This window comes from Diabrotica virgifera, chromosome 3, assembly GCF_917563875.1.
Source record: "Diabrotica virgifera virgifera chromosome 3, PGI_DIABVI_V3a".
Taxonomy (NCBI): domain Eukaryota; kingdom Metazoa; phylum Arthropoda; class Insecta; order Coleoptera; family Chrysomelidae; genus Diabrotica; species Diabrotica virgifera.
The window spans coordinates 230253527-230541884 of NC_065445.1; the positions used below are offsets into that span (position 1 = coordinate 230253527).

The 288358-nt window shown below is 33.2% G+C and overlaps 4 protein-coding genes across 5 annotated transcripts; 1 reads left to right on the plus strand and 3 right to left on the minus strand.

Annotated features, from left to right (window-relative positions):
* Positions 1–101352: 101352 nt before the first annotated feature.
* Positions 101353–159377, minus strand: LOC114332582 (heat shock factor protein 1). Of its 2 annotated transcripts, none has more exons than XM_050645928.1 (3): positions 157926–159377; positions 121656–122419; positions 101353–101775 (listed from the first exon to the last, which is right to left on the minus strand). In XM_050645928.1, exons 1-3 carry the CDS (start codon positions 158837–158839, stop codon positions 101495–101497), a joined length of 1959 nt encoding a protein of 652 aa, XP_050501885.1. In that variant the 5' UTR covers positions 158840–159377; the 3' UTR covers positions 101353–101494. The 2 variants fall into 2 exon arrangements, with proteins under 2 accessions (XP_050501885.1, XP_050501884.1); XM_050645927.1 differs by having other exon boundaries at positions 101353–101922.
* On the plus strand, positions 159308–233385 carry LOC114332579 (protein PAT1 homolog 1). Its single transcript, XM_050645926.1, has 13 exons — positions 159308–159438; positions 163174–163354; positions 166415–166566; positions 166623–166892; positions 170868–171074; positions 181290–181444; positions 191066–191231; positions 192196–192363; positions 203930–204150; positions 210169–210343; positions 220817–220974; positions 221031–221169; positions 222946–233385. The coding sequence occupies exons 1-13, from the start codon at positions 159403–159405 to the stop codon at positions 223210–223212; spliced, it is 2295 nt and encodes a 764-aa protein (XP_050501883.1). The 5' UTR covers positions 159308–159402; the 3' UTR covers positions 223213–233385.
* A 1215-nt stretch (positions 233386–234600) lies between these two features.
* LOC126878449 (zinc finger protein 235-like) lies at positions 234601–235704 on the minus strand. The gene has a single exon (XM_050647680.1). It carries the CDS (start codon positions 235702–235704, stop codon positions 234601–234603), a length of 1104 nt encoding a protein of 367 aa, XP_050503637.1.
* A 34769-nt stretch (positions 235705–270473) lies between these two features.
* On the minus strand, positions 270474–286552 carry LOC114332583 (zinc finger protein OZF). Its single transcript, XM_028282409.2, has 2 exons — positions 286316–286552; positions 270474–271653 (listed from the first exon to the last, which is right to left on the minus strand). Exons 1-2 carry the CDS (start codon positions 286440–286442, stop codon positions 270707–270709), a joined length of 1074 nt encoding a protein of 357 aa, XP_028138210.2. The 5' UTR covers positions 286443–286552; the 3' UTR covers positions 270474–270706.
* Between the last annotated feature and the right edge of the window lie 1806 nt (positions 286553–288358).

A 288358-nucleotide genomic window follows, 5' to 3' on the forward strand; every position in this document is an offset into this window, starting at 1 on the left:
ATTGTAACTATTTCCTGCGTAGGATCTGGCGGCCATTTATATTTATAAACAATTAAGTGTCAAAAAATGTCATTTTTCCCTTTTTTTTCGAATCAATGGAAAACAGTGAAACTTATGGTTTTTTTAGTACAAATATCTTTGAGATTATAGAAAAAGCTTTAAAATAACGTATTACAAAGTTTGATATACTCATTTATTGTTAATATAATTGCGAAAAAAGGTCAGAATTGCAAAAAAAATTAATTTCGCAATATCTATTGTAAAAATTAGTATACAGCTTTGAAATTTTTGTCATATAAGGGTTCTTTGGTGTTTAAATATGATAAAAATTTCAAAGCGATTCATTTAATTGTTTAAATTTTATTCAAATTTTTTATCCCAGAGAGCAGTTTTTTTGCAATAACATAAGTCAGAAAAACATGACGTTAGAACCATTCCACAGGTGTCAAATGAAAGAGCATGAGTTATATTTTCAAATTGGTTTAAAAAAATAATTATGCAAAAGTATCGTAAATCTTTCCTTATAAACTTTTTATTTTGTTATATAAGAAATTATAAATATAAATTCGTAAGGGGATTTTTCCACATTCTCTATTTCATCTGTTTGATTTTAAGAAATTATATATATATTTATTACAATTTTTTATCAAGTATGATATAAATAACATTACTTGGTAGTTGTGCACTTAAAACAGGGTAAAAAAAGTTAATTTTTTTGGAAAAAGTTATCCATAAAGTTTATAAGGAAAGATTGATGATACTTTTGCACAATTATTTATTACTAATAAATGCATTTTTGATTCACTTTTTTAAACCAAGTTGAAAATATAGCTCATGCTCTTTCATTTGACACCTGTGGAATGGTTCCAACGTAATGTTTTTCTGACTTATGTTATTGCAACAAAAAAAATGCTCTCTGGGATAAACAATTTGAATAAAATTTAAACAATTGTATGAATTGCTTTGAAATTTTTATCACATATTAAGCACCAAAGAACCCTTATTTGACAAAAATTTCAAACCTGTACACTAATTTTTACAACAGTTATTGCGAAAATATTTTTTTTTGCAATTCCGACCTTTTTTTCACAATTATATTAACAATAAATAAGTATATCAAACTTTGTAATAAGTCATTTTAAAGCTTTTTCCATAATCTGAAAGATATTTGTACTAAAAAAATCATAAGTTTCACTGTTTTCAATTGATTTGGAAAAAAAAGGGAAAAATGCCATTTTTTGACAGTTAATTGTTTATAAATAAAAATGGCCGCCAGATCCTACGCAGGAAATAGTTATAATTTGTTCCTATAGATATTACTTGTCGAAAAAACGCTTCAGTACCCTGGCTGCTGAAGTGTCACGAACAGGGTATATTTTTGTCTTATTACCCTGGCCTAAGAGAATTATAAAACAAAATAATAAAGAATTGACGTTTATATTTCCAGATTGTATGAAATCCTTTTAAGATAATCCAGAACTGCGGAACCATGTAAGGGAGCTTTTTGTCGGGACTATTTTGTCGGGGCTATTTTGTGGGCGAGCTATTGTTCCGCGGCTATTTTGTCTGCAGGCTAATTTGTCGGAGCTATTTTGTGTGCGGGATATTATGTCGGGGCTATTGCGTTGGTGCTTTTTCGACGGGGCTATTTTGACGGGGTACCGCCAAAAAATCATAATTTAAAAATAAAAATCGACATGTCTCAGGATTATTTTCCAACGTGGCCTAGTCTCGAAAAATGAATTTATTCCATAATTTTTAAACTCTCTGTATATATCATCATCGTCAGCAGCCGTTTTGAGTCCACTGCTGGACATCTCTCTCTTCAATCCTGACCCCCCGGAGGGAGTGTAGTGGTCGACGTGATGTCGTGTATTGTCCGTCTCCAAAGATATCTGTCTCTGGTCATTAACTCATGCATAAGTCTTTTGCATATTCCTGTTATCTGATCGATCCATCTTGTTGGGGATCTTCCTCGTGATCTTCGGCCTTCCACCTTTCCTTGTATAATGAGTTTTTCCATGTTTTCTGTGTTGGCTCTCATAACATCTCCAAAGTATTTTAATTGTTGGAGATGGACTTTACTGGAGAGCCGTTGGCTAACTTTTAGCTTTCTTAAAATCGAATTATTTGTTCTATGGTCGGTCCAAGGAATTCGTAGCATTCGTCTCAAACAGAATATTTCAGTGGCGTCTATCTTCCTTCTTTCCGAATTTCTCAGGGTCCAAGATTCACATCCGTAAGTCAGTATTGGGAATATCAAGCAGATGATCAACCTCATCTTTAACGCTCTTGAAATTTGACAGTCCTTCCATATTGTGGTCATTTATGCTGTGGCGACTTTTGCTAGATCACATCTACGTTTTATTTCTTCCCGTAGTGACCCTGTGTTTGTGATTAATGATCCCAGATATAAGTATGAGCTCACAACCTCAAACCGATCAATTGTGGTTATATGTGGATGATTGTTATGTAGTCTATCCACTATCATGATCTTTGTCTTTGATATGTTTAACTGCAGACCAAATATTTGACTTTCGTTTTCAACCAGTCGTATAAGATCAATCAGCTCTGCTTGACTATTTGCAAGAAGGGCTGTGTCATCTGCGAAACGTAGGTTGTTTATTTTATGACCATTTATTGAGATGCCTTTTTCCCATCCCTCAAGTCCTCTTCTCATAATACGCACTCCATATATATTGAATAATTGTGGATATAGTATACATCCCTGTCTGACACCCCGTTTTGGATGAAATTCGTTTGAAAGTGTGTCAAGCACTTTAACTGATCCAGTAGTGTGTTCGTATAGTTCAGTTATAAGCGAAATAAGGTGTTGGGGTACGCCCACTTCTTTTAGTATTTGCCATAAGTGTCTCCACTTGACCCTGTCGAACGCCTTACGATAATCTATAAAGCATATGTACAGTGGAATATTGAATTCCCTAGATTTTTCGATTATCTGTCTTATATTTAACAGGTGTTCTCTAGTAGCTCTACCTTTGATAAATCCAGTTTGCTCTTGTGGAATTTCTCTTTGAAGGAATGTTTTTAGTCTCTTGTTGATTATATGTAGCATTATTTTACTGGCATGTGATATAAGAGAAATAGTTCTATAATTGTCGCATTTATGGAAGCTGCCTTTTTTATGAATTGTGGTTATTGTAGATTTTGTCCAATCTTCAGGCCATTGTTTTGAATGCCATATTTGGTTACAGAGTAGATGAAGTAATTTTACGCCAGTTCCTTCTGTGACTTTGAGCATTTCTGCTGTTATCATATCTGGACCTGGTGCTTTATTATATTTCAGCTTATTGATCGCGAGTCTTACTTCATTTTCAAGTATATCAGGTTCTTCTTCCATCTCGTCAGAGATTTGGTTAACAGGTTCTTGGCGTTGATCATCTTTATATAGGTCCCTGCAATACGATCTCCATGTCTCTGCTATATCTTCTCTGTTTGTTCTTAGAGTTCCAGTGTTGTCTTCAATGGCCCAAGGTCTAGCTTTAAAGTCTCTTGTTAAGTAGCGTATTTTTCGAAATAGATCTCTCGGCTGTTTATTCTGATCATGTCTCTCAATTTCTTTGCATATACCCCGGTAGTACTGGTTTTTGTCTGTCTTGCATCTTCGTTTTATTTCCCTATTGAGGTTTCTTAAACTAGCTTTTTCCCTTTCACTGTGCACGCCACTTTGACAAAGATTTCTTCTATTCTCAATGATTTGAAAGGTTTTATCTGTTATCCAGTGTTTCCGTTTCACTGGACATAGGCCTCCCGTAAATAATTCCATTCACTTTCATTAAATTTATTAAGCTTCGTAGCAGAATGGAAAATTTATGACAAGTCTACTAGTTTTCATATTTTATTATTTGTAATAGTTTTTTAATTATGCCTAATATTAATATGACTAACTAGAAATAAAATAATAAAACTACGGTTTTAGATAACACGAAACAAAAAAATATATGATACTCTTTTATCTTGTTTTTGTCATGTTTATTTATAACAAAAAAGTATTATATTTGTAGAAAATAATACAAGTATAAGATATACAAGAATAAAAAACCGCTAAACGCCGTAAAAATGAGTGGCGCATAAAATATTCCAGCTACAAAAGATCTGATATGAAAATTACGTGGCGCGAAAATGTATTTTCATTTTGATGCAAAACAAAATTCTAGTTTTATTTTAAAAGATTTTTCCATAATATTTGCTAAATTTGAAGTAAACGTGCCACAAAAGAGTAACTTTGATACAGTTTGAATTTTGAAACTCTTTTGTGGCGCGTTTACTTCAAATTTAGCAAATATTATGGAAAAATCTTTTAAAATAAAACTAGAATTTTGTTTTGCATCAAAATGAAAATACATTTTCGCGCCACGTAATTTTCATATCAGATCTTTTGTAGCTGGAATATTTTATGCGCCACTCATTTTTACGGCGTTTAGCGGTTTTTTATTCTTGTATCAGGAGTTTTTCAAAGTTATTTATAAATTTAATGTATGAAGTTGAATGCAATGTTCCCCTATTACACGTCAAGCTTTATAAATGGTCACCTTTGTTGCATTATATCCCAAATGATCTAGTTTCCATCGAATGTACACTACACTTTTTTCTATTCGAAATAGATTGAAACAAAAATATTGAGATGGCCGGTAAATGAAGTCGGATTGCTTGTTGCCAGATCAAATTTAGCGTCGTAACCACTACAACTACATAAACCATTTCGGGAATAATCGTTAATTGGATTATACTTTTGTAGCTTAATAACTTCTAAACGGCTTAACCGATTTTGATCAGTAAACATGAGTTTGAAACGTATTGACCAGTAGTATCTGATGGATCTAAGGTCAAGTATGATAACTGAAGCTATTACAGGAATGATTGAGCTTGAGAAACCGTTTTTCCTACAGGAAATAGATTTTATCATACTTATGAAGCCTATAACCTAAAAATTCGAACTTTACCGGATATAAGGTATACACCGTTAGATTTTTCTTGAGTCCTTCTACAAACGCTAAGTTATTGGCGCCATTCCTAGGTTAAAATGTTGAGTAATTATCGAAAAACCAAAATTTTCAAAGTTTAGTTTTTCAGTTTTTCGGCTATACTGAGCCGAATGTATGTCTGATCCTGACTGCTTAGACACCACTTGAAAGCTTAAGTCAACTCTATTGATTTGATGTATTTGCGGTTCTCCTGCCTCTTCTTGATCCGAATATATATATACCCCCAAAAAATATGCCGTTTTGTACTTACCAAGTCCTATAGCTGGCTTATGGGTAGTCAAAAGTCACAAACTACACCGGTTCTAAATCGGCCCTGACCCCCTCTTCAAACACAGAGAAAAAATATCAAATCGGTTTAACTTTCAAACACACATACATACATATCCACAAACATTTTCCCCTTTTTAAATAAAAATTGAGTCACATTTCTAAGCTCTATAACTTTTGAACGGTATAACCGATTTTCAAAATTAGACATGCGTTGGAAAGGTAATGATCAGTACTGTTAGAAGCCGCAAAGGTCGGACTTAAATTTTCGAAGTTTTTGGGAGTTTTGGGGACCAGAACGAAAAACAGACCCTAAATAGGAAGGGCCGTAAAATCGACACCTTTGGACCAAAGTGGATGGTTGGCATATGAATGGGTGAGTCTTTTTCTGAACTTGAAGATGGGAGTTGGCACAATTTTCAATTCAGTCAGATTTAGAAAATTGAAAATTTCGTGTATATAATAGTGTCGCGTGTAGGGGGTGTATTTCTGCGCCACTGGCGAGAGCTGCCGTTCTCTGGTAATTTTTTCGATATAAAACTAACAGCTTCGATAACCACTAAATCGAAAACTATTACTTTTATCAAAAAAATGTATAGTGAACATTTTTTGCTTATAATTAATGTTTTTACCAGCATTTGCGGTCAAAATATAATAAAAAATTTCCACCCTCGAGATAAGGTGGCAACCACCCCATGGTAAAAGCGTCTTTCTGCATCATATAGATTTTGATCTTTGGACTATCCACTACTTATTGTCAAATTTTTAAGCAAATCTGTAAAAATTGCGAAGTGAAAAATTTCAGTTCCTGGACTAATTATATATTTGGAGCTCTATAAGCTCTGAACGGCTTACCTGATGTTAATCACTAGACATGAATTTGAAACGTATTGACAAGTAGTATCTGATGCATCCAATATCGATAACGGAACGTATTACAGGAATTATTGAGCTTGAAAAACCGTTTTTCCCATAAGAAATAGATTTGATCATACTTATGAAGCCTATAACTTAAAAATTCGAATTTTCCCAGATATGAGGTATACACCGTTAGACGCGTCCTGAGTCCTTCTACAAAGGCTTAGTTATTGGCGCAATTCGTAGGTTGAAATTTTGAGTAATTGTCGAAAAACCAAAATTTTCAAAGTTTAATTTTTCAGTTTTTTGGCTATGGTGAGCAGTGTGTATGTCTCAGCTTGATCGCTTAGGCGCTATTTGAAAGCTTAACTCAACCCTATTGATTTGGTGTATTTGCGGTTTTCCTGTCTTTCCTTGAACCTAAGATATATACGCCCAAAAAATATGCTATTTTGTATCTACCTAGCCCTCTAGCTGGCTTAAGGGTAGTCAGAAGTCAAAAATGAGACCGGTTCTGAATCGGCCCTCACACCCTCTTGAAACACAGAAAAAAAATTCAGATCGGGGTAACTTTTCCACACACATACATACATACATACATACATATCCACAAACATTTTCCATTTTTTAAATAAAAATTGAGTCATATTTCTGAGCTCGATAACTTTTGAATGGTATAACCGATTTTCAAAATTAAACATGCGTTGGAAAGGTAATTATCTGTGCTATCAGAAACCGCAAAGGTTGGGCATAAATTTTTAAAATTTTTGGGAGTTTTGGGGACGAGAACGAAAAAGAGGCTTTAAATGGGAAGGGCCGTAAAATCCACACCCTTGGACCAAAATTGATGTTTGACATATGAATGGACGAGTCTTTTCCTAAACTTTAAGATGGGATTTGGCCTAATTTTCGATTCAGTCAGGTTTAGAAAATCGAAAATTTCGTGTATATATAGTGTCGCATGTAGGGGTGTTGTGCGCCACTGGTGAGAACTGCCGTTCTCTGTGGATACAACAATAAAAAACCGCCAAACGCCGTAAAAATGAGTGGCGCATACAATATTCCAGCTACAAAAGATCTAATATGAATATTACGTGGCGCGAAAATGTATCTTCATTTTGATACAAAATAAAATTTTAGTTTTATTTTAAACGATTTTTCCATAATATTTGCTAAATTTGAAGTAAAACGCGCCACAAAAGAGTAACTTTGATACAATTTGAATTTTGAAACTCTTTTGTGGCGCGTTTACTTCAAATTTAGCAAACATTATGGAAAAATCGTTTAAAATAAAACTAAAATTTTATTTTGGATCAACATGAAAATACATTTTCGCGCCACGTAATCTTCATATCAGATCTTTTGTAGCTGGAGAAGTTTTTTATAAATTAAATGTATGAAGTTGAATGCAATTTTTCTCGATTACCCGTTAAGCTTTATAAGTGGTCGCCTTTGTCGCATTATCTCCCAAATGATCTAGTGTCCATCGAATGTACACTAGATTTCTTTTCTATTCGAGATAGATTGAAAAAAAATATTGGGATGGCCGGTTAATGAACTCGGATTGCCCGTTGCCAGATCAAATTTAGCGTCGTAACCACTACAACTACATAAACTATTTCGGGAATAATCGTTCATTTTATTATACTTTTGTAGCTTAATAACTTCTAAACGGCTTAAACGATTTTTATCACTAAACATGAGTTTGAAACGTATTGACAAGTAGTATATGATGCATCTAAGGTCAAGTATGATAACTGAAGCTATTACAGGAATTATTGAGCTTGAAAAATCGTTTTTCCCATAGGAAATAGATTTGATCATACTTATGAAGCCTATAACTTAAAAATTCGAATTTTCCCGGATATGAGCTATACACCGTCAGATTCGTCTAGAGTCCTTCTACAAACACTCAGTTATTGGCGCAATTCGTAGGTTGAAATTTTGAGTAACTGTCGAAAAACCAAAATTTTCAAAGTTTAGTTTTTCAGTTTTTCGGGGATACTGAGCCGTGTGTATGTCTGATCCTGACGGCTTAGACACCATTTGAAATCCTAACTCAACACTATTGATTTGGTGTATTTGCTGTTCTCCTGTCTCTTCTTGAACCGAAGATATATACCCCCAAAAAATATGCCTTCTTGTACTTACCAAGTCCTATAGCTGACTTATGAGTGGTCAAAAGTCACAAACTCTACCGATTCTGAATCGGCCCTGGCTTCCTCTTCAAACACAGAAAAAAATTCAGATCGGTTTAACTTTTCCAGTCACATACATACATATCCACAAACATTTTCCCTTTTTTAAATAGAAATTGAGTCATATTTCTGAGCTCGGTAACTTTTGAATGGTATAACCGATTTTCAAAATTAGACATGCGTTGGAAAGGTAATGATCAGTACTATTAGAAGGCGCAAAGGCGGGACTTAAATTTTTGAAGTTTTTGGGAGTTTTGGGGACGAGAACGAAAAATTTCCCCTAAATAGGAAGGGCCGTAAAATCCACACCCTTGGACCAAAATGGATGGTTGACATATGAATAGGTGAGTCTTTTCCTGAACTTTAAGATGGGAGTTGGCACAATTTTCAATTCCGCCAGATTTAGAAAATCTGTGTGGTTGTGCGCCACTGCCGAGAACTGCCGTTCTCTGGTAATTTATTTTTTCTTTGCTTAATAAATGCGATGAAAACACAATGCAAAAAGTTGCAAGTCGATACCTAGGTGATGTATTTAAAATATCGATTTATGTTTTCCTAAATATCCTGGTCTAATAATAGATGATACAGATGTATCACAATATACATCCTAATAATGCAAATAGGGTCTTTCTAGTGGTCTTTTTGTATTGGGTTTATGTGTTTTTGCCTACTTTGCGATTCTTTCCGCCCGTTTTATATTGTAGTGAAAAGTCTCTATAAAAAGCACCTTAGCATGACTATTTCACTCATCTTAAAATTTTCACATAATCTGACCAATCACAAACCAAAGACAGCTTATGTTGTCAATAGTAATACCACTAGTGATTCAATTTTCGCGATAAGTCTGTCGATTTACTTCTAAACGAAACTGAGTTGCTTGAAAACACCACGAGTCCGTAGGACGAGTGGTGTTTTCTTTAGTTTATAACTTTAAGTTTATAACTTCAAACGAAGTTATAAACCAAAACATTGAAGAAAATATACCGAGTAACACAAGAAAATCTAAATCTTATATATGGAGACAATTTATGATGTTCTGTGTGGATCGCAACTACAAATTAGATGCAGAAAATAACAACGAAAGACTAGCATTCATTCTAAAAGACTGGGCCTTCAACATGCGAAAAATTGATGGTAGTGATTACAAGAAGAGTGTTATTAAAACCATATGGAACACTACTGCAAAATTGGTACAAGAAAAATATTTCTGTGAGTATCAGAGACATATTGATCCCTTCAAAGATATAACCTTCAAGGAAGCGAGGGCGGCTCGTGATAGTAAGAGAAAATTGTTGCAAACTGTACCCGATAAAAGGAAAATGAGTTCTGTCGCTATGACTTAGGATGAATATAAAAATATGTGCTTACAATAGGACGAAGACACGCCAGAGGGACTCCAAAAGAAGTTTTTTCATATAGCTGCCGTAGAATTAGCTTGGAGAGGTAACGAAGCAAGTTTTTCCATGTTACATTTTTTCAAGGAAGAGACTAACAACAAAGGCTGTTTAACAAACAGAATTGCATATAACCCGATATTCTCCAAAACCCGCCAAGTTGGTGATAAAAACTGTGCAGATAATAAATGGCTTACTCAAAATTTGAAGAATCCTGAAATGTGTCCTGTGAGATTATACCGGAAACTTATATCGAAAAGGGAAACTATTACCAATGATAGACTTTTTCTGACTGTGAATGGCAAGTGGAATAAATGTAATAATAGTAATTGGTACAAGAATTGTCCTATTGGTATTAATACAATATCCAAATGGACAAAAATGTCTGCAGAAAAGATAGGATTAGACACTAAAAAAGTGAAAATAACGAATCACTCTAATCGTGCCACTGCAGTTAGTCAGTTACTACAATCTGGCGTTAGTGAACAACAAGCTATGAAAATTACTGGATATGGAAGTTCGAACTCGATGAAACCGTATTTACATCTTAGTGCCGAACATCATCAGAAGATAGTGAATACTTTTAGGAATACTCCAAGTACATCAAGTAATAATAGCAACAATACATTGTATCCACCTAATAACGGTCATACTATTCAAAATTTTTACAATTGCACCGTTTATAATAATTATAGTCGAGAATAATGTATTTTTTTCGTGTACAAATTATTTATTGTTATAGGTAAAAAATAATTATAACAAATTATTTGATTCTATTCAGAAAATTTTTCCCAGCCCGAAATAGTGGATGTGTGAGTTATTCGTAAGGGCATTTTTCCACATTCTCTATTTCATTTGTTTGATTTTGTTACGATTGGTCGGTGAACCAACTTTGTATCTTTTGATCACTGAGTGTGTTCAAAGATTGACTTCTTTTTTTTTTTTGTTTTTTAAACATATATTTTACTTTAAGTAATTAGGGAATTAAAACTTGAGACTGTCATTGTCAGATGGTGCGTAGATATACGCTCCTGTTATGTCTATGTCTCGGATGTTGTTTTTTGATGGAATGTGTCTAAAGATATTCAACCTCTCATCTTTACCGATGAGCCCAGGGAGGTTGAAGAGGGCGAAACACATTTCTGAGAACTGGTGTTTGGATCTTTGATTCTATTCAGAAAATTTTTCCCAGCCCGAAATAGTGGATGTGTGAGTTATTCGTAAGGGGATTTTTCCACATTCTCTATTTCATTTGTTTGATTTTGTTACGATTGGTCGGTGAACCAACTTTGTATCTTTTGATCACTGAGTGTGTTCAAAGATTGACTTCTTTTTTTTTTTGTTTTTTAAACATATATTTTACTTTAAGTAATTAGGGAATTAAAACTTGAGACTGTCATTGTCAGATGATGCGTAGATATACGCTCCTGTTATGTCTATGTCTCGGATGTTGTTTTTTGATGGAATGTGTCTAAAGATATTCAACCTCTCATCTTTACCGATGAGCCGAGGGAGGTTGAAGAGGGCGAAACACATTTCTGAGAACTGGTGTTTGGATCTTTGATTCTATTCAGAAAATTTTTCCCAGCCCGAAATAGTGGATGTGTGAGTTATTCGTAAGGGGATTTTTCCACATTCTCTATTTCATTTGTTTGAAATTATTTATAGTTATAATAAATATTTCATGATTACGACTAATTGTGAATTATTCAAAAAATGGGTAGATTTGGGTTACCTAGATCAAATGTATTATTATTAAATTTCTTCCTCTCATTCTACTGAATTTTTGACCTATCACTTTGTTCGTGAAATAGTCTAATAAAATACCACTCGTGATTTAATTTATCTTATAAGTCTGTCTTTTATTTCTAAACTCAACTGAGTTGCTTAAAGAAAACACCACTCGTCCTACGGACTCGTGGTGTTTTCAAGCAACTCAGTTTCGTTTAGAAGTAAATCGACAGACTTATCGCGAAAATTGAATCACTAGTGGTATTACTATTGAAAAGTGGCCTTGCCTAATTCTATATTAATTTGTAATACCAACTTAAGTTGGTTGGGGCCCTGGATGAAGAGCATACGTAGTGTTCAATTTAATGTTTCCATTTCCTTTTTTGGATATTTCTTTGTTTTTTATTTTTTTTTAATATTGCTTTGTATATAATATACTTATATTTTTATTACTGTAGCAAACAGTATTATCAATCGCGGCTGAATAGATCAAGTAATCCAAAGAAGTCAAAAAAATCAGTTCCAATTATTATATTTGGTTTATTGAAACCTTTTAAATTTCAGACTTTGGATGAATGCGTGCCATGAAGTTAGACATATTATCCCATAGCTATTAACAACTATTTATTTCTGATTTTAATTTATAATCCTCATAAAGTTACTTCAACTATCTCATCCTACAAATCTAATTACAACGTCCAAAATAAATTGGATGATTAAAATATAATTACGTGTTAATACGCTGGCTTGCTAAATAGCCGGCCTAATTATCATATTAATATTCACTTTATAAATGCAGATAGACGTTCTAGATTTTATTTCGTTTTGGACGTGAAAGTTGATGACAGTAATTGGCCCCTTAACGACCGATGCACCGATCGCGTCAGTCATTAGGATGTATTATCTAATTACATTATGCAAAATAGAAAACCTTCCTTCTAATGGAGTAATTGCAGCGCCTTATCAGAGATGGGAAATCATTTTATAAAAAATTATACCTTTACGGGTACAGAGGTGTCAATTGTTAACGCTAAGTTAGATAACTTTTGGAATAGCAAGTTTTAAATCTTTAATTTGTTTTCTTTAAATCATTGACAGGATAAAACCACTGCCTCATACCTACAATTAAACAACGGTGAAGAGAAACAAACAATCATGGAAACAAATACAAACTAAAAAATATAAGAAATGAAAAAAAATTCGTTAATCGTGGCATGACAAAACAAGAGAGAAAAGTAAAAACCAAATCCAACAACTTGCTAAAAACGAAAAAAAAAAGTGAAAGGAAGTAAAAATAGTATTGTTCTGAAGCTATTGTTATGGCACCTTAATGCAATGTACTATTTTAATTGGGAATAAGTCATCATTTTATTTTGAAACTAAGTTTATTCGACGTTTCGATTTCCACTTCGGAAATATCGATTTCCACTTCGGAAATCGATATTTCCGCAGTGGAAATGGAAACGTCAAATAAACTTAGTTTCAAAATAAAATTTTGGCTTATAACCAGCTAAATTAGTAGATTGAAGTAAAAATAGGATACAATAAAGTTACAATAAATTAGTTAGGGGAGAGTAGTACAAAGTGAAACAAAAAAAGTTTTTGAGTTCAAAAAATTTATTTTTGAATTAAAAGGAAAATTTTCAAAGCAGTATGTTACACTAACTCTTGCTTAACATTCTAAGAACGAAATTGGCTAAAAATTCACATAATGAAAAAAGATAAAACTTAAAGAAAAAATACCGAAATTTGTTTCACTGTGTACCAGAATCGGTACACAGTGAAACATATTATATTGTTCGACCACTCTAACTTTTCCCATGCGTCACGATTCATTTTTAAACAAATTAAGTCAAAACATAAAGTGAAACGAACGTCGATGTGTATATACATTTTGTATACTGTATGCTATATACTATACAGTGATGAGCGCGCTAATAACCGGCAAAATAGCGCAAAAGATGGAAAACGTGATACATTGCGAAACAAAAAGAGAAAAAGCTAGTGGAGATGGAAATGATCGTTATAAACCTATAAATTAACATTACATTACATAATTTCCCACCTTTGTACGTATCAGAGGAGTATGACAACTGTCACTGTGACAGTAATATTTTATAAAATACTCCTGTCACAGGCGTCTAAAGGTGGGAAACTATTTAATGTAATGTTAATTTATACGTATACAGTAGAACTCCGATTATCCGTGTGCGGATTATCCAGGCTGCGGATTATCCGTGCTATGATTTTCTATTACTTAAATTGCATTTTTGAGGTTTTATCAAAATAGCGTCACTGTAAATCACTCGACGGAAACTCTATACGCGGAGAGGGAGACTCATAATGAAAGATTTATTTTTTCTGTTGTCTTTTTATGGTAGGGCTATATGTATGGATATACGTACATATGTATTACAATAAGAAATATATGTTCGGATTATCCGTGCTTTTCAATTATCCGTGCCAACGTCCGGTCCCGAGGAGCACGGATAATCGGGGTTCTACTGTATAACGATTATTTCCACTTCCATTAGTTTCATCTCTTTTTGTTTTGCAATGTATTATGTTTTCTATCTTTTACACTATTTTGCCGGTTATTAGCGTCATCACTGTATACATTGGCGTAAGTTTCACTTTATGTTTTGATTTAATTTATTTGAAAATGAATCGTGCCACATGGGAAAAGATAAAATGGAACATATCTAATGTTTTAAGAATACGTTTGACCACGTAAAGCTCTTATCTAACATCTAACGATCCAAAGTCAATATTATTAAATTTATAATAACCAGATTATTGCAGTTTTTAAGCACATATCGTCTTAAAGTTACATAACTAATATTATATCTCTCGGCTGCTTCACTTAGAGAATAATTTTCCTCTAATACCAACTTTGTGATAGGGATGACAAAATGTGCATTTGCGGATGATGCGGTATACAGCAGGAAACGAGAATGGCCTAAGAGAAAGCTTAATAGTATGGAATGAGGTAATAACAAAATACGATATGAAACTAAACAAGAATAAGACAAAGACAATGGTAATAGATAGAAGTAGAAAAAGGATAAATATGCAAATAGATGGAGTAGAAATAGAGCAAGTCAGTAAATATTAATACCTAGGTGTAATATTTGAAGAAAACGGAAATCAAGAAATAGGTAGAAACTATAGGATACAAAAAACAAAGAGACTATATTATGCAATAAACAGTGGATTTGTAAATGGACGAGAAATATCAAGAATCACGACCTGTACTCACATATGGATGTGAATCGTGAATATTGTCAAAAAGGAATAAAAGTAAACTGCAGGCAATATAAATGAAATATCTAAGAAGAGTAATGGGAGTGACAAGAAGGGATAGAGTTAGGAATATAAAAATAAGAGAAACATTAGAAATAGAACCATTAGAAACTTATATAGTAGAAAGACAGCTGGGTTGGTGGGGACACCTTCAAAGAATGTGTGATAATATACCTGTTAAAAGAATCTGGAAAAGTAGAAATATAGAAAGGAAAAAACGTGGTAGTCCAAGAAAACAGTGGAATGCAGTAATAATGGATATTTTGGAAAAGAGGGGAACAACATGGAACGATGCCAAAAAATTAACAGAGAACAGAAAGATATGGAAGAAAGCGAATAACAATAAATAATGAAAGAATCAGAAACAGATCCCTACACCTCAGGGTAGAAGGGATAAAGATTATATATACCAACTTTGTGGAATCAGCCATTACATAAAATATGCAGGCGTTTGTTTTCTAACCATCTAAAATATCAAAATATCAAATTGTTGGTAATAATTTTTAATATTACGCGTATCACTGTGTACCAACGGTACACAATGAAACGCGTATCACTGTGTACCACATAACACTGTTTTAGTGTGTACCAATAACCTAATCACACAATAAAATTTAAAACTTTGCTATGCGAGTCGTTATCTGACAAATTATTGTGTTTTAGGTTATATTATTACATAGGTAAAATGCCATTTTAATAGTAAGAATGGTTGAAATCGGCTGTTAATTAATAAAAAAATACATGTCAACTACTATTATTAAGTTACTACATAACTTTACAAAACATAAAATCCAATTATTATTCGCAAAACGTATACCAAGCACACGAAAGCTAACAAAAATATTCTACTCCACTGAGCAACTGTAGATTCCACAAATGCGCTTTATGGTAGGGGAGCAAAGTATGCTAAATTTGCAGTCACTCTAGCGTTATGGGGACCTATTGGGTTGTGATTATTAGGTTCTAAAACCAAAAAAAGTTAAGTAAAATTTTCCATTTTAGTGGGAACTTTCCACTTTTTAATTAAATTTTCCATTTCCAACAATCGTTTTTCTGATTATAGCGCCAGCTATCCATAATTCGAAAAAATGTCTCGAATAAAAGATGCTTATTTTTACGTAAAGAATCCAAATCTGTAATAAAAATTTGGGGGTCCTATTTAAGATTTTAAAGTAACCCCCACCCCACCTCCGTGGGTTATCGTGTTTGGTACCATTCGATAGATTTCTGAAAAACATTTTGAAAGTGTATTTTGCAGTTTTTCGATCTGATGTTTATTTTGCGAAATATCGCGGAGTTTGTACTTAAAATTTTAAATTTACTCCCCACCCTTCTCCGTAGGGGTCATGTTTAATATCATTCGATAGATTTTTGAAAAATATTGAAGACGTATTTTTTAGTTTTTCGATCTGACATTCATTTCGCGAAATATTAGCTTTTTTTGTGAAACTTTTTGACTCACCCATTTCCTTACGCGCCGCTCAAATCGTCAGATTTTTGAAATATTCACTCTTTTGCATGTACTTAACTTACCTTATCTTAATCTGACAATTTCAAGTATTTTTAAGGATAGATTTTTTTTTTCGGGCTCCCCTTAAAGAACTTCCTTGTGTTAAGAGCCAATATGTGGTAGATATACATCTGCAGAGTACCAGGTTTCTCCCCATATGATAATCTGACGCGCTCGAGTAACTGCAAAAATCCCCGCTTGGGCTTACCTACCATTACGAGGACGCGAAATTAAAAAATAAATTTCCGTGTTTCACTGTGAACCATTTATCACTGTGTACCACTTTCCCCTAAATGAAAAAATAGAGAAATCTGTTTTAAAAAGAGTAATGAAACAACGAGCGGAGTACAGGACAGTGACAAGATACAGTCAATGGACATGAATATGGATAAGAAAAAAACCTATAGAAAGAAACGATAAACAAAAATAAAACGGAAAAAAACCAATAAAAAATTCAACTAAAATGACAGTTAAAAAATGAAAAAAGGCAGGACTCAAAATGTGAAGGAAAATAACAATTTGAAATTGATACATGGAACTTAACATGATACAAAGGAAAATAATGCGAATTAGTGAAAGAAATGGAAGAACATAAAATATAAATATGTATTAGCGAAACAAACAAATGTGGAAAAGGCAAAGCAAAAATAACAGAAAATGACACGATGTAGGTACTCCTCCGGAGTTAAAAAAAGAACATAGAGCGAAATAAGGAGTAGAAATAATAGTAATAGAGGCACTAGACAAAATAATATCGGAGTTTAAACCTATAACGTCAAGAATAATGTACATTAAAATAGAAATGGAATGAGAAAGATACACATGACCAGAACAAATATTAATATATGCATCAACAGAAAAACGGAAGAAGAAAAAATGAAATAATTCTACAACAAACTACAGAACACCCTAGACAAGATAAGAGAAAAATGAAAAAAAAAATAGTAGAAAAAAAATATGGAAAGATTGAAGAAGGAATAATAAACAGAAACGGAATTATTATGATCACATTCTTTCAGACAAACGACCTGGTAATAGGAGACCCCTTCTCCCAGCAATCAGTGCAAGAACAATATACATTCATAGCAGAAGGCAGAGAAGTAAAAAAGATAATAGACTATAATGTAGATATTATCTATAGATACAAGAAATAAAATAAAATATAAAACAAGTTTGGGCAGATGGAAGAAATCGGAACGCATCATAGACTGGTAATGGCAGAGATGATCTGGTGAAAACCTGTACAATAAGGTCGGATAGAATATAACTGAATAACAATAAAAAAGTTAAAAGATGAACAAAAGAAAAGGAGATATCAAAAAGGAACTGATAAAGAGTTCAAAATGACAAAGATAAATAAAACTGAAATGAGGATGGAAGAAAAATGCGAAAAATTTAAAGAGGTAATAATAAAGAAGGCCTAGACAATAGGTAGGGCATTAAAAATCAAAAAATCAAAAAAAAAAACAAGGAACGGTGGAATACACATATACAGGAAGAAGTGAGGTAAAAGAAAATTGCATGTAAAATACAATAGGACTAGATAGGATCAAAACAAAAAGAATACCAAAAGTATAAAAACAGTAAAAGAACTAGTAAGAAAGAAAAAAATAGAAAGAAAAAGGGAATCAACCAGGAAACTAAATTCCATGATGTGTATAACCCACGGTAATCACATTACCAATTCCATATAGAAGCGAGACTTAGATTATAAATAATAGACATGAAAGTAGGTACCATTGACGCAGCAGAAATGAAACAATTCAGAAAGATGGCTCGAAAAACGAACCTGTACAGTGAAAGAAACGAAAACATCAGAAACGAGCTAAATTAAACAGGAACCAATAGAAAAGTAATAGAAAAAAACTGAACTAGTATGGACACATAACACATAATTGAAATTGATGAGAATAGACGAGTAAAGAAAATTACGGAGGTCAAAATACAGGGAATAAGAAGAAAGGATAGACATCGGAAGGGGTGGAAATGGGTAAAAGAAGGATATACAGGGTGAGTCATGAGGAACTGTATATACTCCTACCTCGTATGGAGGCCCCTATGGGGAATAACAAATGACCATTAAAAAGTGTCTGCTCCCATTTTTTAATAATATACAGGGCGAGTTGTTAATTTTTACAGAAATTTTTATTTGTCATAATTTTTGAATGGTCTCTTATTTTGCTCAATCGTTACACTATTACCACCCAATGAACTGATTTATTCAAACTAGAAAAAAATCAGGTCCGGCTTTAAAAAATTAGTTCGTTTTGGTCTTAGAAAAAATTTCACCCTGTATACGGTTTTTGAAAACTCTAATAAGAATTTTACAAATTAGACAAATAGGCAATTAAAATGGCATATTTATTTTTTCCCCACACGATTACTTATCTTTTATAAAAAAATCAAATTTTACTATCAATTAAAAATTTGGTAAAGTGAACCATAGATTTAAAAAAATTAACTTTTAACACAAAAATTAATTTTATTTGAACAAGTATTTAATTTATAAGTTACCACTCAACTGATTTTTCAAACTAGAAAAAAATCAGGTCCGGATTTAAAAAATTAGTTCGTTTTAGTCTTAGAAAAAATTTCACCCTGTATATAGTTTTTGAAACCTCTAATAATAATTTTACAAATTAGACAAATAGGTAATTAAAATGGCTTATTAATTTTTTCCCCACACGATTACTTAATTTTTTATAAAAAAATCAAATTTGACTATGAATTAAAAGCTTGGTGAAGTGAACCATAGATTTAAAAAAAAAAGTAGCTTTTCTTGCAGTAGTATATTGTACAACAAGAGAGAAAAAAGACATATTTCTCACGAGCGCAGAAGTTTGTTGGCACGAGCCGAGGCACGAGGCGAGTGACGCAAATCAAGTGAGAGAGAAATATGTCATTTTCTCTCGTGTTGTACACTGTACTTTTTCTATGGATGCGTTTTTGTCAAGAGTTAAAACTTCAAAATTAAATAATTTAGGTGCTTTTATGTAAATTATATGCCTAAATTGAAATAAAATACATATATACACATGGGTATTTAATATTCTTAATATTTATATACTTTATTTATTTCAAATTATAATTCACAGTTGAAAAGTCTTAAAAGGTAATTTTTGATAAGTTTTGACAAGTTGTTTGACATTTTGTTTGACAAAAATAATTCTGTTTGTATTGTGCATGTTACCATAGAAATGGCGATCATATGTATGTAAACCGGCGGTGAACCCGTGAGAAAAAATATTTCTCACTGCAATGGCCGACTTTTCTCACTGCCTGAGAAATTGTTCGTTTTAAATGTATGTATGTAGTGAGAGAAGTTGCACATTTTATAGCATCCATAGAAAAAATCTATTTTTTTGAACATATATTTAATTTATACATATGTATTAATACTTCCACAGCTTGTGCTATACGTTGTAAATAATAAAACCCTTTTAGGGTTAAAATCAGGTGATCTAGGTGGTCATGCATGAGGCCCTCCGCGCCCTATCCATCTACTATTTCTATAAGTCACATCGTGATGCCCCATCGTGCATAAAGTACATACCTCGGGCGGCTACATTGGCAAGTAGATTCGGCAAAATATTTTGTAAGATATGATAATGCAAAAAAGTACAAATAGTGTAAGAAACACAAATAAATAATATCAATGGCGAACGAAAACTCAAATTATGTACTCAAACAACGAAAATGTCAATATCATTTTTATACACATAGTACATTACATGGTATTAATACATGATGAGAAGGTAGTGATGCAAAAATATTTCTTTTTGTTTTTGTTTAATTTAGGTTTATTTATTTATCTCCTTTTTGTCAAACAAATATTATACAGGATGATGTTTTAGTATTATTCAAAACAACCTGTTCCTTTTGAAATTCTGGAAATTGGCTAAAAAGGTTGTATTATTTAAAGCGTATAGCACGAGCAGTGGTAGTATTATTAATTATAAATTAAATATTTCTTCAAAAAAAATTAATTTTTGTAATAAAAGTTAATTTTTTTTAAATCTATGGTTCACTTTCCCAAACTTTTATTTCATAGTCAAATTTGATTTTTTTATAAAAAAAATAAGTCATTGGGTGGGAAAAAATAAATATACCATTTTAATTGCCTGTTTGTGTAATTTGTAAAATTCTTATTAGAGTTGAAATATATTATAGGGTGAAATTTGTTCTAAGACCAAAACGAACTATTTTTTTTTTAAGCCGGGCCTGATTTTTTTTTCTAGTTTTAATAAATCAGTTGATTGGGTGGTAACTTATAAACTAAATATTTGTTAAAAAAAATTAATTTTTGTAATAAAAGTTAATTTTTTAAATCTATGGTTCACTTCACCAAACTTTTAATTCAGAGTCAATTTGATTTTTTTATAAAAAATTAAGTAATCGTGTGGGGGAAAAATAAATATACCGTTTTAATTGCCTATTTGTCTAATTTTTAAAATTCTTATTAGAGTTTTCAAAGATCGTATACAGGGTGAAATTTTTTTAAGACCAAATCGAACTAATTTTTTAAAGCCGGACCTGATTTTTTCTAGTTTGAATAAATCAGTTGATTGGGTGGTAATAGTGTAACGATTGACCGAAATAAGAGACACATCGATCTTACCGTTCAAAAATTATAACGAATACAAATTTCTGTAAAAATTAACAACTCGTCCTGTATATTATTAAACAATGGGAGCAGACAATTCTTAATGATCATTTGTTATTCGCCATAGAGGCCTCCATACGAGGTAGTAGAAGTATGTACAGTTCCTCATGACTCACCCTGTATTGCTTCATATAGAGGTCACTACTAGCGTATGTATGGTACTATAAGGCCATATAAATAAACAACATTGCATTCACATGGATCTCAAATTGAGAAGAAATGCAATCGTCTACTTTTATATAGGTAAACCATTGTTTTGACGATATTTCGGCAAGATCACACATGCTATTTTTAAGTCACATTAGCTTCTTCCTGATGTTCGAGGAGAACTGTTTGGGTTTTTGAGCATCATCTCTTGTATTTAAATGTTTTGGATGTTTTTTTCAATTTCTATTGCTTCCCTGATTACATGATTGCAGTATTTTTAATGTTGTCTAGCATCGTTGGTTCATTTAAGCTTATTTTATGTCCCGTGTTTATGACATGTTGCGCTAGGGATGACGTCTTCTCTTTTCTTTCTATATGTCATCTCGATCTTCTCGAGTCCTCACAAGAGATCTTGTATATTCCTTGATTTTCCAATGCAATTGTGTGGTAAATATTTTCATGCCGGTGTTAAATCTAGCCTCTATTTTCTTTTTCCTTAGAACTCCTTCCTTAGAACTGCTGATTTTATCTGTCATGCTCTAACAGGCGATGGTTTCTTAAAGCTGTTTTGACTTTATGCATCTCCCAATTCTTATTACGAAAAAATATAACAATAAATTAAAGTATCAATACCCTTAAAATAACGTGACAAATAACCGCCCAACTCTGAACTGCTCGCGACCTTGTAAGGTCATCCGACGACGGGACGTCTCAAGAATTTTAGAAAGTGACAATCAATTTGGTTTATTCTTTCAATGAACATCGTTTACTCGGTATGACCGATGAAAAACTAGTTTAAGAAGAAATAATGTATGAGATTATTGGCAATTATTACTTCTTCGGTTCCAGATGAAAATTACGCCGTTTTGAAAAATGGGCAATCAGAGACGGCGTATTATCCGTTTTTAGTTCAAGAGTAACTTGGCCCTTGGGTCACATCTCAGTCCGTTTTAATTCTTTGTAGGTACATCAAAAGAATATGTTAGTATGCAATTAAATATTAATTATTAATAAAATTGGAGATGTTTTACAAGGTTCCGTCTGCTCTCAGCATATTAAGAAAATATTGGTAATAAATAAAAAAAATACTGATGGTGGCAGCTGATACTGAATGAGAATTAATTTTGAAAATTAATCATTGCAAACTAGTTTTTTATGTTTTCTTGTAACAGTTAATAGTTATATCAAAAATGAATAACTATTTTCAATAATTTAATAGTTATAGTTCACATAAAACAAGAGAAAATAAAAATATTTAAATAATGGAGGAATCAAGAAAATAGATTTAACTTAGGACTTCCAAAACCTTCGTACGAGCTCTATATACCCAACTTATTCGTAGAATTCTCCGATACACCCAAATGTCAAAGGCTTCCAGTTTTCTGAGAGTTGTATCCTTAAAGTCCAACTATCTACTTTTATCTAATTTTCAGTCTCAAATTGATTTTTTATTTAGCGTATGGACTTTCACAGTACGATAAATACACAAATATAATATATTATTCAAACACTAAAATATAATGAATCAATCTAAATATTAATGTCCAATTTAGATAGCCATTCAATTACTTCTGGGGAGCATTCCACAAAGTCCTGAAGGTTTCCACGGTAGGCACGATTTAGGCAATCTGAAACACAATGACTTATGGTCTGTCTAGGTGATCCACAATCGCACTGTGGACTTTCCGCACGACCCCATTTGAACAGAGAATCAGCACATTTACCATGTCCGGTACGTATGCCATTAAGCCTCACCAAGGAGGACCGGGGCAGACCCAATCCGATGAAACCCTGGGTTGGGGTGGATATCTGAATATAGTCTGCTGCTATTGTTGGCATCCATCTTGTGGACCATTGCCTTTGTATATCATAGGAATCACCAATTGTTCGGGCAGATCTGATTGGAGGATTTCTAGACCTCAGTCACTGGTGCTCTTTTGAGATGTCTGGTATGTCTTCATGGATTGGTAATTGTATGTTGGCTACAATTTTCTGGTACTCTCTCACTAATGCTGCTGTACGGCGTAGATCTGGTGGAGCAATATTGCTCAAAGTAGGCAGTCATCTCACTGGGATTGATTTTATTGTTCCAGTGATTATTCTCATGGTTCGATTAAGTTGGACATCGATTTTGTTTGTATGTGTACTATTTAGCCATACTGGTGCACAATATTCTGCCACTGAAAAAACCAAAGCTAGAGCAGAGGTCCGAAGAGTATCTGCAGAAGCACCCCAAGTTGTTCCAGCAAGTTTTGTTATTATATTGTTTCTTGTTCTCAGTTTACTGGCTGCGTTTGTAAGATGGCTTTTGAAGGTGAGTGTTCTATCAAGTGTGACGCCTAGATATTTGGGGTTGTTGTTATGTTTGATAGCTACATTATTTAGAGTTACATTGAGAGTATCGCCCGCAAGTTGATTCGACAGGTGAAAGAGACAGGTTTCAGTTTTGTTTGTGTTAGGACGTAAGCGCCAGTTCTTAAAGTAGTTACTTAGTGTAGTTAGGTCCTCGTTTAGAGCTCGTTCTCCAGCTTTCTTTCTATTAGCTTGTAAGCCAATGGCCAGGTCGTCTGCATAAGCGCATTTTCTCGATTTTGTTTCAGGTATATCTGCCGTATAAAGGTTAAATAATAAAGGAGCTAGCACCGAGCCTTGAGGTAAGCCGTTGTTAAGTTTTCTAACGTTACTTCGTGCATCATTTATATATACCTGAAACAGTCTGTTAGTTAGTAGATTGTTTATCAGCTGACAAGTTTTGAGACAGGGTATGCTTTCATCAACTTATAAATAAGGCCCTCTCTCCACACAGTGTCATAGGCAGCCGTAAAGTCTATAAATGTTATGGCAGATTTTTCACGTCTTTCAAAGCCAGCTTCGATGAATGTCAGCACTTGGTCACAGCAGCTTCGTCCTTTTCTAAATCCAGCTTGCTCAATTGGTACAGCGTCCTCAATGGTGTTACATATTCTATTATATAAGAGTCGTTCTAGTAATTTATAACAGAAACTGAGTAAGGCGATAGGCCAGTAACTTTCAGGCAGCTTGTTGTCTTTGTCAGGCTTCTGAATTGCGATAATTTTTGTTGTTTTGAATTCTGGGGGTAGCATAGCTGTAGTCACAATGTCGCTAAAGAATTCTTCTATTCTTCTCAAATTGATAATGTTTCCACATAAAATTTTCTTCTCTCCGGTTGTTATCCATACGTTGTTACCACTTCCGGTTGTATTATCATTTTACTGACAACCATCACCTTTGTCTTTGTGTATCTCAAATGATTAATATTGACGCCATTAATTTTGATTCTACATTGAACACTATCCAATGTTCAATAAATATTGAAAATGTTTATTAAAACGTCGAATAGATGTTAAATAGTCTTCTTCTTCTTCTTCTTCTTCTTCTTCCTCTTTATAAGCAATTCTGCTTGTTCATTGGTGGATTGACACCTCTATGGAAGGTTGTCCCTCTATCTTTTGGTCTGCCGATACTTACTTCTTCTACCGATTGATGGTTTATCTCTTGCTATTTTGACCAAACGGGTCTCCCCTATTCTGCTTGTGTGGTTATTCCATTCTTTTTTCTATTTAGTGTCCATTCATTTATACACTGTACGTTCAGTGGCGTAGCTGAAGATTGACGGGCCCCCCGCGAAAATTTTTGTGGGCCCCCTGTATTATAAACATAACGACAACCAATAACAGTATAATACTAAAATGTGTAAATGACAATATTTGGCCTTTATCAGTTAGTGTTAATACATAGATTTTTTGGGAATAGACATGAAAACATATTATACATGTATCTTAATCCGACAAACACGCTCGGAGAAGTCGATTTTTAAAATAATCATAGTATATTATAGCATCAAAGTTTCGAACTTTACGCGATCCCTCTCCAGGCAACAGTCATACTTTTGATTTTTTTAATGGGAAAGTACATCATGTGACACCTCATTTAAAAGCTTTTGAAATACTGATTACAAAAATGTATAACACTTGGCCAAAATTTCGGTCAAATGCTTTTTAAAGGCATTCATTTTTTTCGAATACTGAGAAATACTAATGAGTATTTTTTAAAAATTTAAACGCGGAATGAAATATTACATTATTACCTAGTGTCGACAGTCCCTCAGAACAGCGGTTCTCAAACTTTTTGAGTCATGTACCACCTACAGTTCTTTTTATTATTTTTGGTACCACATATACAGGGTGTAACAAAAATACAGGTCATAAATTAAATCACATATTCTGGAACCAAAAATAGTTCGATTGAACCTAACTTACCCTAGTACAAATATGCACACAAAAAAAAATTACAGCCCTTTTAAGTTACAAAATGAAAATCGAGTTTTTCCGATATATCGAACTATTGGAGATTTTTTAATGAAAATGGACATGTGGCATGACTATGGCAGGAACATCTTAAAAAGAAATTATAGTGAAATTTGTACACCCCATAAAAATTTTATGGGGGTTTTGTTCCCTTAAACCCCCCCCGCCCAATCTTTTATGTACGTTCCAATTAAATTATTATTGTGGTACCGTTAGTTAAACACAATGGTTTTTGAAACTTTTTTGCCTCTTAGTATTTTTTAGATAAACCAGTTTTAATCGAGATGCGGCTTCTTTTTTAATATGTTAACATAACAATTTTATGGAGATTTTGTGCTTTTACACCCGCAAATGTTTGTGTACGTTTCAATTAAACTATTATTGCGGTACCATTAGTTGAACACAGTGTCTTTAAAACTTTTTTGCCTCTTAGTATTTTTCTGATAAGGCACCTTTTATCGAGATGTGGCTTCTTTTTTAATATGGTTCAAAAACTTATAAAATCTGTAATTTATAAATAAATTTTCATATTATTATAGGGTCTCTATAATCGTATTTAACAGTATACAAATATGTGGTGGATTTGACAAATATCCAAATATCTCGATAAAAACTAGTTAGAAAAATTACTAAGAGGCAAAAAAGTTTTAAAAACATTGTGTTTAACTAATGGTGCCACAATGATAATATAATTGGAACTACACAAAAGTTTGGGGGGTTAAAAGGAACAAAACCCTCATAAAATTTCTATGAGGTGCAGAAATTTTTGAAGTTATACTTCTTTACGCGCGATATGAGGGTGAACTTTTATTTGTTAAAACCTACGATCCGGGCGCATGCGCATTATAACTTTGTTCTGATTGGATGTTCAAATGACATGTCAAAAATTATTCAATATGTCGGCTGTGGCAAAGCTGTGGTTTGATTATTTATGGTTGTTGCGTTTTGAAATTTGTGTGAAAAGAAACAACAAACAAAAGTTAGTTAATAGCTATACTGCCTTTTTAAATTTTCATATATATTTTTGGACTTTTGGACTATTTTGGACAAGGAAAACTCATTCTAATTTGGTAAGTAGTTTTTATTATAATCATTGTAATTATACATTTGGATTAGGTTGGAATAAATTTATTTTCTCAAGAATGAAATTATGATTTTTTGGCGTAGATTTATTTATCTAGTAGGTATGTAATGCTTTGATTTACATGCTTAATTTGATTACCAACAAAAGTTCTACCAATCTTCATCTAATATATTGTTTTCTTACTGTTTTGTTATATTTTAATATTTTCTTCGACAAAAATCAAACTACATAATTTGATTTAAATTCAGAATAACTGTCAAACAGTAAAACGTTCAGTTGCCCTATTTTTCCACATGACAAATAATGAGTAATTGGATGAGTGAGTCTAGGCTTCGATTACGAATCAAAGCGTCCCCAAATTCGCGGGTTCGAATCCCGATGCAAGTTTTTATTTTTTTATTTTTTTATGCATTTTATGATTGTAAGTATATTTATTATATAATTTTTTTTTCAGGAAATGCGTATTTAAAATTTTTGCCAACAATTATTATCGTTCAGAAATCATTTTTCTTTGTGGCATTTTTCAATGTTTGTGTGCGTTTTATTCTTTTATTTTTTTAAATTTTTGGTATTGTCTTAATAAAAATTTTTGGAAAGTAGTAAGTATTAAAATTAGTTTAATATTTAAATAAAATATAAATAAACTGTTTAAAGTACATTATATCAATTACGTTAAAATCACATAATATGTAATAGAAGTATAACTTCTTACGTGCGTACAAAGTACACACACATTCTTTTTTTTTTAAGATTTTCCTGTCTTAATAATGCCATAATATGTCCGTTTTCAATAAGAAAACTCAAATAGTTTTCGCTATATTGGAAAAAATCGATTTCTATTTTGTAATTTCAAAGGGCTGTAACTTTTTTTTGTGTGCATATTTCTACTAGGGTAAGTTAGGTTCAATCGAACTATTTTTGGTTCCAAAATATGTGATTTAATTTATGACCTGTATTATCAAGACTTACTAAGTACTACTATTTTAATTTTTTTGTGTTTTTTGTACCACCGCAAGTAATGAATTGTACCACCAGTGGTACATGTACCACAGATTGAGAATCGCTGCCTTAGAATAAACAAAAAGTTTCTTTTGGGTGATTTGAAATTAAAAATCACCCAGTTTGTGGCTCAGTTGTAAGAGCACCTACCTTTGGATCGAAAGGTCCGAATGGTTGTGAGTCCGAATCTCACTAGGGTCAGAAATTTTTCGTTTATTATAAATTAATAAATGAAAATAGTTTCTGTCCTTGTGGGTTCGGTACTCACCGGAGGGGCCGCAGACGTTCGGATACAATTAGCGTCTCTTTGCAAAGACAATGACGTCGACTTTGCAAAGTAACAAGACACTTACTCAACACACACTACACATTATTACTCCCCTGAGTTAGTGATAAATTATAGTCTAAAATATCATTATGAAATTAACTGGCCAGTTGGTTGTGAAAACCAGTGCCAATAAAACACAAACACACACATAGAAATTAAAAATCATACTAAATTTTCTTTCGTTTTCACCCCTGTAACTTATTAAAATAAACATTATAGAAGTTTTTAGGGACTTACGGCCCTCGATAATAATGTAATATTTTATTCTGCGTTTAAATTTTTCAAAAATTCCTATTAGTTTTCTCAGGACTAAAAAAAATGCATTTAAAAAGCACTGGACCGAAATTTTGCGCAAGTATTATACATTTTTGCAATCAGTATTTCGAAAGATTTTAAAAGAGGTGTCACATGATGTACCTACTTTCCCATTTAAAAAAATCAAAGTTATGACTGTCACCTGAAGAGGGATCGCGTAAAGTTCGAAACATTGATGCTATAATATACTATGATTATTTTAAAAATCGACCTGTCCGACCGTTTTGATTATGTGCTAAAAATAAATATTAAGTTAAGATGGGGGGATACATTGAAAACATTGACTTCAAAATTTTTTTTGGTATAAGTTATTTTTTCGTATCAGCTGAGCTCATCGTAAAATGTTTTATTTGTTTTATCCGTTTATTTTTAAATTTTGGTGTAATACCCCATTATTCTGCTATTCCTGCTGCTTTTGCTAAAGTTTCGGAAAACGGATTTCTCATTTCTCGAGGATTATCACGAGGTTTTTGAAAAAGTTGAAGGGCGACCGTTAACTCTGCCATTTCAGATTGCAAAAGTCTTGATGTTAGATTAATAAAGTTAAGTATTTTAGATTGAATAGTAATATTAACGACAAATTCAAAATTATTCATATGCTCTAATAATGCATTAGCTTCTAATTTTTCATCGTTTTTTAGACAGAGATGAAATTTTCGTTAAAAATTACTTGTCGGAAAGCTCAACGCAAAGCCATAACAGCATCATGTCTGGATAACCACCGGGTTACACCTTTTAAGTGTTGGCACACGCGATGAATCCAAAGTCATAATAGTACATAGTACATACCATATTTTAATACTTGCACTAAAAAAACATAATCGTTCAATAATATCCTAAACTTCGCTATTTATAATCCTTCGCTATTTATAATCCTTCGCTATTTATAACTTATTATATAATAAGCGAGACAAAGCTCGAGAAAGATTATTAGATGTTGTGAACATGTATTTTTGATGAACATTCTTGAAGAAAATATATTTACTTCATTAGTCTCTTATAATATGAGTAACCAAATATGTTTCTAACATTATAAACATTATATAAAGTATATGAATAAGATTTAAAGCGTTAGAAATACTTCTTCAAGTGTATAATTAAAAGAAGGAACCTAAAATCAAATCATTATTTATTAGATAATGCGTTTGATGTGCCATGGAATTCAGGTCACACACTCCTGCAATGAAATCGAAATTTTCTTATTGATCAATTGCGAACCACCTAAAATTATTTCCAAGTACACGAAAACGAACGTATTATGAATTGGATAATAAATTATCACATTAGATTAAGTCACGGCAGATGAGACGACCAGCTATCACCTTGTTCTCAAAACCTTTTTATTCGGTTTTTTTTTTCTGGTGTAATGAGTATTAACGTGCTCTTAATTTAATGTCTTGTTATGTCTTATAATAAAAATGAATCCTTTCTATTTCGGTTACCCAATAAAATCCATTTTATAATATTAATTAACCTGATGGTTGATGGTAATTGACGTATATAGACGGAGGTGAGATGTTTTAAACATTAAAAATTTATAACCGTTGAGAATTGATCAAGATTAATGAGATTTCTACAATATATAATAAATTAATAACCGTGGAGAAATATTACATCTATAATAAAATAAATACCAAAACTCCCCAAACAACTAAAACACCCAATTAAATAGTATATTATGCAACGAGCATTTAATAATGGTCATCATGAAGTGAGTATAAGGGATACGAAACGAGCCGCCTAACGGTGAGTTTCGTATTGAGTACGAGCTTCATAATGATAATAAATTGCAAGTTTTATACACGATTTTTCTATGTAGAATTCTTAAGTAGTTTGTCAGTTTGTTTACATATTGAGAACTGTCAAAGCGTATGTATTTGGCTCGCTATTGGTCACTGCACGTGTGCCACCTTCATCGCGAATGCCATATCGCAATTATATTGGTTAAAAATCTGTATCGTAATGAAAATCTGTATCATAATGAAGTTCATCATGATACAGGTAGTGAAATCATAATTGATATATCGATGCCTCAGAAGCCAATCGGTGTAAGTCAATAAATGTTTAAAATGAGATAATACTAAGATGTGTCTGACAATAGTTGCAGAAATATAAGTAGTTATTAAAAACAAATAAACTGTCTTTATTTATCATAATATGGGTAACATATTCATAAATGCAAACAAGGAAATAATAATTATAACTTTATGATTTGTGCTCCGGTCTTCAAGATTCGTGCACCAGTTTGTAGATACATGTATTGATATCGTTTAGTATTATTTCGGTAACAAAAAAATTTTGCTTGCATGGCATTATACAGGGGTAAATGAAAGCGTTGTATTTTCTCCTAACATTAAAAAATTCTGTGGAAAATAGAATATCTGATTTTGTTTCATAGTCCTGTCATATTATCCCGGAGGTATTACTAAAATTTTGTTTTTGAATTATCCGAATATCTCTTTTATTGTAAGAGCTGTACCATTTTTTGTAAATAAAAACACTGATTGACTCATAAAATAGAGGTTGGATTGATAAGATTAGAATGGCCCGCATGCAGCCCAGATCTCAATCCTATTGAGCATTTATGGAATGAACTAAAATTCGCCGTCATCCTAGGCCTCCAGAAAGGTTAGTACAATTATGGTCCTGGTAGAGGAATGTCGGGCTATTCCCCAGGCAAGAATAACACATCTTTATTTGATGCAAAACAGTTGCGAGCAGGCGTTGCTGCAAGAGGTGGACATACCCGCTATTTAATTGTTTTGTTTTGTTAATTTTAGTGCGTTTCATATTTTTAATTAAACAAACCTTCAAAGCAGTGTTTTTATTTACAGCTTTTACAAGAAAAGAGATGACATGTCAAAAATTATCCAATATGGCGGCTGTGGTTAAATAATGTATCGTCATTTTTATTATTATGGTTATGGTTGTTGAGATGTGTTTTAAAAGTTGTGAGAACCGAGACAAAAGTGAGTTTATACTTTTACTGACTTTTTAAATAGTTTCTATATATTTTTTAGACTTATTAATATAGGAAAAAAGAATGTGTGTGTGTGTACTTTGTACGCACGTTAGAAGGTATACTTCTATTAAAATTGTGTAGAAAATCTGACGTTTTTTAGATCTTCTACGATTCCTCAAGGGAAAAGCAATTGCTGGGACGCTCCAGTTTGCCAAAAAATGACGAATTAACATTATTTATCGAGAATTTACCATTTTTAATGATTTTAAAATTTGACGAAAATACAGCAGAAACTCGAAAGGCTATGAAAAAATTATAGTAAATTTTTGTCCAAAAACGACATTTTTTAGAGTTTATACGATTCCTCAACAAGGGCGGATTCAGGACCGATTTTCGGGAGGGGCCATGAACTTTTTTTTCGAGAGGGGTACCGAAGGGTCTGGGGATAATTTTTAAAAATTTGGGTTACAATGGTAAGTTTTAAGGCACTTTTCACACACTTTTTAATGCCAAAAAGACATTCAAAACTTATCGTTATTAAAGCATTATTAAAGTCAGTAAAGATTCCTACACATTTTTTCGGATCCAAGTGCAGTTCTTTCAAAAAGTTTAATACTATTTTTCCCAATGCTTCTCCTGTCAGGCCTTGTTCTTCACCTCTTTCTGATTTTCACTAATAATTATTTTTATGCTCTCATAAGCGTCAATGAACTTGACAAAGTCTTCACGAATGCTGTTATTGTGTATGTATCTCAAATTTAGAGAAAGCTGTTCCACGTGAGGTAGGTACGTGGTACATCAGTCATTTCGTCAAATATGACAGAGTAAAAATTTGCACTTTGAACCTGTTTCATTATTTGTTCAATTATTTCTTCATCACAACATGTTAATTGATTTTGACTGGTGCTACTAATGTATGTTGCTCGAGAAGGTGCTGTGGATAGGTGTTGTTTATCTCCTGATGCGATTTTAAACCTTAACAATCCCCCTCATTATTAGGTCCAGCACCTTCGTCCAGAAGCAGAAGATCACGATGGCCTCTTGAAGGGCAATTTTTTGTCGACTTAAGAACACTATAGACCAGAGGTGGGCAAACTTTTTTAAATAAGGGCCACAAAAGGTTTTTGGTCTATTACCAAGGGCCGCAATTTTTTCGAATTTTTAACTTTGGGGGTGGATGTTAAGCAATTTTTTTTAATTTGTTTGAAAATATGGTAGAATTATTTTATTTTTAAATTAAATAAACATATTCAGTACAATTCAAAGAATATCCGAAAAAAATGTTTCAAGACCAACTATTGAAAAATAAGCCACCGGTGGCAAATTTTTACCGACACCTAAACAAAATGAATTTTTCAGTAGGCATCAGAACTCGTTATTGGATCATATGAAACAAAAAATTCAAAAATATTTTATTAGCTTATGAGTTTCTCGAGATAACACCGTCGAGTTTTTTTTAGTTTTGACGATTTTTGCGTTTTTGATATCACTCAGAAGTGAAAATACCGAAATAGTGAAAATCAACAAATTTGTTATTGTTGCCTCACGACATATCTAAAGAAAATATGTGAAAAATTTCAGGTGGATCTGTCAAGTAGCCTTTGAGTTACAATACCGCCTATAAAAAGCAGTTGAGCAGTTTTGAGAAAAACGCGTTTAGTTTTGACAACTTTTATTTTCAATTTCTTCTGTCTGTTAAATTGTAAAGTGATGCACACCGGAATATGTTTTTTAAATCGCAGAGTAATTTACAAAAGAAAATGGAACAGCTGTTGAACATTTCTCACTACGCTCAACAACCTGCTGCAAAGCGAGTCGAAGGTAGGGATATTAAACATGCTGTATTTCTGGTAGTCTTCCTACGGTCAAACTGAAATTTTCAGAGAATATTTTTGAAATTATGTATTTTCATACAAAATAATAAAAAAATCGAAAAGTTCAAAATTTTCAAACCATATCCCTACCCTCCTATACCACATTCGCACTTATTTAAGCACTGTATTTGCCGCAAATATAAGTACAGGGTGTTTCATTGAGAAACGGAAATACTTAAATTGTGAATAGAAGTCACTAAGGCGGTTCTAAATATAGTACATTTATTGCCTCAATGATTTTGATAACTGAGTTACTGGGTGTTTTATCGATTTTGCCCATGTCTTTCTGGAAGCATAACTTTAGAACCACCTTGTATATTTTTTTATATTTGACATAGATATCTCTCATTTAAAATCCAAACCACCCAACTTCTAATCACAAGAATAATCCAGATCCGGACTAATCAAAATTATTGGGAAATAATTGGACTAATTCGGTCTTTTTTTATATGATCAATGAATAGTTTGAATTTCATTACAAAAGTTTCATTTTGCGATCAACACTTATATATTTAGCAAAGTAGCAGTGTTTAATTTCTAAATAATTTCCTCCCCTAATTCACAGCATCTTTTAAGAACCTTTTCTAAACTTAATTATCGAATATGATTGTTGATTGTGGTATAAGACATCAGTATGTTCTGTCTCTAACTCTTCCAAAAATGCTTTGAATTCACGATGATTTAATCCTATTGAACTAATACAGTTAACAATATTAGTTATAATTGAAATGACGTTGTCCACTTGCAAAACATTTTTGCACAATATTTGATGATGGATTATGCAGTGAAGAATAATAAATCATGTTCTGGAAACTGTTGAACATAATCTTTAAGTTTTCTCAACGTTACAATATTTGCTCCTCTTAAATTTGGTGCTCCGTCAGTTGTTACTCTTACTAGGTGGTTACGGGTTAATTCAAAATTTTCCACAAAGTTCCTGACTACTTCGAAAATATCATTTTCATTTGTTGAAATTTCGTGGATTTCATTGAGAGAGCCAATAAATCTCTGGCCAAAAACCCAAATCATTGCCCACGTTATGTTGAAAATTTGCGGAAAAATCACCCGCTGCGAAAGTGATAATATTAATAGCTGCATTATATATCTATATTTAATTATCAATATTAGCAATAATTAGAAAAAATCTTGAAATGAAAATAATTCACTTTTTCTCCTCGGGCCGCAAAAAAATGTCTAAAGGGCCGCATGCGGCCCGCGGGCCGCACTTTGCCCACCCCTGCTATAGACTCTACTATTAGTCGTAGTCTTTCTCTATTTTCTTGTACCTATTTAGACCTCTGAGAGTCTATCTGGTTAATGATTGACTTTTGCGGGTTGCGATAACTTTGTAGAAAATCCAGCCCAACCTGAACGCACTCCTTGTGGTATGATGTTTTTTCATGGGTTTGTATGGCTCCGTCTTTGACCATGAGTTTAGTGAAAGATGTTAAAGGTTTCATGACAAGACCTTGGGCTATCATCCCTTTATTGTGACCATATTTTTCTTTAGAAAAATAAAACGCAATACTTGATAAACAATCCCTTTTGACTGTGCGAAAGTACCAACCAACTCCCTTGTTCTAAGTGCTAGTGACCCAAGGTAGTCCTAAAAATTGGCACTTTGTAAAATTATCAACATGTTAATTTGCAAAATATCCTATGTCATTCTTGATGCTTCCGTTACTGCTTTTGTTCAATTCTAGTCCAGACAATAGTATATTTATCTCCTGTTTTGTACATATAGGTACATGTGTTTGAAACTAAAAACATTTGAACTGCAAATATTTAAATTTATATTTTTTTAAATTCTCGGAGGGGGCCATGGCCCCCATGGCCCCCTCCCTGGATCCGCCCTTGTTCCTCAAGAGAAAAGCAATTGCGGAGACGCTCCAGTTCATAAAAAATGGCTTATTAACGTTATTTTTAATGTTTGGTACTCTTTATTACTGTAAGTATTAAAATTAGTTTAATATTTAAATAAAAATACAATTAAAATGTTTAAAATATATTTGTTTCGTTGAAGTCATAAAAATAGAATTATTAATAGAACTTCTTACGTGCGTACAAAGTACACACAGTCTTCTTTTTATTTGGTACAACAAATCTATCAAAGGATACTTTGCATACGGGTAACTTCGTTATTTAAATTTACATTGGTTATGATCTCTAAGTAAGAAAAGGCATGAGCTAAATATTTTCCTCTATCGTTCCGAACTCCACAATTTTTGGTCCTACCAGTACTTCGTGAATGTTATCTACATGAAACGTAAGCAGATGTGAACATTTCTACATTTCTAATCAAATATTTTACTTGTTACATTAAACTAAAATAAACCTATAAAGCAAAATGTATGATATCATGTAGAACCCTCATTTGTGACATACGCAAGGCTCAATGATGATGAATGTTGCATGAACACATCAAAATTTTACATGACGTCACACAATATTTACACCCTATTTATTTCCAATAAATTCGTCATAATAATCTATTTATAAATCCTTACATTCAAGTGCGATTATTCTTGATTTTGTGGGAATATTTCATAAGATTAAAATGTTTAAGCACCTATATGACTTATTACAATGTAAAACTTGTTTTGGTATGAGAAATGTTTTTTTTTTGTATAGGCATTATACTTTTATTATTGGATATTTTAGTGGAGAGGTCGTCTAAAAAAGAGGAAAAGATAAATGAAATTGTCCTTGTTTTGGAATCCATTTTCAATAAGAGCAGTTGCTGATTAATAGTATTTACCCTGTTACGAAGAACAATATATTTTGTGTTTTATCTCATTAATCTCTACTCCTGTATTTCTTGTCGACGTTTTTGTTATTATGAGTACGCCATTGGCCCTTTTTTAATCTAGTAAGCAAAACGACACTGTTAACAAATTTCAGACAATTTTTAGCGTTCGGTAAATCTACCAAACAGATGATGATGTTATTACCTTTTTCAAAAAAAAACAGCAAATTAGTTTTTTAATGTCAAATATCTTTGCAATGTTAATAAAGGAAATAAAAAACTTTAATAAGACAAAAAAAAAGAAATTATAAAGTTGAAACCAACAAACAAAATCTAAATGTCTTGACCAGCAAAAACTAAAGAAATAATGTGTTTTTAAAGGGTATCAAATTGGCTTCGGATAGTTAATAGAAATTGGTAGAACATAATGAAAAAGATTACAAAACAATAGTTAAACAGAGACGTGGAAATAAAAACCTCATGAAAAATAAGTCATAAAGAATAAAAGTAAATTGCAGAATATCCAGAAAATTGAAATGTTTTAACGCTGATATGACTAAAACCGATGGAATAGAAGAGGATAAGATAAAAAGAAAAGCCCAAATATAGCACGCGCAGAAAACTCAATTTTAACCATATATAAACCTAACACAGATGACAAAGCAGGAAAAAACCTTTTTACGAAGAATTATCTCTAGCCCATTCTTTCACGGTTTTTGCTCTAAATTTTAAAGAACCGCTTGGTTTTACATGAAATTTGGCATACGTATAGCTTACATGTCAAAGAAAAAAAGTGATACACCCCCTTTTGGGGGTGAAAAAATATATGTCCAAAATAAGTCCGGAAAAGGGTAAACTGACTAATTTTAAGTAACTTTTGTTCTATAGAGCTTTTTCGCCAAGTCAACACTTTTCGAGTTATTTGCGAGTGAATATGTTCATTTTTCAACAAAATAACCACATTTTTGGACGGTTTTTCGCAAATAACTCAAAAAGTAAGTATTTTGTCGAAAAAAACGTTCTTAGCAAAAATATAGCACATAAAAAGTAAAAAAAAATTGTGTACGCGTTTAGTCTCTGGATCTCATAGAACCAGAGTTATAGCCAATGAAAAATAGATTCATATTCACCAAATTTCAAATAGAATATTTCGACTTGAAATATCCAAACAATTAAGCACTTTTTGGGGAAAACCTATTTTAACTTTTTTAAAGTGTTTAAAAAAAGCTTTATTTCTGTTTTTACAAAAAGTTTCTAGCATTAAATTTAAGCAAGTTACGCTCAAAATAAAGTTAGTCCCTTTTGTTTTTGCAAAAAAAAAATCGGGAAGACCACCCCCTAATTAGCAACTTAAATGAAATTAATCGTTACCGCTCCACAAATTATTTTACTTATGTTGTGTTTATATGATCTGTAAGTTTGATCGAGTCAAAGTGCTTATTTTTGAAACAATTTGGTTTCAAAATAAAAATTTTAAAAATTTAAATTTTGAAAAATATGCTTTTTTTCAAAATAACTTAAAAATTGGTAGAGATACCAAAAATCTCGAAAAACAAAAAAAGTCAGATTTGCTTTTCTGAATATCATGTATTTTTTTGTTTTTCTGTTAGACAAAAATTGATGAAGATTTGGTGTTTCTAAATTTGCATACATTCGTGATCAGTGACTCGTTCAACCCATTTTAACCTTTCAATAATAAGGACTTTGAACCGATGAAACTTACAGATCATATAAACAATATATACACGAGTCAAGAAACTTGTGAAGTCGTAACGATTAAGTTCATTTAAGATACTAATTAAAAGGTGATTTTCTCGATTTTTTTACCAAACCCAAAAGGGCCTAACTTTATTTTGAGCGTAACTTGTTTAATTTTGATGTTAAAAATTTTTTTTATAAAACACAAATGAAGATTTTTTTAAACACTTTAAATAAGTTGTAATGAATTTTCCCAGAAATGTGCTTAATTTTTGGTTATTTCACGTTAAAAATTTCCATTTGGAATTTGACCGATATGAACCTATTTTCATTAGCTATAACTCTGCTTCTACTAGGTGTAAAGACGTGATATATACAGCATTTTTTTAAATTTTTTACAGGCTATATTTTTGCTAAAAATATTTTTTCGACAAAATACTTACTATTTGAGTTATTTACGAAAAACCGTCTAAAAGCGTGGTTATTTTGTTGAAAAAATGAACATATTCACTGTCAAATAACTAGTATTGACTTAGTGAAAAAACTCTATAAGAGAAAAGTTACTTAAAATTAGCCAGTTTATCCATTTCCTGACTTTCTTTGGACGAATATTTTTTCGCCCCCAACAGGGGGTGAAAACCACCCCCAGGGCAAAAGCACATATCGGCACAGTATCACTTTTTTCTTTGACTTGTTAGCTATGTGTATGCCAAATTTCATGTCAATCCAAGCGCTTCTTTAAAATTTAGAGGTTTTGCAATATTTTACCGTTAAAGAACGGACTACTCTGTCAATGGAAACAGTCAAAGGAAACATATTAGTTCTGATCGTAGCACTCTAACCCAGGGTGGGTCTTGGCTCACTAAACAATCAGCTTTCATCTCTAACGTTCGTCCCTGATAGTTGGGTCAGTGGGTAGCCCCATTGTTCTTAAATCTGACCATATAAATATTGTCTTTCCAGCGCATTCGTGGGTGTCCAAGGACCTTCTTCCTGTGAGGGCTTCATCCCAGATTAACTTGGCAAGGCGGTTATTGGGAAGTCTATAGACATGACCAGCCCATCTTAAACGTTGGGATTTAATTTCTTGGACCACGCCGCGCGTCGCTCGCCCCATACATCTGCTTTACCTCAGAATGTATGTGGTATAATTTCTGCTAATTCAATGCATCAATTGCTTAGATGGATGAGTAGAGTGATAAAAAAGATAAAATTAAGAATTAGTATATTAGGGGAAATCTAGGATTGGCACCAATTGATGCAAAAATGAGAGAGGAAAGATTAAGATGGTTCAGGCATGTTCAAGGTCGAAGATAGAAAAACGCATCTAAAAGGGATGATTGAGTTTTGTTACTGCTATGCACAAACACAATCATTAAACAAAAATAAACTTTATTACCATTATTAAAAATAAAGTATACTTTTTTTTAACTCGAAAAGACTAGAGAAGAGATTTTCTAGTCAAAGTTAATATACAGGGTAGAACAAGAAATTGTCGCGGTTCAAAAGGTTCCAAAATCATCTCAGGTGGCGTCATCTAGGAGGTACATCGAAATTAATAAAACATTTGAATTTTACGTCCCTTGCGACTACTGTCGTATAAAAAAATTAATGAAATTATGTTGAAGTAGTCGAAATATATTACAGAAAATGTGATTTATTTTTTTGAATGTTCATAACTTGTTATCAACTTTTGAGCTACGGTAAATTAAATCAAATCGGTCAATTTTAACCCAAATAATCTATTTATTAATTATTAATCCAAAGTTAATATAATGTATTATTCTTTAATTAACACTGTGTACCTGTATTATAGTTAATCAAAATCGTTACTTGACTAATAAAAAGGTGCTTAAACAATTAAAGAAAACCAACAAAAACACAGAGAAAACTATAAACAACGTCTAAACGAGGAAAATACGTATATTATACACTATTCATTAATTCAATTATTTATACAGTGGAAATAAAGGATGTGAATGTCATGTGACTTACCGAATATACTTTACTCACTTCTTTGAGTAGCTCTCGCAACTTCTCTATCCGGTCTCCGTTAGCTCTGGTGGGGAGGTACCGGGCTTCAGCTTGCGATCTTAGAGTTACTGTGACCAAAATGAGGAAAAGGGAGAAGAAAATTATTGACTTTGACATTTTTCTGTAACAAAAGATAAAAACAAATACATTTAAAGAAAGGTTAATTTATGTTAGTTCATGTAATTGAATTGCAATAAGATGTACCTATATATCAACTTCTGTTGGAGAGGAATGTTACAAATTCCATAGACCGACCACAGGACAAATAATTCAATTTTAAATGATTTAAAGGTCAAATATCTCTCCAGAAAATTCCATCTCCAACAATTAAAATACTATGGATATCTTATGAGAGCAGACACAGAAAACATGAAAAAATTATTATCCAAGGGAAGGTAGAAGGTAGAAACAGATCTTTCTTTGCAATTCAACATCTAATGAAGTCAAAACTTCTTTCACGAGGTGCAAAAATCCAGATATATTAGACCATAATACGGCCAGCAGTCGCGTATGGAAGCGAAACATGGACGCTAACAAAAAGAGAAGTAAATAAATTGTCCTTCGAATGATATATATGGTCCTTGCAGAGACAGCGTGACAAACGAATGGAGGCGCAGATACAATAACGAGCTAGAGTCTCTATTCGGAAAAGAAAATCTAGTCAGATGTATAAAAGATGGGCAGGCTAATAAACTCAGATGGGCAGGGCATGTGATACGCAGTAACGACAATAGCCTTATATATGTTCTGGGGAAGGCCAGATGGAAGAAGGTCTGTAGGGCGGCTTAGAAAAAGGTGGAAAGCTGCAGTCAAAGAAGATCTAGAGAAAATGGGAGTGGTTTGAATTATAAGTAATTAGACATTATTTTTATTTATGAAACTATTGTTACAATTTTTTGAAAAGGTAGAAGCAAAACAAACATTATTCACATCATTCGAATAAGGCCGAATTTATATTAATAACGAACGACTTTTATTGTACTATGCAGTTCACAAATTATGTATTCCATTCCAATATTAACTTACTATACATACATTTATTATCTGCTAGCTTTACTTAGGTCCATTTTTCAGATGTAAAAATATCTAATAAACGCAATATTGATTAAATTAAAAATAAAAAAGGTAAAGTTGCTATGGGATTCGAACCACGATTATCCACGTCGTGAACCAAAGACCATTTCTCGTCACCACCCGCTCGAACTGTCAATACATAATAGTCGATAAAGTGGGATAGTCACGTCGTCGATATTCCCCTTAAATTAAAAAGAGACTATCGACCAAATAAGCTCATTTATCTCTGTCGCAACCGTCACCCATTTTAAGATGACAGGGCGCAATCTAGAGTATTATATATCTATGGTGTACCTACGTCAACTTAACAAGAAAAGTTAGGTTATGTAGAGATGTTGGTGGTGGATATACCTATACATAGGGTTACCATAATTTATTAAGGCCAAATCCGGACAGAGGTAGTCCAAGGGGTTGTAGAAAATGTAAAATGTGAATTTGACTGTGTTGCTATACCTCTACATTGTACCTACATATATGCGAAATGCTTAGTTTGTACTGGGCCCAGGGATAGGATGTTCTTCATCTGTTCTTCTTTCGTACTTTTCAGAAGACATAATTTTTCTCAAAAGTGGCTTGTCATTTTTTATTTTGTCATGGAATTTGGAACATGACATACAGAATTTGCTTTAATATCGAGAAGCTCTTTTACAACAGGCAGAGATAATCTTCCTCTTTCAGCCGTCCATATAAAATTCATCATCGAAAAGATACGTTAAGTAGGAGCCGAAGTACCAAGCGGACAAAAGATGAATTCTACTACATATTTTAAAAATATTCGTAAAGGAAACGTTGCTTTTAGAAAATGCTTCAAATATTTCTTGCCATTTGTCATGAGTGTTTGGGGTTTCTTCTTTAGGTAGTAAAGTCCATTTAGGTTTCAGCTTTTTTGGAACTTGGAGAAGTGACGAGCGCTCATCAAATAATTCATCCACGTCGACAGAATTCGGTACAACGCTGACTATAGTTAAAAGCGCTCTCTTCCATCTCTTTCCAGGTAGGATCACCTTGTAGCCTTAACCATTTGATTTAGCGCAAAATGAAATTTCCCACCGTTGGGCCAAGTGTTTTCCATTTTTTTAGTAAAGAAAAAAATCCGGACATTTCTCATATCCGGACGCCAATCCGGACATGTCTTTCAAATCCGGACTGTCCGGACGAAATCCGGACGTATGGTAACCCTACCTATACAGCATCTTGTTTGATTTTATTTATTATTGTTACTTATAATTTTGTTAATTCTTTTTATTTTTGATTAAAGTTCTGTGTTAAAGGTTTTGATTGATTTTTTATGTCTTATAATGTTAATCAAAATTAATTTATAAACCAATGATATAAATTCAGATTAAAACAAAACTTACGTAATTTTTTGCACGGCTAGCTTTGATCCCAATAATAATTGTGGATCGCTCGTTATAAAAAGAATTACACCAACATCAAGTTTTCTGCTAAATTGTATGAAGTAAGAAAGGCTAAAAACAGCTTATATACAGGGTGTAACAAAAATACAGGTCATAAATTAAATCACATATTCTGGGACCAAAAATAGTTCGATTGAACCTAACTTACCTTAGTATAAATATGCACACAATAAAAGTTACAGCTATTTGAAGTTACAAAATGAAAATCGATTTTTTCCGATATATCGAAAACTATTAGAGATTTTTTAATGAAAATGGACATGTGGCATTCTTATGGCATAAACATCCTAAAAGAAATTATATTGAAATTTGTGCAGCCCATAAAAATTTTATGGGGGTTTTGTTCCTTTAAACCCCCCCAAACTTTTATGTGCGTCCCAATTAAATTATTTTTGTAGTACCATTAGTTAAACACAATGTTTTTAAAACTTTTTTGCCTCCTAGTATTTTTTCGATAAACCAGTTTTAATCGAGATGCGGCTTCTTTTTTAATATGTTTACATAAAAATTTTATGGGGGTTTTGTGCCTTTAAACCCTCCAAATGTTTGTGTACGTTCCAATTAAACTATTATTGCTGTACCATTAGTTAAACACTGTGTTTTTAAAACTTTTTTGCCTCTTAGTATTTTTCAGATAAGGAACCTTTTATCGAGATGTGGCTTCTTTTGTAATATGGTTCAAAGTATATCTCAAACTGTAATTTATAAATAAATTTTCATATTATTACCAAGTCTCTAAAATCGTACTTAACAGTACACAAATATGTGGTGGATTTGACGAAATATTCAAAATATCTAAAAAAAACTAACTTTTCGAAAAAGTACTAAGAGGCAAAAAAGTTTTAAAAACATTGTGTTTAACTAATTGTGCCACAATGATAATTTACTTGGAACGTACACAAAAGTATGGGGGGTTTAAGGGAACAAAATCCCCATAAAATTTTTATGGGGTACACAAATTTCACTATAATTTTTTTTTCAGATGTTCCTATCATAAGAATGTCACATGTCCGTTTTCAATAAGAAACCTCAAACAGTGTTCGATCTATTGAAAAAAATCGATTTTTATTTTGTAACTTCAAACGGCTGTAACTTTTTTTAGGTGCACATTTGTACTAAGGTAAGTTAGGTTCAATCGAACTATTTTTGGTCCCAGAATATGTGATTTAATTTATGACCTGTATTTTTGTTACACCCTGTATAACAAACGTAGTAAAAATACATGAACAGAAATGTTTCAAACTGATAATATCAAATTGATAATATCAATTTACAAGAGCAAGATCCTGTAACAATGCGTATGCAGTATTTGTAATTAGCAAATTGCAGAAAAATTATAGAATACAACAAACAAGCCTACCTATGATTCGTAAACTTAGAAAAGGTCTTCAATATAGTACGCCTATCGGAAAATTACTAGTGCTATAAAACAGAAAAGTATGTATTATTGGATATCAATAAACGAATAGGATGAAAATCATGTAAAAAACAAATCTGAAGTAAACGTACAGAAAGAGATAACTGAATTAATTCATTGAAATATCAACTAAAATAGGGAGACTTTACCAAATGGGAAACAAGTAAATAAAAATTATATATTACTCACATAGAGTAGCAGTTGTGATAGGAAAGAATAAATAAATATAAAGAGTTAAACTGAAAATATGCAAACGTCTGCAAATAATGCTATATCATATTAACACCATGACAAAGGAATTCTATGGGAGAATATTGCCACACGAATCAAAAATTCTAGTAGAATCGAGATAATCAATAAGAAAAGAACCAGTAGGAACCAATGTTTCAAATTGTAAGATAAGTGAAAACAATGTTGTGAAAGAAATGAGTGAGAAACAAGCGGGAGGACAAAATTAAGCCGAAAAACGGAATAGCTTAATAATGAAGAAACTAATACATAAAAATGAGAAACAAAAATGCATACCTACAAAATTATCTGGTCTGTCATGGTAGAGCGCAGAAACAAAATGTAAAATTGGCACATCAGGAATATACTTTAGAAAAACAAATTAAATAAAAATACTAAGAAGCATATCAAAAAAATCATTGATGCACCAAACAAGGAGGAATGATATCAGAAACATAAATAAGTGCAGAAACAGCTGCACAACACAACAGGACTAGAGAGCTGTACCAAATTACCAGACGATTAACAAAAAATGGGCCCAACTGTTCGAACATTGTAAGATCCAAGACAGGTGAATTACTTACTACAACGGATGATCAAGTAGAGAGATGGAAAGAGCACTTTCAGGAGATGCTAGGCACGCCCAGGGATAACGCGGATGAAATTGTCGAAAACCCGCAGAATGTAGACTCGCATATATCTTGCGAGTCCCCTTCCAAAATGGAGATAATAACAGCTATCAAATCTCTGAGAAATAACAGGTCCCCGGGAATCGATAACATTGCTGCCGAACTACTTAAAACTGACCCGCATCTAACCGCTGAACTTTTGCTCCCCATAATCCGAGAGGTGTGGGAAACAAACCGCATTCCAGCGGGCTGGAAAAAAGGTAATATTATTAAGCTTCCAAAAAAGGGCAACCTCACACTGTGCAAAAATTGGAGAGGAATAACCTTGCTTACCGTCATAAATAAAATTTTTACGATCATCATACATAAAAGATTAACAAACAAGGTTGAATTTCGAGCTAATCAAGCAGGTTTTAGACCAGAATCTTCCTGCATAGATCACATTAATACAGTGAGGGTAATAATGGAATAATCGGTTGAATGGAACACACCTCTATACATGGTCTTTGTCGATTTCGAACGTGCCTTTGACAGCCTGTCTCATGCTGCTCTATGGAAAATTTTAGAGCTAAGAAACATTCCTCATAAAATAATTTCCATTATAAAGTCACTGTACACTGAGGCGACGTGCAGCGTGACACACAATGGGGTCAACAGTGACGAATTTGACGTACTTACTGGAGTCAGACAGGGATGTGTGCTTTCTCCGTTTCTGTTTAACATAGCTCTGGACTATGTTCTCTCCAAACTAGACTTCGACACAAAAGGGATACAATGGACGTTAACCACACGCCTAAGTGATCTGGAATACGCCGACGATATCTGCCTGTTAGGACAAAGGTTCCAGGATGTGGCCGACCAATTGGAAACACTATCCACTGAGGCCAATAAAATAGGTTTAAAAATCAATATTGGTAAAACCAAGTCGATGAGAATAAATGCAAGGAACAACACGCTATTTAATATCGACAACAAGCAGATTGAAAATGTGGAGAACTTCACGTACCTTGGAAGTGTCATAACAGAAAGCGGAGGTACAGAAGACGATATTCGTATGAGGATACGAAAAGCTCAACAAGCTTTCAGCATTCTTAACCCTGTTTGGAGGTCTGGAGAATATACTACAAGGACAAAGATCCGAATATTCCAGTCAAATGTTATGTCTGTTCTACTCTATGGATGTGAAACCTGGAAAGTGATTAAATACCTTACAGACAAATTGCAGGTCTTTGTTAACAAATGTCTACGAATAACTGTTCGTATTTTCTGGCCAAACACCATCAGAAACGAAGATCTGCTACACCTGACCCAACAAAAGAGGGTAGAAAATGAAATCAAATACAGAAAGTGGGGGTGGATAGGTCACACACTCCGAAAAGATAGTTCCAGTATTGCAAAAAATGCCCTAGAGTGGAATCCCCAAGGAAAGAGAAAAAGAGGTCGCCCAGCACAAACTTGGAGAAGATCCATCATGGACGAGATAAGAAGTCAAGGAAAGTCTTGGAATGAGGTGAAGGCCCTAGCGCAAAATAGAACCCGATGGCGCGTTTTCACTGAAGCTCTATGCTCCACTTAGGAGTTCAAGAACATTATGTATGTATCGGAAAATTACTAGTGCTATAAAACAGAAAAGTATGTATTATTGGATATCAATAAACGAATAGGATGAAAATCATGTAAAAAACAAATCTGAAGTAAACGTACAGAAAGAGATAACTGAATTAATTCATTGAAATATCAACTAAAATAGGGAGACTTTACCAAATGGGAAACAAGTAAATAAAAATTATATATTACTCACATAGAGTAGCAGTTGTGATAGGAAAGAATAAATAAATATAAAGAGTTAAACTGAAAATATGCAAACGTCTGCAAATAATGCTATATCATATTAACACCATGACAAAGGAATTGTATGGGAGAATATTGCCACACGAATCAAAAATTCTAGTAGAATCGAGATAATCAATAAGAAAAGAACCAGTAGGAACCAATGTTTCAAATTGTAAGATAAGTGAAAACAATTTTGTGAAAGAAATGAGTGAGAAACAAGCGGGAGGACAAAATTAAGCCGAAAAACGGAATAGCTTAATAATGAAGAAACAAATACATAAAAATGAGAAACAAAAATGCACACCTACAAAATTATCTGGTCTGTCATGGTAGAGCGCAGAAACAAAATGTAAAATTGGCACATCAGGAATATACTTTAGAAAAACAAATTAAATAAAAATACTAAGAAGCATATCAAAAAAATCATTGATGCACCAAACAAGGAGGAATGATATCAGAAACATAAATAAGTGCATGCAAGATAGAACAGAGGGCTGGAACGGATACATTAATAATATGGCAGAAACCTCAAAACAAGTCATCAATACGAATAAACCACAAGCTACAACTTGTGTTTGTCTGTCTCTTTTTTCGCAAGTTGGGGAAGTATAAATATGTACTTATAGATATCTTTTTTATTGTCAATACTCTGAGTAATATTTTACTCATTCGTCCATTTTATTAAAACGTTTTTATATACTTGGCTTGGTTGTTGTCACGGTCTCCGCAAATTTTGTAATCCACTTTAAAAATAGTTCTAGGCTACCTAGGTACCTGAAATTTTCAGAATAGCTTAGAACTAGCTAACAATGCAATATTTAACTGCTATTATACAGAGTGATTGATTAGTGGGGTAAAGCTCCGTAGATCCGTTATAGTAATGGATAGCGATAAAAGTTAATAACAAAAATTGTAGCCAACTTTAAACTTAATATTACAAAATTAGTTAAAATGTTACAGGGTGTTCGATAAGATAGTGACAGATCAAAGTTATGTTTTTTTAAATGGAACTGGAAATGGTATTTTATTTTATATTCTAAATCTTCTTAACTTCTCCATTACAAAAATATGAAGGTTTAGTATGTTATACTAGTCTAGGCGCCAGAGGGGTCACCGTGTCATATTCAATTCTGATGGACAAACTCAACAGTTGCTTATGGATTTTTGGCTGATGATTACGAATTTCGAGGGGGGATTTCGATCCGAGTGGTCAAAGTTGTTATAAACAATTTAATTGTTTCTAAATTATTTATAAGGCTCTGGCTCATAAACTAAAAGAGATAAAAAAAATTTTCAAATAAAGTTTGTTCCTTAATAAAAAACGACGGAAAAACCGTTTACTAAAGTTAAATCTAACAATTAGAACTCAAGATATTGTAAAATTGGTGCACAATGCAAATTGCAAATTGCAAAATAAGTATTTTTCGAAGCTTTATCGATCGCAACTCGGCTTGTACGCATGCACATAAGTCTTAGAAAGTGTCATTTTAAAGCTTAATTAACAGGCTTTCAAACAAAGTTTGTTAAATTACTTGATCTTCATTTGTTTTAAAGTTATACCCGTTTGAAGTTATAATTTTCTTAAAAATATTGTACATTCATTTGTTTATAAGGGTTTCAAGCAAATTTGAGCTATAAATATTTATACTTTAATGAACAATAATGATAGAAAAACTCAAAAGAAACAATTTGAGGTTACAAAAATGTTCATATGTTTATTTTTGGCCAAGATGTCGATATTTTAATGGCGCGCGCTATGAGGCGCAAGATCGGCTCACCGCGTAAAGGTTCACGCGTTAACTTCTCGATGCAAATTATAATTTCAATGTATACATACGTTATCTTCATTTTTCATTTTTGAAGATCCTAATAAAATTTTATCATATAATTCTTATAATTAAATCATCATACTGTACCTCGTATCACCTTTCATTCTATTTACATTGTCTTCTATTTTTTGCACTAAATGAGAAAAAAACATTAAAAACTAATATTTCAGAAGTATAACTAAAAAGTAAGTTGATATTATTTATTAATACTATTTTTACAAACATTTTTTTTTGCATTTGCAAATCTGCATAGAGATATACAGGGAATATCAGCTTTTTTACATCTGCATAAGTTTTTAGCGAAATTTTAACAGTTACATGGTGGTACAAGTCTGTTCTTGTAGGCAGTAAAACTAAAACTTTTTGAGGCTTCAGAGTCTAATTATCTACATGATATCCATATAAAGTGGATCTAGTTCTTTTGCAGCATCATCAAGGCCCGTCAATTGTGTGTATGCCGCCACATCATAAATGCTCGTTTTATATGCAATGATGATGCTGCAAAAGAACTCGATCCATTTTTATATGGATATCACATATTGGCTCATTTTCATGCGTAAAAGCCGAGTTACGATCGATAAAGCGTCGAAGAATACATACTTACAAGACTGTGAGCCAATCTTGCGCCTCATAGCGCGCCATTAAAATATCGACATCTTAGCCAAAAATAAACTTACGAACATTTTCGTAAGCTCAAATTGTTCCTTTTGAGTTCTTTTATCATTATTGTTAATTAAAGTATAAATGTTTATAGCTCAAGTTGGCTTGAAACCTTTATAAACAAATTAATGTACAATTTTTTTTAGAAAATTATAACTTCAAACGGGTATAACTTTAAAACAAATGAAGATCAAATAATTTAACAAAACTTGTTTGGAAGCCTCTTAATTAAGCTTTAAAAGAACACCTTATAAGGCTCATTTGCATGCGTAGAAGCCGAGTTACGATCGGTAAAGCTTCGAAAAATACTTATTTTGCAATTTGCAATTTGCATTGTGCACTAATTTTACAATATCTTGAGTTGTAATTGTCGGATTTAAGTTTAGTAAACGGTTGTTTCCTCGGTTTTTATTAGGGAACAAATTGTATTTGAAACATTTTTTTATCTCTTTTAGTTTATGAGCCAAAGACTTATAAACAATTTATAAACAATTAAATCGTTTATAACAATTTTTTCACCACTCGGATCGAAATCCCCCCTCGAAATTCGTAATCAGCAGCCCAAACTCCATAAGAAACCGTTGAGTTTGTCCATCAGAATTGAAAATGACACGGTGACCTCTATTTGGCGCCTAGACTATACAGGGTATTTACAAAGTTATAACCAATTTTATATGAAAATCGTAACAAGTTTTACTCCCTGTATAAATAAAAATAAGCACAACGGCAATGGTTTATTGATGCCATATTTTTTATTTGTTGTCAAAATTTTCATAAATGACCGATATTTCTAATTTCTTTATATTTATATAAAACGCAAGTACATTATTTTCTCAGTAATTTTAAATGAAACACCCTGTATTTTATATCACTATCGAAAAGTACTATTACCGTACTTTAATTTTTATATAACATTCCTGTCTAAATTTATTAGTTTTCGAGATATTTTCATTTTTCAGAGCAAATTATTAATTACGGGTCTAAATCTATCCAAATTTTAGGCAAGCCATGACTGAATTGTCTAAAACTGACAATTTACGATTAGATTATCAATCTGTAATTAAAGTTGGCTACAATTTTTGTTATTAAGTTTTATTGCTATCTATTACTATAACGGATCTGCGGAACTTTACCCCACTAATCAATCACCCTGTATGGATAAATCGATTTTTTTTTATTTCAAACTATTTTAAAAATGTGACTAATGCAATGATATTTTAAAGTACGTTAATAAATCGATATCTACAAATTGATGGTGGGTCAGTGGCATTAGACTGCAGATCGAGAGTTCCCTAGTTCAAACACGGCTGTTGCGTATCTTTTTTTAATTTTTTTAATAAATAATTAAAAGTTGATATACTTAAAATGCATATTTTATAAGTTAATTATTATTATATATAAGATTTTAAACAACCGTGGTATTATAAAAAGTACTTTTTTATACTAGTGTAATTTTTGGAATTATAATTTTAACAGTTAATACACCTACTAAAAATTCATATTTTATTCTTTCGGAACATGTTGTGTCCTGTATATAACAAAACCGTATTATTACAAAAAGTACTTTTTTATTATAGTGTAAGTTTGGAAATTTTAAGCATTTTATATCGTCAATTTTTTTTTATTCTCTCCTATAAATAATAAAAACGTTTTATTATAAAAAAGTTCTTTTTTATAAGAGTGTAATTATGTATTGGTCGTCTTTAACATTTTACTGGTAGTTTTCCTGAACTTCCTCAACTTTTTCCATGCCTTTCTTGCTTTTGAGCTTCCCATTAAACTATTTATATCTTTACATTTTTTTATGATATGTTGGTATAATTTATGACCAACATTTTTATCACATTCCGCATACAATGTAAGAAAAGCCCATGTAACCCTGCAATATTTAAACGAATATTTAAAAGCAAAATATTTCATCGATCTCAGCCAAAGTATCTTGATGTTTTTTTAAATATATTTGGAATTTGAGTTTTATTGCATTGAAGTCAAGCTGCGACAAGCTATTTTGTTGAGACGAGCTTTAGATATGTGCGACATGATCTCATAGAAGCTGCTATAGCAGCATAAAAGTAATAAAAGTGTCAGTAAATCAGGCGGAGACGAGGACATACGATATGTAATATATAACGATATAACGTTCGTAAAAAGTGGGATTTGTAAAAGAACGAAGTGTATTTTATGAAACAAATTCAAATATTGGAAAGCTCATACCATACATCACTTGCACACCATAAGAACGGCAATAGAGAAGTGACTTCATTCCTTCATTGAATTAAGGCGTGTTAGATTTCCTTAACACTAGAAAATATTCAAAATAAAAAAATCTCATTAACATCATACAGGGTGGGGCATTAGTGTGACAAAGTCCAATTACTCGTTTGTCGTAAGAGATACGAAAACAAGTTATTTAGGTAAAAGTTAAGGCACACATAGTACCATAATTTAAAAATATTTTAAAAAATACAGGGGCGTGCGTATTGACAGGGTGACACAAACTTATGTTTTTTTTTAATGGAATACCCTGTATACTTTTACATTTTTGGATTCTCCTCAATGTTTCCTTTCTTAAAATATATGATTTTGTAATATTATACGAGGTAGTCTAAAAGTTAATTACGTTTTTTTGTTAATTTCGTCGCAAAATCTACACCCTGTAGAATTGTAGTGTTGTAACATCAAATATTCTATTTATATTCAAACGATTTTTAATATAGTCTACTACTGTTAATCATTAACAGTATAGCGAAATGTTTAATTTTAGTATACAGGGTGGGTCGAAACTCGGAATGAGTATTTTCTGAGTTTTCTTAAATGGAACACCCTGTATTTTAGTATTGTAACGAAATGATATTTTATGGTACTTTTTTATTTCTTAAGCATTCCCTATACCTAAGTGCTTTAATTTGTAAGTTATTCGCGATTCTTTAAGCCAAACATTAATTGCAACAAAAATTACGTGAAATTTTAGGTGGCAGTGAAAATATTCAATCAAAAATAATTTTTCGAAAAAAAATACATAATAATCTAGCCTGATCCTTAGTTAAGGTTGTTGGTGCTTAAAATATTAATCAAACATACAAAATTCTCGCTAGTTGGCTATGACACAAAATTTGCTTAAACATTTTACATTTATATAGTTCCAGTTGATTTGTTATCATTACTAATATTAATTTTTCTAATGAGGAACTGATTAAAATGGCTTTGTGCTAGGAGAGTATAACAAAAATGAGCTACTTGCAACAAAAATTTATCATCAGCCATTCCCTGATAGACGACAACCAAAAAGAGAAACTTTTGAAAGTATACCAAAACGGTTTTAATAGACTAGATACTTAGATTGTAAGAACGGTTGTACTAATATGCAGATCCTCAGTGACACTAAGGATTACGTTTAATTCCTGTTTTCTTCACTTACAATAATTTTTGTTCGATCACATTTATCATAATCTAAGTGTCCAGTCCGTTGAAACCGTTATAGTATATTTTTAAACGTTTCTCTTCTTAGTTGTCGTCCATCAGGGAATTTCTGATGAAAAATTCTTATTGCTAGTAGCACATTTTTGTTCTATTCCATTAGCACAAAAATCTTATTAATTGTCATTAATGTCACTGAATATATTTTTTCATAGCAACAAAGGGCATCGGGTCTAGGACGCTTCATTGCCGCCAGTTCATCGCCGCCGTTTCGATGCCGCCAGTTCATCGCCGGCCGATTCATCGCCAGTCAGTTAATCGCTATCTGATATATTTCCGAATTTTCGACAGTTAATACATTTATTATTTATTTTTAGTATTAATTAGGAATTCTAGGAAATGACCATTCCCGTTGTCATACTTAATCTTCTAATAGACTTTTAAAATTTTATAATATAAAATATATTATAACAATAATCTTTTAAATTTCACGGGCAACATTTCCAACCAAGAGAAACTGTTTCTTAAATTCGAAAAGAACCCAAAATTTCTGTACAAAAATTTAGGGGAAGTAGAACAGTAAATATAATAATATTTTTTATCTTTTTAATTGTCAAAAGTTTATAATACATACAAAGTCATAATACAAAATCAACTGACTAACTGGCGATGAAACGAACGGCGATGAAACGGACGGCGATGAAATGAACTGGCGATGAACCGGCAGCATCGAAACGGCGGCGATGAAACGTCCCATTCCGAAGGGCATCTGACGTAATATACTTGACGACGGGAAATTATGAAAAATTATCGGGTATAATATCACAAGAAAGTGAGAATAAATTGAAAATAATGCGACAGTTTTTCGAAAATTTGTTGACTGGTAATAGACACGACAGCCCGCAGGGCTCGAGTGGCTATTGCCAAATGACAACAAATTTGAGTAAAATGAAGCATTATTTTCTTATTTATTCTTACTGTCGTGTGATATTCGTAAGATTATTTTACGTATATTATGGATATTTTCTTAAATGTGACAGTTGTCAAAACCAAGAAACTGGTTGCCATTAAACAGAAACAATCTACTTAAAAAAATTATATCGGTAATTTTCTACAGTAGATAATTCTCAGTATAATTTTAATCTGATTGGACAGAATTAAACACGTGATCAAATATCTTACTATACGATTGGGAGTTAAAATCATTAAAAAATAATCAGTTTAATTTTTATTTCTGTAGCTTTCTATTGGTCAGAATCTCATATGAATGAAATAATCAGTAGTAATTGCACAAGAGCTCTAAAATTATCGAATTTTTCCCAAGTGACACTTTGACAGTTTTAATTTCACGACCCGAAGGGGAGTGAAATTATGTCAAAGTGTCACGGGGCAAAAATTCGATAATAATTTTAGAGATTGAGTGCAATTTGTTGCGATTATTTCATGAATAAAACTGTTCAAAACCAAAATTTTATTATAATTTATTTATGTAAGTACAAATTAGTACAATTAAATACACAGTTGTTATAAATTTTGATGGTTGAAAGTCATCACTTTTATAATTTTTAAAACATTAATTGTCATTAATGTCACTGAATGTATTTTTTCGTAGCAACGAAGGACATCTGACGTAATATACTTGACGACGGGATATTATCAAAAATTATCAAGTATAATATCACAAGAGAGTGAGAATAATAAATTGAAAATAATGCGACAGTTTTTCGAAAATTTGTTGTCTGGCAATAGACGAGAGCCCGCAGAGCTCGAGTAGCTATTACCCAATGACAAAAAATTTGAGTAAAAATGAAGCATTATTTTCTTATTTATTCTTACTGTCGTGTGATATTCGTAAGATTATTTTATAATACGTATATTATGGATATTTTCTTAAATGTGACAGTTGTCAAAACTAGGAAACTGGTTGCCACTAAACAGAAACAATATAAAAAATGAATAACCATTTTCAATTTCGTTGCAAAACGAAAATACAGCCGAACCATATTCCAGTCCAATCAGAGAGTGCTGCAAGCACCTCTACCGGTTTCGAAACTTATTAGTCTCTCATCAGGAGGCACATATGCTGCTCTCCCTGATCCAACCAAAACAAACCCCAGCGTGCAGTCCCGAATTGCAACGAACGAAATGGCATAGATGCCCTAGCGGCAACTGCTAGCAAAAGACTAAGTTTTCACTCTAATGGCATATAGCATATCCCACCAGAATGAAAACAATGGGAACCTTCTCTGGTTACACCTCCGAGGCTTCTACAATTTGCAAGCCATACGGATGCTGAGACTAAGGAAGATGAGGGAATTCTACAATTTACAATTCACGTCCCATCTGCTCAGCGCGGTAAAGTTCCAACGAGACTGGTTCCCTTCATACTCCACACAGAGTAAATGTAAATCAAAAATGAATAACCATTTTCAATTTCGTTGCAAAACGAAAATACAGCCGAACCATATTCCAGTCCAATCAGAGAGTGCTGCAAGCACCTCTACCGGTTTCGAAACTTATTAGTCTCTCATCCGGAGGCACATATGCTGCTCTCCCTGATCCAACCAAAACAAACCCCAGCGTGCAGTCCCGAATTGCAACGAACGAAATGGCATAGATGCCCTAGCGGCAACTGCTAGCAAAAGACTAAGTTTTCACTCTAATGGCATATAGCATATCCCACCAGAATGAAAACAATGGGAACCTTCTCTGGTTACACCTCCGAGGCTTCTACAATTTTCAAGCCATACGGATGCTGAGACTAAGGAAGATGAGGGAATTCTACAATTTACAATTCACGTCCCATTTTTTAATTTACATTTACTCTGTGTGGAGTATGAAGGGAACCAGTCTCGTTGGAACTTTACCGCGCTGAGCAGATGGGACGTGAATTGTAAATTGTAGAATTCCCTCATCTTCCTTAGTCTCAGCATCCGTATGGCTTGCAAATTGTAGAAGCCACGGAGGTGTAACCAGAGAAGGTTCCCATTGTTTTCATTCTGGTGGGATATGCTATATGCCATTAGAGTGAAAACTTAGTCTTTTTTTAGAAACAATATAATTTTCTACAGTAGATAATTCTCAGTATAATTTTAATCTGATTGGACAGAATTAAACACGTGATCAAATATCTTACTATACGATTGGAAGTTAAAATCATCAAAAAATAATCAGTTTCATTTTTATTTCTGTAGCTTTCTATTGGTCAGAATCTCCTATAAATGAAATAATCGCGCTAATTTCATTAAAACATGAACACAATAAGATAAATTTGAAATAAATTAGTAAATACTATCTAAATATAAGTTTATTGCATGTATTATAATATATTATAATGCCATAATACAAGGTATTTTACTTTCCCGCACGTAGTTCGGGTAAATCTACTTTCACGCACACCGTGCTGGAAAGTGAAACTTTCGGAAACGAAATGCGGGCGTGAAAGTGGCTCTTTTAGCACGGCCGTAGAAAAATTGCTTTTTTTTTTATAAATAAGATAAAATTTTAGAACAACTTTTAATAGTCTAAGATCCGATATAAAAACGACCTTCGCCGATCTAATTAATGGATAAAAATTGGTTGATTGGTTGATTTGTGTGTTAAAAATTATAAAAAACAAGGAGTGTCTGATATCATTTTGGTCAAAACGGCAAACAAGTGTATGTTCTCAAAAAAATTGATAGTGTGTAAAAAATGTTTTATTATCTTAAAAAGACAACAAAAAAAGAAATTAGATGTGAATTTATTAATTTTAAGGGGTTGTTATACCCGATATCTGTGGCTTTTGCCCAGAATCTATGTTTTTTATTGTGTCGTTTAGCAATTGATCTTCTATGAAGGTTTTATAAGAGGACGAAGCTCTGATGATGGCACGTTATGTGTTAAAAGTACTTAGCTGATAATAAAACATTTTTACACACTATCAATTTTTTTGAGAACATACACTTGTTTGCCGTTTTGACCTACTTAGAAGTGTGTACAAGTCTTACAGTCTTTTTCAATTTGTATAATTTTGTCCAAATTATTATTAATTAACCAAACAAATTTTTTGGCCCTGGCAACTATTATTTTAAAGTTTTGGATCATTCGAAACAAAAAAGTTCTTTTGGAATTTTTCTCTTAAGTTGATCGTTTTTGAGTTATAAACAAGTTAAAACTAAAAAAAACGAAAAATTACGATTTTTAAAGCTAAAAAACAAGTAAAAAATATCATTTTTGAAATTACGAAATACTTAAATTTAAAAATAAAAATGTATACCATTTTTATTCATTCAGTTGCGGTGCGAAACCAAAACCGTCTTAATTTTTACTCAGATCAGAGAGTGCAGCCAGCACCCTTATCGACGATTTCACCTCTTGTTAGAGGTTCATCAGAGACTGCATAGGCTGCTTTTCTCTGGCCCAGGCAAAAATCTTCGACATATCCATCTCCCACCGCAACTGACGAGATGGTAGTAGGTGCCTAGCGGCATCTGCTAAATAAAAGACTAAGTTTTTCAACCTAATAAAAATATTTGTAAATTAAATATTTTTAAAAGATTTTTAATTGAAAAACTTTATTGGCCCATTTCCTGGTGACAACCTCCAAGGCTTCTACAATATGCAAGCCAAATGGATGCTGCAGTGAAGACTAAAGGGAAGGAATTCTACACTATGCAATTCACAACCCCCGTCTGCAGCGTGGTAAAGTTCCAACGGAAAATGGACCTAGTTACTCTATAGGAGTAATACTAATATAAAAATAAAAATGTATACCATTTTTATTCATTCAGTTGCGGTGCGAAACCAAAACCAAAAGAGAGTGCATAGTGTAGAATTGCATAGTGTAGAATTCCTTCCCTTTAGTCTTCACTGTAGCATCCATTTGGCTTGCATATTGTAGAAGCCTTGGAGGTTGTCACCAGGAAATGGGCCAATAAAGTTTTTCAATTAAAAATCTTTTAAAAATATTTAATTTACAAATATTTTTATTAGGTTGAAAAACTTAGTCTTTTATTTAGCAGATGCCGCTAGGCACCTACTACCATCTCGTCAGTTGCGGTGGGAGATGGATATGTCGAAGATTTTTGCCTGGGCCAGAGAAAAGCAGCCTATGCAGTCTCTGATGAACCTCTAACAAGAGGTGAAATCGTCGATAAGGGTGCTGGCTGCACTCTCTGATCTGAGTAAAAATTAAGACGGTTTTGGTTTCGCACCGCAACTGAATGAATAAAAATGGTATACATTTTTATTTTTATATTAGTATTACTCCTATAGAGTAACTAGGTCCATTTTCCGTTGGAACTTTACCACGCTGCAGACGGGGGTTGTGAATTGCATAGTGTAGAATTCCTTCCCTTTAGTCTTCACTGCAGCATCCATTTGGCTTGCATATTGTAGAAGCCTTGGAGGTTGTCACCAGGAAAGGGGCCAATAAAGTTTTTCAATTAAAAATCTTTTAAAAATATTTAATTTACAAATATTTTTATTAGGTTGAAAAACTTAGTCTTTCACTTAAATTTAAGTTCAAACCTTATTCGATCAGTTCTTAATAAGTATTTTAGGCTTATCTCACTTTAACACATTGTTTTTTAGTTCTTAATTCAGACAGATCGCCCGTCTTCCCATAAGAAACCTTCCTCATTAACAATTACAAACATATTATATTTTATAATAAAACATAGCAAAAATTTTTATCGGGACCTAACAGAAGAAGGTTTGAACTTGAATATAGGTACTTGAAGCTCTCTCATATGCAAACGAAGGGATAATAGTCAATGGAGAAGTTATCAATAACATTCGATATGCTGACGATACTGTGATAATGGCAAGAACAGCGGAAGATCTACAACATCTAGTTGAAAGTATGAATGAGATATGTAATAACTACGACATAAGGATGAACGTCAAAAAAACCAAATATATGACCTTCAGTAAGAATCCAATAAATGACATAGTATCACAATAAACGGTACCAAACTTGAAAAAGTAAACGAATACAAATACTTGGGAACCCTTATCAATGAAACAGGTGACCAAAATCACGAGATAAAAAGACGTATTGAAATTGCCAGGTCTACTTTTATAAAAATGAAAAAATTATTTTGTAATCGTGATATTAGTATTCATCTACGAACTAGAATGTTAAAATGCTATGTATTCAGTACTTTGCTCTACGGTGTTGAGTCATGGACTCTTAAACAGAGGAATATTAAAAATCTTGAAAGCTTTGAGATGTGGTGCTACCGCCGTATACTAAGAATAAGTTGGGTGGATAAAATTACAAATGAAGAAGTAATACGCAGAATAAATAACAAGCCAGAAGTTCTACTGAATATAAAAAAGAGAAAACTTGAATACTTAGGCCACCTGATGAGGGGACAAAAGTACACATTCCTACAAAACATAATGCAAGGAAAAATCCAAGGACGAAGAAATCCAGGCCGTAGAAGAATGTCCTGGATGAGAAATTTGAGAGAGTGGTTTGGCTGTACCACTAACGAATTGTTCAAAACAGCAGTAAATAAAATTAGAATCGCCCTAATGATATCCAATCTCCGATAGGAGAGGCACTCAAAGAAGAAGATAGGTACTTGATGATTACAAAAATCATATTTTTTACTTGTGTTTTTGAGCGTTGAATATCGTAATTTTTCGTTCTTTTTTCAGTTTTAAATTGTTTATAGCTCGAAAACGATCAACTTAAGAGAAAAATTACAAAAGAACTTTTTTGTTTCGAATGATCCAAAAAATCTAAAATAGTATCTGCCTGGGCCCAAATTTTTTTTTATTTATAAAAGAAGTCATTTTTTAATTATTAATTAATTATAGTCAGAACAAAATTATATCGGGCACCCCTTGTTTTTTATAATTTTTAATATACTAAATTACATATCAAATAATTTTTATCCATTAAACCGGTCGAAGAAGGTAGTTCTTATATCAGATCCTATATTATAAATTAAATTAATTAAAAGATAGAAAGATACATAGAAGTACTTACTTACAGTGAAGTAATTGCTAACTACAAAAACTATACAATTCAGGATCTACAAAAATCAAGAAATTGCACAAAAGACTTTTAACTGAAAACTAAAAGATTTCTTACGAAAAGTTTCTCTTTATAGTGGGCTAGATCTTGCGTGGGATTCTGGGAGCTGCGCAGGTTCTTGGCTAGCAGGGTTTGTTTGGGAATTTCCCCTATAAAAACAGTAAAGTTCGGGAAACCATTGAAATCCGTTTGCACCAGTGGTCAAATCTAATTTCCTTAGAAAAATTTAGTATTTTATTTGAGAAATAAGATACAATTTAAGTTTAAAATTAATTTGACGTTTCGACTTCCACTTCTAAAATCAAAATACAAAACATTAATAAATTAAACAAATTTTGTTTTTGTTCTTCTTCTTCTTTTTTGTTTTTGGTTTCGCTGCAAGGCGATTACCAGCACGATTTATAAGCGATCTTGACGTAGTCTGGCTCTAAGCCATACCAAAATCGCTGACTATGTTCTTGTAAGGAAGCTTTTGATGAGGTGTGATAATTATAATTAAATGAGATTATTTGGGTCAGGTTCAGTATGATTAAAAATTAAAACATAAATTAAATGACAAATAGCAACATAATATAACACGGATACATATAAACAGTTGAGCCTTGCAATTTGTAAGCTTATTTTGTTAATTGCTAGAAAACGCATTGCAGTTTATAAGCTTATTTGGTTAATTGCAAGAAAACGCATAATTACATTGACTGATTCTTCCGTTAAGGAACTTAGAATATTGTATATAGAGAGCGGTGTTTTGAAGTTCATGGAAATAAATTTTGTGTATATATCAAAATTAGGAATCACATTAATCGGGCATTCAAAAAAGATGTGGTTTAGATCCTCGAGACGACCACATTCACAAAAAAGATTATCTTTTATATTCATTTTATACAGATGTTGTTTTGTTAAACAATGGCCTGTGCGCATTCTAATGATGGTGGTAGTGTGTCTTCTATTTCTATATGGAAAATTTGAATACCAAGGTTTTGTAGGAAAGAAGTCTTGAATTGTTTTGTATTGCGAAGTCTTCTTCTGGACTAAAGATTTCCATTTTTCTTGGTACTCTTTTGTAATTTTTCCTCTGATGACTGATAGGGCATCCTGGGAATTCAGTTGTACTTCCATGGGTACATTCAGGTCTCTTCCTATTTTTGCCAGTATGTCAGCCTGGGTGTTACCAAATATATTAGAGTGTCCAGGTATCCAGGAAAGGAGAATTTTGGTACCATTCTCATTGGCTGAAGATATAAGTTTCTTTGTTTTTAGGGCCCTTATATCTGCTGAAGCAGATATGTTACATGTTTTAATATTGGTTATTGCATTGAGCGAATCAGAAAATATTATAGCTTTCTTTAGATGTTTTGTAGTTGCGACTTCCACCGCTTGATGTATTGCTATACTCTCTGCTTTGCTTATGCTTAGAGCTCCAGGAAGTCTTGAGGAGAAATTATATTCAATACTCGGGATGCATATCCCAAAACCTACCCTTTCTTTGTTTTTTGAGGCATCAGTATATATAAAGGTATGGTCTTTCCCATATTGTTCAGTGTGTGTGTTCACAAAGAGGGGATGGCATTAGATAAACTTTTTGCCACAGATATTTGAAAGTTGAAGATTGAAGATGTCATATTAAATTTTTATTTTAGAATCTTTAAGAAATTGTATGATAATATCATTAATAGTTTTGGTATTGAAGCTTAGTAGATGTGAAATATTCAGCGGTAAACTTACATTCCGCTCCTGAAGTCTAGCAATTAGTGCTTTCGTATGGTTTTTATTAAGTTCACAATTAAAGATTATATGATTTAAATCTGCAGTAGAGTAGTTATCACATGAACAGAGAGAGTTGATACGCATTCCTATTTTAGCTAAATGTGCAGGAAAATTGCCATGGTTTAATCTTAAGCTTAATCTTAAGTTTAATCTTAAGTTTAATCATATTGTTCAGTAGTCATAAGGAATTTTTCTTTAATCATCGGGTCATATTTTTTGATATTACAATTTAGAATTGGAAGTGGATTCATTAGTGTATCATAGTCTAATTCATAGCATGGAAAATTTGGGCTTTTGTATATTTTTTTAAAATATGGAAAAAAATATTCTAATGCCGAAACCAAGTATGGTACATCATGCCTTGTATAAAAATTAGGTTTGTTTATAAGTCTTTTACGTATTTCAATTAGGAGTAATATTATGGGATGATTCTCAATAATGATGATTTTACTTAAAAATTTAGAGGCTAACAATAATCTTCTATGTTCTAGGTCCATTTGGGCAGACTCTGCCAAGATTGCCAAATTTGGTGTAGACTTCATGCACCCCAAACATATCTTAAGTCCCTCAAAAAATACTGCATTGAGTTTGTTGTTGCATTTTTGTGATATTGGGTTGAATAGGAAGGAACCATAATCGAGGTGAGATCTGATCAAGGCATTAAAAACCATTAGGAGTGTTCGTGGGTCAGCTCCCCACCAGACTCTACATATTGCACGTAGGATGTTAATATTTTTCTTTGCCTTGAGTATAATATTGTCAACATGTAAGTCCCATGATAGATGCTTATGAAAAATTATGCCTAGAAATTTCACTTCATTTTTTAGAGGAATGGCTGTGTTGTTGACTTTGATTTCTGTTAGATTATCTCTTCGCCTACCCTTTGTGAACCATACAGCTTCACATTTATCTTTGGATAAGGACAAGTCATGTTCTGCAAGCCAGTGTAATGTGTTTTCCAATTCTTTGTTTATTTTACTTACCATGCTTTGGATATCATATCCCTTAATATACAAAACCAAGTCGTCTGCATATCCACATATTTTAACTTCATTATTGCTAATACAAAACAATTCTGCTATATAAATATTAAACAAAATGGTACTTAAGGGAGAACCTTGAGGTAGCCCCTTAGTTGCCATGAAAGGTCCCAAAAAGTCACCATCATTAGATCTTGAATATAAAAGTCTGTTCTGTAAAATTTTGAACACAATATTATTTATTGCAGATGGAATATTTCGAAGTTTTAGTTTGCTATAAAGTTTGTATATATTGATATTATCATATGCTGCTTTGATATCAAGAAAGATGGCCAAAACCGATTGGGAGGATTCAAAGGCTTCCACAATTGTGGAATGAAGGAGGGTCAAGTTGTCAGCAGTGCCTCTTCCTTTTCTAAAACCTGTCTGATGGTTGGTGAATGAACAGTTATGTTCTAAGGACCAATCTAGGCGATTCTTGATTAATATTTCTAATGTTTTAAGCACACATGAGGATAAAACTATTGGTCTGAAACTACTGGCCAAGAGTGGATTTTTGTGTGGCTTTAAGATATTTATAACATTATGGTTTTTCCAATCTTCAGGCAGGTTGTCACCATTTAGACAATTATTGTAGATATTCAACAGAATATGTTTAGCTTGTAGTGGTAGATGTTTTATCATAAGGTAAGGAATGTCGTCCATACCTGGTGCCGAATTTTTTTTATTATTTACAGCATTGTTAAGTTCCCAGATTGTAAAAGGGGAAACTTACTCGTTTATATCGTCAAGCTCAAAATTTGGATCAATAAAAACTGCAGACATGTTCTGTAGAATTTCTGTTTTAATGTTATCTGCGGGGTTATGAAATGCCTGGCCGTAATTTTTGTTATTTGAGAATTTTTTAACTTTGTTCCAGACATAGGTAGTGTTAGATTCCTTATTTAATGATTCACAGAAGTTTATGAATTTATTTCTTTTTTTAATTCTGAGGTTTCGTTTAGTTTGAGCGATTATACGTTTAGCGTTTATATAGTTCTCTAAGGAAACAGATTGTTTAAGTTTTGAATTGCCTGTTTGCGGCTTTTAATCCTAAGTGAACATTCTTCATCCCACCTTGATCACATTTGTTTTTGTTGCTTGGTCAAAAAAATATTCTTCTAATAATTTAATTTTATCTGACTCATTCATATTAAAAATATAGACATATATTATACATTTTAAAGTAGACTACTTTAAAATTATTATATTGCCAATATTTTCATAATCTTATTTTCTTATCACTTATTTTCATAAGTGGCGTTCCTGGGACGACTGTAATGAAAGATAGTTCATTCGATCACATGAAATTAACTTTAACTTAAGAATATCCGTCAGAAAAATCATAGCATGTGATTTGTCCTTACAACCACATGAAATGCTGAGAGTAAAATTTAGTGCGGCAGATTCCTGCAAATATTATAAGAATTGTGCATTTAATGATAGAAGCATATAATTTGGACCACATATACTACATATAATATAAAGGTTCAAAATTAGATAGAAGGCCATGTCATATTTTGCCTTTTACAAAAATGGCGGGGATTCAAAATGGCGACTATACATATGTGACTAATAGCACGATAACTTTTGAACGAGACTTCAGATTTCAACCAAATTTGGTATATAGTTTCCTTTTTTGATGTATAAGATCAAGGTCTTGAACCGGAAGAATCTGTTTACCAGAAGTTGTGTTTTTTCTGGTTTTTATGTAAAAATATGTTGTTTTTTTTTCAATTATTTCACTCTGTATGTATTAATATTTCAAATAGTTAATACGGCCATTAAAAAGAGCGTAAAAATATTTTTTAGGAAATATCTTTAACTTTTTAGTTATGTTAATTGCCATTTATTAAGTGCAAAACGTATCTTCACATGTACCTGTATGCGGCAGATTCGTGCAAATATTATAAGAATTATTGTGCATTTAATGGTCGAAGCATATAATTTGGATCACATATACTACACATATAGAGGTTCAAATTTATATACGAGGCCATCTCAGTTTTTGTTCCTTTTACAAAAATGACGGGCATTCAAAATGGCGACTATACAAATGTGACTAATAGCACGATAACTTTTGAACGAGACGTCAGATTTCAACCAAATTTGGTATATAGGTTCTTTTTTTGATGAATACTATCGAGGTCTTAAACCGGAAGAATCGGTTTACCAGAATTTGTGTTTTTACTGTTTTTTTTTATGTAAAAATATGTTGTTTCTTTTTCAATTCTTTCACCCTGTATATATTAATTTTTCAAGAAGGTGATACCGGCGTTGAAAAAAGCGTAAATATATTATTTAGGAAATATTTTGAACTCTTTAGTTATATTAATTACCATTTAATACATGCATAACCTATCTTCACATGTAGGTACCTATGTGCGGCAGATCCGTGCAAATAATAATATAAGAATTATTGTGAATTTAATGGTAGCAGCATATAATTTGGACCACACATACTACACATACAAACATTCAAATTTAGATATGAGGCCATCTCAGATTTAGTCTTTTACAAAAATGGCGGACATTCAAAATGAATCTGCCGCCCATAGGTACATGTGAACATACGTTATGCATTTATTAAATGGTAATTAACCCAACTGAAAAGTTCAAAATATTTCCTAAAAAATATATTTACTCTTTTCAATGGCGTTATTACCTTTTTGAAAAATTTATATATACAGGGTGAAAGAATTGAAAAAGAAACAACATATTATTACATAAAAAAACAGTAAAAACACAAATTTTGGTAAACCGATTCTTCCGGTTAAAGACCTCGATATTATTCATCAAAAAAAGAACCTATATACCAAATTTGGTTGAAATCTGACGTTTTGTTCAAAAGTTATAGTGCTATTAGTCACATATGTATAGTCGCCATTTTGAATGCCCGCCATTTTTGTGAAAGGAACAAAAATTGAGATGGCCTCGTATCTAAATTTGAACCTTTATATGTGTAGTATATGTGGTCCAAATTATATGCTTCTACCATTAAGTGCACAATAATTCTTATAATATTTGCACGAATCTGCCGCATATAGGTACATGTGAAGATACGTTTTGCATTTATTAAATGGTAATTAACATAACTAAAAAGTTAAAAATATTTCCTAAAAAATATTTTTATGCTCTTTTCAATGGTGGTGTTAACTTTTTGAAAAACTAATACATACAGGGTGAAAGAATTGAAAAAAAACAGCATATTTTTACATAAAAACCAGGAAAAACACAACTTCTGGTAAACCGATTCTTCCGATTCAAGACCTCGATCTTATTCATCAAAAAAAGAACCTATATACCAAATTTGGTTGACATCTGAAGTCTCGTTCAAAAGTTAGCTGCTATTAGTCACAGTGTATAGTCGCCATTTTGTATATGAATTTTTGTAAAAGGCAAAATCTGAGATTGCCTCATATCTAAATTAAAACCTTTATATGTGCAGTATATGTGGTCCAAATTATATACTTCTATCATTAACTACACAATTGTTTCACATGTCGGCTGCACTAATAGGGCTTTTCATTCACAGTCATTTGTTTCGAGCTTCTGTCATGTGTCACATAATATTAATATACAATATTAATATACAATATTGTATCTACGTCATACGTTATTGGTATGTAAATACCAATGATACAAACCAAAGACGTATGACGTAGATATATTAATATTATGTGACACATGACAGAAGCTCGAAACAAATGACAATCGATGAAAAGCCCTATTCTCGTGTTATTGATTCCATAGTAAATCACGAGGAGAAAACTAGGAAAAAAATCTTCATGATACTATTCCGACATGATAAGTATTTTATCTTACATTCTGTTTACTCTCAATATTAATACCAAACTTTGATTTTATATGTATGCTATTTTAAAATATAAATGATATCGATGTATTCTTCTTCTTCTGATTCCTATCCGTTTCGGATGTTGGAAATCATATTGGCAATCATAACCTTGCTCACTGCGACTCGAAACAGCTCCGTTGAGGTTTTCTTAAACCATGTTCTTACATTCGGCAGCCATGATATTCTCCTTCTGCCGGGTCCCCGCTTACCTTTGACTTTACCTTGCAATAAGGACAGCAGCAGGGAGTAACGGTGCTGATTTCTCATAACGTCTCCCAGATACTGCAATTTTATGCGTTTTATGGTAAACACAATCTCCGGTTCCTTCTTCATTCTTCTTAGAACTTCCTTGTTTGTGATCCTTGCTGTCTATGATATTCTCAGCATTCTTCTATAAAGCCACATCTCGAATGCTTCAAGTTTTTTTTCAACTCGAATTCTTCAAGTTTTTCTCTTTCAAAATAGGATCAGGAGAAGAACAATATCTTGGCATCAAAATCTTGAAGAAGCAGTTCAATGATTAAAAAATAATGGAATAATTAGATAAGTAGAATGAAGGTAATCACCACACGGTACAAGTATTCGCCGACCGCGCAAAGTGATAGATAACCTTCCTTCTTCTTCCTCTTCTTCTTCGTCTTCTTATTCTTCTTCTTCTTCTTTTTGTATAGACATGACTCTGTCTGTTTTTTCAATGTGCCTCTAGAAGTTGTCGTTCCATCGTTTTCGTGGTCTTCCCACTGATCGTCTTCCTATTGGGGAACCGTCTCTAGCTGTCCTGACTACCCTATTTATTGTCATTCGGCTTATGTGGTCATTCCATTCTATTCTTCTGTTTCTTACCCAGTTATTAATGTTATCCACCTTGCATCTCCGTCGTATATCTGTACTTCTAGCTCTGTCCCATAGAGTCTTACCATCGATTTTTCGAAGGGTTTTCATCTTTTTGTCCTCTGTGTCGGGTCGTGTTTCTGCCGCGTATGTCAATATTTTCTGATGACTGTTTTGTAAATTCTGCCTTTCATTTCTTTTCCGATATTTTATTTCTCCATATTGTGTCATTCAGGAAACCTGCGGCTCTGTTTGCTCTATTCATTTGATCTTCCACTTCTGTTTCGAGCCTTCCGTAGCTAGATAGTGTGATGTCTAGGTAGTTAAACTCCATCACTTGTTCTATCATCTGACCGTTCAGCTCCAATTTACATCTTATTGGATATGCTGTTATCACCATGCATTTTGTCTTGTTTGAGGAAATAAACATGTTAAAGTTTCTGGCGGTTATGTTAAGTTGGTGCAGCATACGTTGTAAATCATCTTCACTTTGAGAGATTAGTGTTATATCGTCTGCATAGCAGATTATTTTAAGTTGTTTTTCTCCCATTTGGTATCCTTTTTTACAGTTAGTCCGCGAATCTTTACCCGTGCGGCATCTTTAAAGCATACGAAATAAGTCGATGATAAGTCGGAAATTGAAATTTACTAAACGCAACAGCAAGTGACAGTAAGTGACTTGCTGTTGCGTTAAGTAAATTTCAATTTCCGACTTATCATCGACTTATTTCGTATGCTTTAAATGATGACGCACGGATAAAGATTCGCGGACTCAACTGTAGTTCTTACTACTATTTTTATTATTTCGTTAATGATCAGGTTAAACAATAAAGGACTCAAGGAATCCCTCTGATTTATCCCGTTGCCGGCTTCAATTGGGTCAGTTAGTTCATCTTCCACTTTTACTGTGTTGTTCTGGTAGATGTTTTCGAGCGTTTTAATTATACCTCTCTCGAGTATAACAATTTTTTTTATTAACTCCATTGAGTACAGCAATCTGCCCATTGGGCGTTAAGCCTTTGTTACGGTAAAAAAATACAGACATGTAGAGAGTTACTCCAGTGAGTAACCTCTTTACAATTCTAAAACTAAAATTTTATCAGTCTGAATACACTTGAATACATTCAGTTGGTCAAGTCGGACGGCAGTTACCGTTTTAGTCTACGCACTTCCAAGACGTCCCGCACATTTAATTGTCTGACAAACGCATTAGGATGCACTAGCACTCGTTCACAGTATTTAACACTAAAACGTTGTATCGCTTCTTTCACGGATTCTAGGGGGATGTCGTGTTGAATCACCTCGTTGGATACATAATATGGCGCATTGACTATGGCACGCAGCACCTTGTTTTGAAATCTCTGTAAGATGTTTGTATAGTATAACAAATGAATAACGTCCTTTAATGTGACCCTGTCAAATGCTTTCTTAAGGTCCACGAAACATAAATATGCTGGTTTGTTGTATTCCAACGATTTCTTTTGAACTTGCCTCATTACAAATATAGCGTCAGTGCAAGACCTTCCCGACCTAAAACCTTGTTGTTCTTCTGCTAATGATATAATTTCATTCAATTTGTTTGTTATCACTTTGGTTGTTAATTTTAATGTTGTGTTTAATAAGTTAATTCCTCTGTCCGATTCTCCGGGTCCGATTTGTCTCCTTTTTTGAAGAGAGGTATTAGGATGCTTGATCTCCATTCTTGTGGTATTCTGTTTTGTTCTATTATTTTTTGTATTAGTTTTAATAGTTGTTTAGTTAGATCTTGTCCTTCGTACTTTACGCGCTCGTTCGATATTCTGTCCTCTCCTGGAGATTTTCTATTTTTTAATTTTCTTAATGCTTCCTTTACCTCTCCCTCCTCAATGTTTATTTCTTCGTTTGTCGTAACTTCAGGTGTTGGTTGTTCATTATCGTCACCTTTAGCAAATAGAGATCGGAAGTAGTCTGCCCATGTTTCCTTCTGAATGTGTTTCGCTTTTATTAATTCGTTCATCTCCTTTCTTTGCCCTCTGATCATTATCCATACTTCGTTTTGTATTCCGTAGAAGTCGTGCTCCATCTGTTTTGAGAAACTCTGCCAGTGCTCTCTTTTTATTTGTCTCACTAAAGTATCCGTTTCGTTTCTGATTCGTTTGTAGTGGTTGTATGCCTGTTGTGTTTGTTTTGTTCTGTATTGTAAAAAGGCTTTCTTCTTTTCTTCACATTTTATCTTCACTTCCTCTCTAAACCACGGGGTTTTCTTCTTTAATATGTGTGTATTCGTTACTTTTCTCTCTCCAAGTGATTCTGTTGCAGCGTTGATTATGTTATCTTTGAGTTTTGCCAGCTTTCATCGATGTTATCGTTTTCTAATATTCCATTCTCAGCAATCTTCTCTGATATTCTTTTTCTGTACAAGTATTCCGTGGATTCCGTATTTACTCCTTCGACTTTGATTTTTGTTTGTGTTGAGATACCTTCCTTCATAGAGGTATTAATCCACCAACTGACAAGCAGAATTGTTTATAGTAAGGTAGAACAAGAAAAATAGTAATTGGTTTAGAGAGGGAAAATCAGTATTCTATACGTTGAGAGAGATTTTAAAAAGTTGTTAAACTAAATTCGCTCTGCCGAGATTTATTTTGAAAGATTCAGAGTAGGAAACATACAACACAAAAATTCCTACCTCACACTATTAACTGCTCAAATCAACTTAATCTTTCATTAAATAAAGAAGAATTATTGAAAATAGTGGGAGTGTATTCTAAACTCATAAAATTTTGTGGAATTTATTTCTTCAAAATATTTTTATTTTGTACAATAAATAATTTTCTCATTTGTTATCAAAACATTATAATGCTGTAAATAAATAATTATTGATTGGCGTAAGGTTTATGTTATTTATGTCTGTTTACTATTAATAATATTGGCTATAAGAAGGTATTTTTGCTTCTTTAGTAATTTCCAATCACGCCTAGCAACCTAACTTCCCAAAAAAAATTACAAGCATCACTAGACAGTTGTGTCTCAGATTAGCGAATCGACTATAAATTGTTTTACTATGATTTATTTATTTAATTAAATCTATAATGCCCATAGTCCAGAAAGCCACTGCGCATCCGCTAGGAAAAATATTCTAATTCGGATTTTTTGCGCAATCTTACTCAAAAAGGACTCCTTTTAACAAATTTGCATGTTGCCAGGACCAAAAGGTGGTCAAAAATTTTTTAAACGTTTTTTTTTTGTTTTTTTCCTAAAATTATTTTTTTTTTTCATGGAAAAAAGTTTTTTAGGTTTTTTGGATCATTCTAAACAGAAAAGGTCTTTAGTGACTTTTCTCTAAAAATGATAGTTTTTGACATATAAGCGATTAAAAATTGAAAAATTGCGACATCGGCCATTTTTAACCCTCAAAAACTATGTGAAAAACTGAAAATTTTAATGTTGGCAAGGTAGGTAGATATTCTTTAAACATCGATTGATGAAATTCCGAAGAGTTTTTTGCAATACAGTATTCAAAACTCCTTTGTTTATTAATTGCTAATCAAGCGTGCGCGACACTATTTTCCATCGACAATATGGTGCAAATGAAAGGAATAAATTCGTTATTTCGTAAACCGGCGACTTTAAGGAAAAATCCCGAAACAGGTCGATTTTTATTTTTAAGTTATGATATTGTGGCATATATGGTATACTAATGACGTCATCCGTCTGGGCGTGATGACGTAATCAATGATTTTTTTAAATGAGAATAGGGGTCGCGTGGTAGCTCATTTGAAAGGTTCTTCAATTCTCTATTCAGTAATGTAAACATTTACATAATTATTTATACAGGGTGTCCTTCTACTTCTTTTTTTGTCAAATAATTTAATTTAATAAAAATTTTTTGGACACCCTGTATAAATAATTATGTAAATGTTTTTATTACTAAATAGAGAATTGAAGAACCTTTCAAATGAGCTACAACACGACCCCTATTCTCATTTAAAAAAATCATCTATTACGTCATCACGCCCAGACGGATGACGTCACTAGTATACCATATATGCCACAATATCATAACTTAAAAATAAAAATCGACCTGTTTCGGAATTTTTTCTTAAAGTCGCCGGTTTACGAAATAACGAATTTATTCCTTTCATTTGCACCATATTGTCGGTGGAAAATAGTGTCACGCACGCTTGATTAGAAATTAATAAACAAATGAGTTTTGAATATTGTATTGCAAAAAACTCTTCGGAATTTCATCAATCGATGTTTAAAGAATATCTACCTACCTTGGCAACATTAAAATTTTCAGTTTTTCACATAGTTTTTGAGGGTTAAAAATGGCCGATGTCGCAATTTTTCAATTTTTAATCGCTTATATGTCAAAAACTATCATTTTTAGAGAAAAGTCACTAAAAACCTTTTCTGTTTGGAATGATCCAAAAAACCTAAAAAAACTTTTTTCCATGCAAAAAAAATAATTTTAGGAAAAAAACAAAAAAAAACGTTTAAAAAATTTTTGACCACCTTTTGGTCCTGGCAACATGCAAATTTGTTAAAAGGAGTTCTTTTTGAGTAAGATTGTGCAAAAATTCCGAATTAGAATATTTTTTCTAGCGGATGCGCAGTGGCTTTCTGGACTACCAGGATAATTGTTTGCCATTATTTTATTAACCAGTGGCGGCTTGTCCTATGAGGCAGGTGAGGCGGTGCCTCATCAGTATATCAATCGATTTTACGTTATTTCGTTGTTTTATAATCAGTTTTTTAAATATAATTTAGCTTTTTGAAATTTCCTAAATACCTTTATTTTTATGAAAAAAATTAAAATCTTTACTCTTTACTGACTCTTTATCTTTTTATTCGTCTTCCACGTGCCAGTATTATATGCATCTATGCATCATGCATCTCATTCCAACTTTCTCAAATCATTACAGTTGAAGCTAGGCCTCACACCATCTGCAACAGTATGGGACAACGCCAACAGTAAAGCCGGCAAAATTTGAAAAATGTGCCACCGATTCTAGGAACAAAATTCATCCATCCTTGAGGCTGGCCTCAGGCTCCGCGGAGCAGAATAGGAATAGCCGAACGGCCTCAGGCTCCGCGGAACGGAATAGGAATAGCCGAAATGAACCGACTACAAGCACCAAGTCGATTGGAGATCATAGCTTTCTATGCATACGCGGTATATAGGGTGAGGCAGATAACTGGCCTATTAGAAATATCTCTAGAACTAAAGGCAACAGAATCATGAAAATTGGAATAAAGGGGTTTTGAGGGATGATCTATTAAATGAAAATATTTTCATCTCTTTGCAACTTCCGGTTATACCGGAAGTTGCTTATAACTTGGTTTTTTTAAATGGGACACCCTGTATATTTTTACATTTTTGGATTCTCCTCAATATCTTCTTTCTTAAAACATGAGTTTTTATAATATTATACAGGGTATTTTAAAAGATATTTACGTTTTTTTATTAATTTCGTAGCAACATTCACACCCTGTAGAATTGTAATAGTTTGACATTAAAAACTCTGTTTACGTTCAAGTGATTTTTATTATAGTCGATCATTGTTAAGAATCATTAGTATAGCTAATTTTAAAATTTTATTATACAGGGTTGGTCGAAACTCGGAATAAATATTTTATGAGTTTTCTTAAATAGAACACCCTGTATTCTAGTATTGTAATGAAATGATATTTCATAGTACTTTTTTATTTTATAAGTATTCCCTATACCTAACTGCTTTAATTTGTGAGTTATTGGTGATTCAAGCTAAACATTAATTGCAACAAAAAATACGTAAAATTTTATTAGGTTGGCCGTGAAAATATTCAATCACAAATAATTTTTTAGAAATAAATACATATTAATCCAGATTGATCCTTAAAATTACCAATAATGGTTTAGCTATCAAAATACCTACGTAGTTAAGATTGTTGGTGCGACTAACAATTAAGCACAAATTAAAGCGGTTAGGTATAGACAATGCTTAAGAAATAAAAAAGTACCATAAAATATCATTTCATTACAATACTAAAATACAGGGTGTTCCATTTAAGAAAACTCAGAAAATACTCATTCCGAGTTTCGACCAACCCTGTATACTAAAATTAAAAATCTAGCTATACTAATGATTCTTAACAATAGTAGACTATATTAAAAATCATTTGAACGTAAGTAGAGTTTTAGTTGTCAAACTACTACAATTCTACAGGGTGTGAATATTGCTACGAAATTAATAAACAAAAATTAATTATCTTTTAAAATACCCTGTATAATATTACAAATCCTTATATTTTAAGAAAGAAGACATCGAATAGAATCCAAAAATGAAAAAATATACAGGGTGTCCCATTTAAAAAAACGAAAATATAAGCAACTTTCGGTATAACCGGAAGTTGCAAAGAGATGAAAATATTTTCATTTAATAGATCATCCTTCAAAACCCCTGTATTCCAATTTTCATGATTCTGTTGCCTTTAGTTCTCGAGATATTTCTAATAGGCCAGTTATCTGCCTCACCCTGTATACGAATGGTATATTTTAGAAGTTTATGGATATGTATTTAAAATATTGTTCATTTTAAATCATTGTTCATTATCGCCTAATATATTGTTCTAAAGCTATTTCTTTGTGGCATTTATGTAATTTATTATTCTAAATGGGAAATAAGCCACAATTTAACTTAAAAAATGATTTTATTAACGTTTCCATTTCCACATCGGACGTTTACATAAAAAAGTAGTTTTTAAGTGTTTAAAAAATGTTGTATTTTGTGTTTGTGTTTTTTTTTGTAAAATATATAACTAATATTTTTTTTTATTTATTTGTTACATTTACATACAAAAGTAGTTTTTAAGTGTTTCAAGAATGTTGTATGTTGTGGTTGTGTTTTTTTTGTAAATTTTTTTTGAACATAGTTATTCAAATCAGAGTGAGCAAAAGATTTAAGCGAATAATATTGCAACATGATTCCCACAGCCTTAGCTCATTCCCCATATCTTCCACGATTTTTGGAAAAACTCACACTCTTTTGTTATGTAAAATTTGAATGTTGTTCTGAAGCTATTTTCTTGTGGCATTTTTACAATTTTAACTATTTATAATGGGAAATAAGCCACAATATTATCAAAAAATGATTTTTATTAACGTTTCGACGCCCAAATCGGGTGCCGTTGTCAAAATACAAAATACTACTAACATAAACAAAAATGTTGTTGCTTAGTAAAAAAATTCTTCTAATAATTTATTTAATTTGACTCATTTATATCGGCAATTCAGATACATAATATGATACATTTTAAAGTAGAAGACTTTAAAATGGTATTGAAAATATTTATGAGTTGCGTTCCTGGCACGACTTTATTGAAAGACATTCGATTACATGAAATCAACCCCAACTCAAGAATATCCGTCACAAAAAAATCATAGCATGTGATCTGTCTTTAAAAAGACAACCACATGCAACGGTGACATTAAAATTCTCGCGTTAGAGATCTCATAGTAAATCACGAGGGAAAACCAGGAAAAACCTCGTGATACTATTCCGACATCGTAAGTATTTGGTCTTACATTTAATTTACTCTCAAAATTAATACCAAATTCTGACTTTACTATAATTTTGTTTAAATTATAAATAATATCGAAATGTCGAAACGTTAATAAAAATAATTTTTTAATAATATTGTGGCTTATTTCACATTATAAATAGTTAAAATTGTAAAATTTGAAGTTTTCGATATGGAATTGGAATTCAAAATAACTCTATGCACTGAGGCTGAAAGCATTTGAGTCGATCGCATTCACTGGAAAAGTTTTAGAGAACTAATCGACAGCAAATATTTCTTGAGGATTTTTTGTCCGGAATTCTTTGTGGGGATATTTTGAATAAAAAATTTTTGTAGATTATTTGGCCGGGATTTTTTGTGGGGATTTTTTGTCCGGGGATTATGTGTCCGTGGATTTTTGTGGGGACTTTTTGTCCGGGGATTATTTGTCTGGGGATTTCTTATCCAGGGATAATTTGTGAGGATTTTTTGTCCGGGATTATTGGTCCTAGATTAGTCCTAGCGTTATGACGTCACAAAATCGACTTTCCGGCCATTAGAGAGAAGCTAACAATAATAATAAAATTTCTCAGGTGTAGTGTGCCTCACCACCGTCTACTATCACGAGCCGCCCCTGTTATTAACATATTTGCATGTAAATGGCAAAAGCTATAAAAATGACCCACTTTTAATAAAAGTCGTATCCTAGAAGTTAAAACTAAGTATAATTTAATAAAAAAACATGACACGTGGGCGTTTATACACTTTAAAGGACAAATTACCCATAACTGTGAATTCCGCAGACATTTCATCCTTCAAAACAAAACGAAAATCACAATGAAAAGTCCTGAACCAAAAACTTTTATATCCCAGTTTCGAGTTTGTTTCTATTTCGTCGCCCTCCTGACTAGACATCGTGACGCTGGGGCCATCTAGTGAAATCGTGGGGGAAGAGGGAAGGGGGATAGATACTAAAGGACCAGACGCAACACCAATCCGTTATCTTTTCAATGTTATTTTCGATCACTGGATCAGCCTTGCCCCAGTTGATGGAGCACAAGTCGTTTGTTTATGGGGGAGCGAACAAATCATTTGGAATTTGGGGAAATTGGAAGAGTAAGTAAAATAGGAATCGCGGAAAAGCATTCATATTAATTAGAAAATTTTCTTATTTAGAATATTATAATAAACGAATTGTATTTATTAGATCCATAAAAAAATTAGAGGAAAGAGTTGCAAAAAAAATTATTTAGGCAAAAGTTGGAGCATAGATAGGACCACGCTTGGAATATATTTTTAAGTATACGGGGTCACCCACATTGACGGGGTGGAATAAACATAATATAAACTTTCGTGCATAGAAATCCGCCCACTTAAAAATTTGGTAATTTTTAATGTCTCGTATTTCCTAAACCTGTTGGTCGATTTAAGTGATTTTTTTAATATGTTATAGCCTGCTTCTTAAGGAATGCGGCTGCAATAATATTGTTGCTAAAGAGGTAAATTGTCATTGTATACAGGGTGTACGAATCAAACTGTGTTTTTTTTTCTCAAAGTTCGCATCACCCTGTAGAATATTCTAGCACTTATAAAATACTGAAATTAAAAGCAGAATATATCCTCAGACTTTCTTAACATTCTGTTTTTTGATTCATTCGCTTATGTTGGATAATAAAAAAGTTAGGTACTTTAACAACTAGAAATGTTCTTCATGAATACAGGGTGTTTCTAAATAAATGCGACAAACTTTAAGGGGTAATTCTGTATAAAAAAAATAGTGACAGTTTGCTTTATAAACGTATGTCCACAAATGTTTCGTTACCAAGATACGGGATGTTGCATTTTTGTCACAAACTGACGATTTATTTATTGCTCTAAAACCAGTTGAGATATGCAAATGAAATTTGGTAGGTTTTAAGAGATAGGCTTTAACGATAGTTATTGTGGATTTTTTGACATACAATTAAGAATTTTATATTCACCATTAGCGTGTATACGGGTAATATGATCGGTCATATTACCCGTATACGCGCCAATGGTGAATATTAAATTCTTAATTGTATGTCAAAAAATGTGTAATAACTACGTCTTAAATCCCACCAAACTTCATTTGCATATCTCAACCGGTTTTAAAGCAATTCTATCCGGTTTTAAAGCAATTCACTAAATCGTCAGTTCGTAAGAACAAATTCAACATCCCGTATCTCGGAAACGAAGCATTTGCGGACATACTATTATAAAGCAAACTGTCATTATTTTTTCATGCAGAATAATTATCCCCTAAATTTTGTCGCACCTATTAAGAAACACCATGTATTGATGAAGAGCATGTCTAGTTGTTAAAGTACCTAACTTTTTTATTACCCAACATAATCGAATGAGTCAAAAAACAGAATGTTAAGAAAACCTGAGGCTATAGCTGAGTTTTAATTTCAGTATTTTATAAATACTAGAATATTCCACAGGGTGATACGAACTTTGAAAAGAAAACACAATTTGATTCGTACACCCGGTATACAATGAAAATTTTCCTGTTTAGCAACAATATTATTACAGTGGTACTAAAGAATCAGGGTATAATATATTAAAAAAATCACTTAAATCGGCCAACAGTTTTAGGAAATACGAAACAACAAAAATGACCAACTTTTTAAGTGGGCGGATTTCTATGCACGCAACTTTATTATTGTTAATGAAACGCCATGTATAGTTTCACAATCTTGGGCTATTCTCTATGTTGTCGATTTTGAAATATAAGATTATCTATGTATCTATGTTCAAGTAATTTTTAATATAGGCTACTGTTGTCCAAAATTATGATAAAATACCTAAGAATTTACTTTTCTTTCATTGACATTTCATTTTAATGAAATGTTCTTTTATGGTATTTTATTATTTTTTAAGAATCTTCTTCTTCTTTAAGTCCGTCTCCTACCGGAGGTTGGAAATCATCACAGCTATTCTTATTTTACTGGCGGCTGCCCTCGATACGTCGATGGAACTGCAGCCGAACCATTCCCTCAGATTTCTTAACCAAGATATTCTGCGCCTACCCATACTTCTCTTACCCCTGATTTTACCCTGAATGATCAGTCTCAGCAGCGAGTATTTGTCACCTCTCATAACATGGCCAAAGTATTCAAGCTTTCTTCTTTTCACAGTAAGTACAACTTCACATCCTTTTCCGATCCGACGTAAAATTTCGGCATTCGTCACGTGGTCCACCCAAGATACACGTAGCATTCTACGGTAACACCACATCTCAAAAGCTTCAATGTTTTTAATGCTGCCCATCTTGATGGTCCATGACTCAACTCCGTATAATAAAGTGGAGAAGATATAACACCGCAGCATACGCACTCTCAGATCAAGATTTATGTCACGACTACAGAGAAATATTTTCATCTTGTTAAATGCTGATCTAGCTATTTCTATTCTTGCTCTTATTTCTTTTGTTTGATCGCCTGTATGATCCAGGCAAGCTCCAAGGTATTTATAGGAGGATACCCTTTCTACAACCGTGTTATTGACAACAAAATCATTCCTGGCGTGTGGATCTTTTGTTATTACCATCCATTTAGTTTTTCTGAGGTTTAATGTAAGTCCGTAGCTGTTGCAGTAGTGGTTAGTGCGTTCCATCAGTCGTTGCAGATCTGTAAGATTGTCTGCTAATATCACTGTGTCGTCAGCGTATCTCAAATTGTTGATTGTATTTCCGTTGATCACTACACCACAACTAACGTCCGACAGAGCTTCTTTAAATATGACTTCGCTATAAAAATTAAACAAAAGAGGAGACAGAATACACCCCTGTCTTACTCCTCTACATATTTTGATCTCCTCGGTCATTTCATCATCTACCTTGACTTTTGCTGTTTGATTCCAATACAAATTAGTTATTATTCTAATATCTTTTCCATCAATGTTCTTTTCGATTAGAAGTTGTCTCAGTCGGTCGTGTCGGACTCTATCGAAGGCCTTCTCAAAGTCTATAAAGCAGGCGTATACATCCTGATTGATATCCAAACACCGTTGAAATAGTACGCCCACACCAAAGAGCGCTTTCCTCGTACCAAGGCCGTTCCTGAAGCCCATTTGTGTTTCACTTATATCTTCTTCAAGTTTGCGGAAAATTCTATTATGAATGATTTTTAGAAAAACTTTAAGCATATGACTCATCAAGGCAATCGTTCTGTAATCCGAGCACTCTTTTACATTTGATTTTTTAGGTATTAAAATGAATGTGGACCTTAACCAGTCTTGTGGTATTATTCCAGTATCATATATGTTGTTAAATAACTCTAGTATCATGTTCATCACTTCTCCATCAATAAGTTTTAATACTTCAACCGGTATTTCATCAGGCCCTGGTGTCTTACCATCCTTGGTGTTTTTTAAAGCATATTCCAGTTCTTGTTTAAGTATCATTAAACCCTTCATTTCTTCTCGTTTCACTGTTATTAATTCTCTTTCGTCGTCAAAAAGTTCTTTTACATATTCTTTCCATCTTGTGAGTTTTTGTTTGAAATCTATTATAATCTTGCCTTCTGAATCATTCACCATTCCACTATGAGTCTTCTTCTTTGTACCAGTCATTTCTCTGATCTTCTTATGCATGCCGAAACTATCGTACTTTCTCTCACATTCCTCAATATCCTTGCATTGTTCTGACAGCCACTTTTCTTTTTCCTCTTTGATCATTCTCTTTATGGTTCGATTTATTGCATCATATTGTTGTTTGTTTTTGTTCTTATAGGCACGTCTCTCATCCATTAAATTAAGAATTTCTTCTGTCATCCATGCCTTTCTTTTAGTTCTCTCAGTTCGTTTAGGAGTCAACGTCTCTTTTACAGCTGTTGTTAGTGCTGCCTTTATCTGTTTCCAATTATTTTCAACTTCTTCGGAGTTCACACTATTAATTTCTTTCAAGTTTTTATTAATTTTTTCTTTTATGTCTTCTCTTGTTCTTGTATCTTTTAGTCTATTGAAATCTATCCGAGTCGTTTTTTTCTTTTTTAGTTTCTTCAATTTTATGTTTAACACAGATACAACCGGATTGTGGTCAGAGTAAATGTCCGCAGCTGGGTAGGTCTTTGTTGATAGTATAGAATTTCTAAATCTGTGGTTAACCAGAATGTAATCTATTTGATTTCTAATCATCCTCCCGTTACCATCAGCAGGGGAATTCCATGTGTAAAGTCTACGCTTCGGGAGTTTAAACATTGTGTTTGTAATTACAAATTTTTCATTTTGACAAAATTGAACCATTCTGTCACCACGTTCATTACGGTCTCCTAACCCATAGTCTCCAACACAATCTTCCACTCTACCCTGACCCACCTTGGCGTTGAAATCACCCATTATTATTATGGGTTCCTTTTTCTGTATACTTTTGAGGACCGCTTGTAATTGTGTATAAAAGTCCTCAATTACATTGTCATCCTTATCTGCTGTAGGGGCATATACCTGAATAATATTAATGTTCTTCGGTTGTGCTTTTAATTGTATCAGCATTACTCTATCTGAATAAGGAACAAAATATATCATCGAATCATTTATGCGACTGTCCAGAACAATACCGACTCCATAAAGATGAGCTGGATTGTTGTTTCCTACATAGTACATCGTGCCATTTGTTGTTGTACATTTACCTTCTCCTGGCCACCTAACATCGCTTATGCCGAGAATATCTATTTTCAGTCGTTTTATTTCGGATACAACATTATCGATTTTACCTGGAGAATATAGACTTCTCGCATTCCATGTAGCAATTTTTATGCAGGGATTTCGCAGGCTGACGACCAGAGGGACCCTGCACTATGTTGTCATGCCACTCCTGCCGGATCTTGGTTTCCGTGTTCCATGATCAGTAATCTTTAATCTTTTATTACTTGTAGTCATGATGATTTTACTAGGGATTTTAATGAGGTGGTTTCCCGTTGCCTTCCTCATCGCAGTGTAGGAGCCATTAAAAATGTTTCAGTCATGCCTCCTAGTATCCAATGATGAGCCGGTCCAGGATCTATTCCTGTACGCCACAACTTGGTACTGAAAACGCTGCTTCCGTCTCCAGGAATTTGATTTTATATTAACCCTAACATCAAGGGTTGCCACTTCCGCCGTCCGCCCCGTACCGAAGCTCTGCTTCTCCGCCGTGTCTGCCGTTGTGGACTTCATCCGTAACCCTGGACAAGGGACCCTAAACAGGTGCTAGTTTCCCGGCTAAGGAAACCCCCGGAATCTGCGGTGGGCAGGGATTGATTCATTTTCCCTGATAGGACTGTCTTCAAGAATTTAAAGAGTTCCTACCCGCTACCCGTTAAGAATATTTATAAATAATTGCTTTAATTTGTGAGTTACTCGTGATTCTTTAAGCCAAACATTAATTGCAACAACAATTAGTTTAAATTTTATTAGGTTGACTGTGAAAATATTAATAGGTTACGTTAGGTTCAATATGAGTGGTTACTAAACCATCATTCCACTCGACTTATCATCGAAGAGGTCTATTATGGCTCATCTCTAGGTTAAAGTTATTCCTTTATCCCAGCCTTTCTAACAAAGTCTATTATGGCCTTAGCTGACCCTTACTTTACTTACTTAGTCCTAAGCCTTTCTACCTTTATAGGTATGTAAGGCTGGTGGAGTTGAATTTTGCATTGTTGTCTACATGCTTTCCGATCTTGTGTTAGGTTTCTTGAACTTTCGAATATCAATCCTTTCTTCTTGACTTCTTTTCTGATTTTATTTACCACATAACTCTTGGTCTTCCTCTTTTGTTTTTCCCCTGTACTCTCGTTTCGAACACTCGTTTTGTTAGTCTCTCGTTCGACATTCTACACACGTGTCCGAACCATTTAAGTTGTCCTTCTACTATTTTTTCATTGATTGGTTCTAGCTTTAGGTTTTGTATGATTGTTTCGTTTCTTATTTTGTCTGTCCTCTTTCTGTTTGATATTTTCCTTAGGATCCTCATTTCTATAGCATCCCCGTCAATGCCCATGTCTCGCTGCTATACATAATGGTTGGTCTAACTACTGATTTAACGACCTAGTTTTTTTATTAACGACTCTGAAATTTTACCAACATTTTTAACACTATCAGAGTCAGACTCAACTTTCACGCGATATCAAGGTTGTAGATTCAGTTATACAATAGTTGAAAAACCTAAAATTCTTAGGTTTTTTAAGTTTTCTACCTAGTTTATGTTGAAAAGGAGTTATGTTGGCCACAATAAAACTCAAATATACATAATATATAATATAACCAAATGTAAACTTGACACGAGAATTTGTCATTTTAAATGAACCTAGGAGTTTCGGCGACAAGAAGACGGTAATTAAGTATGCTGGAGTATAATTTTATCTGCCATAAAGATATCGGGATTTTAATTATTTTGCATCAGTTATTACCATCCGCTACACCTACTATAACTAATTTCTTAATTTCAATGGCAGTGAGGATGCTTTTAGATTAATTTGAAAAATATATCGAATTACCAATAAATAGAAAAAGAACGATCGCAAAAGCCTGTGGCTGTTTTTACGCCTTCGCTAGAGATGTAAACGAAGATAATAAATGTACTAGTAAACAAGAGCGATAGTAAAAGCAGTGAGTGGAGACCTCAACCGCCAGCGAGCGGTTGTGGTTTAAAAAAAAACAAGAAAATTCGATAGCAATATCTAATATCTATATGATAAAATAAAGTATAATAGTCGATTAGTCAATATGATTGTATAGTCAAAATATTTTTCAGTGCAATTCATAAAGAATAAAACCGCTAAACGCCGTAAAAATGAGTGGCGCATACAATATTCCAGCTACAAAAGATCTGATAAATATTACGTGGCGCGAAAATGTATTTTCATTTTGATGCAAAATAAAATTCTAGTTTTATTTTAAAAAAAAATTTCATATTTGCTTAATTTTAAGTAAAACGCGCCATAAAAGAGTAACTTTAATACAATTTGAATTTTGAAGCCCTTTTGTGGCGCGTTTACTTCAAATTTAGCAAATATTATGAAAAAATCTTTTAAAACTATAATTTTATTTTGCATCAAAATGAAAAAACATTTTCGCGACACGTAAGATTCACACCAGATCTTTTGTAGCTGGAATATTGTATGCGCCACTAATTTTTACGGCGTTTAGCGGTTTTTTATTCTTGTATCAGGAGTTTTTCAAAGTTATTTATAAATTAAATGTATGGAGTTGAATGTAATGTTTCTCGATTACACGTTAACCTTTATAAATTGTCGCCTTTGTCGCATTATCTCCCTAAAATCATCTAGTGTCCATCGAATGTACACTAGATTTTTTATATTCGAAATAGATTAAAAAAAATATTGGGATGGCCGGTAAATAAACTCGGATTGCCCATTGCCCGATCAAATTTATCGTCGTAACCAGTGCACTACATAAATCATTTCGGGGATAATGGTTTATTGGATTATACTTTTGCAGCTTAACAACTTCTACACGGCTTAACCGATTTTGATCACTAAACATGAGTTTGAAACGTATTGACAAGTAGTATCTGATGCATCTTAGGTCAAATATGATAATTGAAGGTATTACAGGAAATATTGAGCTTGAAAAACCGTTGTTTCCCATAGGAACTAGATTTGATCATACTTATGAAGCATATAACTTAAAAATTCGAATTTTCCCGGATATGAGGTAGATACCGTTAGATGCGCCTAGAACCCTTCTACAAACTCTCAGTTATTGGCGCAATTCGTAGGTTGAAATTTTGAGTAATTGTCGAAAAACCAAAATTTTTTACGTTTAGTTTTTCAGTTTTTCGGCTACACTGAGCCGTGTGTATGTCTGATCCTAACGGCTTAGACACCATTTGAAAGCTTAACTCAACACTAGTGATTTGGTGTATTTGCGGCTCTCCTGTCTCTTATTGAACCGAAGATATATGCCTCCAAAAAATATGCCGTTTTGTACCTACCAAGTCCTATAGCTGGCTTATGGGTGGTCAAAAGTCACAAACTACACCGGTTCTGAATCGGCCCTGGCCCCCTCTTCACACACAGAAAAAAATTCAAATCGGTTTAACTTTTCCACACACATACATACATATAGTCCCTCCGCTATAACTTTTCCCATGCGCTACGATTCATTTTCAATCAAATTAAGTCAAAACAGAAAGTGAAACGTACGCCGATGTGTGTAGTATATAGTATACAGTATACAAAATGTATATATACACATCGACGTTCGTTTCAATTTATGTTTTGACTTAATTTGATTGAAAATGAATCGTACCGCATGGGAAAAGTTATAGCGGACGGACTATACATACATAAATATCCACAAACAATTTCCCTTTTTTAAATAGAAATTGAGTTCTATTTCTGAGCTCGGTAACTTTTGAATGGTATAACCGATTTTCAAAATTAGGCATGCGTTGAAAAGGTAATGATCAGTACTAACAGAAGCCGCAAAGGTCGGATATAAATTTTCGAAATTTTTGGGAGTTTTGGGGACGAGAACGAAAACAGACCCTAAATAGGAAGGGCCGTAAAATCCACATCCTTGGACCAAAATGGATTGTTGACATATGGATGGATGAGTCTTTTCCTGGAATTTAAGATGGGATTTGGCCCAATTTTCAATTCAGTGAGGTTTAGAAAATCGAAAATTTCGTGTAAGTGTCGCGTGTAGGGGGGTTGTGAGCCACTGGCGAGAACTGCCGTTCTCTGGCAATTATTTTTTTTTAAAGCTGTATTTTTTAATAGAAAGTTGGCATTTGCCACTGGACTAGCGTTTCTAATAATACACACACCGTCAAAATTAGCCAAACACCTTAAAAATGGGACATGTTTGATGTCTCGAATTTCCTAAACCAGTGGTCCGATTTGGGTGATTCTTTTAGTATGTTATAGCCTTATTATTTAAGAATATCGTTGTGATAATATTGTTGCTATACAGGTAAATATCATTTTATACCGGGTGTACCAATCATACTGTGTTTTTTCTTAAAGTTTGGAACACCCTGTGGAATATTCTAGCATGTATAAAATATTAAAATTAAAACTCGATTGTATAGTTAGGCTTTCTTAACATTTTCCTTTTCGATTCATTTAATTATGTGGGATAATAAAAAAGTTATATGTGTTAACAACTATCCATGTTTTTCATCAATAAATCCTCATAGTAGGAGAGGAAAGTATGCTAAATTTACCGTTACTCGAGCGTTATGGGGACCTATTGGATTGTGAAGAGTGGGTGCTAAAACCAAAAAAAAAAAGGTTAAGTTTTCCGTATAGTGGGGGACTTTTCATTTTTTTAATTTAATTTTCCATTTGAAACAATCGTTTTTTTCCGATTATAGCGCGATCTATCCATAATTCGAAAAAATGTGTCGAATAAAAGTTGCTTATTTTTACGTCAAGAATCCAAATCTGCAATAAAAATTGGGGGCACCTACTTAAGATTTTAAAGTAACCCCCCACCCCACATCCGTGGGGGCTCGTGTTTGGTGCCATTCGATAGATTTTTCAAAAATATTGAATAGGTACGTGTATTTTGCAGTTTTTCGATCTGATGTTCATTTTTCGCCGATGTTATATATAAAATTTGTAAAAAAAAACATGCAAAAATAAATACTGAATATTACATACTTGATTCAAATGCATGTGCGCTCAGCGTTTGACATTAAAACCACCCTCGAAGCTAGTTAAGCTGAAATCCCCGGAAGGTCGTCATTGTGACATCGCTTATGCCTGGTTGCACCAACAGATCTTAAGATTCAGCTTAGCTAAGCTCTACTTATAGATAGGACCTCCTTGAGTATCACTTACGTTGCACCAATATTTTAGATTCTTACCTTATTATCAATTATATCTATTATTATATTATGGTATTCTTATTGTAATATATTATAATTATATTATATTAATTCTTATGATATTCTCGACTTAGCTTAAGATCTGTTGGTGCAACCGGGCATTAGTAATTTATTTATTTAATACATCTATTGAATTACTTTAGGCTTGTTTATTAAACCAGCGGTTCTCAACCACCGTGTCCCGACACACTGGTGTGCCGGAAGAACCTATCAGGTGTGTCGCGAGATTTACGAATACGATATTTTTATTTATATTTTTTTACTTGTTATAATATACTAATCATGCATTCAACCATTTTTTTAACTATTAGGTATATACCACGTTATATCAATCAATAAAGTGCCAATCTGTAAATGTTTTCTAATATATTCATCTGTACTTACCTACCACTAGCAAGAATTTGTACATATAAGGGTGTCGCGAATCTGTAAGGAGTACGTTAGTGCGTCGCTGAGTAAAAAATGTTGAGAACCGCTGTATTAAACTAAGCAGATAATGATGGTAGGGGAGCCCAAGCGGGGATTTTTGCAGTTACTCGAGCGCGTCAGATTATCACATGGGGAGAAACCTTGTACCTTGTAAATGTACCTATACCATATATTGGTTCTTAACACCGGGGAATTAATTAAGGAGGACCGAAAAAAATCTATTCTTAGAAAAATTCGAAATCGTCATGTAAAGATAAGGTAAGTTAAGTACATGCAAAATAGTGTATATTTCAAAAAAGAAAATGGGCGAGTCAAAAAGTGTCACAAAAAAAAGAGAATATTTCGCGAAATAAACGTCAGATCGAAAAACTAAAAAATACGTGTTCAATATTTTTCAAGAATCAATCGAATAATACTAAACACGTCACCCCACGGAGAGTGGTGGGTGGTAAATTAAAAATTTTAAATACGATATTTCGCGAAATGAACATCAGATCGTAAAACTGCAAAATACACGTATTCAATATTTTTCAAAAATCTATCGAATGACACCAAATACGACCCCCCACGGAGGTGGGTGGGGGGTTACTTTAAAATCTTAAGTAGGAGCCCCCAATTTATATTGCAGATTTGGATTCTTGACGTAAAAATAAGCAACTTTTATTCGCAACATTTTTGAAGTGAAAACTTCTTTAGGGACGTTGTGCGATTTTTGGATAGGGTAAAAAGCAGTGAATTCGCGACCGTCATCGCGACCGTCATCGCTTATGCTATATATTATGTGTATGTATATATAAATTGTATAGAAGTATTTAAATCTAAAATAAATGTAAAACCTATTTTAGGACGGGGAAAAAGGATTTATTTCGCGACCGTCATTGCGACCGTCATCTCTTCGGCGAAATAAATTTTGTACGTATATGTATTGAAGTGAAAATTTCTTTAGGGACGTTGTGTACTTTTTGTATGGGATAAAGTATTAAATTGGCGACCGTCATCGCGACCGTCATCGCTTTGACGAAATAAATTTTTGAAGTGAAAACTTCTTGAGGGATGTTGTGCACATTTTGGATGGGAAAAAAGTATTAAATTATTGAAGTGAAAATTTCTTTAGCGGCGTTGTACACTTTTTAGATGGGGAAAAAGTATTGAATTAGCGACCGTCATCGCGACCGTCATCACTTCGACGAAAAAAATTTTTGAAGTGAAAACTTCTTTAGGGACGTTGTGCACTTTTTGGATGGGAAAAAGTATTAAATTAGCGACCGTCATCGCTTCGACGAAATAAATATTTGAAGTGAAAATTTCTTGAGGGGCGTTGTGCACTTTTTGGATGGGGAAAAATATTAAATTAGCGACTGTCATCGCTTCGACGAAATAAATTTTTGAAGTGAAAATTTCTATGGACGTTATGCACTTTTTGGATGGGGGAAAAGTATTGAAATAGGAACCGTCATCGCGACCATCATCGCTTCGACGAAATAAATTTTTGAAGTGAAAACTTCTTTAGGGACGTTTTGCACTTTTTGGATGGGAAAAAGTATTAAACTAGCGAGCGACCTTCATTGCGACCATCATCGCTTCGACGAAATAAATATTTGAAGTGAAAGCTTCTTGAAGGACGTTGTGCACTTTTTGGATGGGGAAAAATATTAAATTAGCGACTGTCATCGCTTCGACGAAATAAATTTTTGAAGTGAAAATTTCTTTATGGACGTTGTGCACTTCTTGGATGGGGAAAAAATATTGAATTCGCGACCGTCATCACTTCGCTGAAATAAATTATGTACGTATATTAATTATGTGTATGTATACATAAATAGCATAGGGCATACGCTTCGCGTATATGAAATAGGTATAGCACTTCTTTTTGGGTGTGGAAAAAGGATTGATCTCGTAATTTATATACTATAAGAAGTTTTCACTTCTGTCGGCACTCCCACGAGTGCCTTCAAGTATTTTTTTCAATGATGAATAGATGGCGTTATAATCGGAAAAAACGATTGGTCGAAACGGAAAATTAAATTAAAACATGGACAGTCCCACAGTTTATGGACAACTTAACTTAACTTTTTTTGGTTTTAGCATCCACTCTTCACAATCCACTCCAGGTCCCAAGAACGCTCGAGTAACTGCAAATTTAGCATACCTTCCTCCCCTACTATGAGATTTTATTGATGAAAAACATGGCTAGTTGTTAAAGCCCATAACTTTTTTATTTTTCAACGTAAGGAAATAAATCAAAAAAGGAAATGTTAAGAAAGCCTAAGGCTATAATTGAGTTTTAATTTCAATATATTTTATGTAGGCTAGAATATTCCACAGGGTGTTCCGAACTTTAAGAAAAAACACAGTATGATTGTTACACCCGGTATAAAATGAGATTTACCTGTCTAACAACAATATTATTACACCGATATTCTGATATTCTTAAATAATAAGGCTATAACATACTAAAAAAATTTAAAGCACTCATGGGAGTGCCGACAGAAATGAAAACTTCTCATAGTATATAAATTACAAGCTCAGTGCTTTTCCACATCCAAAAAGAAGTGCTATACCTATATTATATAAGCGTTGCGTACGTTCTATGCTATTTATGTATACATACACATAATATATATTATGTACGTACGAAATTTATTTCGGCAAAGTGATGACGGTCGCCAACTCAATACTTTTTTCCTATCTAAAAAGTGCACAACGTCCCTACAGAAGTTTTCACTTTAAAAATTTATTTCGTCAAAAAAATGACGGTCGCTAATTTAATACTTTTTCCCCATCTAAAAAGTGCACAACTTCCCTAAGAAGTTTTCATTTGAAAAATTGATTTCGCCGAAGCGATGACGGTCGCTAATACAACACTTATTCCCCATCTAAAAAGTGTATAACGTCCCTAAAAAAGTTTCCGCTTCAAAAATTTATTTCGTCGAAGCAATGACGGTCGCAATGACGGTCGATAATTAATACTTTTTCTTCATCTAAAAAGGGCACAACGTACCTAAAGAAGTTTTCACTTCAAAAATGTATTTCGTCGAAGCAATAACGGTCGCTAATTCAATACCTCTTTCCCATCCAAAAAGTGCACAACGTCCCTAAGGAAGGTTTCATTTAAAAAATTTATTTCACCGAAGCGATGACGGTCGCTAATTCAACACTTTTTCTCCATCTAAAAAGTGTATAACGTCCCTAAAAAAGGTTTCGCTTCAAAAATTTATTTCGTCGAAGAAATGACGGTCGTGATGGCGGTAGATAATTCAATATATTTCTCCATCTAAAAAGGGCAAAACGTCTATAAAGAAGATTTCACTTCAAAAATTTATTTGGTCGAAGCAATGACGATCGCTAATTTAATACTTTTTTCCCATCGAAAAAGTGCAAAACGCCCCTAACGAAGTTTTCACTTCAAAAATTTATTTCACCGAAGCGATGGCGGTCGCTAATTCAACAATTTTTCCCCATCTTAAAAGTGCACAACGTCCCTGAAAAAGTTTTCACTTCAAAAATTTATTTCGTCGAACAAATACCGGTCGCTAATTTAATACTTTTTCCCCATTTAAAAACTGCACAACGTCCCTAAAGAACTTTTCACTTCAAAAATTTCTTTCGCTGAAATGATGACGGTCGCTAATTCAATACTTTTTCCCCATATAAAAAGTGCACAACGTCCCTACAGAAGTTTTCACTTTAAAAATTTATTTCGTCAAACAATGACGGTCGCTAATTTAATACTTTTTCCCCATCTAAAAAGTGCACAACGTCCCTAAAGAAGTTTTCACTTCAAAAATTTATTTCGTCGAAGCAATAACGGTCGCTAATCCAATACCTCTTTACCATCCAAAAAGTGCACAACGTCCCTAAGGAAGTTTTCATTTGAAAAATTTATTTCGCCGAAGCGATGACGGTCGCTAATTCAACACGTTTTCTCCATCTAAAAAGTGTATAACGTCCCTAAAAAACGTTTCGCTTCAAAAATTTATTTCGTCGAAGCACTGACGGTCGCTAATTTAATACTTTTTTCCCATCGAAAAAGTGCAAAACGCCCCTAAAAAAGTTTTCACTTCAAAAATTTCTTTCGCCGAAGCGATTACGGTCGCTAATTCAACACTTTTTCCCCATCTTAAAAGTGCACAACGTCCCTAAAAAAGTTTTTACTTCAAAAATTTATTTCGTCGAACAAATACCGGTCGCTAATTTATAATAAGAAAATTTATTTCGTCGAAGCGATGACGGTCGTGATGACGGTCGTGAAATCAATCTTTTTTCCGCATCCCAAAATTGATTTTATATTTATTTTAAATTTAAATACTTTTATACAATTTATGTATACATACGCATAATATAGATACGTACAAAATTTATTTCGCCGAAGAGATGACGGTCGTGATGATGGTCGCTAAATAAATCATTTTTTCCCATCCCAAAATAGGTTTTACATTTATTTTAAATTTAAATACTTCTATACAATTTTTATATACATACGAGTACACATAATATACCTATATATGTATGTACAAAATTTATTTCGCCGACGCGATGACGGTCGCGATGATGGTCGCCAAATAAATCCTTTTTCCCCATGCTAAAATAGGTTTTACATTTATTTTAAATTTTAATGCCTCTACACAATTTATATATACATACACAATATATATCATAAACGATGACGGTCGCAATGACGGTCGCGATGACGGTCGCGATGACGGTCACTATGACGGTCGCAATGACGGTCGCCAATTCAATGCTTTTTCCCCTATCCAAAAATCGCACAACGTCCCTAAAGATGAAGGTCGCGATGACGGTCGCGAAATCAATGCTTTTCCCCTATTTAAAAATCGTACAACGTCCCTAAAGAAGTTTTCACTTCAAAAAATCACTAAAATCGGATAACAGGTTTAGGAAATTTGAGACATCAAACATCCCATTTTTAAGGTGTTCGGCTAATTTTGCCGGTGTGTGTAGCTTATAAATAATTGTCATTTTGTGTATCTGCCTTTAAATTTTTTTTGAGAATTCACAACAAATATACTTATTTATTATTTTATTTATATTTAAGTTATTTAATTTATTTTAGTTGCACCCTACTTAGAGATGCTGCCTACTAGACCGTTTGATTTTTTGGCTCACTATAATAGACTATTGATTATGTACTATAGAAAGGAACTACAACGTTAACGGGGTTTTATTATTTCATATGGTCAATGAATCTCTATATATGAAAAAACCGCGGAGTGCTACCATTTAAAGGGGTGCGTTTTTGAGAAATGGGTGAATTAGTCCCTGGGCACAGGTTACATTAGGGTGAGTTCTATGCACTTTTGATACAAACACGTCTACATAAAAATTGTTCCTGGTTAAATTTCCTATCTAAATATAACTTTTTAAAGTCAAAGATACTTTTTTTACAAAAATATATTCAAAATAAAAAGCACAAAGAAACCCAAAAGAAAGAAATTTTGTTTTTTGTCCCATAACTTTTGTCCACGGAGATATAGGTATAGACATTGCTTCACAGAAAAAAAACTTACATATTTTGTATTTAAAATGATGTTTAGTAGTGGCCATTAGGATTTACAGTTTTCGAAATATGATTTTTCAAAGTTCGCCACTCACAGCAATATTTTGGGCAATTTTCCTTGTTATTTCGCAAATATTGTTCTGTAACTTTTTTCTACGTAACTTTAGGCATATGCAATGGTACATGTAAGAGGAATAGAAATCAATTACCTTTAAATTGTTCTACTGTATAATGTTGTACGACTTCTTTTAAAGAGGATATCTTTTTTAAGACTTTATACTTTTAATGAGTTTTTATATTTTTTACGATTATTTTTTAAATTTCCCATTATAACTTTTTTTTCTACATTTAGGTATATATTATATAACAAAAAAAATAAAGCTTATTCTGTTTACTTTAAAATGGTGTATTATAAAAAATTCTAGGATTATTTTTGAATAAGATATGCTTTTTCAAAATGTAATAAGTACTTGCAACGATTTTTGATTTTAGGATTATTTTTTAAATTCCTCATTATAACTTTTTTATGTGATTGTGTGTTATGATTGAATCTTATTTTTTATAGGTAATTCTTTGGATCCACTTGACTCGGCCGGGCAAACTTCAAAATATGGATTAATTCCAATATTTACTGTCAAAGCTCCTGCACCACAAGCTTTGCTTAAAAAAATAGCATGTAAATGTACCAAAGGATGTACAAAAAATTGCGGTTGTAGGAAGATATGAATTAGTTGTTCAATATTCTGCAAAGGGTGCATGTGCATGGGTACTAATTGTGGGAACTCTAAGATAACTGAGGTGTCAGAGGAAGATATTGAAGCTAATGCTAACGAAGAGATAGACTTTGATTTTGAAAAATTTTTAAATGTCAACGTTTAAATAATTTTAACTAAAGTAATGTTTTCTAAGACTAATGTTTATGTAATTTTTGTAAAAGAAAATTTTTAAATAATACAGGTAAAAAAATATCAAAAAATCACTCGGTTTCCATTAAATATTTAAATATAGATATTGCTCTTTATTGTGCAATATATAGTATATTCATGTACAAGAAAAAAGAAGTTATAATGAGACATTTCAAAAATAATCGTAAAAAATGTAAAAAATAATATTTTTTTAGTTTAGGTATTATATTATAATATATAATATAATATTATATATAGTATATATTATATCATATAATATTATATAATATATAATATATTATATATTAATATTTTTTTATTTTTATATTATATTATAAAAAATCGTTAGAAGTATAAAACCTTGAAAAACCATAATCTCTTTAAAAAAAGTCGTACAACGAAATAACAAGGAAAATTGCCCAAAATTGCTGTGAGTGGCGAACTTTGAAAAATCATATCTCGAAAACTATAAATCCTAATTACCTCTTCTAAACAACATTTTAAAGAAGAAAGGTGTAGGTTTTCTTTCTATAAAGCAATATCTATATCTATATCCTCGTGGACAAAAGTTATAGGACAAAAAACAACATTTCATTCTTTTGGGTTTCTGGTTTCTTTGTGCTTTTTCTTTTGAATATAATTTTGTAGAAATAAGTATTATTAACTTTAGAAAGTGATATTTAGATAATAAATTTAACCAGGAACAATTTTTATGTAGATATGTTTGTACCAAAAGTGCATAGAACTCACCCTAATGTAACCTGTGCCCAGGGACTAATTCACCCATTTCTCAAAAACGCACCCCTTTAAATGGTAGCACTCCGCGGTTTTTTCATATATAGATGTCCATTGGCCATATGAAATAATAAAACCCTGTTAACGATGTAGTTCCTTTTAGCTATCTTATTTTGAATATAATCAATAGCCTATAATGGTTCCAGCCATTTCTAAACTTCTTTTAGAATGATGCCGTCCGAATAATACGACTATGGAAGCTCTGCAAAATAGGCTTTTGTTTAGTCAATTGTCTCTTCATTCAAGCTGAATTTTTTATTTATGAGCAATTTCTTCAGATATGGGTAAACCTAATAACCGGAGAAGACGAATCACGAGAACAAGTTGGATGAGAAAGCAATTCGAAGGTCAATTCCTTAATTAGGTAATAGAAAAATGTTAATGTTCCTTAATTGTTGCAATTTTCCTAACGTTGGTGTGGGCCGGTGCATTGTCTGGGAGGAACAACATTTTTTTTTTCTATATACGGAGCAGTTTCTGACTGACTTTCGTGCTTTAATTTGTTCAATAGTATTGGCTATTGATTGTTCCTTTTTCAAGTTAGCCAATTAAAATTAGTATGCCTTTGCAATGCAAATATACAGTGGTCATAACAGTTTTGAACTCCGCCTGTGGTGACAAATGGGTGAATCGAGTAGCTCAGGAGTCACCACTGCCGGTCCTAAGCCTGGATAAAGGAGGAAGGTTGGGCAGTGGGCTGACAACCCACTCCCGGAAAAAACACACTGTTACGAAACCTGAACATTTGCCTCGGAATACAGGACGGAACTTTCGGAAACGACTCAAGCTACGAAACATGGACTATGCATTTGAAAACTGGAATGTGAGGACGCTAAATAGGCCAGGAGCTCAAACCGCACTTCTGCAAGAACTAAAAAGATATAAGATCATGATTACTGCTCTTCAGGAGACAAGATGGCTGGGGAAAGGTGTCAGGGACACTAAAACGCACACAATTCTATATAGTGGGAAGGAACAAGGAAGCAAAGAATGTGGAGTCGCATTTGTGGTGGATAATGATTTTAAGTCAAAAATCATCGACTTCCAGGCAGTCAGTGAAAGGATATGTAAGTTGAGAATTCGCACCCACTTCTTCAACCTAACAATGATAAACATTCACTGTCCAACAGAAGATCAAGAGCAACATACAAAGGAAAGCTTTTACCAACAGCTGGAGATAGTATATGATAATGCGCCAAAAAATGACATCAAGATTATAATGGGTGATATGAATGCTAAAATAGACAAGGAACCGCAGTTCTATGGCACACTAGGAAAACACTTTCTGCACAATGAAACAAGCGAGAATGGGGAGTTTTTGATAAATTTTGCCACCAGTAAAAACATGGTTATAAGTTCCACATGCTTCCCACATAAAGGCATACACAAAATGACATGGATTTCACCAGATGGAACCACAACCAATCAAATTGACCATGTGCTGATAGACAAAAGGGCAGCCAGTAGTATCTCCGATGTGAGAACACGACGAGGAGCATGCTGTGGATCAGACCATCTTTTAGTACAAACCAAATTTAGATGCAGAGTTAACAGCAAAAGAAACGAAAGACAACAAAGAACAAACAAACTGGACCTGGAAAAACTGAAGATTCAGGAATGTAAAGAGAAGTTCGAACAAGAAGTCGCAAATGAGTTAAGGACGCTAGAACTGCACTCCATAGAGGGCAAATGGACTAATATCAAAACAGCAGTACTGACAGCAGCAGCGTCCACCCTGGGAAACAAGAAAAAGGAGAGAAGAGCAGCATGGTTTGATGACGAGTGCAGACAAGCAATCGAGGAAAGAAATGAAGCACACAAAATGTACATAACAAGAAGAACACGGGAAAGACGAACATTATTTGAAGTCGCAAGACGGAAAGCAGACAAGACATGTAGAAATAAAAAGAGAGCCTATGAAAATGGACAAATAGAAAAAATGGAAGAACATTTCAAAAACAACGAAATTAGAGGGGCTTACGAATACCTAAAAAAGATAAAAAGTGGGTATAAACCTCAAACAAGTCTATGTAAAGATGAAAGTGGGCAAATAATCAGTGACCAACAGAAAGTCACAGAAACCTGGAAGCATTATTTTCAGACACTACTTGGAACTCAAGTAGACATGGAAGATGAAATGGGTATGATCTACGTAGAAGAGAATGGAGTAGAAGCTCCAACCATAGAGGAAGTTTTCGAAGCCATTAAGGCCCAGAAAAACAATAAAGCTCCGGGAGTTGATAAAATACCAGCAGAACTATATAAGGTAGGTGGCGACCACCTAGCAAGTCACATCCACGCGCTCATCAGAGACGTATGGCAAGAAGAGAAAATACCCGACGACTGGAAGAAAAGTATAGTATGCCCGATCTATAAAAAAGGAGACAAACTCCAGTGCAAAAACTACCGTGGAATCTCTCTACTATGTACAGCATATAAAGTCCTCACGTATATTATAAACCAGCGGCTCCAACCACTAGCAGAAAATATTATTGGAGAGTATCAGACGGGCTTCCGACGGGGAAGATCGACACTGGATCAAATATTCACAGTAAAACAGATCTTGAGCAAAGCATGGGAACACGATATTGATGTTCACAACGTGTTTGTAGACTTCAAACAGGCATACGACTCAGTCAAAAGGAACAAACTATACTATATATTGGCTGAATTGGCAATACCACACAAGTTAATAAGACTCATTAAAGCCACAATGGATGAAACTCAGGCATGTGTACGAATACAAAACCACCGGACAGACTTTTTTAACATTTCGCAGGGACTAAAACAGGGAGATGGGCTGGCCCCAACATTGTTTAACCTGGCACTGGAGTATGCGGTTAGGCAAATGCAAACTGGACGAGGAAATCTACTGACCAACCGAACGGTTCAACTGGCCGCTTATGCTGATGATATTAATATTATGAGTAGAACATCTACAGGAGCACAGGAAACATATGCAGAGTTAAAAACACAAACAAAAATGCTAGGTCTGGAAATTAACACAGAAAAAACAAAAATAATGACTCGGACGAGAAGAAATATAGTCCCAGAAAACATTATACATGAAGATGACATTGAAACGGTTGAAAAGTTTACATACCTGGGAGTAGAAATATATGCCGACGGATCAGAAGATGGAGAAATAAGGAAGAGAATAACGCAGGCAAACAGAGCTTATTTTGCCCTCTCCCATATATTTCGGTCAAAAAGTGTCCACCGAAATACAAAGATGAGAATCTATAAAACCTTAATTCGACCAATAACATGCTATGGCAGTGAAGTCTGGGTGCTGAAAGAAACATCCAAAAACAAACTCGACACATTCGAAAGGAAAGTACTTAGGAGAATACTAGGACCTGTGAGGGAAAACGGAATCTTCAGAAGTCGATACAACAACGAGCTTTATCAACTTTATAAGGAAACGCCCCTGTCAGACTTCATTAGATTACAAAGATTGCAATGGGCCGGACATGTGATAAGAATGGGAGAGGATAGGCTACCAAAACGAGCACTGAATCCTAGAATGCAAGGAAAGAGACCGGTTAGGAAGCCACGAAAGCGCTGGGAAGACACAGTAAACAGCGACGCACAAGCCCTTTTAGGAGTCCGTGTATGGAGAAGAGCAGCCACAGACAGGCAAAGGTGGAGGCAAAAAATAAAGGAGGCCAAGGCTCAATTTGGGCTGTAGTGCCGTAGAAGAAGATAACAGTTTTGACCCATTGGGCCACTCTTGGTCGCTTCGGAGTACTTTTGCTGGCTTCAGTCCAGTGCTATACATTTATTCTGTTCTCTGGTGTTATCAGTAGATCTAGGTTTTTGGAAAACCGTCATCAAACGCGACACCCATCGATAGGTATTTACTCCGTTCACTTACTACTTAAATCATGTGGCCTCTACCACTTCACGCAGATATACTTTAGATCAACGATCAGCTAAAACCGTTTTATTGACTTTATTCACATTTTCCAGTGTAACTTTAACGGACAGCAGTACACTACGTGGTACATACCATGTAGATATACGGCCCCTACGAAATTCACACAAAACCAACATTTGACAGTTTCGTCTGAAGAAGAATTAGTTCCGTAATATTTTTCCAGCTTGTCTTTTGTTTATTTCGCCGTTTTATTTCTCAATAGTGTTTATTGATAGACCGAAAATCTTTTCCAAAAATACACTTACGTGTATCTACAATGACTCTACAGTCATTTTTCCAACAAGTCATCTTTATGCAGCTTTCAAAAGTATACCTACTAATGGCTGCATCGCTCTAAAATTTTACATGTAGCTACTCGTACACCTCAAAACGCTTAGACTTTCTAGAGCTGATGTTTTGTTATTGCAATGAAACAATCGGCACAGAGATTACTTATCTGACCACCGCAGCCCATGCAACCAAATATCGTTTACAAAACGTTGAAAAGACGTCAAAATTATCACCAAACCACGTCAGTTTATAACGTTTTTTCGACGTCGAAAGTCACGTGAATTTGTCTCACCATAATTGACGTCATTTTTATCACGTTTTAAATACGTGATATCAACAACGTAGTTTTTAGGTCGTAGTTTTAGATTTATTTTTCATTTTATAGTTTTAAAAATACACAATAATTATATTTGTATGGGCATTGTTGGTATTGCAGCTTTTCCATGTAACTGTTTTAAATTTAGTCCATAGGCTAAAAGTAAAACCAAATGGAAGACTCTTTAAAATGCATAGAATTACAATATATACTTACTGTATTAAAACTGAAACAACATATAAACTATTAAATAATTTATTAACAAATTATCCAGCATAAAATCTTACTTTAACGTTCTACATTAAATCAAAATGAATCATAAACAACTCATTGTTGGGAATACCTGTATACGGTAGTACATGAGCATCATTTTTCTTCACCATCTAATACTTAAATGTTGTAGATTGCTAAAACAATCTTAGAAGGCTAAAAGTTAATTTAATTATAGAGTAACACATAATTAGTTCATTAACAGAAAATAAACACCAGAAATATAACCTCAAAAGTTTGCAAGAATAACTTCTATATTAAACTAACTCATTTGAGCAAAACGAATAAAAATCTCTTAATTAACACGTTTCTTCAACTAAATAATTCAACTTATTTTACCAAACAAAGCACGTAATCAATAAATGAAAAATGTCTTATGACAATTTTTAACGTTATAAATGAAATCCTTTGGAAAGTCAATAAGCTCTTCCCAATTTTGTGACGTCAGACTTAGGCTGTCTGAAGAAAATGTTTTTTAAACGTATTTTAACGTCATTAATCTTACGTATTTAAAATCACCTACAAAAGACGTCTATATGACGTAATGTTTAAACACGTGTGTATATTCAACCAAAAACTGACGTTTCCTCGACGGTATTGACGTCACTTGATTGCCTGGGAGATATTATAAATTGTTTCAGAAATGTATTATCTTCTTTGTATATTTGTATTAGCTGAACCTATGTTTGTATTTGTTTCTCTCCCTTTCTCTTCTATGGCGCTACAGTAAAATTCGGACCCTGCATCTGCCTACAACCATACAACTATCTCAGTCCTTGGCTACTCTCCTTCAGTTATTCACCCTTAATATCTTTTTAGTATCGGTTCTCATTTCGTCTATTCACCTATTTATTGGTCTTCCTACTGATCGACGATAGTTCCGCTAAGCGTTTTAGTAGGTGTTCTGTCATTATCCATTCTTTAAGGCGACCTGTCTGATTAAGGTATTTTTCCATAATTTGCTTGTAGAGTTGTTTGTAGTATTGGTATACTAACTCGTGGTTGAACCTTATTCTCCATATACATGTATTCTCCATTCTCCAGTCACAAAAAATGTAGGTCCCAATATCCTCCTTTTCACTGCGGGAACCGGATCTATACGTAAAATGATTTCGTGACCATACAACGGGAACCGGATAAATACGCGTAACCTTTTTCGGCATTCGCTGCGGCAACCGTATGAATCAGATATTGTTTGCGTATTGTATGTTGCCTATAGAAGAGAGTTAGACATGTATTACATATATCAAAATTTACAATACTTTTAAAAATTTTATACTTTACTGCGGGAGCCGTATAAATCTGCACCTTTTTTATACAGGCACGCACTCTGGAGGATTTACTTGTAAAATCTTAGGATTCCCCTTCGCTGCATTTATGCAGGATAGTGTTTATCAACTTATTTAATTTTAGTTTAGGAATTCAATTGTGCGAATTACAGCTGCTGATAAACCTATTATTGACTTTGAAAAAAGTACAAGAGCGTTATGATCGGTAATTTGATAAATACAAAAATAATAGTAAATAATCTGAGATTTTGGGTTGCATTTTCAAGATTTTGTGTGTGAGTGTGTTAGCATCAAAATTATTGCAAATGAGGGTCGAAAATTGCAGAACATATTATATCCAGTTTTGCCACTCCTAATAAAAGTCGGAAAAATCTTCAAAAACCAAATTTCAATCAGTTGTCCTTGTATAAGGTAGGTAGGTATATTATGTCCACAAATTATTAATTTTCAAGAATCTAACAGCAACAGATTAACAGTTACTTCTACAAAATTGCAAATACAGTCCTGAATACACTGTATTGATACACTGCGCGAACCGTATTTATACGCCATATAGCCCAATAAATTACCGTTTTGGAGTGTAATTTCCAGGGGCAACTCCGAATTGCATGAAAATTTGGATTTAGGTTCTACTTACCCTCCACTTCAAAGTTGAATTTGTGCCGTTGGTTGCTTTTACTTGGGGGGTGACATTTACCCCTTCTCGGGGGGTGAAAAACGCGTGTTTAAAATAAGGCCGGAAATGGATAAATTGACTTATTTTAAGCACCTTTTGTTCTATAAAGTTTTTTACGTTATTTAATACTTTTCGAGTTATTCGCGATTTAAAATGTTGATTTTTCGACAAAAAAAACTACGTTTTCAGACCGTTTTTCCCAAATAACTCAAGAAGTAAATATTTTATCGAAAAAATATTTTTAGCAAAAGTGTAGCCAATAAAAAAACGAAAAAAATGGTGTACCAGTAAAGTCTACAAATTGAGTAGAAGCAAAGTTGTAGCTCATGAAAAATACGTTCTTATTCGTCTAATTCCAAATCGAATAATTCAACGCGAAATCACCGAAGAAAGAAGCGTTTTTCGGGAAAACCTTATTGACATTTTTAACGTATCGAAAAAAGCTTATTATTTGTTTTATACAAAAGTTTACAGCATCAAAAATAAACGAGTTACACTGAAAAAAAGTTGGCCCCTTTTTTTTGGTAAAAAAAATCGTGAAAACCTCCCTCTATTTAGCACCCTAAATGAAATTAATGGTTTGGCTTTACCATCTATTTTAACTGTATGTGTATTGTTTATATGATCTGTAAGTTTGATTGGTTTGAAGTGCTTATTTTTAAAAACATTTAGTTTTATAGTAAAAAAAATTTCTAAAAATTTTTGAAAAATTTCATTTTTTCAAAATAACTTAAAAAGTATTATCCTCCTACGGTATATACGTATAAAGTCTTTTAATTACATATAATATACTCTTTAGGTATACTGGAAAAATGGTAAAACAGTATATGTCACCTTACCAGCACATTTGAAAAAACGAGACCTATTTGCTGTTGTAATAATTACTATAATAACTTACTTCTCTTATATTCCAAATTTCATTTGTCTAACTTAATAAATGACAAAACGGCACAGTAAAAGAACAAAAAGTCATTTATCTCAAAACTCACTTTTTTCACATATACTATTTTACCTTTGCAGGCAAGAAGTGTTGCTGCATCATCATCATCAGTAGCTCGACAACCCTTTTTGGGTCACGGCTTGTTTTAGGATTTTCCGCCATTCTGTTATGTTCCTTGCTTTGTTCTTCCAGTGGGTAATCTCAAGTGTTTTCAGATATTGTTCCATGTATCTAAGTTTGGGTCTTCCCTTTGACCTTCTCCCTACTGGTGTTTGCCTCATTATATGTTTTGGTAGTGTTGCTGCATATACAAGTCAATTCCAGATCTTCGGATAAAGATCTCTCTCTTCAATCCTGGGCCTTCGGAGGCAATGTAGTGGTCGACGTGATGTCGTATATTGTCCGTCTCCAAAGATCTCTGTCTGCTCATTTCTTTTAACTCATACATAGGTCTTTTGCATATTCCTATAATTTGATCGATCCATCTTGTTGGGGATCGGGGATCTTCCTCGTGATCTTCGGCCTTTCACTTTTCCTTGTATAATGAGTCTTTCCATGTTTTCTGTGTTTGCTCTCATAACATGTCCCAAGTATTTTAATTGTTGGAGATGGACTTTACAGGAGAGTCGTTTTAGCTCTCTTAAAATGGAATCGTTTATCTTTCAGTCGGTCCAAGGAATTCGTAGCATTCGTCTCCAACAGAAGATTGCAATGGCGTATATCTTTCTTCTTTCCGTTCATCTCAGCGTCCAAGATTCACATCCGTATTGGGAATATTAAGTAAGCAGTTGATCAACCTCATCTTTAACGCTCTTGTGATTTGACAGTCCTTCCATATTGAGGTCATTTTTGCTAGATCAAATGTACATTTTATTTCTTCCTGTAGTGAGCCTGTGTTTGTGATCATCGATTTCAGATATAAGTATGAGCTCACAATCTCAAACTGGTCAATTGTGGTTATGTGTGGATGATTGTTATGTAGTCTATCCACTATCATGATCTTTTTCTTTGATATGTTTAATTGCAGACCAAATATTTGACTTTCTTTTTCGGTCTGCGAAAAGAAGGACTGTGTCAGCTGCGAAATGTAGGTTGTTTATTTTATGACCATTTATTGAGATGCCAGATCTTCATATGGATGAAATAGGTAAAAACAACAATCCAAATTACTTTGTTATAAATTTTATTAGAATAAAATACTTTCAATCAACAATGTTATGAAGAAATTAACTAAAACATAACCCGATAGAATCATTCATTATATTTAATATAATTTGGTAAATACTAGTTAAACCTTAACTAAAAACATTAAACATTGTCCAAATCTAGAAAATGCGTTTTAAAATACTTGTCTACGTCTTCATCTCTATTATCGTCATCTAACTCTTCTACTGGCATATCATCAACAGCTTTCTCATGTTCGATTTCTTCATTGATAGCAGATATATCTTCATCAGAAAGTTGACCTGCCTGGTTTGCGAGTATCCCAGACAAGTCATTCGACGTGAGATTGTTCAAGATGTCCTGCAGCATGTCAATCTCTTCCTGTGTGTTGCTGACATAGCTGCTAAAATGCTCTTTAGGGCTCTCTAGAATTTTAAAATTAGCATTATTATTTGATACAGAAGAAGCATTTGATGCGCCGGGCACGGTCCTTTGTGATTTTGTCTGAGATTCGGGAACGGGTTGGTTTTTGGATTGGGTTTCGGAACCCAACAACTCGGTAGCACCTGTATCTATAGAAACAAAAATAGTAAGTACAGAACATGTCAAGTAGTGTATAATACTCTTTTTGTTTGTATAACAGTCGAAAATATGTGAGAATGAATCAAAAAGAAACAAAACGTAACGTAAACATAACAAAACGAGTTTATTGCGTTGATTACCTATATGGCTAAACAGAATGAAATGTATTACTTGATATTTTCATTATAAATGTTGTAAACTAATAGTTATGCTGCAGCATAAAAGAAGAAATAAATAGTTCACTTAATATCCAACTCAAACCAAAAATCTAAGCGTAAACTACCTCTTCCTAGTCTTCATCTTTATCGGCCAAACATTTTAGACAACATTTACGACGATCTGTGCATCTTACGACTTACAAATTTTGTGTTATGTGAATTCGAAATTCTTCATATTATAAATTCTCTTTCTTCAGTGCTGACCCCTGGAGAGAGTGTAGTAGTTGTCATAGTGTTGTATACTCTCCAAGATCTCAGTCTCCGGTCATTTCGTTTAACTCATGCATAGGTTTAACTCATGTATATTCCTGTAATTTGGTGGATCGATCTTGTTGGGGATCTTCCTCGACCTTTTAACTTTCCTTGGGTAATAAGTTTTCCCATGTTTTCTATCTTTGCTCTAATAACATCCCAAGTAGCACCGAACGGGTTTATTAAGTATTTTAAGGATGCTTTAAAACTGTAGAATAAAACTAAAATTAAAACCATTTGATTTTTAAGTAAACCTTAAGGTTGCAATAAAACCGCTTTCAGCATAAAAGGGCCCTCTCTGAAAGAGGTCAATAAAACCAAAAATAAAAACCTTCTTAAAACTTTGTTTTCTTAAGCAACTGGTTTTAAAGCTGCTGTGAAGGTGCTTTTAACACCATGTTAAAAGACACTTTAAGTGCAGACAGTTTTATAGCAAACTTAACCCAGATATACCTGGCGTACAATAAATTGTACACCACAAATATCTTTTAACTTGATTATCTATGAGGATCATATTTCTTGATAACCGCCTAAATACTTCCAGAAAGGAGTAATCAACCATACGGTGTAGTTGTGAATTGCTGGATTTGAAATATTTGCCGATAGTTGTGTGATAAAGTTTACAGTTTTTATAACATGGCCGAATTTCGAATACGATTTACTCAGTAAGTAAATATTTGTTATATTGTATGCAAAAAAATATTTTTTGTGGTTGCTTGTAGAAAACATATATATTTCAATTTAGATTTATAAATTGGATAAATTATTATTTTGTAACTAGCTTTAGGCCATTTGATTTTAGTGTACAATATATTGTACGACAGGAAAATACCATACTTTTTATTTTTATGGGCTTATTATTGGAGGATGCGCTTAATATTATGTTAGAAGATGATGAAAATTTAGTAACAAATATAGACAGTATTGCTTTGGTGCCTCCAATAAATGCATGTGAGGTCCTAACAGACGAAGACTCTGGTGATGAAGATATAAGTAATATTGATGGATAATTTACCTGGGTCGCAATTACAAGCTTCTGCTGAAATAAACGTTCAAAATAATGGTGACGCATTATTATCCGATTCGTAAGATAATATTTCATTACCAGAGCAGGGAGAAAAAAGAACGGTTAACCTTTAACTACCCGCGCATCAAGTTATAACATAACTACACGCGTGGCGTACTTTATACGGCACAAGAAAATACACTTAAAAACAGAATTTGTTTATTTTTTTTTAAAGATACTTAGTTGTTTGTTATAATCCTTATTCGCCATCAGTGAATACTTGGAGTTCCTTCTCAGTAAGCCAATTGGGATTTATAACTGGATTCATGGAATAACTGGATTCCATGATAAATAAAATTAGTAATAATTTTTTTTTAAATGTAATTTTTTACAGGAGGAAAAGTATTGTTTATAAAGAAAAATATGTTTTGTACCATAATGACTAAAAAACAATTGAAATATGTACTTTTATTACTATTTATATTAATATAATCGTGGCGTGTATTGTCCACCACCGGAAACAACAAATAATAAACTGTAAATTACGACCTTCCCAGAATGCCGATTATAACGAAATTAAAACCAAATGGTAAAGCACATTCCAGTGATAGGTTAGAGATAAACAAGGTCAAAAATTAAATTTTTAAATATATTTGCAGTAGAATTCTTTTATCTGGCATACAAAATACGCCAGCGCGTGTAGTTAAAGGTTAAAGGGTCTAAGAAAAAATAATCTACCACTGGGCAAAAGAAGACATTCAGATGGAAGACCAATGTAGACGATCCAGGTATAAAACAAAATAGACAATCTTCCTCTGTAATACCAGTAATATTTATCATTTCAGGTAGAGCAACCCCATCTCGTACATGAGTATAATGTAAACATGGGCGGAGTAGATTATAGTGACCAAAATATTAGTCTTTACCGCATTTCTGTTCACGGCCAAAAATGGTATTTTTCATTGATCAATCAATGCATTGATATGGTTGTTCCATATTCCTGGCAACTTCATCGTTTGCATGGAGGAAAACTAGACCACTCATCATTTAGAAGACGCATTGCAACATCTATGTTACAACAAAATAAAAAAACCTGCTTCCTATTCGGAGGTCGTCAATCAGCCAATGAAAACATTGATATTCGCTGTGATCGACTAGACCACTTGGTAATTCTACAGGAAAAACCAACTCGATGTGGTTTGTGTTACGATAGAGCAAAATGAGGTGTTCAAAATGCAACGTGGGCTTACATGTTATAATGTTTTGTTTCATACCATACTGAAACTTAATAGTATTCTCCTTTTCATGACCATTTTTCAGTGCGTCACAAATTATAGAAAAAAAGGTAAGTCCGTGACAAGACACATTTATGACATTTATTCTAACATGACATTTTAGTTAAATCTGACAGTTGTCACATTTTATTTTCAATTTGGAATAAAAACAAATCAATTGTGTCTACTGCACTTATAAAATGGTATTTTCTTTGATTTGTATAGTCTTATAAATTGTACAGATTATATTGATAATATTATTATTTTATTTAATAAATAATTATTTTTTGATTATGGCGCCATCTATCGACAACTAGAATAATCACCGAACTAGAATAATTACCAAAGTAATCACCGACGTGCCTTTTTTTCTGTCACATACAATTTAATGCGTTAGAGAGAAATCGAAAAACTGTTACGCACTGAAAAATGGTCATGAAAAGGACTATAGTTTATATGCCTGGTGTACCATATTTTGTACACTACTTTTTTTACTTGTTGTTCTGAAGCTATTTTCTTGTGGCATTTTTATAATCAAGTATATTCAAATGGGAAATAAGCCACAATTTTACCTAAAATTTTTACTTGTTTTTCATAAATATTTTGTTTTAACGATAAATATGTTTTTGTTACTTTATATAAGGAGTAAATTTGAAGGAAAATATTAAAAAATAATTTCAAGTAAGATTTAGGCATATCTGGGTTAAAAAGGTTTTTTTATTTTTTTTATTTTTTTATTTTTTTACTTTTTTTACTTGTTGTTGTTCTGAAGCTATTTTCTTGTGGCATTTTTATAATCAAGTATATTCAAATGGGAAATAAGCCACAATTTTACCTAAAATTTTTACTTGTTTTTCATAAATATTTTGTTTTAACGATAAATATGTTTTTGTTACTTTATATAAGGAGTAAATTTGAAGGAAAATATTAAAAAATAATTTCAAGTAAGATTTAGGCATATCTGGGTTAAAAAGGTTTCGTAAATGGAGACTTTTAAAGACGATTTACCATATTAAATGATTCTTTAAACCCATATACTTCATATAGGCCAACAAATTTTTACATGTGTTATGATAGGTACATACGCATTTGTACTCATAAAATAATAAAAAGTACTTGGTTATTTCGGACTGTCAAGGTAGAAAAACACTTGCGCACCCAATTTTATTGATAATGTTAACAAAAAGAGGTCTAAATAACTCACGCGCCCTAAAAGTTTTGACTTTTGGCGATTAAAGAATAAAAATAATAAAAAAATTTAAATCCGAAAAATATTAATTTGAAAGAAAATTAATTTTTTCTACGGCCATGCTAAATCAGCCACTTTCCCGCACGCATTTCGTTTCCGAAAGTTGCACTTTACCGCACGGCGTGCGGGAAAGTAGAATAACTTGTAATATGGCATTATAATATATTATAATACTATTTACTACTTTTAATATATTTACTAATTTGTTTCAAATGTATCTTATTGTGTTCATGTTTTAATAAAATTAACGCAATAATTCGATGAAATAAAATTATTTTGACATATTTGAAAGTCAAATCAGTAGACAATTACAATGGTTTTGAATCGTCGTCATGGAAACCAATATCGTCGTCGTGGTATCCCATTATATTGAAAGTTTGGTTTTGACAACCTTGTCAAAGAATTAGTTTGTGTATTTTCACTCCAAAATAAAAATTGATATTATGACTATTTTTTGTGGCTTTTTTCCAAACGTACGGCCCTAGAAAAAATATTGTTACTAATTCATGCGGAAAGTGTCTTCCCCGCACTCGACTGCTTGCCCGAACTCCGCTATCGCGTCGTTCGGGTCAACGGCAGTCTCGTGCGTGAAAGTATCACTTTCCGCACTAGTTAGGAAAATAACTATTACCTACGATTTTAATGTTTAAATGTTAAAAAAAATGGAATTTATGACTTTAAGTCACTTATTTATAATTTTTATGTAAGCCTTATATTGTAATCTATCATGGCTTTCAGCATCTGCAGAAAGCAATATGGCCGAAATCCAAATAAAACTATTTGGTCTATCGACAGAGAATTGATAAGATCAAATGGTTTTATTTTATACCTTGCCAAGAGCATATATCCTACATAAAAACAAGGTTGCCTTGGAATTAAAACCGTTTAGTTTTAATGCTGCTGTCAATAATGTCACTGGGTTTTAATGTGAATCTAACCTAAAATCGAGACGTCGCGCGTCGTAGCGCTGTGTGTGTTGTATTTTTCTTTTAAAATGACCAGTTCGTTTATATTTTAAGTACTTGCGACATATTTTTTCCATACTAACTGTAATTCCACTTTTTACAACACACTACACCACTGTTTCGCTCTAAAACAAATGGCCGACCATTTTGGACATGAAAGAAGAGGGGATGGGTTTAGTTTTAGTGTTTCTAATAAGAAGCATAGTTTAGTCTATACGATAACCAAATTGATTCAGTTAAGAGCGTTTGGTTTTAATATAGCCTACTAATTGTTTTTAAGAAAGCAACTTTAAAGACAACTACAAAAATAGTTTTAAGGCATATGTTTTACTGACATAACAGTCTTGAGATCAAGTAGTTTTAATAATAGGTTTTATTAGTCATATTAGGAGAATCTTTAAAACTGCTTTAAAACTAAGAGGTAAAAAAACAAGAATCTAATAAAACCGAACAGTTTGGAAGTCCTTTATAAAACTGATTAGTTTTAAGTGAACTGAGAATAAATCATTTTAAAACTACAATAAGACAAATTATATATTAAGATTAATTAGTCTTATTTGATACTCTGATTATACACTTTAACACTAGTGACAAATGCTTAACAGTTTTAAAGTTCTGGCAGTATATCTACAAGGTAACTTTAAAACCATTATCTTCTTATTTACCAAAATAAAACCTTTATAAACCTTAAATAAAACTAAAATGTTTTTATTGTGCTACTTGGGATGTCCAAAGTGTTTTAATTGTTGGAGATGGACTTTGCTGGAGAGACGTTTGCTGACCTTTAGCTCATTTAAAATTGAATTTTTTGTCATGTAGTCAGTCAATGGAATTCGTAACATTCTTCTCCAACATCGTTGTAGTAACATCTATATTTTTCTTTCCGCTTGTCTTAGGGTCCAAGATTCACATTCGTATGTCAGTATTGAGAATATTAAGCAGCTGATCAACCTCATTTTTAGAGTTCGCGAAATGTGAGAGTTCTTCCATGTTTTGGCCATCCTTCCTAGGGCAACTTTTGCTAGATCACACCTACGTTTTAATTCTTTGTGTAGTAAAAATGTGTTTTTGTTCAATGATCCCAGAACCCAGAAGTATGAAGCTCACAACCTCAAACCGACCAATCATGGTTATGTGTGGATAGTTGATATGTAGTATACCCTCTATCATGATTTTGGTATTTGTTGTGTTTAACTGCAGACCAAATATTTGACTTTCGTTTTCAAACAGTCGTATGAGATCAATTAACTCTTCTTCTTGACTATTTGCAAGAATGGGTGTGTCATCTGCAAAACGTAAGTAGGTTGTTTATTTTTCGACCATCAATTGAGCTGCCCTTTTCCCATCCTTGTCTGACACCTTATTCTGGATGGAATTCGTTTGAGACTGTGTCGAGCACTTTAACTGCTCTATATTAAATTTACAATCAAGATGCAGTAGAAATAAACAAACTAAGACACGTTAAATGCTACTAATGTTTGTTTTTAAACCAAGAGAAGTGATTCAAATTTACCGCGCTGTAATGCTTGTTTGTAATTGGTCCAATCTCAGGTAAGTTTACTCCACTGTTATAAAACTTTCACACTAATGACATTTATCAAATTTTGACAGTATTGGCATTTCATGGGTTAATTAAGTTATATCGGCGATTTTTTGTGTTTTCTGTGTTATTCCTTTAATTTTTAGATTTCTAGTCTTTTATATAAAAAAACAGTGGTTTTTAGTAGAAATCTTTAGCGACGTATTAATATAGTTATGGATATAACCGTATATTAATATATTAATATTATAGTTATGGATTGCCGTTTAGGGCCGACGTGATCAACTAAAAAAGAAGATGTATTTGGTGATATTTCTAGTGACTTTCTTGGGTGTGCATCTGTCTTTTTACTTTACTCCTCTTGGTTAAAAAATAAACCATAGGAGCACTCCCGAATCATAATTTACAATGTATAAACTTTGGAAATCATGATTTGGGATTTACAATGTATATACATTGTAAATTATGATTCGGCAGTGCTCCTAGTAGCATTTAACGTGTCTTGGTTTGTTTATTTCTACTGCATCTTGATTGTAAATTTAGTATAGTAGTGTGTTCGTATAGTTCAGTTATAAGTAAAATTAAATGTTCCCTGGATCCCTAAATGCTCTAGAATTTTTATATAATGCTCTAGATTTTATAATAATTGTCTTATGTTCAGACGGTGTTCTCGAGTACCTCTATCTTTGGTAAATCTAGTTTGCTCTTGGGTTATTTCTCTTTGTAGGAAGGTTTTAGGACGAGAGATAAGAAAGATGGTTCTATATTTGTCGCATTTACGGAAGCTGCCATATGATAAATTAGCAGTAAATAAATTAAATTTTTAATACATGGAAGTACAAAAACCATCCTATGCTGAAATCGCAAGATTTAGTTATTACTACTACTTGTCGGATTATAACGTTCTCCGCCGTTTTCCGACTTCCAATCGCCACTTGGTCCAGTTGTTGCATAGGTCTTCTTCTATGGCCCTTTCTCTCAGCTCTTTATTTATTCCTTCTCTCCAATTTTTCTCGGTCTACCTCGTTTTCTCTTTCCTCCTGATTGCCATTTTAATACTTCTTTTGGTATTCGTTGTTCATCCATTCTTTGTATATGTCCGAACCAGATAAGTTGTTTTGTTGTTAGATCATCTATGATTGTTCGTTTGATTCCCATTATTTCTCTAATGCGTTCGTTGTTAATCCTTTCTCTTCTAGATCTTCCTGCGGCTCTTCTCCGAAAATCCATTTCCGTTGCTCATACTTTCAGTGGCCATACCTCACAGCTGCATAAAGTGATACTTTTTACTATAGTCTCATATATCCTCTTTTTGTTTTTTTTTTGCTGATGGATTGGTCCCATAAAATGCTGTTTAACATTGTGATGGCTTTTCTTCCTGACGTATTTCTCTCTCTTATGGCTTTGTCTAAAGTTCCATCGTGCGAAATAGTGATACCTAGATACTTGTAGTCACAGCAGTGCTTTATCGTGGTGTTATCGTCTAATATGAGATATTTTTGTTCTCCTCCAATGCACAAGTATTCGGTTTTCTTTTTATTTACTTCAAAACCCCATATATCATACTCTTCAATTAATTTTCGTGCCGTATAGTTCAAATCGTCATAATCTTGAGCCATTATTACTTGATCGTCTGCAAAGCTGAGCGTATATACCATAGTGTTGGTGAGTGATATCCCCATTGTCCTACATTTTTATTTCCATCTTTTTAAAGCACTTTCGAGGTATATTTTAAATAACGTGGGGGACAGACAATCTTCTTTTTCAAGTGCCATCTTCGTTCCGAAGATTGGCGATCATCAGGGCTATAAGTATTTTCGAAACTGCTGACCGAAACAATTCGTTGTTGCTACAGCTATACTATTCCCGTAGATTCTTTAGCCAGGAGTTTCGTCTTCTTCCTATGGACCTTTTTCCTGCTATCTTCCCCTGCATAATTATTCGAAGCAGTTCATATCTTTCGCCTCTTGTAATGTGTCCCAAGTATTGCAGTTTTCGTTTTTTGATCGTAAATATGACTTCCTTTTCTTTATTCATTCTTCTCAAGACCTCGACGTTTGTGACTCTCTCCGTCCATGATAATCTCAAGATTCTGCGATACATCCACAGTTCAAATGCCTCTAATTTTTTGGTATCAATCTTTTCAGCGTCCATGACTCCATTCCGTAGAACAGCACAGAAAGTATGTAACATCTCATCAGGCGAAGTTTCTTTTAAAGGCTCAAATCTCTTCCGCAGAACACTCTCTTCATTTTAGTGAATATGGATCTGGCTTTTTCTATTCTTATTTTGATTTCTGCTGAGCTATCGTTGTCTTCATTCATAAAAGTGCCTAAATATTTGTATTTGCTAACTCGATCGATAATTTCATTGTGTAAATATAAATTTTGGACATTTCGTGTTGATTTCGATATTACCATAAATTTAGTTTTCTTTATGTTCAACGATAGTCCATATTCTTCGCTGCAGTCTGCTATCTTATTCACCAATGTCTGTAGCTCTTCAAGTGTTTCTGCGATCAGAACGGTGTCGTCGGCAAATCTCAGATTGTTTAATCTAACACAATTTATTTTAATACCTATGGATTGCTCAGAGAGTGTTCTATTCATTACGTCTTCGGAATAGAGATTAAACAGGGTTGGTGACAGTATACACCCTTGTCTCACACCTCGCTTTATTTCAATTTCTTCAGTGGTATTATTCTCTACTCTCACTACAGCTTTCTGATTGTAGTACATATTTGCTATTAGTCGGATGTCTCGTTTATCTAAATTCTTTTCTGCCAGGAGTCTGATTAGATGATCATGCCGCACTTTATCAAAGGCCTTGTTATAATCTATGAAACACATGAATACATCTTGATTTATGTCAAGACATCTTTGAGACATAACGTTCAGTGCAAACAACGCCTCTCTTGTTCCGAGTCCATTTCGGAATCCAAACTGGGTATCATTGATGTCCATTTCCAGTTTTCTGTGTACTCTAGTGTGTATAATTTTCAGGAATATTTTCAGTACATGGCTCATCAAACTGATTGTACGGTAATCACTACATTGTTTGGCATTCATCTTTTTTGGTATAATAACAAAGGTGGATAAAAGCCATTCTTGTGGTATTTTTCCTGATGTATAAATGATATTGAAAAGTTCAACTAAAATGTGGATCGAGTCTTCTTCTATCAGTTTAAGGATTTCCGTTGATATTTCATCTGGACCTGGGGCTTTACCGTTTTTCATTCTTTTTAGTGCGTACATTACTTCCTCTTCCGTTATTTCTGGACCTTCGTCTCCTTGTATGTTACTTAGGTCAGATTGTTGTCTATCATCTGCAAAGAGTTCTTCAACATAGTTTTTCCATGTCTTCAACTGTTCTTCTAGTTCTGTTATTATGTTTCCGTTGACATTATACAGGGTATTTGGCTGCTTACGTTTTTGTGTACCTGCAAGTTCTTTCACTTTTTTATGTACATTAAAAATATCATGTTTTGCCAGCAATTGCTCTATTTCTTCACATTTTCTTTTATAAAAATCTTCCTTTGCTATTCTGAGTTCTTTTTGGATTTCTTTCTGTATTTGTTTATACCTCTGTTCGCTTTTTCCTTTCATTATTCTCTGATTGTCCATGAGAAGAATGATTTTATCAGTCATCCATCTTTGCTTTATTTTTGGTTTTTCTTTAGTCAGAATTTTCTTCGCAGGACTTGTTATCGCCATTTCTACGTTTTGCCATTTTTTATCTATGTTGTTCGTTGGCTGAGATGTTTCTTTTTCATGAAGTATTTTCAAATTATTATTAATACATCTTTGCAGTTCCTCCTTTACCTCCAGGTTACATAAATGACTGACGTCTATCTGGTTTGCTCTTCTTTTCTGCTCAGCAGACAGACAATATCCTTGCTTTAATCCTTTTGATGTTATAAATCCTGTTGTTATTTGTGTCCATGCTTTTATTTTTGTTTTTGGTTGGTTGTATAGCACTTTGACTGCTTTTATTAATTCTATATTAATATTCGTGCTTTCCATTGATTTCCACAGCTTCCTCAGTGGAACGCTGTCGTAGGCTTTCCGTAGGTCGACGAACAACCTATGAATCTCTTGATTCCGTGCCATGTTTTTTTCTATTATCTGGGTTAAGGAAAAAATGTGGTCAATGGTGGATCGACCCGTACGAAATCCTGCTTGTTCTTCTGCTTCATAATCTAAGTATTATCTCCCGATTCGGTTCTTTAAAACCTTTCCATATATTCGACTCATAGATCCGGTTACAACTATTCCTCGGTAATTTTCACAATTATTTTTATCACCATTTTTATGTATAGTACTGAGGTATGATATCTTCCATTCCATAGGGATTTCGTTTGTCGAAGACATTTGTACAATTTGTTCGTTCCGTACTTAAACAATTCTCCGGGTATATCATCTGGTCCGGGTGCTTTTTTCCTCTTCAGCTGTTTACATACATTTTTAATTTCCTCTGTTGTTAATCTTATTGGCGAGCCTACTATTGAAATTCTATCTTGGTTTTGATTTCTATGTTCTTGAAATTCGACTCTATTCTCTACCAAAAGTTCTTTGAAATACTCTTCCCAGTCTTCAGGTTTTATGCTCTCAATTACTTCTTTATTTTCTTTTCTCAATTTTTTTATCAGTTTTCAGCTTTCTGTGCTTCTGGTTCCTTCTAGATAAGTATTTATTCGTTGGCAGTTTCTTTCCCAAGACTCGTTCTTCTTAGAGATTTTCTTTCGTACTTCTGCTTGTTTTTCTTTATATTCTATTTTGTCTTGTAATGATTTGGAGCTTCAATATTGTTGGTATAGTTGTCTTTAAATTTTATTTCTTCCTCTATTTCGTTATTCCACCAGTATGGTTTGTTTACCTTGGGTTTTATGTAGTATCCCATTGCTTCAAATGCTGCTTCGTGAAAACGTTTTTTTATATGTTCATATAACTGGTCGATATTTTTAGGGGCGGGAATTTGTAGCTTCTCATCCAATCTAGTTTTGAATAAGTCTTGGATACTTTCTTCATCTAGGCCTCTGATGTTGTATCTTCGTTCCATCTTCGTTCCTGTAGCTTTTCTGTGTTGTTTATGTCTATATGTGTTTCTCTCTGTTGTCTTCGGATTGGGAAGTGTATTTTTGAATTTAGTAAGATTTAGTTAGATACTTATAAAATTTAAGTCGTTCCAATTATTGAGCAGTAATTCAAAATCCCATATACTAGTTTATGTTGTGTTGTTGCATCGTATTGTCGGATAAAACTATATTGTAATTCCTTATCATCCATTTGGTTTATGAATGGTGAAGGGTATATCTTAAAAAAATGGGACACCCAATATTGTTCGACGTATTCCAGCACAACAAACAAACACCAACTTTTTGTAAATGTATTGGTTCTCCAACAGAAAAGTTAATATTTTCAAATGACCTCCACATCATATTCAGTGAATTACGATAGGTGTTCAATACGACAAAATTCTGTAACTATTGACCAAATTCAACCAGTCTTGAACACTCCATTAGACGACACTCATGACAATATTGTAGTTTGTTACACATTACAGTAAATATTTCTTGAGTCACTACTGACTCAAGAAAGGATGTTTTGTATTTTAGTGGCATCTTCATTTTTTAAAACGTTTTAATATACTTGGCTTGGTTGTTGTCACGGTCTCCGCAAATTTTGTAATCCATTTTAAAAATAGTTCTAGGCTACCTAGCTAACTGAAATTTTCAGAATAGCTTAGAACTAGCTAACAATGCAATATTTAACTGCTATTATAGAGGGTGATTGATTAGTGGGATAAAGCTCCGTAGATCCGTTATAGTAATGGATAGCGATAAAAGTTTAAAAATGTATCCAACTTTGAACTTCACTTTAAAAAATTAGTTATAATGTTACAGGGTGTTCGATAACATAGTGGCAGATCAAAGTTATGTTTTTTTTTTAATGGAACACCCTCTGGATTTTATTTTATATTCGAAATCTTTTTAACTTCTCCATTACAAAAATATAAAGGTTTATTATGTTATACAGGGTATTTAGAAAGTTATGACCACTTTTATATGAAAATCGTAACAAGTTTAACTCCCTGTATAAATAAAAATAAGCACAACGGCAATGGTTTATTGATGCCATATTTTTTTATTTATTGTCAAAATTTTCATAAATGATCGATATTGCTAATTTTCTTCATATTGAATACAGGGTGAGTCAAAACGCAAGTACATTATTTTCTCAGTAATTTTAAATGAAACACCCTGTATTTTATATCACTATCGAAAAGTACCATTACCGTACTTTAATTTTTTTTATATAACATTCCCTATGTCTAAATTTATTAGTTTTCGAGATATTTTCATTTTTCAGAGCAAATTATTAATTACGGGTCTAAATCTATCCAAATTTTAGGTAAGCCATGACTGAATTGTCTAAAATTGACAATTTACGATTACTGATATTCAATCTGTAATCAAAGTTGGCTACAATTTTTTTATTATTAACTTTTATTGCCATCTATTACTATAATGGTAGGGGAGCCCAAGCGGGAATTTTTGCAGTTAGTCGAGCGCGTCAGATTATCATATAGGAAGAAACCTGGTGCCCTGCAGATGTACCTCTACCATATATTAGCTCTTAACACAGGGGAGTTCGTTAAGGGGGTCCCGAAAAAAAAATATATCCTTAAAAATACTCGAAATTGTCAGATTAAGATAAGGTAAGTTAAGGACATGCAAAACAGTGGATATTTCAAAAATCTGACGAATTGAGCGGGGCGTAAAGAAATGGGTGAGTTAAAAAGTTTCACAAAAAAAAACGAAGAATTCGCGAAATGAACGTTAGATCGAAAAACTAAAAAATACACTTAATCAATATTTTTGAAAAATCTATCGAATGGTACCAAACACGACCACCCCACGGAAGTGGGGTGGGGGGTTACTTTAAAATCTTAAATAGGAGCCTCAAATTTTGATTCCAGATTTGGATTCTTTACGTAAAAATAAGCAACTTTTATTTGAAACATTTTTTCAAATTATGGATAGATGGTGCTATAATCTAAAATAACGATTGTTGGAAATGGAAAATTAAATTAAAAATGGAAAGTCCCCACTAAAATGGAAAACTTTAGGTACTTAACTTTTTTTGGTTTTAGGACCTACTCTTCACAACCCAATAGGTCCCCAAAGCGCTCGAGTGACTGCACATTTAGCATACTTCGCTCCCCTACTATAACGGATCTACGGAGCTTTACTCTAATGCAATGATATTTTAGTACGTTAATAAATCGATATCTACAAATTGATAGTGGGTCAGTGGCATTAGACTGCAGATCGAGGGTTCCCTAGTTCGAACACGCCTGTTGCGTATCTTTTTTTAATTTTTTTAATAAATAATTAAAATTTGATATACTTAAAATTCATATTTTATAAGTTAATTATTATATATAAATTTTATATATACTATATACCATTTTAAACAACCGTGGTATTATAAAAAGTACTTTTTTATACTAGTGTAATTTTTGGACTTATAATTTCAACAGTTAATACACCTACTAAAACTTCATATTTTATTCTTTCGAAACATGTGTCCTGCATAGAACAAAACCGTGTTATTATAAAAAGTACTTTTTTATTATAGTGTAATTTTTTAAATTTTAAGCATTTTATATCGTCAAATTATTTTATATTCTCTCCTATAAATAATAAAAACGATTATTCTTGATTCTTGAACTTGATTCTCCTACAAGGATTACAAAAACTACATCTACCATAATCGATTACATTGTCTCAGATTTCTCACCCCTTGATGTCTGCTCTACAGTTATTAATGCGGGACTAGCTGATCATGAAGCAGTGTATACGAAGTTTAACATCTTCAGCAAACCCTCCTCAAAAACCCGACGTTTAGGTAGGATTTTTTCCGCCCAGAATTTTCGTAAATTCCAAAATTTATGCTTAACTTCTGAGTGGCAATTTCCTTCTATAGACGTGGACTATAATTTTAGTGTTTTTCTAGATAAGCTTCTCCACATCTTCAATAAGGCATTTCCTTTAATTCCTATTAAGCAAAAACATCGGAAACCTTGGGTTACGAAAGGTATTCGCATATCAGCTAAGAATATGCGTTCACTACTATACATCAAGAAATTTACTACCAATGTTGCTGTCACTGAATATATCATGAAGTACAGGACACCATATCTAAAACTTGTCAGGTCAGCTAAAAAAGCCTATTATCAAAATCGTCTGGGAAGCTCTAAAAGTGTTGCAAAAGAAACTTGGTCTATAATAAACGATCTTCGAAATAAAACTCACACAGCTCAATCATTTTCCCTTCCAAATCCTGAAAGTCTAAACGACTACTTCGTTAATGTGAGTAAAAATATAACATCAACAATTTTGCCGCAACAAGATCCCATTTCCTTTCTTCCTAATTCAAGACAGGTCTCGAATTCATTCTTTTTACGACCAGTCGATAACTCTGAACTTATCCAAACAATCAATTGTATCAAAAGCAAATCATCCTGTAGTACTGATGGACTATCTATAAAAATTTTCTCTAATCTCACAGAAAATGTGTTGGAAATCCTCCTCTCACTAATTAATGATTCCTTCGAAAAAGGTAAATTTCCAGAGTGCCTAAAGACAGCCATTATTATTCCTCTTCATAAGGGTGGCGAAAAATCTGATGCCTGCAACTATAGACCTATTGCCTTACTACCGGTACTCTCCAAAATTATTGAGAGACTCATTAAAACTCGGCTTATGTCCTTTATCGTTGATAACAACATTTTATCACAAAATCAGTTCGGCTTTTTAACAAATAAATGTACCACTGATGCCATGTTTTCTGTACTACATAAGGTTTACCAAGCACTAAACAATAATCTTTATACTGCCACTGTTTTCTGCGACTATGCCAAAGCTTTTGATTGTGTAAATCACGACATCTTGATTACAAAACTAAATTTCTATGGAATTCGAGGTATTTCTTTGAATTGGTTCCAATCCTACTTGAATAATCGGAAACAACTAGTTAGAGCAAATGATACTGACTCTAGTCTCAAAAACATCGTATGTGGAGTACATCAAGGTTCAGTATTGGGTCCTATACTGTTCCTTATCTTTATAAATGACATCACTAATTTAAAAATCAATGGGAAAATTTTTCTTTTTGCTGATGATACCAGTATCACTTGGAGCAACTCAACTATTGCATCTCTTCATGAAACTATAACTTCGGATCTACTGACGATAAAGACCTGGTCTGACTCTAATTTACTCTCTTTTAACGTAAATAAAACAGTAGCATTATCCTATAAAGGAGCTCTTCAACCTTTGCCACTTCATAACAGCCAGATCAGTACCGTTGACTCTGTAAAATTTCTTGGTATTCTTTTAGACAGCAACCTCAAATGGTCCCTTCATATCGATTCGTTAAGTAAGAAACTCGCCTCAGCTTGCTATGCAATACGATCTGTCTCAAGGGAACTCAATTTAGCATCTTCTAAAATAACATATTTTTCGTTGTTCGAGTCTCATCTTCGATATGGTCTTCCTTTTTGGGGTTCTAGTACAGCTGCTCAATTTTATGTCATTTTTAGATTCCAAAAAAGAGCAATAAGATATTTGTTTGGCCTCAGAAGATCTACACATTGCAGAAGTTACTTCAGAGTTCACGAAATTTTAACACTTCCATCTTTATATATTCTAGAAACGGTTTGCTTAATTCGTAAACACCTTCATGTCTTTCCATCAAGGCCCAATCATCTTTACTCCACCAGAAATTCAATATTTGATATTTATTTACCGATTCCATCCACTGAGTTAGTAAAGAAATCTATATTATATTCCGCAAAGAAACTGTACAATCATCTTCCGTTACAACTTAAATCTGCAACATCTTTCCCTAAGTTCCGTAAAATGACAAAAGCCTATCTATCCAAAAGACCATATTATTCAATAGAAGAATATCTTAATGAATAACTAAGAAAATTGGGTTCCATGCGCAGTAGCATAAACTTGACAGTTCTTTATGTTTTACCTATTTTATTTTATTTGTTGTATGTTCAATTTGCAATTTATATATATTTTGCAATAAATTGTTTTTGTCTTGGCTTTTATATCTTATACTGTACATTATTGACGATTTATCTAATTTTAGTAAATTGTAGTTGTTATTTGTTATTTATATTATGTTTTTCTTTTGACTGTATGTAAGCTTTGTCCATAAAATTGTAAAAATTTTCAGTGACAATAAAGCATATTTCTATTCTATTCTATTTACGTTTTATTATAAAAAAGTTCTTTTTTATAAAAGTGTAATTATTATTTAAAAGTGTCAACGGATGTTTTTTCGTTGCGCTTCTGCCTTTCATCTTTTTCTGCGAATTGAAAATTCTGCGTACTTATTGTAAAGTTCTTCGATCGCTTTAAGTACATAATTCTTCAACGTGTGCTTGTTTTGTTCCTTATCTTATTTTTGATCTTACTGTTAATAATTATTGTAATTATCGCTATTCTTGGTTTGTCGAAGATGTTGTCGCTCAACCAATTCTCTTTACTTCTTACAGATTCACGCAATAATAACTCGACTAGGGGAGTAGGAAATGTAAGGTTTATACACAAAGCAATTAGACAATTTGACAAGTGTTGGAAATTTAGACAAAAATGTTGAAAAATAAAACCTTTTCTATTTAATTCACCTTCACATATTTATGTTACTACATTACCATTTTAGAAATAGATAAAAAGATAAAATAACTCTAAAACAAAAAATATAATAAGATTACAATGGCAAGATAAAAGTTCTTCCACAGACAACACTAACAAATGAATTACTATTTTGTTATATTAACATACTTGTTGTCAATATAACTGTGATTAAATAAAAAAAAATGTGATTTTGATAAGACAATAGTTTCTTTTATACAGCTGTTTAATTATTAACTTAATAATTACTTTACTAGCGCCAACTTAAGCTCAAGCAAGCAAGACACATGAAACCACATAGTACATTTGTGAACTAAAAAACTCATTTATACACTGCTTTGATGATACCTTTTAATCTTGCCGTTGTATATTCTTCAATTTAAAAATTCTTTCATATTAATAATTGACCTCACTTTACAATAAAAGAAAACTAAGAAGGAAGGTAAATACGATATTCATAAACAGGGTTATTCACCATATTTTGACCCCCCTGTAAACTGCTTTATTTACAGAATTAACAAAAAATGTAAAATACAAAAGTTATTCGATTTTTAAATTATGATTTTTTGACATATATATCGTATCAGTGACGTCATCCATTTGGGCGTGATGACGTAATCGACTATTTTTTTAAATGGGAATAGGGGTCGAGTGCTAGCTCATTTGAAAGGTTATTCAATTCCCTATTCAGTAATATAAACATTAACATGATTATTTATCAAAAAAAAAATTTAAATTAAATTAATTGACACAAAAAGAAGAATGCATGTAAATTATTTAATTCAAAATACATTCTACTGCTGTCAGAAAACAGAAATAAATGTTTATTGAACAAATAAAACATTACTTTTCACTTGAACTCAATGTTCAAGCTGCCACCCATCTGCCTCTTGGCAGTTTGAACATTGAATTTAATCAAAAATCAATGTTTATTTGTACAATAAACTTTTACTTCTGTTTTCTAACAGCAGTAAAATGTATTTTAAATTAAATAAATTACATACATTCTTCTTTTTGTGTCAATTAATTTAATTAAATTTTTTTTAAACACCCTGTATAATTAATCAAGTTAATGTTTATATTACTGAATAGGGAATTAAATAACCTTTCAAATGAGCTAGCACTCGACCCCTATTCCCATTTAAAAAAATAGTCGATTACGTCGTCACGCCAAAATGGATGGCGTCACTGGTACGATATACAGCGTGTCTACTTGAGTTGGAAACATATGGGAAACTTTTTTATTATTAATTTTACGAAAAAAAGTTATTCTTTATAAAAAGTTCTGCATGCCCCAAAACCTAAGATTCAATTATCAGATATCAAATTTTCTCAATATTATACGAGGTATGTCAAAAAATATGAATTTCGGCTAAGGGTAAAGTACCTTTATTTCTCTCAATATCGAAAATTCTTATGATAAAAAGTTGTTTGGAATTAAAAACTAAGATGAAATATGCAATTACATGCTTCTTATTGAAAAAAAAATATTTTTCTCAAATTTATGGATACCCAACATCGTTTTTAATTATTACAAATATCATAACTCGTTGATTATTCATTTTACGAAAAAAAGTTATTCTTCATAAAAAACTTTGCATGGTCTAAAATCTAAGACACAACCATGATATATCAACTTTTATTAATTTTATACGAGGTGTGTCAAAAAATATGAAATTCGCTCAATATTATAGCACCTTTATATTTCACAGTATTTCAATTAGAAGGATGTAATTGCATATTGACACATAGTTTTTAATTCTAAACAACTTTTTTAATAACCGTTTTCAATATTGTGAAAAATAAAGGTACTTTACTCTTGAGTGAAATTCATATTTTTTGACATAACTCGTATAAAATTAATAAAATGTCATATCTGTTGGTTGAATCTTCGGTCTTAGGACATACAGAGATTTTTATAAAGAATACCTTTTTTTCGTAAAAGTAATAATAAAAGAGTTATCGTATGTGTAATGAATAAAAACGAAGTTAGTATCAATAAATTTGAGAAAAATTTGGAAAATATTTTTTTCCAATTAGAAGCATGTAATTACATATTTGAGCTTGGTTTTTATTTCCAAACAACTTTTCATAATAAGAATTTTCGATATTGAGAGAAATAAAGGTACTTTACCCTTAGCCGAAATTCATATTTTTTGACATACCTCGTATAATATTGAGAAAATTTGATATCTGATAATTGAATCTTAGGTTTTGGGGCATGCAGAACTTTTTATAAAGAATAACTTTTTTTCGTAAAATTAATAATAAAAAAGTTTCCCATATGTTTCCAACTCAAGTAGACACGCTGTATATGTCAAAAATCATAATTTAAAAATCGAATAACTTTTGTATTTTACAGGTTATATATCGCTAAATTTCCCACCTCTACTAATTTCATCTCTTTTTATCTCACAACTTAATATGCTTTCCACATTTACGTTATTTTGCCCGTTATTACCGCGCTCATCACTGTATATCTCAAATATATAGGAAAACACTTACCAGTTATGAAGTAGTCATCAAAAGATTTACCCATATTTGCATCAGAATTTATTATTTTCCCCAAATTTGAACGCTTATAATTGGCTATAGTTGGATTTTTTATATTGTCTTTACTGAGTTTCTCATTTTCTTTTAGAATTTCTAGAAGAGTTCCTTCAGCTGCTTCGATATCACTAGACTGAGACTGAGACGACAGCCTTCTTGTTAACTTCGAGGCCACACCTTTTGAAGGTAACACTTTACCTGATTTGGGGGCAGTTACGGTAGATTTCAATTTAGAGGTTCCCTTTAATAAAGTTTGTTTGTTGGGTATAAATACATGGTCGAAGACCTTTATTTTCTTTTTGTTTGAGGTCTGGTTAACATTTGGTGAATTTGGATACGAAATGGTCAAGTTAGTTTTACCAGAAGGTGTTTTGACAGGTACTTCCTGCGAAATAATCACAGGAATTTCCGAAGGAGAAAAAACTTGAGTTCCTTGATCAACCACACTCTCTGGCGCGCTCTCTATTATTGGTCCGTCATGTGGACTCTCTGCTGCTGTCTGTTCTTCGAGTATAACTTCTTTTGCTGCTTCAGAAGGATAACTAACCGTGTAATAATTGTCTGTATCGGCATCGTCGTCTGTCATCATATCCTCCTGTAGATCAGCAGGTTCTTCCTTGAGGTGTATTAAATTCTCTGCTGCTTGAAGATTTGAGCATATGTCATCGCTTTCGTCTTCACATAGTTGCTCATTCTGCTTTAATATCTCCAGTAATGATCTAAAAAAGATAAGAAGATATAAGCCAATGATTTTTTTAAGAAGACGGGAAACACTCTAATCAGGGAATCTACATGTTTTAAATTTTAAGAAAAAAAATACGACTGTTCCTATAAAACTGCATATAAAATAACATTATTGTTGGCAGACCAATTCAATCCAATTGTTAACCTATACATATTTGATACCATGACATAAAACACCATAGGACTTATAGTTATGTTCCTGACTTTTTTTGAATATTTTTAATGAAAAATCCTTTGTATAAAAATACAAGAATAAAAAACCGCTAAACGCCGTAAAAATGAGTGGCGCATAAAATATTCCAGCTACAAAAGATCTGATATGAATGTTACGTGGCGCGAAAATGGATTTTCATTTGATGCAAAACAAAATTTTAGTTTTATTTTAAAATATTTTTCCATAATATTTGCTAAATTTGAAGTAAACGCGCCACAAAAGAGTAACTTTGGTACAGTTTGAATTTTGAAACTCTTTTGTGGCGCGTTTACTTCAAATTTAGCAAATATTATGGAAAAATATTTTAAAATAAAACTAAAATTTTGTTTTGCATCAAATGAAAATCCATTTTCGCGCCACGTAACATTCATATCAGATCTTTTGTAGCTGGAATATTTTATGCGCCACTCATTTTTACGGCGTTTAGCGGTTTTTTATTCTTGTATCAGGAGTTTTTCAAAGGTATTTATAAATTAAATGTATGAAGTTGAATGCAATGTTCCTCTATTACACGTCAAGCTTTATAAATTGTCACCTTTGTTGCATTATCTCCCAAATGATCTAGTGTCAATCGAATGTACACTAGATTTTTTTCTATTCGAAATAGACTGAAAAAAAATATATTGAGATGGCCGGTAAATGAAGTCGGATTGCCCGTTGCCAGATCAAATTTAGCGTCGTAACCACTACAACTACATAAACCATTTGGGGAATAATCGTTAATTGGATTATACTTTTGTATCTTAATAACTTCTAAACGGCTTAACCGAGTTTGATCAGTAAACATGAGTTTGAAACGTATTAACCAGTAGTATCTGATGGATCTAAGGTCAAGTATGATAACTGAAGCTATTAGGTACAGGAATTATTGAGCTTTCGAAACCGTTTTTCCCACAGGAAATAGATTTTATCATATTTATGAAGCCTATAACCTAAAAATTCGAATTTTCCCGGATATGAGGTATACATCGTTAGATTCGTCTTGAGTCCTTCTACAAACCTTAAGTTATTGGAGCAATTCGTACGTTGAAATGTTGAGTAATTGTCGAAAAAAAAAATTTTCAAAATTTAGTTTTTCAGTTTTTCGGCTATACTGAGCCGTGTATATGTCTGATCCTGACGGCTTAGACACCATTTGAAAGCTTAAGTCAACGCTACTGATTTGATGTATTTGCGGTTCTCCTGCCTCTTCGTGATCCGCATATATATACCCCCAAAAATATGCCGTTTTGTACTTACCAAGTCCTATAACTGGCTTATGGGTCGTCAAAAGTAACAAACTACACCGGTTTTAAATCGACCCTGACCCCCTCTTTAAACACAGAGAAAAATATCAAATCGGTTTAACTTTCAAACACACATACATACATATCCACAAACATTTTCCCTTTTTTAAATAAAAATTGAGTCACATTTCTAAGCTCTATAACTTTTGAATGGTATAACCGATTTTCAAAATTAGACATGCATTGGAAAGGTAATGATCACTTCTATTAAAAGCCGTAAAGGTTGGACAAATTTTTAAACTTTTTGGGAGTTTTGGTGACGAGAACGAAAAAGAGGCCCTAAATAGGAAGGGCCGTAAAATCTACACCCTTGGACCAAAATCGATGGTTGACATATAAATGGGTGAGTCTTTTCTGAACTTTAAGATGGGAGTTGGCCCAATTTTCAATTCAGTCAGATTTAGAAAATCGAAAATTTTGTGTATATACACTATATAGTGTCGCGTGTAGGGTGGTGTGGGTGTGCGCCACTGGCGAGAACTGCCGTTCTCTGGTAATGTTCAAAATTAGACATGCGTTGGAAAGGTAATGATCAGTACTGTTAGAAGCCGCAAAAGTCGGACTTAAATTTTCGAAGTTTTTGGGAGTTTTGGGGACCAGAACGAAAAACAGACCCTAAATAGGAAGGGCCGTAAAATCGATACCCTTGGACCAAAATGGATGGTTGACATATGAATGGATGAGTCTTTTTTTGTACTTGAAGATTTCGTATATATAATAGTGTCGCGTGTAGGGGGGTGTATTTCTGCGCCACTGGCGAGAACTGCCGTTATCTGGTAATCTTTCCGATATAAAACTAACAGCTTCGATAACTAATAAATCGAAAACTATTAATTTTATCAAAAAATTGATCATGAACATTTTTTGCTTATAATTAATATTTTTACCAGCATTTGTGGTCAAAATATAAAAAAAATTCCACTCTCGAGATGAGGTGGCAACCACCCCATGGTAAAAGCGTCTTTCGGCATCATATAGATTTTGATCCTTGGACTATCCACTACTTATTGTCAAATTTTTAAGCAAATCGATCCATTTTGTAAAAACTGCGAAGTGAAAAATTTCAGTTCCTGGACTAATTCTACTTTTGGAGCTCTATAACTTCTGAACGGCTTACCTGATGTTGATCACTAAACATGAATTTGAAACGTATTGACAAGTAGTATCTGATGCATCCACGATCACTATGATAACTGAACGTATTACAGGAATTATTGAGCTTGAAAAACCGTTTTTTCCCATAAGAAATAGATTTGATCATACTTATGACGCCTATAACTTAAAAATTCGAATTTTCCCAGATATAAGGTATACACCGTTAGACGCGTCCTGAGTTCTTCTACAAACGCTCAGTTATTGGCGAAATTCGTAGGTTGAAATTTTGAGTAATTGTCGAAAAACCAAAATTTTTAAAGTTTAATTTTTCAGTGTGATTTAATTTTCTATGGTGAGCACTGCGTATGTTTCAGCTTGATCGCTTGAACGCCATTTGAAAGCTTAACTCAATCCTATTGATTTGGTGTATTTGCGGTTTTCCTGTCTTTCCTTAAACCTAAGATATATACGCCCAAAAAATATGCTATTTTGTATTTACCTAGTCCTCTAGCTAACTTACGGGTAGTCAGAAGTCAAAAATTAGACCGGTTCTGAATCGGCCCTCACACCCTCTTGAAACACAGAAAAAAAAAATTAGATCGGTTTAACTTTTCCACACACATACATACATACATACATACATATCCACAAACATTTTCCATTTTTTAAATAAAAATTGAGTCATATTTCTGAGCTCGATAACTTTTGAATGGTATAACCGATTTTCAAAATTAAACATGCGTTGGAAAGGTAATGATCTATGCTATTAGAAGCCGCAAAGGTCGGGCTTAAATTTTTGAAATTTTTGGGAGTTTTGGGAACGAGAACGAAAAACAGGCTTAAAATGGGAAGGGCCGTAAAATCCACACCCTTGGACCAAAATGGAGAAGTAACATATGGATGGACGAGTCTTTTCCTAAACTTTAATATGGGATTTGGCCCAATTTTCAATTCAGTCAGGTTTAGAAAATCGAAAATTTCGTGTATATATAGTGTCGCTTGTAGGGGTGTTGTGCGCCACTGGTGAGAACTGCCGTTCTCTGTGGATTTATTAAAATCCCTTTAAGGGCTACATCACAGAACGCTTTCGATTTTTTACAAAATCATCATCAGTGTTAAAACAGGCTAATTCCAAGCTGAGCCACCAAAGAAATACGAGGTTGAGAACCCTTTAAATGGTATATTATTATATTATAATCGCATATTTGCTTAAAATTCCACAGGATGGTCAGTTGCCATCTAACTGTCAACATATAAAGACACATCAACTCGCTTTGCATCCCACGTAATGAGGAAAGTCATACTTTGCCGAAGGGTATAATTCTTTATTATAAGTACCATCCATCCTATGCAATTTTAAGCAAATATGCGATAATATAATTATATACCATTTAAAGGGTTCTCAACCTCGTACTTCTTTGGTGACTCAGCTTGGAATTAGCCTGTTTTAACACTGATGATGATTTTTAATAAAATCGAAAACGTTCTGTGATGTAGCCCTTAAAGGGATTTTAATAACTATTTTTATAACTTTTACGAATAAAAGAGAAGAGAAAATTATATAAAAAGTGGCAAGAAACCAGATCCGACACATATATTCAAAAATATATGGTGGCGAAAAAATAAGCGAAAGTAGCAGTAGCAAAAGCCAAAGCAGAAGCGTATTCGAACCTAAACGATCAACTTGATACCAGGGAAGGCGAAACGAAGATAGATAAAATAGCCAAACAGAGAGCAAAGAAAGCAAAAGATTTTAATCAGATTAGATGTATCCGAGATGAAAATAATAAAATATTAGTTCACGAAAGGGATGTCAAAAAGAGATGGAGAAAGTACTTCGACAGCTTATTAAATGAAGAATTTGACAGACAGCCTGTGGAGTTTGACAGACAGCCAGTTCTAAATGTTTATAACGAAATTTGCCCCCTTATTTTCAAACCCGAAATAATAGGTTGAAAAATGTTATACGTATTTATTTTCATCAGAATATGAAAATATAAGTCTTTAGAAGGAGAGTGGATCTTGGATTAACTCTGTACGATTTTTTTTTTCAAAAAGTTATAGCCTTGGACATTTGACCTCTTGGGATAAACAAAGTACAATATCTAAACAATAAGTTCACCAATCGGGCACTACGAATTTTTTTATGTTTAGTATTGAAAGATCTTCATTTTAAACCCTTAAAAAATACATAAAGTTATTTTTACAATAAATAAGGCAATTGCAAAAAACGGCCATTTTGGACCTTTCGCAGGCTGTTTTGCAATAACGTATTAACGAAATTAAACTTGCCATAGCTCAAATTGTAGGTGTTTTAATTTACTACAATTTTCTATTTAAAAGTTTTTCTCTAAAATGAATATCCTAAGCTGCAAAATGAAAAATCTTTAAAAATTTTAAATTTAACAAATGAAAATCGTCATAAATAAAAAACCGCACAAAATTTTTGGTTACATTTTAGTATAAGTTATTCCTGGCATCGTCCTTTACAACACCTGATAGGTTTCAAAAATTCCTGAATTATATCACGTTTTTTCACCCACAGCCTGGGGTAAAGTGGATAATCAAGTCCATACTAACATTGCTGTGCGGCGCAAATTTCTTTGAAGTCGACTGAAAAACCGACAACACGACGGATAGCGTGCGTTGTTCGTCGCGAAAATATTCTTGCGTTAATATATGCGGCGCACAGTCCACATCAACAAAAATTTCAGCGCACACGAACAAATTTGCGTCAAATACAACGTACAACATAAATTTTTATTGATGTGGATCCCCTTAATGAAGGTGAGAGTTTATTTGAACTAACCTGCAATTAAAATTTTTTTATCATCAAATAATAAGAATAGGTTTTTCAAAAAACAAATGATTGGAATGTTTTTAAAAGTATTTAATGAGAGCTTTAAAATACGCTAAGATTAAATTGATTAGGATGGAAAATACCCTTAGTAATTAAAAAAACAAAACGATTATTTCATTAAAAAAAAAAGAAATTAATGACTTTTCCACAAAATTAAAATTAATCTTATTCCACGTACAATTAGCTTACTTTATGTATCAACAACTTATCCTAAAATTTGAAGCAGTCAAAAATGCCTCGATTTAAAAACAAAACTTCAATTTAGGTATTTATGATTAATTTTTGAAATTTATTAAAATTTTACAAAAATACAAGATCTTTTGTAAAAGGTATATTTAAAATTCCATAAATAAGGGTTACATTAAAACAGAACGTTTTCGGATTAAGAAATCCATCATCAGTGTTACTAAAAAGCCAAAAAATAGCATGCCTGAGCAACCAAAATGTTTTGGGTAAAAACCCTTTAAATGTTTACAGTTGTTGTGTTAGGGCCAGCACATACGGTGAAACGCAAATGTAACGAAACTGCAACCCTCAGTTACTTTTGAGTTTCATTTGAGTTTCTGCCATATACTCCTATGAGACACCACACTTGATGCAACTATTTTGACCGTTTCAAACCGACGCCGACGGTTTGAAACCCATACAGATCAGTTTCATTGAAACCGGTGTGCAGGAAACTCGTGTTTGCGTTTCATTGGATTTCGCGTCTTTGTGAGTACAACAAAATGGAATATCAACAGGAATCCTATCAAATTCCATAGATTACCCATCCATGATTCTATGAACCAAGACATGAATTTTGGAATCTTAGTATGAATGCGTTGCATGCCTAAAAATGATTTAGCTCATTTAATGTTTAATTAACATTAATATTAATGTATAAGTAATAATATTGATAAAGATTATTTGATTGTATCACTTCATCATTCTTATTTTAATCACTGATATAAATAAATATTTTAAATCAAAAATGAATAACCATTTTCAATTTCGTTGCAAAACGAAAATACAACCGAACCGTATTCTAGTCCAATCAGAGAGTGCAGCAAGCACCTCTACCGGTTTCGAAACTTATTAGTCTCTCATCAGGAGGCACATATGCTGCTCTCCCTGATCCAACCAAAACAAACCCCAGCGTGCAGTCCCGGATTGCAACGAACGAAATGGCATAGATGCCCTAGCGGCAACTGCTAGCAAAAAGACTGTTTTCACTCTACTAGCACATAAAACAACATAATGTTATTCTACATCCCACCAGAATGAAATATACAGTATGTCCCTGTAAGTTGTATCCATATGGAAAACTTTTTTATTATTAATTTTGCGGAAAAAAGTTATTCTTTATAAAAAGCTCTGCATGGTCAAAAACCTAAGATTTAACCATCAAATATCAAATTTTTTGAATATTATACGAGGTATGTCAAAAAGTTTGAATTTCACTCAAGAGTAAAGTAGCTTTATTTTTCACAATATTGAAAATTGCTATTATGAAAAGTTATTTGGAATTAAAAACTGTATTCTAGTATGCAATTACATCCTTCTAATTGAAAAATTTGTTTTTTGAGAAATTATGGATAACTAACAATTTTCACTATATAACTAACAACGGCACCCGATTTGGGCGTCGAAACGTTAATAAAATTATTTTTTTCATTTTAATTGTGGCTTATTTCCCATATAAATAATTAACAATTTTCAGTTACTTTAATTCAGATAACTTTTATTATTAATTTTTATAAAATAATAACTCTTTTATTATTAATTTTACGAAAAAAAGTGATTCTCAATAAAAAGTTATGCATGGTCTAAAATCTAAAATACAACCATCTTTTGTCAAATTTTATCAATTTTATACGAGGTATGTCAAAAAATATGAATTTCGCTCAAGAGTAAAATACGTTTATTTTTCACAATATCGAAAATTGTTATTATGAAAAGTTATTTAGAATTAAAAACTATGTTTCAGTATGTAATTACATCCTTCTAATTGAAATATTCTGAACTATAAAGGTACTTTACTTTTGATCTAAATTTATCTTTTTTGACATACCTCGTATAAAATTGATAAAATTTGATATAAGAGTTGTATTTTAAGTTTTAGACCATCTAGAACTTTTTATTAAGAATCACTTTTTTTCGTAAAATTAATAATAAAAGAGTTATCAGAATTGAAATAACTGAAAAAATAATGATAGTTATCCATAATTTCTCAAAAAAAAAATTTTCAATTAGAAGGATGTAATTGCATATTAGAATATAGTTTTTAATTCCAAACAACTTTTCATAACAACAATTTCCAATATTACGAAAAATAAAGCTACTTTACTCTTGAGTGAAATTCAAACTTTTTGACATACCTCGTATAATATTCAAAAAATTTGATATTTGATGGTTAATTCTTAGGTTTTGGACCATGCAGAGCTTTTTATAAAGAATAACTTTTTTTCGTAAAATTAATAATAAAAAAGTTTTCCATATGGATACAACTTACAGGGACATACTGTATATGAAGACCACCCACTAAAATGAAGAATATTTTAAAATGTAATTATGTATTATTATCCAGATTTAGCCATACGGCTCACACTCCCTCTAAGGGGAAAATTGACTCATCCCAGATACCTACGGTATCAAAAGGATTGAGCTCTGGTGGGACTCTTTCCGTGTTATCGCGTCCTAGGTGACTTGGTATGCAGGTGTATCTCCCAAAAATTTTCGTACACATCTGGCCGTTGCGAGTAGTACTGCTTTCTGCATGGTCTTATAAAGATGTTCATTAAGACCCAGCTTTTTTATGCTTTCGAGGAGGGTCTTCGGAATGACTCCAGTAGTAGACATAATAATCGGTATCGTCTGGGTACTTTGCATTCTCCATTGTCTCCGTATTTGAATTTCCAAATCTCTGTACTTGGCGATCTTTTCAGTAAATTTAGTACGTAGATTATTTTTGTTAGGAATCGCCACATCAATGAGGGTTGTTTGTCTCGTTAATTTATTGACTGATACGAGATCTGGTCTATTATGCGCCACTGTTTGGTCTGTGAGCACAGTGCGGTCCCAGTATAGCTTGTAGTTGCCATCCTCAAGCATACTCTCAGGGACGTATTGATAATATGGGAAATGGTCGGTTTGGAGAAGTCCCAGCTTGACAGCTATCTCCTGATGAAGGATTTTTCCCACTGCGTCATGCCGTTCCTTGTACTCAGTTGCAGCAAATGCCTGGCAGCCCCCTGTAAGATGTTGGATGGTTTCTTGGGCTTGACATCCATATCGGCATCTGTCGTTTTGAACATGAGGGTCTTTGATGATATATTTCAGGTAATTTCTGGTTGATAGAACCTGATCCTGAATGGCCAGTAATGAACCCTCCGTTTCAGGGAACATCTTTCCTGATGTCAACCAGTAGTTCGACGCTATATTGTCGACATAATCTTGGCTGACCTCATTGGGATGTCGCCCGTGCAGAGGTTTACCCATCCAGGCGCGCACTTTTTCGTCTTTAGTAAGGTGGTTTATGCGCAGTTCTGCTTCCCTCAGTTTTATCGGTGTTGAGTCATCTACTGCGCAGATAGCGCGATGTAGAGTAGATGTTTCAGCCTGCATCTGAAAATAAGATCTTAAATTAGCAATTTGTTTGTCTAATTGCTCACCTATATCCATAAGTCCTCTTCCTCCTAAATTCCGTGGTAATGTCGTTCTTTCTACTGCACTTTTTGGATAGTGTTTTTGTGCCTTTGTGAGGTGCGTTCTTACTTTTCGCTGAAGATTTTCTATGTCCGTTTTTGTCCACTTAACAATGCCAAATGAATAGCTAAGCGCGGAACATGCGTAGGTGTTTAGTGCCTTAAACAAATTTCTACTATTAAGGTGTGAGCGAAGCAGCTGTTTTACTCTTCGTATAAACTCAGTAGTTATCTCTGTTTTCATTTGTTTATGGTCAATTCTCCGCGCTTGCTTTACTCCAAGATATTTATACATATCGTTTTCACCCATGGCCTCGATTATTATTATTATTAAAATTTTTATTAAAATATTAAAATTTTATTAAAATAAAATTAAAGTATTATTATTATTATTAAAATATTAAAATACTAAGTGTTATTATTAGCCGTTCTTGAGAACTTACACATTCCCTCATATTACTATTGCGTTTTTACAGCGGAAATTTCATTATTTCAACAAGTTCAAGATAATATGTAGTTTTGCTCATACGATAACAATCCATGAATTTTCTATCAGTTTTTTGTATTTCTTTGGCAGCCACACACATACAACTGATATTCTTCTCAATGTACAATGTAGGGATGTATCCACATAGTTCTTCTGTTGCTTCTATTTGCTTTGTAGAAGATATAAATATATAACCACCACTGCCTCATCACTTGAACAAGACATTTTACTGACATCTGTTCACAGAAAACTGAAATGATTGTAAGGTTTGGGGTAGCGGCGTGTGTGGTAAACGATTCAAACAAGTTTCAAACTAAGCGCTGTTTCACATTATAAGAATTTTGATCGTGCGATGGTTCAAATCTACATAGTGGCTCGAGCAATCATATATGGAATCTTTCTCCCTTCTCCGAACGTTTCAAGCGGTGAATGCGGAGCCACTATGTAGATTTTAACCATCGCACGATCAAAATTCTTATAATGTGAAACAGCGCGAATAATTTCAAAAGGGTTTCGTTGCAGTTTCGTTTCACCGTATGTGCTGCGCCTTATACTACATATTAATAAAAATACGGACATCTTGGATATTAGTGGACCCTATGTAACGCACAGCTGAATCTTATGTTTGTGCGTCACAGTGTTGCCATGCCATTTCTTTCATAATTTCAATAAATGTTAAATGTACCTACAAGAATAATAGAATAAGAACGTTTACTTCTCCGTCATTATACTAGGTAGAATGACAAATGAGGTGTCAAATGAAAGCTTATAATCCAAGGATAGTACTAAAGGTGAGAAACTAGACCTAGATTGTCTGTCCCTTAAAAAATAAGCGTTATATTGGGGATTTCTAATGTCGACATTAAAAGTTGCACTATTTTTTTTCTATAAAAGATTTTGTTCTAAAACTTACCAAAAAACTTCTTTGTACTCTCTACTTTCAAATAAACGTGATTAAGAAGCTAAATTTTAAACTTCGTCACACAACTTTTGCGATTAAACTTTGCAATGCACAAATCAGCACCTTTTTCTTTGAAAAATACATAACCTTTATCGAAGCAGGTACCTTTGTCTTCAGAAATATTAGAGCTATATACTGTAAAAATTTCAGAAAAAAAAATATTAAAATGGAACAGAGTTGTAGCGAGGTAAACGCCAAAAACGTGATTTCATTTTTTTTATTTTTAGGTTAAAATTGCGATTTTGACAATGTTCTTCCATATAAAATTCAAAATAAACCTCATTTTCGTTTTCAGCACCCTCGAAAATATTAAATATGAATAAAATTAGCCATTCACCCCTCCGTGGTCAGTATCTCGAAAACTAAGCGCTTATTTGAGGGTGTCCCGCTCGTGTATAATATCACAAAAAATTGTAACGTGATAGTATGAAAAAATAGAGGATACGGCAACGGTGTTACAAGTGATGGTCGGATCCAATGCCAAAATCTACACAGACATATTAGGGTGCACTAATATTCAAGATGTCCAAAATACTCAATGATGCTACAAATATACCTGGATATTACCCAAGCCACAACAGGACTCTTCCCACGTGGTTGGAATTTGAGGATTAAAACCTCACATACAGTTGAGTCCCTTAATCTTTACCCGTGCGTCATCATTTAAAGCATACGAAATAAGTCGATGATAAGTCGGAAATTGAAATTTACTAAACGCAACAGCAAGTCACTTACTGGCACTTGCTGTTGCGTTTAGTAAATTTCGATTTCCCACTTATCATCGACTTATTTCGTATGCTTTAACTTTAAATGATGACGCATGGGTAAAGATTCAGGGACTCAACTGTATTGAAGTTCGATCGCCAACTGTTCAGTTGGCCATTGACCATGGCCTGGAATCTTATATGGAACAATTGGGGAATTTCCCCCACCACTTCCACACCGATCAGCTAATAAATAAAGAGAAATGACAGCCTATTTCGCTCACGAAGACTTTAACCAATCATTTATGTTAACACCATACCTGAATATCACAAAATGATCACAAATAAAATAATCAAACGAGGCTTAACTCGGCAATGTCAATTCTGTCAAAAGTAATGACAGTTTAGAGTTGTGCAAATAATTTTCTATTAGTTTACAGTTTTTATTGTATTATCTTTAACGATTTATTCTTAGTATGTAATTTCAATTTAAGTTGGTTCCTTATCCTTCGTTTATAAAGTGTAGTTTTGTTTTAGTTACGAACGAACTTTGGTGTTGTGTTCATAAAAACACTAAACATGGTTTATTATTGTTGTGTACAAATCATAGAAAAGTTAGAAAAATGCATAAGTAAACAGTAATTAGTTTATAACTGTTTTATCTGAAACAACAAATAAATACACGTACCTATATTTAGAAAAACATTGTCTAACTTTTTTATATCCCTTTTCCTTACTAAATTTGACAGCAAATATAACATATTATTGTGTTTCAATTTATCAATCAAAGATAGAATAAAAATTTTTATTTTTTTTAATATAACGCGGGCACATAAATTTGATACACCCTGTATATTGATCTGTAAATATTTATTAGAAGTTAACTTTCACGCAAGGTGGTTTCTCCTTAATGAATTTTTCCATGAAGAATATTAAAAACATTTGTAAATAAAAGTGAAGTGAAAGTTATTTAGGATTATTATTTTTTTAAACCGATTGTTTATTACGGGAAAGGTAGAAGCCATAGGTAATTAGTTCTTAGAAAATTAAGGTAAAGAAAGTCTGGAATTTTAATCTCTTTTTGTTTAACCCCAAGTAAAGTTTGTAGAATTTCCCGAAAGTAATTATTATGATGCTAGGAATATTTTTGAAAGTATGAGTGGGTGTTTCGAATGAAAAAAAGAATGGGGAGAAGAAATGTCTCTGATTGGCTTGGCAATTTGGAATGGGGAAAGTTTTGTTTGAATGTTGAGACAGTTTGGAAAAGAAAAGATTAATGTGTTACCGGCAGCCGAGAGGAGCAGTCAAAAGTTTTCGTGAGTAGTTCAGAAGCAAGTACTAGTGGTTGTATTGATAGTGAGAGTAGCTGAAAAGTGGAACGAGAGACAAATCAAATCGAGAAGAAATACCACTTTGATTCTGTAAAGTCCAAGAGAGTAAGTTACAAGAATTATCGTTATTAAAGTTATTTGTGACACCAAGTAAAAAAGATACTTGGGTCTCAGGAGATTATTGTTGAGAGAAAGAGAGGAGAGACTTTTGGAGTTTATTGAACGGGTACTGGCAAAAAAGAGGCCTGGCTTGTGTTTTTGGAGAAATAGTTGCTGGTATCCTGCTGGATTGTTTGCTGAGAACGGAGAGGGCTTTGATTGGTAGCCTAACATAATCAACAAGGAGGAGCTGTTTGGGTCAAGAGGAGACATCATTGTGTGTGAATCAAAAAGGTCAGTCTATGTGATAGATTTTCTTTATAATCAGCAGTTAAATTTTTTTACGTAAAAGCATATGCATTTAAGATTCCAACATTTCAAAAATTTAATAGGAAGTACATATAAGTAATTTGCGAATACCAAATTTGTTTGTTTAGCTTGTTTTTTATTAAGAGGAAACAGTAGCGATCAACAGGTAGCGAAAACGCGTTCCAAGATTGCGGCTGTAATTTTGAATATTTTTTCGAGATATTTGGCACACGTATTCGTAATATAATAAAGAATGGCGGTACAGAGCCCAATTTGAAAAATATATTAGGTACATTCCATGTCAAATCACTCGGGCAAAAAATTTTGGATCTCCGATTTGTCTGAAAATTGGTATATAGCTTCTGCGGGACGTAAAAATAAGATATTTAAGGTCAAAAAATCTTCTTCCTTTTTTCTCAAAATGTGATTTTATGCGATTTTACAGTGATTTGGTGTTTATTTAAACAAATTTGCATTTTCTGTCGTAAAGTATCAATGAAAAACATAATATTTTAATAGAAAGGACTCAAAAATGTCATTATATGGCATTATTTATAACAAGTTATTTTGAATCAAAACAAGTTTTTGATCAAATTTTATAGTGTAAAAAACGTTAAAATACCGTTTTTTACATTTTCCTCCATTCCCAAATTACATCATCGATTTGGCTGAAAATTTGCCAAGGAAATAGTGAAAGAGACTTGGAACAAAAACTGGAACAGTGGAGACAAGCTCTGGAGGAAAAAGGTTTAAAACTTAGTAGGACAAAAACAGAGTATTTGGAATGTTCATTTAAAGATGGAGCTACTACAAATAATATGGTATCTTTGGATGGTGAAATGATTGTGAAAAGCAATAGTTTTAAGTACCTAGGGTCGGTATTACAGAGTAATGGAGAAATAGATGGAGATGCATGCAGTAGAATTAGGGCTGGATGGATGAAGTGGAAAGAAGCGAGTGGTGTGTTGTGTGACAGAAAAATTCCAATGAAGCTGAAGGGAAAATTCTATAAAACAGCCATAAGACCGGCTATAATGGACGGAACTGAATGCTGGGCAGTGAAAAAGAAAGAGGAACAACGAATGCATGTGGCGGAAATGAGAATGCTTAGATGGATGAGTGGAGTGACAAAGAAGGATAAAAATAGAAATGAGTATATTAGGGGAAGTCTAGATGTGGCACCAATTGATGCCAAAATGAGAGAGCATAGGTTAAGATGGTTTGGTCATGTTCAACGTCGAGACGTTAATCACCCAATAAACCCACCCAATCACCCAAAAAGAAGACCTGGGGGGAGACGATAAGGCAGGACATGTTGGTAAAGGAAATTAACATTTATATGACCCAAGATAGAATTGTGTGGAGAAATGCAATTAGGGAAGCCGACCCCGCATAGGGATAAGGCAAAGAGAATGATGATTGACAATTCCGAATAATTTATGAGTATTACTTAGATATTATTTAAATAAAATAATTTAACAAGCTTAGTAAGTGCTGGTATTTTATTTTAATAATATAGGTGACATTATTTCTTGTAAAATAAGAAGATATTTAATTAGTAACGAAATTGCCCGCAAAAGGCGCTAAACGGATAAAATTAATGCTTGTCCATTTGAATTTCCCGCCAAATGGTGATTAGTTAACACATCGGACGCAAATGGCGTAAGGAACCAAAATTTAACAGTGAGTTGCCTATCTATCCGGTAATACTATATTATTTATCTATGGCCATTGACTGTTGTAGTCATAGGCGTAACCAGGATGATCCTAAGGGGGGGTTACAACTACTGGAAAGGGGGGTTACTGGAAGGTCTCTGAGGGGTATGGTGTTAAGAGTATAGAGCTCAAAGTACATCCCAATGGGGGGGTTATAACCCCCAAAACCCCCCTGGTTACGCCTATGGTTGTAGTATAACACAACAACTGTAAAAATTTAAAGGGTTTTTACCCAAAACATTTTGGGGGCTCAGGCATGCTATTTTTTGGCTTTTAGTAACACTGATGATGGATTTCTTAATTTGAAAACGTTTCTGTGATTTAATGTAACCCTTATTTAGGGAATTTTAAATATACGTTTTACAAAACATCTCGTATTTTTATAAAATTTTTATTAAATTTCAAAAATTAATCCTAAATACCTAAATTGAAGTTTTGTTTTTAAATCGAGGCATTTATTTTTAACTGCTTAAAATTTTAGGATAAGTTGTTGATACATAAAGTGAGCTAATTGTACGTGAAATAAGATTAATTTTAATTTTGTGAAAAGTCATTAATTCCTTCTTTTTTTAATGAGATAATCGTTTGTTTTTTTTTTAATAACTAGGGTATTTTCCATCCGAATCAATTTAATCTTATCGTATTTTTGAAAAACCTCTTCTTGTTATTTGATGATAAAAAATTTTGGATTGCAGGTTAATTCAAATAAACTCTCACCTTCATTAGGTTGTAACCTAATACCTTTTACAAAGGATCTATTAGTATGTTTGTGATTTATGGTATGCGTGTTCGACCAATAGGTTTTAACGGGTACTTAGTAACATCATGGGCCGGTTGTTCGAACGCTAATCAACAATGATCACTATCAAATATTTAATTACTGTCACCAACTGTCAATGTCAACTTTGATTGGGTTGCTGAAAACATAATTGATTATAATTATGAGATTAGTTAATCAATTAACATAACAATTATTGACATAATTGATTAACTAATTTCATAATTGTAATCCATAATTATGTTTTCAGCAACCCAAACAAAGTTGACATTGACAGTTGGTGACAGTAATTAAATATTTGATCATGATCATTTTTGATTAGCGTTCGAACAACCGGCCCTTAATGTTTCTTTATTTTCCAGGATAAACATGTAAAATTAAAAAGTAGAATGTAATAATGTAAAACGTAGAATATAAAATTAACATGTATGTATTTAATTCTTGTACTGTGAAATTAATAAACATCCAGATTTAGCCATACGGCTCACACTCCCTCTTTAGGGGGAAATTGACTCATCACAGATACCTACGGTATCAAAAGGATTGAGCCCTGGTGGGACTCTTTCCATGTTATCGAGCCCTATGTGACTTGGTATGCAGGTGTATCTCCCAAAAATTTTCGTACACTTCTGGCCGTTGCGAGAAGTACAGCTTTCTGCATGGTCTTATAAAGATGTTCATTGAGAACCAGCGTTTTTATGCTTTCGAGGAGGGTCTTCGGAATGACTCCATTAGTAGACATAATAATCGGTATTTTCTGGGTACTTTGCATTCTCCATTGTCTCCGTATTTGAATTTCCAGATCTCTGTACTTACCGATCTTTTCAGTAAATTTAGTACGTAGATTAATGTTGTTTGGAATCGCCACATCAATGAGTGTTGTTTGTCTCGTTAATTTATTGACTAATATGAGATCTGGTCTATTATGTGCCACTGTTTGGTCTGTGAGCACAGTGCGGTCCCAGTATAGCTTATAGTTGCCATTCTCAAGCATACTCTTAGGAACGTATTGATAATATGGGAGATGGTCCGTTTGGAGAAGTCCCAGTTTGATAGCTATCTCTTGATGAAGGATCTTTCCAACTGAGTCATGCCGTTCATAACATTTTTATTATATTATTATTATTATACCGTCAGCTACAGGAATTTTATTTTCCTCGTGGATTTTGAAAATTTTTCCAGTTTTTTTAACTACTCTGAAAATACTCTCGAGATATCTATGGAAAATATGCACGAATACCAAAATGTATTTTTTTGCTGAATATATTCCATTTTTTATTTTTTAATTCTGATAATGACCTTTTAAGTTTGCATAAAGTGTGAGAACTTCCTTTTATAAAGCCTTTAAATAGCATGCTTTAAAAATCACAGCCTTCAAAAAAGTTTAACTTCTCAGACCTTGTAGTCCTCAAAATTCCCTACAATATAAGCTTTAGCTTTGGATCAATCACAATCTCTAAGTTTAAAGAAGTTATGGTAAGGTAAAGTATCCCTTCCCTACCCTTAACTGTTCGATTAGAATCGTAATGGTCTTGGTGTATGGTCAGGCGTTGATTTTAAGAAGTGTTGCTGGCTAAATTGGCGCAGTCACAAAAGAAAAAAAAAGGGAAGTACATTTACGTTTTTTTTGTCAATTTTTTCGAGCGTATAAATATCTCCGATTTCAACTATTTCGAAGCAGCAAAATACTCACAAACTTACAACCTTATACTACACAAGGTTTACACAAAATGTATTACCTAGTAGGTCCATGGTATAGATATGAAGATTGTATATGTATCGAAATGAAAGCGGGCCCATCGATGGAACACCTACTGATGGATATTATTATATTTACTAGACATGTGCGAATTTGCATATGTACCTACTTTGTAGGTAGCATACATTTATCCTCCAAAAAAATACACGTATTGTTATTAAATTTAATCTACCATAAACCATTGAAAAGTTTACAGCACCGAAAAAAAAAATTAATAGTGCACAAATAAAAGACTTTTAGTGTCGGGGATGGTTTATAACTTCGAAAATATTAAATAGTTGCGAAAGAAAACTAGGAATATTAAACTTATTCCAATTCACTATAAAACGCATTAGTAGATCATTTTCTTTACAAAATTTATGTTTAAATCTGCAGTTTTTACTCTTTGGTAAAAAGGGTAATTGTCACCTCTTAAAAACAAGAATCACACATTTTAATCATATAACTTTTAAAGATGAAATTAAGCTTACTTGCAAAATTTCATCAAAATCAGTGCTATTCTTTCAAATTCCGAGGTTTTACAATATTTTGCCGTGAAAGAATGGACTATAAATAAATTATACCTAAACTGTTATGGTAGGGGAGCCCAAGCGGGGATTTTTGCAGTTACTCGAGCGCGTCAGATTATCATATGGGAAGAAACCCGGAAAAAATAAACAAATCAAACTCGAAGGATTATTCGAAAAAAACTTTCGTTAAAAAAATGAAAAATCTAACACATTCGTTAAAGAAAAGCGTGGGGCGCGTCTTTATCAAATAAACGGTTTGAGGATAGATCCTTTTTTACTTTTCGCACCCCACGCTTTTCTTTAACGAATGTGTTAGATTTTTTCATTTTTTTAACGAACGTTTTTTTCGAATAATCCTTAAAGTTTGATTTGTTTATTTTTTCCTTTTTAGTTAATTTTTTATAATATTTTAAATTTTAATCACTCATAACTAAAGTAAAGCGTTTCTTAAATTTTTTTTCATATTTTTTTATTTTTTACTTTTTAGTCTTACACTTTTCAAACATTAAAATATATCGTCATGTTTAGAAAAGGATGTAAGTATATGACAGATACATTTTTTGCATTTATTTCAACTTTTGATACATACATTGTACATTTTCTGTAATTTCTTCATACATTTCTTGAATCAAAATCATTATTTACACCTATTACAGTTTTCGCAGTCTGTCCATCTCTTCTAATTTCTATTGCACGGTGTAGTAGCTCCACATAGTGGATACGTCAGTGATCGCCGCTCTGCGCTTACCCTCTTCGATTCAACCGGTTTGCGGTTTATATGCAGGGGAGCGCATGCCGTATCCATTTAAGCAGCTACACCGGGCGGAGTTCACCCTTGTATGGATACGTACCTTAATGATCGCACTCTGCTCAATGCAACGTAAGCTTTGCAGGCTTAATGCAGGCTTTTAAGCCTGTCCTTACGCAAACACTATCGGGCCCAAGTTCACGACAGCGTAGTCAACAGTCTAACCTTGCGTTTTATGGACAATCGAAGCCCACGACAATACTAAGGGCAGCATTCGTCTCTCTGCGGTGCCTAACTTTTTTTCGCTGAAAACTGGATAGAAATCGGACAGAAACTGGATAAATTTGAAACTTTATTATTTATGTATGAAGCATAACGTAAACAATTAACGTAAAAAGTGAAATTATGTATAGCTCATATAATTAGCTACAATCTGCAAAAGTTTCAAGTTTCTGCATTGTAAAAAACAAGAGAGTTTAAGCTTTTTCCATTAAAATCGTTTTTTTTTTTATTTAAACAATTCATAAACAAAAAAAAATTTTATCGACTATTCGTGTATTGTTCCCGAGAATGCATATGTCTGCAAAATTTCATTCATTTGCATTGAAGAAAAGGCAGTCAAATTAACGTCTAAAAATTTGATGCAAACGATTGAACTAAATAAAAGCGTTTAAAAATACTCGAAATTGTCAGATTAAGGTAAGTTAAGGATATGCAAAACAGTGTATATTTAAAAAAGCTGACGATTTGAGCGGGGCGTAAGGAAATGGGTGAGTTAAAAAGTTTCACAAAAAAAAGCGAATAATTCGCGAAATGAACGTTAGATCGAAAAACTAAAATATACGAGTTCAATATTTTTCAAAAATCTATCGAATGATACCAAACATGACCCCCACGGTAAGAGGTGGGGGTAAATTTAAAATTTTAAATACAAATCCAGCGATATTTCGCAAAATAAACATTATATCGAAAAACTGCAAAATACACTTAATTAATGTTTTTGAAAAATCTATCGAATGGTACCGAACACGACTCCCACGGAGGTGGGGTGGGGGTCACTTTAAAATCTTAAATAGGGTTCCCAAATTTTTATTCCAGATTTGGATTCTTTACGTAAAAATAAGCAACTTTTATTCGAAACATTTTTTCAAATAGATGGCGCTATAATCGGAAAAAACGATTGTTGGAAATGGAAAATTAAATTAAAAATGGAAAGTCCCCACTAAAATGGAAAACTTTACTTCACTTTTTTTGGTTTTAGGACCTACTCTTTACAACCCAATAGGTCCCCAAAGCGCTCGAGTGACTGCACGTTTAGCATACTTGGCTCCCCTACTATTAATAGTGTAGGACAGGGGTCACCAATTAGCGGACCGCGGTCCGCAACCGGACCGTGAGCTACTTTTGTGCGGACCGTCATTAAATTCAGAATATAGCGTTTGGCAATTTTGAAAATGTTTGGCCATGAAATTATATATTTCTTTTAACCCAACTTATGTATGCGAAGCCGCTTTATCAAGAATGAACTTTATTAAAACTCGGTACAGATCTCAGCTAACAAATGAATATCTCAACTCCCCAATGAGAACCAGTTGCACCAAACTCACTCCAAATTTCAGACAGGTTGTACATAATAAAAAATGTAATTTTTCTCACTGATAATTTAATTTTGTAAAGAATGACAAATTTTCTGATTCGGTTTTTTTTCTGTGGATTCCTGTTCAAAAATGCCCTCTTAAACAAATCAGAAGGGGCCCGGGATACCGGACAAAACAATATTTTTATACAAATTCAAAATTACCTTTTAGGCCCGAAAATTTTATTTATAGACCGAAAAAGGTCTCTTTTCATTTTTTTTTTTTCAAAAGTTAATGGTTTTCGAGTTATAAGCGATTTAAAATCTGAAAAATGTGAAAACAAGTTTGAAAACTCATATGTAAATTATTAGTTTTCAGTTGAATTAGTAAATTATTAGTTGAAGAGGGCGAAACACATTTTTAAGAACAGGTGTTTGGATCTTTGATTCTATTCAAGAAATTTTTCCCAACCTGAAATGGTGGATGTGTGAATTGTTCGTAAGGGGATTTTTCCACATTCTCTATTTCATTTGTTTGAATTAGTTTTCAGGTTGCCAAGTGCCTAAATTGAAGTTTATAAATTCAATTTGAAGATTCTAACGAGTAATCGTGACTTACTTCAATATAGACCGTTGTTTTTAATTTTTAATTATGCGAGTCCAGTCGACTTTTAAGTCGCCGCACATCGCAATTTATGGTGCGTCTCTGTCGCACTTATTATACATATTATACGTACTTATGCAAAAAATGCCCAAAAAATACTCCACATTTATTAAAATTTTATAATTTATTATTAACATATTTTTTTCTTAATGATTTATTTATTTATTCAATTAATTATTGCCAATGTGCTAATTAAATACGCCAATAAAAACAAATGGTCGAAATTGAAATAAACCCCGATAACTCATCAGAATCTTGAAATTGAATGTTTAAACTTCAATTTAGGCGTTTAACAACCGCAAAAATAATAATGTACACCTGAATTTTCAAGCTTCGAAAATGATTATTTTCGCATTTTTCAGTTTATAAATCGCTTAAAACTTGAAATCTATCAAGTTTTGAGAAAAATGACAGAAAATCTTTTTTGTTTAAGATGACCCAAAAATGCCAAAACCATATTTTCGGGAGCAAAAAAGGTGATGTTTTGGATTTATTAAAAAACTGTTAAAAACAATTTCTGCCTAAAACTTTCGCACTGCACCCTTCTGATTTGTATACCGAATTGGAACAACCAGACAGGTAGTGGTAACTCCGGACCCCGGAAGTGTCATAGGTTTTCGAAACGGACCCTCAGGAAATATATAATTGGTGACCCCTGGTGTAGGAAACAGAGGTTGAACCTCGCAAACTGGACACAAGTCCGGTTTTATTATTTTTTCTTTCTAGTATATCAAGGGGTGCTTATTATGCGACTAACTTTTTCTTAAAAAATTTCGCCCCGGAACCCCCGTTTTCATCCCTTTAAAGGTTGTAATTTGTGGTTTTTGCGAAACGTAGCCATTCCTGTACGTTTTCTCAAACAAAATATGAAAGGGACTATATTTCCTGCAATTTATTCCCTGACAGCATATGTGTATCACCCACCGTTTAGCGGGGGTGGCGCCCCAAAGTTGACAAGTTTTTAAAAAAGATACAAAATACTACTAAAATAAACAAAAATGTTGTTGCTAAGTAAAAAAATTATAAATATTGGCGAAATCATTTTAAAGTCTTCTACTTTAAAATGTATAATATATGTCTGAATTGCCGATATAAATGAGTCAGATTAAATAAATTATTGGAAGAATTTTTTTATTTAAAAAAGATGTTTTAAAAAAAATTATTTTTCCCTAACTGTAATGGGAATCGAGAAGAAACCCTGCGGCAAACAAGTGGATGATTTTTTGGTATGGGTTTTGTTTAATGTCAATTGTGCCTGTCATGTAAACGGGTTCTTATACTACGTTCAAATGACAAGCGCTTAACGCGCGTTCTCATAACGCGCGATTACAACTATATACCTACATACATTTTACGTACATTTTATTCAGGCATACTCCATGTATGTAGTTGTAATCGTGCGTTATCAAAACGTGCGTTAAGCGCTTGTCATGTGAATGTGCCCTTAGTGTGATCACAACGTTCAAAAGTGTGAATTCAGATTTTTCTTGTATTTTCTGTCGCTATAGCTGTAAGTAAGTAGTTGTAAATCGCTAAATAAGAATCTGGAATTATTTTTATCTAAAATTGGGAAAACATTGTTAAAAATATCAGTAAAGAGAAAAAAGTTTTTTAACAACCGCAACAACAACAAAATAATTCAGTAATTTAGTAAAGCGATTACAAAGAAGCGATAAAACTATCCAAACAATCATTTAATAAAAATTTCAACAGTTTCATAAAACTGAAGAAAACAGTGTATGATTGAAAAATTAAGAGTAATAGCCACATACTTATACTGTAAAAAAGGGACAAACGTGGTTCTTGGAGAAAATATGAAAGGCTATAATATCGCATGGCATTTTGTAGGGCATGGCATCGAACAGTTTTGCCTACTTAACATTTCAACTCAATAAAAGATACAGCATTAAAATAATTCAAGTCTATGCGCCAACAACCACCTATTCAGATGAAAAAGTCGAAGAATTCTACGATGATATCTCAATAGCCCTAAACGACGTACCCACACAATACGTGATAATATGTGGTGATTTCAATGCGAAAATAGGAATCAAAGCATGTCCAGAAGAAACATCACTTGGGAAATTTGGACTGAATGGAAGGAATGAAAGAGGAGAGACCTTAATTGGTTTTCTCCTTCAGAATAATCTAGTCCAAATGAATAGCTTTTTCTATAAGAAACCACATAGAAGATGGACCTGGGCAAGCCCAGATAATAAAACAAAAAACGAAATTGACTTCATAATTACAAACAAAAAAGAAATCATCCAAGACGTAACGGTCCTAAATGCATTCAACACTGGTAGTGACCATAGAATGGTAAGAGCAGAAGTTAAAATAAGCACAATACAATAGAGACGCAAATTAGTAAATACGAAACCAATACCAATATGGACCCAACCTAGGGATATTAAAGAATATCAAAACGACATCGAAACCAAACTGAGAAAGAGCACACGACGTAACTCTCAACGAAAACATAGATGCACTAAACCAACATATTAGGCAAGCCATTGGAGAAAGCATGAGAAAACATTGTCCAAGAAATAAGAACGAAGAAAAACTTAGTACTGACACCAGGAATTTAATGAAATAAAGAAATCTTATTACAGAAAGAAATGATCCAAATGGAGAGCAAAAGAGAAAGATAAACAGAGAAGTCAAGAAAGCAATAAGAAAAGACTTAAGAAAGTACAATACACTAAAAATCGAACAAACCATAGAAAATAATAAAGGCCTAAAAAGTCTGCGAAGAAAACTAAATAATGGAAAAAGCCAGATCATTAAATTAAAAAACAAAAAGGGCGACATAACAACAAATAGAGAGGAGCTTTTAACAATAGTAGAAGACTTCTATGGAGAACTTTATAAAAGTAGACGGATGAACCAAACACAGCTAAATGATGCAATAAACAAAACAATATTAAATCAAGGTTGTGTTTTTAAAGACAGATCACATGCTATGATTTTTTTGTGACGGATATTCTTGAGTTGGGGTTGATTTCATGTAATCGAATGAACTATCTTTCAGTAAAGTCGTCCCAGGAACGCAACTCATAAATATTGGCAATATCATTTTAAAGTCTTCTACTTTAAAATGTATCATATGTATCTGAATTGCCGATATAAATGAGTCAAATTAAATAAATTATTAGAAGAATTTTTTTACTAAGCAACAACATTTTTGTTTATATTAATAGTATTTTGTATTTTGACAACGGCACCCGATTTGGGCGTCGAAACGTTAATAAAAATCATTTTTTAATAATATTGTGGCTTATTTCCCATTCTAAATAGTTAAAATTAAATCAAGGCTCTGAACTCATGCCAGAAATATCACTCAGTGAAATTAGACAAGCGATGAATAAAATGAAATCCAATAAATCACCAGGTGACGATGGAATAGTGATCGAGGCTGTGAAGAATGGCGGCGAACATCTAATGAGAAAAATAAAAGATCTCTGTAATATATGTTTGACAAAGAAATCCATACCATCTGAATGGAATAGAACCAAAACAATTTTTCTGCACAAAAAAGGAGAAAAAACTGATCTGGAAAATTACCGACCGATCAGTCTGTTAAACCATCTTTATAAACTTTTCACGAGAGTAATTACCACAAGATTAGACAAGAAATTAGACCTATATCAAAGTAGAGAACAAGCTGGATTCAGAGCAAACTTTGGAACCAACGATCATCTCCAAACAATAAAACAACTCATCGAAAAATCCATAGAATATAACAAGCCCTTAGTTTTAACATTTGTAGATTTCCACAAAGCATTCGACTCAGTAGAACTCGATAATGTTATAGAAGCACTAAACGAGAGCCGCATTGATAGCCGATATTCGAGGCTAATATGTAATATATATAAAAATGCGACAAGCTCGATACAACTACACGCTAACAGCAACCAAATAAAAATCCAAAGAGGTATCCGACAAGGTGATACTTTATCACCTATACTTTTCATATCGGCTCTAGAAAAAGCGATCAAAACCCTCGAATGGGGTGACAAAGGAATAAATGTGGACGGAGAGATGCTACATCACATAAGCTACGCAGACGATATAGTCCTGATTGCAGACGATTTGGGACAAACGAAGAAAATGTTGGAAGTACAGCCTGTCATAAAATAGGCTTAAAAATGAATATAACAAAAACAAAATATATGACGAACTTAGTACCAAGTAAACACCTTGAAATACAAAATGAACAAATAGAACTGGTAGACAAATATATATATACAGTGTGTCAACGGATGGGGTGCCCAAGAGGAAAAACTTTCGTATTTTCAGTTTTATCGAAAAATGTCATTCTTGATAAAAATTTTTGCTTGTCCTAAATCCCCATAAAACGAAATAAAATTCAAGTTTTTCAAAACCTGCTTAATTTTGTAGCCAATTTTATGCAAATCCCTATAAATTTTTGCACAAAGTTCGAAGGTATAAAAATAATCTAGTGTTGCTAAGCTACAATGTAGCTTAGTAACTGTCAACTTATATAAATGATTTGCGAATTGTCATTCTTTTTCGACAAGAAAATGTTAAGCATCCAATCATAATTTTTTTTTGAACGCTTAACATTGTCGAAAAAAATGACAATTCACAAATTATTTATCGTGGTTGACAGTAAGCTAGGTACATTGTAGCTTAGGCAACATTGTAGCTTAGCAACACTAGATTATTGTTACGATTTGGAACTTAGTGCAAAAATGTATAGGAAATTTACATAAAATAGGCTACAAAATTAATAGTCCTGTCGCCAGGGGGGGTACAACGGCCTCGTTAATTCAGATGGACTTACTCAAGTTTTTTTTATGTATTTTGACCCGTAGAACACGAATTTTTTGGGTAACAGTTGATCCGAATGTCGATAAGATTGTTATAGACCAAGAACTTGAGGAATCAAATAACAGCGATTTTTGGCAAAACAAAACAATATTTTGTATTTTTTGGGCCATTTTAAGTAAAAAATATTTCTACAAGTTTTTTCGTAGGATGCACAGTTTTCGAGATAAACGCGGTTGAACTTTAAAAAAATCGAAAAATTGCAATTTTTGAACCCGAATAACTTTTGATTAAAAAATAAAATAGCAAGTCTGCTTACCGCATTTGAAAGTTTAAGTCAAATTATATCGGTTTTGATTATTTGCATTGGTAAAAATTTATTTTTTTATTGTTTAACAAAGCTATAAACACGTAGGGTTTCCCGTGCTTTTACATGCGTTTTAACGCATGTAACGTAGAAATAGTCTTGATTGCACTAGTACCTATTCTACCTACTCGTTCGATTTTAAATGAGAAATCATAGAAACATCACTCACGCACTAGTTGTTTGTAGCTTTGTTTAACAATAACACAATAAATTTTTAGCAATGCAAATAATCAAAACCGACATAATTTGACTTGAACTTTCAAAGGCGCTAAGCAGAATTGCTATTTTATTTTTTAATCAAAAGTTATTCGGGTTTAAAAATTGCAGTTTTTCGATTTTTTCAAAGTTCAACCGCGTTTATCTCGAAAACTGTGCATCCTACTAAAAAACTTGTAGAAATATTTTTTGCTTAAAATGACCCAAAAAATACAAAATATTGTTTTGTTTTGCCAAAAATCGCTGTTATTTGATTCCTCAAGTTCTTGGTCTATAACAATCTTATCGACATCCGGATCAACTGTTACCCAAAAAATTCGTGTTCTACGGGTCAAAATACATAAAAAAAACTTGGGTAAGTCCATCTGAATTAACGAGGCCGTTGTACCCCCCCTGGCGACAGGACAATAAGCAGGTTTTGAAAAACTTGAGAATTTGATTTCGTTTTATGGGGTTTTGAAACAAGCAAAACTTTTTATCAAGAATGACATTTTTCGCTAAAATTCAAAATAAGAAAGTTTTTCCTCTTGGGCACCCTATCCGTGGACACACTGTATCTAGGTCACGAAATTAAGATAGGTAAGGACAATCAAACAACCGAAGTATCCAGAAGAAGGATGGGCAGCATACGGAGCTCTTGGGAACGTTTTTAAGAGTGACATTCCAACTAATATGAAGAAAAAAGTTTTCGACCAATGCGTGCTACCGGTGATGACCTATGGTGCAGAAACATTATCGCTCACAAAGAAAAACGCACAAAAGCTAAGAGTAGCGCAGAGAAGAATGGAGCGATCAATGATAGGGGCCACTCTGCGGGACAGGATTAGAAACGAAGATCTACGAGCTAAGACCAAAGTCATAGACGTCATTGAAAGAAGCTGTAACTTAAAATGGAAATGGGCTGGACACGTTGCCAGAATGAAGGACGGAAGATGGACTCGTAAACTAGTTGAATGGAGAACAAGAGCCGATAAACGTAGCAGAGGAAGACCACCAACACGATGGCAAGATGACTTACGAAGGACAACAAAAAACTGGGTACAGCAAGCACAAGATAGAACACTTTGGAGACAAACAGGGGAGGCCTATGTCCAGCAGTGGATTGAGAGAGGCTGATGATGATGATGATGATGATTTTTGTATGGGAGATCCTTTCTGATTGTTCCGGCGCAATTGCATCTTTAACCATGTTTCAGGTGACTAGTGTAGATGCACACTACCCCAGGAGGAGCGATGCTTGACATGTCCTCTGAAGTATGGTGACGGCTCGTAAGTATCATTTTTAAAAATGAAAGTGTCGTTGAAAATACTTTATTAAAAAATAGTTTAATCTATAGACATTGTATTTTATGTTTTATGTTACTATGTTTTTATGACAATAATAAAACATTTGCAAATTTGTACCAAATTTTTTTATTATTAAATTTTTCCCATTGCGAAAGACCCAATTAGATTCAAGCTCGTGGTAGAGGGGAAACCCATAGAACAGCTAAACCAGTTCAAATATCTACGTGTAGAGTTTTCCAAGTTATCATGACTCAGCCAGAGACCTAGACGACAAATTAACAAGGCCGCTGTCTTGTCCGGATGTTTGAGAGATGTGGTCTGGAATAACCCATATATGAGAATGGACAGCAAAGTTAGAATTTATAAAACTTGCATCAGACCTGTTATGACCTATGGCATTGAATCAAGAGAAGACACCAATAAAACCAAAAGCATGCTACGAACAGCCGAAATGAAGACACTAAGAGCAATAGCAGGGAAGACAAGAAGAGATAGAATATGAAACAACATCATCAGGGAACAATGTGGCGTGCAAGATGTAGTCAGATGGGGCAGGAAAAGACGAAGAGAATGGTTCAGTCATGTAAAAAGAATGGAGGAGCGCAGACTACCAAGAATTGCTCTAGAAGGAAAACCAGCAGGCAAGCATCCACCGGGGAGACCACCAAAAAGATGGAGAGATAGCTGGCAGTCTACCTCTCAAGAAATACTTCAACGTCGGAATTAACAGATCGACAGATCTACAACAAGTACAAGAAGAAGAAGAAGAAATTTTTCCCAACCCTATTTCTTTGTGCTAAATAATTTGTAGAAGCAAAATAGACTAATCCACTTTCAAATGCAGAAAAATGTAATTTATTGATGCATGTTATAAATATCACCTAACAAATATCTTTCTTGCATTATTCAAATATTGAATGGGTTGCATATGTGAGTCCATATTAAATGTAGTAATGAAACACAGACTTACTCACAATCATTTAATTATACTTTGACGACCGGTTTCGATCTCTACATTATTCAGATCATCTTCAGGTCGGTGTTACAAGTAGTTAAATGCTACAATTAAAGAAAACCAGAGTTAGAACATTGTCTGGTTGCACAAATGTTAATAGAAAGCTAACTTCGAAAACATTTTTTGAAATAGAGGTTTGCAACTATTGACATTTCAGAAAAGCGATACATACAAATGCACACTTATGAGCAACAGATACTCACAAGCATGCATAAGTAAATGGATGCATGCAGTTTATGAATATTTGTTGAAAAAGTTAAAAAATAATAAAAAATAAAAAAATTTTAAATTTTTTTTTTAAAATTGAATAACTAATTAAAACATTAATCAAATAAATATGCTTCCAAAATTCAAAAAAATATAATAATAGATAGTAATATTGCTCTGATCTACTTACATGCCGTTACAAGGGATGCGCTGCCACTTAGTTGTTAACACGTTAATACGTCCAACTTATGCCAATAGGTTAGCTGGGAGAGGTATAGGGCAAACAGACATGTTACGTAGGTCAAAACACAGTAAATTTTTTTGAAATTTGAATGGATCCTGAAGGAAGATGCGTGCTGTGAAACAAAGGATGTTGTGTTAGACAGGAGAAAGGCAATGCTCGAGTAGATGTGTTTTAAATGTAGCTAAGTTTGAAATCACTTTATTGTAGAATCTTGTACTAATGTGATCGTCTTTGCTCATTGATGTTTTTCGATATGGGCAGAGGTCAAAGTATGTGAAATGGCAAATAGGAAAGTATTTAATTAAATTAAATTAAAATGTCTTGTTCCCGGTCAAAGGACCAAGGGATGTCACAGATTTAATAAATTGTAGGTGCCAAACACTTTGAAATCTATGAAATGTATAGAAATAATGAGAAGGCTATTTAGATGAAAAATAGTAAAAAAGGTTGTCAAAAGAGAGTAGTTAAGAAGATGTAAAAAGTAAAAACTGTAAAAAGATCAGAAAAAGCCAAGGGTTATTTTGTTTGAGTTATTGTATGATGGAATATGTTCAGAGAGAAAGTTAATGGTAGGGTGTAGGCACTTACTTGAGAATAGTTTTAAAAATAAATAAATAAATTAACACATAACACATAGGATTTTAAAACACACAGACATAACAATAATTGGTAATTTTTTTTTTAATTTGAATTTGAATTTCTATTTCTGAATTGGGGATATGTATTGCTACCTCCCTTCAAAAAAAATTTTACCAATTATTGTTATGTGTGTGTGTTTTAAAATCCTATATGTGTTAATTTATTTATTTATTTTTAAAACTATTCTCAAGTAAGTGCCTACACCCTACCATTAACTTTCTCTCTGAACATATTCCATCATACAATAACTCAAACAAAATAACCCTTGCCTTTTTCTGATCTTTTTACAGTTTTTACTTTTTACATTTTCTTAACTACTCTCTTTTGACAACCTTTTTTACTATTTTTCATCTAAATAGCCTTCTCATTATTTCTATACATTTCATAGATTTCAAAGTGTTTGGCACCTACAATTTATTAAATCTGTGACATCCCTTAGTCCTTTGACCGGGAACAAGACATTTTAATTTAATTTAATTAAATACTTTCCTATTTGTCATTTCACACACTTTGACCTCTGCCCATATCGAAAAACATCAATGAGCAAAGACCATCACATTAGTAAAAGATTCTACAATAAAGTGATTTCAAACTTAGCTACATTTAAAACACATCCACTCGAGCATTGCCTTTCTCCTGTCTAACACAACATCCTTTGTTTCACAGCACGCATCTTTCTTCAGGATCCATTCAAATTTCAAAAAAATTTACTGTGTTTTGACCTACGTAACATGTCTGTTTGCCCTATACCTCTCCCAGCTAACCTATTGGCATAAGTTGGACGTATTAACGTGTTAACAACTAAGTGGCAGCGCATCCCTTGTAACGGCATGTCAGTAGATCAGAGCAATATTACTATCTATTATTATATTTTTTTGAATTTTGGAAGCATATTTATTTGATTAATGTTTTAATTAGTTATTCAATTTAAAAAAAAATTTAAAAATTTTTTATTTTTTATTATTATTTTTTAACTTTTTCAACAAATATTCATAAACTGCATGCATCCATTTACTTATGCATGCTTGTGAGTATCTGTTGCTCATAAGTGTGCATTTGTATGTATCGCTTTTCTGAAATGTCAACAGTTGCAAACCTCTATTTCAAAAAATGTTTTCGAAGTTAGCTTTCTATTAACATTTGTGCAACCAGACAATGTTCTAACTCTGGTTTTCTTTAATTGTAGCATTTAACTACTTGTAACGCCGACCTGAAGATGATCTGAATAATGTAGAGATCGAAACCGGTCGTCAAAGTATAATTAAATGATTGTGAGTAAGTCTGTGTTTCATTACTACATTTAAATATCTTTCTGTTGCCAGAAAATTTGTTTTCAATAAAAAAATTACAAAAGACACACCATCATTTTGCAGTCACAATTTGCAAATCATTTTCAATGCTATTTTCTGGCATATGTATGTATTAATTGGGTTAGTCCATTATTACTCTCATTTGAGCTTTCTATATCTTAAAAAAATGTACAGAATCTGTCTCTACGATAAGAAAATCTTGTATCTCTGAAAAACTAAATAATTTGTCTGTTTATAGTACAATCTCAATGTAATGAAACTGAAGAAAAAATATATTTGTTATGTCAAGTAATTTGTTACAATAAGGTATGTTGTACAGAGATTAGGTTGGTCTAGAATTCCTTTCAACAAAGTAAAAAAATGTGTTAACATAAATATTTAATGTGATAATTTTAATTTTCTGTTGTGTGTAAGCAATCCACTTTTTTTGAAAATTCATCTTTAACTTAAAAATTGTGGCCAATGTACTTGAGGGAATTCCAAACTTTTTGGCAATATCTATTGTTTTCATTATAGAATTTTTGTTTACATAATTAATGATTTTTAGATTGTCTGCTAAGGTTAAGGAACACCTGTTTTGTTTCTCAGCAAATTTTTTTATTTTTAGTTTACTTTATTTGAAAATCATGTTTTCCATTTCAAAGGATGATATTTATCAAACCAAATACCTATTATAGTCAAAAGCTAATTCATACTGTTCTTCTACAGCATATTTCAGACATGCGATGCAGTGTACAAGCATAGGGCCATGCGAACTAAATGAGAATTTTCTTGACAAGTGTTGCCGTTCTTCGCGGCAGCGGACGTGAAAGGTAGTATTAGGCAGCTACTTGTTCCTACCAAGGATCATCAAAATTTCATCAAGATATTTCCAACGCTGGTAGAGGAGTTCACGGAAGAGGAAGTAAGAACCGCTGGTCAGGAGATGAAGACAGGGAAAGCTCCCGGCCCTGACGGGCTGCCACCAGAGGCAATAAAAATAATAGCAACGGAGAAACCAGGTTTGATTAGAAGAATATACAACGACCTACTGCAGAAGCAAGAGTTTCCCAGGGATTTAAAGGAAGCGAACTTAGTTCTACTCCTAAAGCCTGGGAAACCCACCGATTCAGCAGCCTCTTATCGGCCAATATGCCTTCTGGACTGCCTTGGTAAGTTCTACGAAGGGCTTATCAAAAAGAGGCTGGAAGGCGTGTTGGAAGATCAGAGAGTGTTATCAAATCAACAATATGGATTTCGAAAATGTAAATCGACAGTCGACGCCGCGACCTGGATAAGGGACGCGGCTAAAGCAAGTAAAACAAGATGGTAGTAAAACAAGAATCCTTGTTCTGTTGGACATAAAAAATTCTTTTAATTCAGCAAACTGGGGTCTCATAGTAGACCGAATAGTCGAATTTGGGGCTCCAGAGTATGTGTCCAACATAATAAAGGACTACCTATCTAAAAGAACCGTATGCATATCGAAGAAAAAGAAGAAAGAGATGACCGCCGGAGTACCCCCAGGGGTCAGTCCTGGGATCCTTACTTTGGAATATATATTATACAACGGGGTACTAGAAGTAAACAAGCAGAGAGGAGTGAGAGCGATTGCATACGCGGATGATCTAGCCTTACTGGTCGAAGATGACATGAATAGGGGAATAATACAAAAAGTAAACGAAGCAATACAGAAGACCGCGAATTGGATAGAGAGAAATGATCTAAAGTTAGCAGTAGAGAAGACAGAAGCCATTATCTTGAGGGGACCAAGAAAGAGAGATGACATAATATTCAAATACAAAGGCTCCGTAATAAGACCCCAAAAGACGGTTAAGTATCTAGGAATTATTTTCGACGACAAGTTTAAATTCGGACAGCACATACAAGAAGCATGTCGGAAGGCAGAAGAAAGGACTTCTACACTAAATAAATTTATGCCAAATATAGGGGGTCCCGGATCCCAGAAGAGAATGGTAACGGCACAATCCATCTTATCCACAGTTTTATATGGAGCCCCAGTGTGGCACGAGGTCCTTCGAATGAAAAAGTATAAAGACGTGCTTCTTAGGACACAGAGGAAACCTCTGATCAGGGTGTGCAGCGCGTACAGAACCGTATCAACAATTGCCTTACAGGTGGTGGCTGGGTCTGTGCCGGTGCACATCCTGGCCAGAGAAAGAGTCCGAATGTACCAGAGGGGCAACTGGACAATAGGTTCAGGTTCACAAGAAAGGAAAAGAAGTCTAGAGATGTGGCAGAGGGAATGGGCAGACGAAGTCGAGAAGGCGGCCTGGACGAGATCCCTGATTCCAGATGTGGTGAGGTGGTACAAGTTCCAGCATTGGTGCGTCAGCTACTATTTCACACAATTTTTGACAGGACATGGATCGTTCAGGAAATTTACTCATCGTATAGGGAAAACCGTGGATGATCTATGCCCTGAGTGTGGAGTAGTGGATGACGCGCAGCATGTCATCTTCGTGTGCCCTGCATACCAGGCGGGACGTACCGAGCTGCAGCAGGGACTGGGATCCCCTCTAGGCGAGCCTCACGAGCTAATTGATAAAGCTATCAAGCAAGAGAGACTTCAACCTGATCATTGCTTTCGTCACGAAGACAATGGAGCACAAAGAGGAGAAAGAGAGGCGACTGCAAGCAGGATGACCGTCTACTTATTTATTTTTTAACGTTTTTTTTTTGTGTCGTAGAGGGCACCCAGTGGGGGAGGATCCTTTACCTGCGCTGTCTGTCCTGTCTGACCTGATGGCATCCCATCAAGCTTGCTCAAGTACTGTGCATTTAATTTAGCTCGGCCATTATTTCTCATCTTTAACAAGTCTTTAGCTAGTGGAAGCTTTCCAAATGTTTGGAAGACCAGTTTCCTATTGCCCTTACACAAAACAGGTGACAAAAGTCTTGTGTCCAACTATAGACCTATTAGTATCCTAAACTCTATTCCTAAACTATTCGAATCACTTGTCTGCGATTTCCTTACACCCTCCTTGAATGGTGTTCTATTGGAACAGCAGTTTGGTTTCAGGCGCCATAAGTCAACTGAACTCAATTTGCTGACATATACTAACTTCTTACTGAACGCCTTGGACGAAGGACTACAGGTGGACGCCCTGTACACCGACTTCTCTAAGGCTTTCGACAGAGTTAATCACAATATTCTATTAGAAAAATTGCAGCGATTAGGGATACATGGTTCACTTCTGCTGTGGCTTAGGGAATATCTTCTGGACAGAAAACAAATCGTCAAGCTCTACAGCTATTTTTCCTACGAAATAGTTGTCCCTTCGGGCGTACCGCAGGGATCTCATCTTGGACTTTTTTTTGTTTAATGTTTTTATTAACGATATAAAAGACTGTTTCCAATATGCGAAATTTCTTTTATTTGCTGACGATGTTAAGTTTTACTGCCACATTAGGAATCCACTCGACTGTTTAAGGCTTCAGTCCGATTTGAATCGGTTGAATGAATGGTGCAGCAACAATGACATGGTTCTCAACTCCTGCAAATGTTTTCACATTTCATTCACGCATTCGAAAAGTCCTATCTCTTTCACATACAAAATAGGTGATATAAATATCACAACAGTCACATCCATAAAAGATCTTGGAGTTACACTTGACTCTGGACTATCTTTCAATATTCATATAAGCAATATCATCTCAAAATCGCTTCAACTGTTAGGTTTTATTAAAAGATGCTCCCAAGACTTTAAGCAGTTGAGATCGTTTAAACTGTTGTACTGTGCAATGGTGAGGCCAATCGTGGAATATGCATCTTGCGTCTGGTCACCCGCCTATGAGACATACAACTGTAAGATTGAACGGATCCAGCACCTATTCCTTAGGTTCGTCGCATTCAAAACAAACCGTAGAGACTGGAATTATATGGATCTTGAACTAGAACTTAACATTGACACCTTATCAAGCAGACGGAAAAAGAAGGACATGTACATGTTGTATAATATTATAAATTCAATTCACGACTGCCCTGAGCTCCTGGAGGAAGTAGGTTTACATATTTTGTTTTGTTTTTTTGTTTTTTTTTTATTTCCACGGGACAAGCCCAATAAAGTTACAATTGTTTACAAATTTCCCTCAATATTCCCTCCAGAATCACACGTTCAAGATCTACGTTTCATACTCCCATCAGCAGAACTAACTTCACTGCAAATTCTTTCATCTCGAGGGTTTCTAGACAGGCAAATGCTTGCTCCAATTGTGTGGATTTCTTTGCGGATAGTTCGCGATTTTTAAAAACGCTAAAGGATTGCACCCTCTAGTTTTATGTTCTTGAATATTTTAAACTTGTGATTATATATCTTTACCTGTTATTTTTACTTTTTGACTTGCTTTATTGTCGTAGTGTTTATTGTATCTTATTGTATTTTACGTATATTTGTAATATTTTGTTAGTTCTTCATATCTTCTGTAATGTTTTATTGCAATGAGCTTTGCTTGTAAATATATATAAATAAATAAATAAATAAATAAAAAAAAATTGATGGGTGGACTAACGAAATAACATGGTGGACAAACGTGGACAATCAATGGACAATCGAATGGCATTGATTACATTTTTTTTCCCGACTTTTTCGGACTAAGTTCACGGACCTGTTCTGTACTCACCTAGGAATGTCAGGTTGCATAAGTTTCTCAGCTTGACTTGGCAATTTAATGGAATAGGTAATCCCAGGCTTCTTTAATGAACTCATTCCTGGAAAGCCTAGATCATTTAAACCTTTGGGACTTATCCTCTGCCTTTTCACTTCAGGCCCACAAGTTTCGGGCAACTCCAATGAATATGTTACTGAATCACTAGTACCTGGTTGCAGAACTGTATATGGATTCTGTGCAGGGGACTTCTTGGGATTCTTATAACCTATTTCTAGTAGTTGTGGCCCTACTTTGATATTGTTTCTACTAAGAGGACTTGACGAAGCATCTATGTTCTGTTTAGTAAATGCAGTTTGATGTGAATGTATGTATGTGATTAAGAAATGTATAAGCATGTTGATGATGGTCGACTGTTTTGTATATTTTACTCTAAGTGAATTTAATTCTGTCCATAAGGCGAGGTTTTCTTGCTTCAGCATAGCAAGTTCCTTATCAACTAATGAATGTTTTCCTTTTAAACTTTTAACATCTTTTAGAAGACCTTGTACTTCTTGTTCTTTAAAATTAGGCACTGCTTTCTGCTTAACTACAGGGTTTTTTCGTCTGATGTATGATAACACTTCGGGCATGTCTTTGATGAAGCATTCATGAGAAAACTGCACTTCATTATTTACACTTGGAACTTTATGAAAGTTATAAAAATTTAACTGTCTTACAAAACTAGCCATATTGTTATGCTTAAAATAGTGAGGTAATAATTTGATAATGAATTGTAGTTGGTCATGTATAATAAAACTGTCTCCTTCTACATTCCAACTAATGATATTATCCGAATCTACGTCATTAACCATTTTCCATAGCTTTTTTATGAATAGGGGAATTGTTTGAACTTGAGCCTGCTCTTCATATTTGATGGGGTCGTCCATTCTGAGGCTACACCTGAAAAACTTTTCCCACGAAATGAGGTTAACACTTCGACGCAAAACAAATAAGGTGCAAATTTAACTTCACCAAACTGAAAATAATATCGAAATTATTTATAGGTCAGAGAGTTTATAAAATGGTAATTGATCAAATTTCTAGTCGTTTTTTAATAGTAAACATAGTATTACAGGATCTGACTTTGACATCATTTTTTAGAGTGACGTAAATTTTTTACTTTTGAGACTTTCTCTTCTTCTTATTCTAATACCGTATTTCCTATTCCGTCTTCTTCAACTAACCATTTGGAATGGGAAGAGAACTTTTGTATTTATGATTTCAGAATTGTGGAAAACACTTAATGCAGTACACACAACCAGTTATACATACATTTTTTATAGACTTGATTCTGATTCCTTGTTTGTTTCCTATTTTCCTATGAAATCTCTGGAAAAGGAGAAAGAAAGCGTGGCTACCTTCACACCTCTACAAGAAACTTCCACAACTCGCGTTTAACTTCAGTCCAGTGCAGACAACATGAAAGAAAATATATTTTCGGAAAAATTCAATGGCTAATTCATTTTTCGACTTTGATACATTAAACGTAAGTTTCAAATTCACTTAATTCAGAGTATTATCGGATTAACATACCACTACAATATCCATTATAATATCTTAGGACAAATGTTGGTGGTTTTCTCAAAATAACCTTTTTGATTGTTTTTCTACAGCTTTTTAGTGTATATCTTTATATTTTGATGATTTACGCTTCAATTTTATATATCCTGTAGCAATAAACTATCCAAAGGTCAGGAAATAATCACGTAAAGTTTAAACAGATTCATTTTGCTTGTTGACAATTTTTCTGTATTTCCTGTTAATTTAGGCAATAAAATGTACATGTTGCACTGTGAGTGTGATGATTTATATTACAATTACTGTTAACGCCTTGGTTTTAAAGATAAAAGACCATATTAAAGCTAATAAAAAAGGAAATTAAAAGGTCATTGAAAAATAGCAAAATGGTAGAGCAATAAGTCCAGACCAAATCCCAGCTTAACTGCACCTAGAAAGCTTAAAATGCATAAATGATGAAACCTTAGACATTATAGTGGACTTGTTTAATACAGTGTACAAACAACACAGACCTAAACAATGGTTACTCTCCACCTTTTGTGCTATCCCTAAAAATATAAATGCTAAAGATTGTAATGAATACAGAACAATATCATTAATAAGCCATGTTCTCAAATTATTCATGAAAATAATACATGGTCATATAAATAAAAAACTGGAAGAAGGAACAGATGGTAGTCTGTTTGGGTTCAGAAGTAGACTAGGAATCAGAGAGGCGTTATTTGCTTTTAATGTGATAGCTCAAAGCATGGATATGTTTGTTACGTTGATTTTCAAAAAACATTTGACAAAGTAAGACATGAAAAATTAGTCCAAATTCTAAAGACAAAAGGAATTTACAAATAATAACAAACCTTTACTGGAATAAAAGAGCACAATTTGTAATAGATAACGAACTCAGTCCAGAAATTGAAATCAGAAGAGGTGAGGCAAGGATGTATTATGTCTCCATTACTATTTAATGTATATGGTGAACCCATTTTTGGGGAAGCATTACTATCTCAAAGTGAAGGAATAATAATTAACTGAAGACCTATTAACAAAATAAGATGTGCAGATTCAATGATTACAGCAACATCTGCTGAACAACTCCAATTACTACTAAACAAAACAAACAGTTTCTATGAAGAATATGGACTAAAAATGAATATAAAAAAGACCAAATACATGATAATAGACAGGGTTGATAAATACTTAAATACAAATACCTAGGAACCTGGATTTCAGACAATAATGACCAAACAGCATAAATAAGGGTCAGGATAGAAATAGCAAGAAATGCCTTTGTAAAAATGAAAACAATTATCTGCAACAAAGACCTTAGATTAGAACTAAGAGTAAGAGCTTTGAGATGCTGTGTTTTCCATACTGCAATATGGACTTGAAATGTTGACACTAAAGCCAGAACACATAAATAAGCTAGTCATTTTAAATGTGGTGTTACAGAAGGATGCTTAGAATAGCATGGACACAGAAAAAACGAACATAGAAGTATTATGAGAAATGAGCAAAGAATATAAATAAATAGTTTATTTACGGTTATACCAATTACAATCATTAAAATTCATATCGTATTAACAGTTTTAGAACTCAATAATAATTACATACAATTTACACAAGACAAATGAATAGAATAAATACCTAAATGACAGTTTACAGTAACAGCCTACATTGTATTTTAAAAAGATTTTTTCAGCTTTTTTTCGAAAACTATTCAGAGAGCTAGAAAAAAAGTCTACATCTAAACCATCTCCAGATTGACACATTCGTCTTATAGGTCTATTTAGATTTAGACAATAGTTTGTTTGTTGGAATTCTAAGTGAAAAACGTCCTTAGATCTTGTGCACCTTTGAGGAACCCTAAGACCTCTCTGCAAAATTTGAGGCGAATCTGTCATTCCGTTTACAATCTTGAAAAGAAAAACCAAATCTAGCATTAAACGACGATGTTCTAATGTTGGTATATTAAGCAATTTTAAAATGTCACAATACACTATATATTCTGAAGAAATCCCTAATCTATAGCCTACAAAGTGTAGAAATTTTTTCTAAACTTTCTCAATGCTTTCAATATGACATTTATATAAAGGAGACCAAATAGTGCTGGAATATTCCAGAACTGATCTAATCATAGGACAATACACACTTTTAAAACAATCCACATTATTGAATTCTGACAAGGTTCTTTTAAAAAATCCAAGTAATTTAAAAGCTTTATTACAAATAAAATTATAGTGATTTTTGAAACATAAAGTGGGATCAAAAAATACACCTAAATCTTTGAAAGTTTTTGTTGGTTCCAGAAATATATTATTTATAGAGTAATTAAAACAGATAGGTTGTGAGTAGGGATGGGAAAAACCTACGGGTTTAAACCTAAAACCGGTTTTTTTACTTCACAATAACCGGTTTTACCGGTTGTTTTTTTTTTTGTCCCGGTTATAACCGGTTTTTTCTTTTTAAAGTAAAAACCGGTTATTAGGTTTTTACGGAGATTAGGATTAGGTTAGGTATTATTTCGAATCGCAATAATAATTATTATTCTCAAGTAATTATTCCAAGCAAAACCATAATTCAAATTTTATTTTATTTTATAAAATACAGAAGCAAACTGAAAGTGCAATCTCTTACATCAGCCAGAAACAATTATTAAGTTTTATTATAATATTTCCTTGAAAAGGTATTTGTAATCATAGTAATTACATAAGAAGTGATCTGGTTGAATTAGACGCAAACATCATCTATTTTTCACACTTAACTCTTGACATTGAAAGTGGGTGAATGACTTTTTCTGATTACCAAAAATAATGCTCTGACTATGAATATCGAATTACTGATTACGAATCTCCAAGAATTTGGCTACGTTTTCAAAACGATACACTCAACAGGAAGTATTAAATGAGTTAAAATGTACCCATTCTACAAATATACAAATGTGTTAAAAGTACATAATACATGTTCTTTCGATGGTACTAAATAATTTTGATCATATTGATATCAAGTCGAATGGAATATCGCAAACTAAAGTGTATTGTAAATGTAACTTTGTAACCTATTGGATTAAAAAAATCAAAAACCGGCTTTTCCAAAAACCGGTTTTTTTAGCCGGTTATAACCGCCAGGTTAAACCGTAAGCAAAAAAACCGGTATAACCGAAAACCGGTGTTTTGTCAAAAACCGCCATCCCTAGTTGTGAGTTTCTAAAAAAGCGCATTATTTTACATTTATCGATATTAAGTGAAAGGTCATTCTTTGTACACCATTGTGAGAAATTGTTAACATCTTTTTGCATTTTTACACAGTCTCTAACATCCTTATTAATTCTAAAAATTTTCAAATCATCAGCATACAACAAAATAACACAATTTTCAAAGATTTCTAAAATGTTAAATGTCTAAAATATGTAATAATAAACACAATAAAAATAAGAAAGTTACAATATCTGGGACAAGTCATACAGGGACAGGGATATGAAATACTAAGACTGATAATACAGGGAAAGATAAGAGGAAAGAATATAGGAAGGAGAGTGTCATGGTTGAAGAATTTAAGGGACTGGTTTAAATGTAGTTGTATGGAACTCTTCCAACCAATGGTAGATAGAGTACCTAAAGATAGTGGGTGATATCCAACCTTTAATTGGGAGAAGAAGAAGGTAAATCCTTGGTGTGCAATATTTTTAATTTGCCTTTATTTGTTTTAGAATGGGGATAATTTACTTCCACCTGATGAAGATGACTGTTTAGAGAATGAAGAAGAATATGATGCACTTAATGATGAGACATTTGGAGGTCTTGAGGATACTTCCAGCTTGGACGATTGGGAACAGCAGCATGAACAGTACGCAGAAATTGCTGAAAGTTCCAAACACAGTGAGCAAATAGGTTAGTACAATATAGCAAAATGAAAGTTCCCATTATGATCCATTTGGCATTTAATCATTGTTTCTTTTGCGTTTGTATTTGACGAAAACTCCTTACTATTTCATTGAATTGCAGATTCAATTTGTTTTACTTACTTAATGTGTTTCCTTTGCCAGATTATAAGGACTTGATGGGTATTGTATTATGTTTGGTACACATTGAACTCATTTGACCATTTCCATTGATTTGTACCATGTAATCAAATTACTGCATAAATATTAATATTTTATGGCATGGAAGTTGTTCTGTAAGGGTTGAAATTACTAGATTTCGTTTCACTTGGCTTTTAAGAAGACAACACAAATTAACAAAATAAAGTGAACAGTGAAATGAAGTTGTTTTGCATTGATAAAAATGTGTGAAAAGGGCCAACTGGAAACTTTACAAGACATCCAAGAGTTTAAAGCATCCAGATAATAATGCTAGAATTTAGTTCATTTACATTTTTTATTCAGTTATAATTCATTATTTTAGGTATTCAAATATACAGAGAAAAATTTACACCAGAGTCAACTATACTAAACGTGAGATGAGTAATCAAAGTAATATAAATATGTAATATTGTTTCTAAAACAAGATAAACACTCTCTTGACAATGCAAAAAGATCAAGACAGGACAGACTGTACTAAATTTAAAATCAAGATGCAGTAGAAATAAACAAACCAAGATACGTTAAATGCTACTAGGAGCTCTCTACGAATCATAATTTACAGTGTATAAACTTTGGAAATCATGATTTGGGATTTACAATGTATAAACATTGTAAATTATGATTCAGGAGTGCTCCTAGTAGCATTTAACGTGTCTTGGTTTGTTTATTTCTATTGCATCTTGATTCTAAATTTAGTATAGACAATTTTATAGTAAATATGAAACGTACTGAGTAAATCTAAACAATTTGATGATTAATTGGTAAGAACGATAGTAATAGATTTTCAGCCTGTTTCGATTGTGGAGATGAGGAATTTTAAAAGCTCTTGATATACTCTGCCCAACCGAAAAACCTTATCAGATAGCTTAATCCCATAAAACTTATCAAAATCAGGCAGTCTTTTAATCAAAAAATGAACAAAGCTTATGCACTGTATATTACTATAGACAGTTGGACGTTCATTAATAATGAAAACTTTGTAGCCATTACCGTGCATTGGCTTGAGGATAGTCATGAACAATGATCATTGAACTTTTCTCAGATTTATTGGACTGTATTGCGTTCAACAATATTGTCACACAGCTATAAACATACGTAGCCCTTTGCAAGAAAAATTCAAAGAATGGGAAATTCAAAATAAAATTTCAGTCATAATCAGTGATAATGCACATAATATTGTTGCAACTATAACGAAGGGAATTGGCCTAACTTCCGATGTTTTGCACATACAGTAAACTTAATTTCACAAACAGATCTTAAACAAATTGAAAACACATTAAGATTAGAAAAATAGTGGAATTCTTCAAAGGAAGTTCGCATGCTCTTTATAAGTTACATCAAATACAAGATTAAAGGTGGTAAGATAATTTTAAAATTAAAACTTGATGTATATACATGTTGGAATTCTTCACTACATATGCTGAACAGGTTCTATCAATGAAATCATGCTATTTTATAAATGACTCTTATCAGGCTATTAAAATTATTTAAATTTTTAGCGATATGATAATAGAAATAATTGCAGGAGAAAATAAGTTGTTATTCAAAATAGCAGTACAAATAAATTTAATGAAAAATTTCCTTTATAAAAGGATTCACATTGAGAACGGTTAAGACATAGTATTTTTCACCACTTAACAACCCACGTGCCTTGTGGGAGTCATATAATGCCCCAGGGCTATATGCTTAGGGATTATATCCATCCTTTGGATTTGTTAATTCATTTTCCAATGTAAGACATTTAGTCAACGTTTAAAAGGTTTTAACCTATGTATTTTTGGGGCTCAGTCTGTTAAGCCTGTAAGTATATATAACCTAACTTTGTTTTTTTTCCTTGATCAGCATTTCAATTTTAACTTTTGTCTGAAGATTACAATTATCACTGAAGTCAGTGATAATTGTAGACCTTTTAAGGGTTTTTAAATAAATATACATTTTACAGAGGAAATTTTTCATTAAATTTATTTGTAATTAATGGTATACAGCCTGGCTACAGGAAATTCTTCCTTGTGGAAAATAGCATTAGTTGTTACTACAATGCAAAGTCATATAAAAATGTACAAATACTACCATGAATAGCAACATGTACACAAAATGGTCGATGTTTTTTTTGAAAGAAATTCAAATTCATATTTAGAAATGCCGAAAGTAATGAACTTGTGACTCAAGAGATTATTTTAGATTCTCGTTTTAAGAAATATGGATTTAGAGACCAGCTAAAAGCAACTCAAGCAATTCAAATAATTAAAACATAAATTATTAACGAATATAAAACCAAATTTACTTTTACATTTGTCACGAACACGTTTAAAACATTCCTTTAGAACAAGGTAATATGTCTTAAATATAGAAAGACTTTGATGAAAAAGTTCAAAAAGGTCGTAGAGCTGCTGTATCATCATCATCATTCGATCTTCGACCCATGGTGGGTCTTGGCCTGTTCCAGAATCAGCTTCCATTCCTTCCCATCTTTCATCTTGGTTTTCCAATATTATACTGTTAACACTCATAAGTCATCTTCCATCCGGTCTTTGATTGTAAATGTGTTTTGATGGCTCCATCTCGTTCATTCTCTCTAAGTGGCTTAGCCACTGCAGCCTGTTCATTTTGATGGAACTACCAATACTAGGTTCACTATAAAGGCGTTAAAGCTCGAAATAATAGCGTCTACGTCATAATCCATTTTCCTGCACGCCTTTATAAATATGTCTGAAGATTTTATAGTCAAAACAGCCTAAACGTTCTTCATCACTTTTTATCATCATCCATATTTCTGACACATGAGTGAGTATAGGCTTGATTAGAGTTCTGTATATCAACATTTGAATTTGAATATAGAACTGCCATAACTATACTTTACATTTTGCAGAAAACTCCCTATCACAATTAGTTCTTGATGATGAACCTGAAGAGCGTGTTTCGCTATCAAGTTCCGTTTGGTCATACACACCTTCCACCAAAAATGGAGATATATTCAACAGCTCGATTTTGTCATCGTTACAGAAAGCTTCAAAAGCATTTGTAAGTATAGCTGTGTTGCACTATATGTTCTTCAATATCTTTTTGTTACCTTACAGATTGAATCCCACAGCGATGCTCCCTCCTCAAACCACGATCTACCATTACTACCGCCAACACCAATATTGCCTGCACAACCTAAAAAAATTTGCACCGTCGAGGAATTGGAAAAGAGCCTTATTAACTCAAGTAAAAACACAGTGCCGAGCACGACAGCGGCGAGTGCTGTGTTGCTACCACCACAACCGCAGCAGCAGCAAGTTCCCAGACCAGTTCTACCTCTGCCCGGTTACCACCATCAGGGGCATGGATTTCATCCGATGCTACAGGTAATGATTGTATTTACTTTTTAGTCGATTTTTTCCTTAACCCATTCGCTGCCTATCGAAGAGGATGGAACTCGGCTAGGAGCCATTCTGTTGAACGGCACCTGACTGAAGTAACCATATTTATGACGAGCTGGATCGTGATCGGCAGCGAATGGGTTAACTGCATTGCAGCTATTACAAATATATGTCATATTGTTACTGAGATAAAATGTCTCCTATCTATGAATACATAATAGCAAAACGTTATTGTACACGTCTATGTTTTATAGACCTGACAAAGGCTTTCGATCGCATCCAAGTCGAAGACGTCTTACATTTACTGTATAGAAGAAACATACCAATCAATATTATACAAACCATCGAAAACATCTACTTTCATAATCGAATACAGGCAAAGATAAATGGAAAACTAACGCAGTTTATACCAGTACAAAGCGGAGTCAGACAAGGTGACTGAATAGGCCCACTGCTCTTTAATATAATAATGGACGAAATAATAGAAGCAGTACGTAAAGGTCATGGTTACAGAATGGGGAACAAAGAAATCCAAATATTGTTATGTAGACGACGCCGCATTAATCGCTGAGACAGAAGACGTTAACACACATCTTCAATACAACAGCCAAGAAATACAATATGATAATATCAGCAGGAAAAACCAAATGTATGACAACATCTCAATACCCATTACGATGTAAAATCGAAATTGATGGGAAAATAATAAAGCATGAAGCAAGGTTTAGATATCTGGGAATATATGTGTATGTGTATAACCAGTTACGGAGATGTTGAAGAGGAAGTACGACAACAAAGCTTAAAAGCAAGTAAAGCGGCGGGATCTCTTAATGACACAATCTGGAAGAACAAACACCTAAGATAAGACACAAAAACAAGAATCTATAACGCAGCAATTAGACCTATATTAACATACACTGCCATTAGTAGAATGGCAGAGGATAGGATAGTACGAATTGCACGAGATAAGTCACTAAATGGATGAAGAAATATTGGCAGACCAAGAAAAAGATAGTGCGATAACTTAAACAATTTAGGAGGCTAATATTGAAGAAGAAACAGACTTTAAAGCCTACATACAAGAAGGAAGAAGAAGAAGTTATTGTACACAAATGTTAATGATTTTTAATAATACATAGTTCTCACCAGCCAAGCATTTTGTACAATAATTGTTCACTTAATGAAAGACCATAAGAGATTCCGAGTTACACAATAGAGAAACAATCAACGCAGATTATGGCTTACATTGAGGATTTTTATTTGATCGTACGCACCACATAAAGACATAAAGATATGCTACTTCTTAAGAATCGCGCAAAATATGGTCCTTAAAATAAATAACGAAAAAACCAAAATGTTAGCGTCGATTCCAAATAACAGAAGTAGAGCTCGAAACGTCGAACAAAATAAGTAGTAAATAAGTCTACCCTCATAACAAGCGATAATGACATATGAAGAAGTAAACTGAAGATGCTGCTAGCGAACAAATATTATTTTGCCAAAAAATAGAAATTTAAAAAAAACCAAACTCACAATATATCGAAGGTGAAGATAAAAGTCTCAGGTGAAGACAAAATAATGACTGAAAGCCTAAAACTAGGAGGAAATAAACTTTTACTGGAACTTGCTAAATTGTTCAATAAATGTCTGTGCGAAGCGATAACACCGACGCATTGGAACAATGTTTAAAACCATCTTACTTCATAAGAAGGGAGATATCAGCGAACTTAGAAACTGCTGCCCCGTTAGCTTGTTGTCACAAATATATAAGCTATTCGCAAGAGTTATTACCAACGGGCTAGGAAGTAACTTTGACCGTTGCCAGCACCAGAAGATGGTCACCGCCCTACAAAGAGTAGGGTTAGATGAGAAGGACATTCGGATCATCATGAATTTATACTGGAACCAGCGTGCTCAAGTCAAGGTCGAAGACCAGTTGACCGACCAAGTGAAGATCATGCGAGGAGTAAGGCAGGGCTGTGTGCTCTCGCCGACTCTTTTCAATATATACTCTGAGGAAATTTTTACTGAAGCCCTCACAAACCTAGAGATGGGAATCCGAGTGAACGGTGAATACATCAATAATATCCGCTACGCCGATGACACTGTATTACTAGCAACCAGCCTAAATGATCTACAGGCCTTACTAGACCGTGTGAGAACTGTGAGCGTAATATACGGACTGAACCTTAATATTAAGAAAACTAAATTCATGGTTGTCAGCCGTGTAAATTTAGATCCCGGGGCACTAATGGCAGATAGCGAAGAGATCCAGAGAGTCGACAGATACACTTACCTCGGAACTACCCTCAACTCACAATGGGACCACGCTCAAGAGATTAGATCCAGAATTGAAATGGCACAGTCTACATTTATCAAGCTGATATCCTTGCTGTGCTGCGGTGATCTCAGTTTGGGAACCAAGATGCGGATAGTGAGATGCTACGTTCTTCCAGTGCTACTGTATGGAGTTGAAGCCTGAACACTGACGCAAGCCACTGAAAAGCGGATTGAAGCCTTTGAGATGTGGATCTACAGGAGGATACTAAAAATATCTTATGTGGACCATGTCACCAACATTGAGGTCCTACAGCGCATGACAAAAGAAAAAGAAGTGCTTAATTTAGTAAAACAACATAAGCTTGAGTACCTTGGCCACGTGATGCGGAACGAAGAAAAATATCGAGTTCTTCAACTCGTCATGCAGGGCAAAATATTTGGCAGGAGAGGACCGGGACGCCGTCGTATCTCGTGGTTGAAAAACCTCCAACAATGGTTTGGGATAACCTCCGCGGAGCTGTTTCGCAGAGCAGTCAACAAAACAATGATAGCCTTGATGATCGCCAACATCCGGACCCTTGATGATCGCCAACATCCGGACCGGATAAGGCACTGAAGAAGAAGAAGGAAGTAACTTAGATTACTATCAGCCAAGAGAGCAAGCAGATTTTAGAGCATGATATGGCATGAATGATCATTTACGAGTAATTAAGAACTTAATAGAAAGGAGTGTCGAATATAACAAGCCTTAGTCCTGATTTTTGTTGACTACGAAAAAGCTTTAGACACAATAAGTCATCAAAAAATGTTAAAGGCCTTAATAGAGTGCCGGATAGATCATCGCTATATACAGTTGGAAAAATGAAAGAATACCCATGAACGATCACATCAATCACTTATTTTGTATTTGCTGTCTTTTTCTATAAATAACAAATGTTTGTTGCGGAAGGTTAAGCGAAAGTAATGTTTATTTATCAAAAAACATTTTTTTCTGTTTTTTTGAATTAAATAAATTACATACATTCTTCTTTTTGTGTCAATCAATTTAATTAAAATATTTTTTTGACACCCTGTATAAATAATTATGTTAATGTTTATATTACTCAATAGGAAATTGAATAACCTTTTAAATGAGCTAGCACACGACCCCTATTCCCCATTTAAAAATAAGGGCTGGAAGAAGTGGAAGGGAGGGGGTTGACAAATGACAGATATATGTACCGTAAAAATGTGTCTCACTTAGATCAAAAATCGACCTGTTGCGTCATTTCCTAAAATCTAATAAATACTGCCAAATATCGAGGTGGACTGTTTTCTTTGGCCCACTCTGTATAGTCCTTCATATAAATAGGCATGATATAATGAAACCGATTTTATTGTATCATGAAAAATAGGTAGGTTAGATGGTGGTAAAGAGCCAATAAAAATTACCGATCCAGATGAACTCTATTAGCGGTACCAGTAGGAAATAGGATTAGAGGTAGACCAATGAGATGGAAGGACGATTCTATGTAGACGAGGACGCAAGGAAGATTGGCGCAGCAAATTGGCAACTGTTGGTTATATAACGACTGGGGAAGATAGAGAGTCTACTAGGGCTGTAGCACCACTGACTATGATGCTGATTATTCATTTAATGAGACTGTTACTTAATAAAATTTCGTTACTTTTCTTTTTCAGCATACCATCCCAAACACGAGACTTCCACCACCCGGATTGCCACCGATGAATATCCCACCTCCAGGCTTACGACCGTTAAGTCATCTTCCGATTTTATCGCCCGTAACCGGAAGGCCGATACTGCCACATCCACAATTCATGCAAAACGGACCTCCAAGGCCGCCTGGGTTCATGTATCCACCAGGTGCCAACCAGAATCAATACCCTGTAAGTATAGCTTTTATTAGATACAAACTTTTTTGAAGTTATACTTCTTTACGATCGAGAGTGAAATTTTATAATGCCGGGCGCATGCGCACACAGACAGTATGTATTTCGTTGCTAATCTTTCAAGATATGTATGTATCAGCGCTTTCAGCGCAAAGAAGTCATATTATATCTTATAAAAGGAGATATTAGTGTTCTTTGGATTTGTCTTCCTCGGGAATAAGATATTTTATAATAATAGTAAGTATATTTAAAGTATTTTTGTATACTTCACTTGGTCTATTAAATTTGTCAGTATGTATGAGAAAGCTTGTAACCTGTCAAAGCAAAAGGAATATAGCTCAGTGGTAGAGCGTGTGACCGGAGATCAAGAGGTCCCGGGTTCAAATCCCGGACGATTCATATTCTTTTTTTTTTATATATTTTTGGTATCGTTTTAATAAAAAAATTTAAAAGTGGTAGGTAAAGAAAGTTAGTTTAATATTTAAATAAAATACAAATAACCTGTTAAGTATATTAATTTCGTTGAAATCATAATAATAGAAGTATAACTTCTTACGTGCGTACAAAGTACACACACGTTCTTTTTTGTCTATTGTTTATGTGTTCAAGATTTTTTTAACTATCTGGTTTAACCTTCACATGGGCGCGCCGCAGTAATTTGCTGCGTAAACTCAATTTTTTCCAGGTAAAGTGTGAACGGGATATGCTATGTAGGTGATCTTTTTAAAATCCCCTTATTGGTTAATCCTCAGTGAGTACCCATCATCGCCTCGTGAAATTCAAGTACAATTAGTTAGTTATCGCATTTTGTTTTGAATAGTGCATACTTCCACGTGATATAACCAAGTTCCTGTTCAGGACGTTGCCGAAGCAACTAGTTCCTCACCAAGAAGACGAAAATCCTGCTAAGCGTGGTAGATGCTGCAATTGTTACATTGAACAAATTAAGTCGTATACGTCTACGAAATGTACAAAATGTAGTGCATTCACTTGTAAACGACATTCTAAATCTAATATTGTACATAAGTACAAGTTGTAATGATCAAATAAATTTTTTTTTTGTAAATCTTATTAAAATTAGTTAAATTAATAAAGCTTTTTTTATTTTTTGACAAAATAAATAACGATACAGTTAATCAATAATAAAAAAATGTCGAAAATAATAAGGAACTACATGGCAGCAAATTGTTGCTCTGCGCCCGGCATTGTAATTTTTTAAGGCGTGCCTGGCCGAAGGTTAAGGAGATTTACTTGCTTAATTTTGATGCTAGAAATTAAAAAAAAAACGAAAATAAACTTTTTTAAACACTTGCGATGAGTTCTCCCCGAAACGTGCTTCATGTTTTGCTTATTTTACGTTGAAATATTCTATTTGGAATTTGACGAATAAAAACACCTGTTTTTCATTAGCTCTAACTCTGTTCCTACTGGGTGCAGGTACAGACTTTTTACATACACCATTTTTTTTACTTTTTTATAACCTATATATTTGGTAATGATATTTTTTTCGATAAAATACTTTCTTCTTGATTTATTTGCGAAAACCCGTCTAAAAACGTGTCTTTTTTTGTTGAAAAATGAACATATTCTCTGGCAAAAAGCTCGAAAAGTATTGACTTATTGAAAGAAACTCTATAGAACAAAAGTTGCTTAGAATTAGTCAATTTATCCATTTCCGGACTTAACTTAAACGTATGCTTTTTCACTCCGAGAAAGGGTGGTACTCACCCCCAGAGTAAAAGCACACATCGGCACACTATCACTTTTTTTCTTTGACATGTTAGCTATGTGTATGCCAAATTTCATGTCAATCCAATAGGTGAGCGGCAGAAATCCCTAAAATTACGTTATACCGACCTCGAAAATCATCTTTAAGGTGAATGACCAATTTAGGTGATTCTTTACGTTTTCGAGGTCGCTGAATCTGAATATGAAATTTATTTTTATCTAGAGTTGGTGGAACATCTTAAAAAATCCAATTTTATGTAAAAATGCGAAAAATCAATTTCGATGATTTTTCAACTTTACCTCGCTGTATTTTTGGTCGCAGTAAATACTTATTTTTGAAAATTTTACCGTGTCATCTTTGATGTACATATTTAGACAACTATTGTTAAGGCAAATATTGTTTGAAGCAAAAGGTTCCTGATTCCTGAATTGCAAAGTTTAATCGCAAAAGTTGAGTGACAAAATTTGAAATTTAGCTTTTTAATCAAGTTGATGTTAAAATATGGGGTACAAAGAATAAAATGTTTTATAGAAAAAAATGGTGCAACTTTTAATTTTAAGAAAAACGTGAATTCATTTTTTTCTAATTTTTAGGGTAAAATTGCGATTTTGACAATGTTCCCCCATCTAAAATCAAAATAAACCTGATTTTCGTTTTCAGCACCATCAAAAACATAAAATAAGACAAAAATTAGCCATTCACCACACCGTTGTCAGCATCTCTAGAAATAAGCGTTTTTTGTGGGAGTACCACTCGTCTACAAAGTCATATAACTTTTTTAATATTGCATATTTTGACTTGAAATTTTCCATAAAACGTCTTCATGAATTATATTTTATTGCTGTTTTAGTTAAAACTATAAACTAAAAAGTTTGTCACTCAACTTTCTGAAGTAAACATGAAACTAACGAAATCTGACGACAGAATGTTTAAAAATTAACAACTCCTCTTCTAGTTCGTTTAAACATTTTGGACAAAGCTCGTTGTTATCTAAATACTTCAATGATGACACAGTAAAATTTTCAAAAGGAAAGATTTACAGCTACCAAAGATACAGCGTGGTAAATATGAAAAATGATCAAAATTGATTTTTCGCATTTTTGCATAAAATTTGATTTTTGAACATGTTCCACCAATTCTAGATAAAAATATACTTCATATTCAGATTTAGCGACCTCGAACATATAAAGAATGACCAACATTTGCTATTCACCTATCATGGTCGCTTTTTCCATTTCTTGAGGTTTTGCAATATTTTACCGTGAGTGAATGGACTATGTGAAATCACCTCGGCATGTTTGGTATCAAGACAACATAACCTCAAAAAATTAAAATCGTGACTGACGTTACATTATTATTCACAAGATTTTTGTTATTTTAAAACTAGAATAAACAAGAAGAATAGCTTCGGGTTTTTTATTCAAAGCTGTCAATTCATTATTATTTTAATATTTATATGACAAAAGTCTACTAACAATTAGGATACTTTTCAAAAAGTATTCAAAAATAATTTTTAGTTGAATCAAAGTTCATTGTTGTTTATTATTAAAATATATAAATAGCAAAAAGTCTACTACAAAACCAATAACAATTAAGTAAGTAGTGCAAAGGTTTTAACATTTCTAAAATTTCTTTAGTTGTATTAGATATTATATTTTTAGTAAATCAAAATAGACAATTTTCAAATTTTCAATCTGACATTTAATTTGTTTATGTGATATTTTCAATACCATTGCCTGAAATCAGATAAGTTTTATAACTTTTTTTGTGTCCGTAACCTTCACAGTTTAATTCATTTTAACAGTAAATAAAAATAGGCTTGTATTTGAAACAAACTTTTTAATTATTGTGTCTCTAGTAAGAACTACATTAATTTAAATTTAATATAAAGAATATAGGTAACAATAACAATTTTCGTTATTGTTGAATTAGGAATTGAGGATAACTTGTTGCCATCTGTGTTGCTTGTTGATTGGGTTGTTACAATACTTCTTCCTAACTCTTTAATTTATTCGAGTTATTCCTTTTCATTTATAGGTCTGAAAATTTTTCTTGGTTAACTTTCTTTTCCATATACTCCATAATATAGGGTGAATCCTGAGGAACTATACATACTCCTACCTATTGTTGGGGAATAACAAATGATCAAAACAATATCTGCTCCCATTGTTTATTAATTTACATTAATTTCTATTCCTCATAACTTTTGAGCTGTAAGTTTGATATGTGTCATGTTTTGGTGTTTGGTCAAACGTTAAACTAAGACCACCTAATCAACTGATTGATTTAATCAACTTTAATAACAGATTAAATTAGACCTTAAAAAGGTGTATGACTCAATACCTATACTCTATAGCCAAGCTGTGGAAGCAATGGAAGACATTGAAGTCTCACGAAGATTAATAACAGCAGTAAAAGCACTCTACAAGAATAACACCGTAGCTATCAAAATGGACAATAGAATATGCAGTCCATTTAAGATGACAAAGTCTCTTACTGTGTTCAAGTCCCTTACCCTGTTCAAAATATTCCTGAAAAAAACCCTGAAAGCATGGAAAAGGAAGTGCTAAGGAATGGGTATACCATCAGTAAGGAACGAATATCTACATATCATAAGTTTTGCTGACAACTAAATAGTGGTCGCACAAGACGAAGATGACCTGAGTTTTATGATTAGGAAACTTGAACAGGAATATACAAAGAATGGGATGGAAATAAACCTAAAGAAAACTGAATACCTACCAACAGAGAATACAGAAATAAAACAACTGGAAATAGACGAAGGTGAACAAATCAGAGGAACAGATAAGTACAAGTATTTAGGTTTTATAATATCAAATAAAGGAAGAACTGAGGAAGATATAAAAAATAGACTAGGACAAACAAGAGACTGCATACGAAAATTGAACCCGATACTATGGGATGAGAACATCAGCATAAAAACAAAAAGAAGAATATCTAATACCATGACAGGAAGTATCCTCACTTATGGGTGTGAAAATTGGACAATAAATAAGAAAACCAAAAATAAAATAAGAGCAACAGAGATAGAATTCGTAAGGAGAAGCTGCAGAGTAACAAGGAGAGATAAAATAAATAACATAGAGATTAAGAGAAGAATGGGAGTGAACTCATACATAATCGACTACATCGAACAGACAAGATTAACCTGGTACGGACGTGTCAGAAGAGCAGACCAAAATCGTTGGATAAACTGAATAACAGAGTAGAGCCTTCAGAGATGAAGTGGACGAAGCAATGGAGAGCAGAAATCTACAGGAAGGGGCATGTCATCACAGAAAGAGCTGGAGAGAACGGTTGAGTGAGAGAGTCTTTCAACGTTGTCCGTTGCCTAACTTCCACATCCTTCTATCATCACATTGGCCATCTCTAAGATCTCTTGCGCTCATTGCTTTAGAGACCCCTTCTTTCCATGTCTTTTTGGGTCCTCCTGTTTTTTGCGGTTTGGTGGTACCCACTGCATAATCTTTTTGGGCAATCGTGTGTCTTCCACTCTTTGAACATGACCATACGAAATCATCTGTTTGCTCTCAATGTCTGTTGTTAAGTAACCATCTATTCCAATTCGTCGTCTTATTTCTTCATTTCGAACTCTTTCCCTACTGGATATACCTAACGATCTTCTAAACACATCCTTTTCTACAGCTTCTAATTTTTTTCTGTTGTTCTCGGTTATTCTCCAAGTTTCTGATCCGTAAAGTTGCTGCTTTTAATTAGTGTTTCATAGATATTGTATTTTCCTATTTCGGAGCTTCAAAGTATTCCATTTAGGCAGCCAATTGTTCTTCTAGCTTATGTTACTCCTTTCTTTATTTTCTCGTTGTCTTTTACTGTTCTATCGAAGATTACTCCCAGGTATGTGTATTTTGTCCACACGTTTATTTAATTTTCCTCATTCATTTTAATGATTTTTATATCCCAACAAATTGCTTGATCTAATTTTGATTATTTAATAGATTACTTTATTTCTTGGTTTATTCCAGCTCCAATATTTCCTAAATTTATATCTTCTACTAGTAGTCGAGGAAATGAAGCATTTTGGCTCGCAATTTTTTCGTCCAGCATGGATTTACTTGAAATTTTCACAGAAGGTAGGGAGTAGTCCAAGGATCATTTTCTATATCATGCCGCTGTACGCTAAAACCTTGGGGGTGGTTGCCACCCCATCTCAGAAACCCCACCCAATTCTAAGAAAAAAATGTTTTTTACATTTTCTTCGTATAACTAATATTTTTCGAGTTATTCGCGCTTGAAAGTAACAGTTTTTCGATGAAAAAATCGACTTTTTTAGAAGGTTTTTTGAGAATACCTCGAAAAATATGCATTTAATCAAAAAAACTGTAGATATCAAAATTGTATCTTTTAGTAACACAAACCAAATTCTTTTTCTGTAATATATTTAAGACCAATACAAACCGAGATACGGCATGTTAAAAGTTAGCTTTTTTCGTCAAATGCATAATTTTAAATATTCAAAGTAAAATAACGGAAAAACTTTGCATTTTTCGAGAAAAACTTAAATAATCTTTTTTTGAGTATATAGTTAGGCCTTTCAAAAAATAATAATAAAAAGTTTCTAGCCTGAAAATTAAGCGATTTATGATCAAAAAAAGGTCGGTACCTGCTTTTCTCTATGAAAAAGTCAGTGAAAACTACCCCCCCCCCCCCCCAATTAAAAATTGGTATTTACCTTTCTGTAATTCCTTTTACATTTGTATTATCAATACATGCAAAAGGTTTGACCTATTTAAAAGGTCTAATTTTAGAAAAATTGGAGTTTAAAGAAAAATTAATTTTTTGGAATTTCCCATTTTTCACCTTTTACTTCAAAATATCTCCAAAAATACTGGAGATACGAAAAAATGATGGACTACTAAATTGTGGCTTTTTTAATAGCTAAAATTTCCTTGTGCATAGATTTTCATTACAGTGAACAGTTAGCGAGATACAGCTGTTTAAAACCTCTATATACGAGCAAACACCTCCTTATTCGAGCCCTTTAAACCCGCCCGAATTAAAAACTAAGGGATCTTACGGAATTTAGTTTTCACATTCTTATAACTCTTCAAAAATCCTACAGTCATTTTTGAAAAAACTTTTTATCGCCAAAAATGAAGGAGCTATGTTTATAAAACGAATTTTTTTTTCGAAAAATTCAGATAGTCCGCTTATGGATGATTTTCAATGTATGTATAATACCACAGAACCGGTTCGTATACTGGAAGATGACTAAAATACTATTTGTATTTGTACATATTTGTAAATTCGTATTTTTGTGTAAATAAATGTTTTTGTAATTCTTAATTGTACTTTTTTATCTGTATAGATCTATTAAAATATTTACTTATAAAAACATTAAGGGTGGCTTTTAAGGGTTGAAATATTATGATATTATATCCTAAAGTATAAAACAATCATTATTTAACAAATCAAAACCAAATTTTACCCATATTAAAGTTTACAATATTTTTATATAATTTTTGACAATAAGGGGTAGTTTACACCCCTAAAAATAATCAACGCCCTTAAGTATGATATAGAATATGAAGTACAGGGTGAGATGATCCTAATCCCAAATTTTTATGTAAATCGATGCAAGCCGAAATTATTCTTTTAGGATAAGTAAATTTTTATATATAGCTCCAACAAGGGTGGTTTTAAGGGTTGAAATATTATGATAGTATATCTTAAAGCATAAAACAATCATTATGTAACTAATAAGAACCAAATGTTTTATAATTTTTTACAATTAGGGGCAGTTTTCACCCTTAAAAAACCAAAAGCGTACAACGGCTTAATATAGAAAATAAAATAGAGGCTGCAATGAGCCTAATCTCAAATAATTTTTGTACAAATCGATGCTGGACGAAAAAATTGCGAGGTTTTGCCATTTTTTCAGCTTCATTTCCTCGACTATAGCTGACCCGGCAGACTTCGTACTGCTTCAATAAATAAAAAAAACTAAACTTTTGTATAAAATACACTTAAAATAAACAAAAGGAATTCGTAATTAATAAACAAATAATGCTCGATATGAATGAGGTTTTATTATTATTTTCAATTAATTACACATGACGTTCGAAGTAATAAAGTTTAGTTAGGAGTAACAAAATAAAGTTTGTAGTGTAACAGTTACGTTCTTAAATTTGTTTATTAATATCGATACATTTTTGGCAAAGTAACGTAAGTGACATTTTTGGCGCAAATCATGTTTTTCCATTAAACTAACGCTATTGTTGTTTAGGAGGTACTGCCAGAGTGTAGTAAGCCTATACATAATATTATATGTTTAAAGTAATTCTAGGCTTACTACACTTTGGCAGTACCTTCTAAAAAATAATAGCGTTAGTTTAATGGAAAAACATGATTTTCGCCAAAATGTCACTTACTAATGTTACTTAAACGTTACTTTGCCAAAAATATATCGATATATTTGAAACTATTAAACATATTTTTTTGGTTAATCAAATAAAATTAAACAAAATAATAAAAATTAAATAAAATTATATAATTTGGTGCTTGTCCTTTTCGTGTGCTCAGAATTTTTCTCCTGCTTGCGGTTCGTCAGAAAAGTTCCGTCTAGAGATATTTTTTAAAAATTTCGAAAAATTAAAAAATTCATATTTTGTCCAATTTAAGTCCAAAAGTTAAACAGTTGCACTTTTCTTCGGTGGAATTTGTCACTCGTTCTTCCTCTGTTTTCAGAATATTTCTAGTGCTTGAGATATTATATTTCGGACACCGATTGCGCTAGAGAAAAAATTTTAGTACGGTTCTGCTCGGAATTCAGCAAGGAGTCTACCTACCTAATTTCGTATTTTTCACGTCATTATTATGAGAGTTGTGGAATCATGGGCATTATGGGCAACCCCCCTTATGACCTACGGGTATGAAAAACAGATAACAACCTATTCTTAGACCTGCCGAATCCACGTGTAAAATTTCATAAAGTGTAAAATTTCATAAAAATCGGTCAAACCGTTTCGGAGGAATACGGCAACTAACACTGTGACCAGAGACTTTTATACATATAGCTGTAAATATTTTGGTGGCTACTAAAATGACTATATAAAACCGTATAAGCCTTCCCTGAACTTTCACAAACAATTCAACATCAAAATTAGCCAAATCGGTCCAGCCATTCCTGAGTTTTAGCGAGACTATTGAACAGCAATTGATTTTTATATATAAGATGATCAGCAATTTTTTCCAAGACCTACCTGCTACTAGTTCAAGAACTAGAGCGACTTTTCAAACATGGCCTGCTGCTAAAACAAGGTCAGGTATTTAATAAAAGTTGGCCAGGAAGAATAATGATATAATGATTAAAGGATATACAAATATGGTCTATTTATTATGACGATCCATACAAAAATTTTTTACCAATCATTTTAACTAGTTGAGTTCTAAATGACGCTACTTTTCAAGTATATCTGGGTTTACTTTACAGACCTTGGGCCCACGCTTAAAGAAAATATTACCCCTTCATGAAACTTTTTTTGAAGTTATACGTCTTTAGGCGCGATTTAGAAAATTATTGATAGTGAATTTTTATACAAATAACGGTATGAAGTAAGCGCCCAGGTAAAAGTGAAGTAGGTTGCTAAATCCTTTAAGTTACGTATGTATCAGTGCAAATAAAGTGTGATAAAAATATATTGGTGTTTTTAGTAAATATATTTATTATAGTTTTTGAGTATTTGGATTTGTCTTCGTTGGAAATAGGATAATTAGTATTCAAATATGATGAAAAGAAACTTAATAATATTTGCACAATCTGTCAAAATAATTTATTTTGGTATCAATTTTACGGCCATAGCACACTGACTACATCGGTTGTCGCCCGATGACCATAGTCAAGCAGTGTCGACTGCGGTTCAGTTTTGCATGGGTGACCGCTTGCGAACACCTCATGTTGTGGCATTTCTTACTTTTTTTTGGTATTATTTTAATTAAAACATTTATATCGTTGACGTCATAATAATAGAACTTCTTATGCGCGTACAAAGTACACACACTCTTTTTTTTATTCTGTTTTTTCATGTCGAGTCGGGCAACTTTTCTATTTCATCATAGAAAAGTCCATAGTGCGTCCGCATATGGGGGGGGGGGGCACGCATCATAAAGAGTCATAAAATTGATAGGAAACCTCACAGCTGATTTTTGCAGAATTGTTTGATAAAAATATTTACAATTAACTGGTAATATTTTCAGACATAACATTTTCATTTTTAAAGGTACTTCAGTTGTCAGGACTCGCCAAATTTTAGAAATCTCTATATTTATGAATCGCCCCACCCGAAAATTTTCCGAAATAGAAAAGTTGTCCGACTCAAAATGGATAACTGAATAAAAAAAGCCTCATAAGGTAGGTAATAATTAAATTGTGGGCCCAAGACCTATTCCATAAACTAGTTTCTACAGTATTCTTATGATTATTTTAAGCATTTCATATTTTATAGATTGGTTTTCCGTTTCCTCCCCCACTCGCTCGTGCTATGACGAATATGAATCAGCAACAGCAACGTATACACCACAACAACATCAATCAACAACACCATCAGCAGCCTCATCAGCAAATCCACCATCAGTCTCTCCAACACCAGCAAAAAGAAAGGTACAAACGTTTTTTTTTTTTTTTATTTTTTATAAGTTTTTTTAAGTTTAACTTCCATTACTAGTTGTATGTCATTAAGTGATGGTATTAGAAATGAAAGCAAAATACATTATAGTCGAAGAGCTAGTGAACCCTCGAGTAACGGTCTTCCTGTAAGGCTAGAAATTTGTATAGTGATAGTTCATAGCACACTAAGGCTAAAAACCATGACCTGGCAGGCATTAGCCTTGCACGTGTATCTACCAGGTGAATCGAAAAGTGCATATTTAAGGGGAGAAAAACTTTCTCCTGTAAAGTTTAAATTTAAGTATGTGTTTGATTAAGTCATTTAGAAGAAATATGTACAATGACAGGGGATTCTGAACAGCATAAGACCTTGCCAGGCGAGGGGAAAGGATAGGGTTTTTTCCTAAAATTATTTTTTTTGCATCGAATAAAGTTTTTTTTTGAGTCATTCCAAACAGAAAAGGTCTTTAGTGACTTTTCTCTAATTGACATATAAGCGATTAAAAATTGCGAAATCGGCCATTTTTAACCCTGAATCGGACATTTAACTGAAAATTTCAATGTTGCCAAGGTAGGTAGATATTCTTTAAACATCGATTGATGAAATCCCGAAGAGTTTTTGCAATACAATATCGAAAACTCCTTTGTTTTTTAATTGCTAATCAAGCGGGCGCGACACTGTAGGATAAGTGAGGACGTTTGAGTTTGCATAAATTCATTATCTCGAGAATGGACAAATTTGAATTCTCCTGTTTTTTACAATGTAGAAACTTGAAACTTTTACGGATTGTAGCTAATGATATGAACTATACATAATTTCACTTTTTACGTTAATTGTTTACACTATACTTCATGAATAAACAATAAAGTTTCAAATTTTTTGCCGATTCCGACTACTTTTCATGTTAGTACATCATATGTTTTATAGATATTTTAATAAACATGACGATATATTTTAATGTTTGAAAAGTGTAAGACTAAAAAGTAAAAAAATAAAAAAAATATGAAAAAAATATTTTTAAAAAACGCTTCTCTTTAGTTACGAGTGACTAAAATTAAACATATTATAAAAAAATCAACTAAAAAGCAAAAATTAAAAAAAAAATTGAAAAAATCTAACACATTCGTTAAGGCTATGGGTACATAATTCGCAAATATTTTACGTGTATCCCTACTTTTTCTGTCTTTACACGGCAAATTACGTGTAGTAAAATTCACACTGGTATGGATATGTAAACATTACTAGAATGTCATTCTACTTGAAAATGTCATCATTAATTTAAAGAGATGGCTTTTGAATGTTCTTGGATAACTGTTATTTTTATAATTGCAAATTAATAATTCAGTTAATAAATGTGATAATTTTTTCACTAACTATGTATTCAGTGATTGTAATAATTTATTTGTACAACAAAAACTAATACTCAATCGAGAAAAGAGGAAAAGTGTTAAAGTGATTTTTTAATAATATATTGTTATGGAACGCTTACAATTTTGAACATCTTTAACAACAAAATACTTGGATCACAGAATATATTATCCTGATGTATTCTCTGCTTGGATCTTCCACAAATAATACACAATAAATAACTTTTTATTAAGTTCACGTCTTAAATCAATTATTTATCAAATACACTATATTATATCAATAATATTTAATCAATACCTCAAAATATTCCCGATGCAATGTCAAATATTTAAAATTGTCACTGATTGTCAGTGTCTGACTGACAATATATGCTGACAATATTATATTCGGCTGAGTGCGTTGTAAGACAAAGATAGATTTGGAAAATATTACCACGGCATTGTGTTCATTTTTTTCGAATCCTGAAAAAACCAATAAATATTTTTGAAAAATTTAAATGCAGAATGAAAGATTAAATTATTACCGAGGGCCGAAAATCCCTTAGAATAAATAAAAAGTTTATTTTGAATGAGATATTTGAAATTAAAAATCACACTAAATTTTCTCTTAGTTTTTCACCCCTGTAACTTATTTAAATAAACATTATAGAAGTTCTCAGGGACTTTCGGCCCTCGCTAATAACGTAATCTTTCATTCTGCGTTTAAATTTTTCAAAAATACTTATTAGTTTTCTCAGGATTCGAAAAAAATTAATCCCCATTTGAATAGCATTGCAGCCGAAAATACGTACCGATCCTCTTAAAGAAAAGCGTGGTACGAAAACCGTTTATTCGATGAAGACGCTCCACTCTTTTCTTTGACGAATGTGTTAGATTTTTCAATTTTTTTTTATTTTTTGCTTTCTAGTTGATTTTTTTATATGTTTAATTTTAGTCACTCGTAACTAAAGAAAAGCGTTTCTTAAAAATATTTTTTTCATATTTTTTTATTTTTATTGATATAAGATCTAAAAGGTAAGAAAAAATTGAAAATAACGTAATATTCACAGCAACACAATAAAAATTTTACGGCAATTAGACATGATGTAGCAAATTTGCTACGACCTAATTTTATTACAAAAATTATTGCTCTGCAATAATAAAAATCATAAATAAATACATAAAACTAATGCTTCTTGCCTTCAGAATAAAATTAGAGCAATTAAAAATAATTATATGGACAAACGAAGAAATCTTTAACTAAACAGAAAGATATATTTACAACGATTACAAGCCTTTTCCCATATCAGTTAACCCAATGTAGATTGAAAAGAAAATCCAATTTTATAGAACAAAAACAAAAGTCAAGCATACCTAAACTTTGAAAGTTTTAATTCATCGATAATTTTGAATTTTTGAAGTATACACAATGTTTTAAATTAATAAAAACTATTAATTAAGTAGAAAAAACAATAAATTTAAAAAAAAAACGTAAAAAATATCTAATTTTAACAAAACAAATGTGGATGTTTACAACTGAGTGGCATCCCTTTTATTTTTAATTAGATTCAAAATTCTTCGAGGCGTAGTTTTTACAAAGTTCTGGCAACACTCTGGTGTAAATGAATTCCATATTTCTTGCACGTTTTGCTTCAATTCTTTGACGGACCTAGCAGGATGTTTCTCCAATATATTTTTATTTCGCGCCACAAAGAGGCGCGAAAGTTTCCCTCGGGGACAAGTCGGGGCAGTTAGAACCGTATTCTAGAAGTGGTATACCATGGTTTCCAATCCTGTTTAAACTCTTTTTTTAAGGTATGTCAACCTACGCCATCCCGTTGGAAGACAAAATCTTTCGCTAATTTTAACTAATTGAAATGACTTTGTTTCACAAATTCACAATCGGTAAGATATCATTTAAAAGCTTCAAATATTATTTGCCTGTATTTAAAATTCCATCGATAAAATGCAACTTTTCCACACCTTTCCACGATAAGTTGCCCCAGACCATGATCAACGTAGGAAATTTGACTTTTCTGTTAAGACAGTAAGGCTGAAAAGCTTTATTTTTCGTGCGAATAACTCGACTCCTACTGTCTCCAACTCGACTCCAACACACACTTCAAATCTGGATTCATCACTCCATTGTATTGCATCCCATTGTACTCCATGCTCTTTTGACCATTTTAACCTATTTTTCTTGTGTTGTAAAAGACTGGATTTTCATTAGGCTGAGATCAAATAAAAATTTTCAAAAATAATTCGTATTGATTTTTTCAACTTTATCAATTACTTTGTAAGTAGCAAATCTTAATTTGTGGGCCCCTCGGTGACATGTTGATCTAAGAACGTGTCTTCCAACTAGGTTACTCCACAAAACACTTAAATCTAGATAAGTTGCACGTCGTTTTTTCACTATAATGCGTCTTAATCCCCTTTGATCTGCTTCGTTTATTTTACTTTTTCCTACATTTATAGGTTTTGTGATGACAGAACCTGAGGTGTTGTATCTCCTACCTATATTTCTTACATTATACTGTGACAGTTGAAACATATTCGCGATTTCCGAATTGGATTTTCCAGAACTAAAAAATCAGTTGATGATTGAACAAATGTTCTCATCCATAACTTTACCTCCACTCATTTCCATCGATAACTCGATCTCGACGAACGATAGTAGGCTTTATAATATTGTTACAAAACTGACTTTACGCGGTTGACTTTATTATTTATGTTTTTATGTTCTTTTAGGCACTAATGTTTAATCTTAAATGACTTTATTTATTTTTAATAACTTACATCTAAACAAGAAGTAAAACACTGAATTTATTATTAAATAAACCAAAGACTTACTTGATATTGTTTTATTTATAAAACGTACAATTAACACTTAATTTAACTACAACACTAATAAAACACATAACTAAGAATTCTAGAACATCCTATTCTAGAATAACAATCGAAGGGTTATTTACACAAACTACATTTTCTAGAACAAAAAGAAACATCGAGGTGTGTACCTGTTAAAAAGGTCCCCCTTTTAAACACATAAATCAAATTTAAAAAGGGGTCTCAGACAGTCCGTCGCCAAAAGCCAGAAGCTTCTGGTGTGGACAGGGCCGGCCTGGGACCGTGACAATATCATAATAAAATATATTTGACATTCATTGCAATTGTTTTGATATAATTTTCCACAGTTAGCTCTGATTTTAAGATAGTTATGTAAAAATCAATGTATATTGATGTAAGTGAATCAAAAGCCACGATTTAGCGATTTTTTTATTAATGTTGAAATAAATAAAAAAACATGACGGTAATGTTTACAATAAATATTAATGAACAATCCAATAATAATTAATATGGGAACTTATATAGATATGTAGATGATCATTTGTTAATGGTAATTGCCTTAAACAGCAAATTCCAAAGGTGGGCCCACTGAAATGGGAAGGGGATCGTATGTACCCACGTGTAACTGACCACATATAAATAAACTAGCCGGTTGAAAACCATGCATGTAATTATTAGTAATAGTATCTACGTATTCGAATTTTATTTTCAAGATTCCTTTAGGCATCTGAGCGTCAAATTGTGGTGTAATTTGTTTTATTCCTTTGTTCAGCTTTTTTTACTGTCTTTAGTCCATTGTTGTTCTCTTTATTCTCTTTCTCAGAAGGTAATACCGTAATACCCTTATTTCTGTTCATTATTATTACGAACCCGACAAGTCCTTCTGGAAATTGCGTCGTTATTTATCCGTTTGCCCGTGTCTCTGTGCGATAGCTCCTTAATACATTCGCTGCCACTATACAGGGTGTAACAAAAATACAGGTCATAAATTTAATCACATATTCTGGGACCAAAAATAGTTCGATTGAACCTAACTTACCTTACACAAATGTGCACCTAAAAGAAGTATGTACAGCCCTTTTTTTCAATATATCGAACACTGTTTGAGGTTTCTTATTGAAAACGGACATGTGACATTCTTATGATAGGAACATCTGAAAAATAAATTATAGGGAAATTTGTGTACCCCATAAAAATTTTATGGGGGTTTTGTTCTCTTAAACCCCCTCAAACTTTTGTGTACGTTCCAATTAAATTATCATTGTGGCACAATTAGTTAAACACAATGTTTTTAAAACTTTTTTGCCTCTTAGTACTTTTTCGAAAAGTTAGTTTTTTTTTAGATATTTTGAATATTTTGTCAAATCCACCACATATTTGTGTACTGTTAAGTACGATTTTAGAGACTTGGTAATAATATGAAAATTTATGTATATAAATTACAGTTTGAGGTATACTTTGAACCATATTAAAAAAGAAGCCACATCTCGATAAAAGGTGCCTTATCTAAAAAATACTGAGGCAAAAAAGTTTTAAAAACACTGTGTTTAACTAATGGTACAGCAATAATAGTTTAATTGGAACGTACACAAACATTTGGAGGGTTTAAAGGCACAAAACCCCCATAAAATTTTTATGTAAACATATTAAAAAAGAAGCCGCATCTCGATTAAAACTGATTTATCGAAAACGTACTAAGGGGCAAAGAAGTTTTAAAAACATTGTGTTTAACTAATGGTACTACAAAAATAATTTAATTGGGACGCATATAAAAGTTTGGGGGGGGGGGGTTTAAGGCAACAAAACCCCCATAAAATTTTTATGGGCTGCACAAATTTCAATATAATTTCTTTTTAGGATGTTCATGCCATAAGAATGCCACATGTCCATTTTCATTAAAAAATCTCTAATAGTTTTCGATATATCGGAAAAAATCGATTTTCATTTTGTAACTTCAAAGGGCTGTAACTTTTTTTGTGTGCATATTTGTACTAAGGTAAGTTAGGTTCAATCGAACTATTTTTGGTCCCAGAATATGTGATTTAATTTATGACCTGTATTTTTGTTACACCCTGTATATTCAGTTACTTTTGTATGGTGCCACGTGCCACTACGAAAAAAACTCTATTTAATTCCACAGGTTATGAACACCAACAGGCGTCGGTGGCACCTGACACACGCACGCAAAACGCCTGTTGGAGTCAGGTGGCAGCGAATGTAAAGTCTTGAAACTTGTTACGTACGTTTGACAGGGTCGAAGGAAGAACTCTCTATATCAGCGATACTCAACCTTTTTCTTTCCTGGGCCACATAGTAGCTATTGCCACAGCTTGCGGGCCGCAATCAAGACGAAGTAGTATACAGGGTGTTTCATTGGGAAACGAAAATACTTGAATGGTGAATAGATCTAAATGAGGCGATTCTAGACGTACTAAATTTATTGCTCCATCGACTTTATCACCGAGTTACAGGGTGTTTTATCGATTTTACCCATAACTTTAGAACCACCTTGTATATTTTTTTGATATTCGGTACACGTATGTCACATTTAGAACCCAACCCAAATCGCCCAACTACTAATCACAAGAAAAATCCAGGTCCGGAGTAAACAAAATTATAAATCCATTGTGACCTTGAATCAACATCCTGCATATTGAAATTTTCAAAACCAGTTTGCACATTATTTGAAAATAGCTTTAATGGAGCTTCCATTTTTTTGCGCAGACAATTCATTGTTTTTAATTTTTAAATTATGTCGAAACTTTTAAGAACTCGAACTTTCAAAAGAAAAATTTCGATATAATTTCGAAATTAATGCCATGAAATTATCTGCGCAAAAAATTGAAGCGAGCAATTCAACTAAGCTTTTTGTGCCCTTTTCAAATGTGCAGACGAATTTTGAAAATTTTAATATACAGGGTGTTGTTTCAAGGTCACAATTATTTAAAAAAGAAATTTTTGTTAATCCGGACCTGAATTTTTCTTGTGATTACTAAATAGGTCGTTGCAATGTAGTAAATAGGTATTGATTATTTTTAAAATGAGTATTTGTTCATTAACTTTAATAATTTATTATTAAAAGTTAATAATACCTTGCTTTTTAATCAGAGTTCTTAAAAATTTCGATATAATTTAAAATTAAAGTCATTAAATTGTCTGCCTCACGCCCGAACACGCCTCAAACACATCGGCACACTATCAAATAATTTGAAAAACAAGTGGAATTTGACAAATAATTTGATCACAGGGCCCTTTAGTAGTTAGCCTTCAGGTCGCATAAAAAACTCTAGGGGGCCGCAGGTTGAGTATCACTGCTCTATATTAATAGGTCAAGGGTCACGAAGTTTACATATAACTCAGTTTCTCTTGTCCATCCACTGGCAAGTAGTTTCGCTTTTTCGTTCCCTTCAATACCATATGTCCAGGCACCCAGAGTAAACTTAACTACTTTTTCCGATCCGAATCAAATTAAAATCAGATCCAAACTAACCTGTAGTGGGAGCACGCAAAATAGAATTCTATTTTAGTGACGTCACGTTGCCTAGCAACCGTCGATTCTCGCATTGTGAAATTCCTTTTGTGACGTCAGCAAAATAGAATTATGTTGTTCTGAAGCTATTTCCTTGTGGCATTTTTATAATTAAGTATTTTCTATGGGAAATAAGCCACAATTTTACTAAAAAATGAATTTATTAACGTTTCGAAGCCCAAATCGGGTTTAATTAAGTATTTTCTATGGGAAATAAGCCACAATTTTACTAAAAAATGTATTTATTAACGTTTCGAAGCCCGATTTGGACCCGTGGGCTTCGAAACGTTAATAAATTCATTTTTTAGTAAAATTGTGGCTTATTTCCCATAGAAAATACTTAATTATAAATAGAATTATATTTTGCGTGCTCCCACATCTGGAGTCAATTTGATTCTATTCCAGTACTTTTAATGCTGTCTGGCTATCCGATATATTTTTTATAGATCTATCCCTATAGTACCACTGTATTAGTTCTTTCAGGCACATCTGTATAACACAAATTTCTTCATGGAATATAGCGAAGTAATTACTTAGGCTTTCACTAAAAATTAGTCTTGGTATTTCTCTACATCAGCGGTTCCCAACATTTTTAGGCTTGAGGCACACTAACTTAGAAACTCGTTCATCCACGGCACACTTGGGTAAATAATCTAAAAAATCATTAAATCTAGTGAAATTTCACTAAACCTGGTAACACTGGTGAGATGTGAGTGTCTTCAAACGCTATCGCTACAAGCGGTAATATATGATAGCTACCGTTGGTAGCTTCTGTTGGTCGAGTGTCGAACTATTGAAACAGCAGACAAGCGCAGAACAAACGTTTTATTCAATGAAAAATAGCCGGTAAAAGTTATTATCATGGCGAATTAAAAAAGTAAATACTAGTAAAAAAGGCAGTAAGACTTCAGGGCGGCACACTGGTTGGGAACCTCTGCTCTACATACTTCAGCTTCAACTTCTTCATGGGGTCCAGAGCCGTCTGTATGCAGCATTGATCTACCTTTACGAGATTCGTTTTATTGTACTCCCATTCGTCCCTTCCTGGAAAGACGATGGTAAACGGCGTTTCAACATTATAATATTTAGGTTGCGTAGCATCTGGTGCCATTTCCAATCCAATTTCTTTTCGCCTTGTTTCCTGACGTTTTTCCGCCTCTGTCGCTTCTGTTATGATTAAGCATGCTTGCCGTTGAAGCTTATTCAGCTTTTCTGGTGGTCTTTTGGTGACATTTAAACCATTAAGGGTCGGTTGTTCGAACGCTAATCAAAGATGGAATCAACTGATCATTATCAAATATTTAATTACTGTCACCAACTGTCAATGTCAACTTTGTATGGGTTGCTGAAAACATAACTGATTACAATTATGAGATTTATTAATCAATTATGTTAATAATTGTTATGTTAATTAATAATTAATTAATCAATCAATTATGTTAATTATCACAACGATAATTGACATAATTGATTACAATCAACTGATTGACGTACGAATGAGGGGTGTTATTATTTGATGGTTGTTAAGGGGACTTAATTATAATCAACTTCTTAATTAGCGTTCGAACAACCGGCCCTAAGTATTAGTATTTAGCAATTTAGTATTACTCCTAGATCTTCATTTCTGTCCTTATCTGATATTTTTTTTGTTGTGTAGTTTATTTTGTAAAGTACAATGTACTTTTTCTCTTTCTTTGTCTTAGTTCGTAGTCTTTAAACTTTTTGGTGTGAGAATAGTGCAAAAGAACCTTATCAGATCTAGATCAGGCAAATTAAATTTTTGTCATTCCTAGCGTAGGTTTTCTGTCCTATAGTTTTCTGATCAACCTTTAATTTCCTCAAAGTTGTATATAAGTTTGTCATGTCACTATTCATTATTTGTTTTGCAGATCAAGGCATGATAGTGGAAGCTACAGACACCACCAGCAAAGAGACCAAGAACCAAAGGACGAATACGCTGGTCTTATGACGATGAGAGAAAAACAATGGTTGCTAAATATTCAAATGCTGCAGTTAAATACCGGCACGCCATATTTTGATGATTACTATTACACAGTAAGTGTTCTGAGCTATTTTATAATTGTGTTCTTCAAAAATTTTTGTTATTCGACCTTGCTTTGCTAAGTATTAAAAAGCAACATACAGTCATAAAAATTAAAGAATACCCATGAACGATCACATCAATCACTTATTTTGTATTTGCTATCTTTTTCTATAAATAACAAAGATTTGTTAACAAATTAAGGAGCATTCTAGATTAACATGTATTTATTTTAAAAAATTATTTATAATTGAATATTTTCACGGCAAACCTAATAAAATTTCACGTAATTTTTGTTGCAATTAATGTTTGACTTAAAGAACTACGAATAACTTACAAATTAAAGCAGTTAGGTATAGGGAATGCTTAAGAAATTAAAAAGTACTATAAAATATCATTTCATTACAATACTAAAATAGAGTGTGTTCCATTTAAGAAAACTCAGAAAATATTCATTCCTAGTTTCGACCAACCCTGTATACTAAAACTAAACATTTCGCTATATTAATAATTTTTAGTAATAATAGACTATATTAAAAATCACTTGAACATAAATGGAGTTTTTGAAATCACATCAGTACAGTTCTACAGGGTGTGAAGTTTACTACAAAATTTATAAAAAAAACCGTAATTATCTTTTAAACTACCCTGTATAATATTAAAAAAACGAAGTTACAATCAACTTCCGGTATAACCGGAAGTAGCAAAGAGACCAAAATATTTTCATTAAATAGTTCATACCTCAAAACCCCACTATTCCAATTGTCATGATTCTCTTACGTTTAGTTCACGAGATATTTCTAATAGGCCCTTTATCTGCCTCACCCTATATAGTTGGTAAACTGCATGTTAACAATTATTTACTTTAAGTTACAATTATTGTTTATATATAATAATTGTCATTTTGATACAGTATTTAATGTTTTTAATTGTATGTTTTTATTATCTTATATTATATTCCCTTTTCTTTGTTTTAAGATCTTTAAGGAGAGGAAATTGAAAGGTAACAATAAAGAAAACTCTAACGAAAGAAACCCGCATCATAAAAGGCAACACAGGAACAGTGATAGGCAAGAAAATGCAAATACACTAACGCCACGGGTCTATACGCCTTTGCAATTTGAAAATTCTTTGGGAAAATTACAGGTGAGTACCTAGTTTTGATATGAATGAAAACATTTTAAATGATATCAATCTACATTAAGATTTTTGAGTGAAAATTCACGAGAGGGGTCCCGGTGAATTCGTAACTATTTTAATCCGCCATCCTAATTACAGGCCAATTGGTAACTCTGACGAGCAGGTAATTTTTCGGTAACCCATCAAGTACCGGTGAATTTGTAACTTTCTTTTCTAAGTAATTACTAACGATGTTGATAATCTAATACCGGTATTCCAGGTATGTACTTGTATAAATTACCCTCTTTGAAGGTGGTGTAAAAGTTATTCATCGTTTATGTATTGTCTCTTGGACGAGTTACATGAGAAAGTCGAAATATTTTTTTTTAATTAAATTGAGACAAAAGAAGAATGTAGGTATATAATTTATTTAATTCGAAATACATTTACTGTTATTCTAGAACTGAAAAAAATGTTTTATTTGATAAACAACTATTGTTTTTCACTTACTTCAATATTAGTTGCCACCCACCAGCCTCTTAGCAGTTTTAACATTTAATTTAAGAGAAAAGCAATGTTTATTTTTCAAATTCACATTTTTTTCTGTTTTCTGACTGCAGTAAAATGTATTTTTCATTAAATAGATTACCTACATTTTTTTTTGTCTTAATTAAATTAATTCAAAAAAACATTTTTGGGCACCCTGTATAAATAATTATGTTAATGTTTATATCAGTGAATAAAAATTGAATAGCCTTTCGAATGAGCTATCACACGGCCCATATTCTCATTTAAAAAAATCATCGAATGCGTCACCACGCCCAGATGGATGACGTCACTAGTATGATATGGATACCAAAAAATTAGAATTTGAAAATAGAAATCGACCTCTTTCGGGATTTATCTCCAGAGACGCCCATTCTCCAGAAAATGAATTTATTCCAACTCAAACGTCCTCACTGTATTTGTTTATAAGCCAAAAAATTGTTTATAACTTTAAAACAGTGCTGAGGCCGCTTAAATAATCCGATTTTAATTCTGTAAAGTGTATTAGATAGATAGAGAGCCTCTTTATATGTGAAAAAATTAGCAAACTTCTAAACGACTTTTTGTTCAGAAAGCTTTTAAAAAATTTGAACTTTTTTTAAAAAATTTAGATTGCAAAATTATTATGCAAAATCTATCAGGTCGATTTTAATGAAATTTGGTGGACGATTTAAGTATGTTATAATAGCCCAATAAATGACCGTTTTGGAGTGTAATTTCCAGGGGCAACTCCGAATTGCATGAAAATTTGGATTTAGGTTCTACTTACCCTCCACTTCAAAGTTGAATTTGTGCCGTTGGTTGCTTTTACTTGGGGGGGTAACATTTACCCCTTCTCGGGGGGTGAAAAACGCGTGTATTAAATAAGGCCGGAAATGGATAAATTGACTTATTTTAAGCACCTTTTGTTCTATAAAGTTTTTTACGAAAAGTCAATACTTTTCGAGTTATTCGCGATTTAAATTTTCGACAAAAAACTACGTTTTCAGACCGTTTTTCCGAAATAACTCAAAAAATAAATATTTTATCAAAAAAAATATTTTTAGCAAAAGTGTAGCCTATAAAAAAAAACGAAAAAAATGGTGTACCAGTAAAGTCTACAAATTGAGTAGAAGCAAAGTTGTAGCTCATGAAATATACGTTCTTATTCGTCTAATTCCAACTCGAATAATTCAACGCCAAATCACCGAAGAAAGAAGCGTTTTTCGGGAAACCTTATTAACATTTTTAAAGTATCGAAAAAAGCTTATTACTTGTTTTTTACAAAAGTTTACAGCATCAAAAATAAACGAGTTACACTGAAAAAAAAAGTTGGCCCCTTTTTTTGGTAAAACAAAAATCGTGAAAACCTCCCTCTATTTAGCACCCTAAATGAAATTTATCGTTTGGGTTTACCATCTATTTTAACTGTATGTGTATTGTTTATATGATCTGTAAGTTTGATTGGTTTGAAGTAATTATTTTTGAAAACATTTGGTTTTATAGTAAAAAAAAAATTTCTAAAAATTTTTGAAAAATTTAATTTTTTCAAAATAACTTAAAAAGTATTAGTGATAAGAAAAATCTTAAAGAGTAAAAAAATGTAGGTTTTGCTATTATAAATATGCTAGTTTCATTTTGTTTCTCCGTAAGACAAAAATTGGTTAAGATATGGCTGTTAAAAATTTGCATACACACATACTTTAACCGGTGAGACTGACAGGTCATATAAAAAATAGATAGGTAAGTATATTGTTTATAAAGCGGTAGCGATTAATTTTATTTGGGGAGCTAAACACGGCGAGATTTTCATGATTTTTTACAAAAAAAAGTGGGCCAACTTTATTTTGAGCGTAACTCGCTTATTTTTAATGCTAAAACTTTTGTTAACAATTAAAACAAAGCTTTTTATAAACACTTTAAAAAACTTTAAAGGGGTTTTTCCCGAAAAATGCTTAATTTTTCGGTGATCTCACCTTGAAATATTCGATTTGGAATTAGACGAATAAGAACGTATTTTTCATGAGCTACAACTTTGTTTTTATTTGATTGATAGACTTTACTGATACATCATTTTTTGTTTTGTTTTATATAAGCTACACTTTTGCTAAGGATATTTTTTCGATAAAATATTTACTTTTTGAGTTATTTGCGAAAAACCGTCTGAAAACGTAGTTTTTTTGTCGAAAAATTAACATTTTCAATGGCAAATAACTCGAAAAGTATTAACTTACGTAAAAAACTCTATAGAACAAAAGTTGCTTAAAATCAGTCAATCTATTCATTTCCGGTCTTATCTTGAGCGTAAGTTTTTTCACCCCCGAGAAGGGGTAAATATCACCCCCCAAGTAAAAGCAACCAACGGCACAATTTCAACTTTGAAGTGGAGGGTAAGTAGAACCTAAGTCCAAATTTTCATGCAATTCGGAGTTGCCCCTGAAAATTACACGGTATCGTCGAATTTCCTGTTCATTTACTGGGCTATAAGGATTTTCTATGCGAATTACGAAGATTCTAAGTGCAACCAAAGTTGTTGAAAAACACTGAACACTGAACCACTGCAACCAAAGTTGTTGAAAAACACTGAATAAAAAGAGGCTTATTTTGCCCCCTTATTTTGTATTTATTGCTATTTTACAGAAGCGGTAATAATTTAAGACATTTTTAACTAGTCGTATATCATACAAAATTCAATTATCTTTATTTTATTTTCCTATGACTTTGCTCCAAAATGAATCGTTTTAAAGTTATAAGCAAAGAAAATAGAAAAAAATAATGTTTTTCGAAATTTTTAAGGTACTATTACACTTTAGAAGACCAAAAATAATCATTTATTTCAAGAATTTTTTTCTCAGAACCTTTATTAAAAACGAACATAAAACTTTTTCCATATTAATGTCTCTCTGAGATAGTACAAAAAATTAACCTTTTTTCAAAAATGAATAACCATTTTCAATTTCGTTGCAAAACAAAAACACAGCCGAACCATATTCTAGTCCAATCAGAGAGTGCAGCAAGCACCCCTACCGGTTTCGAAACTTATTAGTCTCTCATCAGGAGGCAAATATGCTGCTCTCCCTGATCCAACCAAAACAAACACCAGCGTGCAGTCCCGGATTGCAACGAACGAAATGGCATAGATGCCCTAGCGGCAACTGCTAGCAAAAAGACTAAGTTTTCACTCTAATGGCATATAAAACAACATAATGCTATTCTAAATCCCACCAGAATGAAAACAATGGGAACCTTCTCTGGTTACACCTCCGAGGCTTCTACAATTTGCAAGCCATACGGATGCTGAGACTAAGGAGCTGAGCAGATGGGACGTGAATTGTAAATTGTAGAATTCCCATTGTTTTCATTCTGGTGGGATGTAGAATAGCATTATGTTGTTTTATATGCCATTAGAGTGAAAACTTAGTCTTTTTGCTAGCAGTTGCCGCTAGGGCATCTATGCCATTTCGTTCGTTGCAATCCGGGACTGCACGCTGGTGTTTGTTTTGGTTGGATCAGGGAGAGCAGCATATGTGCCTCCTGATGAGAGACTAATAAGTTTCGAAACCGGTAGGGGTGCTTGCTGCACTCTCTGATTGGACTAGAATATGGTTCGGCTGTGTTTTCGTTTTGCAACGAAATTGAAAATGGTTATTCATTTTTGATTTATATTTACTCTGTGTGGAGTATGAAGGGAACCATTCTCGTTGGAACTTTACCGCGCTGAGCAGATGGGACGTGAATTGTAAATTGTAGAATTCCCTCATCTTCCTTAGTCTCAGCATCCGTATGGCTTGCAAATTGTAGAAGCCTCGGAGGTGTAACCAGAGAAGGTTCCCATTGTTTTCATTCTGGTGGGATGTAGAATAGCATTATGTTGTTTTATATGCCATTAGAGTGAAAACTTAGTCTTTTTAACCTTTTTTCATTTATGCACGTACACTAATATTATAGAGGGCGCAAAAGTCGAGGCCTGGAAAAATGAGTGCGAACAGTAAATCTCAGAATTGGTATATCTGAAACAAAAAAATCGTACTGCATTTGAAAAAGAAGGTTTCCTTCTTGACAATTTCATCAAAAAATAAAAATTTTTTAACCTTGAAAAACTGAAAGAAAACGGACGATTTTTTCACAAAATTTGTTCAAATTTCCGTAAAATCTTTGTTTTGGAGAATTTTTTACTAACGGTTGTAAATTGTCACGTAAGAAACCTTCCTTTTTCAATTTCTGAGATTAACTGTCCGCCATCGTAACTACTTTTTTTCGAGGCCTTGACTTTGGCGCCCTCTACAATATTCGTATAAGTGCATAAATGAAAACATATATACTTTTTGTATTCTCTAAGAGATAGATATTAATATGTAAAAAATTTTATGTTCATTTTTAATAAAGTCTCTAAAAAAAATCTTGAAAAAATGCTTATTTTTGGTCTTTTAAAGTGTACTAGTACCTTAAATATTTTAATTTTTTTAATTAATGTTCCGGGCATATTTGAGAAGGAGCATAAGTCCATTATTATTATTGAAGTGTCACCTAACTTTATCTGCAAGAATCCAATGCCAGCTCGCACATCCGCAAATAGACGTTTTTTTACAGATCCGCCCTGGTCTATACATATCATATTGTTTCAATTATTTTATTAAGGCTATCGGTACATAATTCGCAAATATTTTACGTGTATCCCTACTTTTTCTGTCTTTACACGGCAAATTACGTGTAGTAAAATTCACACTGGTATGGATATGTAAATATTACTAGAATGTCATTCTACTTAAAAATGTCACCATTAATTTAAAGAGATTGCTTTTGAATGTTCTTGGATAACTGTTATTTTTATATTTGCAAATTATTAATTCAGTTAATAAATGTGATAATTTTTTCACTAAGTACCTATGTATTCAGTGATTGTAATAATTTATATGTACAACAAAAACTAGTACTCAATCGAGAAAAGAGGAAAAGTGTTGAAAGTGATTTTTTAATAATATATTGTTACTATGGAACGCTTACAAGCATCTTTAACAACAAAATACTTGGATCACAGAATATATTATCCTGATGTATTCTCTGCTTGGATCTTCCACAAATAATACACAATAAATGACTTTTTATGAAGTTCACGTCTTAAATCAATTATTTATCAAATACACTATATATCAATATTATTTAATCAACAACTCAAAATATTCCCGATGCCATGTCAAATATTTAAAATTGTCACTGATTGTCACTGTCTGAGTGACAGTATGCTGACAATATTCTATTCGACTGAGTGCGTTGTATGACAAAGATAGATTTGGAAATATTACCACGGACGTTTTGTTCATTTTTTTCGAATCCTGAAAAAACCAATAAATTTTTTTGAAAAATTTAAACGCAGAATGAAAGACTATATTATTACCGAGGGCCGAAAGTCCCTTAGAATAAATAAAAAGTTTATTTTGAATGAGATATTTTAAATTAAATACCGCACTAAATTTTCTCTTAGTTTTTCACCCCTGTAACTTATTAAAATAGACATTATAGAAGTCCTCAGGGACTTTCGGCCCTCGCCAATAACGTAATCTTTCATTCTGCGTTTAAATTTTTCAAAAATACTTATTAGTTTTCTCATATACATACATATATACACAACATGTTTTTAAGCAAACCAAGAAACATTCGCTTACATAATATGCTATATTCCCCGTGTTGGCTTAATCCGTTACTGTTCAAATTTATTTCTTACCTTTTAATCTATCTACTCAGGGTATTAAAATTAAACAATGGTTTCGAATTCACCTGTATGAAGTTGCGAGTTGGGAGAGTCAGGTAGTAAAAAAGTTACGAATTGGCCGGTGTAAATTTTGATTTGAAAAAGTTTGTCATTAAGAGTTACGAGTTGGCGCGTGTCCCACGAGAGAACCCATTTGTTTTCGATATTCGTGAACATTTTGTTTATGACGTGCATCACTTATTTATCTTTAAAATAGATACATAGAAATATGTTACTTACGTAAAAAAATATTTTTATTTACCTACTTTAAGAAATTGTGTATTTCAGATAAAAATTTACTATAATTAACAAATTAGTTTTGCATATACAGTGGGACCTCGATTATCCGTCTCTCCATTAACCGTCACCTCTGTTAACCGTCAGGGCACATACAGACGTTGTATTGATTACATAAGCAAAAATTTTAATGTAAAAAATAAAAAAAATTTAATTTGATTTGTGATAGGACACAAACGGCTATCCATTGCTGGCAGATAAAGAAATCGTTGAAATGGCAACAAAGGCAGACCAAACAGATTCAGAAACTGACAGAGACTTGGAATTTGACTGTAGATATGTTGATGAACCCATTGTAACTGACAAATATTTGCGTAAATAATCTAGAGAAGCTGCATCGCACATGCAATAATTCATCGAGTGGTATTCTCAACAAGGAGGAGCCAATAAAGTAGATTGCATGATCTTATGCCGATTAAGAAATTCAGCCATCGCAAAATGTGAAGGAACAGTAAAACAAACAAAGATTTCAGAATATTTTAAATTGATTCAATTGTACGAACACAAATCCCTCTTATATTGTCAAACAAAACATACAAATGAAATTTGAGAGTTGTACCACGAATTTTTAATTTTTTTTAATGTTCTGTTAACCGTCTTTTCGATTATCCGTCATACCCTTGTTCCGGTACCCTGAGGGATAATCGAGGTTCTACTGTAGTCGCTTAGAAGGCGCCACCAATAAATCCTTCCGACCCATATGTAACCTCAATCTTTTGTTGACAAATCCAGAATTTCATTGCGACACATTTTCGGAAAGGTTTATCTTAACAGCAATGTCTCGCTGAAATGGTTTCTGTGTAGGCGAGTGAAGCATCATACCAGTCAACTATTTCCCTCTGGTATTGCGAATTTCAACGTGGTCACTCTAGTCCAAGCGACGAATCCAGGTCAGGTCCATCCAAAACAGCAGTCACAAAACAAAACATTTAACCGGTTTGTCAGCTAATTAAGGATCTTTGGGCATTTCAAAGACCTCAATCCAAAAGATTATACATGAAGAACTGGGTGTTATGAAGTTGGTTTCCCGTTGGATCCCTCATTTGCTCACAGAAGAGCAAAAAACGGTTCTCGTCGATATTTCGCGCATTTCGATATTAGTTCCAACTGGGGATATTAACGTTATCATTTTGACACTGCTCAGAATTTGGGTTGGTTCTCCTGTTTATTGGATTTATTGGCTATGCAACCACCGCAACGTTTGTTGATAGTCTGGGCAAATTATCGAAAAAATGTCATTTTGGGAAAAGTTATTTACTAGCTATTTGATTGCTAAAATCGAATCTTAAGATTGCATATATAGGGTGTCCCAAAAGTAGTGGAACGGTCGAATATTTCGCGAACTAAACATCGGATCGAAAAACTGAACAATACGTGTTCAATCATTTTCAAAAATCTATCCAATGACACCAAACACCAACCCCCACTACACCCCCTGGAGGTGGGGTGGGGGGTAACTTTAAAATCCCAAATGGAAACCCCTAGTTTTTCTTGCAGATTTGGATTCGTTACGTAAAAGTAAGCAACTTTTATTCAAGACATTTTTTCGAACTGTGGATAGATGGCGCTATAATTGGGAAAAACGATTTATCCTGATACCATAGGTAAATTATAGAAACGGTCCAATATCTCGAGAAATACACTTCCAAATGAGAATCCAAAAAACAGGTTTTTAATATTTTTCGAAAACCTATCGATAAACACCAAAAATGACCCACCCCCTGGAGACGGGGTGGGGGGTAAATTTAAAATCTTAAATAGCAACCCCCTCTTTTTATTGCAGATTCGAATTCTTTATGAAAAATTAAGCAACATTTATTCGAAACATTTTTTAAAATTGCTGATAGATGGCGCTAATAAATCGTATTTTTCCAATTAAAGCGCCATCTATCAACAATTCTGAAAAATGTTTCGAATAAATGTTGCTTAATTTTTCATGACGAATCCGAATCTGTAATAAAAAGTGGGGGTTGCTATTTAAGATTTTAAAGTTACCCCCCACCCCACCTCCAGGGGGTGGGTTGGAGGGTCATGTTTAGTGTTATTCGATAGGTTTTCGAAAAGTATGAAAAACCTTTTTTTTGGTTTATCATTTGGAAGTGTATTTTTCGAGATATTAGACCGTTTCTATAATTTACCTATGGTATCAGGATAAATCGTTTTTCTCAATTATAGCGCCATCTATCCACAGTTCAAAAAAATGTCTTGAATAAAAGTTGCTTACTTTTACGTAACGAATCCAAATCTGCAAGAAAAACTAGGGGATTCCATTTGAGATTTTAAAGTTACCCTCCACCCCACCTCCAGGGGGTGTAGTGGGGATTGTGTTTGGTGTCATTGGATAGATTTTTGAAAATGATTGAACACGTATTTTTCAGTTTTTCGATCCGATGTTTAGTTCGCGAAATATTCGATCGTTCCACTACTTTTGGGACACCCTGTATTAGTAATATGGGGTATGGCAAGTCCGCAGAAAGTGTGGTATTTTATTTATAAACAATTTAGCACTCCTAAATCTTCTTTTTTTTTTTCAATTGGTGCTCTATAACTCCTGTAAGATTTTTCCTTTAAACCAAAAACAGTAAAATAAAAATTCACCGAAATTTAGTTCTGCACAAAGTTTTTTTTCCGATTTCCTTCAACAAAAATTTTACTCGGAAAATCCGAGTTTTCCCAAAATAATCTGCAATTTTCAATTAAAATTTTAGGGAAGTAATTATTTATCAATAATTAAATAAATTGGTGACATGAAAGATTTTTTATAGTAGATTATATATCAGGAGGCCGGCGACAATCTAGCCAATAATTAAAATGTTAATTAAAAAATGTCGGTCGAAATAATAACCAGAAAAATTATGATACACCAAAATAACTATGATTTTCGTATAAAAAAGCACTAAATATACCTATTCAACGTACTGTACAGAATTGAAATTGGACTATTTGAGCGGTCTCAGGAAAGTTATAAAGTAACAATTTTTTGAAAATATCAGAAAATATCAGATTAAATTCGAAAAAAAATATCTATGTGCCGAATTAAATTACAGTGAATTTTTATGTGAGTGTTTTTGTTTTAACGTTAAAATCTTCTGAGTTAAAAAGCAATAATTGAAAAAAGATTTCGGAGCGATAATTTGTTTATAAACCAAATAGCACACTTTCTGCAGACTGTGCATAGCTATATTACTGATATATGAAATCTTAAGATTTGATTCCAGCATGTCCAGTAATAAAATAGCTGGTACATAATGTTCCTTGTTTTATACTAATTTTCCCAGATTATTACCTTACATCTCTCATTGAGTTGATAATTCACGTTGTGAACATTCTCAATTATTATATTTCTAATTTAATACTATTCTATCTAATTCCTCCAAAATGAGCAAATTTCCATAAAACCCAGCCATATTAATACCTTTTGCTTTAGTTTTCCTTGCAAGAAACAAACAAAACACCTAATCTCCTAAACTAAACCTAACCTCGCTTTCGGCCATTCATTCATGTCCGTGGCACAATAATTTTGACTCGAAATTATAATATCAACCACTTTTTTGGAGTCGCAATTAATTTCGATAAGTCTCTATGTTATGACATCATTTCGTTAGTTCAACTAAAATCCACAAGACTCGCACAGTCGCATTTCAACGCCGTCGCCATATTGATTGCGACTTGTTTTGAGTCGAAATTTGAATTAGAATCAGGGCCTTGGTGTCGAAAAACATTGGAACGGTTTAACAAAGGAAGCTCAAAAAACGTGTATAGTATTGTTAGTGGCGATGGATTTTGTATTTACTCCTACGAACCAGAAAATAAACGCTAATCCGCTGCGTGGGTGTTCCACGATGAGGAAAAACCAAAAAAATGGTATGTTCTCGAAGTGTGTCAAAGAAAATGGTCGCAACTTTTATGTCAAAATCTGGTCATGTGGCAACAATTGCTTTAGAAGATCGAAAAACGGTTACTTCTGATTGGTATGTAACCGTTTGTTTACCAGAAGCTCTCGCGAAACTCCGACAAAGCAACACACAACGGCGAATCATCCTACATCAGGACAATGCACGTGCTCATACTGCCCAAAAGACAATAGAGTTTTTGAAGCTTCAAAACATCGAATTGTTAAACCATTCACCGTATAGCCCCGATCTACGTCCCAACGACTTCTTATGTTCCCAAATATCAAAAATTCAATGCGTGTGCAACGATTTCAGTCGCCAGAAAAAGCCATCGATGCCTTTAAAACAGCGATTTTGCAGGTGTCAACTGAAGACTGGAATAACTGTTTTACCAATTTGTTTTAACGTATGAAAAATGTATCGATGTTGATGGGACATATAGCGATACGCTTTAATTACTATTGTTGCTAATTTTATTTTCTTAATTTTTAATTACTTTTCTCAAAACGAAACAATATTAGTCATTTAAAATTCACATGTAATACTCAAACCATATGCCAACAAGGGCCGTTGATTTCGAGAAACGAAAATGTATCTCTAAACAGATTGTATAAAATTAATGTTTTTTTCAAGGAAACACTAATTGATTACGATGCCAGATTGCCACACTCTTCATGTCAACTTCTTAAAATACAAAAAGGTTCTCATCTTTTAAAAGGCAGATGCAACAGTAATTTATGGCCATTATCGCAAACCAATTGACATAATAGTTGGTTGCATGCGAACGATTCAGACACACCCTCGCTCTCGCTAACAATACCCTTTCGAGATATAAGCAAAACACGACGCTTGTTTACCCAAAATAAATAAATATATTACTGTTCGTTGTTACACTTATTTTTAATTAATTCCGTCAACACACACTTCCGGAGTAGACATATTTTGAAGTCTAGATATTTTTTGTCTATACGGCTATATATTCAAAACTAAACAGATAACCCTGGTATATTATAGAAGTAATTTTAATTATTACTTGTGCTCTTTTTTTATTCATACTGTATTAGCTGTAAACTATAGACATGTATATGTAAAATAAGCTTGAAATTGATAACCACTTCTATATTCTTAGTGTGGGTCGGTCACGGCTCCTCGAAAAATCATCGATATGGACATTGTTACTCCCGACAAAGACAGTGACGGTCCTCAGGTATCGAGGGATACACGGAAGACGAAGCAGCTGTTGTTGGAATTAGAAGCATTGTACGCATTACTGCTTAAGGCGGAAGATATCAATAATCCTTTGTATATAAGCAATATGGATAAGTTAAGAGAAATGAAGCAGAAACAAAGGTAAGAGATTTTTTACAATATTTTTAATATCTTTTATTTTTTGATGTCGTACCTATAGGCCTGGATCCCGGGTACCAAAAAAGTTAATAAACAGCAAGCTAAACATTTGTTAATAGCTTAACGGTGCCTAACTGGAACAGGGGAAGTTTTAATTGTGGAACAAGTTTCGAACGTTAGCCTACGAAAACGTCCCATGTATTTTGTCGGACAGAACTTCTAATTGATTTGTTACCCTTTCATTAAACTCTCATACAAAAATCAGACTGCTATTTACCACCGACGTAATTCCTGTCATTTGACATATTCTACGTGTCAGACTTAATGCCCAATATATTTGTCGGACAAACATTTTTTCATGTATTATATAAAGTTTGCTATTGAATAAAGTTAAGAGGCTACAGTAGTGATCAACAGGTAGCAACAAACGCGGTCCAAGATTGCGGCTGTAATTTTGAATATTCTGTCGAGATATTTGGCATACATATTCGTAATATAATAAAGATGGCGGCACAGAGTCCAATTTGAGAAATATATTAGTATGTGGAAATTACTCTGTAATTAAATATAATATTAAAAAACGAGCCTGTACCGCCATTAAGAAGAACAAAAAAATACACTTTCTTCAAATAAACTTTTTTATCCCATGCCTAGATTTTGTGTCATTTTAGACCTACTGAAATTTTTTATTTCTAAGAAGAAATCGAACATACATATTATACCTAATAACTAATTAGGCAACATAGAGAAATTGTCACTGTCATTTTGACAAACCTGCGTCAGATTTTCTCTTATCTGTTCTGTTATCTTGATCGATATCTGTTCAGTGCAGTAGTGTATTATTTTAAGAATTCGTTATTCTTGTTTCATAGGAAAGTAGTGTTTATAGTTAATTTATTATATTTTTGTGTAATAGAACGAAGTTGTTGGCCTATTTGAAAAGATAGATTATTGTTAATTGTGAGTTTTAGTTATATGTAGGTATAGTCCGTCCGCTATAACTTTTCCCATGCGGTACGATTCATTTTCAATCAAATTAAGTCAAAACAGAAGGTGAAACGTACGCCGATGTGAGGAGTATATAGTATACAGTATACAAAATGTATATACACATCGACGTTTGTTTCAATTTATGTTTTGACTTGAATTTGATTGAAAATGAATCGTACCGCATGGGAAAAGTTATAGCGGACGGACTATAGGTAAGTATATTTTACATAAAAATATTTCGAATTCTAATGCGAGTATATAAACAAGTATATTCAAATGGGAAATAAGCCACAATTTTACCTAAAAATGATTTTATTAACGTTTCGAGTAAAAATTTTTTTTTATATTTTATTTTTAGGTAAAATTGTGGCTTATTTCCCATTTGAATATACTTGATTATAAAAATGCCACAAGAAAATAGCTTCAGAACAACATCGAGTATATAAAGTTAGAGTGCCGTTGGCGCTCTATGAACTAAATAAAATAAGACGGCTCTTGTTTCGCTTCACAACGAAATGTTTATTTATTATTATTATTTCGTGCAAATACCTATGATAACATAAAAGTTTCACCCATTTTGGTTTATTTTTATATTTATTTATTAATAACAAAATTGTTTTCTATTACTTCCATTTAGCGCGCCTATGAGTATAATTGTCAAAATATTGATCTTAGATAATGTCAAAGATTACCACTGTTGCCAAAGTTTCGCAGACCTTACGAAAAACGGTATGATACTATCTCCCGAAGGTATATTGATGACGCGCTACTGTATGCTCTTAAAAACAACCTGCTAGTCTTCACAATTATAAACTTGTCAGGATGGCACGTTCCACAATTAAAGTCACGTTCCACAATTAAAACTTCCCCTGTTCCAATGTTCCCATATATCAAAGTTTGTCCGACCAGACACCGTTAAGTTATTAACAAATTTTCAGCTTACTATTAATTAATTTTTGCGGTACGCGGGATCCAGGCCTACTAGTTGAATATAGCTCAAATTGTAGGTTATTCCAGAGTTATATTTCTATTGTTAGAATTGATATTGCTTTACCATTTATTTGCTTCATATTGTAGGCCCAATCCATTAAAATATTTTCAATTCCTGCAACTAGTGTTGTTGTCAAATGTATTGTCGCTGAGCCGATAACATAAATTGTCTTATCTATTGTGAACGTTGACTATTAAAATAACGATTAGGCCGGTGGTCCATTGGAAGCGTAGTCGCGCGACTCGTAGGTAGCGAGTATACGTCAGTGTAAGTGCGATCATGCGACTGAGCGACTGATATCATCCGCTGCAGGCGACCGTATACTACTTAGTTCGCGACTAGCAAACTTACTGTCATCATCAAAAGAAAGTGTATTTTTGTGAATAGCATGTAAAATATACATAGAAACCATAGTTTGCAAAGGAACAATTTATTACACAAATATATATGTTATTTATTAACAACTTTAAAAAGGTTGGTACCTTTGTACAATGGCCTCCCCTTTAACGGGAATCGACTCTTCGATATATTGTTGGCGATTCAAATTTACACGAAATATTTACTATACTTTATCAGTATTTAATTACATTTTTCGCCAAATTGAAAAAAAAAACAATAATTTGTTAATAAAAATAATTTAAAGATTTATGTAACTTTATATTTACTTGGTTTAGATGTAACGTTTGTTACATTGGTGACGTTTATTATTGTAAAAATTTCAAATAAAAATTCTTTCGAAAATTTGTTAATCCTAAGACTATAAGAAGTACTTATTCACTTCTGTCGGCACTCTGCAAGTGCCACGCTCTATTTTTTTTATTTTGCGTTTACATTATAATTATATATTATAGAATAATAATATTGAAAAACTCTTTTCACTAGCACCTACTTCTTCTGCATCTTTCGACCACAATTTCCTTTGAACATCACGTGAATGATATCTCTTGTCTTTCATGTTCCACACCGGAGACTTTTCATAAACGGCACTAATCAGTTTTTCGTTATCAATTTCCATATCGAAAATAACACAATTATCGAAAATTAATACAATGTCAAAAATACCTGCACAGATATTTATTTCAGGCCAGTGTAGCATTAACATGCGATTACCAGCGACTAATCCCATTCTAGGGTGATCGATCGCCAGTCGCTTGTGGTCGGCCGCGCCCGGTCGCTCAAAGGAGTTTGCAGTAGACGTTGTTTAGTTACATTTTATTTGTTAGGATTAGTCGCTTCTATACGGGCGTATACGCGCTACCTTCGAGTCTCGCGACTACGCTTTCAATGGACGACTGGCCTTAGTGTTGTATTAGTGACTGAAAAGCTCTACAAGTATTGGTCCATGAGTCCACGAGTTTCATTTTCTCCATAGATCTCTTATTTTATCCATGTTTCCTTGCAGCATGAGTTGCTGGATGCGATATTTGTTGTCTTAGAAGATAACCAATATATTCCAGCTTTCTCTTCTTCACTGTAAACGTAATTTCATGATACTTTACGATTCTTCGCAATACTTTCTCATCAGTAATGTACTACATATATCCAACATAATCTCAGAATTCGTCAATATAACACATTTCATTAGTTGTTCTATTATTAGTAGGCTTCTTCATTAGTTGTTCTGTCATGATCCATGATTCTACCGCATACAACAAAACTATGTTGGGACTTAGCCACAATTTTACTTTAAATTTTAATTTTATTTGACGTTTCGAGTTTCCACTTTGGGGATCGTTCTCAAAATACAAAATCTCAAAAACGATTATCGAGGTAGAAATCGAAATATCAAATAAACTTAATTCTAAACTAAAATTGTGGCTTATTCCTAATAAAAATAGTAAATACTATAAAACAATGTAACGTTTAAACAAATTGATTTTTTCTTAATAATCTTATGGTACCATTTTGATTGAACGTTAACAGTAACATCAGAGAAGTACTGCACATCTTGTACATCTCGAAAAGCAAATGTGAGATCAAATCAGGCCAATCTCTTATATTTTTCAACCATATTTGCTTTTTCCTAGTTCCCCTCTTACTCTGCTGTTTCGTATAACTTGGCCAAGGTATTTTTACGTTTTGTGTATTTGTATCTTGTGATTGTCTGTATTCTAGTAAATTCAAAAGAGGAGTAGCTATCGAGAAAAATATACAGGGTGTTAGTAAATAAGTAAATAAGTATGAAAAACTTTAAGGGGTAAAAAATAATGACTCTATAAACGTATGTCCGCAAATGCTTCGTTTCCGAGATACAGGGTGTTGAAATTTTTATTTCAAACTGCCAATTTTTTTATTGCTCTAAGACCGGTTGAGATATGAAAATTACATTTGGTGGGTTTTAAGAGGTAGTTATTGCGCATTTTTTGACAAACAAATAACAATTTTGTATTCATCATTGGCGCGCCTACGGGTAATGGTCTGAATTTTTTTAAAGAAAAAAAATGGTACGCCACTGAGATATTTCAAATTAAAAATTATTTTTGTATTCCGCGTGTAATTTATGAAAAAGAACCTTTCTTGTATTTTTTCGTATGGTGCACCGTTTTTATGCGAAAAAATAAAACATCTTCGCGCGTATTTTTCATTTCTTAATACATTATCAAGAACTCTCCAATTTAATATTACCAAAGTAGAGCAATAACAGAAAATATTACTAAAAAGATTTTAACTAGGTGCAAAGCTACAACAAATGTTCAAAATCGCCTCCTTTAAGGGTGACAGAATAATTTTATATTCACCATTGGCGCCCGTACAGGTAATGGTCTGAATTTTTTAAAGAAAAAAATAGTACGCCACTGTGATACGTCAAATTTAAAATAATTTTGAAGTCCTCGTTCAATTTACGACAAAAAATCATTCTTGTCTTTTTTTTATATGCGGCGCCGTTTTTATACAAAAAAATAAAACAACTTAAACGCTGACAAATTATTCGAGAATATGCATAGGAGCTTATTTCAAATACATACTTTGTAAACATTAAGATGTTTTATTTTTTTGCATAAAAACGGGGCCTCATGAAAAAAAGATAAGAACGGTTTTTTGTCGTAAATTAAACGAGGAATTCAAAAATGATTTTTCATTTGACATATCTCAGTGGCGTACTATTTTTTTCTTTAAAAAATCAGGCCATTGCCCGTACGCGCGCCAATGGTGAATATAAAATTACTCTGCCACCTTTAAAGGAGGTAATTTTGAACATTTGTTGTAGCCTTGCACATGGTTAAAATCTTTTTAGAAATATTTTCTGTTATTGTTCTAGTTTGGTATTATTATATTGGAGAGTTTTTGATAATTTATTACGAAATGAAAAATACGCGCGAAGATGTTTTATTTTTTTGCATAAAAACGGTGCACCATATGAAAAAAAGACAAGAAAGGTTCTTTATCATAGATTAAACGTGGAATACAAAAATAATTTTTAATTTAAAATATCTCAGTGGCGTACTATTTTTTTCTTTAAACAAATTCAGACCATTACCCGTAGGCGCGCCAATGATGAATACAAAATTGTTATTTGTATATCAAAAAATGCGCAATGACTACCTCTTAAAACCCACCAAATTTAATTTCCATAGCTCAAACGGTCTTAGAGTAATAAAATAATTCGCAGTTTGAAATAAAAATTTCAACGTATCTCGGAAACGAAGCATTTGCGGACATAGGTTTATAGAGCAAACTGTCATTATTTTTTCATGTAGTTTTTAAGTTTATTTTTAAACCCCTTTTAAAGTTTTTCATACTTATTTACTAACACCCTGTATAAGGGGCATTGTTGTTTGTAAACGCATTCTGAATATATAAGTTGTTCATGAAGTTTGAATAATAAAATCGGATTTAATTGTATGCGGTTTTAAGTGGGGAATTTAATAAATGTATTATATAAATTATGTTTTAGTGTAAATACTTTAGTATAAATAAATTAAAAATAAAGGTAAATAAAATCTAATAAATTAATTGTCTATAGTCAGTAATAAATTAAGTAAAGACATATTACGTTTGTTTTTTCATATACGGCTCTATATAAATTATTGTAATTCCAGATTAAGAGAGTTGGAGTTAGCCCCCACGCCAGAACAAAAACGAGAAGTCCTAAGACTGTTTAAGTTAGAAAGTGAAATTGTTTTAGAAAATCAATACGACTATATAGTCAAGATTTTTCAAGGTTTTGTACAAGAAGATAAGATCTGTAGTTTCCTTAACATTCGGAAAGGAAAGGTAAGTGTTCTAGTATACATGCGTATTTAATTTTCTACTCTATATTTGTCTATGGAAACTAGGCAGAAATAACTGTTATTTAAAAATATTGCTAAGTCCTTCTTTCTTTTTCCTTTTAAATTAATCATTTCTGTCTTATCCGCCGCTAATCCAAATTTATTTTTTATCCCATATCGCGATTCTTTCTTCAACAAACGAGGAAATAGCTCAAGCGCTTCAAAAAATAAAAAAAGGAAAAGCAGTCGGACCAGACGATATTCCTGGGGAAGTATGCAGAACATTGGGAGAGGCAGGAATAAGTTGGCTAGCAGGTCTGTTTAATAGACTCATGGAAGTTGGACAAATGCCAGACGAATGGAGAAGCAGTATACTAGTACCTGTCTACAAAAACAAGGGAGACATACAACAATGTACAAACTACAGGGCTATAAAACTTCTTAGCCACACCATGAAAATATGGGAGATAGTAATTGATAGACGGACACGTGAAGAAACCAAAATATCCGATAATCAATTTGGCTTTATGCAGGGCAGATCAACAACAGATGCAATTTTCATTGTAAGGCAACTGATGGAAAAATACAGGAATAAAGAGACCAACGCTTATATGGTATTCATTGATCTTGAGAAAGCATATGATAGAGTTCCTCGAGAGATTCTGTGGTGGGCACTCAATAAGAAAGTAGTCCCTGGCGAATATGTAAAGATTGTGAGAGATATGTATGAGGGAGTAACGACTAGTATTAGGACAGGTGTGGGAGAGACTGATAAATTTCAGGTGAAAGTAGGATTGCACCAAGGTTCGGTGCTTAGTCCGTATTAGTTTTGGACCAGATAACAGCGAAACTACAGGGTAGCATTCCATGGTGCCTAATGTATGCTGATGATGTAGTGTTAATAGGAAATAGTGAAAGAGACTTAGAACAAAAACTGGAACAGTGGAGACAGGCTCTGGAGGAAAAAGGTTTAAAACTTAGTAGGGCAAAAACAGAGTATTTGGAATGGTCATTTAAAGATGGAGTTACTACAAATAAAATGGTATCTTTGGATGGTGAAATGATTGTGAAAGGCAATAGTTTTAAGTACCTAGGATCGGTATTACAGAGTAATGGAGAAATAGATGGAGATGCATGCAGTAGAATTAGGGCTGGATGGATGAAGTGGAAAGAAGCGAGTGGTGTGTTGTGTGACAGAAAAATGCCAATGAAGCTGAAGGGAAAATTCTATAAAACAGCCATAAGACCGGCTATGATGCACGGAACTGAATGTTGGGCAGTGAAAAAGACAGAGGAACAACGAATGCATATGGCGGAAAATGAGAACGGTTAGATGGATGAGTGGAGTGACAAAGAAGGATAAAATTAGAAATGAGTATATTAGGGGAAGTCTAGGTGTGGCACCAATTGATGCCAAAATGAGAGAGCATAGGTTAAGATGGTTTGGTCATGTTCAACGTCGAGACGTTAATCACCCAATACGAAGAATAGCTGAAGTGCAGATTCCTGGAAGGAGTAGAAGAGGAAGACCAAAGAAGACCTGGGAGGAGACGATAAGGCAGGACATGTTGGTAAAGGGGATTAACATTGATATGACCCAAGATAGAATTGTGTGGAGAAATGCAATTAGGGAAGCCGACCCCGCATAGGGATAAGGCAAAGAGAATGATGATCGCGATTCTTTCTTCGTAGCCTTGTTGTTCCTTTTCTATTATCCGCCAATTCGTATTATCTTTGATTAACCCTTTCAGCTCCGGTGACGCGTACGCGCGTCCAAAGATGACTATTGACCAGTGCTTTTGACGCGTAAGCGCGTCCACGGCACGTAAGTATTCAAAGGAAATTATTTCTGTCGGCACAGGCGCTAAGGCAGGAAATATTTCATCGGCGCTGAAAGGATTAAGAGAGTTAGATCGTCGTTCTGAAGCTATTTTCTTGTGGCATTTTTATAATCAAGTATATTCAAATGGGAAATAAGCCACAATTTTACCTAAAAATGATTTTATTAACGTTTCGACGCCCAAGTCGGGTGTCGTTATCAAAATACAAAATAATACTAAATAAACAAAAATGTTGTTGCTTAGTAAAAAATTCTTCTAATAATTTATTTAATCTGACTCATTTATATCGGCAATTCAGACACGTATTATACATTTTAAAGTAGACGACTTTAAAATGATATTGCCAATATTGATGAGTTGCGTTCCTGGGACGTATTTTATAATACCTATTTAGTATTTTAGTATTATTTAAAATTTAAAATATCAAGTCAGAATTTGGTATTGGTTTTGAGAGTAAACTAAATGTAAACCCAAATACTTGCGATGTCGGGATAGTATCACGAGGTTTTTCCTGGTTTTCCCTCGTGATTTACTATGGAATCTCTAACGCGAGAATTTCAGTGCCACCGTTGCATTTGGTTGTCTTTTTAAAGACAGATCACATGCTATGATTTTTTGTGGCGGATATTCTTGAGTTGGGATTGATTTCATGTAATCGAATGAACTATCTTTTAGTAAAGTCGTCCCAGGAACGCAACTCATCAATATTGGCAATATCATTTTAAAGTCGTCTACTTTAAAATGTATAATACGTGTCTGAATTGCCGATATAAATGAGTCAGATTAAATAAATTATTAGAAGAATTTTTTACTAAGCAACAACATTTTTGTTTATTTAGTATTATTTTGTATTTTGACAATGACACCCGACTTGGGCGTCGAAACGTTAATAAAATCATTTTTAGGTAAAATTGTGGCTTATTTCCCATTTGAATATACTTGATTATAGTTAGATCGTGTGCAAAAGCGACTGTTTCAACTCCTGTCCTGAAGAAGCAGAAGGGTAACTAACTAATTAAACTGCTTCTTTTTAATTATTCTTTGTATTAACTAGAACTGTATTTCGGTTCTGATAACATTATATTTACAATTCACAATCGGTGACTGAACCATAACAACTTGTTTTCAATAATATCTAAGACCTGTAACATTAATGTTTCGCCATACTCGCGTCTAATAACAAAGTACGAATCTCCGTGTCTTTGCACCTATTCTGTATTGATACCCATCAATCTATTACAACACGTAAAGTTCAATGTCGTGTTTACTAATTGTCTGGACTTGTTAAGGTTAATACGAGTTAAAACAATAATAAGGTTATTCAAAATTAGGCGTAGAACATTTTATATTAATTGTATTAAGGGTAATTTATACAAAGGGCAATAGTGGTAAGAGTAATAGTATGTCCAGCGGTGGACAAGCGAAGATTGAATGATGAATAGTAATTAACACGCTCCTTTCCTAAGGTTTAGCTCTAATATAGTCGGTTCGCTAAACTCAGACGAAACTGGCTAGATATTTTAGTTGATAATTTTTTTGTTTTTTGCCAATTTTGCAAAAATTTGCAAAATTACTAACTATTTAGTGATTATTAACTATTTAGTAATTATTTTTTGGCAATTTTACTACAATTGGCCAAATTACCGATTAAAATATCTAGAAAGTTGCGTCTGAGTTTAGCGAACAGACTATTGGCCATGAGCCGATGGGTAGAGGGGATTTGACAGCTTTCTCCAGCGCTGTTAGTGGCAGTTTTGTGCATTTATCTGATAAATTTAAATGGCGCGCCATGGGTAGAGGATTGGGGATTTGACGGTTTTCGCCACAGCTGTTAGTGCAACGTTGCCACATTTAGTAGATTTCTACTTTTTTGGTAGATTTTTGATATTTTTTAAAAAATTCTAGTAGGCAATATTTTTTAGTAGATTTTTGGTATATTTCAACATTTTCTTATGACTAAAATAAAATTTGCTTTTTAATAGTATTTACCCCATTTCTAAATTAATTTTTAGACATTTTGTTACAATTTCCCAATGTCATTACCGAAAATAAGATTCAGGGGTGGGATTCTGTGTACAATCGCTACGCCGACCGCTTTCTATCAATGTCAATATATTTGAATTTTTAGTTTTAATTCAAATATTTTCTTGTTTTACAAGTGTCACTTCAGCATCAACTAGCAAAACTAGAAAATAATTCAATTAAAACTAAAAATTCAAATATTTTCACGACAATTGACATCGATAGAAAGCGAAGTGTAGATATCTACAGTGCACGGAATCTAGCCCCAGGACGTAGATGATGAATATTAAACAGAAATGAAACTGGATTCTGGTGTAACAAACTTGCAGATTTCAAGTAGCAGTGCAATCAGTACCTATTTCAGGTGTTATTGAAGAGTTCTGGTATTCGGTGGTCGGTGAGCCTGTTAGAAGCTAACGATGGAAAACTAAAATATCTAAGGCCCGGTCTTTTCACCTCCGAATAAAAGTTATTCGGAGGTTATTTGACAGATTTACATGTAATCTGCCGGATAAACTTCCTAATAAATATTTATTCGGAGGTGAAAAGACCGGGCCTAATTATAATATATGTAACTTTGCAAAACAACAAATGTTGTGTTTGTGTGTTTCTAATGTAAAATGCGAAATAATTGTTTGAAGAATGTGATCCAGATATGCAGATGTTAAAATCAGTGGATGACAAAATATTATATATAAATATTAAATATGAAACTGATAAAAATTAATTATAGTTGGTCATTTTGTTCCCCAGTTAAAATATAAAAAAGTTTGGTTTTTGTTTACAAACAGTCATATTAATTTCTAGTTAAACTCCCTCTGTGGCTCAGTAGTAAGAGCGCCTACTTTTGGATCGAAAGGTCCGAATGGTCGTGAGTTTGAATTTCACCAGGGTAGAGAATTTTTCGTTTATTATAAATTAATAAATGAAAATAGTTTCTATCCTTGGGGGATCGGTACCCACCGGAGGGACCGCAGACGTTCGGATACAATTAGCGTCTCTGCAAAGACAATGACATCGACTTTCCAAAGTAACAAGACACTTACTCAACACACACACTACACATAAAGTCTACTTTACACTACATGATTTATCACGTGATTTATCATATGATTTTGCCCATGACGAGCCGCATGACAATGCTTATGATAAAACACAATGCTTATGGCAAAATCATATGACAAATCACACAGTGTAAACATGTAAATTTTACTCCATGACCAAATCATATGACAAATCACATGATAAATCATGTAATGTAAAGTCGACTTAACACTAGCTACCTACTTGGTAAAATCCACTCTACCATCACCATGCCAATGCCCATTAGTTGTCGAGGCATTAGCTAAATAAAAAAAATTTCTAGTTAGTCAGCTGTTATTTTTATTATAAAAGGTCATAAATTATATACAAATATATTAATAAAGTTTTATAGTATATTTTAGTTTTTGATAAGTAGATTTTAGTAAGCTAAACTTACAGTAGATTTTCTAAATAAAATGTGGCAACGCTGTGTTAGTGGCAGTTGGCAGTTTTGTTTTGTTCATTTGATAAACTTCACAAACTGAAATGGCGGGTAATATGGATTTTTCAAAAAAGAAAACAAGATATTGCAGCTGTTGTATTGATTCATGTAAAAATATTGAATATAACAGTACTGGATGCAGTTATTATATTCGGAAACATTGCGTACATGTCCTGTATCAACTAAATCCTTTCCTTTTTTGGTGTTGCTGATTGAAATTGGATATCATGGGAAATAAGACTGAATCCAGTATAATGTTTAATATCCATTTTGATAGAATTCAAACAAATTACAATTCATACAAATTGCAAATTTTAATAATCAAAGCAGTAAGCACACAAAAATAAACAGAGGTAACCTTTAAAATGTTAAATAATTCATATAAACTTATTCTTTTTCTCAATGGTCTCTTGCGTAAGCAGTCATCCAGTCTCACGAACTTATATATTAAATATTAAAATTATAATGAATAAAATAAAAAAAACATAATTAATTTTACTATTAATTCTGTGTATTCGTTTAGTAATCAGGTAACAATAATATTTCAGTTCATAATTTGTGTCTTTCTAGATAAGTATCTATTTTTCTCGTTTTGTATATTTCACATACATAAATTTTATCAGAAAAGTATAAGTTTCAAACCGCGAGATAGCGCTACCGTCGAAACTCACAGCCAATACCTCGTTGTACATGGTGTTCCACAATATTGGTCCCAACACCAATCTCTGAGAGACTCCTGGCGTTTTCCAACATTTTTTTACTGGTTACTCTTATTCTGTCGAATTTTTAACCTTGTCTTTGTTAACGGTAATTAATGTCTGTATACCCCAGGCTGTGGGTGAAAAAACGTGATATAATTCAGAAATTTTTGAAACCTATCAGGTGTTGTAAAGGACGATGCCAGGAATAACTTCTACTAAAATGTGACCAAAAATATTGTGAGCTTTTTTTTATTGCGATTTTCATTTGTTAAATTTGCAATTTTTAAAGATTTTTAATTTTGCAGCTTAGGATATTGATTTTAGAGAAAAACTTTTTAATAGAAAGTTGTAGTAAAATAAAATACCTACAATTTGAGCTATGAGTTAAATTTCGTTTATTGGTTATTGCATAACAGCCTGCGAAAAGTCCAAAATGGCCGTCTTTTACAATTGCGTTATTTATTGTACAAATAATTTTTTATTTTTTAAAGCTTTAAAATGAAGATCTTTCAATTCCAAACATAAAAAAAATGTAAGGCCGGATCAACGAATTTGTTGCTTAGATATTATAAATTGTTTATCCCAAGAGGGAGTAGAGAGTTGGTGAAACATCCAATCTCCTTCTAAAGAGTTATGTTTTCATATTCTAATGTAAATAAATGCGTAAAATATTTTTAAACCTCTAATTTTTGAGTTTGAAAATAAGGGGGTAAATTTCGTTATAAACATTTAGAGCTGAAGCGGCCCTGTACATCCTATGAGTTTTTAACTTACAGATTGACGAAACGAAGATTAATAAAAAAATAAAAAATTTCTACGACCAACTAAAGTGGAGCTAAATGTTGGGTTTGAAAATAAGGGGGCAAAATTCGTTATAAACATTTAGAGCTGAAGCGGCCCTGTACATCCTATCAGTTTCTAACTTACAGATTATTGTTGCAGAAGACGAAACGAAGACTTATAAAAAAAAATTTTACAACCGACTGAAGCCGAGATAATTGTTTCTTTTTTCTTAAATCATAGTGCCTTTATTTATAACAATTAAGAAATTATTTTACAGTCATTTTACTAAAGAATGACTTATATTATCTTAAAATAAAAATTATTATAAAATATAGTTACATTTAACTATTAAAAATTATTTTTAAAATCGGTGCTTTTGCGAGCGGCCGAATTTTGCAAATGGCCCGGCTCGCTTCAAATCCGCGCGTTCGGAAAATTTGTACGTAACTTGTATTAAATTTTGACCGAAAACAATTTAATAATATTACCATTACAATATACAGTCTATTTACCACTGTATTTGTTTTTCTTGATAGACTTTTATATGTGAAATCTCATTTCTGAAGAAATAATATTACAAAAATGATACATATACAGGGTGTCCAGAAACTCTACCGACAAACGAAGACAGGAGATTCTTCAGATAATTTTAAGATAATTTAACCCAATTCACTTAGTCCGAAAATGCTTCCTAAGGGAGCTAGAGCTCTTTGAAGATGCGTCTTGTAATTAGTTTTTCTTAAATACCGCCAGAATGCTTCTATTTAGAAAAACAAAAATTGGTACACGTATTTATCTTCAAGATATAAATCTAATCCATCCATTGCAAAGTTCTAGTACCGATCATAGGCGTCCGTTTTGGGTAGGGCAACTGTTATTTTATCGCATAACTTTTTTATCTTTAACTTTTATGCATTTCTGACACTGGATTATTAAATTGTGAAGTATTCGAGTACTAAAAGGTACTCTTGTTTTAAATCGGTAGGACACACCGTTTTCTAGAAAAATCGATTTGAAAATTTTTCGCTTTTTGAATAAAAAAAAAAAACAAAAAAAAACTGTTTAGAAAGACGAAAACTGGTACATTTATTTATATTCCAGAGATAAATCGATTTCATTAATTGCGAATTTCTAGTACTGGTCATAGGCGTCCGTTTTGGTTAGGTCAACAGTTATTTTATAGCATAACTTTTTTGTCTTGAATTTTTGAGCATTTTTGACACTAGATTATTAAATTATGAGGTATTCGAGTACTAAAAGTTACTCTTACTTTATGTTGGTAAAATACTTCCTTTTTTGTTGAAAAGTTCTTTCAATTTTTTTTTCAAATTCCAAAAACGAAAAACTTTCAAATCGATTTTTCTAGAAAACGGTGTGTCCTACCGACTTGAAGCAAGAGTACCTTTTAGTACTAGAATACCTCACAATTTAAAAATCCGGTGTCAAAAATACATAAAAGTTAAGGACAAAAAAGTTATGCGATAAAATACCCGTTGCTCTACCCAAAACGGACGCCTATGACCGGTACTAGAAATTTGCAATGGATGGAATCGATTCATCTCTGAAAAGTAAATATGCATACCAATTTTCGTTTTTCTAAATAGAAGAGTTCTGGAGGTATTTAAGAAAAACTAATTTCATGACGCCATCTTCAAATAGCTCTAGCTCCATTAAGAAGCATTTTCGGACTAGGTGAATTTGGTTAAATTGTCTTAAAATTATCTGAGGAATCTCCTGTCTTCGTTTGTCGGTAGAGTTTCTGGACACCCTGTATATGAAATAGGTATATAACTATATTTTTAATTTTTTCATTGTTATATAAATATAATAATAATATTGTTACTTCTTATTATACAATATAAAACTTTTTCTTCTTGTAGTGACTATCCGTTTTGGATGTTGGCGACCATCATGGCAATTTGGCAAACCCCATTTGGAAACTGAGAACCAGGAAGGCGAAGGATTACCTTGCTAAAAAATTTACGTACGTCGTTCAACACAACAACTACAAATCTTTTTAGAGCAGCAGTACCGATTTAGTGTGCAAGTACAGATTGCCATGATGGTCGCCAACATCCAAAACGGATAGTCACTACAAGAAGAAAAAGTTTTATATTGTATAATAAGAAGTAACATTATTATTATTATATTTATATAACAATGAAAAAATTAAAAATATAGTTATATATTTCATATTTATATATGTATCATATTTGTAATATTATTTCTTCAGAAATGAGATTTCACATATAAAATTTTATCGAGAAAACAAATACATTGGTAAATAGACTGTATATTATAATGGTAATAATATTAAATTGTTTTCGGTCAAAATTGAATAAAAGTTACGTAAAAATTTTCCGAGTGCGCGAATTTGAAGCGAGCCGGCGATTTGCAAAATTCGGCCGCTCACAAAAGCACCGATTTTAAAAATAATTTTTAATAATTAAATGTAACTATATTTTATATTAATTTTTATTTTAAGATAATATAAGTCTTTCTTTAGTCAATGACTGTAAAATAATTTCTTAATTGTTATAAATAAAGGCACTACGATTTAAGAAAAAAGAAACAATTATCTCGGCTTCAGTTGGTTGTAGAAAATTTTTATTTTTTTATAAATCTTCGTTTCGTCTTTAGCAACAATAATCTGTAAGTTAGAAACTCATAGGATGTACAGGGCCGCTTCAGCTCTAAATGTTTATAACGAAATTTGCCCCCTTACTTTCAAACCCAACATTTAGCTCGGCTTCAGTTGGTCGTAGAAATTTTTATTTTTTTATAAATCTTCATTTCGTCTTCAGCAACAATAATCTGTAAGTTAAAAACTCATAGGATGTACAGGGCCGCTTCAGCTCTAAATGTTTATAACGAAATTTGCCCCCTTATTTTCAAACCCAAAAATTAGAGGTTTAAAGAGGTTTTACGCATTTATTTACATCAGAATATGAAAATATAACTCTTTAGAATGAGACTGGATGTTTCACCAACTCTCTCTCTCTCTCTTTTTTCAAAAAGTTATAGCCTTCGACATTTGACCTCTTGGAATAAACAATTTATAATATCTAAGCAACAAATTCGTTAATCCGGCCTTACAATTTTTTTTATGTTTGGAATTGAAAGATCTTCATTTTAAAGCTTTAAAAAATAAAAAAAAATTATTCGTACAATAAATAACGCAAATGTAAAAAAACGGCCATTTTGGACCTTTCCCAGGCTGTTTTGCAATAAAAAATAAACGAAATTAAACTTACCTTAGCTCAAATTGTAGGTTTTTTAATTTACCACAACTTTCTATTAAAAAGTTTTTCTCTAGAATCAATATCCTAAGCTGCAAAATTAAAAATCTTTAAAAATTTCAAATTTAACAAATGAAAATCGCAATAAAAAAAGCTCACAATATTTTTGGTCACATTTTAGTAGAAGTTATTCCTGCCATCGTCCTTTACAACACCTGACAGGTTTCAAAAATTCCTGAATTATATCCTGAAATCGACCTATTTTTCACCCACAGCCTGGAGTAGTAGGAATTTTTCCTTATATTGAGCTCAAAGAGTTTTTGTACTGAAATATACCTTTGGTTTATTAATCAATTCTGTTTTCAGATGCTGCTATTAAGACTTTTACCGCATCTAACGTTAGACATGTTCCCAAGCCAACTGTTGGAGTTGTGGTGTAAAGTTTTGCTCAGTATACCCATCATAGGAAGAAGAGACACTGCTGGTGATAACATTTTACCGAAATTGTACCCATTTTTAAAAAGGTAGTCTATTTTTAATAAAAGTGTCACTGTTTTATTTATACACTAACATGTTTTAGATATGTACAGTCTAGTAATATGTCAGACGTGTTAGAAATAGCAACGGGACTAGTAGAAGTAGTCAGGCAGGAATCTAATAGAAGTACTCCTTTGAGTCACGTGGGCAAATCTCCCTTATATTTTGTTTTATTAAATAAGGTATGTATGTAATTTAAATATATCATCGTCAGTCCCGATGGGCACATATTTATATTTTATTTTTTTTAATGTGCTATCCTAAAAGCGCATTGAAAATTTTTTTACAAATTTTGGATGTAAGGGAACTAACACCGGCAGAGATAGGAAGCGAGCATAAGCTACTATTATGCAAAATCCGAATGAAAACACATATGTACAGGGTGTTTGGTAAAGAATGGGCCGTAGCTTAACCTTAGATTCCTGAGGTTAAAATAGGTCGATTTAAGCTAACTTATCTTAGTACAAAAGTTGATAATAACCTAAATACAGGGTGTCAAAGTTAAACTTTTATTTTATTTATTTTTGAATATTTCCTAACAGGCATGGGACAACAACACGAAATTTGTTAATTGGTGCTGGTATTGTACAATCTACTAAATTATGTTAAACAAACGTTTCTAGCTACTACCAGAGGCGTACGACGGGGTAACGTGAATGGTTGACCCTTCCCAAATTCTACGCCACTGGCGGAATTGCTATTTTAGTGCAATTTTTGATTCTCCAATACTTTCCAACGATAAAGCCATTAGTTTTTGAAATATTTGAAGCTGAAAACGAAGGAGCATAATACATTAATCCAAATAAGTGTGCCTTTTCATTTTTAACTTCAAATATCTCGAAAACTAATGACTTTATCGTTACGAATGAAGAGTATATTATTTGCATAGAAAGTATTTGAGAACCTAAAAATTATGCTAAAATAGCAGTTTCATCAGTGGTGTAGAATTTTGGAAGGGTCAACCATTCACTTTCCCCTATCGTACGTCTCTGGTATTAACCACAAAGGATTATTTAACATAATTTAGTAGGGTGTACAGTACCTACACTTTCTGTAAATAGTTTTATAGTACCGAGCACACATAGTTCTTAAAGTTTTAAATAAAGAATAAATTATTAAAAAAAAAGAAATACTTTAAAATAATTTGACATATCCGTCTGATACTTGGCAGATAGTTTAGGCACTGTACACCCCACTAAATTATGTTAAATAATCGTTTCTGGCTACTACCAGAAGCGTACGACAGGGGAAAGTGAATGGTTAACCCTTCCCAAATTCTACGCCACTGATGAAACTGCTATTTTAGCATAATTTTTAGATTCTCTAATACTTTCTATGCAAATAATATACCCCTATAAATAGTCCATTTGTACCATTTCCCGAAATTCGAGTATTGAAACAGTTCTAATCTCATTGTATTTTCGAGAAATTTGAGTGTTATATTTTAAAATGTGGCGCAGTAGGCCATATTACAGAGCTAAATTTATTTAAATTTGGGAAATACCAGTGGTTATGTATAAAGGTGGCTAAAATGTAAGATTTCACTTTACTACATAAATATTATTTAAAACCAAAAAAAAAGTTGCTTTATTTGTTTAATTGTGGTCCAATATGAATTTATCTATACGTAAGTTGTGAAAATAGGTATATGAATGTATGATTATCCCAACCTTAGTTTAATTTAACCTCATTAATTTATACCAAAAAGTACGTCAAAAAGTGTCAAAGAAGTACGATTCGTTTGAAAAACACTGTTTCAGTAAGACCATATTTTTTAATTTACCTAAATATTTAGATTAATAATTATTGTGCACTTAAATAGCCACAGGGACTGGCGAATATATTTTTATGAATCAGTAAATTTCTACGCCTAGGTGATCATTTTTAAAAACTTAACCAGTCCAATTAATGAAGTAAAGTATTTAGTAAAGTTTAACAACATTTCTGTTCTTTTTTAGTTTGGCGTTTCAGCTTTAGTAGTACTACTAATCAGAGCTGAATGTCTCCTATCATCAGACTCCGTAACGGAAAAACAGCAGAACACATGGTCCAACTTCTTGGTGAGTTGGGCACAGATCACAGAGTCAGTGAGTAAGATCCCCTCGCCGATCGATACCATCCCCTCTCCAATATTTGACAAGCATTGCAACAGATTTAAAATTTTAAAGCCAGACAAGAGATCCTTGTTGGAAAAATATTTTGTTGATTGTAACTCTAATGTATAGTTATATATTTAAGGAAAAAGTTATATCTACTTCCGTATTAACTTGAATGTGCAGGGTATTCGATATATTTTCTCTTTAAGGGTAGCATCTACTACTAGGTGGTACTAGGCAAAACTACTAAGGGTGCCTAGAAGAACATTAAGAGGGTTATAAAAAATGTGTTTTTTCTTCTTTAATTAAAAATAATTTCTGTTCTACGTCTAACCAAAAAGATAGAACTGTCAAAAGAGTGAATTTGTCCCAATAATGGCGAATTATTGACATTTTTTATGAATTGGTGAAATTTTCAAGGTTATTGGAAGATCTTAACACCTCATCTTCATTACAATACAACATAAACTATTATATTTAATATGTTTTTACTTATGTATATTATTGTTAAATTAATAATAACTAATTAATGTAAAGAAAAATCGTTATTGTCATTTAGAAACATTGTTTCACGTATATGAAGGTCATTCTAGTATGTTCGTAAAGCACTAGGCATACACCCTACTTTTAATTTAAACTTTTTTGAAAATTACTCCACCGATGATTGATTCTAGGTGAAAACACTTCAGTGTTTCACTTACTACAGAATGTGATCATGTTTTCTGTATTTTAATGAAGAACTAAAATTTTTGAATTACCGCGAAAGACTAATACGCCTCTTTTGACGACTTCTAAACCTTTAAAATGGTAAAGGAAAAGTCAAACAGTAAGGTTTGCACGCAATTTTCCCCTTGTTGCCGTATTCTAAAGTTTAAAGAATATATAGAGAATAATTAGAGTTTTTGACATACTATGTCTATTACTGCGAACATTTCATTGGCTAGAGTTAGTGACGACTTTATATGACATCCTTATTACATTTGGTGAGATTGAAAATGGTATCTGGAGTCTGTCATATTGGAGGTTAAATATAATGTCAAAGTATTGTTTTCAAATTATAATCGGGGAAGACGAAATACTTATTACATTTTAATATACAATTTAATTCAAATATCCAACAATTTGAATCAAAACCAAATAGAGAAACTAGTATGTAACAGAATTCAGTGGGTAGACAGTTTCATAGGACAGCTATTTTAACCAACTTCACATCTATATACAAAAATCTTACATAACCTTCTATAGGACAACATGAGTTTGACATTTATAGTACAGATATAGTATTTTTACTACAAAAGCGATATTACGTAGGTCAAAATTTTTGACGTAAGAGAACGGTCAAAACATTAGAATGTGACTTTTCATTATTGCCATGTTTATTATAAATGGCAATAATGAAAAGTCACAATCTAATGTTTTGACAGTTCTCTTACGTCAAAAATTTTGACCTACGTAATATCGCTTTTGTAGTAAAAATACTATAGTTATCTTTGTTTCACACTCTGATAAAGACAAAGAAGAGAAACAGTATAACCGATAGCTGCTGTGGTATATAAATATGTTTTTTTATTTGGCAATAGTGCTTTCCTTCTAAACATGACAGTAGCGAAAAAACTAATATATGAGGAAAATGTGTTGAATTTGTTGGCCGTCAAGTTTGTACCATTTGGTTATGATGTCATTAAATGTATGACGTGCACGCCTAATTGTTTGAATTGGACCATATGTTTTTATGTAATTACTAGATCTGGAATAGCACTGACACGTTTCAAGATGGGGAAAATATATTGAGACACCCGGTATATGAATTTAAATTTGATAATATGTTTTATGATGTTTTCTTTGTAAAGTCTAAATTGTTATCACTGATTAGTTTTAAGTACGGTTCAAGTTGATGTGGTAGTAGATACGACGAAAAAACTGCATCAAAAAGTGATGATTTAAAAAACAGAGAGAAATAAGTTTTTAATTTTTTATGCTCCTCTAACTTATTAGTTCTTTTGTATTTGCATATTATTTTAAAAGCAATTTTGGAAAATGCTCGGAAAGTGAATGATTTTCTGACGGTTTTTAGAAGTTTTAGCATACAAAAAATATTTTTTATATTAACACTTTGTTTTCATAAAGCACATTTTAAGGACACTAATAGATAAGAGACAAATGTCTCGTCTGAATCCCAATATTCTCAAAACTTTTACATCATTAAGCATGCGAAGACGAGCCTCGAAGATATTTTCTATGTTCTAGGTTTCTTGTTGTAGCCTCTTCACTTCCTCTTATAGCATAGTATTCATGTTTGTTAGTGGTTTCATTCTTCTTCATGTACCATATCCTTTCAGAGCTTTGGTTACTACCATCATAGCTATCTTAATTTTATTCACTGCCACCCTAAATAGCATGCTTGTATCAACACCATACCAATCTCGCAAGTTATTCAACCATGAAGTTCTTTTTCGTCCTGGACTACGCTTGCCTGCTCGTTTCCCTTGCATAATATTTTGTAACAACCTATATTTGGGACCTCTCATTACATGTCCGAAATAAAAGATCAGATAGATCGTGGTCATCTTATTTTTTCTTCTGGTCCACACAAGTCCCGTAGGCACAATTATTATATCTACTTTACAAACTTCAATTCTTGATGTTAAAGGAAGAGTGTCTGCTAGGATTCTTACCTTTAGTGCTTGATCATGGAAATTATCGTACTAAAATATTACACACTTTGTAATTATCATCATCCAGTGATATTCCTGTTACTACATAACCTATTCTAACCTAACTTTGATCCCTAATAGCTACGAGATCCTTCTAGCACTTCTTTAAGTACTTATGGTGTCGGCAAACGTTAATTTGATTTTAACAAGTTGCTACATATACTCTAGAAGTTGCTAGAATTTCTTAATACCTGTGAATAGCTGATGCACAGTAAAATATTCTTTAAAACGACTGATAATCACAATTCTATTTTACCCTCTATAATAAATTGGGAATCCAGTATTTTTCGTCTATCATCAGATATCCCAGGTAATATAACTAGCTTTTCTTGTTCACTATTTTTATTTATTCGTTGCAGAATTTCTTGATTCAATATTCTTGTTGTCCAGTGTTCCAAATGGTCCAAAGTTGCGATCATAAACGCACATGTGGAAGGCTTCTAGTTTATTTAAGCTCACAGTTTTTAGTGTCCATGTTTAGACTTCATAAAGTTATATTGACCATATACGACATTACAGATTTTAGCGTAAGTAGCAGATTGAGATGTGAGTTGGAAATAAGGCCGCTCCGTCTAATAAAACTCTCCCTGGATTAAGAAATTCTTACTTTTATTTCTTACTCATGACAACATTGCACAACAGGAGTTGCTCAACATTGTTGTTAATCCAACAGCCCAAGTATTTGTAATGAGTTACCTGTTCTAGCATGTTTGCCTTTTTCTGTTGGTTCTTCATACGTTTTTCCTTTTTCTACGTGTCTGATGTTTCACATTTTGATGCCATAACTTTTATTTCCAGTGACTTTTTCTAGTGTTTTTCTGAGTAGTAGTTCAAAATACATGGTTAATAGTATACGATAAAGACCGCAGTCTTGCCTTGCTCCACTGGATATGCTGTAACGGCATGGTCGTTAATTCTAATCCTAACTTTTTGTTACTAGTCGATTTGTTTTAATATTTGTCGTCTACCCCTATATACTATCCAGGGTTTTCAGCAATATACTGTCCAATATCCACTGTCGAACACTTTTTCGAAATCTATGAAGCACATAAACACATATTTTTATTGGTAACACTTTTGGCGGAATACTTGTGAGTCAGAAGATAGCTTTCCCAACTGTTTCAAAATCCAAACTGGTTTTTTCTTATGATGAACTAATATACCTTAACATTTTGGTTTTTTCTTATTTCTTCTTCACATTTGTCATGAGCTGTTGTGAAGAATCTTAAATATCTGTACTGGCTGTTACAGTCCGTATTATTGTGTTGTTGAAGAGGACCTGGTAGTATATTCCTCACATAATATGTTCATTTATTAATCAAATTAAAACCATAGTCATATAACTTTTACATAAATTAACCAAAACATTTGGCAGGTGCATAGAACAGCAATTTTTTGTCAGAGCAACTTGTCTCGTCTCGCTATTCACCTGGTAAATGTTGGCAGATCGTTTTGCTTAGTTGCATTACGATTTAAAAGTAGCTTTTAGTTAAAACTAACACCAGGTTAGAAGATACATTCACTTTTCGGTATTTACATGTCTGTTATTGTTTAATCATATGTTTTAGAGTATATTGAAGGCTTCATGAATTACATTCGACAGATCAGGCCTTTTCTCCTAAATTCTTTGTAAAATATGTGAAAAGATATATCATTTTTAATGTATGTAGTAGGGAAAATATTATCAAAAACGGTGGTAATGAAGCTTGAGCTGCTAATTAAATAGAGTAATTTTTTCTGACATAAAACATTTGGGGTATGAAGTTTATCAGAATTTTATAAATAAGTTATTGAAGAACACCGTATTTTTTTATAAATGTGTAGATTTTTTAGTATTTCATTTTGCGTTCTTAGATTGTAAATTTTTTGACAATCTCCACAAGTTAAACTAACCTTTTTTTAAATGTAGCGTTTGTGTGCTTTTTATATGCCAATTCGACTTGACAGTTATAAAATTTAGTATCAAAAAAGCGCTACAATCCCAAAAACGTATCTTTTGAGTATCCGGCTCGAAGGACCAAAACATGTAAAATTCAATTCAAGAAAATCTTATTTTGGACGCATTGCTTGCATTGGATAACTTCCTATTAATGGAGACTTATGTTCATATTCTTTTTTCTACTTAGGTCTTACTTACAATGCTGTGGAACCTAATCAAATAATTATGTTCAAAAAACTATATTTAGATAAATCAACGATGATTGATTAAACGAGTATTGATCCCAAAACATGTAGTCGTGAGTTACTAACATATTTTTGTAAAAATTCAGAATTTTATTGATTTTTTAGCTTTGTAATTCATATGTTCAAAAGTTTTTTTTAATTATTAGTCGATGATAAACTTTGTTGCCTATGTTTAAGTAAATAAATGCATCATTACCCTGTTTTTGTGCAGCTTCCAGGCTCTATATTTGTTTTGTAGCCTGTACTTTGCCCGAAAGAATTTATGATAAAAAGGCATTTGTGGTTATGAATATTTCCGATTTTTTGTAGGGCAATACGTAAAATAGTGTTGGAATTGTATTTTTTACATAGTTTCAGTTAATTTTTTAGTGTGGTATTTGAGAGTTTGTGTATGTAATGTAGTAACTTTGCTTCCTTATTTCTGAATCGTATTTGGGCACTCTAGATTGATCTTTCTTATTGTGACGGCTAATTGTGTGTGTATTGATACACACACTCGCAGTCCATTACACCTCAATCCAGTGTAATCACACGTATTCCTACAATCAAAACATCGACACACAACTACTCATACAATAACTCCGAATCGGAAATGGCAGCAACCACTCATGGCGGTTACAGTTCCGGTGAGGCATCTCTTTAATACAGAGTACCTCCGCCCCGATAATGTTGGTGAGTCAATTTTTTAGACAAATAACACAGTAAGAGGCCATAGGATCACTGAAGATCTGCGACGGACAAAAAAAAATTATGTATGTCTATTGAATAGAGACTTTTATACTTAATATTTTTCTTGTATATAGGCTGCGAAGGCAAGTTTCCTCAATAGTTACAATTTTGTTAATTTTTTTATTGTTATAATAACAATTTTGCCCATAACTTTCGTATTTAAATTTTTAAGGATTATTATCAGTCTCAGCGTACTATTTTTTATGCACAATATCTGCTTATACCATTGATAATGTCTGATATTAACGATGTGATAGATTTCTTTTATTATTTTACGATTTGCATAAAATCAATTGGCGAAACTTTTGTTCTATTATATTAATGTATAATTTTCTCATGTTATTGTTACTTTAAACATGAAGTTATTTAGTTAAAAAAAATAATGTATCGATTATTTTATCACTTTTTATTAATTTGTCAAAAATCCAACGATTTTTTTGAAAAATCTTGAATTTTTGACAGTTGTATGACTAAAGAAATTTTATAATTTATTTCTTGCTATTGTTGCTCACTTTGGGGGATGTAGTGTGTTACACAGAGAAATATTTGTAAAATTTGTATATGTATGTTATTACTTACAAGAATAATTCTGTACTAAAAATTATAAAAACAAATAAAAAAGAAGAAACTAGAAGGTAGTAGTGATCCTGTTTAGGTAGAAATGCTGTGAAAAAATTTTGTGCTTTCAAATTGGAAGCTGAGGTCAAAATAGTCTGTTTCTAGTCTACTTTTGCATTGTATTTTGACAGTTATCAATATGTCATATTTATAGCGAAGCAGGCATTTTATCTTTTCCCAAAAACGAAGCTCTAATAAAAATTAAAGTTAACAAGCACTGATTCACTCATTTCTGTTAATTTATTTTGAATATCTACTTATTTGTCAATTGATATTATTTTATTGTCAACACCTTTAAGGTTCTTCATGAGTTCCCTCCCCTGTTACAATTAGTATATCTCCAGAGACAGTTGACATATCATCTTGCTCAGAATGTGTATATACATTCTGGACCAAAAACGTTGACTTGAAGATGTCTGCTTTATCCTTTTGAGTACTAAAAGAATTTCATATTGCATTCTAAATATTTTGGCGGACACCAACATCGTATTATGTAAATGATTTTCATAATTTCTGTATTTATCCTGTAGGCCTAGTGCTACAGAAATGTTAAAAATTAGACCGGGGTATTCAGCACTAAAAACACCGGAATAAATCGATTTTTAAATACACCACCTAGAGACTTGGCAACTTTTTGCGTTGTGTTCAGGATGATGTGGGGAAAAAAGTTACTATACGCTATGAGCTCGTAGGTAGAGGGGATAATTAAAAATTCCGAGCGCCAGTAGTGACAAGTCTGTAAATTTTACTGGAAATTTGAAGTTCTGCATTTAGAGTTGCATATAATTTTTACTAAAAATGTCTCACGAAGTTGTATGAAAGACTGCCAAAATACTGGTTACAATAGTAACTGTGTATTAGACAGATTTCCTGTCGCTAAGCATAAAGTTACATTATTTGCGAGGGCCGAAAGTTCCTTAGAATAAACAAAAAGTTTCTTCTGAATGAGATAGGTATTTGAAATTAAAAATCACACTAAATTTTCTCTTTTTTTTCACCCCCTGTAAATGATTAAAATAAACAGAAATTTTCAGGGACTTTCGAACCTCGATAATAATGTAGTCTTTCATTCTGCGTTTAAATTTTTCAAATATACTTATTGGTTCTCTCAGGATTCGAAAAAAAGTAATGCATTTAAAAAGAGTTGGCCCGAAATTTTACGTTTACGCTCTTAATTCATTATTTAAATGCAATAAATGCATAAGTTAATATTGAAGAAGTATTATACTATAATTATATTAAATTATTATACTTTTTTGCAGAATAAATTTTTTCTAATATTAACTGTCACCATAAACTTCAAAACCATAAGCAAAATCTTAAAAATAATCATAATGAATAATAAATTCTGCTCTTACTGATATTAATTATCGATTACAATCCAATTACTTCTTTACGTTGTAAATATTACACGATAAGAATTAAATAATAAGTTTGAAACAATTATTTGCTTTTCTCCTATCCTCCTTAAATTTTCGGCCGAAACAGGAACACTAGTCATCCGTTAGATGGCGATACCAGCGAAACTCACAGATGATAGGCAACACTTTTTTCTTTCCAGCGAAATTTCCGGTGAAATTTGTATACTAGTAGTCCGTTAGGTAGGTGGCGATACCAGCGATGCTCGGAGCGTATACAATAATGGGTGGAAATGCATAATAGCATTTTAAAGTCTATAAAAAGAGTGCATAAACATGTCAAAATAAGCATAACTAGGGCCAGATTTTGTTACTCGGTGGTTTTTGGGGTAGCTGAATACGACTACGCGGTTAGAACCGACCCCCGGAGCACCTGGTACCCAGTTTCACTGCTAAGGCACGTCTTCTTCTGGAGTTTTCGAGGATATTCGCCATTAAATTGATGCAAACATATTTCTCAGGGACTTTTTGGGGTTGTTGTAAACGAATATTCCATCAGAACGATATCTAGCTAGAGCACGTTTCTGTTTTGAGTTTCAAGTAATTGTGACACTAAATTTATGCAAACAGATTACAGGAAAGGTTTTTGGGGTTGCCGAAACGAATACGTCATCACAACCGACTCCCGGAGCATCTGGTGTCGACGATCACGTCTCTTTCACGACTACAGACTGAGTAAAACACAAGTTAAAAATAAAGTAAATATATTTAAGATAATTATATACAGTTAAAATAAATAAAATAAAATATAATTTTATCTTCTGCAAAGGAAAAACAGTAATATTATACTCATTACTGTCATCCGAACATAATAGTAATATTAAAATGATACGATAAATAATACAATATATACAATAACAACCTGCGGAGATACCGCATTTCACTTCAATGCGGCACGGCTGCACTCGTTCCTCGCTACTATCGCCCACTGCGATAACAGTCATAGCAAGACTCCACGTCACTACTGTGGCGTCCACCTAGGCATAGTTCCACCTCAAATACGGTGCATCTCTGCCAATCGAGCTATTGCTAGTTCAACACACTAGCAACTGCTGATTTCCTCATTATCCTTCGGTTTCCCCCAGCGGTGCTATGAAGAAGGAATGTGCCAACACGGACACTCCTCCGGTCGTCTCTGGTAGATCAGCTCATCGGTTGCTGTGGCATCATATCGTTACAACTGCTAAGGACGTCATCTATAGTTTCGAAGGTATTCGGTACTGAATCCATGCAAATAGATTACTAGGCTTTTTTGGGGTCGCTGAATACGAACACGCCATCAGAACTGACCCAGGGGCCACCTGGTGCCCAAGGTCACTGCTAAGACGTTATTTTCTGGAGTTTGAAAGGTTATTGTGCACCGGGGTCGGTTCTGATGACGTATTCTTGTTCAGCAACCCCAAAAACCTCCGAGTAATTTGTGTGCATCAATTCAGTGCCGAAAATCTTCGAAACTTTAGCTGACGTGCCTTAGCAGTGAACCTGGACACCAGGTGCCCCGGTGCACTTTTCTGATCCACTTTTCTGGTGACTCCAAAAAACCCCGAGTAACAAAATCTGGCCCTTAATATATCTCTTTTGACATGTTTATGACTTTTGGATGCATTTTATGCACTGTAAAATGCAACTATGCATTTCCACCCATATTTCTATAGTAGACTTTTTTCTTGAAATCATCCTGAACATAATGTAAAAAGTTGCAAGTTTCTGGGTGTTGTATTTAAAAAGCAATTTATTTTGTGCTAAATGCCCTGGTCTAAATATTGCTAAACAGTTGAACTATTTATAACTTGACAGTTATGAACTGTAGATGGAACTCTTTGCTGGTTGTAGATTGTATTTTGGCAATTATTTAGACTGAAAATCATATTTTAACAAATTGTAGACTAGTTTGGCGGTTGTCGACTACATTTTGACAGTTGACACTGGTATTTCGACGACGGCTTCCGATCTGATTACTGAAAACTAATTGTTCAGTATTGCTTTTTGTATAACTATCTTTTGAAAATCCACTACTGAGGAGTTAGTCATAAGATCGTAATTGTCGTGATACGTGCCCTACATCCCCCACAGTAAAGTTGTGCTCACTACGGAGAGCAATGGATTGTATCCTCGCTCCGACCCTTGCTCCCTGGTATTTATATTCGTGAATTCTCGCATTTAAAATAAATACATTATTTTAAATGCGAGAATTCACGAATATAAATGCCAGGGAGCAAGGGTCGGAGCGAGGATACAATCCATTGCTCTCCGTAGTGAGCAAACCCTAACTGTTTTTGTACAAAAAAGAGACAAAACCTATATTTTTAATATTTCAAATATGTAATTGCTATTTTTGTATTGTTTCGTGGTTTGTAAATTTTTGTTAGTTCATTTTTTATGTTGATCGGTCGCTTTTAATAATTAATTTGTTTAGTTAATACTGGACTCGACATCGAGCGTTATCCAACGCGAGGTATTTGTTTATGATCGCGTTGGATACTAATAACAAGAGATAACTGCGATTATCTGTTTTATTTTTAGTTTTAATCGAAGATATCGGAAATATGTTTGGAGATATCGTTTATATCATTACTATGAAGCTTTTTTCAATTAGATAGAATGTCAAACGTATATAAATAAATTGTTTGACTTATTAATCTTCTTGTTTTTATTCAGAAACATTCAGTCCTATTCTGTAACTTTTAAAAAATCAAATAGAAATGACCAAGTCGAATCGTAATCAGTGTAAATCGAAAACGCCAACTTCCATTTGACGCCCTCAGAAGGTGGTGGCAACCCCGCACTGAAAAGTGAAATAAATGTTCTGTGTAGTTAAATTACTGGGTAGTAAAATGAAGAGCGTTCTAAGGAGTTACTTGGAGGAAGGATTTTAGTTCACACACAAATAGATAATTACTCAGACTTTTTATTGCCTACTTTCAAATATTACCCTTTGCAATTAAAAACATCTGCAATTAAAAACGTCAAATGATGACAGTGGGTCTCCTTGTCGTAACCCTTCACCGACCTTAAACTTATCTGTTTCCTTTCCTCTGATTATACACTGAATTATATACTACCGATTTTCAAGATTCTTGCATCAGTTTGTAGATACATGTATTGATATCGTTTGTTATTATTCCGAACAAATTTTTTTGCTTAGATGGCATTATACGGGGGTGAATGGAAGAGGTGTATTTTCTCCTAACTTTAAAAAAATTTGTGGAAAACTTGAAGGGCTGATTTTGTTTCATACTGATCCTTTCGTATTATCTCTGAGACATCCCTAAGATTTTGTTTTTTGAATTATTTAAAAATATATCGTTTCTTGTAAAAGCTGTAAATAAAGATACTGCTTTGAAGGTTTATTTAATTAAAAATATCAAACGCATTAAAATTAATAAAAAAAAATAAAATTAACAACAAAACAATTCAATAGCGGCTGTGTCCACCTCTCGCAGCGACGAATGTTCGCAATCTGTTTGGCATCGAATAAATAAGATGTGTTATCCTTGCCTGGGGAAGAGACCGATATTTCTCTACCAGGGCCATAACTGTACCTAATTTTCTGGAGGCCTAGGATGATGGCGAATAGCTATTTTCAATTCATCCCATAAATGCTCGATAGACCATATCAATACATTTGGTTTCACGCTATGCTCGGTGCAGAACACAAAATGATGGCGATTAAGACGGGTAAACTGCTGATGTTTTAGTGGAATAAATTCCCAGCATCGTCCGATGGCATGAATATGCCTCTGGATCACAGTTAATTTAATCGTTATCGACACTAAAATTTTACTGAATGTTTAGTGTGAACTTTCATATGGCGATATAAATTACACTTTATAGTAAATTTCTTAAGACAAACATCACAATTTATGAGGCTGTTCTCCGGTGTGAATTCTTATATGCACACTTAAACTAAGCTTTGAAGCGAACTGCCTAAGACAAATCTCACATTTATGTGGTTTTTCTCCAGTGTGAACTCTTAGGTGCCCATTCAATGTAGCTTTTTCGGCAAACTGTTTAAGACATATTTCACATTTATAAGGCCTTTCACCAGTATGTACTTTTATATGCCCATTTAAAGTGCTTTTTAAGGAAAACTGTTTAAGACAAATTTCACATTTATAAGGCCTTTCTTTAGTATGAACTTTCAAATGCACATTTAAATTACTTTTTTGAGTAAACCGTTTAAGACATATTTCACATTTATAAGGCCTCTCTCCAGTATGAAGTCGTGTATGACCAATTAACGTACGTTTTAAAGAAAACTGTTTAAGACATATTTCACATTTGTGAGGCCTTTCTCCAGTATGAACTCTTATATGCAGATTTAAAGTATTTTTATGGGCAAACTGCTTAAGACATATTTCACATTTATAAGGCCTTTCTCCAGTATGAACTCTCATATGTTGCTTTAAAGTAATTCTTTGGGCAAACTGTTTAAGACATATTTCACATTTATAAGGCCTTTCTGTAGTATGAACCCTCATATGGACAATTAAATGATGTTTTAATGAAAACTGTTTAAGACATATTTCACATTTATGAGGCTTTTCTCCAGTATGAACTTTCAAATGCTCATTTAAAGAATCGTTTCGGGCAAACTGTTTAAGACAAATTTCACATTTATAAGGCCTTTCTCTAGTATGAACCCTCATATGCACAATTAAATGATGTTTTAATGAAAACTGTTTAAGACATATTTCACATTTATGAGGCTTTTCTCCAGTATGAACTTTCAAATGCTCATTTAAAGAATCGTTTCGGGCAAACTGTTTAAGACAAATTTCACATTTAAAAGGTGCCTGTGCGGAGTGAATTTTCTTATGTTGTTTTAAAACATTTTTTGTAGGCAATTGTTTATGACATATTTCACATTTGTGGATTCTTTTTCCAGAATTAGGTTGTACATTCATGCGTTTTTCTGTATTAGGTGATTGAACAGATAGTGTTTTCATAATTTTCATTTTATTGTTCGTCTGGGAAACACCTAAAATAAACACCAAACTATTAAAATTTGTTTTTTAAGGAAAGGACCCCGCAACACTCGTTATGGAAAAGTGGTCCCGGTCAAATTTAACGAAAGTTTGGTCGATACTTCTCGATGTGTAGATTAAAAAAGTCCATGGAACCTGGGTCTGAATAACTACTATTCTCGAGCTACAGCCTTCTGCAGTTATTGGATTTGAGTGCTCGGTTTACGTTAAGTGCACTAATTCACAGTCAAGTGAACGAAAATATTTATTATTGGAAGAATAGACTCTCGTTTTCTTCATGCATACTTGCGACTTGTATATGAATTTGTGGTCAAAAATAAATGCATCATATTTTAGTCTTCAGGAAACCTCCCAAAAGTCCTCAGAAAACCAAAGAAGTGCGATATAAAATGTGCTACTAGAGCGATGTAAGAATTATTATGTTTTCATGAATGCTTCACAGTTATGCAATATGTACATACCAGCAAAGCTGCAGTTCAGCCTTATCTTTAGAATACTAGGAATTCCTACCGTAACACGGTCTACAACTAAAGAAAAAGTTGTCGGAACATAAAAAGTTCAGCCTTATCTTTAGAATACTAGGAATTCCTACCGTAACACGGTCTACAACTAAAGAAAAAGTTGTCGGAACATAAAAATACATTAGTTGACATGAAACTTGTCCCGCATATCAGATATAAGTCAAGTAGAGAACATAGACTTGATCTCAATACGAAAAAATCAAAGTATCTGGTAGGCAGTACATGCTAGATATTAATGTTGTCCTGAAGCTATTTATTTGGGGCATTTTTGTAATTAACTATTCTAAATGGGAAATAAGCCAAAATTTAACTAAAAAAATGATTTTATTTTGACAACGACGTCCGATGTGGACGTCGAAACGTTAAGAAAATCATTTTTTAGTTAAATTGTGGCTTTCTTTCCATTTATAATAGTGAATTGCTAAATATTAATTACAATTGTCTATGGAAAAATTGGGTTTAAGTCATCTTCGATTATCCGTACGTTAATATTTTGCTGATTTCGGTTAGATTTTTTTTATTATAGGTTATTCACTACTTGCAATCAATAAATAACAAAAATTATAAGCATGTTAGTTGTTTGTTCAAAGGGGTGTAAGTATAAATTTGGATTTGTTATCCAGTGATAACAAAGAATCCACTAGCTTCTTAAATTACTGAACTGTGCCCTGAAAGGGTAACTAGTTCACTGCACTGCACGACACTTCACTTCACTGCTGCTTAGAACCTATGTGGTAGCTCCAGTGGTTTGTGCCTCCTCAGTCTCCGAGTCTGCTCACTATTATCCAGCAGGTCTAGTGCAAGATTATTAGGGTGGTTTTCTAAGTTTAGCAAATAGCGGCTGCTGTATTCACTCACTGTCTCCTTTACTGTGGCTACTTGAAGATCGTTTCTGATTTCTCTGTTAGGTATAAACCAAGGTGCATTTGTTATGGTCCGTAGTACCTTCGACTGGAAGCGTTCCAATATCTCTATGTTTGAGTTTGCAGCCGTACCCCATAGTTGTACACCATATGTCCATGTTGGTTTTAAGGCTACTTTATACACCAATAATTTGTTTTTTAAACTAAGCTTTGACTGTCTATCCAATAGCCAGTAGTATTTGCTGAATTTCAAGCCAAGTTGTTTTCGTTTGTTAAAAATGTGCTTTCGCCAGGTCAGTCCTTTATCCAAGTGCATCCCTAAATACTTAACGCTGTCAGATTGAGGCAGATCTTGTCCATTTAGTGTAACAGGTGGCAGTGTACCTCTGCATTTGGTAAATGTAACCTGCACTGATTTTACTTCATTGACTTTGATTCTCCAGTTTCTTGTCCAGTCCTGAATTTTCACTAGATGTTGTTGGAGAATTCTTGCGGCTATGACTGGGTCTTTGTGTTTGACCATTATCGCTTTATCATCTGCAAAGGAAGCTGTGATTGTTTGGTTGCTTACTGGAAGATCAGCTGTGTGCATAAGATAGAGAAGTGGACCAAGAACACTGCCCTGTGGTACCCCTGCCTTTATCAATGTGATTTCTGATGTTGTCTGTCCGTACCTTACAGTAAAATATCTTTCTTTTAGGTAGGATTCCATAATAATGTACAGTGTGTGGGGGAGTGATTTTTTTAATTCAAATAGTAGTCCATCATGCCAAACCTTATCAAAGACGACTCACATATAAGAAAGCAGTCGTGCAGTAACTTTTTTGCTCAAATGCTTCATTTATTTCGTCCACTACCCTGTGGATCTGTTCAATTGTGCTATGATCCTTTCTGAATCCGAATTGGTGTTCAGGAATCAGGTGGTTTTCTTCTATTATGGGAGTCAGTCGGGTTATGAGTAGCTTTTCTAGGAGTTTACCAAGGACTGGCAGCAGGCTGATTGGTCTGTATGATGTTACTTCATTTATTGGTTTTCCAGGTTTTGGAATACGTTAAAGCTCGGCAACTTTCCATTGGGCAGGGAAGTGTCCTAATCGTAGCACCGCGTTGAATATTGTTGTTACTAGCACAATCCCTTTTCTTGGTAGTTCTTTAATAAGACGGCCTTTGATCAGATCAAACCCTGGAGCCTTATCTGGATTTAAGTTTCTTCTGATTGTCTCATGTACCTCTTTGACTTTAAAGAGTTTTGGAATTTGGGACATTTGATATGGAGCTTCAAGAGTTTCTTTGATATTAGCTTCTATTTCAGGCGTATTTTGCGATGGAAGAGGTTGAAAGACTTCCTCCAGATATTCTCGGAAGGTATTTGCTTTTTATAGGGATAGGCCAAAACTTAGATGGAAAGATGGTGTAGATGAGGATGGGAGAAAAATAGGCGCAGCAAACTGGCAACGGTTGGCAATGGATAGGACTGACTGGCGTAATAGACTTGGGAAGGTCGAGGCTCTTTCATAGGGCTGTAGCACCATTGATGATGATGATTTGCTTTTTCCTCGTCAGTGCGTGCCCATGTTCGGTCTCTTTTACGAATCGGAGGAATTTGCTCATATCTTTTTAAGTTCTTAACCGCTTTCCATAACGAATAGTCTGTATCTTCTGTACTTGTCAGATTTTCTAAGTATTCGTTAAATGATGCATTCTCTATATTGTTAATAAGCTCTTTCAATTCTCTAGAAGCTTTGTCACAATTTATCCTGTTTGTCGGGTGTCTATTACGCTGCCAAATCCTTCGGAGTTTTCTTTTTTCGGCTATTTTCTTTTTTATTATTACTGGGCAGTGTTGATTTTTTTTGTGATTTGATATTTCTGGTGTTGCATTTTTTCGCAGCAGTATGGATCATGTTTGTTAACTGATTTACTGCAGTTTCAATTTCTGTTTTTATTGATATTTTTAAGTCAATTTCTGCATTAATTTGGTTTCTATATTGTTCCCAATTGTTATTCTTGTTGAACAGTATTACAGGAAGTTCTTTTTCTATAATTGTGGCACTAACTTGTGCTATTATTGGTGTGTGATCAGAATAAAGGTCTAGATTTAATTCTACATTTAGGTAACCAGCTCCTATGCCTTTAACTATGAAGAAATCAAGTAGGTCTGGTATTTTAGCTGGATCCTTAGGCCAGTACGTTGGAGTGTATGTGGATAGGTAACTCAATTGCAGTTCTTGGATGATGTTATATAGTACTCTACCCCCACCTGGTGCTGTTAGTCTTGAGCCCCATGCTATGTTTTTCGAATTGTAATCACCTCCTGCTAGGAACCTGTGACCTAAAGACAAGAAGTATTCTTCCATCTCTTGTTTATTTGGTGGGTAATTTGGTGGGAGGTATGCCGCTGATACTGTTAATGGACCTAGCCAATCTTCAATTACGATACTGGTTGCCTGTAGAAAGTTTTTACTGAATTTAGGTAACTCATAGTGTTTAATTTGGTGTCTAATGAGCACTGCCGTTCCTCCTCTGGCTATCCTGTCAGCTTCTGGATGTGTTGTGTGGTACATTAAATAATTTTTAATATTAAAGTAAGAACTACTGTTACAGTGGGATTCTGATATTAGAAGAATGTCAATGTCGTTGTGCGCAAGAAATACTTCTACTTCTTGTTTGTGTTTGGCAAGGCCGTTTGCATTCCAAAGGGCAATTTTATACAGTTGGGCCATTTTTAATTAGGAGATTAGTTAGTTGTGTAAGTTGTTCTCTAAGTGATTTTATTTCTGCTGCCATTTGGTTCATTATTTCGGTTAGATGCATCATATTATGTCGTGTTAACTAACGACCTATCAGGATACTTAACATTGAAAATATAGAAAATATTCGAACTCTTATGAGTCTCGGTTCATCCATATTCTCATCAATTTGAAACTCTTCGTCATTGTCTCTAATTATTTTATCTTGTATGTAACGGTGCCAGTTTAATTTGATATATCTCAATCGTAAGGTCTTCTAGGTACTCTAAGTCAAAAATAGGAAAGATTGCAAAATCATGATTATGAAGCCTTCTCCATTGACCATTTCTTCTAATCAGATTATCAGTCTCAACTCTATCTTGTACAGCATTAGGAATTACAGAATTAGAATTACCTCTGTAATAATTGTTGAGCATCTTCAGCTGTAGCACCTTCCATTGTACAATATTTTGTATTAAAAAGTTCGTCATCACTGGCTCTAGAACTCCTGGTGGACCTCAGCCTGTTCAAAAATCAGCTTCCATTCCTTCATATCGTTCGCCTTGGTTTTCCAATTTCTCTTCCATCTGGTCCTTAAATCGTACTCTGGGCCTACGTATTTTCCTCACACCATCCGGTCTTTGGTTATAAATGTGTTTTGATAGCTCCATCTCTGGATTCTGGAGCAAGTTACGGGTGGAATTACCCCATACCCCCTAGATCCGCCACTGTTAAGTAGTATTCTAACGATAAGGCGGAACTGCAGCTTTGCTGGTATTGCATAACTGTCAAGCATTCAGGAAAGCATGGTAATTCTTACATCGCTCTAGTAGCACATTTTATATCGCACTTCTTTAGTTTTCTGAGGAATTTTCGGAGATTTTCGGAAGACACGAATTCATATACAACACGCAAGTATGCATGAAGAAAAAACTCTTTCTTCTTCCAATAATAAATATTTTCGTTCACTTGACCGTGAATTAGTGCACTTAACGTAAACCGAGCACTCGAATCCAATAACTTCAGAAGGTTGTAGCTCGAGAATAGTAGTTATTCAGACCCAGGTTCCCTGAACTTTTTTAATCTACACATCGAGAAGTATCATTGACCAAACTTTCGTTAAATTTGACAGGGACCACTTTTCCATAAGGAGTGTTGCGGGGTCCTTTAAAAAAAATCAATGCAGAAACAGCAGTAACAAAAGTTTAGAATATTTAGAACAATTTCAGGTTTGGACAATATATTTCTTGAATGATACGGGCCAATGATAGACTGCCAGTGGAATTAAAAACCTTAATTCATTTGGATTATTAAAAAATAAATTAATATCTACAATATACGAAGCTTGTTCAACTGGAACATATCTTTGGTACAGAAAAAAATCATTGGTAAATATATCTACAAATAATTACCATTACCAGTACAATAAAGTCACATACCCCAATATATACCCTTTTTGCAAAAAAAATTCATTGTTTTGACTTCTGAGTGATATCAAAAAGTCAAAAGTCGATAAAACTAAAAAACTCATCAGACAGCGTTACCTCGAGAAACGTATAAGCTAATAAAATATTTTTGAATTTTTTGTTTACCTTGATCCAATGATGAGTTCTGATGCAAAATTCGTTGTTTTTGAGGTGTCTTTAATAAAACCACCGTTGGCTTATTTTTCAATATTTTTCTTTGAATTTTTTCTTGAATAATCTATGAATGGTACTGAGTATGCTTATTTAATTTAAAAATAAAATAATTTTACCATACTTTAAAAAAATGTACTTGAAATATTGAGTTCAACCCCTACGGTCCCCCCTTAAGGATAGCTATAACACGATTTTGATAGGCAACCTATGCAGGACGTATTTGTCTTCTCTTCTTCTTCTTCTTCTTTTTATATAGACATTACGCTGTCTGTTTTTCAGGAAAGAAGTTTGAGGATAAAGAGACTTGGTGGTGGTCAAATGAAGTACAAGGAAAAATAAAAGAGAAGAGAAAATTATATAAAAAGTGGCAAGAAACCAGATCGGACATAGATCTTCAAAACTATATGGTCGCCAAAAAGGAAGCGAAAGTAGCAGTAGCAAAAGCTAAAGCAGAAGCGTATTCAAACCTATACGATCAACTTGATACCAGGGAAGGCGAAACGAAGATATATAAAATAGCCAAACAGAGAGCAAAGAAAGCAAAAGATTTTAATCAGATTAGATGTATCCGAGATGAAAATAATAAAATACTAGTTAACGAAAGGGATGTCAAAAAGAGATGGAGAAACTACTTTGACACCTTATTAAATGAAGAATTTGACAGACAGCCTGTAGAGTCAACGGAGACAGTAGCAGCAATGGTCACCAAAATAACCAACGAGGAAGTGGCTCAAGCGCTTCAAAAAATAAAGAAAGGAAAAGCAGTAGGACCAGATGATATTCCTGGGGAAGTATGGAGAGCATTGGGAGAGACAGAAACAAGGTGGCTAGCAGGTCTATTTAATAGAATTAAGCAGTATACTGGTACCTGTTTACAAAACCAAGGGAGATATACAACAATGTACAAACTACAGGGCTATAAAACTGCTTAGCCACACCATGAAAATATGGGAAAGAGTAATTGATAGACGGATACGTGAAGAGACCGAAATATCCGGGAATCAATTTGGCTTTATGCAGGGTATATCAACAACAGATGCAATTTTCATTATAAGGCAGTTGATGGAAAAATACAGGAGTAAAGAAACAAACGCTCATATGGTATTCATTGATCTTGAGAAAGCATATGATAGAGTTCCTCGAGAGATTCTGTGGTGGGCACTCAATAAGAAAGGAGTCCCTGGTGAATATGTAAAGATTGTGAGGGATATGTATGAGGGAGTAACGACTAGTGTTAGGACAGGTGTGGGAGAGACTGATAAATTTCATGTGAAAGTAGGATTGCATCAAGGTTCTGTGCTTAGTCCGTATTTATTCTCATTAGTTTTGGACCAGATAACAGCGAAAATACAGGGTAACATTCCATGGTGCTTAATGTATGCTGATGATGTCGTGTTAGTAGGAAATAGTGAAAGAGACTTAGAACAATAACTGGAACAGTGGAGACAAGCTCTGGAGGAAAAAGGTTTAAAACTTAGTAGGACAAAAACAGAGTATTTGGAATGTTCATTTAAAGATGGAGCTACTACAAATAAAATGGTATCTTTGGATGGTGAAATGATTGTAAAAAGCAATAGTTTTAAGTACCTAGGATCGGTATTACAGAGTAATGGAGAAATAGATGGAGATGCATGCAGTAGAATTAGGGCTGGATGGATGAAGTGGAAAGAAACGAGTGGTGTGTTGTGTGACAGAAAAATTCCAATGAAGCTGAAGGGAAAATTCTATAAAACAGCCATAAGACCAGCTATGACGTACGGAACTGAATGTTGGGCAGTGAAAAAGAAAGAGGAACAGCGAATGCATGTGGCGGAAATGAGAATGCTTAGATGGATGAGTGGAGTGACAAAGAAGGATAAAATTAGAAATGAGTATATTAGGGGAAGTCTAGGTGTGGCACCAATTGATGCCAAAATGAGAGAGCATATGTTAAGATGGTTTGGTCATGTTCAACGTCGAGACGTTAACCACCCAATACGAAGAATAGCTGAAGTACAGATTCCTGGAAGGAGTAGGAGAGGAAGACGAAAGAAGACCTGGGGGGAGACGATAAGGCAGGACATGTTGGTAAAGGGGATTAACATTGATATGGCCCAAGATAGAATTGTGTGGAGAAATGCAATTAGGGAAGCCGACCCCGCATAGGGATAAGGCAAAGAGAATGATGATGATGATCTGTCTGTTTTTCAATGTACCTCCAGTAAGTTGTCATTCCATCTTTTTCGTGGTCTTCCCACTGATCGTCTTCCTATTGGGGAACCGTCTCTCGCCGTCCTTACTACTCTATTTGTTGTCATTCGGCTTATGTGGTCGTTCCATTCTACTCTCTGCTTTTCACCCAGTTATTAATGTTGTCTACCTTGCATCTCCTTCGTATATCTGCACTTCTAGCTCTATCCCACAGCGTCTTACCATCGATTTTTCGCAATGTTTTCATCTCTGCTGTTTCTAGCATTCTTTTTGTTCTTTCTGTATCAGGTCGTGTTTCTGCCGCGTATGACATTATTGGTCTGATGACTGTTTTGTAAATTCTGCCTTTCACTTCTTTTCCGATGTTTTTATTTCTCCATATTGTTTCATTCAGGCAACCTGCGGCTCTGTTTGCTTTATTCACCTGACCTTCCACTTCTGTTTCGAGATTTCCGTAGCTGCATAGTGTGATGCCTAGATATTTAAACTCCATGACTTGTTCTATTATTTGACCCTCCAGCTCTAATTTACACCTTATTAGATCTGCTGTTATAACCATGCATTTAGTCTTTTTTGGGGAAATTAACATGTTAAATTTTCTAGCGGTTATATTAAATTCGTGCAGCATACGTTGTAAATCATCTTTACTTTGAGAGATTAGTATTGCGTCGTCTGCATAGCAGATTATTTTAAGTTGTTTTTCTCCCATTTGGTATCCTTTTTTTATTCTTACTTTTTTTATTATTTCGTCCATGATCAGGTTGAACAACAGAGGACTCAGGGAATCTCCCTGTCTTATCCCATTGCCAGCTTCAATTGGGTCAGTTAGTTCTTCATCTACTTTTACTTTTATTCTGTTGTTCTGGTAGATATTTTCGATCGATTTAATTATTCCTAGAGGTACCTATCTTGCGTACAATAAATGGATAACGTCCTTTAATTTGACCCTGTCAAATGCCTTCTTAAGGTCCACTAAACATAGGTATGCCGGTTTGTTATATTCTAACGATTTTTCTTGAATCTGCCTCATTATAAATATAGCGTCGGTGCATGATCTTCCCGGCCTAAAACCTTGTTGTTCTTCTGCTAATGTTATAATTTTATTCAGTTTGTTATCACTTTGGTAGTTAATTTTAGTGTTGTGTTTAATAAATTAATTCCTCTGTAATTCTCCGGGTCCGATTTTTCTCCCTTTTTGAAGAGAGGTATTAGGATGCTTGATCTCCATTCTTGTGGTATTCTGTTTTGTTGTACATATTATTTTTTGGATTAGTTTTAATAATTGTTTGGTCAGGTCTTGTCCTCCATACTTTAGGAGTTCATTCGATATTCTGTCCTCTCCTGGTGATTTTCTATTTTTTAATTTCCTTAATGCTTCCGTTACCTCTGCTTCTTCAATATTTATTTCTTCGTTTGTTGTCACTTCAGGTGTTGGTGGTTCGTTATCGTTATCTTTAGCAAACAGAGATCGAAAATAGTCTGCCCAAGTTTCCTTCTGAATGTGTTTCGTTTTTATTAGTTCGTTCATCTCTTTTCTTTGTCCTCTGATCATTCTCCTTATTTCCTTTTGTGTTCCGTAGAAGTCGTGTTCCATCTGTTTTGAGAAACTCTCCCAGTGTTCTCTTTTTATTTGTCTGCCTAAAGTGTTTGTTTCGTTTCTAATTCTTTTATAGTGGTTGTATGCCTGTTGTGTTTGTTGTGTTCTGTATTGTAAAAAGGCTTTCTTCTTTTCTTCACATTTTATCTTCACTTCCTCTCGAAACCATGGGGTTTTCTTTTTTGATATATTGGTATTCGTTACTTTCCTCTCTCCAAGTGATTCTGTTGCTGCGTTAATTAGGTTACTTTTGAGTTTTTCCCAGCTTTCCTCGATGTTATCGTTTTACGTATTTGTCTATGTATGAAATTTGATAAAAAACATGTTTTATCCGGAAAGCAGATGGGTGCAGGTCGACCTATATTCGGATCTTTAAACTATTTCCTTTTACCAGAAATAACAGACTTTTGGTTGATCCTCCAGACAACTCTAAACCAATTGACTATTTTCGAATGATATCTGATGATGAGTTTTTGAATATTGTGACGTTGTTTATAATGTGGGCACATATTATAAATGGCCTCACAACCTGGTCTATTTCTGAGAGAAGGATCTAGAGAATACGAGCCTCGACCATGGAATTCGAGACGACCGCTGTCAAAGTATATAAGAACAGGAATTCGTCCGCAGGCCAGTCATTCATTTATCGAAGCGCGTCGCGTAATTTAATGTATTCGAATCGAATGTATTGAAATGTATTTATTAGTTATCGGAATTATTATGTTTAGTTAATTAAATCATAAATTTGAGTTTGTAAATAAATTAGATGTGTTAGTTGGTGTTATTTGTAATTATTAAATAAATAAGCGATGTAAATAAAATAATATAAGTAAGTCTTCCTTTATTTAAATTAAAATTAGTGCCTAAAAATATAAATAAATAAAATAGTAGAGTCAACCGCGTAAATCAGTACAAATGGCGCAGAAGTGAGGATACTTAAAAATAAATAAAATATAAATCGTAATAAATAAAGTGTGTGATCATGTCTACCTTGTGTAAGCTAAAAATTGCAGACCTGAGACTTGAATTGGAAGAAAGGGACCTGAGTTCTACTGGGAAAAAGGCTGATCTGGTCGAACGTCTAAAGAACGCTCTTCAGGAAGAGGGTAAAGATCCAGAGACCTATTTGTTTGAAGACAAGCATGCTGCTGTAATCTCGTCGATTTCGAAAGTTTCGACAGACATTACGTCGTTAGATAACAAAGTATCGACAGACATTACATCGCTAGAGAACAAAGTTTCGACAGACATTACATCGTTAGAGAGCAAGGTTTCTAGTGAAATCTCCCAAGTTTCGACAGACATTGCATCGTTAGAGAACAAAGTTTCCGGAGACATTACATCATTAGAAAAAAAAGTTTCTAGTGACATTTCGAAAGTTTCGGGTGATATTTCATCCCTTGAAAGCAAGATGACTAACGAGATCTCTAGAATCACTTCGGATTTTGACGACAAGATATCGTCCATAAAATCTACTTTTGAAGAAAAGATCAAGGAAATAGAAAAGAAATTGGAGGAAACGGAAAAAGTGGACAAAGTGGTAGAACCCATCTTAACAGACATTAAAGATGATGAAATCAAATACAAATTGGAGCCACGGTCGATAGTTGAAGGGAGTGTGAGTCTTGCTCGTGTTAAGGTGCCAAACTTCGACGGAAAATCATCATGGAACAACTACATGAAACAGTTCGAATCGGCGGCCAGAGCGAACGGATGGTCCGAAAAAGAAAAGGCTGTAAACCTCACTATTGCTCTTCGAGGCGACGCTTTGGATGTCCTCCAGACCATAGCCGTTGAGGAGACAGATGACTTCGAACAGCTCAAAAAGAGACTGAATATGCGATACGGGCACGATTATTTAGAGCATGTCTATCAGTCGCAGTTTAAAAATCGAAGACAAAAGAAAGATGAAGCTCTTCAAGAATACGAGGTAGATATTGCCAGGTTAGTACGATATGCATATCCAACAGCTCCAAGACATGATGGAAAAGTTGGCTGTTCAAACATTCATTGATGGCCTTCGTGATCATGAAATGCAAAGAACACTGCGATTAGCTCGTCACAAGACGCTGGTCGATGTCTTGTCTGCCGCCCTCGAATACGAATCAGCTACCCAGGCCTCTGGCGGGTACAGTAAAGTTAGGACTGTGAAAGAGGATGAAGACAAACTGGACCAGATTGTCAATATGATAAAGGGCATTTCATACAAGAAAACAAAGATCATAAGGTGCTGGAATTGTGATGAAATGGGACACGTACGGAGTTCATGTAAGTACCCTAGGTACAATAACAGTCAAGAGACTCACCAGCAGGAAAACTAGAACGGGTCGGCCTTAGGGGGGCAGCTTCGACCCGCAACTTTTCCAAAGACCCTCTCATACTCAGGGCTGGCGATAACGGGCCTGCAAGGGATGCACTGCAGGCGGGCGCCCCTCTTTGGGGGGCGCCAAAATGACCTTTTTTCTGTCGGTGCTATACAAAATACTAATTTAAAAGACACCGAAGGGCGCCTATGCTTCTTTTGCAGGCGGGCGCCTTATACCCTAGCGCCGGTACTGCTCATACTAATAGCTTCTTTGAAATGTCGTGAAGATAGTGTATATGTAGATGGAGAAATAAATGGTAAAAAGTATACATTGTTGGTGGATACCGGAGCGACCAGGACCATTATACGACCGTCAGTTTTAAACAGCCGTAAGAAACTCTTACCAACGAGGTTGCGACTGCGGATAGCCACAGGTGAAAACGCCAACACCCATGGAGAAATCCAGATACAATTAGGGATTGGAGCAGAAAAGTTTGTCCATACTGTCATAGTTGCAGACATCGAAAAAGATGTTATATTAGGAATGGACGTAATGAATTTGCATGGATTTCAATTGGATTTTAAGAATAGGGTAATCAAAGTTGGCAACGAGGAGGTATTTCTTCATCCACATGATGACAGAACTGTGCTAGCAGCCATTAAAGAAGATACAGTTGTGCCTGCGAGGAGTGAAACGATCATCGTAGCGCGGCTACAGGGAACTGTAGAAGAAGGAACGCCTGTTATGATGGAGCCATGGAACCACGACGAGGAGGTTGGCCGAGGAATCATAATTGGAAAGGAATTGGTTACTTCTGCTAAAGAAATTCCCGTGAGATTGATTAATGTCAATGACTACCCAGTGACCATAAAGAAGGAGACAAAAGTAGGAACTTGTGTACCCGTGACGTCCATAATCCGTCAGACGACAACATCAGATAATTCCAACGATAAGTTCGACCAAATGGTTGCAGTTGCAGGCCAATCTCTAAATCAAATGGAAAAAAGAAAATTAAGGGAATTTCTTAGGCAATATCGTGACATATTCGTACCGAAAGGAGGAAAGACAGGAAGAACGACAGTTGTCAAACATAAAATTGACACTGGTACCGCTAGGCCAATTCGTCAATCAGCTCGACGATTACCACAGGCGAAGAGAGAGGAAGCTGAAAGGATTGTTCAAGAAATGAAGAAAGACGGGGTGATAGAAACTTCTACGAGCCCATGGGTCTCTCCGTTGGTCCTGGTCAAGAAGAAAGATGGAACTACGAGGTTCTGTGTGGACTACCGTTTGTTGAACAATGTTACCAAGAAAGATAGTTATCCTCTGCCTCGGATCGACGACACGTTGGGCACATTGGCTGGAAGTAAATTGTTTTCTACGTTGGACTTGAAGTCTGGATATTGGCAGGTAGAAATGGATCCAGTGGACAAAGAGAAGACGGCGTTTACGACAGGATCTGGATTATGGGAATTCAACGTTATGCCGTTTGGACTCTGTAACGCTCCTGCGACATTTGTGAGGCTTATGGAAAATGTGTTGAGAGGTTTATCTTGGAAAACGTGCCTGGTGTATTTAGACAGCATATTCGTTTTGGGAGAGACGTTTGAAGACCACCTGAAGAATTTAGAAGACGTTTTTAATCGACTTGGAGCTGCCCAGTTAATGTTAAATCCCAATAAATGCCAGTTATTTCAAAGTAAAGTCAATTATTTAGGTCATATAGTCAGAAAAGAAGGAGTGGCCGTGGATAAAGGAAAAATCAATTCCATTAAGGAATGGCCTGAACCAACTGATAAACATCAAGTGAGAAGTTTTCTGGGACTATGTACATACTACCGGAGATTCATTAAGAAGTTTGCAGATATTGTGAAGTCATTAACGCGACTTACAGAGGAAGCAAGGGATTATTGCTGGGATGGAGACTGCCAAACGGCCTTTGAAACTTTGAAGACGCATTTAATTACAGCGCCAATATTAGGGTATCCACTGCCAGAAGGAGAGTTCATCTTAGATACGGATGCAAGTAATGTGGGAATTGGAGGAGTGCTGTCGCAGATCCAAGGAGGACAGGAACGAGTTTGGATGTCGACCTGGAGAAGATGTTGCTGGTGAGGATTACGTGAATGAATTACGAAGAAGAATGGACGATATACATGAGTTGGTCCGTTCTAATCTTCAGATCGCTAGCGACCGAATGAAGAAACGATACGATACCCAAGCCGAGAAGGGATGTTTCAAGGAGAACGACAAAGTCTGGCTTTATAATCCAAAGAAGCGAACAGGTTGTTCTCCCAAGTTGCAGCAGTTCTGGGAAGGTCCGTACCTCATTGTCAAGAAAATCAATGACGTTATCTACCGAATAAGCAAGATTCCTAGGGGAAAGCCGATGATAGTCCACCATAACCTGTTGGCGCCGTACGAGGGAGACCACGACGTAGATGAAGAAGTGGAAGTCAACCAAATTCGAGGAATACCTGACCTTACCTTTGAAGAGTTCATGGGTGCCTACGGAGGTACCGGTAAAGCAAGACATGGTGTTACCACTGAAGAAAAGCGAGATCTTCTCGCACTTCCCGATGACTATTCGCTGGCCCATACCATCCCGGCCAGTATCAAAGACGCACGATGGTTGGCATCCGCCTTCCGAAGGAAGTTTGGTCGAGTTGCAGAACTTCAATGCCAACTGCCAGCTCCTGGCAAAGCATTGAAACTCCAAGATGCATCACGTTACCTATTCTATCTGGTAACAAAAGACACTGTCCGTGACCAACCTACCTACCAAGATGTATGGGATGCATTAATTCAATTGAGAGAGCACGTGTTGGAGTCCGACGTGCAAAAGTTAGCCATGCCAAAGTTAGAATGCAGCCAATTAGACTGGAGAGTTATCCGAAATATGGAAGAAGAAATTTTCCAAGACACCGAGGTCTAGGTGTTAGTCTGTTGCAATCCGCATAGTTACTGGTGCGGAGAGAAGACCGTCCTCTGTCACTTTTATACAACTGGGAGTTGTAAAAGAGGGTCCAGTTGCAGATACCAGCATCCAGTTCCAGTCCCGACAAGGTTCCAGGAGGAACCATCTTTTAAGGAGGGGGCAATGTGACGTTGTTTATAATGTGGGCACATATTATAAATGACCTCACAACCTGGCCTATTTCTGAGAGAAGGATCTAGAGAATACGAGCCTCGACCATGGAATTCGAGACGACCGCTGTCAAAGTATATAAGAACAGGAATTCGTCCGCAGGCCAGTCATTCATTTATCGAAGCGCGTCGCGTAATTTAATGTATTCGAATCGAATGTATTGAAATGCATTTATTAGTTATCGGAATTATTATGTTTAGTTAATTAAATCATAAATTTGAGTTTGTAAATAAATTAGATGTGTTAGTTGGTGTTATTTGTAATTATTAAATAAATAAGCGATGTAAATAAAATAATATAAGTAAGTCTTCCTTTATTTAAATTAAAATTAGTGCCTAAAAATATAAATAAATAAAATAGTAGAGTCAACCGCGTAAATCAGTACAATATGATGGTAGATGAAACAAATTATTATGCCCAAGGAGCATTTTTGTCTGAAGTTAGTGCTCATAAAATACCCGGATTTCTAGATGGAAACAACTTTCCATACCGCAGGATTTTTGTTGTTTATTGGATTCATTTTTCATACTGATACCATACGTATATCAAAATTGGAAGATTAGGTACATACCTACTAGGAAACAGATCCATTATTTAGCCTGAAATGTTTTTCCCGCAACATGACAGAGCAACGAAGCATATCAACGAAGCAAACGAAATGCTCACAGAGCTTGCGAAAGCAGCTGAAGAGGTTGGTTTGCAAATAAATAAAGACAAAACCAAAATGATGACTATCTTAGTGTTAGGAGTATCAATAACACTCGAAGACAATATCATATAAGAAATAAGTCAATATCGATATCTCCGACACGACATCAAAATTTCTAGAGACAATCAGACTCAAGAGATAGATAAAAGGATTGGTCTAGGCTGGGCAGCATATGGCAGATTGAAAGACATATTCAGCAGTGAAATTCCTTTAAGCCTTAACAGGAAAGTATAAAATCAATGTGTTCTGCTAGTCATTACGTGCTGAGCAACACTAACATTAACCAAAGCAAGGGTATTAAAGCTTAGAATAGCACAGCGATAAGTGGAAAGATCTATTCTAGGAATAAGACTTGCGGATCGAGTGAGAAATTTAGAAGTAAGACAAAGAACGGGTATGCAAGATATCATAGAAAGAATTACCAGATTAAAATGGAGTTTCTCCGGACATATAGTGAGACTGCAGGATGACAGGTGGACAAGAAGACTGTTAGAATGGAGACCTCGCATGAACAAGAGAAGCAGATGCAGACCACCAACACGCTGGACAGATGACATAATAAGAATAGATGGTAGATAGATGCAATTACCACAAGATCGAACTTCCTGGAGACGTACTGAGGAGGCTTATGTCCAGCAGTGGACAAAAGAATAAGCTGGATGATGACGATGAATGTATTTTTTAGGTTTCAACAATTTTTTTACTTAAAAAATGATTTTAAAACTGATTTAGTTAACACTATTAAGCATCGAGTTAAAAATCAGTGGAGTCAATCATGGCGAGATCTTTGTAAACAATCCAAATCTCAGTATTCACCGATTCAACCTTCTGTTCCAAATATATATTGGTTTAAAAATTATGTAGTACCTCGAAGATATATAACAACATTAATTAGAATGAAGTTTGGACATGCTTGTTTCCCTCTACATCTATCAAGAATTAAAGTTTTTGATTCAAATCTTTGTACTGAATGTCAGAAGGTGGGTGATTTGAATCACACTTTCTTTGAGTGCACAAAATACATTCCATACACCTATAATTTAATCGAAGATTTAATAAAATGTAATGTTTTTCCACCTTTCAATGTATCCCATCTATTGTCTCTGAATAGCAAAAATATATATGATTGTTTAATGAAATTTATCTGTGAAACTAAAATTAACCTCTAAACTTTTAATCCTGATAATTTGATATATTATGTTCATATGAAAAAAGAAGAAGAAGATGTATAATGGAAAAATGTGGTGAGCAACTTGGACAGTTCATAGCGGCCAGCTGCAGCTTTTGAACTGAGTAGAGAGCTGTGGAAAAGTTTGCTATGGAACTCTAAGGACCTCATTGCCTTCTTTATGTATGAATAGAAAACAAAAAGTTGTGACTGGCTAATTGACACCTAAGTCTATGCCATAAAAAAACAATTTTTTCTTTAATTCTGGACCGTGTTAGCTACCGTGTCCATGCTGCTTTTTGATAAGTGTGAAGCATTCATTAAAACATGATAATCTTATATCGCCCTAGCAGCACATTTTCTATCGCACGTCTTCAGCTTTCTGAAGACTAAAATACTATATATCTATTTTTGACCGCGAATTCATATACAACACGCAAAAATGCATGGAGAAAATAATTCTGTTTTTTTTTTCAATAATAAATATTTTCGTTCACTGGACCGTGAATTAGTGCACTTAACGTAAACCGAGCATCTGAATCCAATAACTCCAAAGGCCATAGCTTCTGAATAATAGAATCCAAAAGATGGAAAACATAATACTTTGCTAAACAAAAAGAGATGAAACTAGTGAAGGTGGAAATGATCGTTATAAACGTATAAATTAACATTACATTACATAGTTTCCCACCTTTAGACGTCTGTGACAGGAGTATTTTATAAAATTCTACTGTCACAGTGACAGTTGTCATACTCCTCTCATACGTCTAAAGGTGGAAAATTATGTAATGTAATGTTAATTTATACGTTTATAACGATCATTTATATCTCCACTACTTTCATTTCACAATGTATTATGTTTTCCATCTTTTGCGCTATTTTGTCGGTTATTAGCGCGCTCATATCATCGACTGAACTTTCATTAAATTTGACTGGGACACTTTTCCATAAGGAGTATTGCGGGGTCCTTTCACATTTCAATGACTTTTTCTAGTGTGAACTTTCATTTATGTTTATGCTCATTTAAAGTTTTCTTTATGAAAAACTGTTTTACAATTGACAATATTCACATTTATAAGGCATTTCTCCAGTATAAACTCTCATATTATGTTGCTTTAAAGTAGTTCTTTGGGCAAACTGCTTAAGACACATTTCACATTTATAAGGCCTTTCTCCAGTATGAACTCTCACATGCCTATTTAAATCAGTTTTTTGAGTAAATCGTTTAACGCTCGATTTCATAATAAAGTTAAAGTGGACTTTAAATTTTAAGTTGGTACCTTTCTCAGTTAATGTTCACTTTAAGTTGATTATGAAACCGGGCGTAAGACAAATTTCATCAATAAAAGAAATTATTAACTTTAATTGTGCGGAATTTAAAAAAAGTGAGATAAAATATCTCAAATACTTGTTTGTATACCCTCCAATTTGCCGATGATCAAGTAATATGTGCAAATGACAAAGAGGATCTCGAGTACATGACACGAAAATTGAATGAGGAATTTGAAAAATGGCGTGATATATAAACAACAAACGATCAAATTACCCCATCTGCACATCTGCGGATGCATCCGCAGATGCCGTCCGTGGACGCGTCTGCCGATGTGTAGAGGAGCCATTAGAACTATCATTGACTGAACTTTCGTTAAATTTGACCGGCCACTTTTCCATAAGGAGTGTTGCGGGGTCTTTTCACATTTCAATGACTTTTTCTATTGTGAACTTTCATATGTTTATATAAATAAATCCTTTATACTAAATTTCTTAAGGCAAATTTCACATTTATGAGGTTTTTCCCCAGTGTGTACTCTTATATGAATAGTTAATTGTTTTTTACGGCAAACTGTTTAAGACAAATTTCACATTTATGAGGCCTTTCTCCAGTATGAACTTTCATATCGTCTTACTTGTAAAACCTTCTAAGTCCAATTTTCCGTCATTTAGTGTTTTTTTTACAGAAATAATTTAATAAATCTGTCCCGACATAACTGTGAATAGATTCTAAGTCGAGACCAATCGGAACTCGTCCCTGGTGGTAATACGAGGAACTTCTATGTCTCCCAGACTAAAATAGTTCTGAAAACCTTCTATGTCTGTGAAAACGTACTGACATTTGGAGGATAGTGAGTAATCGGTCTTAAAAATTGCTGGTTTTGGCTAGATGTGCTAGCAACAGTTAATGTTTTCCAGTTAAATTCAAACTTAAATAGTTACGAAGGTATGTACACTGTTTTTATCCTATTTTAATTAACAATAATTTTTAAAATAAAATTCTTAACCTGTTGATGTGGACTTAATCGGTTTTCATATTAAAATTAACGTTAAAATATTGACTGCTAGGGACTTACATGGTTTTCAGACTAAAAGTAAAGTTAAAATATTAATTGAAAAAACTTCAAGAAATCAAATTATACATTTTTTATGACTTGCAACGTGCTATTTAAAGAAACTAAATTATGGTTGTTATATTATTTTAGATGGCTTCCTACAAATCTCAGACAGAGCTGATATTAGAATTATTTGCCGCGCCAGAAGTTTCACCGAAAGAAAATAACAATTTTGATAACATTGATCATAATTGTGGAAATATTTTACCCATTTTACCATTATTTCCAAAACCTATTGATTCGGGACATTGGGAAGATAACATTAATATTAATGATCTGCCCATAGAGTTTAAAAGTACCTACCACTGTTAAAGTCCAGTGCGCACATAATGCAGATGATAATTCTATTACTATTCAAAAAAATAGTGGTGAGTAAACGCACAATTTCGTTAGTAGGTTTTTTATATTAATTAATTTACTATTTCAGAAGAGCAGCATGTTTGTTTAGAAAACGCAGTGCAAAATTTTGAGGCTCTCAATGAGTTTTCAGTCGACAAAAATAACATTACGAATAATAGTGAACTTGATGATGAAGAAGAGTCTCTCTATTCTCCTAATTCCGATTCAGTGGAAAGTTCTTCAAGTGATTCAGTCTCCTACCAGAATAATGTTACCAACTTATAAGAAAATAACTTTGAAGATAACAATAATTTAAACATAACTGTTCCTCCCACGGTTTCTCGAAAGAGAAAAAGAAAAGCTGATATTTCACAATGGGTCCAATCTCAAAATAAACGAAAAAGGGAACACGGTGAAAAATATCTCGGTAGAAGAAAGATGGACGGGGAAAAATGTGTTTTTTGATGTTGACAAACCAGAAAGAAGTATGAAACCGTCATGTAATTGCAAAGTGAGTGCAAAGAAAACTGCATTGTTAATATGTAGGTTGTTCAGCGAACAGCAAAGAGCAAAAATATTTTCCGAATTTTGGAAAAAGACATGGGGAGAGAAAAAAACCATGGTAAAAATATTAGTCCGAGTTGGTGCAACCCAAGATAAAAAACATCAAATCAACGAAGTCGATCATTATATTTTCATCTGAAAAATTCCGGTGATGAATTACATAGGGTTTGCAAAACAATGTTTTTACATAGGTTATGCATTGGACAATGGACTGTGTCTGAATGGGTTAAAGAAAGTGATCCAAATATAAATACAGAGGATAGTCACGCAACACCCGGTAATACATCTTCACAAAAATCTGAAACGGTCTAAAATATCTCAGGAAACAAAGGATGACTCTCCTAGGAATATTTTGCGTTCCTTTCTAATAAGTCTGCCAAAACTTGAGTCGCATTATTGTAGATCATCTACTACGAAAATATACCTAGAACCCGTATGGAGATCAAAGATGGAAGTATTCCGAGAATATGAAAAGAAGTGCAATGAAAAATCCCTATCAGTTAAAACATTTATGGAGGAATTCGAAAAGATTAATCTTAGCATACACCAGCCCAAAAAAGACCAGTGTGACCACTGTGTGGGATTTAGGGTTAAAAATGTGTCAGAGGATGCTTACAAAAGACACATAGAAAATAAAGAAAATGCTAGGGCGGAAAAGTCCAAAGACAAGGAGCAGGGTAAATTTGTATATATATTTGTATATCTCAAAAACGAAGATGGTTATTGTTTTGTGTGGCACGAGGGAGAAGGTGGGCTGTCCGCAAACGAATTCTCTACAATAATATCTTATTTTATCCTTAATAAGATACCAACTCTTCAGGATAATGATGAAATAATATTTTACAGTGATGGTTGCGGCTACCAGAATCGAAATAATATTTTATCAAACGCACTTTTTTTCTGTGGCTCATGAAAAAAAATTATGGTGGTTCATAAGTACCTTGAAAAAGGTCATACACAAATGTATGCACTCGATTCAATGCACTCCACAATTGAAAGAAAACTCAGAAATCGTGAAATTTATACACCAGGCTGCTACGTCGACCTTTTTAAAACTGCAAGACTCACTCCTAAACCATATGAAGTACTATACCTTGATCATACATTCTGGAAAAATTTTTCCAATTTTAATTTTTATAGTTCAATAAGACCTGGAAATCAACCTGGAGACCCAACTGTCCATGACCTCAGATGTATAAAGTACAATCCAGACTTAAGTCTGGAATACAAAGTAGACTACAAAATGCCCCGGACTTTACTTCCCAGACGTTGCAATAAAAGCAAGGTTGGTGCTATTCCGTCTCCTTTATACAATGGCCCATTAAAAATAAAATTACAAAAATATAATCACTTACAAGAATTAAAATCCGTGATACCAAAAAACTTTCATACATTTTATAATTTACTAACTTGTTAACTTTATTTGTTTCACTATTATTTTTTATCAGGTAATATATCTATGGTTAATATCTATTAGACAAATATTTCATATGAGAAATTGGATTTTTTGTGTAATATATTTTTCTAAATACACCGGTTGTCCAACAAACTAATTATATTTAAAGTAAATGTCGACTCTTATGTACCTTGTAAGTCTTATTTTTTCCCGAATAAATAAATGAAAAGCGTCTAAGTCCTCTTTGAATGCCTAAATAATAAAATATTTATATACTGGATTACTGATTTAACTAAAATTAAATTTAATAGTATAGCATAATAACGGTAGTAGCAGTTTTTTGCTTCCCCTGAAAAGTTTTGAAAATTGGACTTAGAAGGTTTTACAAGTAAGCCGACGATATGCTCATTTACAGAATATTTTCGTGCAAAGGGTTTAAGACAAATTTCACACTCATGAGGACTTTCTCCAGTATGAACTTTCACATGCCTATTTAAATTAGTTTTTCGGTTAAATCGTTTAAGACAAATTTCACATTGATGCTGCTTTTCTCCAGAGTGAACTACCATATGGTATCCCAAAAGTTGTTTTCTAGTAAATTGCCTATGACATATTTCACATTTAAGGCCATGGGTACATAATTCGCGAATATTTTACGGCTATCCCTACTTTTTCTGTCTTTACACGGCAAATTACGTGTAGTAAAATTCACACTGGTATGGATGTGTAAACATTATAGAATGTCATTCTACTTGAAAATGTCATCATTAACTTAAAGAGATGGCTTTTGAATGTTCTTGGATAACTGTTGTTTGTATACTTGCAGATTATTAATTCAGTTAATAAATGTGATAATTTTTTCACTAACTTTGTATTCAGTGATTGTAAAAATATATATTGTACAACAAAAACTAATACTCAATCGAGAAAAGAGGAAAAGTGTGAAAGTGATTTTTTAATTATATATTGTTACTATGGAACGCTTACAATTTTGAACATCTTTAACAACAAAATACTTGGATCACAGAATATATTATTAATACGTTCTTTAACGGTAAAATATTGCAAAACCTCTAAATTTTAAAGAACCGCTTGGATTGACATGAAATTTGGCATACACATAGCTAACAAGTCAAAGAAATGTTGTTCTGAAGCTATTTCCTTGTGGCATTTTTATGATTAACTATTTAGCGGGAAATAAGCCACAATTAAATTGAAAAAATAATTTTATTAACGTTTCGAAGCCCAAATCGGGTTTCGTTTCAAAGTCAAAGAAAAAAGTGATATTGTGCCGATATGTGCTTTTGCCCTGTCCAAGGTAAGTCCGGAAATGGATAAACTGACTAATTTTAAGTAACTTTAGTTCTATAGAGTTTTCTCACTAAGTCAATACTTTTCGAGTTATTTGCCAGTGAATATGTTCATTTTTTCAACAAAATAACCACGCTTTTAGACGGTTTTTCGCAAATGACTCAAATAGTAAGTATTTTGTCGAAAAACATTCTTAACAAAAATATAGCCTGTAAAAAATTTAAAAAAAAATGGTGTATATATCACGTCTCTATACCTAGTAGAAGCAGAGTTATAGCTAATGAAAAATAGGTTCATATTCGTCAAATTCCAAATGGAATACTTTAACGTGAAATAACCATTAATGAAGCACATTTCGGGGAAAACTCATTACAACTTTTTTTAAAGTGTTTAAAAAAAGCTTCATTTTTGTTTATTAAAAAAAAATTCTTGCATCAAAAGTAAACAAGTTACGCTTAAAATAAAGTTAGTCCCTTTTTTTGGTAAAAAAAATCGGGAAAATCACTCCCTAATTAGTATCTCAAATGGACTTAATCGTTACGACTTCACAAGTTTCTTGACTCGTGTATGTATTGCTTATATAATCTGTAAGTTTCATCGGTTCAAAGTCCTTATTTTTGAAAGGGCTGTAGTTAAAAGGGGTTGAACGAGTCACTGATCACGAATGTATGCAAATTTAGAAACACTAAATCTTAATCAATTTTTGTCTAAAAGAAAAACAAAAAAATACATGATATTCAGAAAATCAATGCTGACTTTTGTTTTTCGAGATTTTTGGTATCTCTAACAATGTTTAGCTTATTTTGAAAAAAAGCATATTTTTCAAAATTAAAATTTTTAAAAATTTTACTTTAAAACCAAATGTTTTCAAAAATAAGCACTTTAAATCGATGAAACTTACAGATCATATAAACACAATGGTAGGGGAGCAAAGTATGCTAAATGTGCAGTCACTCGAGCGCTTTGGGGACCTATTGGGTTGTGATTAGTAGGTCCTAAAACTAAAAAAAGTTAAGTAAAATTTTCCATTTTAGCGGGCGCTTGCCATTTTTTAATTTAATTTTCCATTTCCATTAATCGTTTTTTCCGAATATAGCGCCATCTAGCCATAATTCGAAAAAATGTTTCGAATAAAAGTTGCTTATTTTTATGCAGAGAATTCAAATCTGCAATAAAAAATGGGGGCTCCCATTTAAGATTTTAAAGTAACCCCCACTCCACCTCCGTGGGGGGTCGCGTTTGGTACCAGTCGATATATTTTTCAAAAATATTAAATAAGTGTATTTTGCAGTTTTTCGATCTGATGTTTATTTTACTAAATATCGCGGGATTTGTATTTAAAATTTACCCCCCCCCCCTCTCTGCGAGGGGTCGTGTTTGGTATCTATCGATAGATTTTTGAAAAATATTGAACGTGTAGTTTTTAGTTTTTCGATCTGACTTTCATTTCGCGAAATATTCGCCTTTTTCTTGTGAAACTTTGTGACTCACCAATCCCCTTACGCCCCGCTCAAATCGTCAGATTTTTTAAATATACACTGTTTTGCATGTACTTAACTTACCTTATCTTAATCTGACAATTTCGAGTATTTTTAAGGATATATTTTTTTTTCGGGCCCCCTAAACGAACTCCCCTGTGTTAAGAGCCAATATATGGCAGAGGTACATCTGCAGGGTACCACGTTTCTCCCCATATGATAATCTGACGCGCTCGAGTAACTGCAAAAATCCCCGCTTGGGCTCCCCTACCACAACATAAGTAAATAATTTGTGGAGCGGTAACGATTAATTTCATTTAAGTTGCTAATTAGGGGGTGGTCTTCCCGATTTTTTTTTGCCAAAACAAAAGGGACCAACTTTATTTTGAGCGTAACTAGCTTAAATTTAATGCTAAAAACTTTTTATAAAAACAGAAATAAAGTTTTTTTTAAACACTTTAAAAAAGTTAAAATGGGTTTTCCCCAAAAAGTGCTTCATTTTTTGGATATTTCACGTCGAAATATTCTATTTAAAATTTGGTGAATATGAATATATTTTTCATTGGCTATAACTCTGGTTCTACGAGGTCCAGAGACCTAACGTGTACACCATTTTTTTTACTTTTTTACAGGCTATATTTTTGCTAAGAACGTTTTTTTCGACAAAATACTTATTTTTAAGTTATTTGCGAAAAACCGTCTAAAAATGTGGTTATTTTGTTGAAAAATGAACATATTCACTCGCAAATAACTCGAAAAGTGTTGACTTGGCGAAAAAGCAGGGCAAAAGCACACATCGGCACAATATCACTTTTTTTCTTTGACACGTAAGCTATGCGTATGCCAAATTTCATGTCAATCCCAGCGGTTCTTTAAAATTTAGCGCAAAAACCGTGAAAGAATGTACTATATTCTGATGTATTCTCTGCTTGGATCTTCCACAAATAATACACAATAAATAACTTTTTATTAAGTTCACGTCTTAAATCAATTATTTATCAAATACACTATATATCAATATTATTTAATCAACAACTCAAAATATTCCTGATGCCATGTCAAATATTTAAAATTGTCACTGATTGTCACTGTCTAATTGACAATATGCTGACAATGTTCTATTCGACTGAGTGCGTTGTAAGACAAAGATAGATTTGGAAAATAGTACCACCGACATTGTGTTCATTTTTTTTGGATTCCAAAAAAAAACAAGAAATATTTTTGAAAAATTTAAACGCTGAATGAAAGACTAAATTATTACCGAGGGCCGAAAGTCCCTTAGAATAAATAAATAGTATATTAAGTATGGAGAACGGTAAGGGTGTTATACAGATCGAAGACAAGTGCTTGGAGGAGGAGCGGAGCGACGACTCCAATTATTGTCTGAGATCGGTTACCCTTAACGTTCGACATGCTTATAACGTTTTTTGCACGATTGATACCATTATAAATTATAAAATTAAACATTTTCGTCATATTGACTAGTTTCATTCATTTTATCAAGATAGATACTTTGGTTGTTAGGTAGTAACTAGGGTGCATAACAACAATGGAGAATTGAGTTTTTATTTAGTTGTTGCCGAAAAAATATTGTGCAATACTAGTAATACTACTAATGTATGCGATTCTGCAAGAGTTTCTGAAAGAAGTGAAACCACAGCCCAAACAAGTGGGATTTCATTAAATAATTTAACAAATTGTACCATAAGTTTCAATATTAATAAATAATTCGTTAGTTTTCTTTATTCTTTCAAAAAATAAATTAAAATTAAGAGATTTTTTAACTCGACGGTAAGTGAATTACTTACCGTCGAGTTGGAGTACTTACCGTCGAGTTGATTACTTACCGTCGAGTTGCTAGTAAATGTCACCTACTGACGTAAAATCTGCCACGGTAAACAGTCAAAAATGATCAATCGTGCAAAAAAGTTTATTTTGAATATATTTGAAATTAAAAATCACACTAAATTTTCTCTTAGTTTTTCACCCCTGTAACTTATTAAAATAAACATTATAGAAGTTCTCAGGGACTTTCGGCCCTCGCTAATTTCGCAATCTTTAATTTTGCAATATTGGCAAGGAGAACAGTGCCTACGTTCCTTCTGATGACGCTCCAATAAGAGCAGAAAACTGCAGTTAAAGGGACTGGCTGCACTCCTTATTCTAATTAAAAAGTAAGATTGTTTTTCCTTCGTATTGCAGCCGAATATATAAAAATGGTACACACATTTTTACTTTAATTTTGCGTTTAAATTTTTCAAAAATACTTATTAGTTTTCTCAGGATTCGAAAAAAACGAATCCCCATTTGAATAGCATTGTAGCCGAAAATACGTACTCATCCTCTTAAAAGGTTTTTGTTCCGTGTGAATTTTCGTATGTAGATTTAAAACCCTTTTTATAGAAAATTGTTTACGACAAATTTCACATTTATAAGGCTTTTCTCCAGAACTTTCATATGCTCAGTTAAAGCATCGTTTCGGGCAAACTGTTTAAGACAAATTTCACATTTAAAAGGTTTCTGTGCGGAGTGAATTTTCTTATGTTGTTTTAAAACATTTTTTGTGGACAATTGTTTATGACAAATTTCACATTCGTGGATTCTTTTTCCAGAATTAGTTTGTACATTCATGTGTTTTTCTGTATTGGACGATTGAACAGATAATGTTTTAAGAATTTTCATTTTATTGTCCTTCTGGAAAACACCTAAAATAAAAATGCAGTATAATTTAATATTCTTTTGTCATTGTTTATTTTATTGATTAATTGTTTTGCCATTTTATTTTATTCTAATGTCAAGTTTTATGTGAATAAAAGCCTAATTCTATAAAAGGCATTTTACTACAACACCAAACTATTAAAATTTGTTTTTTATAAAAAATTTAAAATATCAATGAAGGAACCGATAATCCAATCTCGAGAGTCGTACGAATTTTGTCGTTAATGACAATTTTATATCATTTGAATTGTATTGATATCATTAAATATTCCATCTTATCTAACGGCCTTATTCACATGCAGATCTGTCCGGCGGGCAAATCCGTTATTAGCTATCCTACAGGTAGATGTGTCTTCAGACAAATTCGTTGGGGCTACACATTCACGGATAAATCTCTCATATACTAGGAGCCGGTATAGATGAAATTTGCTAATCATTTTAGGCACGATAAGAGCCTATAACGTAAATAGTAGAACCTAGACAGTGGCGCATCAAACTTTCCACTTATTGACGAGATAAATAAATTAAAAGCTATCCTCATTTTTTTCAGTTCTATGTGATTAGAAAATAAGACTCAGCATATTGTTAACTCACCACCCCTTCCCAAACCATCAAAAACTTCATTTTTCTTGTTTATTTTTCTTAGGTGGGATGCAATCAATTTTAAAATTTCAAAAAATTCACAGGCATAATTGAGGCTTTTACAAAATATTATGTCTATTTTTTATAGATCCATAGGTTAAGTGTACATAACCTCAAAACATTTTTTAATTTTTTTTGAAAAAAAAAGTATAACTTTTTTTGGAGATGGCTACAGGTATAATTTTTATCTAATGTGTGTATTTCATCACACTATATGTTTTTTTATTTTTTTCAGATTTTTCCGCAACGTTCAAAAGTCCAAAAAACTGTTTTTTATGGGGTTTTTGGGGATTTTCCCCACGGTTGATTTTCCCTATTTTATAGACTTCAAAATATATCAAATCAATATGTAAATTGAAGTAACCGTCATTTAGAACATTTAAAAATGGAAGAAACTCGTTCACACCCCCAGAAACTCCCTTAAAAGTTTTTTTGATTTTTGAAGGTGGCGAACGTTACGGAAAAATATGAAAAAAATAAAAAATATAGTTTTTAGCAAAATACAGACAATAATAGGATACCATAGATTACAACCGGTAACAATAGAGTCCTTAATGTATGCGGACGACATATAGTACTAATAGCAGATTCCGAGAACAAAATGCAGAAGCTAAGGGATATATGGGTAGAGGAAATAGAAGAGCTAAAAATGGAAATAAACGAGAAAAAAGGAAGATAATGATAATCAACGGCAAAGAAGATAATGAAATAAAGATAAAATGCAAAAACTCATAACTGGCAATAGTTACAACTTACGAATACCTTGGAAGTATCATTTCTAACGACGGAAAAATAAACTGGGAAATAACAAATAGAGCAAAGAAATCAAACAAGTTATACTATGCCTTAGCCCCAATACTGGGGAAAAGAGAACTTGCAAGAGAGACAAAAATAAACATATATAACACAATAGTGATACCGACTGTGCTCTACGCAAGTGAAAACTGGACAATTCTGGAAAAACATAAGATCAGAATAAATGCAATGGAGATGAGACATTTAAGAAGGATAGTTGGAAAGACAAAATGGGATAGATTAAGCAATGGCCAACCAAATGGAGAATGGCCAACCAAAAACCAATAATGAATAAACTAAAAAAGAGACAAATGAATTGGTATGGGCATTTGATGAGGATGCAACCCAGCAAAATTACGAGAAGAGTCCACGAAGCAAGGAACATTGCAAAAAGAAAAAGAGGCAGACCAAGAAAAAAATGGATACAGCAAATAGTAGAGGCGGGAAAAGTTAAGGGAAAATCACTCGAGGAATTAAAAATAATGGCGGAAAACAGAAAAGAATGGAAGAGATGGGTGAATGTAAATTAAAATAGCGATCCCAAATCCGACACCCTGATAGGAAGGGGAGAAAGAAAGAAAGAAAGAAAGTAAAATACATAATATAAATATAGAAAAAAAAAGAATGTGTGTACTTTGTACGCACGTAAGAAGATATATACTTCTAGTATATGATTTCAACGAAATTAATATACTTTTTCTATGGATGCTATACAATGTGCAACTTCTCTAACTAATTACATACATTCAAAACGAACAATCTCTCATGCAGTGAGAAAAGTGTGCCATTGCAGTGAGAAATATTTTTTCTCGCGGGTTCTCCTATGGTTTTCCATATATGATCGCCGTTTCCATGGTAACATGCACAATACAAACACAATTAAAGTTGTCAAATAAAATGTGTTGAAGCAAAACTTACCAGGAATTACCTTTCAAAACTGTTCGAAAATAACTGTTAATTAGAATTTTAAATAAATAAAGTAAGTATATAAATTTTAAGACTATTAAATACCTACATTTATTAGCACCTAAATTATTTAATTTTAAAGTTTGAACTCTTGACAAAACCGCATCCCTAGAAAAAGCACAGTGTACAACACATGAGAAAATGACATATTTCTCCCTGGCTTGATTTGCGGCACTCGTCTAGTGCCAACAAACTTCTGCGCTCGTGAGAAATATGTCTTTTTTCTCACTTGTTGTACAATATACTATTAAACAGTTTATTTATATTTTATTTAAATACATACATACATAATCGGTTGCCTCTTTTACCATTAGGTGTCGAGGAATTTTATTTAAATATTAAACTAAATTTAATACTTTACTTTCCAAAAAGTTTTATTAAAACAGTACCAAAAATAAAAAAAAATATAACACACAAACACATTGAAAAATGCCACAAATTATTTCTAAACAATAATTGTGGACAAAAATTTTAACTAAATACGTATTTTCTGAAAAAAAAATTATATAATAAATATACATACTTACAACCATAAAATGTATAAAAAGAATAAAAATTTGCATTGGGGATCGAACCCGCGTATGTTAGGGCGGTTAGATTTAAAATCCAAGCATTTCAGATTTTATCCACTTCGACACACCCATAATGTGGGAAGACAGACGAACTGAACGTTTTAAATTCAGTTCTGAATTTAATGAAATTAGTTTGATTTTTATGGAATTAAAATATTAAAATACAACAAAACATACAGTAAGAAAACAATATATTAGATGAATATTGGTAGAAATTTTGTTGGTTATCAAATTATGTAAATCAAAGCATTACCTACTAGGTAGGTACATTTTAAATTTTTCAAATAGGTAGGTACCTATGTAAATTTTTATTACAATACTGAAACATTTACAATTACGTACCTGTTGCTTTTAAAATCTATTTAAAAAGTCACTACAATATATAATTATAACCTTGCTTTTCTCTCTGACCTCACAACAATAAAAACTAATATACAATCGGAAAAAACGAAAGATTACCCACGAACGATCACATCAATCATTTATTTTGTATTTGCTGTCTTTTTTTTTTATAAATAACAAACGTTTGTTATAGAAAAAGACAGCAAATACAAAATAAGTGATTGATGTGATCGTTCATGGGTAATCTTTCATTTTTCCGACTGTCCACAGCATTTGTTTACCCATAACCGAGATATTGAACAATTTTGACAGGTCATTGTAATTACCCAATCAGAGCACGTATAACGTTTCAGCTGCGCCCAGGACCAAGACATTTGATGAATTCGCGCACATATAAATTTACTCCCAAACGCGCCTAAAGAAGTATAACTTCAAAAAATTAAAACTGCAGCATCTCCAAAAAAAAATTAATACGCTTTTTTCAGATATATACAAATAGTTGAAGATGACTTAAACCTGATATTTCCATAAAATGATTGTAATTTATATTTCTCGTTTACTGACTACGAATGTACTTTGTTTTTTCATATTGAGATCTATGTTCTCTACTTATATCAGATATGCGGGACATTATTATTTGCAATCCATCCAAGCTATTTGCAAAAACTACTGCTTTGTCGGCATATCTAATGTTTTTTAGACGCACTTTATTCTGTATGCGTGAAATGTCTTGTGTTGCTCTAGCAGCACTTGTTATTGTGGTTGTTCCTCAGTTTTCTGAGGGCGCTTCAGCAGGTGGCGGAACATATGCCTTGGGGGGAGAGGACTTCCAATAAAATACCAACCAAAAGACATAAAATAGATAAACCCAAACTACATAAAAGACATAGATAATAACTTATATGCAATAAGTTCCCTTAATTTTCCTAACTGTCGAGTTTGTTGGGTTGAATTTGTCTGTCTATAGTTTGAGTTTCATGTCAGCTAATGTATTTTTTCAAAAATTCAAAATAGAGAGAGATGTTAGACAAGGAGACACAATGTCACCGAAGTTTTTCACGACTGTCTTAGAATATGAGTTTAAAAAACTGGACTGGGCCAACAAGGAAATACGCATAGACGATACTGTCATAATCGCTGACGACATCAACGAAGCAAAAGAAATGCTCACAGAGCTTGCGAAAGCAGCTGAAGAGGTTGGTTTGCAAATAAATAAAGACAAAACCAAAATGATGACTACCTTAGTGTTAGGAGGATCAATAACACTCGAAGACAATATCGGACAATATAAAATTTCTAGAGACAACCAAGAGATAGATAAAAGGGTTGGTCTAGGCTGGGCAGCATATGGCAGATTGAAAGACATATTCAGCAGTGAAATTCCTTTAAGCCTTAAGAGTATGCAGTAGCGCGTCATCAATATAACTTCGGGAGATAGTATCATACCTTTTTTCGTAAGGTCTGCGAAACTTTGGCAACAGTGCTTCGGAATTGTTTGACATAACTTGAATGTGATATTAACTCATAGGCGCGCTAAATGGAAATAATTGAAAACAATTTTGTTATTAGTAACTAAATAAGTATTTATAAAAATAAACCAAAATGGATGAAAATTTTATGTTAACATAGATATTTGCACGAAATGATAATAATAAATAATCATTTCGTTGTGAATCGAAACAAGAGCCGTCTTATTTTATTTAGTTCATAGAGCGCCAAAAGTACTTTTAACTTTATATACTCGCATTAGAATTCTAAATATTTTTACGTAAAATATATTTATACATATAACTAAAACTCACGATTAACAACAATCCATTTTTTCAAACAGGCTAACAAGTTAGTTCTATGACACAAAAATATAATAAATTAACTATGAAGATAAACACTACTTTCCTATGAAACAACAATAACCAATTCTTAAAATGAATGAAAACTACTGCACTGAACAGATTTAGTTGCTACATGTTGATCGCTACTGTAGCCTCTTAAAAGGAAAGTATACAATCAATGTGTTTTTCTAGCCATTACGTGCTGAGCTGAAACACTAACATTAACCAAAGCAAGGGTGTCAAAGCTTAGAATAGCACAGCGAAAAAAAGGAAAGATCCATTCTAGGAGTAAGACTTGCAGATCGAGTGAGAAATTTAGAAATGAGGCAAAGAACGGGTGTGCAAGATATCATAGAAAGAATTACCAGATTAAAATGGAGTTTCGCCGGATATATAGGGTGTTTGGTAAAGAATGGGCCATAGATAGCTTAACCTTAGATTCCTGATGTTTAAATAGGTCGATTTAAGCTAACTTACCTTAGTACAAAAGTTGATAATATCCGAAATACAGGGTGTCAAAGTTAAACTTTTATTTTACTTATTTTTGAATATTTCCTGACAGTCATGGGACAACAACACGAAATTTGGTAAGTGGTGCTGGTACTGTATCCCCTACTAAATTATGTTAAACAAACGTTTCTGGCTACTACCAGAGGCGTACGACGGGGGAACGTGAATGGTTGACCCTTACCAAATTCTACGCCACTGGCGGAATTTCTATTTTAATGAAATTTTTTGATTCTCCAATACTTTCTATGTAAATAACATACTCTTAATTCGTAACGATAAGGCCATTAGTTTTCAAGATATTTGAAGCTAAAAACGAAGGAGCATAATACATTAATCAAAATAAGTGTGCCTTTTCATTTTTAACTTCAAATATGTATCTCGAAAACTAATGACTTTATCGTTACGAATGAAGGGTATATTATTTGCATAGAAAGTCTTGGAGAATATAAAAATTATGCTAAAATAGCAGTTTCATCAGTGGTGTAGAATTTGGGAAGGGTCAACCATTTACTTCCCCTGTCGTACGCCTCTGGTAGAAGCCAGAAACGATTGTTTAACATAATTTAGTAGGGTGTACAGTGCCTACACTTTCTGCCAAGTATGACACGGATATGTCAAATTATTTCAAAGTATTCTTTTTTTTTAATTTATTCTTTATTTAAAACTTTAAGAACTATGTGTGCCCGGTACTATAAAACTATTTGACATATCCTTATGATACTTGGCAGAAAGTGTAGGTACTGTACACCCTATTAAATTATGTTAAATAATCGTTTCTGGTTAATACCAGAGACGTACGACAGGGGAAAGTGAATGGTTGACCCTTCCCAAATTCTACGCCACTGATGAAACTGCTATTTTAGCATAATTTTTAGATTCCCCAATACTTTCTATGCAAATAATATACTCTTTATTCGTAACGATAAAGTCATTAGTTTTCGAGATACATATTTGAAGTTAAAATGGAAAGCCACACTTATTTTGATTAATGTATTATGCTCCTTCGTTTTTAGCTTCAAATATCTCGAAAACTAATGGCTTTATATCGTTACGAATAAAGAGTATTTTATTTACATAGAAAGTATTGGAGAATCAAAAAATTGCACTAAAATAGAAATTCCGCCAGTGGCGCAGAATTTGGTAAGGGTCAACCATTCACGTTCCCCCGTCGTACGCCTCTGGTAGTAGCCAGAAACATTTGTTTAACATAGTTTAGTAGGGTGTACAGTACCAGCACCGCCTACCAAATTTCGTGTTGTTGTCCCATGCCTGTCAGGAAATATTAAAAAATAAATAAAATAAAAGTTTAACTTTAATACTTTGAAAAGTATTTCGGTTATTATCAACTTTTGTACTAAAGTAAGTTAGCTTAAATCGACCTATTTTAATATCAGGAATCTAAGGTTAAGCTATGGCCCATTCTTTACCAAACACCCTGTATAGTGAGACTGCAGCATGACAGGTGGACAAAAAGACTGTTAGAATGGACACCTCGCATGGACAAGAGAAGCAGACCATCAACACGCTGGACATATGACATAAAAAGAATAGATGGTAGATGGATGCAATTAGCACAAGATCGAACTTCCTTGAGACGTGCTGAGGAGGCTCTTTCTTTAATTCTGGACCGTGTTAGCTACCGTGGCCATGCTGCTATTGGATAAGCGTGAAGCATTCATGAAAACATGATGATCTTGTCGCTCTAGCAGCACATTTTCTAGCGCACTTCATCAGTTTTCTGAGGATTTTTCTGAAGACTAAAATACGATATATCTATTTTTGACCGCGTATTCATATGTAAGGGGAAAAATAAAAGAGGAGATTGACATTGAGAAAAATTCATACATTTTCTTTATGCAAGAAACCTAACACAAGATCGGAAAGCATGGAAACTACAATGCCAAACTCAACTCTACCAGCCTACACCTAAAGGTCGAAAGGCTTAGGACTAAGTAAGTACTCCATTTTTATGTTTACCTAATGTTTCACTTGATATTTGGTAAATAAAATATAATATATAAATGATAATATATAATAAATAATATAATACAATAAATATATAATATAATAAATATATAATATAACAAATATATAATATAATAAATATATAATAATATATAAATGGGTGGTACCCCGTAAATAAATAAATTGGTTAATCCCTCACTATCATCAATGACTGCATGTGAACTTCATATTCTTATAGTACCTACCTAAATATTTGGTAAAGCCCTATAAACAAATTTCACATTTCAACGACTTTTTCTAGTGTGAACTTTCATATGTTTATATAAATAATCCTTTGTACAAAATTTCTTAAGGCAAATTTCACATTTATGAGGCTTTTCTCCAATGTGAATTTTTATATGCACATCTAAATTTCCTTTTGTAGCAAATTGCTTAAGGCAGATTTCACATTTATGGGGTTTTTCTCCAGTATGAACTCTTATATGCACATCTAAATTACCTTTTGTATTAAATCGCTTAAGACAAAATTCACATTTATATGGTTTTTCCTCAGTGTGAACTCTTATATGCCTAGTTAATTGTTTTTTTACGGCAAACTGTTTAAGACAAATTTCACATTTATGAGGCTTTTCTCCAGTATGAACTCTCATATGCTCATTTAAAGTTTTCTTTATGGAAAACTGTTTAAGGCAAATTTCACATTTATAAGGCCTTTCTCCAGTATGAACTTTCATATGCTCTTTTACAGAATCTTTTCGTGCAAACTGCTTAAGACAAATTTCACATTTATAAGGCATTTCTCCAGTATGAACTCTCATATGTTTCTTTAAAGTAATTCCTTGGGCAAACTGCTTAAGACACATTTTACATTTATGAGGCCTTTCTCCAGTATGAACTCTCACATGCACATTTAAATCAGTTTTTCGATTAAATCGTTTATAACAAATTTCACATTGATGCTGCTTTTCTCCAGAGTGAACTGTCATATGGTATCCCAAAAGTTGTTTTCTAGTAAATTGTTTAGGACATATTTCACATTTAAAAGGTTTTTGTCCGGTGTGAATACACATGTGGTAATTTAAACTCTCTTTTCTAAAAAATTGTTTATCACATATTTCACATTTGTATATTTTTCTTCCAGAATGAGTTTGTGCATTCATGTGTTTTTCTGTATTAGATGATTCCACATATGTTTTAATAATTTTCATTTTATTGTCCTTGTGGGAAACACCTAAAATAAAAACCGAACTATTAGACTAAGAGCAGAGATAGGTAAAATTTGCTAATTATTTTAGCCAATGTAACACTAGGGGTGACCAAACTGGCTCGCGAACCACATGCGGCTCTTTAAAGAATTATTTGTGGCTCTCGATTAATGTACCCTGTACTAAAAGCCACAGTTAGAATGCAGTGCAGAGTGCAGATAGCATAGGGCAATGTATTTCTTACAGGAGAACGGCCGACCACGTTGCCGGTTTGCCCAGAGCGGCGCATCAGGACCGGAGATTTCTCAGTCTATTGGCGATTCGGATTAAGATCGCAGCGCCATTGTGGTATCAAATTGAACCGAGCTAAGAGCCATAGTAATTGTTTACACAGGGTAGCGAGAAAGTATGGAAACACGGTAATTTCTCGGAAACCTCTTGAACGATTGTTATACATTTTGGTAGGTAAGGGTATTCTAATACAGCCGATATTATAGTGGTAATTACATTGTTCTCAAATCTTCGGTTTTACTGGAAATCTAATGAACTTTCTTATTTTAAATGGAATACCCTATATATTTTTTGCGTTTTGAACTCCTTAAGAAATACTGATTATTTTTCATGTTATGTTCCCTATACCTAAATGCCATAACTTAGGAGTTATTGCTACATTTACCTATTAAAAAAAATTAACAAATTATATAAACTTATTTGTTTGGACCGGATAGACATTATTTTAGGTGCTTTCGGTATGACGCGCAGCATGTTGTGTTTGAGTGCCCTGCATATCACGCGGGGCGTACCGAGCTGCAGCTGGGGCTGGGATCCCCTCTAGGCGAGCCTCATGAGCTAGTCGATAAAGCTATCGACAGCAAGAGAGACTTCGACCTGATCATTGCTTTTGTCACCAAGACAATCAAGCACAAAGAGGAAAAAGAGAGGCGTCTGCAAGCGGGATGACCAATCGTCATTATTTATTTTTTTATTCATTTTTTTAACGTGTTTGTGTCATGCAAGGCAGTCAGCGGGGGAGGACCCTTTACATCCAATCTACGCTGACTGCCCTTATTTTATATTATTTATTATGTTTTATCGATCTATTTATTTATTTATCAATTTTATTTATATAATATTTTACCGTTTTTTTTCTAATCTTATTTAAATGTGGTGCATGTCTCAAGAGGCATTCAGTAGGGGACTTTTACCTTCTACTCAGGCTGAGTGCCTCTTGTGTTTCTCGTTCTGTTTCTGTTTTGATTTATGTTTTCCTTGTTCTACCCGTGTTCGTCCTGGGGCAGCTGGCGGGGGAGGACCTTTTACATCCAACCTACGCCTACTGCCTCCTTGTTTTAAGTCTGAGATTTTTAATGAATATGTGTATTGAATGAATGAATTGATGAAAGTAAGAATGTTTGGCGTTGCTCGTAATTACCAACTGGTTCTGTTTTGCTAGTTCCATCGTGAGGGGGGGCATTCTGGTCGCCCTGCCCGCGGGAGGGTTGCGCTGGACGGTCGCTTCACCGACCGGTCTGGCGTGAGGCTCTTGCGGGGAGGAGGCTAGGAGGCCGCCAAACTCATGGAATGCACGCGAAGAGTGCCGGAGGGGAGTTAAGAGTAAGGTCGGCGGGTCAGATATGCACGCTAAGTGCGGTTCCAGACCCGTCGGCTGGAGAAAGAGGGGGTGAGTTTAGTCGGTAGGCGGCCTCGGCCCGCGGTGAAGCGTGCCGGACTGAATCCGACACACCTGGGACATCTTCCCAGAGGGTCTTTTGAAGATTCTCACCTCCCAAAAAAAAAAAAAAAAAAAAAAAAAAAAAAAAAAAAAAAAAAAAGGTGCTTTGGGTCATTGGAAAAAAAATGTCTTTTGTAATTTTCCTCAAAAGTTAATCGTTTCCGAGTTATAAACAATTTAAAACTGAAAAAAATAGAAAAATGACGATTTTCTAGGTTCAAAAACACAAGTAAAAAATATTATTTTTGAAACTATGAAGTGCCTAAATTCAAGTTCAAACCGTATTTTATCAGAAGCCGATAAGTGATTTGGTCTTATTTTATTCTAAAACATTATTTTTTAGTTGTTAATGCAGTCCGATAGCCCGACCTATCATATGAGCTTAATTAACAATTAAAAACAACAATGTTTTAGAATAAAATATGCCAAAACTTCTTATAGGGATCTGATAGAAAAAGGTTTGAGTTTAAATTTAGGTACTTCGTAATTTTAAAAATAATATTTTTTACTTGTGTTTTTGAACCTAGAAAATCGTCATTTTTCGATTTTTTCAGTTTTAAATTGTTTATAACTCGGAAACGATTAACTTTTGAGGAAAATAACAAAAGACTTTTTTTGTTCACAATGATCCAAAGAACCTATTAATATATAATATATAATGTATAGGGAACATAACATGAACAATAATCCGTATTTCTTAAGGACTTCAAAACGCAAAAAATATACAGGACGTTCCTTTTACAATAAGAAAGTTCATTAGATTTTCGGAAAAACGGAAGATTTGACAACAATGAAATTACCACTATAATATTGGCGGCATTGGAACACCCCTACCCACCAAAATTTATAAAAATCTTTCGAGCGGTTTCCGAGAAATCACCGTGTTTCCATACTTACTCGGTACCCTGCATATTGTATGTTGCATTAGTTTTATGTGTTTTTGAGTTCGTTTTGTTCGTTTATCTGTGTTTTTTTTTAAATTTAATTATATTTTGTGTAACTATCGTTTATTCTGATTAATTTTTAGACAATTTTGTTAGTTATAAGTTTTATTTTAGTGAACTTTATCAGAAAAAAATATCTCAGGTTAGTGTACAACAAAGATTGTAATTATTATTGTATGTTCTATTTTTTAGTCATGAAGTACAGTAACAATTTACAGTTACATGTTACAGTAACATGTTACAGTTTAGTCATGAAGTAATATACAGCACATGCACTGTTATCCTTAATGGCAATTACGGTTCATTCTTAGTGTAACCAACTAGCCCGAAAAATCCGGGACATAGCCCGAATTACGAAGTCGTGTCCCGGCGTCCCGGACAAGGCTTCCGGGCCATCCGAATTTTCAAAGTTTTGGTAACATTTTATTTTGATATTTTGGATACATTCTCATAAGAATTCACATCAAATTGGATTGGCGGGACGAAAAAAAGTGGACAATTTCTAGAGTGTAATACTAATACCACATCCAAAACGCATGCATTTTATATCGTGGTATTATAGTTCTACGAAAACTAAAACGGTGGACTTTTTTTCATTCCTGTATTTTAATTATCGTCATCTGAAAAAAATGGCCCGATTTTCAATGAAAAGTCCCGGATTTCAGGTATTTTTTTTCAGCCTTGTCCCGGATTCGACTGAATTGGAGTTGGTCACACTATTCATTCTCTTTAATTCTTGACTAAACTGGAAAGGTGGCGCCACTAAATACTTTTCCAAATGCGCATGTCATCGCATCTACAGAAACTGCAACAGCGTTGCCACATTTAGTAGATTTCTACTTTTTTGGTAGATTTTTGATATTGTTTAAAAAATTCTAGTAAATAGGCAATATTTTTTAGTAAATTTTTGGTGGGTATATTTCAACATTTTGTTATGACTGAAATAAAATTTGCTTTTTATAGTATTTACCCCATTTCTAAATTAGTTTTTAGGCATTTTGTTACAATTTCCCAATGTCATTACCGAAAATAAGATTCAGGGCGTAGATGATGAATTTTACAGAGAAATGAAACTGGAAACTGGATTCTGGTGTAACAAACTTGCAGATTTCAAGTAGCAGTGCAAGCAGTATATCAGGTGTTAATGAAGAGTTATGGCATTCGAGCCTATTAGAAGCTAACGATGGAAAACTAAAATATCTAAGCATATGTAACTTTGCAAAACAAAAAATGTTGTGTTTACGTGTTTCTAATGTAAAATGCGAAAGAATTGTGTGAAGAATTTGATCCTGACATGCAGATGTTAAAATCAGTGGATGACAAAATATTATATACAAATATTAAATATGAAACTGATAAAAATTAATTATAGTAGGTTATTTTTTTCCCAGTTAAAATCGAAAAAAGTTTGGTTTTTTTACAAATATTCATATTATATTAATTTCTAGTTAGTCAGCTGTTGTTTTTATTATAAAAAGTCCTGAATTATATACAAATACGTTAATAAAGTTTTATAGTATATTTTAGTTTTTGATTTAGTAGATTTTAGCTAAACTTACAGACAGTAGATTTTCTAAATAAAATGTGGCAACGCTGTGCAGAAATGTCATTTTATTTTGTCTTGTCAATGGCATCGTTGTTTGTTTACATACGTGTTTGGATTTATTTTACTAAATTGTTTTTTTACTTTTTACTTATAGATTAGCTATATATAACAAAGACTTTTACTCTCTTACTTTAAAGTAAAATATTCAGTTTGTGTGCAAATTTTTGAATCAAACTTTAAAATGGTGTTTAAATGCTGTGTACCAAACAGGACTGAGAAGTAAGGAATATTCTTTTGCGTTAGTGATTTTGTGTTAATTTGGATTGAAGTGTTTATAAACTATGCAATGTTACAAAAAGATACTGGAAATATTTTAATTTTATTATGAGCTCCTATTTTTTATTGAAAGTTTTTTTAAATAATTTTCATGTATATATTCTAGTTTGTTTGCTGCTCTGCATCATAATTACGTTTTTAAAATAATTTTGGTACTTTTCTGTAAATTGTGCCGTTAATTTTTTAAATAAATATTTGAATTTTGTTTTTCTACCTTTCCTATTATATGAACTATGTTTACTCTTTTTCTCATGATCATCTTTCAGTGCGTCACAGTTTTTCGATTTCTTTCTAACGCATTAAATTGTATATGACAGAAAAAAAGGCACGTCGAGTATTACTTTGGTAATTATTCTAGTTCGGTGATTATTCTAGTTGTCGATAGATGGCGCCATAATAAAAAAAGTATTTTTTTTTAATTAGATAATAATATTACAAATATAATCTGTATAATTTATAAGACTATACAAATTAAAGAAAATACCATTTTATAAATGCAAGAAACACATTTGATTTGGTTTTATTCCAAATTGAAAATAAAATGTGACAATTGTCAGATTTAACTAAAATGTCATGTTAGAATAAATGTCATAAATGTGTATTATCACGGACCTACCCTTTTTCCTATCATTTGTTACGCACTGAAAAATGATCATGAAAAGGACAATAATTGCAGTAAAAGACTCCATAATGTAATGCAAATTACAAAAAATAATCACTAATGTAAGAAACAATTGTCGATTATTTTTATAATTTGCATTATGTTATAGAATCTTGTTTTACTACAATAATTAGCAACATAGCTTATTTGAACGTTTAAAATTCCCGCCATTACCCATTTAGTTCATGACTAAACCGGACAGAGGGCGCTGTATACATTGCAATTTTACGTATTAAAGAGTTGCCTATCTATCCTACTTATATATACCTTATCTATGATACAGCAACAATTAAAGGTGATTAAACAAAGTCTCTAATGACAAGCCTTCAAGGTGAAAGTAAATAAATAATGGATCTTAGCTAGGTTGCTGCAATAGCCACCAGAGGGCGTATTGCTTAGGACCTTAGAATATAAAATAAATTTTATATTCTAAGCTTAGGACGAGATGCCAATCGCCAAACTACCACGCATCTGCATCTAACTGTGTCGTCATGAGCGGCATCGCTGCGCGTCTTAAGACCAACACTGCATACTAACTGTGGCTTCTACTTTAGTTACTTTTCATTTTTGTGTTATTATATTTAACGACGTTCTACACCTTCGGCAAAGAATTAAGGATTTGCATGAAATTTTAGTATGTTATAGTTTACTTCAAAAAACTAAGACTTGATTTTTAAAAAATTGTTTTACCGTGCCGTTTAATTACTATTAAGGGTCAAAGTTAAGTTTTAACATGGGCTCTTATGGGAATTCTTAAAAAGTTAATAACTTTTGACCCAAATTTACGATTTGTAATTATTTGTGCTTAATTAAAGGTTTTTTTTGTAAGGAATAACATATTAAAAAAATGAGGATTGTTTACCGTACCATTTATTTTTAATTAATTTATTGTAATTAATTCCGTAATTTATTATAATTTATTTTTATAAAGTATTCAGTACTGAAACATATGATTTGAGTATTCTGCTATAAATGCATTGTTACCAACTTTCGCTTGCATATAAGTTTCCCCCTTTCCTCTGAGAGGCATACCCCGCAACGAAGGTGTAGAACAGGGGTGGGCAAAAGCCGGCCCGCGGGCCGGATCCGGCCCTTTTGCTTACTTAATCCGGCCCGTTGAAAAATCCCGTAAGCAATTTTTGTATCTCTTTTCTCCGCCAAAAATATTAGAGTATGCATAACGTACGTATGCTGTGTAGTCCTCCGGCCCGGGAGATATTCTGAAATTTTCATTTTGGCCCGCGCTTAAAAGTATTTGCCCACCCCTGGTGTAGAACGTCGTTAAACAAATTATTATCGTTCCGTATGTGTTTCAAATCTAATTTAAATTACTGATAACAAATATGAAAGAATAAGAAGTTTTCCATTTCCAATATAATTATGACCGAAAACATCTCTGGAGAATAATTTTAATTAATAATTATTAATAGATATGCAAGAAGACTAGCTCTACAATTAAAATGTAAGTCGACGCCGATTACTGAATTTTGGAAATTTGTACCAAAATCGAAGTATCCAGAATTAAATATGGAAATAATTCTTTTCCATATTCGGAACAATGTACTTATACCTATTATTAACTAACTAAGCTTTGTTATTAAATCAAGAGGAGTAAACTAAAAAGACAGATTCACACCCAAGAAAGTCACTAGAAATATCACCAAATACATCTTCTTTTTTGTTGATCATATCAGCCTTTGACGGTAATTCATAAATATTATATTATACTAATACGTTACTAAAGAGTTCTAAAACAACTGTTTTTTATATAAAAACAGACTAAAAATTAAAGGAATTTGAATTAAAGGAAATGACAGTTTGCTTTGTAATCGTATGTCCGCAAATGCTTCGTTTTTGACATACGGCTAGGGCTTACAATACCGGAATTCCGGGATCCCGGACGATTTTTGTCCGGTATTCGATACCGGTATTTATAATAAAAATACCGGTATTTCGGTATTAGCTTAATTTATAAGAAGTGAATTGATGCACAATAAACTTTCTTCTAAGATATTTTTTGCTATTACAAGAACTTATTTTTGAAGATAAACAACCAATATCATTGTAAAAAAGATTTATTAAACACGTTTATTACACATAATATAAGTCAACTATAGACTACAGCGCTTTCTAAAAGCGTGAATGTCGTTAATTTAAGGCGAAGGGTTATATCGGCTTCTACAACCAAATTATTAAATCTCGTCTATACAAATACATAAAATGAGTTCTATCAAAATTCTTAAATATTTAAAATTAGACTACTTGATTTTATAAATAAACCGTAAGATTTATTAATCAGAATTGTTTTTACATTTGCAGATCTATTTTTCATTTTTTTGTGTATTTGGTGTATAAATTAGGCTCACTTATTACTTATTTTCTGAATTAATAATAATAATTGAAAATATATAGCGGTCTAAATACGGAGTAATCCATATAAAATATTTGTCACAGTAAGTTAATCTTTGTAATAATATATTTTAAAGTAAAATTAATTTACAAATAGCAAATTTCATAAGTAAAAGTACTATATGCAAAATTTATCGTAGAATCAAATATACAGTGATGAGCGCACTAATAACCGGCAAAATAACGCAAAAGATGGAAAACATATTAAGTTGTGAGATAGAAAGGGATGAACCCAGTAGAGGTGTTAAATTTAGCGATAGTAACTTAAAAATTGACATTATATTGATTGTTTCCCAGCTTTAGACGTATCGTACGAGTTTGAGAAATGCCACTGTCACAGTGACAGTTTTAGTTGACATACTCCACTGATACGTCTAAAGGTGGGAAACAATCAATATAATGTCAATGCATATGTTACTATCGCTAATTTTAACACCTCTACTAGTTTTATTTCTTTTTATCTCACAATTTAATATGTTTTCCATCTTTTGCGCTATTTTGCCGGTTATTAGCGCGTCATCACTGTATAGTTTTTCTATTTGCACATTTTTTGTATCTGTCTATTCCTACTCTCTATGCAATGTTAAAAACAACATCTACTCATTTCAAAACAAAATTTAATACGTTTCATATATTATTTAATACCAAGTCGATGTAACAACTGAGGATAGTATCATTTCATTCATAATACCGGTTTTAATACCGGGATCCCGGTATTTAAAATTTTAAATACCAAATACCGGTATTGAGATTTTGGCTCGGTATTGTAAGCCCTAGATACGGCATGTTGAATTTGTTCTTACAAACTGACGATTTATTTATTGCTTTAAAACCGGTTGAGATATGCAAATGAAATTTGTTGGGTTTTAAGACGTAGTTATTGCACACTTTTTGACATACAATTAATAATTTTATATTCACCATTGGCGTGCATACGGGTAATATGATCGGTCATATTACCCGTATGCGCGCCAATGGTGAATATGAAATTATTAATTGCATGTCAAAAAATGCGCAATAACTATCTCTTAAAACTTACCAAATTTAATTTGCATATCTCAACCGGTTCTAGGGCAATAAAGAAATCATCAGTTAGTATAGTAAGAAAAAATTCAACATCCCGTATCTCGGAACCGAAGCATTGGCGGACATATGTTTATAAAGCAAACGGTCATTATTTTTTCAGGCAGAATTACCCCTTAAAGTTTGTCGCAGGGTTGTCCTGAGGAAAATAGCAAACAGAAAGAGGACAGATAAAATAAGAAACGAAACAACCAGACAAAACCTAAAACAAGAACCAATCAATGAAACAATAGTAGAGGGACAACTTAGATGGTTCAGGCACGTGTGTAGAATGTCAAACGAGAGACTAACAAAACGAGTGTTCGAAACGAGAGTGCAGGGAAAACGAAAGAGGAAGACCAAGAGCTATGTGGGTAGATGAAATCAGGAAACAAGTCGAGAAGCAAGGATTGACATTGGAAAGTGCAAGATACCTAACACAAGACCGAAAAGCATGGAGACTACAATGCCAAACTCATCTCCACTAGCCTTTTAGGACTAAGTAAGTATTGTTCAACAAATTTCGAGTACTCCAGTTGTCGGAAGTACCAAAGTTTAAAAACGTCTATATTTAACCCTTTCGCTGTGTCAAATAAATGCATACCGCTGACCAGTGCGGCAGTAGTTTTTTTTTAAACTAAACGCGATACTTGTTCAAGAATTGTCTTTTGTATATATATATTAAAACCGATTATAATAATTTTTTTCTAAATTTTTGCAAGACGCGCATGTGCGCTGTACGCAGTTTTCAAGGAATTGCTTTTAAAATGCAGGGGACTCGCTTGTGCGCTTTAACACAAATTTGTGTATTTAGTAAATTAGATACAATTTTTTGGATCTAGACTAAAATTTTATTCATAAAAACAGGAATATAAAAATGTAAAATAAAATTATACAAAATATTAATTCTTTGGTAATATCTTTCTATATTGATACATGATATTATCTGAAACAGTTACCTAAGTAGAGGCCAGGTTTATGGGGACATTCTTGACAATGATAAACAATATTATCTTTACGTATCTTATTTTTATTCCATGTCCGACATTTTTTTCTAAGAGTTCTATTCATGTCGAATCAGACAACTTTTCTATTTCGAAAAATTTTCAGGAGGAGGCGTTTCGTCAATATACATGTTTCTAAACGTTTTTGCATCCGACAACTGGAGTAGGTACCCTTAATAATTTTTCAGACAATATTATCAGTTAATTTTAAATATTTTTATCAATCAATCCTGCAAAAATCAGGTGTCAGAGTATAAATTTTATGACTCTATGATGCATCCCCCAAATACTATGGAGTCAAATGATGATTTGATAAATGAGGATTGAGGATTGTTTGATAAAATACTTACAATTTACTGGTAAAATTGTACAACAAATTTTTAAGGGTATCCAATTGTCGGATGCATCAACGTTTAGAAACCTCTATACCAAACCTAACTACTTAAGCCACTAAACCGCGACGCCATCTATGAATAGGAGTTACCTTTAAGAAAATACGGACAAAGTTTTCTTGATATTCTGAAACTGTGTCATCTTTAAATGTCTGTGGAAATTACTATACAGTCATGAGTGCGCTAAAAACCGGCAAAATAACGCAAAAGATGGAAAACATAATAGATTGCAAAACAAAAAGAGATAAATCTAGTGGAGGTGGAAATTATCGTTAAGTAACGTTTACACGTATCCAGTAACTGGCGCCAGTCTCACTGGAATGCGAGTGCTTGACTAAGACAGCGCTGGATAGGTTCGTTTACACGTATCCAGTAACTCGCGCCAATCTCACTGGCACTCTTATTAAAAATCCTAATACTGCCACTGAAACCACAGGTATGACAGCGCCAGCGACTAAAACGCTGTGTTTACATGTGTCTACAACCACTGGCACGGGGTTAAAGGGGACGCGGACGAGGGCCACTGGCATGAAAAATAGACCAGCCTTCTATTCGAGACAGCGCTGGACTGGAACAAAAAAGCGTTTACATGATGCCACTACCATGCCATCACTGTCGTTCCAGTGCGACTGGCACCAGTTACTGGATACATGTAAACGCGCCTTTATAAACGTATACATTAACATTAATTTTGTAAAAATGGTATATCCATAAAATAAATAAATAAAAATAAATTAACATTACATTACAGTTTTCCACCTTTAGACGTAATTGGGCAACAATGTCAACGTAGATCTATGATGTAGATAATGACGTGCAACAGCATGTATATTGTAGGGACTGTATACTCCTTGGTTTATGTTCATTGCATGTTTGTACATGTCCAAAATATTATTGAAGATCAAAATTTGTTAACATTTTAAAGTGGTCATTTTTTAATGTGTATTACCTATATTCGCATAGCGATTGGGAAAATCACTAGTTTAGCATAAATAAACTGCTAAATATAGAAAATTATGCTCATTTTCATAGTTGATTTTTTCGGGAACAGATTGACGGATTCTGCTAAATTTTTTTATTATTTTATATTTTTCAGTGTTTACACAGTTGTGCAAAGGTTAACTCAAACTTCTTTTTTGTAGTTATACTGGTTGGAAGAAAAGAAATGTTTTTATGTTAAGTTTAAGACACAATGTAGGACGAGGTACAAATGTGAGTATACACAGAATCGTACTGTAGTCTTATGTTTTGTGGACATTTTGTTTTTTGAATGTACCTGATATCTTTAGAAACAAAGAAAATAGACGGTTTTGTAGTTTAACATGTGTTTTAATCGAAACACATGTTAAGACAACTTGTAGGGAGGAAAGGGCACAAAGATGGGTATACATCGATATTACGTTGTAGGCTCATTTTCATTTTTTTTAATTTCTCCGATATCTTTAATAACAATGAAACTAGATGGTTTTACTCTTTAATATGTGTTTTAACTGACTATGTGTGATACGTGACACTGTTCCCGGGAAGGGGGTTATCGTGGGAGGTCTTGTCACTGGAAATTTTCCGGCGTCTACTTATTTCTTAATGATTCTTTAGTCAAAATTCACTGAGAGCGAAATCGCAGCACGTTCTTTTTTTAACTAAGCGCGAAATGCATTTTTTCTGCACAAAGCTCTACTATTCCGTAAGTATTTTACATCGTTTGAAATTCACATTGTATTACCAATATTTTTTTCTTTCAAAAACTATCAGAAGCAGTTTTGAGGACATTAATACATTAGCCTGAATTTTTTCAGATTGTTATGACTACTCTAAGACCACTTTTTGCGGCTTTGAAAATTATTTTTCCACTTTTTTGACACTTTTAAACGCTTTTGAGGTAGTGCTCCTTTTCCGGGTGTGAGTATATAAATATGCTTTATTCAATTTAATGATATTAGTATTATAAATACAAAATACAAGCTTAAATTATGCGCCATTTTAAAAAAGTAACTAATATTTATAAGAGAGACATATTTTTGCATTACAGGTGTTAGAGTTAGAAATTCAATAACCATATGTTTAAAATGCCATGAGCGCATATTTAAAATGGCATTATAATATCATAATAATATTATTATTAAAAAAAAATTGTTTTCTTTTTTAGTACAAAAAATGTCTTTGCCAATTTATTATACATCTAATATCTCTAATTGTTAATATTTTGCGTTCAACGTATATCTTCATATTTATTTATATAATAAATAAATGATATATTATAATTATGTATGTTATCGAATTTCTACCTGTAACATCCATAATGCAAAAATACTTATCTCACTTATATACTCTCGGACAAAAATATTGAATATGCATGTGGAATGAAATTTTTTGTGCTGCTATCCTTAGCCCCCTTGTATCATAGGAATAGGATTTTTTTTCCGAATGCAATTTTTGAAAGTATCACATAAATGCTATAATCGGATCTAAATCTGATCTGGGCTATATACTGGCCAGTATAATTTTTAAATTGAGTCTCATCAAGATAAGAATTCACTATGCTAGCGACAAGAAGAAGTGCATTAGCACCAATATGTCATATCCAATATGGCTTTCAAATGGCAAACATGATCTTTCTAAAATGTTCTCAATGTACATATCAGTTGACATTCGCCTAATCACCTTCACGTGTTCGGTATGTCCTTTCAAAGCTGTACCGTTCTGTAGCACTATGTCGCCACCACCAAAACTAACCCTCTGTATGAGGTTACAACTGACATACTGTTCGCCAACTCTTCTGTAGGCGAAGTCTTGTAAATGTTGCTTCCATATGGTGAACGGTATGCCAGATGTTCTCATACAGAGAGTTAATTTTAGTGGTGGCGGCATAGTGCTATGGAGTGATATTTCTTTTGTAAGGAGATACTGAACTTGTAGAGGTGATTTTGTGAATGACAGCTGATATGTACATTAAAAACATTTTAGAAGATCATGTTTTGCCCTTTACCAGCCATATTGGATAACAAATTTGTGTACCATGACACAGGTCTTAATGTCGGTAGAATAGTGAATACTTACCTTGATGAGATTGAATTTAAAAATTATGCCACCATATAGCCCACATTAAATTTAAATCCGATTATACCATTTATATGAAACGTTAAAAAATCGGATTCTGAAAAGAAATCCTATTTCTATGACACTGGAGGCAGCACAATTTTTTTTTATTTCACAGGCTAATTTCAAAATATTGAATATTTTTGTCCGTGAATGTATATTAGTTTATTTTTCAAATTGGAGCCTAATTTAAGCTTGTATTTTGTGTTTATATATATACTAATAATGTCATTAAATTGAATAAAGTATATTTATATACTCACACCCGGAAAAAGAGCACTATCTCAAAAGCGTTTAAAAGGGTCAAAAAAAGTGAAAAAATCATTTTCAAAGCTTCAAAAAGTGGTCTTAGAGTAGTCAGAAAAATCTGAAAAAATTCAGGCTAATGTATTAATGTCCCCAAAACTATTTCTGATAGTATTTGAAAGAAAAAAATATTGGTAATACAATGTCAATTTCAAACGATGTAAAATACTTACTGAATAGTAGAGCTTTGTGCAGAAAAAATGCATTTCGCGCTTAGTTAAAAAAAGACTAAAGAATCATTAAGAAATGAGTAGACAACGAAAAATTCCCAGTGACAAGACCTTCCACGATAACCCGCCTTCCCGGGAACCGTGGTGAGGAAGCCATGTCTTATCATACCACTAAGATGAAATTATTTTATACATATAGTGCGAAAGGAAGCGAAATTAAAGAAAATGCGCTGTTTAAAGAGCCTTCACGTAGACACCAAATCCATACTTATTCTCATGGAAATTCCACCCCAAAACATCACAGAGCCTTCATTAAACAATCTCGTCACTCTTATGTTGCACTGTGCATACTGCTTACCTGATCGACAAATAACTCTTATAGGTGTCAATAAGAACTGTTTACCTTATGTGCCTTTCTGTTTAAGTTTTGTTAACTGTTATTTTTGTTGTTAATTTAGTTTTGTTTCAGTTAAAACACATGTTAAAGAGTAAAACTACATATCTTCTTTGTTTCTAAAGATATCAGATACATTCAAAAAAGAAAATGTTCACAAAATATAAGACTACAATATGATTCCGATATATACTAACATTTGTACCTCGTCCTCCCTACAGGGTATCACAAAATTAACATAAGAAAACATTTCTTTTCTTCCACCCGGTATAAGTACAAAAAAGAAGTTTGAGTAAATCTTTGGACAACTGTGTAAATACTAAAGAAAAATTTAAAATAACAAAAAAACAATTAGCGGAATCCATTAATAGGTTCATGAAAAAATCAACTATGAAAATGAGCATAATTTTCTATAGGCCTAACTTTTGACGAGCAGTTTATTTAAATATTTTAGAGGGAACCATGTTATCAGCAACAGGTGGAAGTGCACATTTTTATATTTCAAATATTAATAACTAAGTCAGATTTCATAGAAAGTCTAATGTGTAACCTAGGGGACACCCTATCATTACATTAATGTGTATTACATTAATAATTGCAAATGCATTAAATTATTATACATTTTTCAGAACTTACTTGTCTCTTCTGAATTATTTCCGAGTTCATATTTTAATTCTCCAAGGTCTATTTCTGTGGACAGCAGAACCACCAATCTTTTGTCACATTCTATAAACTCTTCCTTTACTTCGGTTTTAACTTCCATATTTATATCCTTATGTTATAAAAATATTTAGGTGAGGTAAATAAATGCTTATTTTTAAGAGGTACAGCTACCACGTACACGTGTAAGTAAAGTGACAGTATGGTGACAGTTCAGTGTTATGACAGATAGACAGATTGACACTATTGACAGGTGACAGTGACAGCAACGCTGTGAGCCTCGCTGGTAACGCCAACTAGCGGATTACTAGTGCAACTTCGGTTAATGAGAAAGGCTATAGCGGGATAAGATGGTAAAATCTGCACTCGGCTGGATTCTTAGTTGGGATTGGGCAATCGAAAGTACATAATTCAAAAACCCCCTAACCAAATTTTTAGCTCCCTATGTGACCCCAGGTGTCCCCTATCGAAAAAAAAGTGTTTTTTCGAAAAACATTTTTTTGGAGCGATCTTTTGCTTTAAAAAATGTGAAAAAAATTGTGAGTGTACATTATTATACCCAAAATCACACTGATTTTTTTCAGATTTTTTGGATCAAAATTGACGCCAGAAAAAATTTTTGAATTTTTCAAAAAAATTTTAGGTTATGTAGGTAATTTTTGGCTAGCTCCGACAAAATTTTTTTTAGTGTATTTTTTTCCGTTATTTTTAATGGCAGGGACAGTTTTGCCATTTTCTCGCCGGAAATTGCCCAAAATTCGAAAAAACCCATTTTTTGGTTCCCCCCCTCATATTTTTAGTGTTTACTGAGCCATCTTTTCTTTAAAAAATCTGAAAAAAATTATGAACATACATTGATGCCCAAAAATATACTGGTTTTTTTTTCAGATTTTTTGGATCAAAATTGAAAAATTTTGAATTTTTCAAAAAATTTTTAGGTTATGTAGGTAATATTTGGCGAGCTCCGACATAATTTTTTTTAGTGTATGTTTTTCCGTTCTTTTGAATGGCTGGGATAGTTTTGCCATTTTCTCGCCGGAAATTGCTCAAAATTCGAAAAAACCAATTTTTTGGTTCCCCCCTCATATTTTTAGTGTTTACTGAGCGATTTTTTCTTTAAAAAATCTGAAAAAAGTTATGAACATACATTGATGCCCAAAAATAAACTGGTTTTTTTTCAGATTTTTTGGATCAAAATTGAAAATTTTTTAAATTTTTCAAAAATATTTTAGGTTATGTAGGTAATTTTTGGCTAGCTCCGAAATAATTTTTTTTAGTGTATATTTTTCCGTTCTTTTGAATGGCTGGGATAGTTTTGCCATTTTCTCGCCGGAAATTGCTCAAAATTCGAAAAAACCCATTTTTTGGTTCCCCCCCCTCATATTTTTAGTGTTTACTGAGCGATTTTTTCTTTAAAAAATCTGAAAAAACTTATGAACATACATTGATGCCCAAAAATATACTGTTTTTTTCAGATTTTTTGGATCACAATTGAAAAATTTTGAATTTTTCAAAAAAATTTTAGGTAATGTAGGTAATATTTGGCGAGCTCCGACATAATTTTTTTTAGTGTATTTTTTTCCGTTCTTTTGAATGGCTGTGATAGTTTTGCCATTTTCTCGCCGGAAATTGCTCAAAATTCGAAAAAACCAATTTTTTGGTTCCCCCCCTCATATTTTTAGGGTTTACTGAGCGATCTGTTCTTTAAAAAATCTGAAAAAAATTATGAACATACATTGATGCCCAAAAACATACTTTTTTTTCAGGTTTTTTGGATCAAAATTGAGGCCAGAAAAAATTATTGAATTTTTCAAAAAATTTTTAGGGTAATTTTTGGCTAGCTCCGATATATTTTTTTTAGTGTATTTTTTTCCGTTCTTTTGAATGGCTTGGATAGTTTTGCCATTTTCTCGCCGGAAATTGCTCAAAATTCGAAAAAACCCATTTGGTTTTCCCCCCTCATATTTTTATTGTTTACTGAGGGATATTTTCTTAAAATAATCAGAAAAAAATTATGAA

What these genes read in the sequence shown, in the direction of transcription:
- LOC114332579 (XM_050645926.1), top strand. Translation starts at nt 159,403, where the DNA reads ATGGCTAATTCATTTTTCGACTTTGATACATTAAAC. An exon ending in TCGACTTTGATACATTAAAC is followed by an intron (nt 159,439 to 163,173) that starts GTAAGTTTCAAA and finishes TATTTGTTTTAG; the next exon opens with AATGGGGATAATTTACTTCC. An exon ending in CAAACACAGTGAGCAAATAG is followed by an intron (nt 163,355 to 166,414) that starts GTTAGTACAATA and finishes TACATTTTGCAG; the next exon opens with AAAACTCCCTATCACAATTA.
- LOC114332582 (XM_050645927.1), bottom strand. Translation starts at nt 158,839, where the DNA reads ATGGACGACCCCATCAAATATGAAGAGCAGGCTCAAGTTCAAACAATT. An exon ending in ATGCAACCTGACATTCCTAG is followed by an intron (nt 122,420 to 157,925) that starts GTGAGTACAGAA and finishes TATCTTTTTTAG; the next exon opens with ATCATTACTGGAGATATTAA. An exon ending in TGATGACTACTTCATAACTG is followed by an intron (nt 101,923 to 121,655) that starts GTAAGTGTTTTC and finishes TTGTTTCTATAG; the next exon opens with ATACAGGTGCTACCGAGTTG.
- LOC114332583 (XM_028282409.2), bottom strand. Translation starts at nt 286,442, where the DNA reads ATGGAAGTTAAAACCGAAGTAAAGGAAGAGTTTATAGAATGTGACAAA. An exon ending in AAATAATTCAGAAGAGACAA is followed by an intron (nt 271,654 to 286,315) that starts GTAAGTTCTGAA and finishes TTTTTATTTTAG; the next exon opens with GTGTTTCCCACAAGGACAAT.
- LOC126878449 (XM_050647680.1), bottom strand. Translation starts at nt 235,704, where the DNA reads ATGAAAATTATGAAAACACTATCTGTTCAATCACCTAATACAGAAAAA.